General features: G+C 42.2%; 1 protein-coding gene across 1 annotated transcript; it reads right to left on the bottom strand.

Moving 5' to 3' along the window:
• Positions 1 to 25,748: 25,748 nt before the first annotated feature.
• Positions 25,749 to 200,728, bottom strand: SAMD12 (sterile alpha motif domain containing 12; the record flags this gene model as incomplete). The annotated part of the gene is given in 6 exon segments (XM_079533835.1): positions 25,749 to 25,802; positions 110,387 to 110,527; positions 153,301 to 153,430; positions 179,008 to 179,186; positions 200,656 to 200,701; positions 200,705 to 200,728. Coding segments are annotated over 6 exon segments (543 nt in total). The 3' UTR covers positions 25,749 to 25,779.
• Positions 200,729 to 212,894: the final 12,166 nt, after the last annotated feature.

Below are 212,894 nucleotides of genomic sequence, written 5' to 3'. Positions count from 1 at the left end.
GGAGCGGGTGTCCCCATCCGGGTACCGTGGTGGGGTTGGCTGCGCTCCTGCGGGCTGAGAGTCCTGTGGGGTTGGGCCTGTCTGTGGCTGGGGGATTTCAGCAGCCCCGCGCGGTTCACGTTGCTCCGGGGGTCGGCTTGGGCCTGGCTGGGGTTGACTCAGCCCGCTGTTGCTGCCGCCCCCTGCCGAGCCGGCACCGTCGTGCTGCGTCGCCTCGGGGCTGGGAGCAGGCGCTCGGGGCAGACCGAAAAACAGGAAAAAAAATAAATAACAATAAATCCAAGAAGAACGAGTGTGGCTGGGGGGTGGTTGTCCCAGGGCTATTGGGTGAGCGGTGCTGGGCTGTGCTCAGTGCCCGCCCTGCCCTCTGTTACCGCCGCCGCTTAGTGGAAGCAATCACCCAAATGCTTGAACGTACTTCTAGCGATGTTGTTGCACATCGTCTCTTCTGCTCCTTGGCACCTGGTTCTGTGACTGGCAGCCCGGTGTGCTGGGAAAGCCTTGTTCTCAAGGAGGCAAATCCATCTGTGACAAACCTCAGAGCAGGGCTGTAGGATGGGACAGGAGCATGGTAAGCAGCCCAGCTTGCTGCAGCTTTGCCCATGCATGAGCCACTCTGTGAGGGGCAATTGCACCCCCGGTGGGTGTAAGTGCCTCAGTCATGTGAGCTTAGCCACCGAGCATGATGGAGTGTGCTGGGGACCCCATTCTCTTTCATGTCCCCGGGGCTTCTATTGTGTTTTCTTGTCCCCCTCCGCTTCTGTGGAGCTGAGAAGAAATTGTGTGTGGAGGCACTGTGCCTCTTCAGTGAGGAGAGGGACAGCCTGCTGTGGAGGGCACATTGCTGGCAGTGAATGGGGTTGGATCTGCAACTGGAGCTGAGAGGAGAGTGTTCCCTTCTGCAGTAATTCGTTTGTAGAAAGGACTGCTGAAGGAAGGAGGCCAGGGTTTGAAGCAGAAGAAAGGAGTGAGAATGGTAAGAAAATGTCATGTTCGCGGAGTGAAGCGTTATTGATAGCTAGCAGAGATTTGGGTCTGGGGGGCAGAAGTTTTGGCCTGAGACGTGATGGTGAGGAAGCAGGATTAAATATTAATGTGCGTATTAACCCTGTAAGCCTTCCTTGCAACATTTGTCACAGCCCACATGCCAAAAGTAGGATGCTGCTGAAGAAAAAGAGGTCAGCTTCTTGAAAGGTGAACTCAGGCTGCTTGCAGAGGCACCTTCTGTCAAGTACAGGAAGATGGAATCCCATTACTGTCTGCAAATTAAGCCTCTGGGGACCGGTTTCAAACAGAAAGCAGCCTGCAAGCTGTGCTGTCTGTGCCAAGAACTGTTGCAAGCTGATTTTGAGGATCGGGTGCAGGTGATTTCATGGCATGGAGGATCTCCTCACTGCCACAGGAAGGATGCTTCCTGCAGAGCTGTGCCACACTGGAGGTGCTGAAGCCATTACCAGCTTCATAGTATAGACTTAAGTTTTAAAATGTCTGGATCTGGACACAGGCTGAAATGACGTCATTTTACAACACAGTGAAATAAAACTCTCCAGATCACTGCTGCTCCACCTGTGCCATATGATTGCTGTGAGTGGGCCTGGCTGGCATGGCACTGGGTGCACCCGGGGAGGTGTGTGTGTGCCCCTAATGGGGCTGTTAAGCTGTGGTAATCACTGCTCTTTCTGAAGACTGCCTTTACAAGCCTACCATTAGCTGCTGTTTGTTATTGTTGTGGGCATCACAGGTGCTGACAGAACCAGGAGGCCTGGCTGTGGCCTGACAAGGGCTACAGGCCCTTCTGACCCCAGTCCTTCACCTTTTGTGCCCTTCCACCTGTCCAATCTGCATTAGTCACCCCAAGCCAGATTTAAAGAGGTTAATCAGAGAGGGCTTTTTTTTGGGGCCTTCCTTCTGGTGACCAGGTGCAGGCTTTGATGCCTCCAAGTTGTAATTGCACGGAGTTCCCTGCTCAGCCACCACGTGACTTGTTGACTATGAAGTCCACAGTATCTTCCAACTTTCCTACGTAAAAATTCCTTACTGCTTTGCACACTTGGATACACCTTCTTCGTACCTGCTGAGTAATGTCCCTGACTCACTCAATGGACATTCCTCCATCTCCTTTGCCTCTAGGGTTCAATCTTGGGTCTTGGAAAATACTTTGAAATCCACATAAAACGTAAGAGGAAGTGTTGGAACGCTCCCATCTCTAACTAAGCCCCTTCGTTTTTAGTCCAGTAACTGTGCTTAAAGTGTTTGCCTACATAGGACGCCAAAAGTGACCCCCATGTGTTCACCTTACTGAAACTGCTTTGCTCTGGCTCCTTGTAAGCAGGATTCAAGCACCTTCAACACTTGAACATCCGCTTGTTTCCTGCATTTTTGTTCACGTGTCAATGCATGCATCATTTTTCACCAAGCTGACATGGGAGGAGCCACTTCAGGCTGACGCCCTGGCTTCAGGACCCGTTACGCTCCCCGCAGTGCCACGGATGTGCCTGGGGTCTAATTCAGTTGGCACCACAGTGAGCCTCTGGTAGGAAAATCCTCCCACACCTCAGGGAGGATGCTTCAATGCTTCCCCCTGGCCGTGGCAAGCCGAGCATCTACACGTTACTCCTCCATGCCTTATTGCCCCACGAGAAGCACCTGGTTCCTACACCTCTTAGTAAATCTAACTCTCTGTGGGGTTGTAGACTTGCTCAAGTACCCCGCTCTCACCAGTCTGACCCCCTTTTTTTGTCTTCTTTTTTTCCACCTTGAGAAGTGCTGAGCTCTATCTCTGGCTTGGTGAGGCTGTGCAGAGCCTCATCTGGGCTAATGGTGCCGTTAGGCCGTCTGTGGGCCTTGGGTTTCCCTCTGAGAGGGGCTGATGGTGCTTCCCCGGCTGACAGGACACTGTGAGTGATTTATCGCTACTGCCGAGTGTGTTGTGATCCTTGGAAGAAAAAGCAGCATCAGAGCACAGAACAGCTGAGATACTTGGAAAGTCTCAGTGATAGGCATGCATGCTGTTAAACTGTGTCACTCATGGCTTAATTAGCTCCGACTGCCAGCCTTTGTGGCATGGATGTGCTTGTCATGACCAAGTGCAGCCAGGATTCCCTGAAAGCTGAGAAAACCTTACAAGGGCCTGGAGTCATGGCATGAGGAGCTTGAAGGAAAGCAGCATGGTTCTCATGGGTGCTCAGCACCCACAGATCCCACCTCGGGTGAGGTGAGCTGGGTGCTGGAATAGGCTGCCCGGTGGGCATGGCCCCTCAGCTGTCTGAGTTCAAGAGATGTTTGGGCAACGCTCTCAGACATAGGGTTTGAATTTTGGGTGGTCCTATGTGGAGCCAGGAACTGGACTCTGTGATCCTTGTGGGGCCCTTCCAATTTGGGATGTTCTATGATTCTAGATGTACACACAGGAGCTGTAGAAAACCCCTCCCCTGAGAGCTGTGGGAGAGGTGCTGACTCCTTGCTGACATTTCCCTACCTTCTAATGGAAGTAGCCTCACTCAGTGCTTGGTAGCAGCGGGTTCAACTTTGGAAGGCCTTTCTGATGCCCACTCCCTGCTCTGTGCAGGTTGAAGGTTGGTTTACTCTGCCTCAACTCAGCCTTTTTCCTGGGGTTGTATTGCTTCATCAAAAAAGAACAAAGTGGGGGGAGTGGAAATGAGGGAAAAAAGGCACACTTTGAAATAGTAACTTGTGCAATGATAATAATGCATTAAAATAATTTCTCAGCTTGGAGCAAATTACAGTGATCTTTGCTCCACAAATTAATACTAGCATTATGGTTGTTTATCATGTCTTGGTAATATCACATGGGAATAAAAATATCAACTCTTACTCGTATAAATAGCCGAGATGTAACTGTTTGAGCTTCAGCACTGCAACAGCTGTTTCTCGTGTCCTCAGAAATAATTGGTTGTTACAGAGGCTATTTAAGTGTAAGAAACTGACTTTGGTTTTATAATTAGTTTATTTTTAAGGAAAAACATAACTGCCCTTTGTTAAGGAGGTGAGGATTTTAGGTGGGGTGGAGGTACAGCCATTCAGGCACTGACTTACCGTGACATGAAGCAGACAGTAAAACCAGAGGCTTTGTGACACTGAGTTACTAATCTCACAGCAGAGCTGTGCTGGAGAAAAGCCAGCTTTCCTGAGCTCGCTGTGGGGTCAGGCAGGGTTCGGGATGGAGCAGGATGGCTGTGTGAAGTAGCTGTGCTAGCCGTGATGGTAATTTTTCAGGGGTTCCTCAGGGCAGGTTCTGTGGTTTTAGTGCATACGTCCTTCAGCGTTAGGTCTCTGGGTGCAGCCAAATTTGTCAATACCTGGAGCCCACCAACATGTGGGTTTGGACAAGAGGAAGTGGTTTCAAACTAAAAGAGGGGAAATTTAGCCTAGATGTAAGGGAGAAGATTTTACATTAAGGGTGGTGAGGCACTGGAACAGATTGCCCAGAGGGGTGCTGGACGCTCCACCCCTGGAGACGTGCAAGATCAGTGTTGCATTGCCTCTTGCTGACAACAGATCAGGCTGTAGGGGCTCTGAGCACCCTGCACTATCTGTAGGTGTCCCTGCTTATTGCAGGGGAGGTGGACTAGACGACCTTTAAGAGTTCCTTCCAACTCAAACAATTCCGTGATTCTATGTAACATGGTGTAGTCAGGTAGGTCTGCCTGTGCTGTCCTAGGGTTGTGCCACTCGTTCCTGACCCCATGCACCACCAGAGTATACGTTGTGCCAGCCATGTCTGACCTCCTGCATGCAGCCAGGCTCAGCCAACAGCTCCTCAGGTCAGCCAGCAGCACCAAACACCTCAGCGGTGGCATTCAGAGCTCTTTGCAAGAGCATGCACTGTCTCTGCAGCTGCCTGGCTTCATTGGAAGAGCTCTCCGAGAGTGCTGGCAGCCTGCACAGAGCCCGTTTGTTGGTTCTCCTTCCTTCAAGGAGTGATAACTTCCAGATTTACTCCCTTTCTAACTGAGCATCTTTTGAAGTGGGTGTAGAACTATTTAAATAGCTTCTGTGGAGGTGGGATGAGAAATTGCTCTTATTCCGTAGTCTGCAATCAGCACCAAACAAGCACTTTTCTCCACTGCACACACAAACAGGCAAGCAGCTGCCAGCAGCCTCAGCACTTTAGGTCTGATTTTCTTCTCGCTGCTGTAAGGCGTGAGGAATTCCACTGACATCAACGGAGTTTCAACAGTGTCACTGTAATTTGGTTTTATTTTTAATCCACTTAAGTCTCTATATTTGTTTGTTTGTTTGTTTTTTCCAAGGAGTGCCCAGTGGCAGCATTCTGTGAGGAGGTGCCTGGGCGGTGCAGCCCAACCCTGGGCTACAGCATGGTTCTTCATAGAATCCAGAATCTGGTGAGTTGGAAGGGATCCTTAAAGGCCATCAAGTCCAACTCCCCTGCAATAAGAAGGGACACCTGCAGCTAGAGCAGAATGCACAAAGCCCATCCAGCCTGACCTTGCATGTTTCCAGGGATGGAGTGTCCACCACCTCTCTGAACAACCTGCTCCAGAGCTTCACCACCCTTACTGTTAAAAACCTTTTCCTTATATCCAATCTAAATCTCCTCTTTTTTGGATTGAAACCATTTCCCCTCATCCTATTGCAGAGATCCCGCTAAAGAGTCCATCTCCTTTTCTTTGCCCAGCCTTTGGAAGAGGCAGGGACCAGTTCCATGATCCACCTATTCCCAGTGTCCAAAGCTTCCTCCTTTCCTCCAGCCCAGGGCTCCAGCTGGGGGCTGCCAGTGTCTCACAGGAGTTGGGGGCTGTGGCTCATCCACTCCTCATACAGAGCAGAAATGCAGAGGAAGCACAGCACAATGGTGGGTCATCAGAGCACAGCGAATCTCTGGTGGCTCTCAAAGAGCCCTGTACCCAACAGGAGCACAGCCAGGCAACCCAACAAAGCCCAACAAAAGTTTGGGCCACTGCCGAGTCAGTTCTGACGCTGGCAATGTGTGGTGTGTTCGTGCACCACTTTTTTTCCCTTTGGTGCAAACATGGGTGGCAATCTGATTAGCTTATGATTCACCATCTGGCTAATGTCCCTCCTTCCCCCAGTCCCCACCTGTTCAGATAACTACTACAGTAGTGTAGGCTGTTGACTCGAAATAACTTTTCCATCCCCTTGTATAAATGAGCTCTGGAAATTGCTCTAACTCTGGTCCACGGGTGGAGGTTGTAACAATTTAACTTCACTGCCAACAGCTCAGCCTGATGCAAAACTCCATGTGGGCATTTAAGAGGAAGTGAGTTCACCTGGAGCTGATTCTCCTTGACCAAGGCTGAGGTCAGATGTGCTGTTTTGGGAGGGCTGGGTCTTCTGCCCCAGCACTGCTCCTTCCAAAGGCTGTCACTTCCCCAACACTGCCATTCAGGGACATTGGCACCTCACCAGCCCTGGGGACACGGCCGAGCCTGGCAAAGCTGCCCAAAAGCAGTGAGCACCCCTGGTGGTTTGGAGCTGGTTGCCTGCACTCAGTTGTGCTGAGATCAGCAACTGTGAGCCCACCTTTGGTCCTCCAGCCCCGCGCCACTGCTCATCCTTTCTGTTAAGTCAACATCAGTGAGTTGCCCCTGTGGCCCCAGTGGGCCCTTTGTACCCCTTCAAACAGATCGATTGGGCTCAGGGCAAGTTCATAAAAGACCTAACTTATGTAAACAATGCAGTGCAAGAAAAAAATGGAAGTGGGGGAGAAGGAATGCTGGTGCTGAAGTCACCAAAGGAATGGTTTATTTAGAGTGATAGAATAGAATCATAATATCATTAAGGCTGGAAAAGACCCCTAAGATCAACTAATCTATCAAGCTACATCCCTCAGTGCCACATTTATTCCCAAACTGACCAACTGCAAGAGGAAGGTTATAGCTTTGAGGCTCTCATGACAGGTGCATGCCAACCTCTGTGCTCACACCCTTGAGAAGACCATTAGGTGACCTAACCCTACCCCTAAGCCTGTGCTGTGAAGAGGACATGGTCTCCAGAGGCCACTGTAAGAGGAGCAGCTGCGGCCAGGAACTGGCGTTAGTGCCAGGGGAGGTGGATGCTTTGCCCTTGGGTGAAGGCAGTAGGTTGCCAAGAAAGTGCCTCTCCGTAGGCGGTGTGCCGATTTCACCCCTGGCAAACAGCATTAATATAATACATCAAAGCTGGGCACCTTAATAGGAAACCAAGGGAAAGGATTTGCTATACATGCTAGCTACTTTTCAAATGCAAATGTCTGTCTTAAATCAGATTAAGACAGAAGGAAGCCTAGAGAATGCCAATAATTAATATGTGATAAAGGAATAAACATCCAGGGCATCAAAAGGTAAAATGCAATCACAGAGATAAAAGTGCCCTGGCTCCTCTGTGCCAGCTTGCTGCTGCATGGGGCAAGCAGGCACCAGTCCCATTCCCACCTGCAAGAGCAGGGGGACATCACCAGCCCTGAGTGGCTGCTGCTGCTGTGCTGCATCCCTCTCCTGCTTCAGGGGAGCAAGAGGAGCCACTAGCTCAGGCAGGAATTGGGGCTGCCCAAGGTGCGAGCAGTGCTGCTGCACCTGGAACTGCCACTGTATTGCTGGGCTTGGCCAGGTGGGAGGACCTGGCAGGGAATATCTGGCTCCTGTAGCTCCCATGTAGTAGGAGAGATGGCGGTGGGTGCCAGCACCTCTGAGTATCTATCTCGGTGTTTAGAATCCCCCTCACCACTGCTGTTGGCTGATCTCAGAAATGTTTTGCATCGTTCCTTTGCCTCTCCCTCACATGAGGAGCAGACTTGGTGTTCTCTGTTCCCCCCTTTTCCCCCTTGTTTAGTTTTGGACACAGCGGGTGCATCTCACCTATCTTGAATCTTAAAAGACAAATGGGTTCTACTTCCCTTTCCTATTCCTTGCAACTCACATCAGGCTGGCATCGGTCCCCTGTGAGTCCCCTGCTGTTGTCTTTCCTTCTTTAATTAATGCTGAATTAGCAGTGCTTCCTCCAGCTTTATGGAGCTTATGTAAGGCACCCAACTTCGGCTGCCTTTTGTTGACCATTGATAGTTTTAGAGATTGCACCAGAGATGAGGGCACTGGCAGCCTGTGTGTGTGGGACATGAGCTGCTCAGACGGCAGATGACATTGCTGTTAATGTTTGAAAGCTCTGCTGCCCACATCTGTGCTCTGGTCCCTAAAATTTGAGGGTGCTTATTGTAACAAGCTGGTCTTTATTTTTAGCCCCAGATACCAGAACAAGCGGCATTTATTTCCAGGCCTCTTAGGAGATGTATTGCTGACAAAGGTACTCAGTCTGCCCCCAGATCGGAATAGAACTTAAAAATCAATTGAACATGGAACAGCTGCTGGAAGACTTTGAGGAGCCCATTTCTGTCCCCATTTCTCCAGGCCCTTTTGGAATTGTTGCTGGTGCAAAACTCACAGCGAGGCTGAGATGGGAGGTCATCTGGTCCCAGCCCACTGCTCCCAAACAAAATGAGAGCTGTGGGCAGTACCTTGGTGGCTGGGCTCTAAACCACACCTAAGGACAAAAACGCCAACCAGCACTCCCAGCTGATGTTCTCCCACGCAGCTGTCAGGATTGAGCAAACGAACCGAACGAAGCCCAACCAGATCCCCATCCCTGCAGGAGATCTGGCGCACAGCAGTTCCAGGTGTGAGGGAACGTCTGTGCTGGCCACACTGCACAGTGAGGAAATGCCAGGTGCTGCCGTCAGCATTAACAGCACATGGTACCCACATTACAGCCTGCTGCCAGCACACATGGGTCTGCTGAGGCCGTAGAAATCAGCAGTTATCCTTCAGAAGAGAAGCTGGGCCAGCAGAGATGGTCCTGTGGATCTTCTGAGTATCCTCTCTACCAGTGGTCATTCAAGCTTGACTATATCAACTGTTGACTATATCCAGGCCTTCTGGCAGATTGCTGGCGTCAGCATGGACTCTGCACTTTGGCTCTTTCCCAAAGAAATTATTTATCACTCCAACAAGCACCATCCTGAGCAAGTTTAAACAAATCATGTGTCCATGTTCAGGATTTCTGGAAATACCAAATCTGTGAAAAATCTGTTTGAATTTCCACGTGGCCTTGGGACCCGTACGGTTCAGTCCTTCCAATTAATACGATATGACCAAATATTACAGAGGTGCTTACCAGCTTTGGTCAACGGGACCTCTGAGATGGAAGTTACCCTCGGGAGGTGTGAAAGGAATGGAATTCGTTCCTGGCCGCAGCCAGGGCGGCCTTCTGCCTGCAGTGCCCATCACTGGCATGGGTTCTGCTTCACACCTGCCGACAGCCTTCCTTATTGCCCCAGCCCATGGCAGCTTTGGTCCCTCTCACAAACAGCCACTTGCTTGGTGCTGTTCTGAGTCCTAAGCAGTATTTCTTCTTATAACTTCATTTTTATTTAGTGCCTGAAGTTCTAGATTAAATGCCATCTCCTAGCAACTGGTATATTTTTATCTTTAGTCTGCTAACTTTTGGTGCTTGAATGTTGCTTTCCATTCATTGTGCTGTCTCAGATAAAAAGAGAAAACACGAGTTCCCAGATACCTACCGGTATTTCCATTTGTTTCTTTACATTTACATTTTACACACAGCCAACTTTGCAGTCACTTGTTGGGTGCCTCTGCAGCCATGCTCCAGGGAACAGCTGGTTTCTGAAAACCCGATAACTTGGTATGGATGGAGTCGTCCCCACAAGGACCTGGCATGGCAACAGGCTCCTGCTTCCTTTTGGCCTGGAATCCTGCAGTGTGCCTTCTGACAGCGCGTGGGCTTCCAATAGCATCAGCAAGCAGAGTCACCACACCTCATTTCAGCCAGCCTCAGGCTGCACTTGAGGAGTCCCAGGCCTCCTGTGACCATCAGCGGAGGGGAGCACTGGGGCTGGCTGTGTGTGGCTGGGGTGGAGGCTGCCCCAGCAGAGCCATGGGCAGACGTTGCTGCTGTCCAGGTGAATCCACCACCACATCTCAGCGGAGCCCATCCTTCAGCTTGCAATCTCTTATTCTCAAAGCCATGTCACTTTTCTATCCATGCAAACTTGGCTTCAGCTATTTTTTTTTTCCTGTTTGCAACAGTTAAAAATTGAATTTATATTTAATAAAATATGCTGTCCATGATCATTAAAAAAAACAGCTGATGATTCGTGACTTTTATTCCTGTAACTTCTCACTTTCAGAATATCCATTTGACAATCTGTGAATCATAGATATTGGCTTGGATGGATATACTTAGCTCTGATCTGTATGGTGAGATGTAAATAACCAGTTAATTAAAAGGAATTTATCTCTGCACATCACTGGTTCCCCTCTCTCCCGTTTTCCCCTCCTCGTGCTTCAGCTCATGGCTCACAAGCACTGGCAATGCACTTGGGGCCACCAGCAGCAGTGAGGCCGAAGCTGCCCCGGGGCTTCCTGCAGAAATGATGCAGCACCAGGATGAGCTACAAGTGATGGGGCGTTGTTCATGGGGGCTACAGCTCATTGCTAAAAAAAAGTGCTTGCAGTCCTGTGAACTGCGCTGTCCCAGAGACAAGGGCTGCTGTGACATCCTGTAATGCTCTGTTTTGCCCTGTGAGGGACCAGCTCCAGCAGCTTTGGCAGATGGCTGCAAGCACGAGCTGGTGGCTCGTGTCCAGCTTTTCACCTACCAGAACCCCTAAGTCCTTCTCCTCAGGGCTGCTCTCAGTGGATTCTTCTCCCAATCCATACACATATCTGAGATTGCCCCAACCCAGGTGCAACACCTTTCATGTGGCTTTGTTGAACATCGTCATATTCACATTTGTCCATCTTTCAAGCTTGTTCAGGTCCCTCTAGATCCCATCCCCTCCTTCTGTCGTATCAACTGCACTCAGGTCAGTGTCCTCTGCAAACTCAATCCCACTGATAAGGATTCAGATCACTGATAAGGATTCTGAAGAGCACTGATCCTAAGACAGACCCCTGGGGAACACTGCTGGTCACCAGCCCCTACCTGGACATGGAGCCATTGACCACAACCTTCTGGCTACAACCATCCAACCAATTCTTTGTCCACTGAATAGTCTACCCTTCATATCCATATCTTTCCAGTTTATATATAAGAATGTGGCGTGGAACCACGTCAAAGGCCTTGCAGAAGACGAGGTAGATGACGTCTGTTGCTCATCCTTTGTCTATTGATGTCATCACTCCATAGAAGGCTACCAGATCTATCACCACGTCTATGGCTTGGTTTCCTTAGGAATTACCATATTTCTCATAAGTTCTGTGACAGTCAGAAAACCAAACCAAGGTGTCAGGAAGACAATCTGCCTCAAGCTTCCCTCCTAGCTCCCCTCTCTCCTCCCAACGAGTGGCTTTTACACCATATTTTTCCTGCCTTTAAGCCCTGAGCCACAAAGCAGTGACTTGAAGCAGTCACACTGCAGGAGCTGTTGTAGGTGTATAGAGTGTACTGAGCCTATGAGTAGTTGAGGGCTGCCCCATGCAAAGGGTCAGATTAGGAGACCGCAGCAGTCCCTTCTGAGTTTAGCATCAATAAATCTATGAAAGAGGAGCTTTAAACCACGATGAAGGGCTGAGTCCTTAGAGCACCACTTGGAAAGCTCTGAGTATCTTGAGACACTGACCTTTAATATTGGGATTTAGGGGTGTAGGAAATCTATTTCAAGAGATTTTTTTTTAATAATGTTTATTTCAACTACCTGGTTTTGCAGGCAGAGGCTATCAAAAAACTCTAATAAAACATTTAAAGCCCTTTAAATATCCCTAAAAGAGTCTTTTCATCTCATGTGCTGCATAAACAGGCAACGTGCTGCTCGGTGCGATGCGGGCATCGCCGTTTGATGGCTCCATAGATCCCAGGGCCAGCAGGCTCCCTGCAGAGCTTTCCTCTGCCCTCCTGCATAATGCAGACCATGGAGCTTCGCCCAGCAATTCCCACACCAGTACATGAGCTACATCATGTAGAAAGACATCCACGCTTAATTTAAAGACCTTTTTTGGTGATGGAGAATCTGCCATATCCCATGTCAGCTCCTCCAGCAGTTAATTACAAGGCTATTAAGGAGAAAAATATGCCTCATTTGCAACCTAATTTTTTTTTTTTTGGCTTCTGTCTTCCTGGCTCCTATGCTTTTGTCTGGAGTAAGTAATCCTCTGATACTGCATTGCTCCTTCATATGTAGATTCTTACAGATCATGGTCAATTCATCTCTTATGCTCCTCTTTGATAATATAAATGGATTGCACTCCTTTGGGTCATCGGAAAATACGCTTTCAATCAGCCTTATAGCCCTTCTCCCAACCTTTCTGAGTTTTTCAACATGGTTTTTAAGCGTTGACAGCTGAACTGGACTGTCTTGGTCTCATTAATGTCAGACACAGCACTAATACATTTCCCTTACCACTCGAAACTCCCATTTACACATGCTGGGTCATATTAGCCCCTTTAGCAAGAGCAGCACTTGGGGAACTCACATTCAGTTGCTTATCCACCAGAACCTCTACAGCAAACAGCTGGTGTGAGCTTCCTGAGTATCCCCTTCATGAAACCTCCCATGGGATCACTCTTCATTTGCAACACCTCTTCTGAGACCTGTCGTTTAACTGCCTCTAATCCATTTAAAATCTGCCTCATTGATTTTTTCACAGTGCTACTGCTCAAAACAAAGCCAGCAGCAGCAGCGCGTTGCCCCTGGGATCTCCTGGACGCTCCCCAGGCTCTATTCCCGTGGAGATGGAAGAGCACGTTCTTCTTCACAGGGTGGTACCCAGGGCAGGGGACACAGGTGGGTGCCGCTTTGCAATGGGGGTCTGCTGCCTCCTGAAGCCTGCTGTGGGAAGCAAGGAGAGCTGGAGCAGAGCCATGAGCTCTGGAGCAAACAAAGAAGGTAAAGATAGCTGACAGCAACAGCAGAGCAGAGAGCAACTATTCTTGTGGTTGGATAACCAGCCTCTCTATGGCTTTCAGAGAGTATTTTGTGACAATATCCGATACGCAGGGGGTCCCAAACCATGGCTAAAGATCCCATGGAAACGCCCCGCTGACTGCTTGAATCCATACTGCTTTTCTGGTGGTTTTAATTTAAGTCAGATGGGGATGGCTTTGTGAGTGGCGACGTGAGAGATGCTGAAGGCTGAGGGTGGTCCTTGGTCCAGCACGTTTGGGTAATCTTGTTTTTCCTCTTGTCTGTCTCATCCCTCTGGTGAATGGCGGCACACTCCATATTTTGGGAGCAGGAGGCAGCCTGTTATGGACTAATATGGCAGAGGAGGAGAAATGTTCATTTCCTCTACCAAACGCACAGGGGAGCAGAGGGAGGGCGGCAGAGCCGCTGAGGAGCCGTGGCTATCACCAGCAGCAGCTGGGCATCAGGAGCCCCCGGCTGTCCCAGCTGCTGAGGCCTCTGGCCAGGTTGTACTTCCCACAGCCTGCCAGCACTGGCCTGAGGCTGGGGCTGAGGGGCATGAACACGCATAGCACGGCTCTATCCTTCGTGCTCTGCATTACAGCTTAAACAAAGGTGGAAAAACCCAGCGTTTTCCCCCAAGTGCTACAATTTCTTGCTGTAACAATGACAGGCAGAGGCTTATCTGGCCTTCCTGCGTGTGGGAGCATTTTCATTGTGCGAACGCTTACAGCTGCGCTTCTCATCCGGGGCAACTTCTGCAGCTAAATGAAATTGTTCAAATGAGTTAATCAGCTTAGCACAATGGTTCCCAACATTTTCCACCAAACAATCTGCCTCCCACGTTGTCTCCTTCCATCCCGCAGTGGGGAGAGCCGCGGAGCCCTAGGGCTGAGCGTCGGGCACGGACCGCACTCCCCGGGCGCTCCCTGGCAGTGCTGAGCGCAGCTCGAGCCGCGACTTGCTGCGTGCCCTGAGGCGCTTCCTTTCTCTGCGCTAAAACTCCCCAGCGAAGGAAAAGTGTTTCTCCAGATCTGTCTTCAGGCACTGGAGATGGCCACACACATCTCCAGCCTGCCCCTCTGCCGGGCGGGCTGAGGCTTTCGAGGCTTTGGATCGCTGGCAATAAAATGCCTTATGTAAGGGCCCAAAACGTTTTGTTTGTTTTGCTTGCATTTTTTTTTTGTTTGTTTGGTTTTGGTTTGGTTTGTTTTTTTTTCAATTTGTATTCACCCACTGTCTCAAACCTCTCTTCCAGCTTGCCCTTATGCCCTGCTTGTGCACAGCAAAGACCTAGGGAGAGCCTGCCCGTGGTGGTGCTCCAAAGCATGATCCTCACTGTGATGCTAGAATGAGCTTCCATGATGTTGTTAGTTCCAAGAGTTTGGTACTGGCAGTGGTTGAATCCACACCTCCAATGTTGTGTTCAGTTATGGGCTCTTCACTGAGGCCCCGGAGCGTGTCCAGAGAAGGACATCAAAGCTGTGAGGGGTCTGGAGCACAAGTCATATTGGGAGCAGCTGAGGGGGCTGGGATTGTTCAGTCTGGAGAAGAGGAGACTCAGGGGAGACCTTATTGCTCTCTACAACTTCCTGAAGAGAGATTGTGGTGGTGAGGTGGGAGTTGGCCTCTTTTCTGGGTAACAGCAATAGGATGAGAGGGAATGGCCTCAGGTTGCATCAGAGGAGGCTCAGGTTGGATATTAGGAATAATTTCTTCTCTCAAAGAGTGGACAGGCATTGAAATAGGCTGCACAGGGAGTTGGTGGAGTTGCCATCCCTGGAGATGTTTAGGAAATGCAGCGATGTGGCACTGAGGGATGTGCTTTATGGGCACTTTATGTGGGGATAGGCTGATGGCTGAACTAGATGATCTTAGTGGTCTTTTCTTTCCAATCTTAATGATTCTATGGTTCTATGATTCTATGTCTGGCACCCTGTCCAGCTGCATCCTCAAAACCTCTGCTGATGGGGAGCAGATTGTGCCACTGTTCTCAGTAGGCAGCTCTCCTTATGTTGAGATGAAAGCCATCCCAGTGCAGTCATACTGGAGGGAGCCACTGACCCTGCAGAACAGCAAGAGCTATGGATGTGCCCCAGTTCCTCAGCTGACAGCCTGATGCATTGACTTAAATGAGCCAGAGCATGTCTGGAATTACTCATCACTACATAGTGGTAGGTTTCTACCTCCAAGAGGTAAAAAAAGAAGAGCTAAATTCAGTTCCAGCTGAAATGCAAAGTAACGATAATTAACAAAGTTAACTCTTTGCTTCCTGTTCAAGTTGTACCTACAGAAAAATCAGTCCGTAAGAAATCTCTGTAGAATGCTTAGTGCAACATCTGCCCCTCCATGGGGTTGGGATTCCCGGTGGGTGCTTGGCTCAAGTTCTCCATTCCTGCAGGTGGCCCCTCCCTCTGTGTCAGTGTCCCCATCCCTGCAAAGCTGTGAAAGTAATATCCAGCCTGAATCTTTCTAGCTGCTGTTTCAGCCCATCACTGCAATATGGGGAGTGAGGAGGAGACTGATCCCCTTGTTACCCTAGGACACAGCTGCAGCAATTTGACTCCCTTCTATCCCCTCCTAAGGTCTTGGTGCCATTTAGTTAACGCAAAACAGCTTCCCTTAAAAGTATATTTCTGACATGCAGTGCTTCAGTGCATTTCCCGCTTGATGTTAACAGCAGTGGAAGGCAAGGAGTCCCATTAGGTGCTGAAAAGCAAGAAGGCAGCGACAAGGCAATGGCACAAATGAGGTGAAGGAGGAACCAACTCAGACAAATCCAGGCAGGGCTGATTGGAAGGAAACCTCACCCACAGAGGAGTTTTGGAAGCATCACAATGTGCTGAGACCCCGACAGGTCAAGCATGATGCGGCAAGAGCTGAATGCCAGTACTAACAGCAGCCTCTTCTTTCTTTACAACTGTACCAAGATGTCTGCTCAGATCAGTCCCGCTTGCAACACAACCTTTGAAGCAGCAGCGTCTTGGCAGAGTTGGTTTCTCTGTTCAGTCTCAAGGTTTAGCAGTGGCAGCTCAGCACGGTTCCCATTTCACATTACGGGTCAGGAGGTGGGATAAGAAACAAAGGACCTTGTTCCTTCACATGCAGCATGCCAGTGGTGGGACTGGGAGCTTCTCTGATGTCTTCTGCACTTCACTACGGACTAGAGGCGTTTGCTCCCACCACGTGGCTTTGCTCCACCTTAGCAGAGGCAGCTGGTGCTGGTCTGGTGGTTGGCAGCCGTACCTGTGGCAGGGGGCAGGGACTCAATGGTCTTTAAGGTCCCTTCCAACCTAAGCCATTCTCTGATTCTCTAATTCTTCTGATTTCCTTCAGCCCAAGATGTATACAGATTTGTGCTAAAATGGAGCTTTCTCTGCTAACATATTCTTCTCACTAACAAAGTTTATGGAGTAGAAAGCTTTTTAAAGATGTAAACAGAATTTAGTAAATTGCAGCCCAATCACAGGATGTTACAATAAAAAGCATGATTTCTCTTTTTTTAGATGACAATTTATCCTGACTTTGTCAGTTACATTGCACGCTATGTAATTTCATTCTATTATTTTGTGTTAAGCCCAGTATTTTCTGTTTGACCAAAATATCTCATCAATCTCTACCTTACAAATAAAAGAACACTCATGGGTATGGCTGAAAACAACAGAAAAAAAAAGCACACTAATATGGGAGAACACAATACTGTGCTGGAATTTCAGTATTAGTTTCTGGAACTACCTCAGTTGCTGAGTTGTACATCGCTGTTGTGCCCCAAGTGCTGATCTATGCAGGGAATAAACAGGGGTGGGTTGGAGGTGGGTGATGTGCACTCCATCCAGTTCCTTCTTCTTTCGTGCTCTGGTCCCCCTGGAGATTTGTTGAGGCCCTGGTGTGTGTCTAAAAAAGGGCAATGAAGCTGTGAAGGGTCTGGAACACGAGTCTGCCACAACAGTGGCAATGCACTGGCACAGACTGCCCAGAGAATGGTGGAGTCACTGTCCCTGGAGGTGTCCAAGATAAGGGTAGCTGTGGCACTGAGGATTAGTGGGCCCTGTGGGGACGGGTTGATTATTGGACTACATGACCTTAGACGTGTTTTCCAGCCATAATGATTCTATGATTCTATGAGATGTCCTACTGCACCTGCAAGTACATTGCATTTCATAACATCTGCGGTGCCAGGCAGCAAACTCCTCACATCCCGTGTTGGAGCCCCATGAGTCCAGGATAAGAAATGGGTCAAGCCCTGAATTTGCTAAAATCAGACAAAACCCTTTTACTCTATAATAAAAATTCCATGTTTTAATACATTGCCATGCACAAATGAAGTCAAACAATGCGGAGTACAAAATTGTCAAATATACAAAATGATAAAGCAGATATCCAAAGCTTCCAGAGATCATGCCCGAAGATACCAAAAACTTGATAGTGATTTTAATTTCATCATTTATTAGAATTCTTCCCTCCCACCCAGGTTTTATTTTTCATTGATTTTTGAAAACGGAAGGAATTAAAGTGGAAATACAAAAACTGTAGGGTGGAATTAACAGTGACGGCCACTGAGTGTACTAAAAATTAGATTGCATGATAATTTCAGTTCTGGGAAAAAAACATTGCTGTACAGAGGAACACCTTGGATGCCTGGGGAAGAGCAGAGCACATCCAACAGAAAGGCACACTTTGTTGTGATGCCACCTCACTTGGCTTCATCTCTAAAATGCTCTCATAGAGGACTGGGCATAACAGTGCGTCACGTTTTAGCCATTTGAGTGCTGCCATTCTACCAGATTTTCAACCAAGTTAACATTAAAAGGAGGTTACAGGAGAATTTTCCTGGTGCATGTAGCTCCGAGCTGAGGCTGAAGGTGGCTCGGGTTCCCTCAGCTCCTGTCCATCACCAGCAATGGGGCTGGCTTGGTTCTTTGTACAGGCCACAGATCTGGGGCATGGGGCAGCCTTTGGAGATGATGCTACAATTCCAGCTGCGAATTTTCAGCTCTCCTCAAAGGCAGGCTCAGCTAAGATTAAATTCAGCTCTCTGAAATGGAGGAGCCAAATGCTGGCCAACACAATGTCAGACTGATCATGGGTGGGTCTGACTGTCATCCATACACAGATGTGAAAAAGGAATAACCACCATGAGGCAGGAACATATATATGGAGCCCTTAGAAGAACCTGAAGACAAAGCCAGGTGCATCCCAATCCAAGTACAACATGGCCAACCCAAGGCAGGTGTGGGACTGGATGATCTGGTGTTATTTAATGTCCTTTCCAACCTCAGCTACTTTGATTTTATGACTTTGGTGCTGGCAACTCACATTTGCAGGTTCTTGCTCCATGCAATTCACCATTATTTAGCCTAGTACTCAGCAACGAGCACCAACAGTAATGGCCCTGAACCTGATAATCCTGCAAGGTGGTCTGTCGGTCTGTCTGTCTGCCCATCTCCTGCCACGGCCTCAGGACAGCCTGGTGCAGGGCTCTGGGTGCCCTGCATGGCCCACTTCATTCTATCAGTAGAGCTCAGTGGGGAGAATGATGAGCTCTGTCTCAGGCCAAGATGCTTCGTGTAAACTGGAAGCTAACATCCCCCTGTGGTTTCTCCAGCTCACTGGAGGCCTCCTGATCTTTTTCTTACCCCTCTCAGAAGAAAAGCAGAGGAGCCTCCAGCACACAGTACGAGGGCTCCAAGCGTTTGTCTGGATGTGTCCTGAGTTCAGAGCCTGACTCAGTAGGGAAAGCCCCTACCTAGATGTAAAACCAAGCTCTCAATAAACAAACCCAAACAGGTCCCCTAAACATCCCATGGGCAGATTTTTTTTTCTCTGCACACCTTTTGTTGCTTACATGCAGTTGGGCTGCAATATTGGTTTCCCTGCTTTAAAAAAAAATAATCTGTATGTCACAATTTAATTTGGTAACATGATATTAAATAGATGAATTCTAGGCAAGTGCTTAATAGAAGTAATATGATTACAAATATAACAACAGTACATAGGATTTTTTCTTTTTCTGACAAGGTATTTAGATACACTTGGAATTAAAAGCAGAAAGGAGCTTCTCATCTCATTCTGACTAAGCCTGTCCTACAACAAGGCTGAAATCCCACTTTTAGGGAAGAGGCAGCTCTTGTGCAGCCATCATAGGACTGCTCCACTGCTGGCACATAATCCAGCAACCCTGCAAATGTACCTGACTGCAGCTGGTATTGACCAATGTTCTCTGAACAATAAATCTACGCCAGACTCATTTTCTTAGGATTTCACACTGGATTAGAGCAAGAATCCCCAAAGATCTTTATCTTCTTAGCTATGTCCCTTTCTGTTCCAGCTTTTTGATATTGATTCAATACCAATTTGCAGTAAGTATTGCCTTTATGGTTTCTTATGCCTGTGTGAACTGTTTACTCTCTAAAATACACATCCTATTTTGTGCCATTTTCTACAGCACAACAAAGAACTCTGAAAGGCGGCTCATAGCTTTGTGTTTGCCTTGTACCTAAGAGCAGCAGCTTCATGAGACTTGAATAAGAAGCTGAGCACTCCTGCTTATTTTGAAGGTACAATATTCAAAGCAGCCACCTGCAATAGTGCTCGCAGTGCTCACTGCTCTGGGTTATCCCACTGAACTCATTTCACTATGAGGGCTCTGTTCACCAGCTGCAGAGGGGCTCACTGGGAGAGCAGGAACAATTGGCTTCATACCTTATTCAACTGCAAAGCAACACAGTGCAATTCCCAATCAGCTCTTCAGCTCCTCTACTAGCTGTTGAACATAAAACCTGTTTCATGCCAGCAAAACGGTGCCTATTTGATCAAGAAGCAAAGCCATGGCTCTCACTGCATGCTCACATGGGTCACGTGGGTGCGGGACTTTATCCCAAGCTGTTACTACTGAACAACAACAGAATAATTCTGTACGGACAGCAGCTTTTGTTGTCCTTTCTTGTTCTGTTCTCTTCTTCAATCACATGCAGAAGAACCTTGCAAATGCGAGGAGACCTGCAGCTCCCACCAGTTGCAGGTCAGTTCATAGCTCTCTAAGACAATATTATTTGAAAACAGTGGATACAGGTGGGCCTGCTTTCCTTTTGTATTTAAACTTCAAGACATCTCAACTCAGAACCTTGCATCTGATGATGTAGTGATGATCCAGGCTGAGCTCTTACACAGCACACACCTAACTGCCTTATCCGGGACTACTGAACGGAACCTACATTTCCATTTGAGGTACAGCTTATTGACTTAGAAAAAAGCTCTGCATATACTTAACGACCTTACGTGATGGAGAATGTAATGGAAAGTAAGTTGTCTCTATGTGTAATTATCCTCCCTGTCGAGCATTTGTGCTTAATTTCTAGCCTGAAATCTGTTTCCAGCCAGTAGAGCACATCATTCCCTTTTCCTCTGAATAAAAGCACTACCTGGCCTCAGCCAGCACTTCCTGCACAGGTAGAGGTTGTGATTGCAGGCAGATTGAGTCATCTCTTCACATCGTTTCTGATAAATTAATAGCTTGAGCTTCATTAGTCTAGCACTATAATAAGAGCTGTTTTCCTGCCCTTGAATGACACTGGGAGCTCTAGAAAATTATCTTTCCAAGTTGTCAATATATGAAAGATGGGCACAAATAGCTCCGTAATATCACTGTTGCCAGATCCTAGACATCCTCCAAGACCTACTGACGGTCCTCCTCAGAGATGACACTTTCCTAAGAGCTCCTGGGGGCTGATGCTGAGTGGATGACATTGACCTTCGTGGCCACCCAACTACAGACACATTCCCAAGCCCCCAAGGAGGCTCTTCTCCTCCCCTTGGCTTCTGCACTTGCAGCACTCCAGATTCATCACCAGTTCATGGCACACACCTGCCTTTGTCATCTGTAAATGCTGCAATTGTGATTTTCTGTTTCTCTGGGAGGAATATTGAAAATAGAACATACCTTGGGAGGAGCTCATTAGAAATAGTCTCACTTATGATAATGTCATATTTGTAACCATTTTTTGTGAGCTAGCAACTAATCAGCCTCCTTTATCAACAAGCCTTTGATATCACAAAAAATGATAATAAATTTACTTGACACAATACATTCTAGAACAATCATTTGGAGGGGTTTATCAATTTTTAATTGCTTTAATGATTGCTTCATACCAACCTTTCTATGATTTTACCCCGGACCGATAGGAAGCAAATGAGCCTATAGTTTTCTGCATCAGCTCACTCGTTCTTTTTCATTATTGGTTTGGGGTTTGGTTTGTTTTTGTGTAACTTAAAGCCTCTTTCAATGCTTTTAAGTTCTGAAAAATCTTACGCTTAAGTTTCCCTACATTCACATATCTGGTTGCGTGAATTTAAGAATATGTTTGGATAGTTGCTGCTTAATATTACCCATAATTACTGATGGAGTAGGAGGAATTACATTTTAGTGTGAAAATCGACTCCCTTATTCTACTGCTTTCAAATACAAAACAAGAATATCGGTTGGTTTTCACACGCTCAGTGAGTAACCACCATGCTGTACCTAACATCAGATTCACTATGACTGCTTATGAGGATGCAGAACACATTTGGTCTCATTAGCCCTAGCCTACTGGCCACTGACCTCCCTACATTTTTTGGCTTCCCACATCAAACATCTGCTTTGCTTATTTGCTGATTTAAACTCACATGCCTGCCTAATCACTCATGCATTACGTTGGTGGCATTTTTGCACTCCAGGTGGCTTACTAGCATTTTACCATAGGAGGCTGCAGGTAATGCTGGTAATACTTTCCCCCAGTCATCAATTTTCATTATAACAGAGGACTTCTTAAATTAAAATCTTACTGACCAGTTTACATATACTCGGGTCAATCAACATAGCCTTTGTAGCAGGATCCTTCAAAGGAGAGTCAGACTGCAGAGAGTTAAAAGGGGACAGGGATGAAAAATGCAGGATTTTACTCTGCTTGCCTGGGACTATTTTGAATAATGGAGATGTCGTGGCTTTGTGGAGGGCGGAGGGAGGCTGCTTTGGGCTATAGCACAAAATCCCTCAGGACTGGCCCCACAGCTGGCATTAACCAACACATCTCAGGAGAAGGATGGAACAGTCTGTTGCAGGTATGCTGGGGGCCTGGCCTAGGGTCTTCTGCAAATGGGGAACAAAACAAACAAATAATTTTGTCATTAATAATGGTTTGATTTCCTTAATGACACTGCAGCTGCTTTCAGTCTGGCTGCCGAGAAGCAGCCAGCCAGGAAGGAGCCCACTGCTACAGCATGACACAGATGGACCAGCAAAGCTAAGGGGCTTGCAGGGCTTTTGCAGTCTCCCCTCCTGGGGAGTTGCGCTCTCCTCAGAGAATAAGTGATGGGGACTTCGGGCAAAGAAAGCCATGCAGAGGAAAAAAAGCAAGGACTAAACCGGTGCAAAAGATGTTTTCATTCGCAGCATGTTTTTTGAGGAGAGCAATTCCTCTGGTTTTCTTATGTTGCACTTGGCATAATTTGAAGCACTGAGGATGGCTGATTCTCTGCATGTCCCTGCCCAGAGAGCAGTGGCCAGGCACTGCACGGGGATGCTTGCTGCTCCGTCGTCTCAGAGCTGTGAGCAGTGATCAGTGCAATGGTAGCACTGGGCTTTGCGAGTGTATCCAGCTCCACAGGGCTGATAATTGCTCTTTTATTAAAATAGCATTCATCTTCTACTCTTTTGCACAGAACTAATGGCTCTGAGCATATTTAAATTCACTTCCTCTGCCGGAATAACTTATTCACTCCCTTTCATGTTGACTTGGTCTTTGGCACTCTCGACATAAATGATTTATTGACTGGAGATAAAGCATTGTTTCCACAGAACTGTTCTTGCGACCCAGGCAAAAGCGGATGTGTCCGCTCTTAATAAGGTGTTCAGCATAAAAAATGCAATAGACTTGATTGTCTGCACTCAAGAGCCTTTCCGAGAATACAGTACCTGCCCCCATTCACAATAACAAAAAAAAAAATCTCCCCCACGTGTTTATTTATATTAAAAAGTTTTCGGAAGAATACGCTGGGATCCAGATAGTTGTTCAGTAGCTGCAGAACAATTTCATAAATATCCCTGAGGAAGCATGGCCTACTTTGGGAGAACAACAGCGATTAAAAACATCCAAACACGACGAGTAGTTAAATACAAGCCAGAAAGTACAGTGCTTTCCGTATGGCTCCTGCCGACAGTTACACACGTGAGGAGTGTTGTGGGGCACGAGGGAACTACTCTTGCTTATGCCTAGAGTTCTCCACATGCATGGGCTGTCTGTAGGATGGAGACCTACAGCACTGCCAAATGAGCTTGGTCCATGGGCACCTACAGCAGAGCTCTCACTGAGTTTGGCTACATGAGGGTCTGTATTTGTTTTCACATTTCTCAGGGGCTGTAACACTGGTTTTCTAGATCACCGTAGCTAGAATCCTGGGAAGCTTTTAAAACAAACTGTTTTAATGGGAGAAGTGCACACATCTACATTCATGACCATATACTGGAAGATGTTCAAAACTAACACTGATGCAAAAATGTTTCTAGCAGCTCCTTGCCTAACTCATTTTTCTCATATGACCTTTTCAGATAATAGTCTCTGATAACTCTTCTTTTATTATTCAAATTATGCCAAATTTTTTTGTTGGATAATAAAATAAGAGAATTTCTACTGCAGGACTATAGCATTCTCCTTTTGAAAATAATTTATATTCAAGTTGTCTTTTTGTTTTTTTTTTTTTAATTGCTATACCAACACAAAATTGGTGTCAGTTGCCAGAGTGCATTTTAAAATCTGTAGCAGAAATAGCTGTAAAATTTACTGGAGCTTATAATGGAATTCTGCGAGGTGCTCAGCCACTTCTCTCAATAAGGATCAGATTCCAACCTGCAATACTATGAAAAGCTCTAAAAAGTGCAAATGCTGCTGTTGGCAAAGATTCTTACATCATAAGGAGAACTTGTACACCAATAAATTTAAAATTAGGGCCAGGATTTTCAGAAAGAGGACATAAAGCTTACTGCTTTATACTTTTTGGGAGATTCACTTGAAAATCCATGGAAAGACCCAAACCACTAGAAATCACTAGCAACTTCTGAAAATCTTGGCCATCAATTTCCTTCTTGAATAGTTAAGAAGTATTCAGCGTGCTGAATCTGAGATGGGTGGAGAGCTGTAACCTAATCCTGCACTCATCTGAAAGTTTATCTGTTGAATCTACAGGCACCCTCAGAGGCTGACCTTGAGTTCTCCTGCAATGAACTGTAAAAGAGTTTTTAAGTATCATAACACAGGAATTTGCTCTAAAAAGGTGCTTTTACCTTGATGTAATTGTGCCTTCTCTCCACTGCTGCATCTTCACACCTGTATGGCACCTCACCCACAGTCTGGCATACACCCTAATAGCAACTGTATGGTACCTGCCCATTAGGTTGGAGAGAATGACAGTTTTTAAATATACAAAAGCTACCTTTGATTTTAAAGAAATTAGGAACAAATAGGTAAGACCCCTTAGCATGTTGATGGCATCAGTTCATTACAAAGAGTGTGTCAAGAAGGTCCTGATGTTAGGGACAGACATTAATTCCACTAAATCCCCGTGGAAAAAAAAAACAGTACCACAGCCAGCTGTGATACAGCCAGTGATGAAGCCAGCCATTCAGAGACTGAACAAAAATCAATGCTCAGATTGAATGCAACAGTCTTGAGCCTGCTACAGTATATCGAAAGGCTTATTAGAACCGTTTGCTTATTCCTATTTCCTTCCAAAATATGCTTTTGGATAGAAAGTGGAAAAAGTTAACAAAGAAGTCTGCCCCCATTGGAGGGAGTGTCTTGCTCCTTAGAAGTATAGTCTTACGCATTACCTTTTTCAGAGCATTTGGTTTGGACTGTGATTCCCAAGTCCTGCCCAAAACATAAACAGTGGCCAGCATAAAGAATCTGAACTCTTCCAGTTTGTTCTGTTTCTAGTGTAGACCAAACTCTAGGTCCAACTGCCCTCTGAGAAGGGTGCTCTCCCTTTCCTTTCCCTCACTGAGTAAGAAAACACATTGGCGTGCCACGAATGACAGCCTTTGCTACCTGCTGGATGGGAGGGAGAGCAGACACAGTGTCCTACATCTCATTCAGCCAACCCTGTTCTTGGCTACCTCTGTGACAGCTGTTCTGCAAGTCTCCATGAAGTAAGTCACACCTCTGCCACGTGCAAATCTATCTACACAGTGTACTGTGACTCGGTGAAGGTATGCTAGTGGTGGACTTCAGTTTGGATGCAGTCTCAGCACAACTACTGAAACGTATCCTCAGTATTTAAAAAGACTGTTATATATATATGGACTGTGCTAATTCTGTGCAGAAAGCACGCATGAAGTGCTGATATTGTTTAACAGAACACTATTAGACTGCAAAACTAACACATACAAGACTTCTACATTCCTATCAGGGGTGTAGTAATGTGAACATATCCACGGAGATTGGAGAATTCCTGTAAGTTTTTCCTAAAACATCATGCCATCTGCATACATAATAGAAGAATCCAGTAGTTGCCATGCTAAAACAGGACTTCGAGTGAAGGGCATAGGCAGTCCCCTAAAGGGAACCCAAAGTTATGCACAGTGATGAAAACTGGAAGAAATTTTCCAGCTAAAGGTCTGTCAGTGACCATTTTGAACAAATTAGCACTGGATATTATGCACCACGTTTTTACTCCACAGCAAACCAGGTCTTCTCAGGATGCATCATCTTGAGTGGGCTGATTTTACTTCAAGTTTGTCTTCGCTCCTCCAAGGTCACCTTCTGGCAGTGCCATTGATTATGGTTTTTTCATGAAGGAAAGTTCGTTTTCATATCAAGTGGCAGGACAGCAGCTTTACAGGCTGGAAATGTTTATGGAGAGCTCTCTGCTGGGGCTGTAAGAAACAAAACAGAAAACCAAAACCAGACAGTGAGCATAGACCAGAGTAAAGGGATTAGCATGTATTTCAACTACATGTTTGTGCTGAGCAAATGCATTTCTGCTGTAAAGATAAACTACTCTTAGAACATACATTATGACCCTGGCACTTTCTTTAATCAACTTTACTCATCAACCAAAAAACTCTGTGCTTACTCAGTTTCTTAGACAAATGTAAAGTGCAGGCCAGCAATCATTTGTCTGATTTAACAAATGCTGTTTGAATTTTATTGCCTCATCTTAAAGCACTGCTCACTCTTCCTCCAATCTGAGTCCCAGAGGGCCTGGGTCTTGCTGGGCTTGCATTAACTACTGAGGCACCTCAACAGCCAAATGCTGGAAGTTCAAGTGTCAAGGTAGAGGTTGAGGCTTTCTCACCACTTCTGCTGGTCAAGACAGTAAGACTTGGCTGCTGCTGTAGTAAAGCACCTTCAATGTCTGTGGCACTGAAGCTGCTATTCCTTGCCTCAAAGTCCTCACAAAGCTGTAAGTCAATTACATAAGTAAAGATTATGTGGAGGTTTCTTATAATTTCCTCTCTCCTCTGCCAAACTCTTCTGAGATGCAAAGCAGAAAGACAAGAGATAACAGACACAAGATGCAGTAAGAGATATTACAGGTAGATACAAGGAAAAAGTGCCCAGCGAGAGTGGCTGAACATTGGAACAACTTACAGGTTGTGCAATCTCCACCTTCAGAGATTGTAGAACCTCAGAATCCTTAGATTTGGAAGGGATGTTTAATGGTCATCCAACTCCCCTGCAATAAACCAGGACACCTACAGCTAGATCAGGGTGCCCAGAGCCCAGAGTCCTTCCTGACCTTGAATGTCTCCAGGGATGGGGTGTCCACCACCTCACCAGGCAACCTGTTCCAGTGCTTCACTACCCGTACTGTAAGAAACTTATTCCTTATATCAAATCTAAATTTCCCCTCTTTTAATTTGACATAATTTCCCCTTTTCCCTTTATAATAGACCCCGTTTAAGAGTATGTCCCCTTCTTTCTTATAGCCCCCCTTTAAATACCGCATAACCACCTACAGGTCTCCCTGGAGCCTTCTCTTCTCCAGGCTGAACAGCCCCAGCTCTCTCAGCCTGTATTCATAGGGCAGGTGTTCTGCCCATTGGATCATTTTGGTGGCCCTCCTCTGGACATACTCCAGCAGGTCTATGTCTCTCCTGTACTGAGGACTCTGCATCTGGATGCAGTTCTCCAGGTGAGACCTCACCAGTGCAGAGCAGAGGGGCAGGATCACCTCCCTCACCCTGCTGGCCGTGCTTCTTTTGATGCAGCCCAGGATAGGTTGGCTGTCTGGGCTGTACGGGCACATTGCTGGCCCAGGTCCAGCTTCCCATCCACCAGTATCCCTAAGTCCTTTTTGGCAGTGATTTGGCAGCTCCATTCTTACACTCCCCAGCTTGTACTGATAGTGGGGGTTGCAATGACCCATGTGCAAGACCTTCCACTTGGATTTGTTGAATCTTGTGAGGTTCTCCTGGGCTCACTGCTCAAGTCTGTCAGGCAACAACCCTCAGGCATGTCAACTGCACTCCACAGGTTGGTGTCGTCCACAGACTTGCTGAGGATGCACTCAATCCCATTGTCAAAGTCACTAATGTAGATATTAAAGATCATTGGTCCAAGTACTAACCCCTGTGGAACATCACTTGCGACTGATCTCCATCTGGACATCATGCCATTGATCACCACTGTCTGGGCGTGATCTTGCAATCGGCTCCTCATCCATCAAACAGTCTACCCATCCAATCCATATCTTTCCAATTTGGAGAGAAGGATGTTGTGGGGTACTGAGTCAAAGGCCTTACTGAAGTACAGATAGATGACATTGGTGGCTCTCCTCATGTCCACTGATGCAGTTATGCCATCATAGAAGATCATTAGGTTGGTCAGGCAGGACTTGCCCTTGGTGAAGCCACACTGGTTGTCCTGTATCACCTCCCTGTCTTCCATGTGCCTTAGCATAGCTTACAGAAGGTTCTGTTCCATGATCTTCCCTGGCAGAGAGGGGAGGCTGTTAGGTTGGTAGTTCTCTGGGTCATTCTTTCTACCCTTCTTAAAAATGGGTGTGATCTTTTTCCAGTCACCGGGGACTTCACCTGACTGCCATGACATTCCAAATGTAATTGAGAGTGGCAAATAGGTACTCACTACTCAACACAATCTTTGCGGGTTTTTGGGAGTCAGATTCCAATTAGTGAAGCTGATTCTGATGCTGCTAAGGCAGTATTCATGTCAACTGAAGCCTGGGCTGGCAGTGGCCAGAGCTCTGCTCTGCAGGGTGCAACTGGTGGGCTCTGCCATCCTGCCTACATTCACCTCTGGAGCCCCAAACCACTGCAGATATGGAAATGAAGGATTGCTTGAGTGGGGGAATGGGCGGTATGCAAACCTGCAGGTTCTGGAAGAGCACTGAGTGAGATTTTACAGAAGATAAGTCTCGACCTTGCTATAAACACCTTATTCCTCAGGTTAAATATGGTCTGTGAAATAGAAGAACAATAAAACTCAGTCTTCTTAGCTACTTTCTTCCTTACTTAGGCACATTCACTCAATTACAGTGCTAGCTTTCATTTTGGTTTCCACTACTTTTATTCTCAAGGTCCTTGAGTGCAATGATCCTACCAGCACCTGCTGTCATCTGCTCCATGACAAACCCACCAAAGGGGCCTGAAAAAGGCACATGTTTGGGACCCAACAAATGTTTATTCTATGAGAGAACTGACAGGAAAGTTTTGATCCTTCACCTGGCACATGCAGATAACTGACTGCATCCCCTGGGGCAGAAAAGGAAGCAACGGGGATATTAAGCAGGTGTGAAGATGAAGGGGAAATCTGGGGGAAGGTTTTAAACTTGGAGAGAAGCAAACAGGTACCTAACCTCAAAAATGTTGGATTCTGGGTGAACTGGAATTTTTGCAGCGTTGGCAGAGATGCGATTGTTTGACAAAGGAGAAATAAGACTTCTTTTTCGAGGCTAAATAGCTCATGTGCTGCAAGGAAGGGGAAATATAAAAACCTCTCCCAAGCAATCAAAAATATCTCGCCTATCCGCAGAGTGACAGAACTAAAATAAAACGGGCAAACTGGCCTCAGGATTCCCATGCTGGAATTCCCATCATCCACTCTGTCTGAACCCTTGGCCTGTGCACGTGTCTGGGTTTTACATGAATCATGGGCCACGAGAAACCCACGAACAAAGAACAGGGACTGATCCATACCCAAGCTCCATCACACCGTGGTGTGAGCATAACCGAGCCTGGAAGCCACCAGTGACACTGACCTTGGGAAGAGCAGTAATTCTGTTCAGCTCTGAACTTCGAGCAAGCAAAGCAAGGGGTTAGCACTGATTTAGTGAGTTTCTTCTAATTTTATCTTTCGAGGTCAAGATTTTAGAAGCACTTATTCCCACTTGTAACCTATAATTTTTGATGCCCAGATGGAGACTTCTCTAACGATCTTGGTTTTCTAACGGCATGTACCCAGCACTTTTGGAAAGTAAGATCTTTTTGAAAGGTATCACAAGTGAGCAGTTGTCTTTGAAAGCACTGCCTTAGCCTGTAGGCTCTTGGAATGACAACTGCCTTTCGCATGGGGTTTGTAAGCTTACCAACTCAGTGGCCTACAGATGTAATCTCATATGACATTTTCAGGAAGCTGCCATAGAAAGACACCAATCATTTCAAAGCCAGAGATGTATTTCATTTATGAGTTTGTGATTTTTTTCTAACTAGGAAAGAAACATCTTTTTCATTCATTTAAAATATATATTAATTCAGCTCAACCTAGCAGTATTGCTCATGTTCATACCTTTATAACTGGAGGATCCTGATAAAGAAAACAAATATCTATTTATTTCCTTTGCTATATTTCTTCTCTGCTGGAATTAATTTTATAATAAATTTCAAGGCAGGACATTTCAAACATGAGACTGTTAGGAAAAACACCTATTTCCAACATCCTTATAGCAACTATTACTTTCAGTGTGGTAAAATCTGCTTTCAGCTGCATTGACTAGTATGTGTCAGAAAGGCTCAGGTATCTCACTTCATGCTTCTCACGTAGCTTGGGACATTCCAATATTCTGCAGATTACTGCAGACTTGTTGCATCTTGCTTCTTAATATGTAGCAGCAATGCTAGCTTTGAAAAATTTCATACAATGACAAAAGGAAATGGTTGCCAGCTCATTCGTAGATTTACCCTTTTTCTTTATTGTTCACTGAATTCTAAGCACTGAGGTGTGAGAGCTAATGGAAATTAATGCAAAAACAAAACACCTCTTTGGGGAGCTACTGATCCGGGTCAACCACCACAAGAGAAGGAGGAACGAGGATTACCAAGGGCTGGGAAATGCAGTCAAGGGGAGCTGCAGCAAGAACAGGATGGTTCCACACTGCAATCAGTGCCCCAGGCCAGATGACACTGAGTTTGGTTTCATTTCACCATGAAATCATTCCCTGGCTGTTCTGGGCTGAGTGGGAGGAATCTCTGCACTTTTGTTCTCTAGGTAAAAGCAGCTATTGTTGCACATCCTTATTACCTAACCCCGATAAGCAAAGTCAACAGTGCCAGAGCTCAAAGGTTACCTGAGGGTCTGCCTGTCCTAGCTGGTGTCCTGCAGCCCACTGCACCCAGCTTCCAGCTCCCAGCCCCAGTCCTGTGTTGTAGGGCAGCCAGACAAGCCTCAGGGCTGGAGGAAGACAGCAAGCTGCTGGGCTGCCAATGACACTGCCTCTCTGCTTCTATTAAAACGGTGCTAAGCCATTAATCAATGGGCTGAACACAACACCCAGCAGTTTAGAAGGAAAACAGGGATGCGGGTGATTCTTGATCAGACAATTTTGTTTTGATTCCTGACTAGCCATGTGTTGGTCTGGCTTGCCTGACTTTCCCCTCATTACTAAAACCTGGTAGCTGACACAGTCTTGAAGGTTACTTAATGTTGTTTGTAAAATGCACTGTCATTATGGTAGAAAAATACAAAGAGCGAAAAGGGAGGAAGTCTCTTCTTGCTTTTGATTTTTGAATTTTCTTGCCAAGCAGGAAACCAACATTTCAGTTTTGGAGCAGACAGAAAAGGTGGGTCTATAAGCACAACGTCTAGAGCTTCAAACAGTAATCCCAGTCCCAAGCCTTTAGTATTCATTAGTAAATCCATGCTAGATGATTCTAACAGCTACAAAAATGTGGAATTAAGTATAGATGTTTCCTTTCAGTTCTACTTTTTTTTTTTTTTTAGGATACCATTATGACATATTTTTCATTTTCACCCCTGAGCCATGAAACAAGATGGTTTGGTTCAAAGGATCAGGGACACAGATGTACCACTACACGACTCCAGGAGCAGACTCTTAAAGCAAACAGCAGCCGAAGGGGAATTGTTATTTCTGCAAATGTGAACTCAGGGTTTCTTTTTTTTTTTGAAAACACTTCTTCTTCTGGGCAGCATGCTCCCATAGCCAAGTGCTCATAATCCACCTGAATACATTTTTAATACCGGCCCATAAATACACTACTGAATATTCCCACGTGGGACCTCTGAAAGAGGATGTCTCTACATGCAATAAACTCCTTGGCATTATTTATGTATTTCTGCACTGCTCCCCCTGAATGGTCCCAGCTCCAACAAGGCCTGTAACGAGGCAGCTGGCATGCAGCCTGCATGCAGCCAGCACCAGCATGGCACAACACGGGGCAATGCTCAGTGCAGTGTGAGGGCCATCATCAGCCACTACCTGCACATACGAAGGTGGGATCTTGGCTCACTTGCAGCTTTGCCCTCTGGATCATTGGCAAATCTCATCTCAAGGAAGGCTTCAGGGTGGTCTTCAAAAGACAGAGAAAACATATCTACTGCCACTTTATGCTGATGTATTTTTCTTCCTATATTCTGTCTTATGCTGAGACTCTGAGGAGCTCAGCTGGGGATACCCTGGTTTGAAAAGGATGCTCAGCACTTCTAGACAGATGATGAAGATTCAACAAGGTCGAGCAAATCCTTTCTCCTATATTCTGACTAAAGAGAAACCTCACTTCTTGCTTGTGATGCAGGGCTCTGTATCAGGCAATTTTGAGATGAAACATTTCAGGGAGAATGGATGTCATGGCAGATGCTCTCAGCAGGTAACCTTCCAAAAAGCCAATTAGTCAGAGGTTATCGCAGCTGCTCTGTGAAACGCAGTTGGTTCACACAGAATGGGTTGAAAATGTAGTTGTCCAAAATGTGTTTCACTAAGCTATTCAGTGTCCTCAAATGGTCAGATTAGCCAAAAGTCTCCTCATGAGTCATGCACGATTGCAGCTTCCCTACTACAGCAGATCTCTCATCAACTTTACTAGGTTAAACAAAATGAGGACACACATTGATTCTGTCTGCAGATGATTTATGCAGTAATTTCTGTTCCTTGCCTCTTCCTTCAAAAATCTGAGTTCATGATGGACATGATGAGCTCTCTGATGGGCTTGAGCTACCATTCCATCTTTGTTTTGAAAAATATTCTAAAAGCATTTTAGCATCTACTAAGCTTGATTTTCCAGTGTTTATCTTGAATCCTCAGAAGGAAAAACTATCCCCCAAGATGTATGCTCTTTTCATGTCTAAGCCTAAATAAAATGTGACAATTCCCAAAGCAAGTTAAAAGTCAAGTTCAAAAGGCTGGCAAAATCCTGGGAGAGACTTTCTTCGTTCAAAGCAGCTCATTCATCCCTACTCAGGATGCTTCATACATTTCACCACCTACCTGCTGCTGCAAACATACAAAGAAAAAAGAGATGTGCTTTTGCATTCAATAGAACATGATTTCCTTGAACTAACAAGCAGCTAAAATATTTTGAAAATTGCATGCAACCACTTCCTTAGCGTTTATAACTTTTTTCAAAGAATTCTTCTGATATACTGCTAACTTACCCATCAACGTGAGCAGTGAACTGGCTGTCCACCAGCATCCTTCTCTAGAGACTCAAGTTATAGCAAACGGAAAGATTTAAAAGAACATGATGCTAAGCAGGCTGAAAGTTTCAGCTGATGCTGTCTGAGACTTGAAGTGCACCTGAGATTGCCATCTTCACTCCCTCTTATGCATGTCTTTCCCTGCCTGCCTCTAATCAGTTCTTGATCTCACAAGTCCTTGTGGGTGCTCTGCAGGAAGTGAAAAAGGTTGTCACGGATAAATAGTCTTCCATAAGTTGGTTCTGAATAGCCATTTGCACTACATCTTGAGCCTTTGCATATCCATTGCTTTTGTCTTGAGACTGAGTTTTAATACAAAGCACTGGGAACTGCGCAAACTGAGTGAACTTAAAAAACAGCCTGAAGTGGTATCTCTGCTCTGATCCCTACCTGGAACTTGCCCTCGCTTTTGTTCCGTGGCTTCTACAGGATGCTTTCAAACCTATCCCACTCAAAATGGTGCTGTGTCTTTTGGAAAATAGTTCTGCCCATTATATCACTATATTACTTACCTGAGGATCCTTCAGCAAAATATGCATTAAGAACATAATCAGAGGAAAACAAGGACTTCGCTAGAAAAGTCAAAGTATTATAGCAAAAGAGTTTGGAAACTGGAGCTACAGCTCCCTCACTGCCTATGCAGAGCTGACGCAGGATTAATAGGTGGAACAAACTACCCTCCCTGGGGGAGATATTCACTGTGAGGTTCCCTGCAATGAAAGTTTTAACTCAGTTCTCATTCTGTGAAGTGATTAACCAAGTGAGAATGAAAATTACACCTACTCAAACCACTTAAATGATTGCATGTGTGTGCACACATTTACTACAAAACAAAAACATAGATCATGAAGCCTACAAAATCAGCTTCTCCCCCAAGACATTGAACAAGCACCTTTATTTACCTCTTTGGAGGAACAAATTTCAATATACCCTTCTCCCATATTATCACAGCATTATCACTGTGTCTTCCCCACTCTTCTGCATGTAGCAGAGGGAAAGAACAGAAGAAGGCTTTTACGTCATTTGTCACTTAATTTTCCCCTTCTGCTTCAGTATGTGGCCCACCACCTCACTTAATGAACAACAGTCAATCTTAATCTGGAAAATAATTATCGCAATCCTCATGGGCTCTTCTAGACACACTGTCCAATCATTTCACAAAGTGCCTCAGTTCCAAATACTCTGTGAGAAGACATTGCCTTATTTTACAGTTCCCAGTTAGGCACAAAGAGTTCCAGACTACGCAGCTAGCATCTGTCTGGCTTCTGGCTCTGACTCGAGCTCTGGGCTGTTGGAGCTCCTGAGTTGGGTGAAAAAACTACAGAGAGAGAGGGTTTGAGAAGACTGCTGGAATACATAGCTGGGTCTGGAAGCTGGAACTCCGAGCAGGGGTACAAGCAGGACCCTAAGCATGCCAAAGGAAGTTTGGTTTCGACCATCTGTACAGACTCCTCAACATGGTTTTACATGATGCCTTCTTCTAATCTGCTCTGAAGTGTGATTTTTATAGAAAATTGACTCTTGCTGATTGCCCACCTGACAGAAAATCTGCTGACCTGTCATTTTACAAGTCAGCACAGCTTGGAAGCCTGGGAAGCAAGCAGTCACCATGTCATTCCCATCAGCTTGGCTGTGACCAGACTGAGAAACTCTTCTTAGGCCTTTGCAACACCAGAAAAATCAGCATGGTGCATATGCAACTATTGTTTCTTAAAATTAAACTAAGTAAAAGGCTTCTGGACTAATTTTATAGCTGCAAGGCCAAACTCAAAGAGGTGCTGCAGCAGGGGACCTAGACAGAGGTCCCCTTCCGTCCCTGATGCCATGACAGAGCAGGCAGCTGAGTGCTCTGCAAACCCAGCTCATGTCCCTTTCTGGGTGGCTGCAAATGAACTACAGAGATCAAAACAAGTTACCACCTCTAAAGAGTTCCCTGGGTGATGATTAAGACCATGTCTTAGTGTACAGCCACCAGAGACCCCAGATACCAGTCTGCCCCTGCAGAAGAGCCTGATAAATGAAAGATGGACTGACTGTATCAAAGAGGTTCTTAAGCCAGGCATGAAGACTAAGGCCTGAAATTATGTGGGCCGTATTGATCACAGAGCCAACCAAGTAAGACTCTATGAAGACGTGTCAGGTATGGAACAAAGAATATCTAGCCAGCAATAAGAAGGAAGTTCAACAGTTGATGTTCTTGAGACATAATAATCAGATCCACACAGGAACTGATTGAGTTGCAAAATCTGCTTTACTCTGCTTTGCCCCTTTCCTATTATTTTAGTTTGCAGGCTATCCAAAACACTCACATGATTTTCTGCCTCCTTCTGCATTATCACAGAATCACAGAATCACAGAATCATAGGGGTTGGAAGGGACCTCCAGAGATCATCGAGTCCAACCCCCCTGCCAAAGCAGGTTCCCTACAGCAGGTTGCACAGGTAGGCATCCAGGCAGGTCTTGAACATCTCCAGAGAAGGAGACTCCACCACCTCCCTGGGCAGCCTGTTCCAGTGTGCACAAACATGCACAATTATGCACAAACATGTTCTGAAAATACACAGAAATACATCTAAATGGTTTCAGACTGGTGGCTTTGCCACGTTCTGTGGAGCTGACTGCTACTGCTGATTGCCGCCATTCCATGTTATTTAGACTGTGTCCAGTTCCCCTCCTTCCAAAATAAGCACTATGATGTCTGTACGGTATGGCAAGTGGGCCATGCCTGCAAACCCATCTTTACTTCCAAGGGAAGCTCATTCCTGGGAAGTCAGCACGCTCCCAGGTGACACCCTCCCATGCTGCCATCACTCACCAGCACTTAGGACTGGAAAGTGTTCTCATGAGCTCCACTGTGGACATACCCAGTATAAATCAAGGACAGGACCAATGGACTGAGTGGCAGAAAATAATTCAATACCAGGTAGAAATTGACCTTTAAAAGTCAGACAGAAGGGCATCTCCACACTTCAAATAGAAGGATTTGGGGCTAAATGTCATATTGGGAAAAATATTTTCATTCATCATTCTGATTCTTTGCCGGCACTTACTAAGGTATGGATGGATGCAAGACAGTGAAATACGCAGCAGGGCAGAGGCTTGGGCTCAGTGTTAAGATGAAGGCCTTGCCTGCCACATTACAATCCATAAGGCTTCCCTGAGCTGTTCAGCTAAGTAAATACATAATTGTTCTGCACAAAGAAGAACAGCATCAAGAGAAGATACAGCCTGTCTCCTTCCTTCCTGGGGCCTGTCTTTAAGGATAGAGATGGAAATAAATGTGGCTGCATGGACTTCTGAGATGATGACTCAGTTGAGCTGCTTTAGGTAAAGCTGACTGGGTATCTCCACATTGCATACTGCAAGACTGGATGTAGATGAGAGAGCAGTAGGGTACGGCTATGGGAAGGAACTCTCTCTGCACTCATCTCTGGAGCTCACCTGGTGTTTGAACAAACTCATTTCTCCCATCCCAGACAGGTGACCAGTCTGAGTTAATTATCGAGGCTTCCTTGATGAGCAGGGGGGAAAGACGGTGCTTGGAAGAGTTATCCACCCTACTCACTTGTCATATTGGATAAATGATTCTTTGGAAGGTCCTCTCTCCACTGATTATCCAGACAAGCTAAATGACTAATGCAGAGCAGGTACCCAGAATTAAATGGCAAACAAGAACTGACAGGAACTGCAATGTAATGCTTAATTTGATTGTAACAAATTCCAATTAGCATGTGAAATGTAGGCACCACAGTGTTCAGGATTAGCATGTTTAATGCTTACATTTCTACTGAAATCAAGAATGATATAGATTCCAGTGGAGGACAAGAGCCCTACATTCCTTTGAGGCCTTGGATATTGGAATTCAACAAGGAAATTACACACTAAATAATCTTCTTAGAAATTTCTACACATAGCTGAGATAATGAGATGCTTCCTGCAAACAATCTACAAAGTACTGAAGATTTTTAGAGAAATTATTTGCTCAGCACTATTCGTACAATTTTGTAGCTGGATATTGTATTGTGCCCATGCTGCCAAAGAGTTTCGATTTGCTGCTGATTTGTTTTTCATTTCTATTTGCAATATGCGAACAAATCGATATCAAGGAATTCACACAGGCATGTGAAACAAGAGTAAACAAAAACAATGCCTTGTTTATTATTAAACACCTTTCATATTTTAGCTATGGTAGGCAATTAGGTTGGTAGGAATTTGCAACTGGAGAAGTCGCACCATTTTATCTCAGGCCAAGCACTTTATCGCTATTCATGCACAGACAAACTTCCGTGCTTCAAAAGTCAGGGGAAAATATGTAATGGGATGTGGTATTTTTCTTCCAGTGCCAGAAATATACAGATCCTAATTACATTTTTGCTTCAAGGAAGGAAGGAAGGAAGAATTTCTGCCATTGGAGCATGAAAGAAATTTTGGCTAGAAAGACTATGGACAAGATTTTCCAAAAAAAACCCAAAACCCCAGATGATTTGCACACCAAAGTCTCATTTAGAAGTAAAAAATACTTTGATTTCTAAGTTACTAGTGAATATTTTCTCTGAAGATTTCTACAAGTCATTTAATATTTATCCTAAACAAGTGCTGACATATTCAAAAGCAGATCTGGGGCTGCAACAAGTTCTGGTAACCCCTGAAGACATTTCTAAAACCTCACCCACTAGAGATTCTAAACTTCTGGCATGTCCATATGTCTGAAATCTTCAGTTTGCATCATGCATTTGTCTATTTAGGATAATTAAGGGTATGGCTCTGTGAACACATTACTGCGAGGTAACTGGGGTCTGGATTTACAGCAGAACAGATGCTCTGCTATAACTGTCCATGTGCGTGCCCTTACCCCGTGGTGAATGTAAGGCAGCTTAGCGCCTGTCACTGAATGAGAGCAGGCAACACATTCAGCGTTCGCACTCGATCTTCCAATTACCCCTCAGCAACTTGCTCAGGTATCTGTGCTGTCATATTTGTTTTACACCCCAGCCACTATCACAGCCTGCCCAGAAATAAACACAGGCAGAATGTCCTTCGCCAAGACATTTTTTAGGCTGCTTACTGTCACCTCCAATCCGCCCTTCAAGGAGTTTGTATGCAGCGCTCATCCCTGCGTTCTCTGAAAGAATTCAGGAGTCTGGACTCCGGTCCAGAGGGTGTGGGCACTGGGATCTGAGAGAGCTGCAAACACGTTACATACCAATTTCCTAATGACACTGCCATTTAGCTGCTGCTTTCGGTTCCGAGATTACAGAGGAATATGATCTCACCTCGGTAGGGCGTAACTACAACATGCTGCTACAGCTCAGGCCTCGCAGCTTTTCCAGCTTTCTCTGGTTGGAGGCTCCCATGAGACGGCTCTATCTGCGGCCCTAACAGCATCCTGGATACGTGTCTGTGATCACTGGAGCACAGCCCATCAGCAAGAACTTTTGTCTTCAGCCTCTTGGCCCATACTCTGAGTTAGAAATTCTTTCCATGTCTAAGTGGGACCAGCATGCAGGGAAATTACATCTTCTGATAGCGTTCAAAGGCGTTTCTGTGTTGCACATATATTTGGTTCAGTTCTTACACTGACCAGGCCACTCCAGTGAGCAGTTCTAAATCCAATGCAATAATCCCACCTTGACCATCAGTTGGAAGCTAAGGAAATCCATCCATCTAGGATTTTCCTTGCAGATATACTGGATATTTAGATATTTGGAAAAAGTAGCAAATAAAAAAGCTTTCTACCTTTGATTCAAATTCTGAAGAATTTAACCAAAAATAACCTACGATATCTCTAATAAAAAGCTAAAACTTCTGAATTGGTTACATAAAAAAGTGATCTGGTGGTTTTGCACTTCTCTCCTGGAAAGCAAGTTTTCTCTTTCCATCTGTGAAAGGAAGATCATGGCTCTGCTTTCTGCACATACACAGTTCTGGGAGCACAACTGCATGTGATGAATCATGTGGAGACAACCATGGGCTTCCAACTTCTTCTTCCAGCCAGCACCACTACCCTTGTGCTGGGCTAAGCCTGCTGCACAGGACAATGGGACTATGAAATATGTCCCTGTGGCAAACAAGACGAAAGAGTAATGCTTGTGTTAAACCAATTCATGTCACTGATCTGCTTTAGAGCTCCAGCACAGCCCCAGCAACCCTGGCAGTAAGCAGGGAGAATGGCTGCAGGCAGCAGCAGCAGCGTCTCAGGCCAGATCCACCACCGAGGTATCATATGGTGGAGTCATATCTTGTGCCTCCCTGAATGCGGGCTATGGTCTTCCATAGAACACTGATGTTTAACTCAATTTAGAAAGGTAATAAAGAATGAAGACAGTGGCGTGCAAATGGATAGGCAACACTGCAGATAACTGGCAGGATAATTCTCTTTTTAACTAACAATAGGGACAGCAGACCCACTGGCAACAGCCAAAGCATTTGTTCAAATTATGCATTCCCTGACTTCTCTTTTGCTACTGGAGGACCCAATCCTGCAGCTATTTTTGGTAGTGTTATTTTGTCAGTGCCCAGCCATGAATTGGGGTCCCACTGTGCTATTCAAACACTTAACTAAAGGCTGGTTTCTGCCCAAAGACTTTGAAACTTAACTTCAAAAATCCCAGAGGTTTTAATGGCAGGAAGAACTGCATTACCAGTACTTTCTTCTATTGTCTTTTATTATTTATTTTACCAAATATTGTTTACTTCATTTGCAGTAATTAGAGTAGAATAATGAAAAAAATGTTTTCAAGCAAAAGCCTGGAAGGACTCTGCAGTACTGCTGGTGAAATAACAAGCCATTTCAATGAAAAAAACCATAAGAATTGCACAGCCCCAAATGGCTTCCGCAGAGCCATTGTATGTGTAACACTGCCACAGCAGTATTGTATGCAAATATATAATTTAGTTATTTTTATGTAACCTGGTTATTTTATAATCACAGAGGTAGGGTTTAGACAAATGGGGCATATACCATTTGTAAAGAAACAACCTGGGAAAAAATATGCATTGCAGTTGTGGCCCTGATATGTAAATTCAGATACTCAAAATACACATTGTCACCTAACAGCAGATTATTCAGTTTCACTAATGATACTGATTTTGAGTTAAACTAGAATATAAGGAAATGAAAGCCTATATAAGCATGTGATCTTTTAAAATTTTAATGAATAATGATTAGCTTTTATAAAATACTGTTCATTCAAGCCTGTTTTCAGAACCAACTGCAGCCTCATATACTCTTTTGTCCCCAGACAATGGAGTTCACCAGGTCTTTCACTACACAACCATCACCCCTGGTGTGACAACATGCGGTGCTTGTAAAGTTGCACAACACGTTTAAAACTCTGTTTGTACCATAAATATGAAATACAGACAGGACATAGACAGGATATGTCTAAAATGTGATGAGAAATATTTATACAGTTATATATCACTAAATCTATTGTGACTGTATATATAAAATAATCATAATCGATTATCACAGAATCACAGAATGACTGAATATCTAAATTCTGCAGATCCAGCAACATTTCCAATGGCATTCATCCATACCACCATGCTGAGATATCATTTGCTATGACCTTTAAAGAAAATGCCCCCTCTTCCAAGAGAGCAGCCTGCCTGCAGGACAAGTGTCTCAGATACGAGCTCATGATTGAGTGGCTAATATCTTTACACAAATCCAGCTCACCTGAGTGAACATGAAAAATGGTTCTGAGACTGTGCTATCTCCCTGTGTCTGAGATCATGACTGCAAAACTTTGTAGCAGCCTCCAAGAGGTTTTTGGGAACCATCCTCTATAAAGCCAAAAACTCAGACACAGCCTTCTGCACTCCTGACACCCACAACTTAACTGGATTTGTCCAAATACACTTTAAACTCCGTGGTAAGGATCTGAATCTGTTCTGAAACCACATTGAGTTGTTCATCAGAGAGCAGGCTAAAACTACCACTGAAGATGATAGCAAGTAATTATTTAAAATATTTGTTTCCCGTGGTACAAAATTAGCTACTTCAGTTACACTGCATTCAACAGCTTTAAGCTAAACGAGGGGAGATTTAGCTTAGGCGTTAGTAAGAAATTCTTTACTCAGAGGGAGGTGAGGCGCTGGCACAGCTGCCCACAGGAGCTGTGGGTGCCCCATCCCCAGAAGTGCTCAAGGCCACGTTGGATGGGCCCTGGGCAGCCTGAGCTGGCGGGTGGCAGCCCTGCCCATTGCAGGGGGTTGGGTTGGGACTGGATGGGCTTTGAGATCTCTTCCAACCCAAGCCGTTCTACGTGAAGGGCTTGGAGAATACGCCCTATGAGGAGCGACTGAAGGAACTGGGGCTGTTCAGTCTGGGGAAAAGGAGTGTGAGGGGAAACCTTATTGCTCTCTTCCAATATCTGAAAGGTGCTTACAGTGAGAGCGGGGTTGGTCTCTTCTCACTGGTGACAGGTGACAGAACGAGGGGAAATGGCCTCAAGTTGTGCCAGGGTAAGTTTAGGTTGGATATCAGGAAAAACTTCTTTACAGAAAGGGTTGTTAAGCACTGGAATAGGCTCCCTGGGGAGGTGGTTGAGTCACCACCCCTGTGACTGTGTTGTGTCCAAAAACTGTTTGGATGTGGTGCTCAGGGACATGATTTAGTGGTGGGTTGTTAGTTAGGGTAGTGTGGTTAGGTTGTGGTTGAACTTTATGATCTTTGAGGTCTTTTCTAACCTGAATGATTGTATGATTCTATGATTCTATGATTCTATGAACTGAAAGCGAGCTTGGCATCTTCAGGCTCACGTACCAACAAAGGACTTGCAGATGAAAGTGTGGCCTGAATTCACCCAACTATATTTAGACACCTACTGCTGTCACCTAGATTATACCTGTAGACTTTCTCCATGGTCTGTGGAGAGAAGCAGTCACCTGCCTCTCATCTGCAGCCCCAAATCTTACTGATCTCAGAGATCACTGCTGCTCAGCTGACCACAGCAGGGACACAGAAACCTGGGCAGTACATGAAGGTAGATGAGATGGATCTCAACCATGGTTAACAAGTGAGTGGATAAAGTGTGAACTGCACCGGTTCTACAGAGCTAAGGGGAAATAAAACAACAAAAGTATTTCAACTGGCCAAGGCTGCATCCATAAATCTCAATACACCCAGGGAACAGATTTTTTTGAGTAAGGTGGTGCCATTTTTACATACTGATGAGTAATAACACACTCTAAAAATGTTTTATAGGATTTGATCATGGGAGACAGAATGAGTTTGGAAATTTTGCCTTTTGAAGATCATGCACCATGGCAACCACTAGAAAGGTGAAAAAATTCTCCCTGGGTCATTTCTGTGGAAGGTTCTGATTGCAGCTTGGCTGGTGCTCACTTGCCTGCATGGCAGTGGAATTACTAACTTTGCTGGGCACGGCCAAGACCATTTACTTAACATCAAGTTACCACAAATCACTGTTAATTCTAGCGCTGGCTGTAGATTATGTTAGAACCCTTACTTGAAATTTTAAAGACCAGACACTTGAAGGATTGGTATTAAATTGTCCCCTGTTGATCAGTTACCCTGTTAATTTTATATAGCTGCCTTGATTCTTCGATTTTTCTTTTTCTAAATAAAAGTGAAAATTTGCTCTAGCTGTCTGCCAACCGCTAAATGCTTTTTCCTCTGTGACTGCATAGCAAATCTGTGCTGTTCCGACTGGGATTAACAAAGCTCCTGTCACCCATCCCAAATGGACAGTAGTTCCCAATCCTTCTAATCTTTGGGATGTTATGGTGTAGCACTGCAGTTGTTAGATGTAAGGAATGATTAAAACTGGAACGTGTATGTGTCTGTACACACACAGTGAATGAGGAATTCGCAACTGCTTCTCTAGCACCTCTTGGGGACATGAAAGTGTCATCTCTGGGTGACATCCGTAACTCTTCCGAATCAGGGGACGGCCATCAGCTGGTTCCTACTTTCATCTGAGAACGGAACCTATTCCCATGTTACATTTTACATTTTTGGAACAGTCTGCAAATTTTTAGCCCCTTAATATCAACTGCTAAGTCAATTTATATAAACAACCACTCTCTCACTCAGTAGAAATACTGAACTCAATTTCAAGGTAGAATATTTAGGCTGAGGAAGAATCCATTTCTATTCCTAAATTACAGACTTCATTTTGAGGCTTATTCCCTAAAACAAAGGCCTGTTTAATTTTGAATGGTTTGTGTCAGTTTGAGCCACTGATGGCCCAGATGAAACAGCTAGAAGCAGGACAAAAAGTCTCAGCCCTTCTGAAGACACCACCTGTATAGATGGGATGAACACTGTCACTCAGGTTGACAATCATATCTGTCATACCTGCCCTGCTGGGGATAAATCAGGGAAAATATTCCATGCCGACAAAGCCATTTATTTACTTATTTGCCTTTCCGACTCTTTTTTGTCTCTCTGTGCTGGCACTTACTCCTGCACACACCACATTGCCAGCAGCTCCAAACAACTTTTATTTTCACTAGTTCAGTTCGTTCTTTCTGTGTCATGATATATCCCAGAGTCGCCCTAAGAAGTCTGCATTTAGGTGTTTCTGTTCTGTCTCTCCATATTCTGAGTAACGCTTACAGGAAATTTGCTCTTTGATTTCAATGGAAGACTGGAATGGCCAAACACTGATTCTTCATCAGGGATGATTTGTAAAAATACTTAATGTCATCTCCATAACCTCATGCAAATCAAATGCTTTTAAAAAAATTCTTCCAATTATTACTAGTAATTACTAATGCACTGGAAGCCTGCTGCCAATTTCAGTGAGTTTTCTGCTATGTTTTTTCTTTTTAACCAATTCTGGCTCAAAAAAACCCAAAATCATCGTAGAGTAGTATGGAAAAATTACTTCACTTATGATTTGCAGAGATGTGGCAGCCTCCTTTGTTTTCAGGAGACAGGAAGTGAAAAACAATTCTGCATACTATCAGGGAGAACATGCCTAGATATGTGTGTACACATGTATGTATAGAAATATGCATAGATAGAAAACCCATGACAATGGAGTTTGACATAAGTTATAAGCTAAACACATGAAAGCAGACAAATTAAGCAGATGTGTATACATTAATGTTGATATTAGGCCTCTAGAAATAACTTTCCATTCTGCACTACATAAGCAAGCACAAATTCTGTTAGCACTCGCATACCAATAGGAGCGAAACATCTGGCAATATGAATTGTTGTTCTACATTATTTAAAACAATTACATCTTTATGCTAGCTGAAATTCTTTACTGTTCATAATCAGCTTCCAGCTCTAAAATCCAAGTCACCAGGATACATACACAACTTATATTACACTGTAAGATTGAGGCTGTAAAGGAATATTAAGAAGGAACCCTTACAAAATAATACTAAATAATTCCTTTCTAGTTAAGATTAAAATCATGGCTAAGAGAGCAGAAGTTTGCTAATTCACTTTAATGACTGGGAGATCCATTGCAAATTACTGAATTTTTCAACTAAGTGAGAAACACATTAAAAAACACAAGTGTAATTTATCACAAAATGCACTTTACTCATTTATTTTGACAACTGTTGTTTAAATTATTTATGTCCCATCATCATGTACTAGTAAATGTACTGTAGTCCGTTTTGCAAAAATAGTAATCAGTGAGATTAGAGTAGCATAATATCTGCTATCACCTTTTGTTTGGAGGTGAGTAGAAATCATTATTTTGTGCCTTGCCAATGCAAAACAGGATTTCAAAAAGGGCTTTCTTTTTTTTCCCCATTATTTTTTACAGAATGCTGAACCCAAATGCCATCTAGAAGATTCAAGCATCCGCAGTTGAAACTTGAGTGGAAAGAGTTGTGTTGTTACCTCACTTAAATAAGTGGCTATTAAGGGCTTAGCACAGTAGTGTTAGGACTCCCCCCTGGAAAACTCCATCAGTGCACATTAAAAAAACTCTGAACCTGAACTGAAAGTCATTGGGGGCTTTGCTCCAGCGGGCTGACAGACATCATTGAGTATTACAGCTCTGCATCCATGCATCTCCTTTAAAGGCAGGTACATTTTGCTTTCTCCATGTTTCTATTTCAAGTCAGAAGGAACAAAGGAGGAAGCCACACCTTCCTTCTCTGAGCTGTGGTTTGACTTTACAAACTTGCATCATGGGCATAGCCTCCATGTAAATAAGTACAAATGAGAAAGGAGAAAAGTTAAAGCAGATTTGGCTGAGAAAGGAGAAAAGTTAAAGCCCATTTGGCTTTAGTCATTCCTGGAGTCAAGTTATATCAAGAATATTAAGCACTCGGGGTGTTGGCTGGTGTTGCATCACAGCCAGCCCACGCTGATGAACACCATGTACTCAGGAAACAAGGCAGTTGGGCATCCCGTGAGGATCGGCGCGGCAGGCCTGCCAGTGCATGTGCTTCCATATGTTCTATCAAGTAAACTGCAACTCTGAAGCACAGGAAAAAAAACCCTCAGCTCCCCACATCCCCAGTAAAAGATTAGTCTTGTGAAAGACGCCAGACTGACAGTCTGGGAACCCAACATTTCCCTACAATATTTACAGTAGCTTCCACGAAGGAAGCAGCAGCACAAAACCTCCCTTTTCAAGGGAGCTGAAATCTTCATGGCTTTTGGGGTGGAGGGGAAGCAGCACCGTGTCCTGTGGGACTGTGCAGTTCAGTCTCTGGAGCCAACCAGTCCAAGTTGGTACCTCTGAGGGATGCTAGGGATGCTGGCATCTGTAGCTAAGCAAGGTATGTTAGAGGATATCTTTGGATGAGAGCTGAAGACTTTTTGAGGCCTCTTACCTCCATTACAAATACAAATCAAATCAGCGGGAGTGTGACCTTACAAATGCATTCACTCCACCTAATTTACACCTTAATTAATGATTATTATTAATTATCCTTAATTACTTTAGATCCCTAAATTAATTACAGTGTTTCTAAATAACAAGTGCAGTTACCATTGTTATTAGCTGCCTCAATAGATGCTATGAGTCCAGACCTTACAGTTTCATTTCTTCACTTCAATACTCAACCAAATCCTTTCTGTGCGCTGCTTAAAAAATGGCCTCGGAAATGCTCACTGTGAAATTGAAGTTACTCTCTCCTGAACATCACACTTAGCTAGTGAGCTTTAAAACATGTCTGAGGCTTCACAAAAAACCTGTAGCCTGCAGGCAAGTTGTCCTGTGTCCCAGTGGCTGCAGAAGGAGGACCATCCCTGCTGCAGGACCAAGGGAAATTCAAGGTTCCAGGAAAGGGACACACTTCAGACTTCAGCTGGGTACATTTTGAGAAGCAGAGTCATTAGCCTGCAATGTAGGGAAGAGGGGGAGAGGGAAAGTGTGAAAAAAGATTTCCCGATAATCTCACTGTACTCACCAGCCATGTGAATGAGCTTCCTGTATGCTGACTCATTTTTAGCTGTTTAAACGTGTTTCCTTAGATATCTTCCTAGTTCTTTTTTTTTTTTTTTTTTCAACAGCATTAAGTTTTCTCAGCTTAATATGGTAATGCAGTCAAAGACACTCAAGCCTTTGCTATGATCATTTTTCCCTCCTGTTTTCTTCTGTCTAACTGAGCCTATGGAAACCTAACCAGTTTTCTTTTGGATGGTGCCTGTCTGCAAGGCCCCTGAAAGCCCTGTAGGGATCCCAGTGTCAGACAAGCCTGAAAATTTCTTCTGGAAATGACTGCATCATAGAATGGCTTGGGTTGGAAGGACCTTAAAGCCCACCCAGTCCCACCTCCCTGCCATGTGCAGGGCTGCCACCCCCCAGCTCAGGCTGCCCAGGGCCGCATCCAACCTGGCCTTGAACACCTCCAGGGATGGGGTATCCACAGCTTCTCTGGGCAGCTGTGCCAGCGTCTCAGTGACCGCTGAGTAAACAATTTCCTCTTAACATCTAACCTAAATCTCCCAAATCTTAGCTTAAAACCACACCTCTTCATCCTAACACTATCAGACCATGTAAAAAGTGTCACCTGCAGCAGTTCCTCACGGCTGGCTCAGCCGGACTGCACTGCCACTTCCTTCTCTTGCCTTCCCCTCAATCCTGCTCTTTATTAGGCAGGAGGACGTACTCCAAAATACAAAATGAGTCATTTTCAGTGGTTCACAGACCTCTAACAAATACCCTCTGAAGGTGTTTTGGTCCTGTATAATGAATTGAAGTCTGCTGACAGAAACATGTCTTTTCTTGCTTGCCTCACGCCAGTCCCTCACCACAATCCACAAGCTCCCGGAGTCTGCTTTGAACGATAAAATGACTGCACTGACATTTCTGGAGCGTGTGTGTGTGTGTGTGTGTGTGTGTGTGTGTGTGTGTATGAGAGTGTGTGTGGAAGGGGCATTACTCTTCTAATTCCCGTCTGGATCTCATTAGGATCAGAGTAAGATCTCAATTCAGTGTCTCTGAAGCACCCTGGGAGAAAAAAAAATGCTGTCAACCACAATTAGCTGAAGTGGAACTGCAGTGGTAGTTTTGTGCTCACAGCAAATTATTAAACACACTTCAACTATAAATAATAACGAACTTGAAGAAGCAAATCTTCTTAAGGTCTGCAAAACTGAATCTTAAAATTTTAGGTGCAGTTCTCTAGTTAAATTACAAAGCACTAAACCTAAAATTAAGTTGCTCTGGGCAATCTTAAAATAGTAGATTGCTGGATCTAAGCTTATGGGTGTTCTCAGTTAACTGCTTCTGAAGAAATATAAAAGTGGTTTATTACAACTATAATTACAGAAAAACTTTGCCCTGTACTTTTCTTGCCTGGCTGGAGGAGAGGAGTTTGGATACACCATGTGAAAGTGAGCCCTGAAAATCAAAACAACAGGAATCAAAAACTAAGCAGGCTGAGCTATCAAAGCTCCTGGGACAAATCTAGTACGGTCTTATGCAGCATCACGCGGATTTGTCTCTTTCAGAACCACAGAACCCTTGTTGGAAGAGACCCCTAAAGGCCATCTAGTCCAACTGCCCTGCAGTGAACAAGGACACCTACAGCTAGAGCAGGGTGCTCAGAGCCCCGTCCAGCCTCTTTATCTGAAGGACCACTAGTCAGTGCAGACGTGCACACATGCACACACACATTCATGCGCTTCGATGTACGCACAAGGAGAACACATATTCGTACTCCCACAGAGAATACACAGAGAACTTCCAGGGCACATTTGAAAACAGATGCACTTGCACACTCATGCAGTTACTTTTAGTAGTCTCATTTTTTTCCACATTTCTACTCCCATTTTATCTATCAATAGTTTTATTTTGTATAAAATCTGAGGCCCTGATCTTGACAATAAAATATACTACAAGAGATCACAGAATATTGACAACATTATCAGTCTCAGCAGAAGATGAGAGTCAGGCTCCCTTCCACAAAATCATAAGACTGGGTGAAAAATCAATATGAGAGATTGATTTGCTTTCTGATTTTTCAGTTGTTAAGAGTCGCATTTCCAAGCTGTTCTCTTCAGAGCATGAAGGGACAGAAACTTCTCTTTTATTGCTTAATGAAAGCTGAAAACTCACGATTTTACATGACTTTGGAAGCTGCAGCTCTTTGAGAAATACTGAATATTGTCACAGACAAGATAAACCACATGATTGGCCACAGTTTTAAGATTTGGAAGGTTGAAAGGTGCCACCTTTAGCAGCAAGTCATGTAGATTGACTTTTAAGCAAGGCAGGACTTGCAATAAAATCTGGAAAATCATTTTTATGGAAGAAAAGAATGAATACTGCTACTTCTATAAAGAAATCCAATAGAGCATATTACAGATATTTTGTTAACTTTTCTACAGGGATTGGAGCGGTCATAGTTTATTTATAAATTCACCTTTAACCTACACATATTTTCAGGTAGAATATTTCTCTTGGAGGACTTTTATATGGAATCAGATGTAGTTTCTGCTCTTGATTGCATCTAATACTGTACTGCAACATTTTGTGATTAAGTCAGCAAACTTAACAATATTTAAACTGCTCTTCTGATTAGAGAATTTAAAATATGTGGAGAGTAGTGGGGTTATCTCCAAGAGTACTTAGCAATTTTCCAGCTACTGAATTAAATGAAAATGACAGATTCAGAGAAACATTAGGTACCCAGATCTAAAATAAATCCAAACTCTTCCATGATGCTATTTGCCCTCCACTTCTTTTCCTAGTGTTTTCCTGCCCACTGATATTCTTTAACTTTTTCGAATTTCCTCTCATAAACTGGCAACTTCTTCAAAATATTGGCAACATGAGAATTTAAAAAAAAAAAAAAAAAGCCACATCCACAATTATTCAAATCAAAATGCACTAAAAATTCTGATACTTTTCAAAGATCAGCAACCACTTTTGCTAATAGCGACTTTTATAGTCAATACTAATGAAAAGATGGATAATTCTGGGAAAGTAAGATTTTCTCCTATTCTCCTACAGAATATTTTAATATGCAAGACAAATCTTGAAATATGAGAGAGCAAGTAAAACAGTAACAAGTGAGAGACACAAAGATTCCTGGACTCTCAAGAAGGTGAGTCACATGTTCGTTTACAGCTAACCTTGGATTTAATTGCTAGCAGTGAATCTGGAAGCTGAAAAATAAAACCAAAACTACTGTCCAAAGATGAACTTCCCCTGTCATTAAAAACTGAAAGGATTTCAATATATATTCCCCTGGAGTTTGTTCATCATTAACAATAGAAAATGATGAAATTTTACAAAACAAGAAATGTCTGACTATTAATTCTTTGCCAAAACCTGCCTTACAACAATGCAAAGGCCCTCTGTTCCCTGCAGTGCATCATCTGTTTTTCAGTATTTTATGCAAAATAAATAAATAAATAAATAATCTGTTCCTCAAAGTACAGCTTTGGGGAATTTAAGTTAGTAAAACATTCAATGCAGAACCTTTTCAGTTTTCCACATCTGTGCCAGATCTGGCCAGCAAGGGCCTGAATGTCTGAACCATATTAGTCTCAATCTAAGAAAAATCTGAGAACAGAAATGAAAATCAAACAAAAATGATAAGCTAACAAACACACATTGTCAAAAGTTACAGAAAATATACAGTTGTTTTTGCCTAGGGATTGTTTAACTCAATCAAAAACTGAGGATAAAAAGAGACTGATCCAAATATGAGGCTGCATATGTGCATCAGAACACGGATTGTACTGTGTCAAAATTCTCCCAGATACTTTCCCTTTCCTCATTATCTTCAAACCAAGCGACACCAGGAAGTGTTTTACAGGAATTCTGAATGAGATCAGAATCTGTAGGCCCAACCCACTTGCACAACCTCCTCACAGGGCTTCTTGTTCTCAGCAGCTGGTGTTAGGGTGGCATTGCTGGTGAGATGCAAACCTGCCTATCTGTAGGCTGAGTCTTTCTGAAAGGTTTGCTGACAGCACCATGTGAAACATGGAGTGTTAAGCCATGCCTCCTGTGCGTGGACTTGGTTCTTCACAGCATCAATCAAATGCCTGTGAGAATAGGCATCCTTGTGTGCTCCCTGTCCTCCCCCCCTCATATCACATCCCTATAGTTAAAAGCAACATTTTTATTGAATAGATGTTACCATGCCAAGACATCTTGATTCTCTGGGCTTTGAGTTATACTTCAAAACAACATGTATCAACAGTGGTCTTACGATGGCCAAGAGAGTACATATAATTCCCTCTACAGTAGTCAATACATGAAGATCTATCAGGGATTTTGCTTGAAGGAGGCATAACAGAAAATCACAAAATCATAAAATGGCTGGAGTTGGAAGACACCTTAAAGGTCATCAAGTTCCAACACCCTGCTGCAGGTAGGGCTGCCTCCCACCAGCTCAGGCTGCCCAGGGCCCCATCCAACCTGGCCTTGAGCACCTCCCAGGGTGGGATCCCCACAGGGATGGGGCATCCACAGCTTCTCTGGGCAGCCTCACCACTCTCTGAGTAAAGAATTTCCTCATAATATCTAATCTAAATCTCCCCTCTTTTAGATTAAAACCCTTTTCCTTTGTCCTGTCGCTATCAGATTGTGTAAGAAGTCATTCTCTCTCCTATTTATAAGCTTCCTTAAAGTAATGGAAGGCTGCAATGAGGTCTGTCTGGAGCCTGCTCTTCTCCAAGCTGAACAAGCTCAGAAAAACATAACTGACTTGTAACTCCTGAATGACCTTGGTGTTTAACTTTGCTGTTTTCACAAACACAGAATGTGACATAAGAAAGAAATCTGGTTTTAACTGAAATCACTTAGAAAAGGCAAAAGTGAACATTTTCATGCATCATGTTCCTACATCATTCTAGGCTAACTTTGAACTAAGATGAAGGAATATGGTGATTGTTAGCAATTTTGTGCCATTTTGGCACTTCTCTAGTAACAGGCAGTCCTTCATTACACATTTGGATCACAAAGTACCCTGTGCATTTGGCCAGAAATGAGACCTTTTTTGAACAGTTTTCCTTGAAAATCATAATCTTAGAAAAAAAGTATGGCCCTACTATTATCTAACATCAATATAAAATATTTTAATAGCATACAATTTATGTGTCATAGTATTTTTACAAATAAGGATCTCAAATGTTGAGTAGATGCTTACTTGTAACTCTTTTGGGTCTTCTCTTTTTAAAAAATCTTTTCTCTGCACTGCGATTAGGTTTATCTGTTTTCAAAGTTCAGTGAAGCTGAAAACATACAATGGAAAACTTGCCCTCACTTGTTAGATACTATTTCACAACCGAGGTTAGGAACAATGAGAATCCTTTCATTGTATGCACAATACCTCAGCTTGGGCTGAACTCGCCAAAATGCCTTGGAGCACTTGCTGTGAATGCCAGGAAAGCTGGATTTTTGAGATTTCAACCTTCGAAAAAGCTGCACTACATTGGGCCTATCTGAGTATAAACACATGCAAGCCAGAAATTGTTCTGTAAGCTTGCAGAAAAAGGAATCTAAATTCAGGACTCTAACATTGTTTTTGCATGTACAAATGACCCAATAGTAGCTAGCATGAGTCCACGTAATGCAATGGGACTTCCAGCACTTTCAGAATTACGCTTCCTAATTACAAGCATACTGTTTGTAGGAAACCTACTGCTGGAAATTTAATAATTACTTCCCAGTTTGCCAGACTACCAAAGGACAAGGCTTAGCAACATCATGGGAAACTAGAAGTGGATCTTTTAACTTCTCTTAAGATTTAACAGACTCTGCCTATTTCCAAATAGGAAACAAAATTGACTTCTAATGACTTCCACAATCTTATGCTTCAATGTCCTTGTTCTCATGAACTTCAGCAAAGGGAAATGCAAAGTCTTGCTCCCAGAGAGAGGCAGCAGTACATGGGGATGACCATCTGCACAGCAGCTCCACAGAAAAGGCCCTGGGATTCCTGGTGGACACTAAGTTGACCATGTTCTTGCAGCAAGGCCAACAGTATCCTAGGCTATAGAAGACCTGGTAGTCTGAGAGAAAAGATGGCCAAATTGCCACGTGACAGATGGCAGCAGAGGGACAGTCTGACAAAATGGCATCTGACATGGAAGTATGTATGAAGCAAAGGTGTGTCACTGAATTCCTCTGTGTGGAAAAACTGGTACCCACTGATATTCATTGATGTTTGCTGAATGTTTATGGAGACCAAACAGCGGATGTAAGCAGAGTGAGGCAGTGGGTGGTGGCAGTGGTTTCAGCTGTGGTGACGACAGTGGGTCAACTCTGCTGGTGTAGTATTTTATGATCATGGCATGTAGGCTCATGTTAATTGCTGGTAAGAATGGTGGCTAACGGTGGTGACTACACTGAAAAATAGTGTTTTGTAGCTGAGAATTTGCTCTCTCAAATAGTATTATTGTGCTCTTTGTGTTTGTTGTAGTTTCCGTGAAAATAAATGGGAGGCATTACTTTGGGCACAACCTACGTAGTAAGCATAGTCCTAGTATTTGTGGTTAAAATAAAACATTTTACTGTACAAGTTAATGAATGTGGCTGAACAGTTGCTACAGCCACTGCTGGAGGAAAAGCAGTAATTTAATAAAGAGTAAAGTGATAATTATCCAGCATCCTGATTCATTTTAAGATATGGCATCTTCAAGCAACAGAACACACATATTCTTTAATTGATAACTGAAAACATTTCCTTGGGCTAACTAAATATCTAGTTGACTGAATTTTCATTTAAAAAACTGTGATACGATTCCCTGAGGAGAATGTTCTTCAATTATAAACATCCACGTTTCATTTTATATTCCCCTCTCATACCTTCTAGAGAAGCCCACAGGAAGCTTGTGCCAAAATCTCTTCTGAAGCAGACAATATTTACTTTCATTCATGCTTTTTCCAGATCAAGTATAAATACAAAGGCATTCTTCACATCTGGACAGTATTGCATGCTACATATTTTCAGCACTACTGAAGCACAAATTCACCCCAAACAATGTTCCTCCTCCAATGGCATTAGCCAGATTTCATTCTCTTCCAAAGTGAATGTAGCTATTCTTGACCTTCTGAGAAGCTAGAGGGGATGTTCTCTGGAGATAACCTCCTGTTATGTCACTGGCATAATATGTCCCTGGGGGAAAGAAAGATGGGCCAAGAGGATTTGTGGCAAATCAGGATCATCTCCTTATTGCTCTTGTTTTGGCCTCATCTCTAAGAATTTCTTCCCATGTGTACAGGGAATATAACAGAGGCAAGTCAACTAAGCTGCATGATTTCTTCCAGGCTCATTTCACCACAACGGTGAAGGCCTCTGCTGTCTCTCTGCTCTCCAAGAAAAAATCTCTCCGTTTCTTCCCCCATGGAGGTCTTCATGCATGAGCAGTGTTGCAGAAACCTTGGTTCTTTATGTGAGATCTGCGTGCACAGATCACAAAATCTTTCTGATCTATGAGTCCATATGCTGTCAACACTTGGAGATATATCATCCAATCTCTCATCACATCACACTTTTTATTCCTGCCACCTGTTCCTCCTCCACTCTTGCTGGCCTGCAGTTCTCTACTGCACTAAAAACATTGCTATGGGGGCCATCATCTTCATATGACTTTGCCAGCTTCATCCCTTGTACCCCGGGCATCCCATCCCATCTCGGATCACAGAATCAAGAGTCACAGAATATCCTGAGTTGGAAGTGATCCACAACGATCACTGAGTCAAATTCCTGGCTCATACACAAGACCACCCAAAAATCAAATCATATGCCTAAACGTTGTCCAAGCACTTCTTGAACTCTGGTGGCTTGTTACCATGATGACTGCTTTGGAGAGCCTGTTCCAGTGCCTGACCACTCTCTTGGTGAAGAACCCTTCCTAATATCCAACCTGACTCATATCTGAAGCAGCTTTGGATGCTGCTCTGATGTTGTGTGGCAGTTCACTCTATTGCGTAAGAAAAGGATGAGAAGTTGGAAGGTAGATGACACTTGTGTGCTGTGGGGAAAACTGAGGGTAAAGGAAGAAAATTCAACCAGTTCAAAGGAAGAAAAAGATGAAGAAAATAAAGTTGGAAAAACATTCATCATCAGCCTGCATGCTAACCAATTTTTTTACTGATTTGTTCTATAAATCTTTCAACAATGGACGTCAGAAGCAAAACCAGGTACCACAGTCATATCAGCCTCTGCCTGTGTCAGTCTCTGCCTGAGATGAACTACACCCCTCTGGCTCAGTGTATAACATTGGGCAAGAACATGCTATGAAATGAATTTGTCCCATAATTATGACTACCTCAGGGGCCCTGGAGCAATCTGAGGTTCTCTGTCACTTGTGCTGTCTTTGCATTGAAACTGAGGAGTCAGGGTCTTCTGAGAGGAAGCAACATGTAATGTTTCACCAGCATGGAGCTGAGAAGCAGCCAGAGTCAGGAGCTGGAGAGTATTACTGAATCCCATGGGATGGACACAACCGACACTGTTTGTGGGTAGGGAGGTTCACATTGAGGGATTTAAGCACAGTAAATAAAATAGTTGTTAACAGACAAGCCCTGTCTATTCCAAGCTGGAATTCCAATGAATTTTGGGATGAACCTGATTGAAAAAAAAATCAGCTAAAATAAACCCACTAATTTTTGCAAGTAAGATATTCAAACCATAAAACCATTTAAAATCTAGCAGTACTCTTTGTTCTTCCCATACACTTTGATATTCAAATGCTTTAATCTCTGTTATGAAGCCTCCTAGGACAGCCCCTTACAGACTTAATTTCAGTACCATGAGCATAGTTATTTACTAAATTTCTTCAGGTCACAATGCAATCCCCTTAGGACAGGATTCATCTAGCCAACAGCAGATGTCTACAGAGTAGAACAGACGAGAATTCCATGGCTACCCTCCTTTCTTTCACAATGGAGAGCAACAGACATCTCTGTTGTGCAGCTCATTTCATCTCACCTCATCTGGAAGTAGACATTTAAATTAGGCAAGATGAAGGTCACATCATTAGCATCTACAGCTAAAAGCTCAAATTTCTCTTGGTGAGATCCAAGCTGAAACATATCCCTATGCAGAATACTGCCTACCTACTGCTGTTGGGCCTCAGAAATCATCTGCTAGGAAACAGTAACTGCATGAAAAATTTAGGGTGTCTGAGCTTTTTAAGTGTAACATACCGCTAACCATGTAACACAAAACAAACTATAATGAAACACAATCTCTTCATCAAGTTTTTGTCAGAAATGTATTGGTATTGTAAACATTACAGTCATGGATGCTTGTAACAGAAAAAACAGTTATTTTTAACAAGATCCTAGAATTACCAAATACCCTCCTGTCATCCATTTTGTGGCAACTAATAGCAGAGACATGATTTAGAAAAAAGCTATAAAGTTATGCCACTGGCACACAAAAGCAGATCCTTTAAGACACTTCAAATGTCCTTCCTTCAGCAGGTGTACTCAGATCTACCCATTCACATAACTGGCCTCATGGCAGCTCACTGAGTCCCACTCAGAGCAAAATGGGGCATACAGCAAGTCTACCAAGGGTACGAGGGAGCATGGGGCTGCCTGTCCTCATGTCCTCAGTTTCTTCAGTGGAACAGAACTGATGACACTGAGGTCATGCTGCATAGCTGCTCTTCAAAGTTTTTTCTATGCATGGGGAGGGAAGTTCTTAGTTCTGGACACTGCCATTAATTTATATGCAGTAGATGACTATTTTTATTATTAATCTTCCGCACCTGTGCCCAGCATGTTGGATGGGTGAATTTTAAATAAATTAAATTTTGCATACTCACTCCCTTTGTGATTTTATTATGCAAATAACACTCATCTCTTCACCTCTGAAACCATCCACAAACCACAATTCCAAAGTCAGCCTCATTTATAAAAATGCTGATAAAGGCTGATCTTTTTAAGGATTCAATACAATAAGAACTGAATTCTGTCTCTTTGTAATCTGGAGGGTAAATGGGAGAGCCTGCTGTTCTCACATATTTTCTTTCGTGGAAAATAGGAGTTTAATTGTAATTTTTATCTATGCTTCAATTCTGTTGTCTCCATATTTCTACAGGTCATCTTAAATCACGTCTGTTCAACTGGCTGTGGTTATTTTATAATTTGCTGTGACACAGCCCGCAATTCTGAAAGCACAAAACACAATCAGTTCTTGAGTGGCTGGGGATGGACGAATCCCCGAGGCAATGGGGAACAAGCAGGGGAACGGGAGAGGCAGGACAATGTGGAGGACAACAAGAGGGAAAGCTGGCAGCTTTCGGAGCGTTCAGATTGCTCTTGGGAGGCCTTCCCTGAAAATCAGCAGAGTACTCAGCAGGATGCATTGAAAGGATATTGAGCACATAATCCTCAGCTCCTTCATAAATGTTGATCCACAGCTGGGTCACATCAACTGCTGCAGAGCACAAGCAGTAGTAACAGATGCTACCAATACATAACTATGTTGGCTTTGTTAAGCCCCAAGTTTTGCAGAGGTAGGCATAGGCTAGCTCATTTTCACATTTATTTTTGTCGAGCCTTAGGTGGAGCAGGGCTCCCCCCACTACCATTTTATATGCCAGTTCAAACAGTGGAACCAGTTTCATCAGATTTGGGGCCTTATTTGCCTAAATGTGAACACTTATTAGAGGCTCTCAATGTATGCATAGTGATTATTTATCACCTAGAGCAAGGGTCAGTCATTCTTGGCTAGAAAATGATATCTATTGCTCACTGCTTTCTTGACCTTACTCTTGAAAATTATGTTAGTCAGCTGTTTGGTGGACTGAATACAGTCTCGCTGCATTGGATTTGGTCCAATTTCAATTCTAGAAGTTTTTGGAGGACATTTTTCTATTTTATTGGTTCAACATACTTTTTCCTTTGAGCATTTTTTTTTTTGTCAGATTAACTAAGAAAGCCAGTCATCAGTGTTCTCAGTCGGGACTCCTTTTCTCTTTATTGTCTTCAGTTAATACTTTATCTTATCTTCTTTAATGAGTGCCCCATCACCTCTATATTATGCAAGATTTCTTTGGTGCTTCCAAACCAACCAGTAACTACCAACCCCAAATACTCCCACTCTAATGATGAATCCAGCAGATCAGATAGAGATATAATTCAAAGGAGTGATTAGCAATCTTAGCTTGCACAAAAAAATAACTGAAAAACAATGAAAAGTATACTTACATGATCTGTTCATATTTAGCATCAATTATGGAGATAGTGTGAAGTTGATAGATCTCAAATTTTAATTACCTTGAAATCTGCAGAGTGGTTTACTAAATGCTTTTTTGTTTAAGTCTATTTAATATAGTATTTAATTAGACTGCATTCTAGGTCAAAGTAATTTAATTTAGAAGTGTATTACCAGTAGGTGCTACATAAACAGCATTAAGAAAACCTTGCAGGTTGAGATCATACAGTCATCAGCAGAGTTGCTCCCTTGCTCTTGGACAAGCTGATTATTTAAAAATCTCTGTTACAGAAAATGAGAAAACACAAAAATGATTTATAAATTCTACACACGTACAGAGCTATCCTGTGCCCAGTGCACATCTTTAGATGAGTGGGAACAGAAGGAGTCAGGGGTTAAAGAATATTAAGTTGCATTCAAAAGAATTTTTCTATAAGGCAATGAAAAAATCCCAAACGCACACACTGCTCTAACACAAAACTGCTTTAGAATATTCATAGGGCACTCATACTTGGCTTAAAGCATGTCATATTTGATGCACAACACTCCAGCCATCTCTTTAAAATCTGTCAGTACAGAGAGTGCTCCAGCAAGGCCTTGGACAATTCCACACAGTTCAAAAACATATTTAAGCCTTGGCAGTATTTCCCCTTTACACTTAGAACATATTTTCATCACCAACACCAAACGAAAATTTGTCCAAGCTCATCCTACCCCGAGAGCCAGGGTCTGTCACCATGCTCCTGGCCTTGCTTCCTATCCACTCAAAATGCTGCCGCAAAGACTATTCCCTGTTTCCTTGCTTTGATAATAATGGATAATGTATTTGCAACAGCAGACTCAGAAGACTGTCAAGGTCCCTCCAAGCACAGCCTATCTTTGCCTATCCTTTCTTATTTGTTGCTCAGCTATTGATCCTCTCTTTGCCACTGACACTAAATGCTGCTACCCAGTCAAAAAGCCTCCAAAGACAATTAGATTTTCTCACAGAGGTTCTCACTTCTGGGCACAGTTTGTTCAAAAAATCTGCAAGGCCACACCTTCCTGTCTTGAGAAATCCTAGAAAGATTTTCCTCTAATGCAATGTCCACAAAAACCTGACAGATTTGTTGGGATCGTGGATCATCATGAGAGCTATTGTCTTATTATTCTCTCATATTCACTTGATGCATTTACCTGCTGCTTTCTCACATATTTAGCATGCAATCTTTTGCAATCTTTAAACTCCATATTCATAAAGCACCAAGTGCACTGCGGAGTTGGCCCACAAGGAGGGCTTCTGAAGCGCTGTCATAATACAAATAAGCACAAAGACATAACAGCAGCTCATGGAAAGAATTAATTTACCCTCTGCTTTTAGCAGTAGGAAAAGAGGACAGAAAATGACGAGGGCATACTGCAGAACAGACTACGTGTGCCAGTTAATGTACAGGGAAGAGATTTTGCAGGAAGCCTCATAATTACCTTCACAGTGAATCAATCTGCATATCTGCAGATGGGTTTTGTTCTTCATGATGACACCTTAAGCAGAATCCAGGTCGAAGCACACTCAGGCACCTCCACATAGGACTTGCCTTGTTACCAGCTTCTTCACCACCACTCCCTGTGCTGGGAAGGGCACGCAGCTCTCCCAAAAGGCTGCTCAGCTCTACGGTGAGGTTACTGTTCTTTGGTTCAAAATTAGATTGTGATATATGTCAAGGGTATTTCCAAGAAGTAGCACAGACTATCGCCATACATACATTTGTGATCAACTGTTTTCAAGGATGAACCACAGAAGAGTAACACTTCATCGAGAATCTCTGGTGAGCACCTTGAGAACTCACTGTGAATTGCAGCCTCTGCCATCGCAGCAGCCTGATGCTGTCGTTTCACACGAACGGGACCAGGTATCCCACTAGTTTCATGGCTTTGTAACTCTTTTTAAAATGTGTTTTAATTAACAAAATAAAATAAGGATTGTTATTTTATATACATCAACTATATTACACATTTTATGAGGGCTGCTCCAAAAGTAATGCCTCCCATTTTATTATGTTGGTCTGTGACATCAGAGGTGGATGCTGAAGGTACAGCAGCAGAGGTGAATCTTCTCACCAATGTTCCATTACATTTTTATGCTGTGTGACAGATGGCAGCAGAGGGAAAGTCGGACAAAACGGAGTCTGATACAGAAGTACATATGAAGCAAAGGTGTGTCACTGAATTTCTCTATGCAGAAAAACTTGCACCTCTTGACATTCATTGACACTTACTGAATGTATGTAGAGACAAACAGTGGATGTGAGCACAGTGAGCCAGAGCATGGTACATTTCAGCAGAGCTGACAGTGACAGCAGGTCACCTCTGCTGGTGCAGATTTTTACAATCACAGCACGCAGGCTCTAGTTAATCACTGGTGAAAATGTATAGCTTAATAGTAGTGTCTATGTGAAAAAATAGTGTTTTGTAGCTGATATCAAGTAGCATTATTGTGGTCTTTGTATCTGTTGTAGCTTCCATGGAAATAATTAGAAGACGTTACTTTTGGAGCAGCCTCCGTGTTTGCAGACCAAGACATTTCCTCTTCACTCAGTGCAGCCCAGGCAAGCCAAAAGGTTTGATGTGCTTGGAATAAATCTATAAAGATTTGATACAGAATTCTTGACACTTGTAGGTACCTTGCAAAAATCTTGCTGTCTCAGGGAACACATGTACAAAAGTAATCTCTGTTTTGTAGAAGATACAGCCATGTACTACTGCTTATGTAAAGGAAACTTTGAGATGTGCAAATAGAAAATGTTGCAGTGCTGTGGTAAATTATGCAAATATCACTTGCGTGGAAGTACCCTCTAACAATGATCTCGTTTGTGTTTTCTCCAAATTTCCATCAGCTTGGAGTTTAACTAAACAAACACCATTCTTGTGTTATTATTTGGAGAGAGAACCCAGTGGGAACTCCACTTCTTCTCTGAATCATGTCCCAGATCTATCTAGACTAAAACCTCCACCACCCACATTTCCAGACAGTTCTACTTTCACCTGCAAAAATTAACCCTTGGCTCTGCTGCATCTCTCCAGGTCTCAAGGCAATTGGTTACTAGGCAACCAGCCCCTATTTTCCCTGGCTTGCTTGTTTAATTGAAGCCTGTACTAAATAACACTACCAAAGAGGGAAGTCATTCACTAACGGTGCACAGCTATTACTGAAGTCTCTGGTAGAGACCGGTAGGGATGAGAGAAGGAAAGCAGTGCACCCCTTTACAGTGTGCAAACACTGTAAGCAATCTTTAAATATATGAGGAAAGACCTTTTATCTGTTTTATCCATCGGACTGATCTTCTAATTAGATGTCCATCCTGCTGTTTGAGTCCAACAAGAGGCAGTAGAAATTTGCAGCAAGAAGGGGAGAAGCAGCAGCAGCCTCCATCCAGACTGCCTAAATGCCTACAGGAACTCTGAAAACTTGAGCCAATCTACTGAACATTCTCACTACTCTGGTAAGTGGAGAAGTGTGCTGGGGATCTCACTGCCTCTACAGACAACCTCTGTGCTAGATACAGAGCAGCTCAAAGCAGCGCTGACCAGACCTGCTCCAGCACAAGCCTGCAGAAAATTCAGAGCAAATGGAATAAAAAATAAATCTACAAATTTCCTCATTTAAGGAGTGGAGAAGGAAAGATGTACTTGATTTTTAGGAATAGCGTTCAACCACTAGTTTTTGACCCAAGTCTTAGGCAACAAAGCAGCTGTATCACACATTTTTATGATGTGAGATGTGTGCAGCTAGGAATTCTTCTAAAAAAACTCTGCCTGCCTTCTCCAAGTTAACTCCTTGCTCCCTGAAAACCAAATTCTTGTCCAAGCAAATTCTGTCAGACTGCAGATCTAGGTGTTATAGTCTGGCTCCAACCACCTCCCCCCCCACCCCTTCCCGATCAAAAGCATTTAAAAGCCTTGATAAATTTAGAATCTAATTACTTTATATTCAGTGTATAAATACAGCCTCAAATTTGAACTGCCCTCTGGATGCCTATCTGACATGGTGGCTTGAAAGGGATTTCTTGCCTCCCAACTTCAAGTAAGTAATGCAAGTTTAGTGGGAGAAACCCAGGTTGTAATATTTCCTGACTGCAGCATAGAGAAATTAAACACTTCTCCATTATGCCTAATTTTTTTCGTTTATGGCAAGGGAGATTTTCCAAAGAGATAAGAATAAAATATTTCACTCAAGAAGTTCAAGAACTCAGAATTAGACTGTGATACCTGAAATAGCACTACTGACACACCTGCTTTATATCTCATCCTGACTCATGACACCTATCTTCAAATTACCCTGCCAGCCAGTGGATAAGACTTGTCTAGGAGCTCCAAGTGACTAATTGGCAAGAATATCTCAACGAAAATGTTTTTAATTATGTGTGTTTGACATTTTTTGTATATTTTGTGAGATAATAAATACATTTTCACCAGGTTTCCATTGACACCATATGGCAGCTCACAAAAAGCTGAACAAATTAGGTGTAATGAAGCACATTAAAAAAAAAAAAAAAAAAAAAAAAGGAAGTTCTGCTATTTTGGAGGACTTTAAATTTTGCAGGATGGGTTTCAGATGGAGGACATACCCTGCACCTTGCTTCTCAGGAACTTCTGCTCAATGATTGGAGGTAGCAGTGGACAAAAAGCAGACTTGAGGACACTTAAACTGTAAATAAAAGGCAGAATAGAAATAGCTTTCACAGAATTAGATGTAAACTACACACCCTTAGAAGTGGGGACATTTAGAGAGATGCCAGCTGAGCAACATACTGATACTGGCCTGGAGTCTGATAACAGCTTCAGTTAGTCAGATGTCTATGGAGTTGAAGGTACCAGGCCACTAGCCCAGCTGAAGAACTAGGGTGAAAGAGCTATGGGCAAGAAATGGGAAAAGGGTTCTACTGAGGACTTTGATGGATTAGTCTCTGCCTTTCATCTCTTCAGTCAAGAGGGAAGGAGAATTGGAATATGTCTTGATCTAAGTAAAATAAAACAAAGCCTACAGTACTGTGGACTGATGTTGAAGATTCACAAGTAGATCACAGATTCACAGAATTGCAGGGATTGGAAGGAACCTCAAGAGATGACATCAAGTCCAACCCTCACACTAAAGCAGATTCCCTGCAATAGGTCACACAAGTAGGCATCCAGCCGGGTCTTGAATAGCTCCATAGAAAGAGACTCTACAACCTCTCTGAGCAATCTGTTCCAGTGCTTTGTTACTCTTACCATAAAGTTCTTCCACATCTTAGTACAGAACTTCCTGTGTTCCAGTTTTAGGCCATTGCTCCTTGTCCTATCACTATACACAACCAAGAAGAGCCTGGCCTCATTCATTTGTCTCTCACCTCCCTTTAGATATTTATCAACATTGTTCAGATCCCATCTCAGTCCTCTTTTCCTCAGGGTGAACAGACCCAGGTTACTCAGCCTTTCCTCATACAGGAGATGCTCCGGGCTGTTAATCGTCTTTGTGGCCCTCTGGTGGACTCATTCTAGAAGATCTCTGTCTTTTTTGAAGTGGGGAGCCCAGAACTGGATGCAAATTCATCAGGCAGCAGTCAAAACAGCAGCAGTGGCTGCTTGAAGAGGTTCCTGAGGGTCTATTTACATCAAACACTGTCGCTTTTCTGCCAGACTGCACACATCTTGGAAGACAGTGGACATCATCTGTAAAGGAGATCCTCCTCTGCCAAGGATAAATGCTTCCCAGTTTGGTCAGGAAGTGAGATGGAAACAGAAAGGGCAGCCTCAGGCTAATGCAGGTAGGGCAGAGTTCTAGCTCTGTTGCTAGCAGAGCTCTGAATCTTGACTTTCTTATTCTTTTTTCCTACACTGTTGTTGCCACCCTTTCCATTTCCCAGTAAACATCTGTTTATTTAAATCTCTTGCAGCTTGTTGCCTGTGAGATGGAAATACTGTGTATTGCCAAGTCCACAGAGTCATGGGAGCCTTAGCCTGCAAGAACTGCAGCAATCCTATAAAATTTAACAGGATCCCTACTATCACCTTGTGGCACATACAAATAACCAGGCAGTGCTGTATCTTTTCCGTTAGGGATTTCTGAGTATCTCCAGCAGCACTAAGGATGCTTTTGGGTGACCCCAGAAGCTATAATTTGGACACAACCACATCAGGTTTAATTTGTACCATGGTCACTCTCACTTGAGCTACGCTACTTAGAGGAGAATCACTTGAGCTAATTCTGCAGTGAAAATCTGTCTGCAGCCTTAGAGAAAAGCCTAGGTGGTATTATTGCAGGACACATCCACTGCTTAATTGTTTGTTACAACTGCAGCTCAGAAAGACCAGGCACTTTATTACAGTTGCTGTAAGAAACAGCCTTCCTACCCTCTGCTTTGCACGTTTGAGTGCATGCTGCTTCTCTGCTGCTTTGAGGACAAACAGGATGGCAGTGAGTCACCTAATTCTGCAATCATCACGTTGATAGACTGTGATTTATTTTGACTTATTTTATTATATATTTTTATGTTGCGATTACTAAAGTAAAGAGACCAAAATCAGTGGATCGTTCAGTTATTCGAAAGTCATCTTTCATATTGAACCTAACCACAATTCTTATCAGTATGGTGGTAAAAGCTGGTCACAGCATGACATGCAGACGTTCTTCCCATCTCCACATTTCCCTTTCCTTCCAGTTGTAACAGACTTGCTGGTAACAACTATCGTACGCAACCTGTGGCAATTTCCTAAAGCTCAATGCCTCTACCTAACGCCATCACACTGCAAGACTCCGCTGCAGGATCTCTGTTTTAAACATTAATGTCTAAAATAATGTCTTTAATAGAAGCAGCAGATGTACAAGGAAGAAATAAAGACATACAGAGCAGGAAAGAGGGAGGACAGCACTGATTAAGTTTTGCTGTGTTACAGCTTGTTCTTTCAGAAAGGCTTGCCATCAGCTGTTCCCTAGCACTGTGCATGTGTCTCTTTTGGCTGGAAAACACGGCATTGTGTGTCAGCTGCAGCATGACTTCTCCTGGCTATTGCTCACTAATTGCAGACCCACTTCAGGGTCATTCAGCTGAGCAGCCTATCTACTCAACAGGATGCTGCATTTCCCCATTATGAAAAATGCTTCGTGTGGCATATTATGCTGAAGGCTCTACAATGAGAGATACAATATACAAATTACATTACATCAGCTGTGTACTTTCTCCCAATCCATGGTGTCTTTTTTAGGATAATGAAATAAACTAATTCATGATAATGCCTCTGGTGTTGATCTAACTGTGATTTTCCCACTTCTCTGCTTGTGTTTAAGTGCATGTAGAAGAGAGGTACTCTTCTCTAATACCTTAAAAGATACACACTAAAATGATATCTAACCATCCTGAAACAAAAGGACCCCACTTCTTCAGGCCATATGTCCTTAAGAGGTCCTTTCGTAAGGAGAGCACTGTCAGAGGAGAAAATGGAAACAAAGCATTGTGGCTCCATCTGGTCTTGCAAAGTCCAGAGAATAATAATTGGGCAAAAAAGTGGGGAAGAAATACATCAGAGATGATCAAAATAGAGAAAAACGGTAACCTTTTTACTTATTTACAGACTGCTCAAATATCCAAAGGGAGCTCTGCATAGCTCTTAGAAGTCCCCAAGCTGGGGACGCTTAAGAGATTCACTACCTATGTCATATTTCCCTATTTCACATTGCCACAAAGAGGACTTAAAGCTGATAAAATATACTTCCAAAGAGCACATTAGTCTCCTTTTGGAATGATGAGTTTCCATTAAGACTGACAGGTATTTTTCATAATTTCCCATGGGATAAAATCCCCAGACTCCTCTAAAAGGTTTTCAAACCCCACTGCTGCTGCCATTCAAAACACACAAGCAAAACACCCTGCTTCTACTGTCCAACGCAAAGTGCTGTTCAAAAACAAATGACAAATTCTCCAACAAATTGCTGCTGAATACAATTTGCCTGCCCTCCTTGATTTTGCTTATAAGGAAGAGTGTTTTGTTCACATTACTCTTCCTGCCAAAAGCATATTATCATGAGCTAAAGGGGGAAATTACTTTGTGGGAGCCTTTAATTAAAAGAGGGTAGCATTTCGGTGCCCCTTTTCTTTGTGATAGATATTGCTGCCCTTCCCCTCTCCTTTCTTCGTCGAAAGGAAAAAACAATCCAGAGCAGATTGGCATGACAGGCTTTTACCAAATCGCCGTCACCACTGAAATTCACTCCCTTTATACACTCTCGACATTGCTTAATGCTATAAATAACTGCTCTGTTCATCAGGGTCCTGCTTGAGACTGGCTATCACACCGCTTTTTTCTAGCACTGTCCAGTAATTGCAAACCATGATTTTCTCACCAATGTGTTTATTTAGCATTAAGAAATAATTGGAAGGAACATGGTATCACAGTCTGGCTGTGTTCGTCTTTTCTTGGGTGAGAGAGTGTACAGACGAGTGTGTGTTCTTTAGATGATTACTCTTTCCCTCTGCTTCACTTCTATCTTCACTTCTATCTAGCTGACAGAGATATCAGTCAGAAGCCACAGCCAGACGTCCTTGTGCTATTTGTGATCAGATATCCTTCAGGGATTTGCCGCCTGGCAGGCCACTGCAAGGTTTTAGGACCTTCTGCAATTATCCCATTTTTTCCTGGAAGTAGAATTTTCTCCTTTAAATGGATTCCCTCTTCCTTTTGGGGCTGATATACATCTATGAAGCGTATCGTGCTTTCAGTGCTTAAAAACTCCTGGATCAGCAGAAGTGTGTGCATAGTAGATGCTAAGGGTTTATCTGACAGCGTGAGGCATTTGGATGGTAAATTCCCAAGCTCATTTTAAAAGAAATGGTGGGGTCTTTATTTTCACTGTTATACAGCACAAATTTATCACAATTGGAATAAAAGACTTGGCAAAAAACATAAGCACCTCCTTGTCAAGAAACCATTACCTAAATAGCCCCCGAGATGAATCACAAGCACAAAACCACATTCTGTCCTCAGGAGATGCCTTTCAAAGCCAGGAGGTGAAACAAGGCAGGAAAAAGTGCAGGGTTCCGAAAACGATGACCCAAGGTCACACTGTAATTCAGTGCAACGTGAGCTCAAATCCAAAACATGGAAACACTGAGGAAAATTAAGGTTAATCAACCTAAAGAATGAAGTCACTGTACAGGAAGTTGTGTGCCTTAAACCTACAAATGGATGCTTTCACTCAAGCATGAAGTGGTCATAAGTCCTACATCATAATTCTCCTTAGCGGATTTTATGTGCTTTATCACAGAAGCACTGACTTACAGCATTAGCTGGTTTGGCTTATCTTTCCTCCATGTACTTGGGCATATACAGCCCCACACTGTAATGACTGATTTGAAAGTTGAGCTCAGATTCGACACAGCAATTTGCTCTGTCCATATAAATCTCTCACACCCCAAAATAATTGTGGTAGAGGTTAGGAAAGGACAGGAGTCCCGAGCTCAGCCAATGCTGTAAAAGCATCTAGTGAACTCCACTTTGAGCTGCATTTCAGAAATACCTGAACCACTTGGAGCTTTAGTATCTCCGCAGCATACCTCTCAGGTACTTCTGTGAACATGCTGAGTTGTAGCCATAGGGCTGTGATATCTGGGACAGAAGCATGTCCTGGTAGGAAGAAATTGCCATTGTAGGACAACAGAAGCTAAGGTTGTTTAAAAAATGCATTATAAAAGGCATTTTAAGAATCTGAGTAATAAAAGCTGTGGTTCTAGGCTGAAGAATGATTCCATTAATGCAACTGTCACTAGATGTTTCCATGTTTATTATGTGCTAGTAACTCTGAACTGAATGTGCTCAATTTGTGAGTACAAAGACATTTTTCTTCTAACAGCCAATCTGAAAAACTCAAGCTGGGATCTGAGAGGTGTGGCAGGTTTTTCATTCTCATACCTCATTACCAGTAAATGTAAATTAATACATACTTGCTTATGTGGCTATAATAGATTCTTATTTTGCTGGTTTTTTTTTTTGTTTTTTTTTTTCCTAATCTTGAAACCGGTTTGAATACAACAGCCAAAAAATGCAAACCAGAACGCAGAGTTTATACAGCACTGACCCCACTGCCTGTACACTATAACTCTGCATACACAAGCACAAATCCAAACCATCTGACTAACACCACGAATGTTGCAAAACTAATAACCAAGTTAAATGATGAAGATACAACGGCTTAGAGTCAAACCCTCCCCAGACTACTGCATGTTTTGTTATTGTCCTCTGAACTCTTGCCAGCATCTTTTCAGGAATGACTGCACAGGGCTCCATGTATTATCCCAGACACAGTCACAAAAAGCCAGATAGGAAGGCTATTACCCCTCTATATTATAATATAGTATCTCTGTCACTACTTCCCTGGTGGCAAGTACTGTACTGCAAATTTATACACAACCTCTAGCCTAGATGCTGGAAGGGCAGAAGTTTATCAAAATGGCTTTGAGCAACACTTCACCCAGCTCTGTTGTAAGCCACCAGACTGGCTCAGAGGGACAGATTCAAGCTGCTGCCTCTCCCTGGGACAAGGCTGCAAGCAGTTTAAGTCAGTAGCCCTGCTGCAATGAAATGAGATTTTTTGAAAACTAACCTAAATTATAATTAGTTCGTAATAATTAGCAAGGAACAACAACAATAAAAATAGGATTCATTTGCTTAAAATGATTTTTAATGTTGTAATGACTGGTACGTAATTATACCAGAGAAGGGCTATTGAAAATAGGGAGAAAAGATAACTTCAGAAAAGAGAACTCATTTGGTGTTTATTTGCTCCAGGGTTCTAATTACTCTGGAAACTAGCAGCCCTCCTGATAGGATTACCACCACAACGCAACTGCAGCTGCAAGGAACGCTGAGCACATCAGTTTTTTAGCACCATTAAGACAGTCCTCTATAAATACCAGATGCATCTATCTATCCATTACTGTCCCCTCTCAGTGCTTATTAGCCCAGCAGTCGCAGAGCATATCACAAAAATGAAATGTGTATCGGTGGCAGAACTGGCGCAGTAGAGCAAGTAATTTGTATAAGGCTGTATAAGAGCTTAAGTTTTATTATTAAGTATATGTCACAGATATACTAGCTCCAGTTCATCTTTCTTCCCCTTATAGTTCCGATTTATACACTTATTAATAAACTCTGGATGGTCATTTCAACACTCTCATTTAGCAGAATAAGCTAGTGATATCTGATCAAGCTTGCATGGATACTGCGTGGCGAAGTACAGAGCCCTGGCAACTTTAATTGTGGCCATTGGGGGGAGATTGATGATGCCATCTATCCCGGTCCTATCTAATAAATCACATCTTCCCCAGCCTCCAGCTGTGAGGTTGGAGGGGAAACACCGGTCAGTCTCAGTGCTCTGAGCACTCAGAGGTGGGCTGCGGAGGACGCTGGGTTTCCAGGGAGCCACACAATGCAGTATTTCTCTCACTTTTGCCCATGTGGATGCTCAGACAATTGCTTTTGCAGGTGGGTTTTGAAAACCATTAAGATGAGCAGTTTTGCTCAGCCAAAAAGGGAGGAGGGACTTCAGAGCTAAGGCACTGAACAGCAACTCCAGAAGCTCAGGTTCAGCCCTGGCTCCAGTACGGCTTTCCCAAGCAGCCTAAAGCCATGCTTCTGTGCCTCCTGGAGGAGTAATCCTTAACTGGTGCTTCTCACCATTTGTTTTCTTTAGTGGAGAAGGCCTTCAGGACAGCCACTGCCTTTTGCTGAATATATATGTGCAGCCATTTTCACCTGGGGGTGGTAGGCACATCAGCAATGCAAAACTACAACTGTAAGAGTGGAACACGTCTTCAAATATCACGTGTTCTTTCCCCCTCCTCTCATTTTTCCGGCAAGCTGATAAGAAAAATTAACATTGCAGAGCATTTAGGTATTTCCAAAACCTGATTTGAACAGCATCATGCAGAAAAAGGCAAAAATGTTCTATAAAAGAATATATTTATCAAAATAATCAGCAGGCAGGGCAATGCCAAACTGGCAGTTTCTAATACTCTAATACTCTTTGTGCCACAGCATCAGAGGAGAAATTAAGATTCTTACATTACACTTTTACTGACTGTGTTACTCTAAGACCTACAAGAGAAGGAGGGAGCTATCCTGGCTGAACTGTGCTTCTCCACATCAGAAGACAACGCAGACCAGCTCAAAGACAAGCACAGCAGACACAAAGACACAAGGAAACAATGAAACAGCACTGGTCAGCAAGACAGCAAGCAGTCAGCACATCACAGTAGCTCAAATGCTGTCAAATTTTTGCCAGAAAAAACACAGTCATCAAGTGGGAGCTGAAGGAAACCATGGGATGATTTTGCAGTGGCTCTCAGGGAGTGCTCGAGGGGCAACACAGGTGATAGCATCAGGTAGATGGATGGTGGAATTGCAGCAATGGCGAATGACCTCACTTTCCACGTGAGATGCTGGGGGTGGGAGGGAAGAACCCTGAGAAGGACTGGAACAAAAAAGAAGCTGCCTAGGTTTGCTACATATCAAGGAGCTGGGCCTGAAGAGGATTTCCAGTCACTTTGTGGGGGGCAGATTACCAAAAACTACAGAAGTTCTCCTTCACTATGCTTACAGACATCCCAGAGATAGGTGCCCAAAGACAATAGCACAGACCTGAAGACTCCTGAAGTCTTAACTTATTTGAGCTACGTGCACAACAATAGGAAAAGGCTCTATCATATCTTTGTTAATGACCTCATTAATGAATACAGAGAGAGGCTCACTGCTGCAAATCCTAATTGCTGGCTAATGACTATAACAGCAAATAGTACCTATTTCTTGAGCAATCACATCAAGTGAAATGCTTACTGCTGCCTCACATTCCCAAGCTGATCTTCAGCTTTCAAAGAGGAAAAGAGGGACTGAGAATGCTGCATACAGTCACATAATAGTTTCAGTTGTGAAAAAGACACAGCTTCATGATTTCCAAAGCTATTTTTGTACGTGCTTGGAGAAAGTGCAGTTTAACAAAACTTCACAATCAGCGATCCTCACAAAATGTTCAGCATGTATTTGCCAGTTCTTTACTAAGCTAATTCATTTTTTAAAAGCAGCTTAGAAGAGATTTCCGCACAGATTTAGATTTGCATTCCATTGTATGATATTCTTCATTACAAATGAAACGCTTTGGAGATAAGAACAATCACACTGTTTCATTAGCCTGAAATATCTCAGATGGGTACAGCAATAAAAATAGATAATAAAATAAAAGATAGCTTTTAGATATGAGCACAGCAGAAAAGCTGTGTTTCATAGCAAGGGTTCAGAATGACTGGCAAAAAACATATGAACGAAGTTGCATGGGTAAGGTCAGATCAGAATGTGGACTGATATGTTCAGCTGGTGAAGTCCTTACCGCTCTCCCAGCTGTGTGTGTTGTGTATCCTAATGCACTGGGAGCTTCAGTGCTTCCAGGGGTTGTTTTAACTCACAGGCAAAACCAAATACAGATGCAAATGTTCCCTAATGAGAAAATGTTCCACAACCCCTCCAGACAGAGAGGTCAACCTTATGATCTACAGACGTTCTTTTTCCTAAGGTTGAGCAGGATGCCATTCACATGCGAATGTCTCAGAGCATCCTTCCTCCTTCCACAGGAAGCACTGCTGAGTGCCCCTTTCTCCAAGTCATCCCAAGGTTTAACTAAGGATAGTGGAAGTCAGTGGCAGCCCCAGAATATATTGTAAGCAGTGGTTGACTTACATACTAATATATTCTTTGGTTGTTTTTTTTTTTTTCCCCAGAAAAGCTAAATATTACTCTTGTTAGAAAAATGAAACCAAAATAAATGAATATCCTGGTTGAAGGGATAGAATCCACCCTCAGTAAGTTTGCTGGTGATACAAAGCTGGGAGGAGGGCTGATACACTGGAAGGTTGTGCTACCATTCAACAAGACTAGAAAACTCAACTAGAATTGCCAGAGTAGGGGATCCTCAAAGCATCCCACTTTGAAGCTGATGATGGCGATGGATGCCCTGGGCCTGGAGCTGGATCACAGGTCAGTAAGACAGCACCTATGGTGCAGGATAAGGGAACTCCAATTGGTAAATCAGCCTCAATGGGAGCCCAACTGAAATGCCTGTACTCTAATGCACAGAACATGGGGAACAAGCAAGAAGAGTGTGCAATGCAGGTGCACACACAGTTGCAGGTGTGTGCGTGCTTACAGACCTGTGATGTCACTGGCATAACTGAGACATGATGAGATGGCTCTCACAACTGGAACGTAGGAATAGCTGGGTATAAACTCTTCAGGAAACACAGGCAGGGGAAAATTGGAGGCAGTGTTGCCCTCTATATGAACGACCAGCTGGAGTCAATGGAGCTCCACGTGGGGATGGATGAGGAGCTGACAGAGAGCTTATGGTTTAGGATTAAAGGGAAGGCAGGAGAAGGAGACATCACAGGTGGATTCTACTACAGGTTGCCTGATTGGGAATATGGAGTGGATGAGGTCCTCTATAAACAAAGAGCAGCCTCATGTCCACAAAACATGTCCTCATTGGGGACTTCAACCACCCTGATATCTGTTGGAGGAACAACACATCAGGGCACCAGAGATTGAAGAGATTCCTGGAATGTGTTGATGATAACTTACTTTTCCAAGTAGTAAAAGGAACCCATGAGAAGAGGTGCTATGCTGGATCCTGTCCTCACCAACAAGGAGGGGCTGATGACTGATGTGAAGCTGGTTCGGCCCGGTTCCGTGACAAGCGGGGCGGAGGGATCTGCAGATCCGCGCCTCCGGAAAAAAGAAACAGGGGACCCCAAAATAATTAAAAACAGCAGCAACGATCTGAGGAGAAACAAACTAATTTACTAAGTATGTTATTGGAATGCAAGATAACACACTATAATACAATATAATCAGAATTGAAGCTAATAAATCAAATATAATGAGAGAGAGAATGTCTGAAAGGGTGGATAGGCCTCACCACAACGCTGAGGTGAAATGCGCAGTCCAGTTGAGCAGCAGGGAGACAGGAGCAGCGCCCACGACGAAGGGCAGGCAAGAAAGAGAACATCAGGTGACCTTGCAGGAGTTAAACCTCCTCTCCCTGACCACAAGGTCCCCTGGGGAATGTAGTTCTTCTTCTCTTCAGGGCAGGTACCCAGGACTTGAGCATTGACAGTTAAAGTCCCAGTGCCCCACATGATGTTATGATGTGGAATACCAAAAGCCTAAAATCACAAAACCATGACAGAAGCTCAACGGCAGCCTTGGCTGCAGTGACCATAAAATGGTGGAGTTTAGGTCCTTAGGGCATCAAAGAGGGTATGCAGCAAGCTTGCTATTCTGGACTTCAAGACAGTAGACTTCAGCTTCTTCAGGGAACTGCTTGGCAGGGTGACATGGAATAAATCCCTGGAAGGAAGAGGGGCCCAAGAAAGCTGGTCAGTATTCAAGGACATCTCCTCCAAGTCCAGAAACGGTGCATCCCGAGAAAACGGGAGGCAGGCAACAATGCCAGAAGGCCTTAGTGGATCAACGAAGAACTGCTGGACTTACTTGAGTACAAAAAAGAAAGTCTATAGGGAGTGGAAGCAGGAACGGGTTACTTGGGAGGACTACAAAGGCATTGTTCAAGCAGCCAGGGACCATGTTAGAAAAGCTAAAACCCAGATAGAATTGAATCTAGCCAGGGACATAAAGATGATATTCTACAGATATATCAATAATAAAAGGAAGGCCAGCAAAGATATAGGCTCCCTGTTGAAGGAAACATGAAATCTGGTCACGAGGGATATAGAAAAACCTGAGGTGCTCAATGACTTCTTTGCTTCAGTCTTCACTGGCAAGAGCTCTAGCCATACCACCCAAGCTACAGAAAGCAAAAGTATGAACTTGGAGAAGGAAGATCTGCCTGCCTTAGGTAATAGTCATGTTTGAGATCATCTAAAGAACCTGAAGGTACACAAGTCCATGGGATCCAACGAGATTCATCCATGGGTTCTGAAGGAACTGGCAGATGAAGTTACCAAGCCACTACCCATCATATTTAAAAGGTCATAGCAGCCTCTTGAAGTTCCCATTGTTTGGAAAAGGGGAATTAACCCCCATTTTCAAGCAGGGAAAAAAAAGCAGATCCAGGGAACCACAGGCCAGTCAGTCTCACCACTGTGTCTGGCAAGACCATGGAGCAAATCCTCCTGAAGGCCCTACTAAGGTACATGGAAAATAAAGATGACCATGGACACCAATCTGAGTGGTGCAGCTGATATGCTAGAGGGAAAAGATGCTATCCAGAGGGACCCAGACAGGCTTGAGAGGTAGGCCCATGACAACCTCATGAAGTTCAACAAGGCCAAGTACAAGGTCCTGCACCTGGGTCAGCGAAATTCCAAGCAGAGATACAGGCTGGATGGAGAATGGCTTGAGAGCAGCTCTGAGGAGAAGGATTTAGGAGTGCAGGTTGATGAAAGACTCAACATGAGCTGGCAATGTGTGCCTGCAGCCAATAAGGTCAACTGTATCCTGGGTTGCATCAAGAGAAGCATGAGCAGCAGTTCAAGGGAGGTGATTCTGCCCCTCTCCTCTTGTGAGACCCTACCTAGAGAACTGCATCCAGTTCTGGGGCCCCCAGCACAAGAAGGACATCAAGCTATTGGAGAGGGTCCAGAGGAGGGCCCTGAGGATGATCAGAGGGCTGGAGCACCTCCCCTTTGAGGGGGAGGTTGAAAGAGTTGGGGCTTTTCAGCCATGAGAAGAAAAGGCTCTGGGAGGACCTTACAGCGGCTTTTCTGTACCTGAAGGGGTCCTACAGGAAAGCTAGGGAGGGATTTGCAGTGACAGGACAAGGGGAAATGGTTTTAAACTGGAAGAGAGTAGATTTAGACTAGATATCAGGAAGAAATTCTTTACTGTGGGAGTGGTGAGACACTGGAATTCATTGCCCAGTGAGGCTGTGGATGCCCCCTCCCTGGAACTACTCAAAGCCAGGCTGGATGGTAGTTTGAGTAACCTGGTCCAAAGGGAAGTGTCCCTGCTTATAGCAGGAGCGTTGGAACTAGATGATCTTGGTCCCTTCCAACCCAAACCATTCTATGACTCATTCAACAAGACCTGGACAGATTGCAGAGTTGGGCGGGAAGGAACATGATGAGGTTAAACAAGAGGAAGTGTAGAGTCTTGCACCTAGGGAGTAATAACCACATGCATCAGTACAGGTTAGAGGATGATCTGCTGGAGAGCAGCTGGGAGCCTTGGTGGAAAGCAGGTTGATCATGAACCAGCAGTGTGCCCTTCTGGCCAAAAAGACCAATGGTATCCTGGGGTGCATTCAAAAGAGCTTGGTCAATGGGTCAAGGGAGGTGGATCTTCCCTTTCTACTCTGTCCTGGTGAGGCCACATTTAGAATACTGTGTCCAGTTCTGGACTCCCCACTTCAAAAAAGACAGAGATCTTCTAGAATGAGTCCACCAGAGGGCCACAAAGACGATTAACAGCCTGGAGCATCTCCTGTATGAGGAAAGGCTGAGTAACCTGGGTCTGTTCACCCTGAGGAAAAGAAGGCTGAGAGGGGATCTGAACAATGTTGATAAATATCTAAAGGGAGGTGAGAGACAAATGAATGAGGCCAGGCTCTTCTTGGTTGTGTATAGTGATAGGACAAGGAGCAATGGCCTAAAACTGGAACACAGGAAGTTCTGTACTAAGATGTGGAAGAACTTTATGGTAAGAGTAACAAAGCACTGGAACAGATTGCTCAGAGAGGTTGTAGAGTCTCTTTCTATGGAGCTATTCAAGACCCGGCTGGATGCCTACTTGTGTGACCTATTGCAGGGAACCTGCTTTAGTGTGGGGGTTGGGCTTGATGTCATCTCTTGAGGTTCCTTCCAATCTGTGATTCTTTGAAATGATACACTGCATTTCAGCAGCCTTTCATGTCTGAATGTTACTGGTACATATCACTGAGATTAAATTTTTACATTTCTGAGGTACATCAGAAGTTATTTTAGGAAGAAGTTAAGCTATGACATTTTCAGGTATCATCAGGAAGATTACAATGAAATGTTAAAGAGAAGAGCTATTCCCTCCAGACCAACAGATGCAAGAATGGCACATCCTCATCTCTCCATATGAAATTCTCCAAGTCCATCACAAGCCCTAAATCATACAACAGTATACTTCAATTATTCCCCTGCTTCCAGTGTGCTAAAAATAAGACTGACATCATAAACCAATTTTAACTAATATTCTAAGGTTAAGCACATGCCAGTGTCAGTAAATGAAATGTAAAATTAATTGTGCTGCAAAAGAGGAAAGCCTTATGAAAGAATTCACTGTAGTAGTAACCGGTGAGCACTTTGTATGCCCTCAAGCTTCACTGAAGTCATTATTACTTGTATGTCATGAGGGCTAGTTTCAAAAGTCTTTTTCAACACGATGTTCACAGTTTATTATGACAGGCACAAAACCAGCCAGGCAAAGCCTGGTGAAGTTTCAGTGAAGTTGACTTCTTCCAGGGAACAGCATTTGGCCTCACACTTCCAAAAGAGAAACTGTTTGTAACTGATGTTCTGACAGAAGACAAGATTGTCTACTTTAGAGAGACAAAAGGTATTTTCTGGAAGAAATACAAACAGTATGTTCTCAGCACCGGTGGTCATTAACAGTGTGCTAAAACTTTAACATGGAAGTAAACAGATCAGGGGAACTTGAGAGCTGGCACTCCATAGATCAGCCTTCTGTACATCTTCAAATCATTACTGCTCACTTTCCTGACCAAAGCAGATTTGACTGCTGATACTAAGACACTCCTAATGCAGCTGTGCATGGATGAGCTGGTTTCCATATGCTGCTTTATGCCTACAGCATTGCCAGGCAGAAGAGGTCTTTTGGTTGGTGACTGCACTAACAACCTGAGAGCAACTAATGTCTGTAGGACAGCATAGTCAGGGAGGAAAAGGGCACCCAATCATTTTAAAATCAAAACAAAGCAAGGAAAATGCTGAAGTCCATAGGAAAGGACACATTCGCTCAGGCTCCTCTGTCTCTAAAAAGCTCTTTTTTCTCCCCTCAAAACAAATGTAGCTTAAGGAGGTTAATGAAGCAGTAAGGGAGGGCTGAATTTGCTGCACAACAGTTTTAGGACCAGAAGCTTGTTCCCTGCTCCCATTGGGCATGCAAAACTCAGGTCTGAATGAGTCACAGAATGGGAACGGCAGTTGTGGTACACAAATGGCCAATTAAACAAGCACACTAATGTCCACTGAAGGGAATGACAATTAGAAGCCCAAGCTGTGTCCTAGGGACCAGATGAAGTGACAGTGAGGAGATGCAGCTGTTTGGAACTAAATGTGCAGAGCTGGGAGCACTTTGTATGTCTTGTCTGTGCTTTCCACCACAAAGATCTTGACTTTGTACAAAGATATCGACCACGCTGTTGTGGAAGATCATTTCCAATCATGCTAAATATATCGTGAATACATGCATAAAATATATACATAAAGCATAGTATTTGAACTTGCTGAGTTTTGGTCCTAACCCGTGGAGGGGAATACCACCTAATATACAGGAATGAAGATTAATGAATATTAGAAAAATGCTATGACCAGCTGTGCTGAAGGGCAAGGAAGTGCTAACAGCCTTGTTCAAAACACTGCTCTTGCTACAGGGAGGTTACACTAAATCCATACAAACATGGAGGAGTTAGGAATGCAAGAGCAATAGTTTTCGGAATGCCTGTGGCCACACTAAGACCACCTCTTCCTCCAAACTTGGCTCTTGTAAGGTCAAACCTATTGCGTGATGTTTACACACCTGTTTCTGCATATGCATCCACATTTGAAGAGCTGGTTCCTAACACTGCACCACAGAACGCCATCATCATACATAATTTAACATGGCCATGTGAAATTTAGTTTAATATGCAAAGCAAAGATCACATCAAGTGATAAACATTTAATGTTAGCAGAGAGGAAGGTGACACGCTACCATAAAATGAAAACATATAAAACAATATTTGTTCCTCCTGTCATCTTCTGCTAGACAATATGATAACAAAATGACACACATGTACTTTCAGACTTAATCTGGATACACAACAAAGCCTAAAATTTAAACTAACAGGCCCGAAGGATTCTGATCCAAGAATAGACTATGCCAAGAGAAAACAGAGAAATCTGATGATTACACTTTTCAAAAGAATGATCCCTCAAATACATCATGCCAAGACTATAAATGTAACTGAATATCCATAGAACCTACAGGCACAATTTAAAATTGAAACCAGCCTTTAAACAAAAGGAATTCCACCTGATCCAAAGATGGATATATTTTTCTTTAAAAGCAATATTTGTTAGTTGTTTATTTTTGCTGTATTACTTATTAAGATGACACTGACCCGTAGCTTCCACTGTGCTTACACTCAATTTAAAAGAAATAATAATAATAACAATAATAATAATAGTAATAGTAATAATAATAAATCCTTATGCCAACTGAAAAACCAACTTTTTTTCCCCTACCAATTTTGACCTTTTCTGTTTGGGAGACATTGATTTTTTTTTTTTACCGCCTGTGTTTCTAATGGAGCTTGAAATTAACATGGTTTTTTGTTTACCTACTAATTTGTGCACCACCATCATCAGTGCTGTCAGCACAGCTCTGGGAATAGGGTTTGTTTACTGCTTCTGCATAACCAGCAGAAGGAGCATAGGAGCAGAAAATAGTTTCGGTTTAGAGCTTTTCCTTTATTTATTTTTTTGCCCAGGTCCTTTCATAAGTCATATACTAATGACTCGAGTGATAATGTGGCCCGTTTTGTCAATATTTCTTAAATGGAACATAGCAAGACTTGAGCTGGCTCAGGATATGTTGAATTCCTCTGACACGTACATCATAAAAGGTTGGTATTATTGTTGTGTCTCCTCAAAGCACCTGCCAACCTTTTGCTCAGAATACCAACTAGAGAACTTCACAGCAACTTCTTTGGCACAATGTCCTGATCTCTGCATCACGGCAACCTCCAATACCAGAGCCCCTGAAGTGGCACGGGACCACTGTCACCTCCTCTTCTCAGAGATGAATCAAATATTCAAGAGCAGTACATGGGCTTGTAGTCTTGTAGACTTCAGCCAACTCTGTAAAAATGAGCTTATTTCTTTTGGTCACCACCACAGTGCACGTCTGGAGGACTACATACAAATAAATTTGAATAACTTACCCTATTACCTTGTCCTTCAACAACTGAATGGCTGTTACATTATATGCCCGATTCATATTATAATGGGTCATTGTATAATTGACATTTTTGACATGCTACTGAACCATTAATGTTAGCAATTAAAAATAATTCTATCAATTTTCTAGATAAAACTAGAAATTCTATGCATTGATCATGTTTCAGTACAAAGGGGTGGACTACAGAAACTGTGACATCTTTTTACCTATTTTTCATTATTTTTCAACTTAGACTTTATTTTTTAAGGATTGTTATGGCCAAAAAGGAGAGAACCATTCTGTTAATTCTGATGATCTCCCTCAGCATAACCTCAGGAACACGCGCTCCTTTTTCTTCCTGTCAGAAACATGCCCCGCTTCCCCAGATTCAGTAGAGCCCCCTGTTCACACTCCCCAGTTTCCTCCTGAGTATACATAATATTTGATGATTCTCAGCATTTAATTCTGCATTGGTTCAGTGCCTTCAGCGATGGGCAACATATATCTAACCGTTAAGTATTCCCTAAGAAAACCCACATTTCATTCCTTGCGAAGGATCAAGAGCTATCTTCTAAATACAGTGATGTGGCATGCTGAAAATCATACCTTACCTGCTCTGTCAACTGTGCTTCTCTGTCAAAATAACACCTTTTAGTTAATTCAAACATGCTGTGTATTTCAGTTGTTTCTTTTTCTGTATTCTCTCCACTCCCCAGATAACAATCTTCTTGATTTCTGCTAGTATCTTCATGCCTAAAGCCTTTTTCCCCTACAGAAGGTCATTAAGTTTCAGAGAGCTTTTTTCCTGCATGAAGTTACCAAAATTAGGCTCTCTCAGCATCCCAGAGACTAAACAACTCTACTTCCTCTGGAGCCAGGAACTCCTAAAGGTCATCTTCTGACCCATCTAGAGCCCTACTTACGCACTCTTCATCCCCCAGGTTGTCTACAGACTCAGTATAAATCTTTATCAAGAAGCAGAGAGAGGAAAGCTGTTCTCCAATTTTTAATTCAACTCCCATGATAACAAAACAAAATACAACAAGGCCCAGGGTCTTGTAACTTAGCTGAAAAAACAAGCAGAAGAAAAGGAGTGTAATGCAATTCCCAGCCTCTTATGTTGACCCTAAGAGGAAGCCCCACGTCCAAGAAGGAGGGGAGCTGGGCAGCCGTGGAAGTGAGTTGCATGGCCTCCCTGAGCAGAGCTGCCCTGGTGGCAGCTCTATAAAGAAGAGCCTCGTCTATTAGTGAGTACATTGGAAAAGCATCCTCATTTCCTAAGCCATCCAATCTGATTTTAATTGTCTGTTTACTTCTGGCCTCAGATACATGGAAGCAAATGACAACACAGACCACTAAGCGTCTCATGAGCAATCCAGACCCTCAGCGGATTTCCTCAAAAATGTTTTAAATAACAGATACTTGGATTGCACTACAAGCACAGCAGGTCAATTTAGGAGCAAACAGTGTCTCAGAGGAGAAATTTGCCTGCAGAGATTAGGAAAAGATTCCCTCCCCTTCCTCTATAATCATATAGTGGGAACCATTAATAATAAGCATTTGTCATCTCTCTGCAAATATAAGAAAAGGGCATCTCCTATTCTAAGAACTCTGTGGTTAAGAGTGATGCCTGGAGTGATGGGATGTGGTGCTCTCATTGTAATTGCTATAGCGTTGTACATTTGGTTAACCAGCTCATTCGGGCCACTGCCAAAGGCAGAATGTTGGTCTAAATGGACTCTGGTCAGACTGGGAAAACCAATCTCGATGTAATTTGAGAGCTCTGAGCAGATCTATCTATGGTGTTATAGGCAGAGGGGGCAGGAAAAAATACATAGGAAGGACTTCTGCACATATTTTGTTAAAGGTTTACTAAACTAAAGTGGTTTGCAACAGTGAGTATTTAGTAGGGCACAAAATCACAGGATCTTAAGGGCGCAATCTTAAAATAATGAAAATGGTTGAAGTTTGTATTCTCATCCACTGCTATTACAATAATTGCCGTATAAATAGTTTCATGCATTTGTCTGTTTTTGTTTCAATTTTTGTCAAAGACTGATGTACCAGAATGCTAATGTTATATAATTATATATTCTGTAAATTAAAGCAGCATGGCGTACTGGTTGGGAATAGCACATTTCACACTTCATTACTTCTGCTGCAACTCAACCAATGCTAAGCTCTAAATTTTCTGTTTCCAGTAGTCAATGTTTCTTTGCTCATTGCTTTTTTTAAAGCATTTCTGCCTCACAGTTCTTTGCTATTTACCCACAAGCTATTCTGTCCTCAGCAATGGACATACGGATGGCAATGGCAGAAAGCTAGGTCCTTCCTCCAGTAACAAACACAGGTAACAACAGAAACAAAGAGCAGGTATGGGAGGTGTATATGGGTGTCATATTGAGTGTCAAGACAGAACTGTCACCAGCAGCCCACTGTTCAGACTGCCATGGAAATGTTACAGCCAGTGCACCAAATGCCTCAGTTCAATTCCAAACCACAGCATGTGTTTCTTGTATTGATCAGATTAGGATAAACCCCATGTTGCAAGATTGCTATCAAGTTGTGAAATGGTTAGTTGAAGTTTTAAATAGAGAAGATCACTTAAGCTGATCTGCAGAAACATATACAAGGAAAATGCTTTTGAATTAAGAGCTGCTTGAAATACTGGTAAATGTTACTACCTCCTACTTTGACACCACTAAAAACGTAACTGTTACTGGCCCTTCAAATACACAATAACCAAGGAATGTGCACATTCTTGCAAACATAGCTATGAAAAGATTAAACCAAGATGCTACCAAAATTCTCTTAGCATATTTCCACGTGGACAGTTTTAATACCAATCACAAGAACAAGAGAGAAGAATTTGATTTACACTGATTTGCACAGCAGAGGGAAGTCACAGCACAATGCAGATTTTTCATTTGTTTCATAAAATCTAGATTTACTTAGAGTCAATTGGTAATGTTGTCAGCCTGGTCAACATATTCAACTACAGTAGTAAAAAAGGAAGTTAAACAGCTCAAAATGCTGCTACATTTCACATATGGACCATCACTGTGAATAGAGGTTAAGTTCCTGGTTAATCACCCAGGAAGCCCAGAGTAGAAATAGAACCAAGATGTCCACAATGGCAGTTCTATACTAACCCCAAGCACATCCTTCCATAAAGGTACTTTAAATAAAGATGCACATTTTCCTTTCCAGCTTGGCAATTCAACTTCTTTTTAAGACCTTTAATTATAGCTCAAATTATGCTCAATTTATTTTTCCATGGTTGTTTTTTTCCTGTCTAGGCTCCACTGTTTTTTCCTCTCTCTAGAAACACTAAATGCTTTAAAATCTCTTTTGTTGTTTGCAAGCAGGAAAGGAGAACTTCTTGAGAATGTTTCTCTCTTTCTCCATTTAGGAAGCAAAACAGATGTTGTGGTCTCCTCAGGGAGAAGGATCCTATCACACACCAGGTGTGAGCAAAGGCTGCTTTGCATAGGGAGAGGAAAAGAGCAGCATGAAAAGACCTTGTTGGAAGATCAGAACCAAGAGCAAAAACATTTGGGTTTTGAGCAAGAAAGGTAAGTGCAGTCACCTAAAGAAAAGAGGGGGTATTAACAAAGCAACAGGGAAAATAACACTCTGCTTTGCATTGGCAGGAGAAGTAACCACTGCTGCCAACTTTCCCAATATTAATCTCATTCTTCCCTTAAGGCAACAGCTCCACAAACCAGAGAATGGCATGAAAATTTCTACTTTGTTTTTTTAATAGGTTTAATGCTTCAGCCTGAAACCAAGAACAGCAAGAAGACTCAAATTCCCCAAACACAGAGTTAAACACAGAGAGTAAAACACAGGTTCCTTTAAAACCTCATATTTTCTGAAAGGCTCAACATTAGATTTTTAATACTGCAGGCTGACATTACTGAATAACTTTCAGAGCCCAAAAGATTTCCTAAGTCTTTCATCGCAACCTCAGAAGATAATTTAAAAAAAATCCCCAGCATAATAAAAAACAATCACTTAAACACATTTCGAAACATTTACCCTGTGTATATGTGAGCATGTAGTTAAGAAATAATTCTGTTTGTATTAACAGGATAGCTTATGCATATGGCAATAATTACACACAAAAATGGCATAGTTAGTTCAGGCCATTGATTTGATATTGACCTCATTTTTGATGATACGGTCATGAGCTCACTCAACATCACACAGGGAAAGAAAGGTCAGAGCAACTTCATCTCAGCAGAAGCTGTTCAACTAACATAAAGAAAATGGTTTCATTTGCAGTTTTATGCAGCTTCATTTTTTGTCCTCTCACAGATCAAAGAGCATCTTTTTCCTGCGTGAACTAAGTGAAGTTTGCACGTCAGCTCAGTTTTAAGGACAGCCTTGTACTACAGGCATCTTCAGAGTTTGATATGAAAGAGGAGACATGAGCTGCTCGCAATGCTGTTTGCAAGGTCAAATTTAAGAAGAGACAGGTGTTCATAGGCATTATTTATACCCAGATGCAGAATGCAGGCCCAGATGCCTCCCTAGAACCTACTGTGGCCTTCTCCTGGCATCTTTTTTCTTTTATGTAGGAAGCATGCTAAAACAAGCCAACGCCCATTCACATGGGAATGAGAACACTATGGTATTCAGGCACTATTTCACTTGTTTTGCTCATCTGTTTAATTTTGATGTGCCCATTTTTGACAAGTCCTTGTTGAGTAAAGCTGCCTGTTTACACAAGGGCTGGGGTGCTTGAGGAGAAGCAAAACTGCTGATATGCCCAAATTTATTCCCACAGGCAGTGGGAAAATCTTTCTTACAGTCACGGAATGGTTTGTGTTGCAAGGGGACTTTAAAATCACCAAGTTCCAACCCCCTGCTGTAGGAAGGGTTGCTATCTCCAGCTCAGGCTGCCCAGGGCCCTATCCAACCTGGCCGTGAGCACCTCAGGGTTAGAGCACCCTCAACTTCTCTGGGCAGCTGTGCCAGTGTTTCACCATACTCTGGGCAAAGAATTTCCTTCTGACTTGTAACCTCTTTCAGTTTAAAACCATTCCCCGCTGTCCTATCACTACAGACCCTGAAAAATGTCACTCTCCATCCTTATTATAAGCTTCTTTTTAAGTACTGACAGACCACAATGCAGTCTTCTTAGAGCTTTCTCTTCTCCAATTTAACCAACACCAGCTGTCTCAGCCTGTCATCACAGAACAGGCGTTACAGTCCTCTCATCATTATTGTGCTCAAATAGTGCTCATAATTGCTGAGAACTATTGCCATATTGTTTCATGATGTGATAGCTGTGTAAATGTGAGATATCACCACTGGTTGCAGCAGGAAACCAGCGAAGCACAGCTGCAGGGGTGCAGGAGAAGAAAACGAGGCCAAAACTACAGCAGTGGGCCTCTTCAGACCTCCCAAAACTGTGCTCTCAGGAACTGTGTGCCGACTGTAATCTCTAACACCATACAATGATGTACAACAAAATAGAATCCCATCCATTGACTGCACAGGAACATCTCAGGTCAGGATGATGTCATGTGTAGAAGTTTTTTACAGCAGGTAACTGCGTCAGAGAATGACAAACAAAACCTTCTTCCTCTGACAACTTAAAAAAAAAAAAAAGAAAGAAAGAAAGAATAAACAGAAAATTCTCTTTCTTCTTGATTTGCTTTTGTCCTCAGAGAAGTGAGGCCAGAGTTTGGAAGTGGAAACGCTGACTGGAATAACTAAGAGCAGTACTGTAAGAATCCAAATCATTTTTTCAATGGAACACTATTCTAATACTCTAAAGTATTCTGCCCCAGCAGAGCAGGGCCAGGGCTGCTGTTTGTGGGTAGAACATGGTGGCAGAAAATTATCACTTGGTATTTTTGAGTCTCCGTTGCTTTAGAGTATTAGAATAGCGTTCCATTGAAAAATGGTGCATGGTGGCATCACTGCAGCTGCGCTGTGGGCAGAGGGACAGAGGTTCAGCCTCCATGTGCTGGTGACTTTGTCAGATCCCACGCTTGGTAAGAACACAGAAAGGATCCCAAATGCATCACACTTGACCTTTTTACTCTCTTAGCAGTGGAATGAAACCTGTCCTGCTGCATTCATGAACTTCCAAGAGGACCTAGGCCAGGTTTTTCCTCCATTACCCAAATGTCTCCGTATTTTCTGCTCTTGAGAAATAAACAGATTAACAAGCTTGGTCCAACAAACAATAAATAAATTGTGTGCACAAACACATTTGATTCAAAACAGGCCAATGGTGCGTGTTACTCGTGCAGCATGCTGCCTGCTATAAACGCAATGCATTCTCCAGCTATAGGGAAGCAAACGGATACAGCTGCTGAAGGGTGATGTGAAATTAAAGAGGGAATGAAACGTGTGATCTTATTTAATCACACCTGGTGCTTCAATTTTTCAATAACAGCACCCTGCTAGACTGTGTCAAATCAGTTCTACAAAGAAAAAAATATGGATGGAAAATGAATTAACTCTTTCACCCCCACAGTTAATACATTTACACCAGTCAGAAATATATTTACTGGTTGCTGTTAGGACTTTTTTTTCTCAGATGAAAGATGCTCGGCACCTGGTTAAATGAGCTCAGTGGCTGATGGCATTTTTGAGGCAGTGGGTGAGCACATGCCATCCACTCTGACATAAGCAGAAGCCTCGATCACACATACAACCTGTTTTAACCCACAAGACATCTTTCTGGTCATAATCAACTTGAAGGAATCAAAGTGCCACCTTGAGACCAATCATTTATCTTAGCTTCCTTAGGTCAGTGGCACATATGCACAGAGAATCAGAGGCAGCAGAGAGCTGGGGATGGCAAAATGAAAAAGGGGAGAAAGCAGCTTTCCCCTTGCCTTGGTTGTTCTGCTCAGCACAGACTTCCTGTACGAAGAAAATCCATCCTTGCCATCACCTGTTTCCTTACAGGCTTTCCTTTTTTGAGGATTTGTTGTTGTTGTTTTGATGTCATATTTTGCAGTTAAGTGTTCGGGTTATATTAAATGTCAAACACGATTTGATTCTGCAAGCATTGCATTGTGTGATTACTTATGTCCCACTGGCCAGTCAGACACTGTTCATCAAATGCTGTGCCCTATGTCCTAGTAAATCACTTTTGTAATAGACAGCAAGGTGCTCTATCTAATGCAAAAAAAATGGTAATTATGGTCAAATGTTCCATTCTTCAGGGAAAAAGGAAAAAAAATCCTTCTACATGATTTCACTCAGCAGCAGAAAATAAAAAGCCAGCATATAATTAGCTTAACATAACCATCTTTATATTAAATTTATAGAGAAGAAAATCAAACATGAAAAATAACTAGCAGGCTTCCATTCTGGTCTCCTCACTGAATTAATGTCACCGGTATAGCACTGAATAAAATAAGATGCATAAGGCTGCTGTGTGGATGAGCTGTGTCTTTTGAGAGTAGTTCACTTTTAGAGGGGACATATTTCTTTATGCAAGTGTTACCTATTTAAGAAATTCGCATCATTCCAATATTGTTGTCTCGAGAGATGTCTAGTTTTAACATTGTGGTTTCAGCTAATTTACTGAAAACCTGAGACATTAAAGCAAATACCTCAGAACAGTTTTAAGAACAAACATTTTAGTTTCTTCACCATTACTTGTATAACCCGTACTCAAAGAGATTGTCACACCAAGGAGCATATATTGATTCTTTTTTTAATAAATAAAAAGGCGTCATAAAAGATGTCCATAAATAGATGCTAACATTGCAACATGAGGGATTAATTTAAAGGAGGGATATTTAGAATGCTGAAAATAATCACAATTCCAATTAACAGACCGGAATCTTTGGTTTAAATCGCTTTTATTCTTGTTTTGCCTTTTTAATTCCTATTTTCCCTTGGTGGGCAAAACCACAGAGAGAACTGAAGTGGACTTCAAAAAGATCATGTAGTCCATCCCTCTACTCCGAGGCAAAGCTGCAGATCCATTTCAAGCTGGATATCAGAAAAAAATTATTCTCAGTAAGGCGCTGGAATAGACTGCCCAGGGACGTGGTGGAGTCTCCCGTCCCTGGAGGTACTTAATAAAAGGGTAGATGTGGAACTGAGGGACATGGTTTGGTGGACATCATGATGATGGGTTGACAGCTGGCCTGGATGATCTTAGTGGTCTTTTCCAACTTAATGATTCTGTGATTCTGTGATCCTCACAGGTACTTCCCGAGTGTTCCTCACACCCACGGTCCTCTACTCTCACTCCCTCAGATACTGCATTCTGAAATATATTTATGCCAAGTTTCTAATACCCAAACCAAATCTCCTTAGGTGAAAACTAAAGTAATTACTTTCCAGAGAAAACGTACAATTACTTTCCAGGGAGAGAGGGCATGGATAAACATCAATTTTATATTACAAATCCTTTAATATGCCTGAAAGTTTGAGTCTGTTTCCAACTGAACCCAGTTCTTGTAGTATTTCCTCCCTGGTACTTCCTAAATCTCTGCTGGCTCCCACAGCTCGCTCTCTTCTGGCCTTCTCCACTTTGTCTATATTGTGTTATAGCCCAAAGCACACTCTGGACCAAAGCATCAGAACGCCAACAGAAAGGAGTTAATGATGTCCTACAGTTTAAACGTGAGACTACCACTTACACTACAGTCTGGTCTCACCCCCATCCTCATTTTCTCACCTGGCATAATCTATCAGGCTGCTGATTCATGTTCAGCTTGTGATATCCCAGCCCTGCATGCTCTCTCAGCACTATTATTTACTCAGATATCCCTCATCTGCATTCAAACATTTGCTTTCCCTTCCTCACTGCATGCCTTCTTACTTACATTTGCTGAATTTTCATCCTTTGGCCATTTCCACATTTTATCATACTTCAGACTTTAAACCTGCCATCCAAAATGCCCAAAGCTCACTACAGCAAATAGTCCCATGCCAGGGCATTCTCCAGCCAATCACCCAAGTCACTAATGTAAATAATGACCAACACTCGATCAAGGGCACCCTCTAACAGAACCACGCTTCAGGCTCCTTGCCCACTTGACAAGCAAACGATAACAATTCTTTGAACAGAGTACTTCAACCAGCTTTTCACCTATCTCACAGTAATTTCAACTGGACGATTTTCCCCGTTTACTTGTAAGAAGGCCACAAGGCTGTCTGCAACGCTGTCAAAAGGTACACTAACGTAAAGACACACCTACTACTTCTCTTTTTTCATTCAAAAAGGAAACTAAACAAATCCACACTGCCTGTTTTTCTATCAGCTTATTATCCTCTAGGTGTTTATAAATTGATTAATAATTTGCTCCAGCATTTTACCATGTACCAAAGTTAAGCTGACAGGTTTCCTTATTTTAAGTGCTTAAGTTTGCCCTTCCTCTTTCTTCACAAGGTTTAAAGCTAACGCTTCAGGGACGGTTTCTGCTGACTCCTAGGTAACTCAAGGGCCAATTTTCATTAAGCCCAATGACTTGACTGCATCTAACGTACCTCCACATGTTTAACCTTTCATCTCTTATTTCAGCATATGCACTTTTTCCTCTAGTGAAATTAACTGTTTCAATCATCTTGTCATAATTAACCAGTTTGGGAAAATGGAATCCAAGAAAAGCTGAAGTATTCATCCTCCTCTTTATCATCAGGTTTCCCCTCCTTGTCTTAGAGCAAAAGAAGTCTAATTATTTCCTTCATATTTCCCTTCTGCAACTCATTAAACTAGGTGTTTGTGCTACCTTTTCATTTCTTTCTTTTTGTAATGCATTTTCCTATTCCCATTCCTGATTTTCAAGTAATTGCCGAGGTCTTGAAGTAGCTTAGATATTCTGTGTCCGCCTCCTTCAATAGGCTGCATGCATGTGTGCTGCCATGTCTGTATCTTTCAGAAACCCACCAGTTCCCTTGAACTTTCTTTTCCCTCCCTTCCATCCTTACCTATCTATTCCAAAGTTCAAAGAAATCAGCTCTTTTAAAGTCCTTTGACATTATTCAGCCACTTTTACTTATTCTTTCCCTTCTTCCAGATCAAAAACTCTTGTTTTTGTGATCATTTTCACTCATTCTGCCTTCTTCTGCCTTTAAATTCTCAGAAACTTCCTTCTGATGAGTCAGAATAAAGCATAAATTCCCTCACTAATTTCCTCTGCCCTCAGAAACAAAAATGACCCTCTTTAGATGTTAATTCCTATTAGATAGCCTGGATAAGATGCACTTGACCAAGGGCAAGCATCTATTCGTACAGTCATGGTAGTGAAAAGAGGAGGACCTCCCAGAGAGATTCAACTTATTCCATAGAAGATACCTAAAGCGAGTCACATAAACACATCTAATGGTTCCTATTTTTCCTACAGTCACCATTAAGGGAAGCTCTGACTGTTAGCTCAGACATTGACATCTCTCAAACCACAAGGCCATGCAGAATGGATAGCACTAGTCCAGCTTCTTACTCAGAGCAGGGTTAGTGGTAAAGCAGGTTGCCCAGGGCTGTGCCCACTTGAGTTTGGAATATCTACAAGAACGGCCATCCACAACTTCTCTGGACCTGTTCCATTGTTTGACCGCTCTTTTTTTTTGCTGCATTTAATTAGAACTGTCTAAATTAGAACTTGTGTGCATCACTTTTCAACCTGCCCCCATGTGCATCCCAGAAGAAACTGCTCTGCCACTTCTGCACCCTCCCAATAGGCAGTCAGAGACAGCAATAAGACCACACTGAGCCTTGTCTTCTCCAGGTTGAGCAAACTCAGTCCTTACCCTCTTTTCCTACACCAGGCTTTTGCCCTGGGCTATCATGGTGACTTGTCTATTGACTTGCACCGGCTCATCAACATTTTTTCTATTGGAGAGCCCAAAGTCTGCCCAGTGTTCAGGATGTGGTCTCACTGACGCCAAAGAGAACAATTAGTTCTCTTGACCTGCTGGCCTCACTGCTGCTTGCGCAGCCCAGTGCATTGCTGTCCTTTCCAGCAAAGGCACGCTGCTTGTTTGTATTCAAATTGTTTACCAAGATCCTGAGGTCTTCTTTAGCAAAGTGCTCCCTGGCCATCAGCCCTCAGCCTGTGTTGGAGCAGGGTGCATTTCCTCCAGATGTACCACTCTATTTATGCTTACTGACCTCTCTCAGGTCTGTCAGCTCACTTTTCCAGACTGTCCATATCTTGCTCAGCAACAGAACTGCTCTCCAGCATACCACACATTCCCCCAGATCCGGCATCGTCCTACGAACTTGCTAAGGGTGCACCTGGTCTGGTCACCATGGTCACCAACAAATGTAGTTGGGTAGCATTGGCCCCATCCCTCAGAGATGTCACAAGCAACCACATGCCAAATGACACCGATCACGGCTCTCTGAGCTTGACAGTCCAGATGATCCTCCGTTTGCTTTATCATTTTCTTGTCCTGTCCATATCTTAGCAGTGTGGATATAAGGATTCTGTGGGAGACCATATTAAATGCTGTACCAGAATCAAGGTACACAGCATGCACTGCTCCTTGCAGCTCCTCATCACAGAAGGCCATCAGGCTGCCTTGCCCTTAGCAAAGAACAAGAACAGGCTGTCCCTGAATGCTGTAAGGCAAGTCATAGAGGAAGAAGACCAGTGTGGATGAGCCAAGAACTACTGTTGAGATTCCAGAAGAAAAAGAGAGTCTATGTCCTTTGGAAGAAGGGACAGGCTACTTGGGGGGATTACAAGAAAGTTGCTAAGGTATGCAGGGAGGAAGTTAGGGCGGCAAAAGCCCAGCTTGAACTCAGATTTGCAGTAAAAGAGAATAAGAAATTATTTTATAAATATATCAACGGTAAGAGAAGAACCAGGGAGAATTTCCATCCTTTACTTGATGCAGCGGGCATCATGTGACCACTGAAGATAAGGAGAAGGCTGAGGTCCTCAACGCCTTCTTTACATCTGCCTTTAATAGGCAGATCAGTTATCCTCAGGGCACTTCACACCCTGATCTGGAAGTCTGGGATGCTTTGCAGAAAACACCCCTGGTGATTCAGGTGGAGATGGTTAGAGCTCCTCCGAACAGGCTCCATCCTAGGGTGCTGAGGGAGCTGGTGGGGATGATTGCTGAGCTGCTCTTGGCCATCTACCAGTGCTCCTAGTTATCTGGAGGGGTCCCAGAGGATTGGAGGCTTGCTGATGTGACTCCCATCTACAAGAAGAACCGTAAGGAGGATCCGGGGAATTACAGGCCTGTCAGCCTGACCTTGGTACCAGAGAAAGTTATGGAGCAAATCATCTCGGGTGAGATCACACGACACGTGCGTGGTATCAGGAGGATCAGGACCATCTAGCACAGGCTTATGAAAGGCAGGTCATGCTTGACCAACCTCATCTCCTTCTACACCTGGGTGATCAGAGTGGTAGATGAGAGAAAGGGTGTTGATGTAGTCTGCCTAGACTTCAGCAAAGTCTTTGATGTGGTCTCTCACAGTATTCTCTTGGGGAAAATGTCTGCCTGTGGCCTGGATAGATATACTCTTCTTTGGGTAAGGAACTGGCTAGGGGGCTGTGCCCAGCATGTAGTGGTTGATGGAGTTAAGTCCAGCTGGCAATCTGTTTCAAGTGGTGTCCCCCAGGTCGGTACTGGGGCCCATCCTGTTTAATATCTTTACTGATGACCTAGATGAGGCGACTGAGTGCACCCTAAGTTTGCAGATGACACCAAGTTGGGAGGTGGTGTGGATCTGCCTGAGGATAGGGATGCCCTTCAAAAGGATCTGGATAAGCTGGATTGCTGGGCTGAGGTGAATGGGATGAGGTTCAACAAGGCCAAGTGCCGGGCCACAACAACCCCATGCAGCGTTATGGGCTTGGGGATGAGTGGCTGGATGAGCAAAGAGGAAAGGGACCTGGAGTGTTGGTTAATGTTTGGTTAAACATGAGCCAACAGTGTGCCCAAGAGGGCCAACGGCATCCTGGCCTGCATTAGAAATAGTGTGGCCATCAGGAGCAGGGAGGTGATCATCCCACTGTACTCAGCACTGGTGAGGCCTCACCTCAAGTACTGTGTTCAGTTTTGGGTCCCTCACTACAAAAAAGACATTGAGGCCCTAGAGTCTGTCCAGAGAAAGGCAACAAAGCTGGTGAGGGGTCTGGAGCACAAGTCTTATGAGGAGCAGCTGAGGGAGCTGGGATTAAAATACTTCTTATTCCCTGGGCCCTTCCTGTCAATATTTCTGTAGACTACGCAATAAATGCAGAAACTACTTGTTCCAAGCTCCAGATGTAATACTGAACTTGTCAGTATGTTGATTTAATTTAAACACAGTATGTATAAGTAAATAAATACGGCACTTCTTTTTCAGTTAACACAACGAAGACATATTTATTTACATGATTAGCACTTTTATATACTACCCTTGATTGATTTTCACTGCTTACATTCTTGTTATGCCTTGGCACATGCACAGATAGAATACACCTTTTTGAAAAAATTTAGGATTCATTTTGAGCTGCAGATTTAAAATAGAATTTAGCATGTAAAAGTGAAATTCAATGAAAACGTTGAACATTTTTTCCAAATAGGCTACACAATCAAGGCAAAACTAAGCTTATCATTACATTTTTTAAGTAAGCAATCTTACTAAGCAAGGAAGCATTATCTTCACTTGAACAGAATGTCAAGTTCTGACTAACATATTTCTCAGCATCTCAGAACTGGTAGATGTTAGTCTCTATTGCACAAGTTTTATATAAAGATTAAAAGAGGAAAACAAACTTCTTAGCCATTTTTTCCTCCCAAGTGGTTTCTTACCTTTGAATGAACTAGTCACTGAATTGAAATAGCTGGAAAAACATGAAAAAGATATTATCTCTGCACCTGTAGAAGCAAAAAGAGTTTTGCACTTCAACAACAGGTGCTTAACCAGTGACTTTCACCACTTTGGTTGTCTGACTTCCTTCGCATTTCTGCAGCAAATACTCACTGCTACACGTTGAAAAATACCAATTGAAGAAGTTACAAGAACCTGCAAGATCTAACATTACTCTGCTGCTTGAAGTTCAAATAAATCCAATGCATTTCTCTTCAAAAAAGTAAATATGTTGTGCAGTTTTAACTTAAGTATTACAGTAAATATTTCATACCTAGTTTGCAACCATTGGAAATACTGCAGTATTTAAACTGGTTTTAGTTCTTTGATGTGAAAAACCACACACAAACACTTACTGCTTCATCCGCATAGAACCCAAGCGTATGCTGGGGAGAAGACAGGGGAGTGGGGCAGATGTGAATAAATCAGCTTTTGATATTCAGGACTGTGTTGCAATAACTTTTGAGTAACCATGTCACTGTCTCCATAAAATTTTTACATCATGATTTTGCAATTGTAACACAGTTCTTGAAGATTCAGGCTATTCAAGTTGTAACATGTACAAAATCTTGCTACACTGCTACCAGTATGGTTCAGCCTGGCTCTTCGCATTGTTTGACATTTTTCCTACCTCAGACACAGCTCTGAACCAAAAAGCTGAGGATGCCAAACATTACTTTTAAAGCTCACAGGATTCATTTCTCATTATAACAATTTATGTGCCTTTGTCTTCCCTAAATTTTATATGAAAATACTTCCTCATTTATGCACTAGGTAAGATGGGCACTAAAGAGAATAGTCCTAAATAGGAACCCATACAAGGGGACATGGACAGATTTGATTTTTCGCTTGGCACATCTGTCAAACACCCAGATCCAGTGTGCTGATAAAACAAGACAGCTTAAGGCAATAAACATGTCAGATCCATCTGCTCTTCAGGACACACAGAAGAAAAGAAATTGCTCCCTCCGTTATTCTGTACACTTGAAATTATTTTGAAGAGGTTTCCCTCTGCTGCTGACAACAATTCAGCTCTACCAGCCTAAGCCAGAGGGTTTCCAACCTTGCTTCTTGATTCCTGCTGGGCATGTTGTGTGCCCTTGGCTTTTCCACCCTTCTCTCTACAGTCTGACAATTGGTGCTTGGGACATGGAGCACAGGCCTTATGAGGAGCAGCTGAAGGAGCTGGGATTGTTCAGTCTGCAGAAGAGGAGGCCTGGGGGAGACCTTATTGCTCTCTGTAACTACCTGAAGGGAGGTTGTAGTGAGCTGGGGGTCGGCCTCTTCTCTCGTGTAACAGTGATAGGACTAGAGGAAATGGCTTCAAGCTGCACCAGGGAAGATTTAGGCTGGACGTTAGGAAATACTACTTCTCTGAAAGAGTGGTCAGGCACTGCAATGGGCTGCCCAGGGAGGTGGTGGAGTCACCGACCCTGGAGGTGTTCAAGGAACGTTTGGATGTTGTGTTGAGGGACATGGTTTAGTGAGAGCTATTGGTGATGGGTGGATGGTTGGACTGGGTGATCCTGTGGGTCTTTTCTAACCTTGGTGATTCTATGATTCTATGATGCCACTACTTTCTTAGAGCTACATCATCCCTTTGTATTGCTCCTGTCCTTCATACTATCTCCATAATGTCCAAAAACTTCCACAATGAATTTCCCAATGAGAACAGCCTTACAACATGAGTCACTGGTGTGACTGACTGCAACCAAAGGCAATCCTGAATGGACAACTACTATGGTATTTGCAATGCATCTACCCAACGGTGTGAGTGCAGCCAGCTCTGAACTCCAACACCGGCTGCTAGAAAGTACTGACTGTTGCACGGGCTCAAATGCAGATCACGGCAGCTCGAGGAGAACCAGAGTAGAAACAGCTGGCAGGGCTGAGGCATGCATGACAAAAATCATCTCCCAGCCATGTTTCAGCCACATGCAGCCACATTCAAGGAAGCTGGCAGCCATTCAGGGGATGTGCTACTTTCTCATATGAAGGTAGAATTAAAAGAAAGGGTTCTTGCAGGATGTATGCAACACACTGATGCTGGGCTGGCTGTAGATCTTTAATTCAAGTAACATTCATTCATTTCTCACTTTTGACTGGCAGGAGAAAAGATGGAAGAAAGTCCTTAGCCTAAGTGAACCCAGGAGACCCAAGTCACAAGGAAAAAGCTCAGCTATGCTCTGGAGTGAGCAGCACAGAGTTTTATCCATATGAAGGCAGAAAACAAGAATAAAAAGCTCTTTTGTACCATATACTGGTCACATATCCATATTATGCAACCCACCTGGAAAATAAACATCCAAGACAGAGCTCACTGGAAAAGATCGTGCTTTGTTCAGCCCTTCCAGACTGCTCCCAATGCCAGGAGGTCTTTAACCTTGTTTCAACTTTCCCCTAAATATTCAAGCTCACCTTGAGCAGACAGTATTGAATCCAGGCTGTACTGTTTCTATTGACAGTGACTTGCTGTACCTCAAAAGCACACAAACTGATCAAGCAAGATGATAAAGCATTTTGTCTCCTGATATGTAGGACTCATATGCAGGTCAGCAAGAGAGTAGAGCATAATTATTATGAGATAGGAAGGAAAGGGACTGTGGAGCAGAGGAATCACCCTTTCAGAAACCTTAGCTTCTGCTGTGCAGCGCCAGATGGAGAGCTCTGTACATCCCAGGTGTGCACGTGGAGCTCAGATGTGTAAAGCAGCTTAGATCTTGAGCTTATCATTCAACAAGCACATAACTAGCCAGCACAGCGGGTCTCAGAACAGACACTGGTCCTGGTGAAGCCTTGCAGAAAAATGGGGTGGAGATGAGGGTAAGTCATACAAGTCTTGCAATGCATGAGGTGGAACAACATGGGATCAGACCTTTGCTGTCTCATTCAGCTAAGCATCACAGCTGATGGATTAAGCATATCACCTACTGCTGTTCAAGAAAGTAGTGGATATTATCAGTTTCTTTTAAAGGCTAAGGAAAACTGAGAAGGAACAAAATGAGTAAGTAATTAAAGCTGAGGGTCTGACTATTGAAACCTAGAACTATCCTTTTGGAAAGCTGGCTTTATTTGCTGCAAATCAGTTTCAGCAGACAATTTGAAGCCATCACACCAGCATGCTGTTATATGTAAGTTAATAAGCACTTACTATTGATGGTTTCTGCAATGGCTGTTTAATTTTTAATCGTATCCTTAATTTACTGTTTATGTTTTTATCCAATTAGAGTGTGTATGTGTGCATGCATGTGTGTGACGGAGAGAACACAGATAGCTGTGTTTGCTTGGAACACAGTGCCTGGGTGACATACATCCACTAGACACATTTTTTTTTCCTTCCCATATCAATTTCAGTAGGATTGCTATCCTCTCCAAATACGAAGAGATTTAAAAATCGTGCTTTCTATATGAAGGGGTACATATCTCCCCCTGCTTGAAGTTCTCTCACATACCCCTCCTATTTTTCAGAAGGATGCCATTCCATGCTGTGCTACGTTGCATGATTCTGCTGTTAGAAATGGGCCTCATTGACCTCTCTGTACAATGCAGCACCTGGAACTTGAAACTGGATGTCATTAAAATACACAGTGCTAAAAGAATGACTGGTTTTACAGGCACTCTCCTGAACAGAAATCTGAGCATCTCTTTTCATTTGTAGATCAGCTATTTAGGTAACACCTCAGGACACCCTCACCCCCCTCAACCCCATTTCAATCTCTCTATAGATTCCTACAGTCATAAAAACTGGATGCACTGAAGGGCTGGGAGACGGATCATTTATTTTTAAGCACTGAGAATTTTTCATGGTGATCAACAATAAAGTTCTCAATTACAGAGGGAGTAAATAAACTAAAGGATAAAGCTTTAAAGAGAGCTGGGTAATGACGGAAAGAGAGAGATTAGAAAATCTCAGGGTCCAAGAGATGAGCTAGTCATAAATAAAATAACATTACATTCCTATTACTATGTGACCTGCTGGTTGGTGTAATGCCAGTGAATGAAAAAAGCAAGCACGAAAAAGGGAAAGTCAGAAATCCACTCAGCAGAGGCATCATGTGGCTGATGTGGATTCTGGCAGAGCTCTCGGGAGATGATCTGACACCCAGTGCTGCTCCCTGAGCCTGAGCCCTCCACATCAGATTGCCTCCAGCCACGGGCTCAGCCACACAGCAAATTAGGACAGGCAGCAACAGGACTGTGTTCAGACAGCCTGCTCTTGCTCCCAGCAGGCAAAGGCTGGAAGGAAAAGGCAAGGGCCCTGTGTGTCCCTCATTCAGCATCTCCTCTGAGTAAGGGTGATGGCAGGGAGCTCCACAGCAGTCAGATGGAGGGCTCTGATGGGCACTCACTGCCTCCAGCCATTCTCATGTCCTGGCAGCCAGGTGCTCACATCTGCTGCAGCTGTGTTCCTGCATCCCCCAGAGCTACACTGGAAAAAAAACACTGCAAAAAACAGGCTGCCCTGTACTCTATTTTGCTCTCAGGGAGGAAAAAAAAAAAAAAAAAAAAAAAAAAAAAGATGCAATTCTATCACTCTGCAAATGTAACACGTCAAATTTCTTCTCCTCTATAGCACAAGTAAAGATAGGAAATCGATATGTGCATAGAAAAAATAAACACCTGCAAGTTCCTCTAAAAGGAAGAAATGAAAGGGCTACAGCTGCAGGTGTCATAACAGTGGCAGAACGGGTGGGATTCATGTGCTGAGGTAAAAGACTGGCAAACAGAGAGGAGTGAACTGCTTTCAGAGAAAATGCCACCAGTTCCATTGTTCTTTTTCAGAAGCCCATTAAATGGGCAGTGCTGGGCAGGCACAACATACCTTGGTGCAGGGGCCGTTCCTCAAAACAACCACACCAGGAAGCTTTTCTACTGAGTACCCTCAGATTCGCACTCCAGGAACCGGACTCTGTGTTTAAAACAAAAGCCAGCCAGCCAGCTCAGAAAGGCAGCTTCAGTGCTCATTTTATTCTTTGCCCCCAGGGGCAGGAACTTGCAGCAAGGAAGGATAAGAATATGTAATAAAAGGGAGACAGGAAGGTCTCCAGTAGGCTCTGACTCCTAAAGATAGCAATGAAAGTAGCACGAAGGGAAGGAGGAAACCGCCCTCCCACATGAGAGGAAACCCCAAAATAAAACCTTTTGGCAGATGGTAAAAGGCTTTAGCATCCAATAAGATGAGTAAGCTGCATGAGAACGCACAAGAGCTTTAAGACACACAAAGCCCAAACAAAAGAAATATGAAGAAGCTTGGTTTTCCAACTGCTCTTCTGTGTTATTATTTTGAGCCCTTTTTGGATAGGCTTTTCTGTGTAACTGAAACAGGACTTCATGGGGAAGTTCTTCACTATATGAGCGGTGAGGTGCTGGAACAGGCTGCCCAGACAGGTTGTGGATGCCTCATCCCTGGAGGTGTTCAAGGCCAGACTGGATGGGGCCCTGGGCAGCCTGGTCTGGTATTAAATGGGGAGGTTGGTGGCCCTGTCTGTGGCAGGGGGTTGGAGATTCATGATCCTTGAGGTCCCTTCCAACCCGGGCCATTCTGTGATTCCATGAAACTATGCAGTTCACATTTTCAAGTGACACCTTTGTTGCCTGTACTAATTATATGAAAGGGAAATCTTTTCAGTAACTTTTCTGAATTATAAAGCAAGAGGTTCAGATCCCAAGGAACTCTTCAGCTGGGCTCTCAGCCTGGTCCCAGCCTTCCTGAGTGAGACTGGAACTACCTTCGCAGAGGTAAGAAAAGCCACAGTCATAAAATACTATCAGCTGTTTAATATTTGTATCAGACATCCACGTAAGAGGAAGAACCTAGAGGACAGGACCCATCAAACAAGAGTTATTAAAGCACTCATAGCTGAGAAAAACTGTCAGTGCACATGTAACTTATAACTCTGTCCCAGGACAGTATATAAAATATAGTCCCTCGCTGATTAACACTAAAGGAACATTTACATTACAAGTCAGAAAAGCACCCCAATAGCAATCAACCCAGAACTTGTAAATCATCAATTCTAGCTTTTTTTGTTTGGTACTTTAATTCTACTGCCAGTGAGCAGTAGTTAGCTCAGGTAAAAAATTATTTGTAGAAAGTAATAGAATGTGAAAGATGATACTATCAATTGCAAGTATATATATATCATATATATACATATATCTCAGTTTTAGGGCATAGCATAACCAAATTCTGCTAACAGGTACAGTTAGCATCTGAAATATTAATATACTAAGGCAGTGGAAGATTGGTGGCAAATTAAAGGTGAGTAGCATCACTTGTTATATACTTCATGCTGAGAAGCAAAAATAGCAAAGTAGCAAAGTCTGCTGCCTTGTTTTTCCCCTATTCAATTTTAGCTGTCCCAAATGAGATGGCTAGCCTTGGGGCTGACAAAGGCAAGAGCAATGATAGGTGCAATGCTTTGCACCTATCATGGGCATCTGCTTTAGAAAGGGACAGATTATCCCAGGAGGTGGCTATCATTCTCCATTGATTATCCGAGGAATTGCGAGCAATGACTTCAAATGGACAACTAACTTTTGTCTGGCTAATGTAAGATGCAATAAAGACACTTCAAACTGCTCAGGCCAACAGAGCTTGTATTTATCTTTGATTATGCCCTTTTAGTAAAGAACAGGAATAGAAAAATAAGATAAAAAGCAGGTTTTGTGGTTTTGATTTTCATCAGTGATTATGAAATTAGGATTCCAAGTAACATAGGCAGTGAACATCATCGAAAGAAAATTTAGGACCAAGTGAAAAAAATAAGCATTATACAGCTAGGAAAAAGTTTATAAAGAGAATAAAATATCAAGATTGCATTTTTGATATATAATAATTGGAATAATTTCCAATAATTGGAAAGGGATCACAAAATTTTTCAGTTTCAGAAAAACTATGCTGGGTTGAAGAACAGAACGCTTATGTTTCATAGAATCATAGAATCATAGAATCACTAAGGTTGGAAAAGACCTAAAAGATCACCCAGTCCAACCGTTCACCTATTCCCAATAGCTCCTACTAAACCATGTCCCTCAACGCAACATCCAGTCTTTCCTTGAACACCCCCAGGGTCGGTGATTCCACCACCTCCCTGGGCAGTCCATTCCAGTGCCTGACCACCCTTTCTGAAAAGTAATACTTCCTCATGTCCAGCCTGAATTTCCCCTGCCGTAGCTTGAAACCATTCCCCCTGGTCCTATCACTAATGACACGAGAGAAGAGGCCGACCCCCAGCTCACTACAACCTCCCTTCAGGAAGTTATAGAGAGCAATAAGGTCTCCCCTGAGCCTCCTCTTCTCCAGGCTGAACATTCCCAGCTCCTTCAGCCTCTCCTCATATGGCCTGTGTTCCAGACCCCTCACCAGCTTCGTTGCCCTTCTTTGAACACGTTCCAGGGCCTCAATATCTTTCTTGCAGTGAGGGGCCCAAAACTGGACACAGTACTCGAGGTGCGGCCTCACTAGTGCTGAATATAGTTTCTGTATTTGCAGTTTTAATTAAGATACTAAAAAGGTTTATGGATTTGATCCAAAGGTCAACAAAGTCATTGGTACCCTTCATTGATTTGAACGGGCTTTATAGTCTCATGCTGTACAGGAAAAATGGGGTTGATTCTGTTCTCATTTTAACTAGCTTCAAGTTTCACTGAAATCAATGGAGCAATACTCCTTCATTTGCCCTCGCAGAACTAAGAGCAAAATTGAGGTCTCATATTTTCAGAGGGAGGTTATTGTGAAAAACCTATCTGTAGCTGGTGGTGGACATCAGTTTGCATACTTCTCAGTAACTACTCTTGCTGTCTGTTCACTTTGCTAGAATAGATGCAGATTGTGTACATGAAAAGCTGGACCAAGTTTTGAGTTGGCCGAAGGCTTTCCTAATAACTCTGTCCAATTTAAGCAGTAGAAATTGAAGACACTAGCTTTAAGAGCTCCTAATTCTTAGAGATATCCTTGATGAAGGATTCGTCTCTTCTGTTCCCAGCATCTGGTTAACACTCCTCACCTAAATACCTCAGGTTCTGATTGTCTGGATCAAGAGAAAACCCTGATGAAACCAGTAAAATAAGTTTTTATACCAGAATTATCATGTGATCAGCTATACCATGTAGAAGTAGAGTAAAATTCTCAGTGTCAGGTCCCATTATTAGAGAAGCACAGAGATCTCAAGAAAAGCAGTAACAGTATAATAAAGGAAAATATGAGGTGCTGACAAAGCAACAGTCACACATTTTGTGGCTTAACACAGCAGTTGATAGTTAAGAAGGGAGAAAGAGAATTTATCAACAATTCTAGCAAGCAAATATCAGTAAACAATAATTAATTGTAAAAAGAGCTTATTAGAAGAAAATAAAATGTAATTTTCACTATAATAGCTGAAAAAACCTCTACACTTAAAAGACAGGTTTTTAGAAAAAGACAAGATAAAGCTCATAGATATCTTATTTTAAGAAATACAACTCAGCAGAAACCTTTGCTACCTTGATGGCTGGAAGGGCTGGCTACTTTTCTATGACCCTCAAAAAACTATGATCCAGGTTTAAGTGGTGATCTACAAAAGTCAACAACACCAGTGATTAGTGTCACAGTCAACAGCATGGATGGTAACTGCAGTGCTGGACACATTAAAGCAATTTGTGAGCTTAGAGAAAGATGTTTTCAGAAACTACACAGGTGACAACAGATTTGTCAGACAAGCTTTAGAGGGTAGGACTATCCCTCCCTTCCTCTTTCCTGTCCCTTTCATCTGAAAAATTGTTTGTTTGCTTCAAAAAGTCTTTAAAGTTTTGACCAAGAATGATAACGGTTGTGGATTCATGGGAGTGATGAATCTTGGAAATTTTCAAATGTCTACCTGCATCCTTAATTGTCTGACACTTCTAAAAGCCAGTCCATTGTCCAAGATAATGCAGACTGCCTCTTCTGTCATCCAGGGGTCTTTAAATAAGAATGGTGCATCTTGACACCTTATGACAGAAAATCACACAGAACAGCTGAACAGTTTCACAAAGTTGTGCTCTCTGGAACTGTCTAAAGAAATCCCTTCCAGATAACGTTGTCTCATCAGCCCACAAACACTCAAGCTAGGGGAAAACCAGCAAAAGCAAGCTAGAGCAGGAGATCATCATCTCCTGGCTCAACTTTCATTGCAGTCCAGTTACCCAGGAGTTCTTAATGCAATGAAGGACAAAAAGAAACAGAAAGAAGTCTTTTGTTTTTTTTTTTTTCTCCAGAAGGGCTGAAATGAGCTAACATGTTAAAGAAGGAAGAAAATGGGTTACCATTCCCTCTTCCTCTCTACCTCTGACAGGCTGAAGAGAAAAGGAACACTATGGAAAACATTATTTTTTTCAAGTCTTTCTCTCAAAACCAACCACCTGAAAGTCCTACACAGCAGTGCTCCTCAACACAACAAACATAAAGAGGACTTCAGAGTCTGCTGACTGATGTTCATGACAGCAGAGCTTCCTAACTGGTCTCAGCAAAATCACTTGTTTCAAGACCCAGGTGTGGGATGGGCTTCACATCCACCTCACAGCATCACACATCAGCTGGTGGCAGCTGGGTGTCCCAGACCAGCTGACTGGGGAGATCTGAGTCCTATTTCTAGTGGAGCAGGCTTAAACCACTAAGGCCATGTCAATGTATGAGGATTCAGGCTCTTCATAAGCTTGTAGGGGAAACTTCACATGCCTTTTTGTTCACAGATAGAAGCCTCTAACTTGCCTATCCCTGTAATTCCTGAGGATGAACTCCATCTCTCTTGTATAATGGAACGAGCATGCCCGGTCAGAGTCCTGACATTTTGTATTGGGCTCTCAGATATAAAATGATGTGAGCACTCCTGAGCCTGGCTGTCTTCTAATTAGGCTGTCTCGAGATGGACATCAGCTCCACAAACCAAGCATATGTAAATTAACTCGTTTTCTAGCTATGTGGCTAACTGAGATTAAGTCCCGAGATACGGATGACACCTAAGTGTGGCTGAGGCGCTTCAGAAATGTATGGTACTGCCATGTACGTATTGCCTAGAACTCAGCCTTTTAGTTGTACACTATGAAAGACAAAAGCTGAATGGCATTGGAGATGGTAACTGAGGCCTGTACGGAGCAAATTGCTGCAGACTTTCAGAATGCATCCTCTGTTCCTACAGGTAAGTTTCCGTAAGTCAGCTGCCTGGGAGGTGTCATCTGTTACTGCTAAAAACTCTGAACATTCTGTGAAGGTAGCACTGTGCATAACTATGTATTTGAATGTTAGGATCACACAACACAGCTGTAGTTCAACTGCTACAGATTAAAAACTGAACAGATTAAAAAAAAAAAAAAAAATTCCCTGACCACATTTTCATTAATTTTCATGTTGAAAAATGTGGCGGCTCTACTGATGCTGTCATCTGCTGCTATAGCCCTTAAATTAAAAAACTGAAATATTGAATAAGTACTAATCTTAGGTGGCAGAGACGTCGCATAAAGAAACTATTTGTTGAAAACTGTTCAGAATTTTGTTAGAATTCCAAACTCCTTAATGCCAAGGACTTTGTTAATATACTTCAATATGTTATTTTATAGGGAATCAATTTCAATTAAAATTCATTCAAATGGTGACTAGAAAAATTCTATAATATTGATCTTAAGAGGGAACCAGCATAGTTAGAATTATTAATCATACTTGAATGTGCCATAAAACACTGGGCTAGTACCTGTGCTTTATGATCATGTCAAATAAAGAGGTTAAAAAATAACACAACTCTTTCCTTTATGGAAGATGCCAGAGATCCACATCCTGCTCAGTACTGAAAAAGCAGTTCATAACACTACTGACTGACTGTATAAGTGACTAAATGAAGGTGCTCTGTCACATGAAGCATAAAAGCCATTAAGAGAAACTTTTATTTGAATAGAACCACATTCATTTTTAAAATTACATGACAGAAAGGCTTTTAAAGAATGTGAATGAAGAAAGAGAAGTTTTAAAATAAGATATGTTCGTTTTACACAGCTTAGAAAAGCACCATCATGAAGGCATGAGGAGTGAGTTTTTTCTTCCACCTCTGAATCTATCCAGTAATTACAAATCTTTATTGCACAGGCCATAAATGCTAGCAACAGGAAGAAAAATGCTTTTGAACTTATTTGGCAGCGCTCACCTTCAGGGATTGAAAACAGCAGAACTTGATTTTATATTTTCAAAAAAGGCTTTAAGTGACTTTTGTGTTTGCTGAAAATGCCAATATGGAGAAACACTTTGCTAACAGAACGCATTCAAGCAAGGTGTCAGTAACACCAATATCATAAAATCAGAAATACAGTGCTTCAAAAGCCCATCTGAGTGAAGAGAGCTTTACCCAGGGGGTCCCAGATGTGATCACAGAGTGAGACCAGGGATCTGGGCTCTGCTTAAGGAGCACCTGACACTATCAGAGTACTGGGAAGGGGGGTGCTGGTCTGATCCAGGAGGGCATTTCTTATCTTCTTATTTCCCACTCTGCTCATTCAGATTGGCTATCAAGGAGTTAGCTGATGAAGACGGTCAGGTTTTGAACCAGAAGCTCAACAGTGAAAATTTCTATGCACTTTCAAAGAGTAGAAGAGTATACTTACAGCTCTGATTTCTTCACTTATTTCAGAGAACAACTATCAATCCTACTTTCATTCTACGCCTGACTTCTGGAAAATCTCATTAGAAATGACAAATATGTTACCTTGTAAATGGCACCATCTTACAATATGTAGATATGCTATATTTAAATTCTGTGTGAAAAACTGTACCTACTGCTGGAATCCCTTTTACCAGCCTGTTCTTTTCAGCTGGATGAAAACAAGTGATTTCTGCTGGCAGCGATCACAAACAGCTGCTGTTAAATTATAGCCTCTGACTGTTAAAAACTTTCCTGTTTGGTTGAAAGTCTTTCATGAACGGTCACAGACAGCAATATTCTATTTTTTTTTTCCTTAAACCTCGAGCAAAATTGTTTCTTCTCTTTCCAGTTTACATATACATATATAAAGTATAAAGTTGTAAGATCTGTTCATTGAATATGTGAGACAGTTTTGGGTATGGATTAGCTTAGAAGAGCCAAACTTCCCAGACCTAATTTTCCAGTAGACTGACTTCTAAGAAATTTTAAAAAGCGGGAATGAAAAAAAAAACACCACCATATTAGTAAAAAAATAAGAAAATCAGAAACTGCAATAATATCCTTGCAATCACACAGAATGGATAATATTGCATTCCCACTAGACTGAGTTGCACTGTTATTTATAGGAACACAAAAAACCCACAAGCAGCTAATAGTATTATACAGCTAAAATCGCAACGCAGAAGTTCATCAGTACAAATATCACAGCTGCATACATCATGCTTCCGTGTCCATACTCCAAACTAATACACTATGCACATCCAACAGCTCTGTGCTAAGCACATCCAGAGTGCACTGCAGTGTATTGTCCAGTGTATTGGAACTTATTCTGTCAGCTGAATCACTTTGCAATTTGCTATGAATATATATTAGCATCACAGCAACAGCTAAAAGGTAATTATAAGAACTATGCTACTTCAGTGGTCTATCAGGGACCGTCGATTGCACTGCAAAAATATATTCTTCAGGTTAGAAACCAGAAACACGGAATTCAAATAACTGATGGCATAGATGGAACCAGATATTCATGATGCATGTCGTTTAAACATCTTATTTGTGCTCAGATATGCTCTCCACAAAGAGTATTCTACTCCAGGTAGAACAGATTAAAACTATAGAGAAATCCTCAGTGCATACTTGTAACCTGGAAAAAATTGATTTTCATAAGTCATAACAGTGCCTACAATCTGAAAAACCTCTCAGAATCAAGCACAGCTTCTGCCTAACGAGTCTACATCCTCTTCAAGTGCTGCATATGTCCTTGACTGGGAGAAAAATACAACAAAGACTGCTCTTTTGTACTCTAATGGATGGCAGCAAAGTCGTTTTATGGTCTTGGAAGAGAAGTGTTAAGCACTTAGCACCAGTGCTAAGATTCCTACAGCAATACAGTAGAGAATGTACAAAGGAAGAAAGTAAGAAGGATAAGGACATTGGTGAAAAGAAAGCAGTAAGCAGAAGATCAGCGTTTGTTCATATATAATCAGGCAATTTAGCATGTTGAATCCTGGAAAACAGTTTATTCCTGGACTTTGGGACAAATTCTGCCAACATTTCCATACTATTCTTTGTTTTCTACTCATGAGGTCATCAGAGATGTTAGACCATAACAGGACACAAAGCAAAGGAAATCAGCCAGGAATTAAGTAGAGCTTTTCTGAAATACCAAGTATTTTTTTCTGTGCATTGGACAGATGCCACGTATGGAGCATATGCAAGAAACATTTGCACAGTAATTTGTGCTAGAAGAAGAAAGGCTTTTCCTGACTAGCTGGAAGCATTACGGTTAGGGGAACAAAAAAAAAAAGGTGAGGTCAAGACAATAAAAAGAAAAGACATGGGTGCCTGGTAAGAGGACAGTCAACGTTTCAAATGCTTCACGCCCCTGAACACCACCACAGGGACACGAAACCCAAATTCCACAAGCGTTACACGCTTCCTCCCACTGGCTGCCTGAGAAGGCAAACACACTGCCTACCTTGAGCGCTCACATAGACAACATCTGCTGTTTGTTACGCACAAGAAAAGGAGTATTTCTGGAGGAAGGAACTCGTGACTCCTCAGGTGCCAAAACCTTGAGTCCAGAACATACCCAGGAAAGAAAACAGTACATCCTGGAAGTGTAACAGGATCACCCTTTATCATAAACTTCAGTTACCGATTTCTTTATAGGGATAACAAAGGAAAGTCCTGATCCCCAGCAAAGTCTCTTAAAAGACATGAAAGACAGCAGACAACAGTTTAGATACTAGTGTATCCATAAAGTCTACACATCAGTGGGACTGTAAGCTCCAGTATTCTCTTAACTCCAAATGACCTTCCAGTTCTGCACTTCACAAGGTCCTATGTTCTCAAATTTTCTGATTGTTCAAGTTCCTTCTCAAGCAGGTGTGCAATTTCCAGTTATTGGTGCTGTGTCCTGTACCTATTAGAACAGTGAAGGTCTTTGTGAGTGAAAATCCAGAAAATGGGAATTAAGTTTAGTGCTTCAGTGCTTTCATTATGGAAAACAACAAATGTCCTCAGATACAATTATGAAAGCTGGAAAGGCAGCATTCAAATTCGTCCAACCTTCAATGTTCAAAAGGAAGAAGTAGACAAGGTGAACAGGAATTAGGACTATGTTTCTGAGTGCCTGGGGAGGTTCTGTGTTAAACAGCTCACACTTTCTATGCTTGATCATGCTTGCCTTTACTCTAGTATTAAAAGATTGCTAGTACTACAAAAATCCTTAAAACAGCTTTTAGCAGGGTGGAGTTCATAGTTGTGGTTTACTCACCACACTGACCCTTAAGGCAATGTTTCTGCTATGATTTTCCTCCAAAACCCATTGAACAATCCATCACTGCAACACAACTTCATCTGTCCTCTGAAGGTATTTTTCAGTAGTTCAGCACTGGTGCAGGACAATTATAAAACTTACTGAAAAAATAATGTCAACAGTTATCAACAGCTGTGATGCTTTTCAGGGAAGCACAAAACCTTATTCTAAAACTTTTTGCTAGCAGGAAAATTTTTTATTTTATGATTTTTTTTAAAGAAAATAGCACTTCTGTGGCCATATTCAAGTTTTGCCCCATATCAAACACAGGGACAAGCTTAGAAGGGGCCCAATGTCATCTTAAATTCAGATATCATTTAATCTAAATCCAAAAGCACTTCATATGCTCAGCCCTATTAGCCAATTGCTGCCTGTGCATACTTTGCTGAGAATCCCAATCACATTGTTCTACGATTTTGAGGACAGTCTCTTCTATGCTAGCCAAAACCAGGACTCACATTGAAAAATCTCAAAATAGCCACTTTCTGCAGTTACGTAAGGCTTTTTTTTTTTTTTCCTAATGATCTTTCAACTCAGGTTTAGAGTGGAAGTAGTACAATACCAGTGATTCCAGCAGTGTGCCGCTCTCCCCAGAGGACAATGGGAGATGTTTTGTCAAATTAGTTCCTCAACATCACTAAGTCTAGGAAAAAAGCACAGATTGGTAGCTGGGTCTGTGCCCTTCTATCCTAGTGAAGGTTGGAATAGCATTTCTGCTGATAATAGCCTCCATCAAACAGTCCTTACTCCAAAGAAAAGTCTTCCTTAAACTCAAGAGTTGACAATCACATACTGTTCTGGCTTTACTGTCCCCAGAACACAGTGGATGGTGGGTCCTGAATGAAAAAGAATGAAGCAGTTTTAAGCAATTTTCTAAAATAGGAGTGGAAAAGAATGCTGGTTTTCTGTCGAGTGTTTAAAATGAGGTTAACTTTCTCTGCAGACAACAGAACACAAAAACACTTAAAATATCTGATAAGTACTACACAAAGCTTTTTTGAAACTTTCCCTGTTCTCTCCATCGTCAAACAGGATATGAACTAAAGTCAGTGGAAGTCATTTTGCTGACATCAATGAGCCCCAGATTAGGACCTTACTGCTTGTAACTCAGCTGGTATGCTAAATGAATTCAGAAAGGATTTTTAATGGCTTCTTTTACCTAGAGATTCCTGAGCTGTGAATTATGAGATACAGGGCTTTTTTTCCCCTTTTATAGGAGGACATTTTGGAGGCTAGAAGAAGACAGTGTAGCAATTGCAATTTGCACGCTGAATTTCCAAAAGGCAGAAACTGCTGGCACGCAAACATGTTATCCCTCAGAAATGTTCTACAAAACAGAAAAGGACTAACAGGAAGCTATTCTGGTAACAACCTGGATTAGGAGTGCATAAACCATGCTAAGTGTGGACACAGTTTGAAGAAAATGGGCAGGAGGACAGAATTAGTTTCAGAGAACAACTGACATGTGGCTTTACAGACTGCACTTAGTTGTGAAAATGTATCTTAATCTTGGTACTTGTAAACAAGCACTTTCAACAGACACACTCCAACGTGGTGTAAATGAGGTGATAAGGAATAGGAATACTGCTGTCATTCCATCACTCATCGCCCCCTGATCTGGAATCATACAATTAGCACAGATCCGGTGCACAGGAGAACATTTGGTAGTCAACAGTACAGTTCTACAGGCTTTATTTAAGATGACTAGAATGTCCAGTGCCACTGCGGGGGAGGACTGCAGGAGATGCAGACCATCAGCTTTTGGTAGGCTTGTGCTGATTTTCATAAATCAGCCCATGGCATGTCTTTATCCAATCAGACTACATTACATTGTTCTCTTTACGTTGCAGAGAGAATACATTAAACACCTACCTGTATATCAACTGCTAAACTTTCCTTCATAGTCCAGCATGTGTTTATTCATGCTCTTGCTAAAATCTAAATTTGTATCCTTAGCTTCGTGGACAAGGAATAAATCTCAAAGGATGAATTCCTTGAAATGGCCGTCATCACTGTCTGACTAATTGTGACTCATGGTTGATGTGTCCAGAGAGGAACAAGAAGCCTGGAAATATATAGTCCTCGATGACAAAAACAGATTGATGGAGAGGACTGTCCACAGTGACCAACGGATCCAAATTTATAGCTTCTGGATCCTCACTGTCCCTCAGGAGTAAAGTCCCAACTTCCATAAACTAGCCTAAACCAGTCATGGCTACTGACAAAAACTTTGCAGTCTGTAAACTTTCTTAACAATTCATGAAGGGAAAGAGAGAAAACAACCAATATCAGAGAAAAAGATTTAGGAACTGTGGATGAAAGGATGAATGGAAGAGGAAAGGTTTTACACAACTGGGGATGGCACTGATACTTTAGCATGAGCATGGTGTTTGACACAAGAAAAGATGGGGTGAAGTCATATTCACAGATCATAGAGATATAAAGGAGCCCTAAAGCTCCTCATCACAACCTACATGACACAAAGCCTGAAGGAATATTCAGCTAAGACATGAGCTTGTTCAGATAAAATGCAGCTTACTCAACTGATCAGAGAGTTTTTCCCCAAACACAGCGAGAAAGGCTTAATCGGGAACATAATGCCATGTGTGAAGGACATTTTGTTAAAAATACACTGCATGTACTGAAGAACTCTATTTTTTTCATACGATGTGACATATAACAGGCACTGAACCAAAAAACCACAGAAGTGTGTGGTTTTTGCAATCTCACTGGACTACCGAGCAACGTTTAACACTGAGAAAGTATTGCAGATATGTATTAGAAGATGTATAAATGTTACTTTACATTGTTATCACAATGACTGCTTCTCTTCTGTGTTACCACAGCTGTTAAAAAGCCTTAATAGAGTGCTAATAACGCAAGTCATTATAAAACATCTTAACCTCATTTGGAAAATATGTACATGCTCCTGCTTCCCAGTCTCCTAACTAAGATCACCATATTGAGCTCAGTTTTGCTTTTTTTAGCAGCTTAAGTTAGAAGCAACTCTATTCAAGTCAATAAAATTTCTCCAACATGAAAAAGGAATCAACCATCTGCAAAAAGCTGAGTATAACAGGTAATTTTCCACTGACAGCTCTTACCATAAAAGAGGTTACAGAGATTACTCTATTATCTGAAGTAAACAATTAATAGAAATTAATTAATTAATAATTAATTAAGAAATAGAAAATGTACAACGTCTATAAAGACAGCACGTTATCTACTTGTACCCTTTACTTGTAAATATTTTCATGTTAGTAAACAGACATAAAGGTAAGGTTACTCTCAAGCTATAGATGGAGCTCGCTCATCATTCAAAACAGGCAGCTAAACAACTCTGTTTATTTATACATTATTTTACCTTTTGTCCCCAACTTTGAAAGTATGTGGAATCTATGAGACATTGCCACGCATCATTTCTTGCAGAAGAATGTCAAGTCACCTTTCATGCCCTCAGGCAAACTTCTACCTGATCTCAATAGCTTCCTGCACCAAAATTATTTTTCATACCTTGTGTGAGCAGTTGGAGGTTTCGGACTTCTTCTCTCACCTTCAGCTGAAGGACTTGCTGCAGAATGTGCTGTCGCAGGCTTTCCTGGGCAATGCCCATTCGTTCAAGCTTTTTGTCAGTAAGTCTCAGCAAAGCGCGGCCTGGATGCAAAAATCAAAAAGAAAAATTACCCAAGGACTTTCACTAATGCAATATTCTCACTCTGACAGGCTAATTTCCTACAGCAAAAATTCTCAGTCTGAAATGATATAGTCTCATCAGTTATATACTGTCTTACTGTCAAGGATCTGTGTTTAACTCTTCCCTTTCTTTTAATTTTATGTATTGTACTGATGCTTTGTGAGCCATTTTGGGCATGTAAAATAGGTAACTGCTACCATTTTAGATGACCAGTTGCTGTAACTGGGTGCCAGCTGGTCCCCCTAACAACTCTACAATTGTTCCAGGTGTCTAAATATACCCTCACCTATTTTCAAGCATCTAAATTACTGTCAAAAAAACTCAACTGAAAGAGAATTTGAGCTATTTGATCAATTTAATATATAATGAGGATGAATACTACTGCAATTTAGACATGTTTACAGTTTAATAGCAACACCTCTCAGGATGGCCCTGTACTTAGAGATCCAGTCTTCCAAATCCCTCTGCACAATAAAAACAATGAGCAAAGAAGGGGGGTGAGAGGAGAAAATCTTACATGTCTCCATGCATATTCAGTTCTATCTAAATGATTCCTGAAAATGATATTTGCCTAACTGTAAGACTGCCTCTGCCGAGGAAAGAAGGCTAATTGTTGTAGGTGACTCCCTTCTGAAGAGAATGGAGGGCCCAATATGTTGGCCAGATCCATAGGGAAGTTGGCTGCCTTCCTGCAGCCCAAGTCACTGACATTACAAAAAATCTTCCTGGTCCGGATCGACACTGATTACTACTCCTTACTGATAGTTCAGTGATGAAGGCGCTTAGAGAAGCTTGAGGGCTATCAAAAGGGACTTCAGGGGATTGAGGCAGTCAGTTGATGGAACAGTACTGGTGGTATTTTTTTCTCTCTCTTCCATGGCAGTTAGGGATATTGAGAGGACCAAGCAAGCAATCTGATAAATATGAGGCTAAGAGGGTAGTGCAGTCACAGGAATTTTAGATTGTTCAACCATCGGGTGGTTTACTCACAGCCTGGCCTGATGGCTGCAGATAGGTCTCTCTGGTCTCAATGGGGGAAATGGATCCTAGCCCACAGGCTGGCAGAGCTTGTTGAGAGGGCTTTAAACAAGGTATAAAGGGGGCAGAGGATGAAATAAGGCTTGCTTGAGATAAGCCTACAGGAATTATGACGGGGCTGGGGGTGAGGCAAGTAGTTCAGCTGAAGTGCATCTACACCACTGCACACAGCATGGGCAACAAACAGAAGGCGCAGGACGCCAGTGTGCGACAGGCAAACTATGACTCTTGGAAAGAGTCCAGCGGAGGGCCACGAAGATGGTGAAGGGCCTGGAGCATCTCTCCTATGAGGAAAGGCTGAGTGAACTGGGTCTGTTCAGCCTTGAGGAAAGGAAACTGAGAGGGGACCTGATCCAGGTCTATAAATATCTAAGGTGTGGGGGGCAGAATGGCGAGGCCAGACTGTTTTCAGTGGTGAGTGGAGACAGGACAAGGGGAAATGACCAGAAACTGGAGCATAGGAAGTTCCGCACAAACATGCGCAAGAACTTCTTTACAGTGAGGGTGACGGAGCACTGGAACAGGCTGCCCAGGGAGGTGGTGGAGTCTCCTTCTCTGGAGATGTTCAAGACCTGCCTGGATGCCTACCTGTGCGACCTGCTGTAGGGAACCTGCTTTGGCAGGGGGCTTGGACTCGATGATCTCTGGAGGTCCCTTCCAACCCCTACAATTCTGTGATTCTGTGATTCTGTGATTCTGTATGACTTAGTTGCCATTACAGAAATATGGTGGGATTGCTCCCATGACTGGAGTGCTGCAGTGGATGGCTATAAGCTCTTCAGAATGGATAGGCAAGGAAGTAGGGGCAGAGGCCTGGCTCTCTGTGACACTGTTTTGGTGTCATTGAGCTCAAGGATGGCAATAAGGTTGAGTCTTTCTAGGTAAGGATCTGGGGAAAGGCTAACAAGGCTGACATCCTGGTGGGGGTCTGTTATAGACCACCTAAACAGGATGAAGAGATGGACAATGTGTTCTACAAGCAGCTAGCAGATTCTACATGACCACCAACCCTTGTTCTCCTGGGGGACTTCAAATTCTCTGATATATACTGGAAATACAGTATACTGCAGAGGAAGCAGTCTAGGAGGTTTCTAAACCTCCTGACGCAGTTGCTAAGAGAACCTACCAGGGAGGTGCTGTGCTAGACCTGCTGTTCACAAACAGAGAAGGACTGGTGGGAGATAGAGAGGTTGGGAGCTGTGTTGGGCACCATGACAGTTCTCGATTCTTGGTAATTGAGGAGGTCAGCAAAACAGCTACCTTGGACTTCTAAAGGGTAGCATGAACCATTCAGGATACTGAATGTTGCTAGGGTATGCAGGGAGAAAATTAGAATGGCAAAACACAAGCATGAACTCAACTTGGCCACTGCTGTCAAAGTGAGCAAAAACTTCTTCACAAATGTATTAACAATAAGAGCAGGAGTAAAGAGAATCTCCATCCTTTACTGGATGTGGAGGAGAACATGACCACTGAGGATAAGGAAAAGGCTGAGGTTCTCAATGCCTTCTTTACTCTGTCTTTAATAGTCAGACCAGTTATGCTCAGGATACTCTACCCCCTAACCTAGAAGTCTGGTATGGGGAGAAGAATAAAGCCCACACAATTCAGCTAGAAACATTTAAGAGAGCTTGTATTCCATCTAGACAGTAACACGTCCATGAGGCCAGATGAGATCCAATCAAAGGTGCTGAGGGAGCCAGTGGAGGTGGTTACAAAGCCACTTCCCATCACCTATCAGTGTTCCTGGTCAACTGGAGAGGTCCCAGAGGACTGGAGGCTTGCCATTGTGACTCCCATCTACAAGAATAAGGAGGACCCAGGGAACTACAGGCCTGTCAGCCTGACCTCAGTGCCAGGAAAATTATGGAACAGATTATCTCAAGTGAGGCCACATGGCATTTGTGGGACAACCAAGAGATCAGGCCCAGCCAGCATGGGTTCACAAAGGGCAGGTCCTGCTTGACCAACCTCATCTCCTTCTGTAATCGAGTGACCTGACTGGTGGATAAGGGAAAGGCTGTTAATGTGGTCTACCTAGACTTCAGCAAAGCCTTTGACACTGTCTGTTACAGTATTCTCCTAGAGAAGCTGGCAGCCCATGGCTTGGACAAGTACACTCTTTGTCGGGTAAAGAAGTGGCTGGAGGACCAGGCCCAGAGTGTGGTGGTGAATGAAGTTATATCCAGTCGGTGAGTGGTCACAATTGGTGTTCCCCAGGGGTCAGTATTGGAGCCTGTCCTGTTCAGTATCTTTATTGATGACCTGACTGAGGGGACTGAGTCCACTCTCAGTACATTTGATGACACCGACTTGGGAGGAGGTGTTGATCTGCCTGAGGGTAGGAAGACCCTACAGAAGGATCTGGAAAGGCTGGATTGCTGGGCTGAGGCCAATGGGATGAAGTTTGATGAGACCAAGTGCTGAGTCCTGCACTTTGGTCACAACAATCCCAGGCAACACTATAAGCTTGGGGCAGAGTGGCTAAAAGACTATGCAGAGGAAAAAGACATGGAGGTGTTGGACAGCACTTAGCTGAACATGAGCCACCAGTGCACCCAGGTGGCCAAGAAGGCCAACGACATCCTGGCTTGTATCAGAAGTACTGTTGCCAGTTGGTGTGAGGATCTGATCATCTCTCTACATTCCCTATTCTCCTCTGGTGAGGCCGCATCTTGAGTACCATGTTCAGTTTTGGGCACCTTACTACAAGAAAGACATTAAGGCCCTAGACTGTTTCCACAGAAGGGTAATAAAGCTGGTGAAGTGACTGGAGCACAAGTCTTATGAGGAGCAGCTGAGGGAACTGGGATTGTTCAGTCTGGAAAAGAAGAGTCTCAGGAGTGACCTTATTGCCCTCTACACCTGCCTGAAAGGAAGCTGTGGCAAGGCGTGGGTCAGCCTCTTTTCCTCATGTGAGTTTCCTCATAACTAGTGATATGAAAAGACAAAGTGGCCTCAAGTTGCGTGAGGGAGTTCAAGTTGGATATTACAAGAATCTTCTTTTCCTAAAGAGTGGTCAGGCATTGGAATGGACTGTCCAGGGAGGTGGTGGAGTCACCATCCCTGGGTGTTCAAGAAATGTATAGGTGTGGTAAAATAAGGAATGTGGTTTAGTGGGTAGATGGATGGAATGTGGTTTGGTGGTAGATGGATGGTTGGACTAGATGATCCTAGAAGTTTTTTCCAACCTTAACGATTCTGTGAACAACTGGTGTTATCCACCTTGACTTGTGCAAAATGTTTGACACTGTCCCACACAACATCCTGGTAATGAAATTGGAGAAAAATGAATACCTGGAGTACTGCATCCAGTTCTGGGGACTCCAACAAGAAGAAAGACATGAAGCTGTTGGAGCAGATCCCGATGAGGGCCACAAAGATGATCACAGGGCTGGAGCACCTCCCTTACAAGGACAGGCTGAGAGAGTTGGGGCTTTTCAGTCTGGAGGAGAGAAGGCTCCGGGGGTACCTTATAGTGGCCTTCCAGTACCTGAAGATGTCCTGCAGGAAACGTGGGGAGGGACTTTTCATAAGGGCATGTAGTGACAGGGCAAGGGGAAATAGCTTCAAAGTGGAAGAGGGTACATTTAGACTAGATATTAGGAGGAAATTCTTTACAGTAAGGGCAGTGAGACACTGGAACAGTTTGCCCAGAGAGGTTTCCCCAGAGAGACTAGGGAAAGGAAGTCTTCTCATTGGTTGAGGAGGATCTGGTCAGAGAGCGTCTAGCCAAAATCAATGAACACAAATCCATGAGCCTCAAAGGAACACACTGAGAAAACTGGCAGAGGTGATCACTGAACCACTATCAACTTTGAAAGGTATTGGCAAACAGGTGATGTGCCTGAAGACTGGAAGATAGCCAGCGTAACTCCAGTCTTCAGAAAGGGCAAGAGGGAGGATCTGGGAAACTAGACCAGTCAGCCTCTGTCCCTAGAGAAGTGACAGAATTCTGGATACCCTCTCCAATTAATTGGAAGAGATTGTTATCAGGAGTAGTCAACCTGGATTTACCAAGCAGAAATCATGCTTTATCAGCCTAGTAGCTTTCTATGCTGTCATCACAAGTTGGACAGATGGGAAGAGAGCAGTGGATGTTGTCTACCTTGACCAAGGTGTTTCACATTATCTCCCACAACATCCTTGTTATGAAAATTATGAAACTTGCGGGATAGAGGAATGGATGATGAATTGAATTGACAACTGGCTGATAGGCAGAGCTCAGAAGGTTGTCATCAGCAGCACAGAGTCTGGTTGGAGTCCTGTAACTAGTGGTAGTTCACCAGGGGTCAGGTGAACTACAGGTTGTCCAACATCTTCATCAATGATGTGGATGAAGGGATAGAGTCCATTCTCAGCAAGTTTGCTAATGATACAAACCTGGGAGGAGTGGCTGACACACTGGAAGGCTACACTACCATTCAACAAGACCTAGACAGACTGGAGAATTGGGCAGGGAGGAACCTGATGAGGTTAAACAAGTGTAGTCTTGCATCTGGGGAGGAATAACCACATGCATCAGTACAAGCTAGGGGACCTGCTGGAGAGGAGCTCTGCGGAGAAGGACCTGGTGGACAACAAGTTGGCTGTGTGCCAGCAGTGTGCCCGTGTGGCCAAGAACACTATCTTTGGACCAAACAGAAAACCAAAACATCAAGCAGAGCTTTACGTTAGGAAAAAAATCCTTTCATCCTTTCTTTCATCTTCACCAGTGCTGTGAGATAGTACACAGAGGAGTGTCCTGTGGCCCTCCACTGCTTCTAGATCGCCTGTATATACATCTGCCTGTCCAAAGGGGCCGTGGCCAAGACTACCAAAGCACAATGAGCTTCACTGATACCACCTTGGAAAACAGCACATTGCTTGGTTCATTTTTTCAAACAGGCTCAACTCTTTACCTCCTCCAGCTCTGACTGCAAGCATTTTTAATTATTAAAAATCCCTTCTTTGATTTTTTCAGACTTTTATTCTGAAAGCAGAAGAGGACTGTGAGGAACAACCTCCTTCCTCCAAAACACAGTAGCTTCTCTGCTGACATTACTGGGGCTTCTGGATGAATGGTGCAATTTAGCTCATCATAAAGTATTACTCAACACAGCAAGATAAGGCCCTTAATTAATCTCTTTCTTCATAAAACAGCAATATGGGTACAGAATTTTTATGATTATTTTAATTAAAGATAAATTAAAGACACATAATATTTGCCCCAAACCAAGTAACTAGCAGTATCCCTTTCACTACTGCTAGATTTCACTCAGAAGCAGTTCTGTGAAGTGGTTGGTAAGGTCTTGCTATGATGTAATGTTAAGTACTGGGATTTATTATTAACAACACTAGATCTTAATGAGCAAATGAAAAATGACAGGTTTCATGCATTTTCTGCCCTTCCTTGTCTCTCTTGCACTCAATGCTATGGAAGATGATGACCTTTTGATTAGGAATTTTTTCTTTGAAGCCATAAACAAGAAGAATTCTATGGGTTAATGTAATAGCAAACTATGGAAATTAGTTCCTTACAGATCAATGCCAGCTGTCCAATTCCCCTGGTGATAGAGATAGTAACAATGACTTCAATTTTTATATCACCTTATCACACTAAAACATCTTAAAGCAATTTACAAAGGATGTATAGCAGTCTAACAGTATGGTCTATAATGTCAATCTAGTAGATGAAAGCAAACAAAAAAATAAACAAATAATTAGTTTAAAGAGTGCCAACACCCATGTCATCTTAGGGCAGCAGCAGAAATATGAAAGGACAGAAAAAGGCCATGCATCTCGTCCAGAATACCCCACCTCATTTTGGCCGTGGATACAGTCACTACTCTTTACTTCCTCCAGGCACCTCCTTATTTTACATTCAAAGCAGTTTTCTATCCAGCCACTGCCTTTGGAAGTTGAGTATGCACAAGACAGAGACGTCTCTTTTCAGCTCCTGGCATGCCAGTTCTTCTGCGGCTTTGGCTCAAAATGCAATGCCATTGGAAAAAATTGTCTTTGACTCATACTGTTTGCAGCAGCTTTTACAAGCTGTCTTAAGTTAACTCTTTCTTACACCAAATCCAATGTGACCTCTTGAGCAGTGATGAAGCAAGAAGGCAAATATCCAAGGGCAAAAGTTGACATTTCCAGAATGTAGGAAGTGCCCTGAACTAAGAGCATCCAATCCTCCCCATACCATCTTCCTCTCCCTCAGCATTCAAAACAACAAAATACAAGCCAGAACTGAATAACTTACTATACTGCAACTAAGTCATGCCTTCAAAAAGGTACAGTTGATGACTGGACCACAGTCACCGAAGCCAGTTAATTACTAAGGCCATGGCCCTGGCAATCAACTAAGGATTCCAGATGCTTCACTATCTTACTTCCTTACTGTAGATATCTGAAGGTGTTAAGGACACTGCAACTCTGAGTCCAGTTGCCCAGAGAGGCTGAAAAGTTTCTGTCTTTGAAAACGCAAAAAAACTAACCTGGTTTTGAGCACCTGGCTGTAGTTGCCCCTGCTTTTAGAACAGGGACAGGACAAGATGGTTGCCAGAAGTGCCTTTCAAATCCAGCTATTCTCTGCTGCTGTGACTCAGCCTTCATGAAGGATCTCAAGATTAGGATCTATTTTCATTGAAAAAGTGCAGACTAATGGAGACAATGAATAAGAATACACAAAAGATGGTAATTATGGCAAGCATCAGAGACAAAATAGACTGCTATACAGTAAATATTGGGACTAGGTTATTAATTTTCAGAGCATGTCGAGCAGAAAATATTATCAAGAGCAGTACCCACAACAAGCATAAGGTTTTTTGAACAGTTTACACTGATCTCTGCTAGGACACAAGTAAAGGAACTTTGCTGACATCCCAGGAAATTTCCCAAAACTAAAGAATAAGTGTTATTTCTTTAAAGGCTGTTTTACATGTAAGTAGTACCTACTTGCATTGAAGACGCTAGGAGATTTTTTTTTCAAAAGCTTCTCAGCCAACAAAACAATAAAGATTGTAGTTGCAAACACCAAAGTCTTGGCTCTCATTAATTGCACAGCAGGGAACCAAACGTTGCAAAAAAAAATAATCGTTCTTAGCATCTACATGCATCTTTTAGCACCTAAAACTCAGACCTCTCACATTCAGGAAAGTGCAGCTGTGGAATGTTTTGAGACACCCTGAGGGCAGCAGCAGAACATAAAATATTTTCCAGCTTAATAATGGATTGATGGCCTAATTTCTTCTAATACGACTTAGCTGTTGCAGATCTCATTTGATCAATCTGGGATTAGATGAAAATTTGAATGGAGGGAGAAACATTGCGTGCCACAAAATATTAATATGAGTATAAGCATTGGTCCAATGAGGTTGGCATTGGCCCTAGAGCAAGGAATGTGGTGCAGTCTGCTGTACCTAATAAGAAATGTTCATACCTCCCCTCACTGGTAGAGTTTGCTGCTTCTTTTCTTTTCCCTGAGCCTGTGAAGCCTCACCAGTTCACAGACATCTAGAGAGAGACCATGCTAGAAGTCTTGAAAGTATACTTGCAATGAAGATGAATGAATAAGTAAAAGAGGATTTATTTTAAAAGTGTGGAAAGAACTGAAGAAATGCAGAAAGATGAGAGCAGATACTACAAAGTTGATCTCACTCAAAACCTTGAAGAAAACTATGACTAATTACTACTGATGAAGACAAAACCTAAAGGGGAACAATGTGTATGAAATGTGGCAAAGAAAGGTGATCTTGTCTCCTGACTACACTGACAGGCATAAATGAGTATCAAGACAAGATATTCAGTTTACTTACCACAGAGCACAGAATTCAACTGAGAAAGAAAGAAAAAACAGAGAACACAAACACACTAAAAAACTCTCTACTACCAGACCAACAGCTCATTCAGCTTTGTATTCAGAGTGGCAGTGGGAGATGAATAGGGCAGAGCTACCGGGAGTGTTACTTTCTGAAGTCATTCCTCTTGTACTGTGCCAGCATCCAAAACTGTTGTACTAGGGATAATAGTGAGTACCTCATTTTTAGCACCTATTTATTGTCTTCATGTCCATGCATTTGTCTTTTTAATCCTGCTGATACTGTCTGCCTCTGCAGCCTCCTGGGGTAGCAAATTTGAGAAGCTTGCTGCCCATTTTAACCTGTTTTATATCGATTTCTTATTAAGTGCTTCAAGAGTTCCCTAGTTTATGGATTACAGTATTTGGTGAACAATTCCACAGCCAGTTTATCTGTTCCTTCTATGATTTCTAAACCTCTGTCATGTGTCTTTTGATCACTTTTCTGGATGGACACAGATGACAAACCTAGAAAAACAGGAACACTAAATACTAAATTATCCAAACTGAAAACTTGAAAAAATATTTACAGGCAGGAAACACTGTTTTATGTTGCTGACATGATAGATATTCTTAATTGATAATAATCTGTCTCTCTGGTTTCTGCATAGAACAATTGCAGACATAATTTTTGTATTTATCTCTCTTTAGTTTTATTAACACATTCACAATTCTAGTTCACTAGGTTTTCCTACTTGAAATGATCAGATCATAGCTTTCCTTTTGTTTGCTTCTCTTCACTTCAGTGCTTAAAAACAAGCCTCATAGGACTTACCAGGTAAAAAATTTCCATGACAGAGATAGAGACTTTAATACCATTGTTCAGATGCTGGTGAGATAGAAGCATAAAATTTCCAACACACACTCAGAAAAGAAGAATTCAAACAAGAACAGGCACAGAGAGAGGCTATGACTTCATAGTGAGGAATGGTGTAATTATTTCATGCGAGGAGGCCAGAAAAATGTAAAGTCATCCACAGAATGAAAACAGCCTCATGATGGCAGTGGAGGGAGATGAATATCAGGGAAAGAGGACTGTTAAACCAAAGAAGTTAGTTAAATAAAGGACTGGTGGATCTGAACACAATTGAGGAAGATGGGTTCAGGAACTGTTTGTAAAAGAAGTAGTACCAACCAAAAATTAGTAACATTTTCAGAATTAACTTGATAAGACTTAATGACACTGTTCTTGACAACCCATCCGATCTTACACAGTCCTAGATTTTTACACAAGAATTGAAGAGCACACCACTCTTTCTCATGCGCGTCTCATCACTAGTCAACCAGACACATCAGTAGATTCATCATCAATGCCCTGTGGCAAATTCACAGCTTTTCTTGCAAAGCAGTTAGATCTGGCTTGTTTTATTCATTATTTTAGCCCAGAGACTGGTGTAGACTGTAGGTAAACTGCAATTTGCATTACTCCTCTCTTTGCCCAAGTAGAATCCCACTAGGCAAGATTCAATTGCTTCAGAAGTAAAAATGGATTCATTTTCTATCAGACTTCCCACTGCAGCAAACACTTCATCAATCTACATACTAGCATAGGGGCAACAGCCAGCATAGGCAAAGAACAATTTTTTTTCCCCAAAATTGCTATTGGTAGCTGCTGGGTACTTCTGATACAATTAACACTTCTCAGCTGGGGACCTACTTACATGGATAGGAGACATAAGGGACACTGGTACAGAAATAAAGCGGTGAAGAGAATAGTTTTAAATGATGGGGAACAGAAGGAGCAAGGGAAACTCTTCAGCCTACATGCATATGTATTCTCTTCTGTTAGCAAAAGCAGAAAACCTCCACGAAGCTGCAGGAATTATCTTGTGGTAAGTCAGAGGAGTGGGAGAGGCCCACACTTCTGGTATTCCTTCAGTGGAAGAGCAAGATAGCACAGCAGACATTTTAGATTTGCTCATGTATTAAACTAGCTTTGGACTCATCTTTATTTGTTAACATCATCAAACAAGAATGAGATGACTTCCTGTCTTTTTATGATTCATTACTTGTTGGAGCTTGGATGAGGCCAACTCTACAGTAAAGTTTATGAAAGCAAACACTGTCATACTGGTCAATTCATGTCTGATTAAATTTAAAAAATGCCTCGTGTAAGCAAAGACACCTTCTGAATATTATCTGCATCCTTTCTTTTCACATCGTCTCTGTTTACAGTTCTGAGAGGAAAGGATGGCTATTGTTACTGCTGCCACCAAGTCTGCAATAAAACCAGTTATTTCCATAAAAGCCCTCTCAAGTCACAGTTCTCTTGCATCTTCCTGCTCTTCCTCTGTACTTTGAGGTGCAAGCATGAACAGGATATGGATGAAAAATAACACAATCTTTAACACAACTGCATTTTCACATACAAAATCAGCAGCAACCAAGAGATGACAGTGTTTCTGAGTCTGTTTCTGACAGACTGGTCAGTAAGAAATCTGTGAAGCTCATCTTAGCATTGCCTTTCCCAATTCCCTCCATAATCCAACAAATAATTTTGTAATTTCTATTTTCTTACTTCTGACCTAGTTCTGTGAGCTACATATCTCCCGGTCCTCAGTGTTCTCTGAAAATGCACCATCTTGGGTGATGTCTTTGTTGCACTCTGTTCTTTCCATGGCTGTTCCCAGGAATCCCTCCCAGCCAGCTACCTTCAGCTGTTTCTCCCCCGCTACCACAACCATGAGGGCTGCTACATCCCACAGCAGGTCCATCTGCTCAGTCATAATTATGCTGTCGTAAGAAATCAACTAGCCTGCAGTAATGGTGAATTCATGTAAGAATAGTCAGTTGAAAGAGTATGGATCTTGGATAATAGTTATAGGGATTGCATTTTAAAAGTACAGTAACATCTTAAAGTCAGTACAATAGCTCTGCTCTGTCCCTGGCAGAGAGAGGCTTCCTTTCAGGTAGGCAGCTCAAAACAGTCCAGATATCCTCAAAAGCAATGCTAGAAATAAGATTCCCTTTCCAGAAATGAGAGTCTCCTGACTCTCAAATCCTCCCATTTAAGTAAAACAACAACAAAAAACAAAACAAAACAAAAAATGCAATTCCACAATTCCTGCTACTTGACAAATCCACAACATTTCAAGAAAGTATTTTAATTGTGTGCTGTCCAGTGGGGAGAATCAAACATCCTTATATGTAGCAGCCTTCTTATGACATGTTGGACCCTAGTGCCTAAAGAGTCACACATATGCTCCGAAAGAACTTTATTCTGAGAAAACAACGGTTTTATACAGAGAAAGGAAGGAGTTAATGAGAAACCATGATTACTGGAAGTGATTCAGTAAGTAATTCACTGTACTGATGGGAACTATATTGATTCCTTACAAGTCTTGGGTAAAAGATTGTTAGACAGTTCTGTTTCTCAGCTGAACATATTTGGGACCTGATGATTTTAATAGGAGGAAATAGTAATAAGTTGAATTCCCTTCTGAAATACAAATTCAGGCACAAATCATATTACACCACTTTTCAAATGTACTGTAAAAGGTGAGACAACCATTTTTAGTGCTCTCAGGAAGGACCCGATAGGACCCACAAAGTAAATTAAGGATAAATGTAAACCCTTAGCAAGCAGTCTATAAATCCACATTGCTTACTGCATTTGCATTCGCAAACCTACTTCCTGGCCATACAAAATTATACATTATCTACAGCTATATATAAAGATATAAAGACATGTAATAATGTACTTCTATTATATTGCACATCATTTTATTTTTTTTTTTAAGAAACAAAATCCAGGACTATTGTTTGCTGGTATCAGTGTGCTAGATTTATGGTCCCTCTATTCAAATAAACACCCTCAAGGTCTTTTTTGCTTGTAATGGAGTAAGTGAATCTGTCAACACCTTTGATTTTGTCTACCATCAGCAGGACACACAGTTCTTCAATTCCTTGTTAATCCAACATTGCTCACTGTGCAACCCATTATGCATTAGATTCTTTATTAATTACAAAAAATCACATTAGATCACGCCTGCTGGCAAAATGCTGTTAATTAATTCAGGAGTAAACACACATTCATATATTATAATGCACAGCTTCTACACAGAGCAGATTACAAAAGGCCAAGCCAATTTGGGAACCATTAGAATTGACTGAACTCGTTATAGAAAACTCAGATAGGAGCTTTTCCTGTAAGTCCTAATGGTGGACCTTAGAAAAATCTTTTTTTTTTCCAGAAAAAAAGAGTAATTTAATACCACAAGGAAAATAGTAACAACACACAGACACAAAACCAAAACTTAACTCTTGAAGTGCCCAACCCAACTGCAGCTGGGAAATTCCTGAAACTACATAGAAAGCTGCCTTACGTTTTGACACTCGTAAAGCAAAAGTAGTTCTGCAGTTCTGCCTAGAACTGCTGTGCACATACAGCAAAGGGGACAAGCCCCACAGAGCACACATGAAATCAAATCAAAAAGCTGCAATTTCATTAAATGAGGAATAACACCTATTCCTGTCACATACAGATGTACCCATTGAGCTCTTTAAACTACATTAATAACACTAACATGGCTGAAGACCAGGTTCTACGAGCTTTCTCCCACAATCCAAGGGACAGAAATTGTCAGTAAATATTGTTGCTTGCTTTAATTTGCTAGTGAGCAATTCAATCAATAACTCAAAGTTGCTAGGCCACAAAACACGCACCAACGTCACAATTCTTCAGTACGCAATATATGGAAGGATAAGGAAAGACGATCTATTTCTATGCATGATCTTCCATGTTTTGGCAACGCATTGGTGGGCAATCTTTGGGACCACCCCTTCTGTGATGCTGGGTAGAGAGGGCCCTTCTTTCTCTGGATTGCTCTGGCATACAGCATTCATATAAAAATCTACATGGAAGGGTACTATTTGGAAAATGTTTAATTCATTCTCTGAGTTTCTTTTAACACCAAACTTGCGGGAAGTAAGGAGGGCCTACATAATGTGACCAGACAGCTTACTGTACTGCATAATGAAAGCTCTGTTGGCCATCATGAGTTCCAGAAGACCCAAATTTGAGAACTCAGATTTTCTATTAATAATCTCCGCTCACTGCTTCGTTGAAAAAAAAAAAAAAAATTAAAATTAAAATTTTGTTTAATATTAAAATAAGCTTTGAAATCCCAGTGCTGAAGAACATACATTTCCTGATTGGTATCTGTAGCTCTCCTCTGCTCCACGCTCCAAGCAGCTTTCAGGGGTGCTTTCGTCCGTGCCTGTTCTGACTTTACCCTCAATTTTTAAATAAAAAATAAAATTGAGAAAGGTTTTATGTTAATATTCATGATGTTAATAATTAATGTTAATAAAAATGGAAAATTAAAAGCAGCATGCTCACAGGTTAAGCAGTGTAGTCTGCTTTAATCCTCCTAGCCTGAAGAATCAGTCACGTCTCTCCCAATGTACTGCTATTTCTCTTTGGAGGCTCTTAACCAGAAGGCCGGCACCTGCCAAGCTGCATGTTCCACCTTTCACGGGCCCTTAACTCATAGTTCATGCTAACCATTTTATAATCTACAGGACAGTAATTTTCCTAGTGTCACTGTCGCCTCCAGTCAATTATGTACACAGTCTTAACAGACAGATACTAATCTCTTGCTGCATTGCTGGTTTCGTGGTATGATAAACCTCGTAGCGCTCCTTTGCATTTCTTCCAGCTTTTATTACTGTAGCTGTGAGGTGAATCAGGACATAAGGATTTTATTCTGCTTGTCTATTCCTCCTGCTTAGTGCTTGACCTACAGAAGATTATGGGACAACAGACATTGTGGATCAGAAACAATACCTATCAGAAATAAAGCCATTTGTTGTATTTAATCTGTAAACAGCTAGGCCCTATGACATATCAACATGCCACTCCATGACAGAGTTCCTAGGACCCTGAGGAAATGTGGCCTGTCAGCAGTGCCTTTAGGATGTCGTATGCGAGACGGAAGGACACAACATCTGCTGTTGCTGTGTTTCACTGCTTGCTCCCAGCCCATTTCCAAGGCCAGGCCCTGAAGGCCAGAGTTCCAGTCCTCAGGGAACGTCTGCATGGCTGCATATATTCCTTTACCCATCCCCCAGTAAAACTACCGGAGGCCAGGCAGGCCACAAAACTGGAAGCAGGGTTTGAAATCCCTCAGGCTGAGGAGGAAGCCAGCCACGCTTCTGCTAGAGCATCACATGTAAAGGCTGCAGCGGGGTCTGCGTGCACCTAGCTGGGGCTCAGCGGCAGGTGTCTGGAAATGAGCTTCAGAGCAAAGCAAGAATGTAACACCACTTCCCAAAAATGCACTCAGCCTCCGGAAATCTGTCATTTAGGGGACAATTAGCACAAATGCTGCTGGCCTATTTGAGTTTCAGCTGAGTCTAAGGTCAGTGGATGGCTTCCAGTGATTACAGCAATACCCAGAGTTTCTCGTGACAGGAACCTCAGCAATGATTTTAAAATGGCAGAATAATTCTCCTGTCCTCAAGGTGATTTGATCCAGCAAGATGGGGCAAAAAGAAGAACCGAGTGCTGCTAGGTAAACATGAGCTAATTAAAACGTGAAAACAGGCATTAGATTTCTATAATGAAGATAATGTACAATCAGAGAAAACTCACAGTGAAATGGGTGAATTTCAGCCATCAGTTTAAGCCTTTAGAAGAGGTAGTTCAGAGTTTAGGTTACTGCAGTCACTACAGAAGGAAGATTGAGATACTAGGCGGCTGTTTATCTTTGCATGAAATGCAGTATTCCAGCAGGTCCCAGAAATAAGTGTGGAAAAGAGTAAGAGAAAGAAAAATCTACATGAAAACCAAACAGGTACTAGCCAACTCCCAGAACTCAAGAAATTCACTTTGGTTTTATATTGTATTGTCTTTCTGATTACTTCCTTGGGTTTTCCACCATAAATGAAAATCTTCTCATTCAAAAACAGCTTTCATTGCTTCAGATCAGCAAACACTTAAGCACTGCCATTATGGATGAATTTTCAGTTACACCTTGTTTTTATAAAGGAGTATATGGAGAGGAAATGTTTGAACACATGGCATGATCTACCTTTAAGACTAAAGCGGCACTGTTCAAAAAACTCTAATCAACAAAATCAGATTAGAGGAAAAGCAACAACTGTGACTAGTGAATGTATTATAGCCCATATGAATAATTTACAAATAACAATTTATATGAAGGAATAAAATTGGAAGCTATAATCACAGAAATTTCCAATGGTAACACTGAACAGTAGCTACATAAGCAGTCCCAAGGAACAGACAACACACTGTTTGAACACAGTGGCTTTACTTACAGAATCTGCAGTATGTTAAACCTATGGCCAGATGCTGTCCTGGTACACAGAATGACTGTTCTGGCACTTTCAACTGGGATGCATCCCCTCATATTTTGATCAGAGAGGTGGTTGAAGCCCCATTCAAGGAGACATTCAAGGTCAGGCTAGACAGGGCTCTGAGCAACCTGCTCTAGCTGTAGATGTCCCTGTTCATTGCAGGAGAGTTGGATTAGATGACTTTTAAAAGTCCCTTCCAATTCCAATGATTCTATTCTATATCAGAACTTGGACATAAAAACATAAAACCTATTTTTGTTTATACAGAGAGAAGAAAAGAAAGAAATACAACATTTTCAGCCCAGCAGAAGTTTCCTAAACCATAACTGTTTTCTGAGAACTAATACTGAATCATAAATTTAACTCTTCGTCAAGTACAAAGTTGTTTACTTATCTTCATCTCCATTCATTTGCTTGCACTTAGTCTGGAACACGCCCAGAGAAGAGCAATGAAACTGGTGAGGTGTCTGGAGCACAAGTCTTAGGTGGAGCAGTTGAGGAAGCTGGAATGTTTAGTCTGAAGAAGAGAAGGCTCGGGGAGATCTCATTTAACTCTACAACTTCCTGAAGGGAGGCTGTGATGAGAAGGGGTTTGGCCTCTTCTCCCAGCCAATGAACAGGACCCGAGGAAATGGCCACAAGTTGTGCCAGAGGAGGTTTATGTTAGACATAAGGAAGAACTTCTTCTCTCGGAGAGTGGTCAGGCACTGGAATGGCTGCCCAGAGAGGTGGTGGAGTCACTGTCTGTGGCGGTGTTCAAGAGGTGTTTGGATAAGGAGTTACGAGACATGGTTTAGTGGCTTGTGGTAGCAGTGATAGTAGGAGGACGGTTAGACTACATGATCTTGTAGGTCCTTTCCAACCTTGTGATTCTATAATTCAGTATAAAAGCCAAATCATTTCAGAGTAAGCTCAAAACTAGTTTTGGTTATGCATGAAGTACAATTTTTTGTTTCTACATGATAAGTGAACATTAAGGCTCAATACTATTTCTTTGGTTTAAGTCACTTGCACATGCAACTCTAGCAAGTAATAATATTCATACAGCAAGCTTTGAACAGCAGCAATAGACACCTAAAAAAGCAAAAACAGATACTAAGAAATTATTTTCTTAATCTTTCAATTAAACCAAATGCTCTAAACCAAATGCTCATATCTGTAAATACTCCTTGCTCAATTCACTTTTACTTTCTCTGTAATGTTCTCCTTTGAGTCTTCTTCATGAAGCACTTTATGTTCTCTTTTTCTCACTACTGTTTTTCCATTTTCTTCCTGCTATAACAAATTATTTTCCACAGCTTTCTCATACTGCAAAGCTTCCCTGGTTAGGAAATATGCTAAGTACCATGGATTAGCCACATGAGCACTGACAGTGCAAAACTTCGCCAATACACCAGAAGTAAATCAGCCAGATAGTTAAGTAGGATTGCAGGTGTCTATAGATTGAAGTATCAGCTACAAACCCTTCAGCACAGTTGCATGAGAAGGTGATCTAATTCAAGTTATTTCCAGTCTGTTCCCAAGTAATTTTCTAATGACCTTTGAAGATGGGCAGGGCAAGATTCTGTCTGCAACATACAGTGAGCCATAGACACTCTGATTCTTATCCTCAAGATGTTGTATTTTGCTCTCAGCAGCCAGGTGCTACTTAAACGATAAGGAGGAGATCACATAAGGTCCATTTATAGTGCTGTAGAAAACATTTTTGTTATTAAACTAACAAGAAAAGAACCTGAGGTCTTGAGCCAACAGTATGCCCTTGCAGTGAAGGAGCTAATGTTATCCTGGGTTGCATTAAGCTGAACATTGCCAGCAAACAAAGAGAAGAGATCGTTCACTTCTGCTCAGCCCTGGTGAGATGTATCTGGGTGCTGTGTCCAGTGCTGGGCTCCCCGATACATGAGAGACATGGGCATATTGGAGCAAGTCCAGCAAAGAGCCATGGAGATGCTTATGAACTGGAATCTCTGTCACATGTAGAGAGGCTGAGATAGCTGGGACTGTTCAACCTGCAGGCTCAGCACTTGGGGCTTTTCAATGTGTGTAGATGCCTAATGGAGAGGATAAAAAAGCACAGACTCAACCACAGGAAGCTTCACTTAAATATAAGAAGAAACTTGTTTATTGTGAATGTGGTTAAGCACTAGAACAGGTGTCAAGAGAGGCTGCGGAGTTTTCATTCCTGCAGATAATCAAACTTGATGGGGTGCAGACCCAGGAACTTGCTTTGGCTGTCCCTGCATTGAGCAGGGGGCTTAGCAAGATCATAGAACAGAATCATTTGAGTTCAAAGGGACAGTGGCTCGGAAAGCAAATGGTATCCTGGGCTCCATCAAAAGAGGGGTGGCCAGCAGGGACAGGGAGGTGATTGTACCCCTCTACTCTGCTCTTGTGAGGCCCCATCTGGATTACTGTGTCCAGGTCTGGAGCCCCCAGTACAAGAAAGACAAGGAGCTGCTGGAGTGGTTCCAGAGGAGAGCCTAATCGGGGGACTGGAGCACCTCCCCTACGAACACAGGCTGAGGGAGCTGGGCTTGTTCAGCTTGGAGAAAAGAAGGCTGCAGGGTGACCTCATTGCAGCCATTCAATACCTAAAGGGAGCCTACAGACAGGAGGGGAATCAACTCTTTGAAAGAGTAGATAACTGCAGGACAAGGGGAAATGGTTTTAAGTTGAGGGAGGGAAGATTTAGGTTGGATGTCAGGGGGAAGTTCTTTACAGAGAGAGTGGTGAGGTGCTGGAACAGGCTGCCCAGAGAGGTTGTGGATGCCCCGTCCCTGGAGGTGTTCAAGGCCAGGTTGGATAACTCCATATGACTTAGGGTCCATAACTCCATTATGACTTAGGGTAGATTCCCTACATGATGGCGGCCCAGGGTTATAAAGCATTTATGCAGATGCACTTTGCCAGGCATCCTTTTTCAAAGTTGCTTTGAAATCTTCATTACTAGAAGCCTGACGGACAACAGCAGTTCTCAGCTTTGCATGTCCTATTATTTGGATGCCCCGTCCCTGGAGGTGTTCAAGGCCAGACTGGATGGGGCCCTGGGCAGCCTGGCCTAGTATTAAATGGGGAGGTTGGTGGCCCTGCATGTGGTAGGGGGGTTGGAGATTCATCATCCTTGAGGTCCCTTCCAACCCTGGCCATTCTGTGATTCTGTGACCTTTATAGGTCTTCTAGCCCAACTCCTTCTTTCCTCCAGACCAAACAGCCGCAGCACTCAGCCTGTCCTTATAGGGGAGGTGTTCCATCCCTTGAATCATTTTTGTGGCCCTGCTCTGGATACGCTCCAACAGGTCTACATCTCTTCTGTACTGAGGACTCCACGTCTGAATGCAATACTCCAGGTGAGGTTTCACTAGAGCAAAGCAAAGGGGCTGGATCACCTCCTTTGCTCTTCTGGCCAGTGTTCTGTTTATGCTGCTCAATATATGGTTGGCTTTCTGTGGTATGAGGGCATTTTGCTGGCTCTTGTCCAGCCTGCCATCCACCAGTACCTTGAAGTCCTTTTCAGCAGGCCTGATGATCTCCAGAGCTGCCTTCCAGCCTCAGTGACTCTCTATAGAGTAGCACTAAAAACCCAGCTGCTTGAATTTCAATAGCAAGGTCAAGATTCACGGCAAGCAAAAACAAGAATCTTACATAATTTCTATATCGACATATTGAATTGAAACATGCGAACTGTGGAGATAGGTGAAGAAATACCTAGATAGTTGGAATCTCACTCAAAATTGTTCACATACTAGTGAACACCATTTACAGTCTCCCTCAGCGGTACCATCCAAACATTAGATTTCTATGCTGGGAGTGCAATGGCTAGCAAGTTTATGCACGCAGAAGGTGAGAGCTATTAAGCATGTGAAACAGGTCTTTTTTCAGCCATTCACCCAATGCACTATGAAAACCAGGACATGGCTGATTCCAAGAATGAGCTTCTCAGTCAGTTAAACGGTACCACAGTTGTCCAGGCACTGTCATTTCCATTATCAGATTGCTCCAAGGGTTCCTCTGGCCTGGGCCAATAAACCCTTTGCCAGGAACTCCCAGATACAATTCAGAAACAAGTGCAAATCAGTGTGAACACAGCCACCGTGAAGAGCTAAAGCCCTTAGCAGAGTGGGTGTGAGCCATTCCATGCCAATTAGTCTTAGTGCCAGAAGATGCTTGTGGAAGCATCAGACATCAACACAGCAATATTACAGAGCCACCAGTTCCATTGTAAAACCCAACCAGCTCTACTGTCACAAGCCATAAACTGTTTTTTCAGAACTCAGAGGTTCTGAGGTGAGACAATATTATTTCCTCCCTCGTGAGTTCCTACGTGTCCGTTGGCACAAGTCAGAGCAGTTTGAAATGATTTCCTCTGCTATTTCTTACCTGTTCTAAACTATTAAATAATACGGTTATTTCAGCTGCTGAATCAAGGAAAAGCAATGGGAAAGAGATGTTTGGGTAAGTCTTCAGTGACTACAAGCAATTTCATTTAATTTTGCTTTAGCTAGGTTTCCTGAATTTTACAAGGCTGTAATAAGAAACACACTTATTGATACTTCCCAGTGTAAGTTTTGAGATTCACCACAGGTATTTTTATTAAGCTTTGGAGCACCATATTGATCACTGCAAAAGGTTTACCTTGAGGTGCTGATGGAAGAGGTTAGAAAAAAATGCAGTGCCAGGATTTTTGAAGGGTCCTGGCTTACACCTCCACACATGCAGACAAGTAGAACATTTGCAATTACAGACAAGGGCAGCATCTCAGGACTCGCTGCATTTTAGAACTGCTAGCTGACTCCAAGCTTACAAAAGCTTTCACTAAACACTTGCCTAAAAGGAGAATCAATTCAAGTCTGTCATAAGGAGCTTCAGAATGATTGGAGAAAATGGCTTTTAGAGAGCTAAAGAATAGATCAGCACCCAGCTAACCAGGCTCTTAACACAGAAATGTTTCTTTTCTTGCTTTAACTGACTTCTGCAATGCAGCCAAGGGTTTTCTGAAAGCAACAGAAACCTGCACTTCAACATGGAGTACCAGATAATCTCAGTTACATGGAACAGCCTCTGCGAAATGAAGTGATTAAAGAAAGAGGAGAGTCTTACTTCAAACCCAGGAGCAGCTTGTGGGAAACGCACTTTCTCAGATAAGAAATTTTACTTGTGTGATAAAGTATTGCATGCTTCAGAGCCTCACGTGCACTCACCTACTTATGTGTGAACTCATGCAAAGTGCCTATCATAACTGAGGCATTCAAGCTTTTGTACACATTTTATAACTTCAGGAAGTTGTTTAATACAAAGTTTTCACACAGTCCTTGTTCTGAATCTGTTACAGGGCTTGCCTGGATGTTAGGGCAGTAGTGTTTCAAAACAAATAGAGAGGTGTATAAAGCCATCAAATAACACATGCTACTAAATGTCCTGATGCTATTTTTAATTTAAAAAATGAATTGTATACCAACATGACAGTTGTGCACATTACAACATTTTTTCTGAATAGTCATAAGGCTGTGCAGAACTTGAACAGCATTTGCTTAAGGAGGCGAAATTTCTCTCTACCACCAAAGACTCTGTCTTCTCATATTGATACAGCAATGAAAAACAAAGCACACGAGTTATCTCTGGTGCCCTTCTTAAACTCTTTTAGTTGGGTGATAATGTTGGGGCTTTTTTTTTAATCCTTCATTACTATTTTTGGATTGAAAAATCACACAAATGGAAAGACATATAAGTATATTTTTTCCTGAGTTCTATTATCACTCTAAGAGAGGAGCAGAGAATTTGCATCTTCTCTAGCATAGCTGTCACATTCAGCCCAGCGGCAGAAAGGCAGTATTTGTATGTTATTTCTCCTCCCATTAAGGTCTATTTCTACACAGTCCTGAATACTTACATTAATTGGAAACGTGATCAGTTCCAGTGGAGAGCTACAGTTCAGAATTCTGCTTGTTCGTGCGTGGAATCCTCGAGGATTCCTAAGATTCCATCTAGGTCAGCAGGTTATCAGACCTGGATCTGGGTACAAGTGACTGACACCACCACAAGCTTCAGAAGCATATGGACATCCAACAGTGTACGTTGGATAGAATCACAGAATCACCAAGGTTGGAAAAGACCTCCAAGATCACCTACTCCAACCGAATACACGTACGACCCTTAATATAAGCAAACTATTACTTTACAGATCTGCAACTCCATAAAAAACAACTTCTCAACAACAATAAGTGCTTTTAAATGAGCAAATTATACAGCAAATCCCTTCATAAGGAAAAAAAAAAAACAAGTGTAGTTTGAGTTTGCCTTCATTTTTGCAGACACTTGAAGCTGGATTCCAGGAAGTAAAGCATCACATGTCTCATCACACTGCTGAGTGCCAATAGTCAATGCAATATAGTTTAACCACAGCTATTCCATTTTACAAAGGCATAGAGAGAGCCCTGGTTGTTTAGCACCTGTCCTAACTTCTGCTTTTTATATACCTCTGTTAAGCTACTGCTGGGCAGTTGGCAAAGATAAAACTCCCTTCTCCAGTGGTCAATTACTCCGAGTATTGCCACTACACGACCATAATGAAGCTGCCTGGGGCATGGCTGGGGAATAATCCAGACAAAGGTATGTGATCTTCCCACAAGTAAAAACTGCACAGGATGGTAACAACCACACACCTGTATTTAAAACTATAAATGAAACCCTGCCTGATGTCCCCGGAGCAGGAGAAAACACATCAGTCTGCAAACAGGTACTGCTTTACTGGCTGTATGAGCTGTAGGAAGCTACTTAGAAAACACTGTAAGTTTGCAATAATTGGAAGAGGGCACAAGGACATTCACATCTACTTTGCTGAGGGCAAATCCAACCCACTGCTAAGCTAACCCCCTTCCAGCATGGCTTGACAACCAGATGACATACAAAGTTTATGGACAAAAGACATGGCGGTGCAAAACAATCCAAAGTCAAGTCAAACTAATTTGTTGCCCATGTTGGGTCACTGCAGCTGAAATCAGTTCCAGCACTTTTCAATAACCTCCTGCAGAGGAGAATTACAGGACTGGTCACTGTGGTTCACATAAAACAAAAGAAGCTCAATAACCCAGCTCTGATTCTTGTCCAATGTCAATTTTGGCAACTTCGCTTTTCTGTACTCAGAGAAAGCCATTAATTGTACAAACAAAGCAAGCTGCACTTCTTCTTTTCCAAATCAGACTAGAATTAGCAAGCCCTCAAATTCTTTGGGAAAGCCATTTAATCCTTTTGATATATTTTTGAGAGATACCATCCAAAAGATACTGCTTCCCCTGGTCTCTCACTACCTATTATAATTACAGATTTGTACAAGCATGTATTTCAGACTGTGACTATCTGCACCATTCTTTTACTATAGGCAATTCATTGAGCTACAGAATGGATCCAACACATCAGAGCTTTTTCCATACAAAAGTGCTTAATGGCACTGCAGTTTGCAGCATTTTTTTTCTGCCAGATGGATGATCATATTGGTGTAATGTTCCCAGCAATTTTTGCAACTCAGCAATAGACTGCACAAGATTTAGTGAATGCTGTTTAGCTAGACTTTGCTTACATAGAGAGTATGCAGATACTTGCTCACTACTGAAGGATTCACTCCGATGGGATATGAAGAACCATATTCTATTTTGCCTTACATTTTCAAGACGACTCTGAAGAAGAAATAAGTTTCCAGCTTATGCTGTAAGTTGTATTCTGACATCTGGCATTCCAGAACACACAGTAAATGTTCAGACAACGTAATTTTACTGACAACTAACTAGCTCTCTCTTAAAGGCGTAAAACAAGCAAACAGAGTTAGTCCCGAAGCACACCTGGTAGAAATGAACAGTCAATCAGGGAAATGAAAGCCAGGCATTAACCATCACTTCACAGAAATGGAAAGGCTGCGTCCTTAAGAAATGGTGTCTCTGAAGGTCAGAACTGTATGCAGTGGTTGGGGCATGTAAGTAATTGCCACAAGTTTTACAAAGCAGACTTCCAACAATGTTGACAGAGATACCTTAAATGCCACAAATCTGAATCACATATGATAGATGAAACAGACTCACACAGGGTTACACTGTGCTCAACTAGGTTTCATTTTTGGCAATAAAAGTATTTATGCCACCAGATAGTCTGGAGAATTTGTTTTTCAACTGAAACGCTAACTAAGCATCAACAAAAGCCATGAGCTCGGGAGGCACACAGATGGCTACTCTATCTGTTTTTGTTGTGCTTTTTTTTTTAATTTGTTTTTAATATCCTTATTACTACCTCCCACCTTAAAACATTCACTACCTGTAGTATAAAAGAAAACTGAGCACCTGAAAAGTCTAATAAACATGAAAGCTGCACTGTTCAGAGCTTAGTAATCAGGAAACAGCTTTTTGGTAGTGTGAGTTCTTTCATCTGTCCTTTACTCATACATATTTCCCCACTGAGATTCTGGTTGTGCATTCATACAAGGTCTGCTCAAAGACAGGAGTCAACCTGCTCTGTGGAAGACAGCGAACCACAAAGTGTTGGAGGGCAGGAGGGTATCAGAAATAAACATGACACATGATTGTCCTGTTCTCACACTCCTCCCTAAGCACTGCTTTTGGACAAAAGCAACATTCTAGGCTATGTGCACATTGATATGATATACTCATAACCACAGCTGGTTTGCTGCTTTAAAGAGGCGTGTAGATTATATTTGAATATCATGTTTATTGAGGTTTCAAAGAGCCCTTGAAAATAATCACAATGCATAGAAAATATATGAAATTAAACTTACTGATAATTATTTTTCTATAGAAGGAATGATAATGAACTTCTAGTTCAACAAATTAATTTTTAAATAAAGCAATGAAGTAAGAAATCAAACGCTTTCCTGACGGTATATACTTGATTTGCAGAATAGCAGCAGCCCCTCTAAACACACATTCTTTTACACTGAGAAAGGTACAATGTAGCTGATACACTCATAACGCTTAGGGATTGCATACATTCTTAACAAGGGAGACCAAATGCATGTTTTGGTACATGCATACAGCACAGGTGCTGATGACTATGATTATAGCTGCTTGACACCTTTCATAATCATCAAGTGTTGCTGAATCACAATCACTGAGGCTGAAAATTTCCACATCAGTTATTTTGCATCAGACTGATTTTTGGTAGGCTTAATTGTTTTTGCCAGAATGTCAATGTATTTCAATACAAGGTCAGAGAAAATACTTGCTGTTCCATTAAAAGAAATTGCTATTGAAAGGAAGAAAAAACCCACAGCTTCTAGTTTGAAAGCAAAACTTGAAAATAAGCCTTTGTGCCAACATGCTGTCTTCGTGAAGATCTATCTGAATTTGTTCACATTAGAACCTTTTAAGCTTTTCAGTCTGCAACCATTCAGCAGACTGACTCAAAAAATAATTTCAAGATGTTGTGCATGCATCAATGTAGGCTGTAGGACAGAACCAATCAAGCCAGGTAGCACCTTTTCAGAGCCAGATACAATAGGAGAACAAACACTGTCCCTCTTGAACTTCTAAAGATTTCCACTGCTGGAGTTCAGGAAGATTGTTCAACAGGAAGACTCAAAGTCTGAACACAGACTGATGAAAGGTCCCAGCCCAACCAAAAACTGAGCCAGAATTTGCAGTCCCCTGAACAGACATTCATCAGTATCTGAAATAAAAAACTCCAGAGACTTCCCCTACTGTCAGATGCTGTGAATTCCACTGGCAAAAATGAAACTGTACTAGGATGGAACCATCATGTGTTCCTGTAATGCCGTAAGCAGTTAGATACACTGAATTCAGCATTGGGAGTCAATGCTGCTCAACACCATAAGCTCAAGCTAAACTTTGCAAGTGCACACGTGCTAAGTATCCCTCCGTTGCAGGATTACATGCCATCCCTTCCTTACCTCGCAGCCCAGAGCGAAGGCTGTTCATGGATGCTCCATACAATCCTTTATATTTAGCCTGAGATCCGTGCTCATGCAAAGCTGTGTCATGCTACATTAGAGCAGATCTCAATTTTGAAATTGGTATTAAAGGTACAGGGCATTTGACTCAGACCATCCAGAATCAGTGCTTTTTCTTGAATCATTCACCCCCTAGTTCAGCCCTCTCATGATTAAAAAAGACAAGCAGAAAGACAAAGAAAAGAGAAGTCTTGTTCAGAGTTGCTTAGTTCTATGATGAAAGTATTCTTTCAACTTCAATTGGAGTAGGTAACTATTTTGTTTTAATTAAGGAAAATTCAAGCATCAAGATAAAATCTTCTGGAAGCCTACTACCTTTGAATTACTTTTTTTGAATGAACACCAGAGATAACACCCTCACTTTACAATCTAAATCCTTGAACAGCTTTTTACAAAATGTCTAACTCTGAGATTAGGTAGTCTGCTGAAAACAAAAGAAGCCCCAGGCACTGAAAATAGAAGCTGTGGAATTTACACAGCTAAAATGTACTCCTGCCTAAAAAACTGGATGAACGCAGGCCACCACAGCTTTCCTTTAGATAGACTTGATGTCTGCATTTTGCAGTTACAGGTCCCACCTCAGCAACACAGAGATGGATCAGGAATTTCAATGGCACTGCTTTATGTAGCATATGCAGGCCAAAGATAACACTACAGTTCAAATCTTTCTGTTGATCAGATCAAGGCAATGTCAATTGATGTCCACACATCTCTGAACTTGAAAAAAAAACCAACAACTTGAAGTTTTATGCCTTTGGAAGAAATTGTCTTCAGATAGTTATTTTCACTATCACTTTTATGACAGTGGGATAACCACTTCTGATGTTGCAATTGTAAAGAAAAGCATCGTCTGACTGAAGAATTATTTACCTATCCTACAGTGCTTTTTACAGCAATTTCCAGGTAACAGCTCCAGAAGTCAAAGTCTCTGAACAGGCTGTAGATTCTGGTATCTGCCCCAGTAAGAATGCACCAAATACAATTTCATCAACAAATGTTTACCCGATCTAAAAAGAATGTGTAAATAAACATGGAAAATGGATGGTATTAATAATCTATATGGGAAATCTCCTACAGAAGTGATACCTAAAAATAGAATGGAGAATGAAAAATAGAATAGAATGGTATATGAGTATATATTAATATTTGTGGGCCCAGGAGAACCTCATGAGGTCCAACACAGCCAAGCGTGAGGTCTTGCATCTGGGTCATGTCAACCTCCACTACCATTACAAACTGGAGGATGAAAGGATAAAGCACAGCCCTCTGGGAAAGGATGCAGGGGTACTGGTGGATGGGAAGCTGGACACGAGCCAGCAATGTGCCCCCACAGCCCAGAAAGCCAACCGTATCCTGAGCTGCATCAAAAGAAGCATGGCCAGCAGGGTGAGGGAGGTGATCCTGCCCCTTTGCTCTGCTTTGGTGAAACCTCGCCTGTACTGTGTCCAGTACAGAAGAGACATGGACCTGCTGGAGCATGTCCAGAGGAGGGCCACAAAAACGATCCAAGGCATGAACACTTCCCTTTGAGGACAGGCTGAGAGGACTGGGGCTGTTCAGTCTGGAAGAGAGCAGGTTCCTGGGAGACCTGTGAGAGGCCTTTCAGTATCTGGACAGTGGCTATAAGAAAGTACAGACTCTTTAGCAGGGTCTGTTGTGATCGGACAAAGGGAAATGATTCCAAACTAAAATGGGAGATTTAGATGGAGGTAGGGAAAGTTTCCTACAGTAAGAGCTGTGAGGCACTGGAACAGACTGCCCAGAGAGGTGGTGGCTGTCCCATCCTTGGAGACACTCAAGGTCAGGCTGGACAGTGCTCTGAGCACCCTGACCTAGCTGTAGGTGTCCTGGTTTATTGCAGCAGAGTTGGACTAGATACACTTAAAAATCCTTTCCAACTCAGATGATTCTATGATTCTGTGATCTCACTAGACTAGCAGAAAATGTGCAACAAAACTATTTAGAGAAGTCATTTTTGCATATATCCCATTTAGTACACTTACAAAATTTAAGTCAAAAGAAGTTTCTAAAGGAAGATAGTGATTTTAAATCTCCAAATCAACTGTTCTATAGTACACCAATCTAGTCTAACACCCTATCTGCTCAAACAGAAAAAAAACAATGGATTCAAGCCCTAAGAGAGCTGCTGGGAGAACAAGAGTTACACATACGAATTACTGATTGATTTTACCACGTTGTGTCCTAAGTACAGGTTCTTACTCCTAACACGATTTTTTCTGAAGTGACACATAGAGTAGCATGCTGCACAACGTGGCAACACAAAGAAAAGTTGTCCTTATATCAGAAATTTTACCCTAGACTTAGTCTGATATACAGATTGAATAAGTAGGAAAAAACACTTATAGACTGCAAATACAGCTGGGTAATAGCAGATTATTTCACCTGGTGTTTTCCTAATAGGTTTCTCACACAACACAGGGTGCTTCATTCAAGCCTCATTTGAGCTTCCCAGGGGCCTCTGTTTCTGAAAGCCTCAACTCTCACAAAACAGAAAAGCAAAACCACAGAAGCTGTAGAGTGTATCAGAGTCTAGAGACTGCAGGTGTTTCTGCTAAAGGCTGGCTATGATCATGCAGCATCATGCAGTCTGGGTGCTGTGTGTACACATGCCTACCGTATTTCTCCTCCCATCTATCTCATTTTTTAAAAACTCAATTCTGTCAGTGTCTGCCTTTTTTTCTAGTAAGCAGCTCTGCTGCTGAATGACCCGCAAAGACAGGATTCATTTTCTTATTACTGAATCACTCAGGCTTCCAATTTCAGCTTTTGAACGTATGCTGTTGTCCTGCTAAGTCCGTGTTCCCAGTTATCAGGTCACCTATCAACCTTCCTTTCAGCAGCTTCATCTCCTGTAACATGACAACACAAGGCTCATCTTCCAGGCTTGAGAAAACCCCGGGCTCCTCTTTCCATCTATTCTTTGCTGTTCTTGGAATTAAGATGCTACAACTGGATGCAGTATCTTAGTAAAGCCCTAAGCGACCTGATCTGTGCACATTACAACAGTCCCTGCTACTCAATACTTCTATAACCAGAGATTACATAAGTCCCATTAGCTTTGCATTGGGTGTACATGTAACACAGCTATTTACAAAACCCCTAATTCATTTTCTTCTCTGACAGGCAGCTTTCCAAGGGGTAAGAGGGTATCCCTGCAGGGTGAAGGGATTTCTCAGATACTGCACTACATTTGGCTACAATCATACACATTTTGCCAGGACCATTTAACTCAATTACTCACACCATACTTGTACCACCAACCTGCACTGCTCGTTGTTGGCTACTGCGCCTAACCATAATCTTGAGCTACCAGCACAAAGTCCAGGTGATGCTGCGTGACCAGTGCATGGGACACCAGCAATGCCCTTGTTCATTAGCATCTCCCCATGTACAGGCATCTGCTCACAAACCAGCCAGACTCCAGCACACAGCGTACAAATGAAAAGGCAGATATTTAATTAAGATGTCACATAATCCTACGCTGTATGCTTCGGGGGATAAGTACACTATATTCTACATGGGGACCGGTAACTACTCAGCTTGTAACCTTGCCAATGTGAAAGAAAAAAAGAAAGAAAAGAGAAGAGTATCAGGTTAGTTTGACAGGTTGGTCATCAAGATGACTGGTATTAACTATACAATGCCATTCTTTGTTGACAGAAACCTAAATTAACTGTTCCATTATTTTGGCAGAATTGGCAAGAGGCTAACAAGTCTGTAGTTCCTTGTGTTGAGTGTAACAAAAAGAACAAAATCCTAGAGCATCGTTTCTGAAAAGAAAGAAGCTTTCTCTGTGAGACGGACTTGGAGTGAGTCAGTATGATATGGGTTTGAATGCGGCTTAATGTGACATAAAAAGGGATTGTGCACATCTGTGAATAGCAAATTCAGAAGTAGATTAGCTCAGGATAAAGGTTACAGGTGACATTCATCACAGTCAAGCTGTCTTTTGTTTGTTTTTGATAAGCCAGTATATGACAAGCTTTATCTACATGCATATAACATTCATAAACCAATGGACACAGGCAGTTTAGCATCATTGTTTAACTAGTGCTTGACAACGCATTGGATCACAGTACTTTATAGATGTGACATGCTCCTAACAGATTGTCACATTCCTGGCATATCTCCAGACTCTGTTTATACTTAACAACAAAAACAACTTAGCAACAAAAAATTAGAACACATAACAAACACTTCCTTATAAGCCATTTGGGATTGTTCTACATTTGGCACTGCTTTTTGAATAACCCTATAATCCATCTTCAGGTTCTCAGCTATTAGATTTAGGTCAAAAGCATGCACTGCAAGATAGAATATACGTAGCCTATGTAAAATAAACACTAAAAATGCACTTCATAGTTACAGTTGAGAAAAACCTCAGCTAAATTGATCATCTGTGCAGATACTCAAAACCCAATTGGACCAAGTCCTGGACAATCTGCTCTAGCTGACGCTCCTTGAGAGGTGGGGGGGAGTGGTTGGTCTCAAAAGGACACTGCCAACACAAATAACTCCAAGATTTGTTATTTTGATCTGTGAAAAAGTAAGTCATCTCAATTCTGCAATTCATTGCACTCAATAGAACCTGCAGAGACAGTAACTGAGATTTAAATACAGAAACCTGGTTTTGGTATCAAAGAGTTCTGTGAAAGATCCTCCTCTAACCACAGCACAATAAGACACAGGTGTCCTGTCAGAACAGTTGACGGTTCAGGGATTACACTGACGGCCTATCCTGAATACATGGCACACTGACAAAAAATACACGTTTCCTCAACTGTATCATTGTTCTGCATTTCAGAAAACAGAAGAGATCCTCTAATTCCCCTCTGGGGAGCATTTCTATTTTTTAGTCAGTGATTAAGAAGCATTTTTAATCTGTGGAAGATGGAGGCTTACCTTACCAACTTGGTGGACAGGAATTGCTGTCTTTCAGGCAGTGCTGTTGAAGAACAGGGTGGGGGCTGTATAGCTCAGTGAGTTGCAGGCTCCCGAGGTTCTCAAAGCTTCTGTGGGATAGCTCACATTCTAACATCATTTCTGTGTGTTATCCTTTAACCTTGCTTCTGCTGTAAATACATGTAGTCTTGAATGACTGAAATCCACAGCAGAATGCATTTCAGCCAGTTTCGTTCAGTATAAGCAGAACATTTCTAATAAGCCATCCAACAGGAGATCCCAAATTTTTTCTGAGGTTAACCACTTAATGTTTATTGCTGTATAACCAAGTTGGCCTCCAATATTTACTTCTGGGTTAAATAAGGTTAATGAATTCTTGGGAAGAGAAAAGACAGTATATGCTTATTTTAACATATATTTATGTTAAAATTTTAAAGATGCACTGCAGACACAACTGCTTAAGAAGGGCCACAGATTAATCTAGGTGTCCATGTTGCAGACCAAAACGGCTTAAGAATCTGCTTTTTTATGTGTGCCTAGGCTCATATTTGTATCTGTAGTATTCCTGTTATAAACAACAAAAATCAATACAAAGGCTCAAGTTGCTCACACTGGATTTCTCTTCCTCAGAAGCAAGCAGACCTACTGGCTGCTCACAGAAGAACAGACAACTGCTTTAGTTAAAGCGTTGGTCACTACTAAGATCTGAGGAATCTATCAGGCAACCATTTGACAGGGCATGCAGATCCTGTTGGGCGAAGGGCTGAAAATCAGTTCCCAAATTCAGGAAGGGCTTGGGCAGGATCCAGTCTTTTATCTGTTCCAAGAGCTCCTTCCACTGAATTCAAGAGGAAAATGCTGGGTCTTTACATCTCTGCAAAAAGAGCCAGGTGTTTCTGACTTTCTTCTGCCGTGTATTCTACAATAACAAGGATGAAGCTCCGTGTCAGATACACTGTACCAGACCCGGTCAGACTTTCTGACCTGTTCAATTAACTACATCAAATTTTCAATGGACAGCACTTTTTTTCACTGAAAGCTACTCCCTTGGTAAATCTTGACTCTCAAAAGCCAGCTTTTTCAGCACTTGAGCTGTTAGAAAAAAGGGAACTTTGGATTCTACTTTTATTAGAACACAGTGGTGGTAGGGAAGAGAGGAGTACTTTTTCTTCCTGTCTTTTTGTTCTCTGTAAAAGGCTCAGTTGGCTGGGCTGATATTTCCAAAAACTGAATCATTTTCAAAGAAAGATAAGAAAAAATTAGCAGCCATCAAGCAATGGTCTACAGATTTGAAGGAATGGAAAACTGAAAATAAGGTGCAGTCATCACAGACTCAAGATTACACAAATGTGGATATTCTGTCAGGATAAAGCCTACTGTAGCTAATCATAGCTGTTGCTGTAATTTAGCTTCAGATTGGATAACGTGTTCCAACACCATGAAGTTGCTGAAAATACAGCCTAGCAGAATCTCAAACTGGAGACTGGGTATCAGTTAGCTGGTATGTAAGCTCCCCCCTGAGGAACGAAGAATTATTGCACTACATGTCAATAAACTACTGCAGTCCTTCCTGAAAGACAGCAAAAAAGTATTTCTACCACACTGCACAGTGAGACAGTCAGAATCAGGTCTCTTCGGGCTGTTTTACAACTTTTGTTCAAGTTTTGTACAAAGACAAAGTTAACAAAGAGCTAAGAAAAAATAATAATAATAATATAACACTTTTCCAAAGTGCATTTCCACTTCTTTGTGAACATCAACCCGCATATGCTTGTAAAGTACTAAAGACTACATATGGCCACTACCCTTCAGCCAGTGATACCGGGGGAATTCTGGGCACAGAACATCTACACAGAGCAAGTCCAGCTCCTGTTGGCAATTCCACAAGTATCCTGACAAGAAGCCCAGAAAGAAAAAAAAACAGAAGGCAGCTAAGAACATAAGAAACTCGATTAAGGGAAAATTAAAGATAAGAATTCATCTGTTAGAGATACGGTGCACGAGTGGATTCATTAGCTACGTATACACGTTTAAAAAAAAAAACAAAAAGAAAAACAAAAAAAAACAGAGATCAAATCAAAGATCAAATCACAGCATAATTGTCTGAAGGTTCCTGGCTGAGGGAGAGTCAGAGGGGATTAGATAATGCTTGAAGTCTGCAATGAAAGAAGGAATACCATAAGTTACAGATAGATCGGATGTGTGAGACTGAGTGTGCATTTGCTTGTTTGTGTCCCAGTAGAGAAGTCAAACCTGGAAGACACCACGTCCAAGACTTTGGGATTTCAGGAGAACTTCCTTCTGCATTTCATCATTAGGCTAACTGTGTTATTAGACTGGGGAACACTGCCAAATAATTATAAGATTACATTAAAACTAAATCCCCATATCGTGAATAGCACATGCTGGCAAGTAACAAGCTGAAATAAAGAATCAGCTTTAGCTGCTCACTGATATCACAAACACACACCCACTAAGCAGCAAATTAATTCACTTCTTCAAAGTGAAGAATTGTAAGGTCCTCTAACAACTCCTCAGCTTAATCACTTAAGTTTTCCCCATTTAAATTTTCCTTACCTACAACTGAGCCATAAAATTGACTTTATGTCTGCACAGCAAGAAGATAAAGACCCCTTCCCAGGCTATAACCCCAAGTAATCTGAAAGAAGATCGTCCAATATCTCCCATTTTTGTCCTGATTCCAAACTGAAACAAGAATCAGAACTTCCAAAATGCTGCAAGAAAGCCTAACTTTATAGCAAATGAGAACCCAGAAGCACTGACTGGCAGTTTAACCTAGCTGAAAATATAAGTTCCCAACTCAACAGATAGAGCAGAAATCTTTAAAAAGCACTGAAGAACTACACTTACTGAGACCTTGGTCAGGGCAGGATACTTGGAATCAGTATAATTCACAGGAAGGCCTAAATATTACATGCTCAGTTCCAAACTGAGAACTCCATCCGTCATTTCAGTGAATTACTATGAGCATTTATGCACCATATTGAAGCACTTCGTTGGTATTAACCAAAGAGGAACATAAAAGAGGGAAATAAAGAAGTGTGCTCAGAGTTAGCAATGCTACTTTCTAAGGCTTCAAGGTATTCCTTGGAGATCTCTAGGTAACAACAGTGCTTCTCCCTGCCTAGCTTCAGTATCGTACAGCCTAGTGATCAAGGAACATGGTAAAGTAATAACCTAATCACTAACAACTGGCAATGGTTGCAAAAGCCTGTAGAAAGAGAACTTCCTGAGAAATGAAATGAAAGGGTAGAGCTTTATTATTTGACAAACTGTTACAACTATTAATAAAGTAGTCAATACTCATCTGATGCACCTAAAGAAAAAAATTCTTAATAAGTGACATGTCAGGGTTATTATGGTGAAGCCTTTTTCTTCCTTTTGTCTCCAAAACAAACAGCAGAGGAAAAAGGAAATTGGGTGAGTATAAAAGGGTTGTTTTTATAACTCCTTTCTCTAAGTTCACTAAATTCATCTGTTTGGAGGCATTCCTTGCCTCTCAATTGATTCCTTCAATAATCTACTCATTTACCCTTGGTCTTTTAAATCACACTTAAGTTGGATGTCTGAGACACCTAAGATAGATAGGGTAAGCACCCAAAGGCTAAATCAGTAACTTCTAAGCTTTTTAGCTCTGTCAATGGATCACAATCAGTGTTCAGTTCTTGCAGACACACTGTGCAGCCTTATCTGCAAGCCAGGAAATATCACCAAGCTTTACAATATGGTTCAAGAGTTCCTGAAATAGGTTTTGATACAGCTTTCTGTATCTTACCTAATTCACATTTTTAGTTCCCCTCAGAGTATGAAACAGAAAGTGATTTTGAAACTAGCTGCCAAGCTGAGAAGTTCTGGAAGTGACTTTAAATGATAATAATGTGAACAGGTGTTTTCTTAGAGGGTGCAGCGGATCCAGCTTACAAGGAATGGGTAACATAGATTTCAGAGAGAAGGGTAAAAGATGGTATGATCTCTAGTTAGCAGAAGTTGACTAAAGCAAGTAGAACAAGGTTAAATTTAAAAATGCAAATAAATAAATAAATAAATAAATAAAAGTGTTAGAGGGAAGAAATAATCCAATTATTTTTGTATGTAATTATGAAACATTAATTCTGACAGTGCTCGAGGACCAAGTACTGAGGACTAAGTGCACGTAAACACTACTTCAAATGAAGAGCAATACTCTTTTCTCTCCTGTCACCTAAACACTCACACTCAAAAGGTACAGAATAACTTATCTGAGGCTAAGCTGTTAGAGAATTTCAAGCCCGGAGCTCAAGGACCAAAACTATATTTTCAAGTTTCAATTTAAAAAATGTTTTGGATTGTGTTATACATCAGGATGGTGTAAAAGCTCCAGCTTTTACTGAATTCCTATGCGGTGGCAGAGTATAGAAAAAGAAGCAGCTAGAGCGCAATTCTGCTTTGAGTATGCTGTAGAGGAGTCATTTACTGAAACCATGAGAGATCTTCCCAGGTGGTTACAAATGGAGAGAGCACATCCGAGCAAAGCGACCAGATCCAGGAAACATCAAATAAGAGAGTGTAAAACATTCATCAATGACTTGCAGAGCAGCTCACCCATCTGATAATGGAGGAGGAAAATGGAAATCATTAATTCCAAGTTTAGTACATAGAGAAGTAGTAACATTAATAAGCCATTGGCAAGAAAGGCCAAACGTGCCTCAGTCGCCCTTTGGCAACTTCCCTTTCCTATTAGAGACACAACAAAGTAATACAGCTTCCTCTAGATGTGACTTTATATAACAAACAATGGAATTAGACACTCCCTATCGCTTCGGATGCATCAGAGAAGATCGTTCCATGTCATCACTAAGTGACTCGTTTGGGCACACACAAATAGGGCTGGTTCCTCTACACATAAGCAGCAAGCTGGTTTAGCAACAAAGACCTTGTCAGGGCAGCCACTTTAAAAGCAGTCTCCTATTTCTGCCATAATACTCCAGAGATGGTTTTTCACACAGAAAACTTCTCAGGATAAAAATAAATATTTTAATATTGGAGCACTATCTGAACAATTCCAAGAAGTTGAAACATAGGTGCAATATTATTTTGCCTTCTGGGAGTTTCTTATATATTTCACACACTATAATCTGACTGAAAAACCTAACCCACCGTTCAGATATGAAAGACAATACCTTTCACAAAAAAAGTTCTTTTATCAATAACAGGTATTAAGAAAAAAAAAGAAAATATTTCTGCTTTCCAACTATTCGGTCTACCCTACTTCTTTCAGTTAAATACATACAAAGCTATATAAACACAAGATTACATTAAAATATTTCTGATAATATTTTCCATGCAAAAAAAGAGAACAGTTTGCCACATATTATGCAAACTGGAGCTTTATCCCAAAGTTGTCACTCTTTGATGCGTTCCACATGTTGAAAGTCTGAAAGCAGCCAAGTATGAAACAGGGAGAACTCTTTAGTCCCTCACATTTTCTAACACGAGCATCACAGCTGCATGAAGAATGCTGAAAAGAAGACTGACCTTATCCAGAGAGCAGAATAAAAGCTTTTTTCAGCGTGAAACGGTAATTTTGCTTTTAAACTGCAGATGAAAGCAGTCTGGACTGATCTGACAGCCCACCAACCAACAGTGCTGCTAAGACCTCCCAGAAAGTGCAAGGAAAAGTGGCAGAAGGGGTTGTGGACAAGGCCAGCTTACCCCTTGCACCACAGAGAAGGGAGAGGTTTCACAGAGGGGGGTGGAAATGGAAGCTATTTCTACAAACCACAGAATCATAGAACGGCTTGGGTTGGAAAGGACATCAAAGATCATCTAGTTCCAACCTCCCTGCCATGGCCAGGGTTGCCAACCACTAAATTAGGCACTAGATAAGGTTGCCCAGGGCCCCATCCACGCTGGCCTTAACCAACATCAGATGAACACTGATAGGGAGGAGAAGTCCATTGTGTCAAAGAGAACAGTCATACGTAAAACAAGGAAGCTAATTCATGTTTTATTGGAAATATCCTCCCTTTGAAAACAATGATGGTTGTGTTGGTTTTTGGTTTTGTTTTGTTTGTTTCTATCAAAATTGATTTCTTTTTCTGTAAATAAAGTAGATGCTTTCTGAGATCTGAGCGCTGAGTAGAAGTGTGCAAAGGAACATTCAAATTATCACAGGTTTGTAACCAAGGAAAATGGTGGTAAACAAAACTTGAATAATGTTCTAAATGAGGTTAAAGAACTTCCTATAACACCTTGCCTTGAACCAGGACCTTCTTAACTTGGAACCAGTCCTATATCTGATCATAAAACCAGTCCTCAACCAATAATCTGTAAAGTCAGTTATGAGTCATTTATAAGGGACAATAAAACAATGTGAAATAAAATAAGCTAAGAAAAGGTGCCAGTTTGTGTCACCTTCTACACTGAAACTACAGTAGGATTTGAGGGAAGATTCGGGAGGGCCAGGTGACAAGCACCAGAGACAGGAAAGCAGTGGGGCCACCTGAAGAGAACATTGTTTTGCTTCTTGATGAGGCCTCGTGAGGTGCACGGTGCAATTGGTACAAGAGATATTTCAAATCAGCATGATACTTATCCATCACGAGAGGATAACGAAGTTAGAATCACTTCTCAAGGGAGGAAACAGCAAGTGAAAAGTTGCTTCAAATAAAAAGGACCGTTAACAGGAAGACTCAGCTGGCTCTTAAGCATCTTTTATTCAGTATCACAATGCAATTATTTAAAAACCACTATCGTTATCTCTGTTGTGCAGACACTAAAACGTGAATGAGGAGGATGAACATGATCAGAAAGATATCCCATGGTGAATAAAACCACCTGCTTGTCATCACCCTTCCCACCCCCTGAGCCGTGAAGCTGAGCTGGGAATGAGACCCAAGCCTCCTGCTCTCCATCTCAGGCCTCTCACCCATCCATTACTGCGTGCTTTGTAGACCAAACTCACTCAATTGTGTGAGACAGTGTATAACCTAACTGTGTATCTTGGAAATGTAACTAGCAGCACTGTGATAATAAAAGAGAGGCCCTTTCTCTATATGGATGGAGTAACTTCAGTCCCTAGGATTCTCTAATGCTACCTCTCCCATAGCAGAATAACCTGAAATAGAGCCAAATTCCAGAACAGTATCCTAAATCACAAGATCATACTTTCACCAACGTGCTCATAACATATTTCAGCTGCTATGACATAATCCTAACATTTTGCAAATATGTTAATCAAATGAAAAAAAAAATGTTTCAGTCTTTAAAAGCATTATTTTTATAGGAATTTCATAAAAATATAAAGCATACAGTTGATGAAGTTGTATAAGGCAAATAGTTGATGCAAGCATATTAAAAGGTTATAGAATTATCCAGATCACGAGGCTATTTGTAGGTTTTCAGTAGCAGCTCATACCTCATTTTCTGAGGTGCCATTTGGTATTTAATGAATATTCATAAAATTTTGGTTCCTTTTAAAACTAAAAAGGCTTTTTCTTGACTCCTGTTCCTTTCCTCCTTAAAAGTTTAATTTAAAAAGGCTTGAGTCCTTTCAAGTACCTCCTATCAAATTTCTTCACTTGGACCAAGATACCTCTTGGGTATTACCTTGACAGAATGAGGTTTGTTTAATGATCATAGCATTAAAACCTCATGCTCTGAAGACATGCATTAGCACACTGGGGAGCAGGGTGTAAAAACAAGAGGTGAAGCAGATTTCTTTCCTTCCTTCCTTTCAACAAATCACACATCAATAAGTAGATCTTTAGACATCTTATTTATTACTTTGTCAATGAACTGTTTTCCTAAAAATGGTGATTCCTTAGTCATTCTAAGACAAATCTTCCTATTAATTCTGAGACACTGCAAAAACCATAATTTATTTCAGTGCTACAGGATAATACTGCCAAGGAACAATTCACCCCTCAAGAACTCCCTAGTCATTTACATCTGTTGCTGTCTGGCAAATTCAAAGACATATGCAAACACCAAAAGCTCTGTCCACTTCTCACTTTTGTTGCACAGACTATACTGGTATAAAGTAGGGCTGTACAGTCGAAACAACTTTTTATACTCCCTCACATTGGTGTAAAAGTCATCATCTATTGAAGACCTCTTGTGACAAGCTCATGCTATTACCACTGTGTTCCTGGTTGCACAGGCCACTGTCATTTTTGTTCCTTCCTTTTTATTGTCTTATTTTTCTATATTCATTCCAGGAACCCTTAGATCTTGCTCAGAGTTGGCCTTTTACATTGTTTTCGTTCTGGTTAAATAACCTTTGACCATTTGCTTAATAAGTCATCCAGATGCTCCGCTCACTGATCACAAGGATTTTGTGTTTACAAAACATATCCCAAATTCTTACTGGGCCTTTCTGTATTTTATCTTCTCCATCTGGCTGCAAAATGCATTTAATTGGTTCTGAGGTGCTTGTAATTACTTAGCAAATCATAGGATCACTGGAGAATTCAGGTTGCAAGGCACCTCGGGAGATTTCCAGTCCAGCCTCTTGCTCTAAGCAGGTCAGCTATGAGATCAGATCACATTGCTGAAGGCATTTTCCAGCTGGGGCTTGAAATCCTCCCAGGACGGAGACAGCACAACCTTGTGAACAACTTGTTCCAATATCAACTGTGCTCATGAGGCAAAAGTTTCTTAATACATTCAGCTTTAACCTCTCACTTCAACTTAAGTCTACTGTCATCATGAAGAATTTGGCCTCATCTTTCTGATAACATTTCTATGCACCTGGGGCTCCTGCTAGTCTCCCATCTTATCCCTGGCAAGTCACCTTTTCTCCAGGGAGAACAAGCCCAGCTCACTCAAGCCCTAGCTCACACTGCAAGTGATCCAGCTCTGAGCAGCTGGGTGGTACCCACCTGAACTTGTTCCAGTTTGTCAATCTCTTAACAGCATTCAAGGTCCAAGAACTGGAATCTAAGAACCACAACCACTGCCCTTTATCTGCTGGCTACGTGCTTATTAATACTGTCCAGGATTCTGATGGCTTTTTTTAATCTGCCAAGGCACACTAATGGCTAGTTTCACCTTCCTGTCTACCAGGCAAATCCTCTTCAACAAAGCTTCCCCAGCCATTAAGTCCCATCCTACATGGGGTACAAGGGGCTTTGCCCTCCCTAGAAAGCATCAGCCATTGCCCTTCAATTGTTGGAAATCTAATGAAAAAACACTGAATCAAGCCATAATTGAGACCACTGTTCATATAAATTTACTTCTTTCTTGCTAGGTATAACAACAGATCATTTTTTCTTATACACTGCAGCTGCTTTTTGTCAGGAGTAGCATAAATTTATAAATTCTCTACGAAGGATATTTTGTTTTGCATTTTTGCCCCAACCCAATAAACTGTAATCAGCAACTAACATTCCAAATACTCAGAATATTGTGCTTTTCAACACCATTGGTTAAGGTGACAACCTATAGATAAGTTTCTCCAAGGTTTTTATTCCTGGCTTGTGACCAGGCCTTAGATTTTATCTTCAAATAAATCATAAATATCCTTTTCTTGTCATTTTCTTCAAGTTCTTTTTACTGTATTTTTCCATATCAAAGAAGCCTGTAAAGTCAACTTAATTCCTGAGAAATTTTCAACAATCACATCACTTTTGCATAAGCATATCTGGAAACAGTTACACTATCTTGGCTTAATCTTCATAGTAGTTTTCACGTTCCTTTCATGTTTTACTTTTTTTGAGCCCAAAATCTACTGTTCTCCCCCTTTGGTAGATTTCAAGTAATTTGAGTCAAAGGATAAACGGCACTGGAAGTACACTCCTGTGTTTTCATTTCACTCATTATCACAATAATTTGTAAAATCTGTACAAACATTATTTCACTCCTTCTGTTATGAACATTCTGAGCGGGAAGCGACCCACAAGGACCATGAAATCCTACTTTTAATTTTATTTATTTATTTATTTTTACTGTAGACTTATTTTCTAATGCTCATGCTAATATCCTCTGTATTCCTCTCTCAAGATCAATTTTGATTTTCTCTTCTCATTGAGGTCTACAAAGTTTGAATTTTCACCTATCTACAATGCTATCCATGTACATTTACTTGAAAAGAAAAACATTTTCTTCAACTTCATCTCGTAAAGCTTTAATTCTAAAGAGACAACGTAATAGTAAAACAGTACTAGAGAAAAGAAAAAATAGCATCATTTCAAACTTTTCTGCTAGCACTCTGGAGCCAATCAGCTCTGTACACTTGTCAAAGATGCAGACTCCGTTTTTAAGGACTACATTCAAGATACTGAGAAACAGACGACAACTTAGAGGAAATAGGTGCAGTAATTATGTACAAAAACTAAACATTTACCAACTTGAAACAAAAAATCTCTTCCATATTAGTGCAAATGTTTATTCGGGGCCTTATAGCAATTGAAGGTTAGTAGTTCAATTTGCTTTGTTTGCAATTACTTATAATATCAAAAAGGAAAGAGTAACAAAAGGAATCAATGGAAAATTTGAAACACCACGAGTACACGTATACAAACAGGCAATGAACATGCAATATATTATTGTTACAATGAGTTTGCATGTGGAACAGAAATCACTGTGTGATACTAAATGGTTGAATGTCAATTCCATGTTTTGTATACCACCACTTCAGAGAACAAATTAATGTTCCACATGAAACTTTTTACAGACTAAATAATTCCTGTGATATGAGTAAAAATGCTCTTTAACTCCCAAGTTACAGGTGTATTTGTATTAGTCCAGCTACTCAGCTGAATGATGCCAATTCAAAGTGGCCAGTTAATATACTACTACTGGAAACTGAAAAGGATTTAAAAAGCCAATGAGATCAACAAAATCAATATCAACTTATAAAGCAAATAAGAAAATAAAATACGAGGATGCTTTTTAATGTATGGTTAGCTGACAAGACAGCAAGTGATGAGGGTTTAGATGTCTTATGGGTGTTTGAGGGAAAAAATGTGACAGAATGAATACTTTTTAGACTAGTCAAGGAAAACTCATAAAGTGGGAAGCTCCTATCAAATAAAGGAAGACATGCAAGAAAGCAAATGATGATGTGTATTCCGGCTACTTATGGGACAGAAATCAGTTTCACTGGCAGAAATACTATTTCTTTTATTAATTGTAAGGACCATAAAGCACTAGAATAGATAAAAAATATTCTTCATTGTCAGTTTTCTAGAACAGAGTTAGACAAATGTGTGTAAGAAAAAACTTGCTATGTTAATCCCGATTCAGCCCCAGGGAGAGGAACAATTGATCTCACTTTCCAGCCCCAAGAATATAAACATAACCTAAAAAAATATTTCTCAATGAAAAAAAAACAATTTTCTTTTTTTCTCATGAGATATTTCTTAACAGTTGGGGTTTCAATTGTAATGAACAGGGTGTGGCCCTTACCCTCATAAAGACTGACTTCTTTCCTTATTGTTTTAATCTTGAATAATCTGAAACTTCTGTTTTAGAGGGAGAGGAGAATCCCTTACCAATCAGTGGATAGTCCCCCTGCTCTAGACCTTGCAACTCTGGAGTCATACAATCAACAAAACCCCCTCAATGTACAGCCACAGTCTATTACAAACAAAGTAAAACATTTTGTTACATCTTAAGTAAAATATTTCTGATAGTGCATACTTTACCAGTTATGTCATGCTGTTTGAATGACTCACTGTAGATCTGATACTGATTAGGGCAATGTTTCTTCAGCCATTTGCAGACATCCTGCTGGGTCCATAATGCCACAGGTTTGGTCAGCTTCACAGTCCCAGACTAGAAACACGAAAGGAAAAGAGAAATAACATATAATGCATTTGCTAACCATTTTCAGAAATTTTACACTGGTGTCCATATGCAATATTAAAATAATAAATGCTAGATGAGAGCTGCTGTGACTGGCAGTCACCAGCACATCCACAAGAGTCAGCTCTTTAACTGTATCGCTGAAGGGATTACACACAGTGGAAGGCTTTTTTAACAGTAGCAGGCAGTGCATCTATATTCCTTGCATCACAAAAATGCATTGTACTGTGTCTTCCTTGAGAAACAGTTAAACTCTTTCTGGAAAGATTTTGACCATAAAGGACCAACTTCTTCCACATGCTTTGCAAAGATCACCAGAAAGGCAATGTTTCAAAAGGCCAACACTGGTTTTTGAAACGTGAAAGGTCTAATTTCAGTACTTCCTTTTCCTATTATTTTCATTGCAATAATCTCGTAATTTTGCCCATATTCCCTGTATTCACAGAGATTCAATTTTTGCTGAGAGTCAATTCAAGGACTGGCCAAGATGTTAAAAGTCCTGGCCTCTCCCACCTCCAGTGGAACTACTTTTGTTTCTCTATAGCTGTCACCTCAATTACAACCTGGCAGGGTACCATTTTTTTAGAGTTTTGTTATGGTCTTGTACTTTAAGTTAGCTTGGAACTACTGAGTGCTATTATTGGCACCAAATGTATTTGTTATCTACAAATGCTTCTGAGATAGACATAACGAAGAGACATCTTACTCGAAAGAATACTATATTTGGCATAAGAAGGATATAGGCTTCACACTTTTTTTTTTTTTTTTTTTAAGGAAATAGAGCAAGTTTACCAATAGTCTCATAACTACTTGAGCTCTTCACCAGGCCCATGCAATTTCCATTGTCACAGAAGGTACAGATTACATACAGCATAACATAATAACAGAACTGAGGAGTCCTAATGGAAAGAAGTCAGCTTGAAATTAAGGTCCTGGCTTAGGGAACAAACCCTTCCTTTATTAACTTCACTGTTTCACTAACAATAGATGTAGTCCTGCGAAAGGCTGGAAGCCTGGACAATCCAGCACCACTGAACAACTGATCCCTGCAGCGGGCCAAGTTCACGCACTCGCTTCCCACAGCAGAACCACCTTGGAGCCCACATCAGACCGCTCCCACCTGCTCGCACAGTACTGCCAGCAGGACAGCTGACCAGTCAGCCAGGAAGAAAGGACTTCTATGTATTAGGAAAGTTAAAGAGGGCTGCAAAGATGGTGAAAGGCCTGGAGGGGAAGATGTACGAGCAGCAGCTGAAGACCCTGAGTTTGTTCAGCACAGAGCAGAGGAGCTGAGGGGAGGCCTGATGGCAGCTGCAGCTCCTCACAGGGAGCGGAGGGCAGCGCTGAGCTCTGCTCTGTGTGACAGCGACAGGGCCCAGGGAACGGCATGGAGCTGTCAGGGGAGGGGCGGGTGGAGGTCAGGGTGTGCAGCAGGGGGCGGTGGGCATGGAACGGGCTGCCCGGGGCTGTGGGCACGGCGCCGAGGTACCGGAGCTTAAGGGGTGCTTGGACATCGCTCTCAGACAGATACATGCTCTGATTTTCTTGTGGTCCTGCATGGAGCTGAGAGCTGGCTTTGGGGATCCCTACGTGCCCTTTCCAGCCCAGGATATTCTATGACTCTGTGACTACAGTGGTACAAATCAATTAAAGGCCCTACTTTTTAACTGTCTATGTTCCCCCAGCCTTAGTGCTCTCCCTACTTAGCATACAGCTGTTCCCACCTCACCCAGCTCCAGCAATCCAAAAGCAAAGGGCATCCAGGCAGCCTGAGCTCTCTCACCCATGCAAGCATGCCAGGTAAATCAGATCAACACAAGTCACCAACAACTAGCAATATTTTTAGCTGAGAAATCTCATCTCACAGCAGTGGCCATTGAAATCAGAATACAGCATGAACCAGGCACAGCGTAAGAGTGAGACTCTGCACGTGAAGGACAGCAGCTGCAGCTTCAAAAACTTCAAATGCAAAGTGAGAGACGTGTTTCTCAGTTTGGAAATTAAGGCAGAAGACCAGGAGTAGCCTCAGATGTATTCTTCTACAACTAGAGGAGATCTCACAAAAAGCTTTTCAGTGCAAGTGAGCTGAAGGGCTGCTCTGTACAGGAAAAGGGACTGCACACAGGAAGGGGTGGTGGTGTCCAGTCACACACTGAGCACTTCAGCTGCCATTGCTCTAAGTGACAACAATGTTTACATGTGTTTTAACTTTTCTGCTTCATTTTTCATCTAACTGTCCTAAAATTGCTGTCACACAAAGTCTGCAAGATCTCTGCTTCAAACAGCCATCTCCTTATATGAAAAAAAAAAAGACCACCACTGTTCAATACTTTTCTGTAAAATCATTTTACAGTAGATAGTCTCTCTGTCCAGATAAACAATTCATACCCAGAAGACTCATAAATTAAGCCAACTGCAATATCACATGCATAATGTCACACTGCATTTAACTGAACAACTCACCTTTTTTTAACATACAAAAACACTGAGTTGTAAAAGAACAGAACTATAGGAGTTCAGAGCTTCTTATCAACGCAGGCAGAACAAAACTAAAGAGCTAATACATTTAAAGAGTTGTTTTTCAACAGTCTGTCCAGGAGACTTAAAAATCTTATTCAAACATGCATTGTTCCCCGCAAGGAACATCTAACATTAGACTTCGCTGATGTAAGTTGGAGGGAATACCAATGTACCCATTTACCTCACGGTTTTGTCAAATTACTGAGTCTACAGAATGAAATCATTTTCAAAGTCTTTTTATTCCCTTGCTAAACATTCAGGATACCTATCCCTCCAGTTCCTGGAATCTTGTAGAAGGTTCCAGAGAAGTTTTTCCATATAAATTTCAGGTGAAAGGGAATGTCACCTCAACCAAACTCCATTATGACTTAGGGTAGATTTCCTACATGATGGCGGCCCAGGGTTATAAAGCATTTATGCAGATGTACTTTGCCAGGCGTCCCTTTTCAAAGTTGCTTTGAAATCTTCATTACTAGAAGCCTGACGGACAACAGCAGTTCTCAGCTTTGCATGTCCTATTATTTGGATGCCCCGTCCCTGGAGGTGTTCAAGGCCAGACTGGATGGGGCCCTGGGCAGCCTGGCCTAGTATTAAATGGGGAGGTTGGTGGCCCTGCATGTGGTAGGGGGGTTGGAGCTTCATGATCCTTGAGGTCCCTTCCAACCCTGCCCATTCTGTGATTCTGTGATTCAGTGATTCTATTAAGTCCATTAATGACATCATCCAAAGATCCCAGCTGAGGTACAGGGAATATGAAACTGAAGCTAAGATTGTGACATCAAACATCCCTCTGAATTCTCATGTCCACTTTTTCCCTCTCTTTTCATTGCCTGACTTGAAGTTCATACATGTAAACAGCAGAAACGTTATGGGTGAATATATAATACAATGCACATCCCTTAGCTGAGCCTTTTTTCTTTTTTTCTTTTTTTCTTTTTTTTTTCCGTAGACCAAAGAAACATGAATCCCATTTCAAACAAGAATAGGCTCCATCCGCATTTAAAAGATACGATATTAAAGCATAAACCAACTCCAAATAATTGATTTTCACTTGTGCTGTCACCCTGCAGAAGGCAGAAGTCTGACTGACAAACTTGCATCCACAAAAAAAAAAAAAAAATTCCAGATGTGTTTACAATGCATGGTAAGCAGAATAGTGCTTGCTTTACCACTAATCCTTCTGGGATCATCATCAGCCTTGTGCACATACAGCAACCTGCTACAGACACTCACAGATCTTGAGAAGGGACAACCTCATTATAAAGAGCAAGTGCCCTGCAACTGCTCCTTGTGCAGCTACGAAGATGAAAGGTTTCTCTTTGAACTTCCCCAGCTTACTCGTTATTGCAGTTTGAGTCAAAAAGGATGCTGAATTTCAATGAAGGGCCCAATATTATGGTACCTGTCAGCTGACTTTTATTACGCACGTATATATATCAATGAATTTCCTTCACAAATACATCAAAGCAAAATACAAGTAAAAATAGCCATACAAACGAGCAGTCTCTCCAATTCCATAAAAATTCCCTAGACATGTGTGTCTTTATATGAGCTGCTGCTTAAAGATAATTCTCAAGCACCCAAATTTTTGAAGAGGAAAATCTATCAGTCCCTAAAAATTAATTTGTTAATGTTTTCTCTTATAATTCTTAAAAACACTGAAATTACAAATACTTGCATGCGAATGTATATAGCTGGCTATAGACTTAAGCTGTTCCTAGCTGAAAGCCCACAGTAAGTGATAGTTTGGTTGGAGTACGAGGATGCTGTTTTCGGTTCAGCAGCTATTCTCCTCCTAAGAGGTTTAAATACCATCATGTTAAATATCTGGCAAACAAGTTCATCAGCAGTTACACTACAAATGTAACACTCCCCCCTGTGCCTACAGAAATGAAAGACAGTTCCAAATGGCACAGCTATGTCGTGCATTGTACAGATTGCTGCCCAACAAACATATATGCTAATTCTTCATGTCCAGCATGCAGAATTACAATAACTGAAACACAACTGGCTTAACTTATAACCACTCCAAAAAGGACATTCTTATATTACCAGAATCAAGCTTTATGTTTAATTTTATAATTAGCACAGTCTTGCTTAGTTAGAGGAATGTAGGTATTTTAGAGCAATAGCTCTGTTGTAGCTGCTATCATTTTTGGAACATCATACCCTAAATATTTTCCAACCAGATGCTCTAGATGTAAGGCTATTAAAAAGCACACTTTCCTCCCACAGAACTCATTTGCTAGTTTCTTTCCTGTTCTAAAGCTAGATCTTACACTAAAAAATTCCCCATACACCTAGGAAAATGACCCTTATCATAAACATACCTACAAAATGGGTCCCCCGCCACTAACTAGATGCAAACTACCTAGACAGCTAGAAAACACATTATGTTTTTATTTTATTTCTATTTATCGGCTCAGTCAAATAGTAAGCCCCAAGAATCCTCGGTCTGGCCATCCCTTTCATTTTCCTAACAAATGTATCCTAAAATTGCCCTTTGCTCCTTTGCTGGCAGTATTTTAATAGACATAATCCTGCAGAACACTGCGCCAAAACCTGGGCCAGGAGGAAGAGCACACAGTTCTCAGTATTCTTGTATATTTCAAGGAAAAACTTCAAGATTTTGTGTCAAACTCTTTCTAATTACCTAAACACGTTTTTTTGCTCAGTGTATCTCAAGTTATAAAAATGCCTCTCCCAAGAGAAATGAAATGAATCAGCATATTAAATACATGACAATTTTATGTTGTTTGCTCCACAATGCAGAGAACACAGTACCTAGCTCAAGAATAAATAGATAAATCAAGGTTGTAGCTAGTGCATTATTAGAGGGTGTATTTCAGCATCCAAAATAGCATCAGCAGTCAAGCCCTGCTCCTCCACAGCAATGACATACAAGTTACCTCTTCCGCCTTACAGGTGCAGTTTACCAAAGCTGACAAGTATCCAAGATCAATTTATTCACCAGAATTTGTATTTATTTATGGTATTTTACTCTGGAACAGAAAGAAAGGCTGTTTTTTTTTTGTTTTGTTTTGTTTTGTTTTGTTTAAGTGTCAGAGACTTCAATCCCATTCTTAAAAAGACTTTATATACAATGTTCCAAGTTGTTTTCAAGAGCTTCTCAAACCAATATTATTTTTGGTTCTGCATTTACGAGCCTACTTGGATTACAAAATCCAGGCATCTGGAATCAGGGTCTTCACTCAAACAAGGCTGCAGGTCTGCTGGAAGAACGCTGCCCCATACCATTTGAAACACCCAATTTAAAAACATGCTGCTCCTGACATCTCGGCTGAGTCGATACGTGTTTACACACATTTATCTGAAGCCAAACCTCACAACTTATGCCGGAAAAAAAAAAAATCAATTCCATAAAACAGACCGGTAAAAGAGGCACCCATCCAAGCATTAAGGCAGATTTTGCTCTAACATGCATCACAAGTCATCCTCTGATCTGTAGTTACAGTTTAAATCAAAGAAGTCAAAGCAGCAGCAATCATTTGAGAGCAGGGGACAGAGAGAGCGAGATGGGTGGCCGGCACCTCCCAGAGTGATGGTCAGATGGGCAGGGAACATCAAAATGCATCAGAAAAAACACTGATGGGTGGGAGCAGGGAGAAGGGGAGGAAAGAAAAGGGATCGCATTGCTCAGGAAGCTGAGAGGGAAATATTTGTTAAATCAAAACAAATATCTTCCGCAAGCAAACTATGAAATATTTTATAATTGGAAAAATGATTTTTATCTGTATTTGATAAAAATATATATACAGCAGTGAATTTAAGCTTCGCAGCTCCAAGAAGCTATATAAGTTACTGTCAAATCTTTCAGGCTGTTAAGGCAGTAATGCTAACAGCACCACCTTCATAGTTTCTGACACAAAGAAGCAGGAGCAGCAATGCCAAAGAAGACTTTCAAAATAATGATATTTTTTTTTTTTTGGAAGATGTTTGTCATATTTCTAAATCTAAGAAAATAAGAATCTTTTTCATATATTCCAAATTACTTTGCTAATATTAAACCGCTTATGTAAAATTCAGAACCAACGGCTAACATAAAAGCTGTTTTCAGTTTTGTAAAGAACAGATGAAATGACAAAAGGTTGTAAATGTAGTTTTATACATTATCCTAAAATACTGATGAATTTGGGAAGAAAACATTTCGATTCAGAAATACATTTTCTCAGGTAGTCATACTTAGAGACTTTTGTAGCAAAAATGAAAGAAAATAACAGTAATGAGCAGACACCCATAAAGCATTGAAACCTCTGCTGTGCTGGGTTCCTGCCTGTTACTGAGAATTTTAATGCTAAGAAAAGAAGAAAAGGTCATGCCAAGCAAACAAAGCATGTTTTTTTGCTTAAAAATAACAAATAGAAAACACTGTAATGCATCTTTTTTATATACTGATTTAAAAAATGAATATTTAAAACTAATTGGATCAGAAATTCAAAGAGTTGCAATGTAACTGATTACTTGGGTCACCGTGTCAAAGCAACCAAAGTCAATATGGTAAATAATTGCAATGATTATTATTTTTTTTTTTTTTTAAACATATTTCTAGCCTGAAAGACACTCGCATACACTGCTCTTCATGTGGCCCTTCCCCAGAATGGTCCAGATACACCATGCTTCCTGACATCAGGGTTCATGTTTGGGATTCCACAGAAGACAAGGCTGGCTACAAGTGTATGCAATTCCACCATTGGTGTTCAGACAGATCAGAGCAGAGCTGTAATACTATCGGATTTGTAGAATCGTTGAGGTTGGAAAAGACCTCCAAGATCATCAAGTCTATCATCAGCCCATCACACTGCGCCCACTAAACCATGACCTTCAGTACCACATTTACACATTTCTTGAAAACCTCCAAGGATGGTGCTTCCACCACTTCCCTGGACAGCCTGATCTCCCTGAATCCACAGTCAGAATATATAGAGCTGTTTTATGTGTGGTTTTCTTTGTTTTAAGCAGAAGCAACTCCACAGCCAGTTGTTGACCATGCCTGCAACAGCACCATGAACTGCAGACAGGTACCTGAGGTTCCAAATCCACATCCCTATTTAACTCAGTGTTAGTCAAAGACACCTGAAGTTCATGGACTTGCAGAGATATCACTGCCCCTGAAGGGACAGGGATAGTCAGCCAGTGTGGGGACAGAGCAAAAGATGAAAATAACACCAGAAGTGTGTCAGCTGTGGGCTCAAGCACAAGGTGAAAGAGTTCTGGCTCATAAGCTCTCTCTGTGAACGAACAGCTAGGGGCAAGACTGAAAACAGGTGGGAAAGCTATGAAAGATGCAGGAGAAGGGGATAAGTTCCTATAGAGAGTATTTGCTGTTCTTATCGTCTTGCTTCCTGTAGGAAGAAGAAAGGTACTCTTGTGCCATCTTGGCACAAGGGGAAATATCTCCCCCCAGGTCCCAGGTCAGTGCACCACCATCACCTGATCACAGAGACAGGTTTTCTCAAGCTTTCAAGCAATGCCCTGATCAATTCAATCCATTACCATCAGTATGCATGCCACATGCTTCTGTGCAACACAAACAGACAAAGGAAACAAATTAGGAAAAATAATGAGATCAGTCTGTGAAGTAAAAGCAAGTTAGAGGTAGCTAACTCCCTCTTAAAGCTGTCACAAGTGTAATCATCAACAAGAAAGGATGAACTGTGCTGTTAAATAAAATAGCATGGGGTATTTATCCTGATTGGGATAAATATAGTATCAAAACAAGCAAGAATAAATAAAATGATACCTTTTTCATACGAGTATTCTTTCAAGGAGATATCACACCCTGAAAACAAGACTCATGATGGCACACACTGGCATTGAGCTAAATTGTAGTGGTATTATCAGCAAACTGCAAAGAGCTGACATGTCAGGATGAGGAAGGTGAAGACAAAGCTCTCCTCAGCATCGGCTCTGATATCAGCATCCTGAGAATCCCTTCTGGGAGTGACAGGCCAGCAATGCTTACAGTAAAAACACAAACAGGACCAGGAGAATATCCTATTCTGGGATTTGATGATCAAATCCAAATCAAGGAGTGCAACACTAAAATTCACTTCATCTAAAAACACTGGGCATTTTTAGCTTGTCAAGCCACCTCACTCAATGCAGAAGGTCCCTTTCAGTTCAAAAATTAAATATGTGATTTCAGGTACTTACAGAGGAAAACACAGACACAAAGAGATGCTGTGTCAGGTGGGGATTTTTACCTACAGAACACAACAGTTGCTTCATACTTCTTTGATGTGGCTTTGGTTCTTCTCCTCCTACCTGAGACAATTCAAATCAAGTGTTCCCTCTCAAACTCTGGGCTTTAACCATACTATCTTGCATCACTCATTGTAAGCTTCATAAAGTAAATATAAACCCTTCTGTTTCACCATACAGAATCCTGTTTGAGATCCTGCACAGTGCTGGGACAATTTCTGTTCACACAGAAATATGAGCATGCCTCCAACCACGACAAAACATTTCTCCTCGAACTTCTCCATTCTGCGCGCTACTGTTACTTGAGAGGGCTACTTATGTGTTCCTCCCAACTCCAAACATTCTATGATTTTATGAATGAAAGAAGAAACAAATAATTTCAATGAAGAACCCAGTATTAACAACAGCATCAAGTAATTAATGACCTTTATTACAAGCACAGGCTCACTTCTGTGCCTAACCTTCTGCTACAGTGAGAATCAAACTCGAGGCATTCACCCTTGACAAAGCACACAACTTGCAGGCTGCTCTGCGCATCTTGCATCCTGTCTTTGGGACTAAACACTGCACCCACTGTGAAGGAGATTTACAGTGCAGGTCTTCACCACCTAACAGTCTGCTCAGCCTGGCAGGAGGCACAGAAGACCAATCCGTTGTGGCAAATGCTGTAACTTCAAGCCCACCCAGGCTAAAGTAGGAAAGGGACCAGGAGTTAGCGAGAAACTAAAGACAGCTATGAAATGTAGCCCTTCCTTTTCTAAGAGTTGGCCCCCAATGCAGAAGTACTGCCAGCACAACTGCAATTCCACTTCTGGGGAAATTTTCTATTTGTCAAAAAATATTTTCCCCAGGCCTGAATAAGAAAGAAACATTCCCCAAATCTACCCATAAAACTGATCATTACAAAGGTGTCTCCATTCACACTTATTTTTTTCCTTTTTGGAAACCAGACCTGGCACTTCAGCAAGCAGCATCCCAGACAGCTGCATCCAAGATCAAACTGAAGTGAGACTGCTTGTTAGCAATGCCATTAAAATAAATTCGAGGCATCTAAGAAGTTCCATTCATTTCCTTGGAATTTCTCTTACTTTAAGATAGAATAAAATAAGATGGAATCTTATTTTAAGATAGTGGTATAGAAAAAGCCAGCTAAAATACAGCCTGAAGCAACAAGAAAATCCACCAGCCAAACACCGCAAACATTTAATTTGCACAACAGTAACAGTGATACACTGGAATCTCACTGCTCTTAAATTAAAAAACTATAAAGAAAAACAAAAAAAAAAAAAAAAAGAGTAAAACACAAAGATCTGAAAAGAGCAAAGTTTTGACTTCATACTTGCAAATTCAGTAAGTGTTAAAAGAAACTGCTCAGCTTTCATTTGTTCTGTAGCTCACAGGAGTGCTCATGCACAAGCACATACATTTAGGTGATACCTACCTGCAGCTCCTCAGTCACTTATGTCCAAAAATAGCTTGGCTACCAATAGTGAGCAAGGGGAATTAAAAAACTGCCTTGAAATGAAAAGAGTTAGACAAGACTGTGAGACTGCGACTTTTAAGCATACCTGTTTCACATTCACATTATTCATACTAACATGAATATGAACTGAAATGTGGCAATTTAAAATTATGAAGTGTAACTTACTGATAGTATTTTCTAAGGCTAATGAAATTAACATTTCTGCTAAGGAATACTACTGTAATACAAATTGGTCTATTTCATGGAAAAGAAGATTGTACAGAGCAGTACGCTCTTCTTCCTGAGATCTCAGGTAAATCTAGCATAAAAAAAAAAAAAAAAAGCATAAATTTTTCTGAAGTTGTGAAACATTCAGGATATTTGAACTAAGAAGTTGTTCAAATACAGAGTGGACCTAATCTCAGAAACATTTACCTAATAATGCCAGCATGGAATTTGTGCTTTCTGGTGACATAAATAAATACACACCTACGGCAGAACATTAGCTTTGCCAAAGCAGTGTGCTTGGCACTGAGGGGCGTTTTCATCCAGTAATACTGGAAGATTTTTTTTATTCTTGGGATTTGCTGGTGGAGTTACTCTGACAGCAAAGCCGTGCAGCACAGACAACATCTAGACCCTTCCATCTGTAATAACAGAATCACAGAATGGCCCGAGTTGGAAGGGACCTCAAGGATGATGAATCTCCAACCCCCCTGCCACATGCAGGGCCACCAACCTCCACATTTAATGCTAGACCAGGCTGCCCAGGGCCCCATCCTGGCCTTGAACACCTCCAGGGACGGGGCATCCACAGCCTCTCTGGGCAGCCTGTTCCAGCACCTCACCACTCTCTCTGTAAAGAACTTCCCCCTGACATCCAACCTAAACCTTCCCTCCCTCAACTTAAAACCATTTCCCCTTGTCCTGCAGTTATCTACCCTTTCGAAGGGTAATTATATATATTATATATATACTATATTATATTTTATCTGTAATTATAGTACTTTTCATAGACAATACTTGACATGCCATAACCTATCGTCTGGGGAGTAGCTGTGCACTTTTTTTTATTACGTACTGTATGTCAGAGGTGAAATTTTGATCTTAAAGATACAGAGAAACATTTCCGGATGAGAAGATCTATAAAGCAAATTGTTACTTGAGCATTAACAGGTAGTGAGGTTAGTTCTGTCATTAACTCAGTGACAGCACATTTGTACAAGGAGAACATTCAACATCCTGAGAGGATCTTAATCCTTATTAAATAATGACTAGTTGCTCTCTTACAAGGTTTACTCCTGAGTGAATCACATTTTTGGCACCTTTGCTTCCAGCAGATGTGCCAATTAAGAGGATTGTACTGTATAAAGTAGTATAACCTTACCATGCCAACTTTTAGTCTTTATGGGTAGGCTCATTCATATGCAGAAGGCAAGAGAAGCAGCCAAGGCATTTTACACCCCGACGGCAATCAAAGTTCTCTGAATATCTTTGCCAGTTGACTCTTAACTGCATTCTCTTGAGCCAAGTGCATTTTGAGCAGAACAACTTTATAGGACAGACATGTAAGTGAGTTCAAGTTCCCCAAGCTTCAGCTGACAGGTCAACCTCTTGCTTTCCAGCGACACTCCCAGCAAAGGAAGGAGGTAAGTGTTGATGGGAGGCAGATCAGCCCTGCCATCTGACTCACGCACTAGTGTTGCAATGTCTGTGTTGAAGGTCACAATGGATTTCTCAACTTAAATAAATATCTAGCAGGCACATACACTACTTATTTTTCAAAGCATGCAGGGCACTTTTGACATCAATTTAATTTGTTGCTAATTACTTTTGAAAAAAGTAGGTTTGCTCCCTAATGAGGGAATTCCTACTTTCTCTTATCATCACTGAGAAGTCCTACATTCAGAAGAAAGAGCTTAAGCTTTACAGTGCCCTTTCATCTCTTTATTAGGAAAGCAAATAGCATCCAAACAGATTCACAAAGGCCAGCCCCTCTGGCTAGGAAGCTGCCCAAGTCAGCCAACAAGAACATGCAGAGCACGAGGCCCACACACACAAAGGCCAATCCAGGCTAAAGGGAGACAGCTCCCCTCCCTTACAGGAAGCACTTCTTCCCATCAGGCAAACAAATGCCACAGCAAAAGAAAGGTCACAGACTTGTCTTCAATCGAAAAGGAAACAGAGGAATGTGCAAACCTTGCTGTCTCTGCCCAAGAATCTAGGTATTTGGAGCCATAACGTCTACATACATGGGACTTGGCAGATCAGATTCAAGAACAGACAAGAGGATAACAACGGAAAAGCAAAGGGCAGTAAGGATACTGTGCAGAACTTACCTCCTAGAGTAAGCTGTGCGTGGGATGGGATTGTCCCAGGAGCATTGCAGGAACCCAGGCTCCCGGTACCTTTTGTAAATCTAGCCCCACATGCACCAGCAATGCCTTCCTGAGGCAGGCAGCTGTAAGATGTCCCTAGAAACAGCGAGCTGAGGTTTTCAAGATAAAGATGACTGGCTGCAAGTGTTACATTTGTCTGACCTCAGGATAAGGAATTTAGGTCTTAAGGAGAAGAGTGTGACGGAAGGGCTGCAAGAAGGTAAATTCAGTATTGTGAGGAATATTCAGCTGCAATAATGAGTTCAGTACATGCCATATGTATCCTTCCTGGAAAAAGATATGTGAGGGGATATCTAATTCAACATGCTGGAAAAACTAGTCCTGAATAAGAACCAAAAATATTGTAATTACATTTCTGAAAGGAACACAATTGACTTCTTGTTCTTGGGTCATTCGCTTGCAGTTTAAGTTTACACAGAAAATCCACGCTAATCATTCAGTTTTTGTTAGTAGGGAGAACAACACTTCAAGCAGTGAACAGCAGGGAATTCAAGCGTCACTCCAAAGGTAAATTCCCCTCACAAGTTAAAATGCACCCTTTGGTTAAGTAGCTGCTGTTGTATACACAGAGCACTGCATAAAGAGCGCAGTAGCTTTCAGCATCTCAAATTCCACTTCAGGTCGGCTATGCTGTTCTGCTGCCTGGATCAGGGCTTTCATTTCAACAGCAGCCTTCAGCAAGTGATATCTTTGCACAATTAACATGTTTAATTTTTTTTTTCCTCCAGAGCTGGCATATTTTCTGAATAATGAAAAATGCAGGCAGATCCAATAATACTTCAATCACATTAATAAGGTAATCTTCATTTTCATGCAGCTTTTTATATCCATCCAACTACAGATGAAAAATGACTCCAGGTAAAACTCCCAATCATATTGATTCATTTAAGTCCTTTCTAAGAAGCATTACATTTGAAACCAAGCTAGTTCCTATCTATCCAGAAACAGCAGGTAAAATTGCAAAGTTGATATGCAAAAGAGAATTTTAGAACTGCAGAGGACTTGTCAAAACAGAAAATCATTTGAGTTGGAAGGAATATTAAAAGTCATCTAATCTAAATCCCCTGCAATGAACAGAGACATCTGCAGCTGGGTCAGGGTTCTGAGAACCCCATCCAGCATGACCTTGAATGTCTCCAGGGCAGAGACACCACCTCTCCGTTCTTACCACCCTTACCTTAAAAAAACATCTTCCTTCTAGCTAATCTAAATCTCCCCTCTTAGTTTCAAACTATTTCCCCTTGTTCTGTCACCACAGACCCTGCTAAAGACTCTGCCCCTTTCTTTCCTGTAGCTCCCAGGTCACCTTGCAGCCTTCTCCAGGCTGAACAGCCCCAGCTCTCTCAGCCTGTCCTCGTGGAAGGTGTTCCATCCCTTGGATCATTTTAGTGGCGCTCCTCTGGACACACTCCAACAGGTCTATGTCTGTTCCATACTGAGGACTCTACATCTGGATGCAGTACTGCAGGCGAGGCCTCACCAGAGCAGAGCAGAGGGGCAGGATCACCTCCCTCACCCTGCTGGCCATGCTTCTGTTAATGCAGCCTGTCATACGGTTGGCATATTGCTGGCTCATGTCCAGCTTGCCAGCAACCAGTTGCCCCAGGTCCTTTTTGGCAGAGCTATGCTTTATTACCAGTTCATCCCCCAGCTTGTACTGATATTGGGAGCTGCCACAACCCAGGTGCAAGAACTCGCACATGGCTGTGTTGAACCTTATGAGGTTCAAGCCTAAGTCACTCCAAATGCCATCCCGTCCCTCAGGCATCTGCTTTGCCATTTTATTCTAAGCCACATTATTGCAATGTCTCACAGGCCAGACAGTTTGGCATTAGTCTACTGTACATTCTCCAATCTACAATGTTTGTTCAAGGTTTTTCTGCTGGAAGCTTCTTTATTTGTTCAAGTTCAAAACAATACACATTCTCAAGCAAAAAAAGTTTGAAAAAAAAAAAAATCAGGGGTGGAGGATGCTTCAAAGTAATCTAGTAATTTTTCTTTCTTTTTGGCAGTTTGGCCAAGTTTCCTGATCTCCCTGACATCAGAATTCTGAGAAATTAACTATTAAGGAACGTTACCAGACTTTTACACAATAACATGGTCAAGCATAAGGAGCACGAGTAAATAGCTGATATAAAGAGCACCATCTACTGACAGACAGCATTTTGACAGACCCAGACAGTTTTTCAAGGCACCGCATGAGGCTTCCAGATAATCTAGCTTTTAAAGAATTCAGCTTTCTCCTAGCGGCGTACAGTACTTTTCACATTTTCTGTCTCACTTGCCTTGTCTCTTCTGTGCCATTTAACCTGTTCACCTGCTCACCGGTCACAAGACAGCTCACACGCTCCACGGAGCAGCAGCAGTTCTAGCAGTCAGACCCCCTCCTCTTCCCATTTCTCTCACTGCACTTTCTCGCTGAAATTTCCCACTTTGAACTACCCTCCCCTAGTACTTAGCTCCCATAGGAATATAGATAAGAGACAATGATTAGTTAAAATAATCAAACTTACACAAGCTGTATTTACAGAAGAGACAGTGCATTGAGAAAAGCATGCTGAAATTCAATCACATCTACCTTCTCTTCATGAAAAGACATTCAGAAAATCCTTGGCAATCTAAAGCGTACTGCTAAGATTGAAAGCAATCAGCCTTGAATGAAAGATGAATTAATAGCAGTTCTAAAACCATTAGATACAGACTCTATTGTCATGCTTTTGTTTAAAGCAAGGAAAAAAAGGCAAAAATGTAGAGCACGTCTAGGTCAGAAAAGTCATTAGCAGTTGATGGATGCACTTACAGACATTAGAGAAAAAAGGAAAACAGGCAGAACATAATACCCTCTTATGAGATGCTGTATGTAAAGGATAGAAAAGGCCTCAAGATGCGTAGTAACTCTGCTTGCTCAGAGCTGAAGGTTTTCTATTTTTAGATACACATGTTAAGGACACATTTAACCCTAGAAGAGCATCATCACAGTGTTAATTCCTAGACTCTGATGAAATCAGAAATATTCACTCTATCGAGTATATCTTTTGAGAACTCTCTCTACCAGTACTATCTATGAACTCTAGGAGGGGAGTTAGGGGGTAAAGGAGATCAAGAATTGTTATGTTATTTCAGAAGGTGATCATGACGGCTGTGTGCTAACCTCTAGGTAAGCCAGAGTATATTCAATGTTTTTTCTTATGAAAAATGGTCAGTGTAACAACCTGCTACAACCAAAACTGGTGGCCTTCCTCCCTCTTCCTAGTAACTTACTGCTGCTTCCGCTAGTGCAGCTTTTGAGGTTGCAAGGATTGAAAGACCACATCTGTTGGCTGCTATGAGATACAAAATGGGCACGGCTGTTTCCCAAAACCCATGCTGAGCTTTTGCTCAAACTCAATTGGGCTGCTAGTAAGCCCCGAGCTGATTCTGACAGTTATTCAATCAGAAACAGAAATAGGTGGACTCTGGAAGCACTGCACTGCAGGAGCTAGGATCAGCATCTCTTCTTTCAGGCTACAGTTTGCAAAGCAAGAGTGAGTACTACATCTCTCTTAATTGGTCATAGTTAACTCTGATTCTAGTGAACTCTTTGTGGAGATCTTGAATAAAGAAGGTAACATTTTCAATATAAGAATTAAAGAGTAAGTGCCAAAATGCAAGTGGCGGCTTTGTCGTAATCTCTGAAATCACGCCATTGTCATGCAGGTGGATTTGGTCTTGTTTTATAATCCTTGAGAAGAGTTGACTCTAAAAGGAATCCCTTCACAACACAATTGAAATCTGATGTCTTAGTGCTCCTGCAGTCCAACAGACTCTACCTGTTATCTCCTGAACATTTGTCATACCTACCATTCCTCCCTTTAAACTGTCACACTCCTGTAGTTCCTCTCTAAACCTAAACACCAGCAATGCCTTTTAATTTATGTACCTCCTCAGTTGCCACTCTTTGCACAGGCTCATGTTGCCCAGATAATTCCTCCTGCAGTAGCACTCTAGACCTTCTCCAGAAGCAGTCCCATGGGTGGATGGATCACAAGAAATGATAGAAGCTGTAGCAGTAAACAGTATCGATTTGGCAGGAGAGGTGAAGACAAAACGTGAGCAAAAAGAGACCGTGTGTCAATGAGTATGGTCCCCTAGAGCTAGAAGATCAAACATGAAAGCTGCTATACTTAAGAGAATGGAAGAACATAACAGATTAGCATGGACAGAACAAGATATTGCCCAAAAGTTGAAACAAGTAAATAAGTAAATAGCCTAAAAACAAAAGGTAATCTTTTCTCTTCTGAACTCGTGACATTTCATGAAGGAATTGGATTCATCTTCTATAATCTCTCTTTAAGAGAAATTAATTTTGAGGCTTGATCCTGCTTCCAACCATCAACAGCATTGCATCCAAGTGCAGGAGGCTTCAGCTGCACAGTAACACTGACACTTCCAAAATTCAAAGAAACATGCTGCTGCATTTCTCCCTCCTCCCCTCCCCTCCCACTGCAAACTTAAGTTGTTTAAGAGTCCATCATACTTGCATATACTTCTTGGTTTCAGACTCACCCTGCAAATTCCCTGAATGCCAGCACAAAGGCACTCTAGCAGAACTAGCAGCCCTGGCCCAGAAGAGCCAAAGGTGGCAGAAAGGCATGTAAAGCCATGAAAGCACTGCCTGGGTTTCACACTGTGGCATCACAGGCAATGAACTCCATGCTGCTTACCAAGCAACTGGTCAAAAACAAAACAAAACAAAACAAACAAAAACAAAAAACAAAAAAACAACAACAACAACAAAAAACCACCAGCAGGGGAAAAGGAAGAATTGTCTTTCATTAAATATGACACTTTCCTTACTTTTGGTTTGCCCAAGTCATAATACAAAGCATCACCAAACATGGCTGCTTTAAAATTTGGGAGTCCTTCTCCCACGTTCTGCAGTGGCACAACAGCTACAACCAATCTGCAGCTAACTGTGGACCAGAGATAAAATAGGAACACTTCTGACTGGCATCCACATTCAGACATGACCACAAGAATTAGTGTTTGCAAAATGTGAAATTAGACTATGCCAGGAAGACTCCCTGATCTCCAACACTGTTACTGTCTGCATTTTTACAGTGACTACTGGCCCCAAACATGGTAGAGCCCTGCCGTAGGTTAACTGCACTTTTAACTGCAGACAAAGCACCAATGGAGGCCTTCACCATTGCCCACCATGGAAAACAGCTGGAGAATCTGTCCCTGTGGACAAGAAGAGGAACATGCAGACAACATACTACATTTATTATCCTGCTGCAGCCCGGCCTCATCAGTATTTTCCACGCTTCGGGCACACATGGCAAAGCTATTGGAGAATCAATGTCACACATGTATGCATACACAAGAAAACATTGGTAGCAGATTTATTTCAAAGCTCACCTTTCTACTGAAACCACGGTTTTAACTCATCCTAATTATCATCTTTCTACAGCTGGAAAAACTGAGACACAGATCAAGAACTTCACTTCTAGGGAATAACAGGATTTAAAGTAAAAGATCAGTTAGAAGAAAGGAAGCAGAAAAGAAGACACACACATTCCAATCTTTTCCATTTAACTCAAAGGACAGATTTTTTTCCAGCTTAGGCAGCATTTGCGTGCTGGAAGACCACTTTGATCATGAAATGGACTAGGCACATGACTATGGCTAAGTATTCAATGTATAACTTTTGAGGTAAGAGCTATTTCTGAAGCAGTCTCCTAACATAACATTTTGCCTCCATTACAGAATCACAGAATCACCAAAGGTTGGAAAAGACCTTCAAGATCATCCAGTCCAACCACCCACCTATCACCAATTAACTAGACATTTTAATATCAAATAGAAGGGCTGGCTGGTAAGGTTAAGGACAGAACTGACATATTTTGGCCTAGTGTTAATGTAATCCATGAAGTGTAGGCAGTCTCAGCTGAGTTCCGCTCACTTCAAGTCAAGCTTAAACCTCCCCTAGTCTCCAAGTATGTAGACTAGATTTCCAGCAAACATAACAGGAGCTGAGGCACCTCACTTACACACAGGCACTTCATTTAAGTTGCCCTCATCATCAACAAGCTCTATTCCACTCACTATATGTGAGGGAAGACCACTGACCAGCCATCCTTTTCCACCTCTTAACGAAATCACTTCCTTCGTTAGCATACCTCTGCACTGAGTGAAAGCTTGATAACAAAAGAAAAGCCCTTCAGGCATTATCAAGGCTATTACATCTACACGCCCCTTTTGTGATTGTAACTTTTACTTACAGTGCTAAGCAATTATGTCATTTGAAATGGTAAAGAAATTCTCATTTGTAGAGAGAAAAGTGGACTACAGCAACTGCTAATCAGTTTTGTCAGAAGCGTCCAGTGAACACATGTGGCAGATTAATGAAATTATTGTTACAGCACAGATGAGATGCACAATTTGCAGAACCCACAGTGCCAGCAATGAAGCATTAAACCGCTTTCCTGTTTTAAATGCTAAATTGTTCTATACTACATTTTGTAATCCTTCTAATCAGAATTCTATTATTTTCTTTAAAGGGCAGTTCAGTATTTTTTTTCTTCCCCATCAAGGCATCTGTGTCATTAAAATACTGATTCATTTTTGAAGCAATCTCCATGAAACCCTGAATGTAGCTTCAAAGTGAAAGCAGAAGTGTTGGATGGCATTGTGGAGCAGCTTCAAAACAGGGCAAGCAGTAGAACAGGCAGTGTAAGTACATTATGCATCTGCACGCTGCATGGAATTGCTTTTTCCTCTAAAAGCCGTTCCATCTTTTTATCTGTATTTCTCTTTTGCTCAAGAGAAGCACTTCTAAACAATGAGTCTGTGTCTACATGTGTCTATAGTATTAAACATCTCACTTACTTTTAGAGTGCTACCACGGCTTTTTACCACTTATGTTTGCTAACAAGTACTGCATTGCTGCTCCTATTCGAATTAGCATAACAGGAAAGAACACAAATTTCACATTGATAGCTTTCACAGGACAATAGGAGCCTAAACAGTCTACATTTCCCTCCTTATGCTCCCACTGCTGCCCCTCTCTTGTAGCCATCTGCTCCTTCCTAACCTACACATGCAAACATTTGCTCCTGGAGTCCCCATTTTGCTGTGGGTTTGCACCACCCTTGTACACTGCAGGGTCATAGGCTGCACCATTTCCTACAGGTAACAACTTGCCTTCCTTCACATCTACACTGTGCTCGTGTAAGTACTGAGGATGTTTTCATTGATGATTTTTTTTTTAAATAAAAGTCCAATGAGAAGAGGGTTGAAAAACAGGAAATTCTCTTCCTGCTATCAGTAACGTAGATGGAATTGAAAAGCTTACTCATAAAGATTAATTTTGTAAAAGACCCCATCAAGTAGTTCAGAAGGTCAATAGTGGTCTTATCTTCTTTGAGTAAACTTCATCTGCCCTCTGTAGAGCCATCTAAAGAGCTAAGTATCAGCCTGAGCTAGTTATTTGGAATTCCTATGGGGAGAAAGAAGAAAAAGAAATGCAGTAGGAGAGCAATCCTATCTTGAGAAGGGAAAGAAAAAATGGTCTTTAGAGACGTCCCTCTTTTCTTTATACAGTCCTGGGTAGAGCACACTGCACGAACTCAGGTAAGATCTCCTTGTATGCAGCTGCTGTCAGGTTATATGATATTTCAGAACCCGCAGGTATGCAGTCAGGGCACTGGTGAGCAGGACAAGACAGATCTTTCATGTTGAATGCAGAAATCATGGCACAAAAAAGCAAGGATCATCACATAACAAGGATGCAAGATATAGCAGTGGGGAAAAATAGTCTATACTGAAATATACGTGGACTCCAAAAAAAAAATCCTCCTAAAAAAGCTGACTTACAGGACCCCAAAAAGCCAGATGTGTTTCTTTCTTTTCCTGGCTAGTTACAATTTCAATTCTGAACCATACAATTAAACTTTTCCATGCAGGTAAAGTTACTCCAGCACTTCATTCCCTCCAGTGAGGAATAAAACCAAAACAAAAGAGCCGCAGCTGCCTGAAATGCACAGAGTAACCCTGTGCTCCCATTTCACTGCCTGGGACAGAGGTAGAACTCACCCCTTTGAGACATCAGACAAGTCAGAATCATAAATGATAAGCTGAGAAAGAAAGGTTTGTAGACATCAAAAATTTCAGAACCTGAAAGCACAAGATCATAGATACTTCTAATTATGCAAAAAATGACAGAAAAAGCCCACTGAAAATAAAGGGAGAAGCAAGCATGATAACCACTGTGCGTTACTAATAGCCACAGAACAAGGGATTAGAAAGGCTTATTGCCATGAAGGATAATTATTTCAATTGTGTAATACTATTAAAATAGTATAAAACTACTTGAGACGTACTGTGCTCTCAGGTTCTGCTGCTTTTTCTGCTAGTCCTACAAAAGATCCTATGCTGTATGTGTTTCTTCACTATTTCAAAGAGAGGAGATTGAGGAAAAAAGTTATATTTAATTTTTATTATTTTTTAATTTAAAAACAACACTCAAGCTATCTATTTAATAGCGGGAAGTGGTTTTTAGTGTAGTACCTTTAGATTGTTACCTACCTGTCTACAAAATACACCTTGCTATCAGTAAGGTACCATTTCAGCATCCAGGATTTGCACCTGCATGGGAATATAATTATGGGTTTGCAATTCAGATACCCTTCCACCAAGCTGCACAATTTCAAAGCAAAACCCTAAGGAGTAGAACAGACCAGGCAGGATGAGACTGAATCTTCACTTTCCCAGGAGAATCATAGAACGGCTTGAGTTGGAAGGGACCTCAAGTATCACCAAGCTCAACCACCCAGCCACAGGCAGGGCCACCAACCTCCACACTTAATACCAGACCAGGCTGCCCAGGGCCAACATTTGTCAGCTTCAGTCAGCTGAAGTCTGGGTTCTTGCTCATATATCTTATGGTCACCAGAAAGTTTCAGAAGAGTAGGGACAGTAATACAATATTTTTGTATTTCTGAAAAGAATCTACCAACCATCCTCATTACTTAGAAGCGCTATAGCTTCTGCTGGGACACTTTCCCAGATTTAGATCCAAAGCACTCTTGTGGCAGTGCTGAGCTCTCCAGAAAGCTGTGACAGGACAAGAGGAGAGTGGTTTTCAACTAAAAGGAAGATGTTGATTAGATATCAGGGAAAATTTATCAACTCAGAGGGTGGTGAAACATTGGCACAAGGCTGCTCAAAGAAGCTGTGGATGCCCCATCAGTGGAGGTACTCAAGGTGAGTTCGGATGGGCAGTCCAATCTGGTGTGTAGCAACCCTACCTATGGCAGGGGGATGGAACTGGAAGGTCTTTAAGGTCCCTTTTAACCAAAGCCATTCTATGATTCTATGAGGGTAGAAGAGCTGCTTTTACTCACATCGATCCTGATCAGAGCCCAGCAGGCAGCAATAAACACTCTCCTCCTGCTAGTGAGTGGGGCAGCCTTTCAATGCTGTTTGGTGTCACAAGGAAAAAACTACTTTCTAAGAAAACAAAAGCAATCAAGAAATACTGAGCCATATATACTATAACAAAAAGTATCCTCTGCTGGAGGCAACGCAGCAGTCATCAACAGAAGACACTGTAAGACACTTCTCTTCATTTACCAGCTTCCTTACAGAGCTTTCATGGACATAACAAAGGACTGTTAATTCAGCTGTAACTCAGATAAAAATCTGCCATTACTGACACAAACATCTAACTGCAGTGGCTGCCATTATTAAACCTTTATTATTTGCTACTGATGCTCCCACATAACGAGACAAATCAGATATAAGCACGTTACTTCAGAAACAAAACTCCCCAAATCAACTATAAATTTATTTAAAAGTTATTATTTACTTATAATATGTAATATATAATATATGGCTCTAGGCAGCCTGGTCTACTGGTTGGCAACCCTGCACATAGCAGGGGGGTTGAAACTAGACGATCACTGTGCTCCTTTTCAACCCAGGCTATTCTATGTTTCCATGATATAAATAAATTCTAATAAGCAACAGCTCAGACTGGGGTCTCATGCTAGCAATGAACAGCACTTCATGGGTACAGCACGTGGGCAGCCTTGGAAGAGCTTTTTGTGCTACAGATGATATTCTGAACCTGGTTCAGAAAGGATTCCTGTTAAAGCCTCTAATGAAGGAAGAAAGTTTTACTACACTTCTCAATACCATACAGCATCATATATAGTTATCTCCGTATAAACACAATGAGGCAGGCCATTTGGGACTAAAGTAGGTCTCAGGAAAAAAAAAAAAAAAAAAAAATTGGGCCCACATAAAGAACTCAGAAGTAGTATCAGTAAAATAGAGAATCTCAGAAAACACACGCAGAAGAGGTTAGATGTAGAAGGTTCTAGTTAAATAAACTGTCTACACACAAAAAGTGTGCTTCTAAAGCATCAATGAATCATGAACATCATTTAGATAAAAGGAATCAAACTTTCTTGGGCTTGCTTATATTTGATATATGTAACAAGCTGGGTCTTTAGCAGAGTCCAAGGAAAACAGATCATTATTCCATTTTCCTTTTTAAACTGCACCTCACTCTATGAAAATTAGATTCCATACTCATTAGGAGCTTCTAAATGAGTGCTCCTTTGCTGATGCTACATTTTTTCCTGCCTGTGTCCCAAATTTAGAAACAAATACTTGTACTTCTATGTTTGCAACACAGCAACAACATAAAAGAACTTAAAACTCATCTGCAGCCCATGAGTTATTGCTGTTCCCCAAGACCATAGCTGAGGACAGAAAAAGAAGGACATGCTCCATCGGAAAGGAGATTCTGTTTGTTTCTTTGGACAGCAAAACCTTAGAATTGCCAGTGGCTTGAAGTGCTGGAATTGATCCCAATGAAAACAAATTAGACAGCTGAAAGCAGAGATGATGTTGTATAAGGCATCCGAAAGGGCACTCAGTGCACTGCACTGCTTTGTGTGATGCAAGTCTCTCTACTGTGGATGCAGCACATGTGTTAATATTATCTGAACACTCAAGACTGCAAAGAAACCTTTTTTAAAAATAACTTTGCAATGAGGAAATATAAAACAAATGGATCTGCTCAAATGTTTTATTTACCAAACTTTCTTTATTCCTTCTCATCTTCCCACTGTACAGATATGACTGCATGTATCAAATGTCATAAAGACAGCTTACTTTCAATCTTAAAGCCACACAAGTCACAATTCCAACTATACCTTCTCATTTTAGAGGATGAAACAACATGATATTGAAATGAAGGGAGAATAAGCCACAAAAGACATGCCATCTCAAGCAGCAACATATAAATCCAAATGAGAAACATCACTAAATTAATACCAGCCATGAAAAACCACAAAGCAACTAACAGGGTGGAAAAAAGCAGCCCACTTGATTAGCTTGATGCTGTTATGCCAGGTTTCCATCAAGCAAAACGTTTAGTTCAGGGTGGGGTTATTTTGCTGGTCAGATGTGTTTTTGTTTTTTGGGGTTTTTCTTTGTAAATCCAAAGCATGATCCACTCTTTCTACATAAAACTACTGCAATCAGATGTAGGCAGCTAATGGCTGATTTTACTACCTTGAGAGCAGCATGTTTCCCCTCTTCCCCTGATTACCCCCAGCACAGAGTCTTGGAAATGGTTTTCTACTCATCAGTCCAACATACAGCTCACACAGTAGAGAAAGATTCCATTGTATTAAATCACCAATACACCTCATTCTGATTTTCCACTAGAATGAGCCTTTTGTAAGTGAAGATGAGCTTAATCTGTCTATGTTCCATGACAGCTATGAGCCTGTTCTCAGCTGGAAGCCCTGTTGTGTCATTAAGCTTGTTCATGTTCAAGCTTTTAAGATCTCCTCCAAGTTAAACATATCTGAGTCTTCAACACTGGGTAGATTTGCATCTGATGAGGTTGAAACAGGGCAGCCAAGCTTGCCTTTATCTGCAAAAGGCTGGGTAAGTGCATTGTAGCTGAACTTTGTCTCAAAGGCCATGCAAAATTTGGTGATCTTTACACCATATAAATTATTCGAGTCAACACAGCACAAACATGTTTGCCAGGGGCTCAAAAGAGATCAGTAGCTTGCTTAGTAACTGGCCACAAAACAGACTACAAAAAGCAGTGATATTCATAGAATGTTGAATAATCTGAGTTCAGAAGGACCTACAAGGATTGAGTCCAATGGGAGATTTTGCTCTATTCTAGCTCAACCTGGATCTAGCTCAGTGACAAAGACAGAATGAAATGAGTTTAAGCTGTACTCATAACTAGACATTTTAGATAAATATCATACTGTAGAATTCATATCAAGCCTTTATTGTTGAGGGTAATGCTCAAAACATTTAACATTGTAGTTACTTTTTAGAATAAAACATCACAATTGTATACATATTTGTAAGACTTGCTGTGCTGATGTCAGTAGGGAATACTCTTTTTTTGTTCAGTCACTGAATTGTTACTGTACCTAACCTTAAAAAAGCCTTAAAAAAAAAAAAAAAAAAAAAAAACCTGAATATTTTATTCACTCTACTAACTTTCAAAGATACAGTTAAAAAAAAGAAAAAAAGAAAAAAAAAAGATTTTCCATTCTGCAGAAACCTTTCTCCCTCCTCACAAAACCTGGTTTCAGGCCCTGCAAGGTCAAAGAAAACAACAGGGCTTTTAAAGGATCTCTCCCCTTTTCTTTTTTTCTTCAAATATTCCTTTATATATTTTAAATTAGTACAATATATCTAAGGTGACAGATTGTTGTCCTATACCCAAAGTGTCAGAGTGCACACATTCACCTGCACTTCAAACAAGAAACAGCAGAATTGGAAGCACATACTTCCTTATACTTATTTTTGTACACCTTCAATAAAATGATAAATGCTTTTTAAGCAGTTAGGACTTCAAAATGCATGGATTATTAAAGACTAATTAAAATACATAAGGATCCAGTCCTACCTACCTTAGATATTTCTGGCTCCACTTGTTGCCTCTTGGGTGTCTCTTTTGATTCAGGTCCTCTTGGAGCACTGCTGTTCTTGGCAGCGGGGGATTCAGCTCCCTCACCTTCAAGTTGCAGATTAATACCTTCAGTGGGGACAGGATGATCAATACCATTTGGATTCAGATTGCAATGGATAGCTGGGAAAAAATACAAGGAAAACACTGCTTAGGAAAGAAGAATCCAAACGTTGCAAACAGTTACCACTAAGTACTGGGAAATGCCATATGGGAACAGAGTTATGTCAAACAACAGCAAAAGATCTGTCTGTAGCTTGACACAGATCCAGGGTGAGATATTTGAGGAAGAAAATGAGAGGGAATGTAGCACTATACAAGCCTATTTTATGCAGGCCTCTGTGTCACACTGTACCCTACTGGCGCTGCTACAGGGTCTGAGACTCTCAACTTACAGCTTTTACTAGTGTAGGACAATATATTGCCTGTATTTAGCTTTCAGCCATACCTTTTTCCTCTTTTCTAGGCAAGTAAGTTAAAGTTTCTCTATTACATTTTCTGTTAACTGCAACATTCATGGTTCCAAACAATGAGGGTCAAGTAAGCAGTGCACAGCAAGTCAGAAAGTCGGTCTCTGCATAGAGTAATGACTTAGCCAGCTGATTATCTCCCCTTCAGCACTTTGTACTGCTGCAAATCACCACCTACACCATCCTAACAAGCACAAGGGATGCACTTTCTAGGAGCATATAATGAGGTGTGGACTAACGACATCAGGATAAGGAAAGCAGCCAGAGGAAATGAAAAAAATAAAAAAAACAACAAATGAGCACAAACCATACCATAAAAATGCACTTTTAGAACTACCACAGTAGCTTAATTGTTTTCTGCCTAAAATTTCGCAGTTCCAGCACTCACATAGAGAGCAGCCTTAACAACTTGCTTGGCACATGCAGAGATTTTAAGATGTATAGATCCTAGGGCAACTTCTCCTTTATCAGATTGCTGTATTTCTATTCTGTATTTCTGTGCACTGCTCCTAGCACAGCTGGTAATTAATAGCCCAAACTTCCCCTGCAATAGAAGAGCTTTGCTCACATAGATCAAATAGAAACCCAAAAAAACAATGTAAAGCCAAAATAAAAGCTGCCCTTTCACTCTTGCTTGGCTTAGGTGTAAAGGGTGGAGAGCAGGGGAAGGAATGAGAGCTGCCAGCTCTGGCAGCTATGCATGTGATCAGCCCCAAAAGCCTCCTGCAGAAAACAGGCTCCAGCAGCCTCAGAATGGGTAAAGGGCCCTTCAGCTACAGCGCCTTGTGAATATCCATTACTCAAATTCCAGAGTCTTAATTGAAAGCACTAAATAATAGAAATTCCTTGGTGTAGAATTAAAGGAAACCCAAAGGGTCAAAAATTTGCCTTTTTTCTTTGGGCTTTTCAGAAACAGTGAAAGATTTGTACAGGGACCACAATAAGTACATCTGTAAGTTAAGGATCAAAATATCTCCTACCTTCAAGTCAAGGAAACAGCTCAGGGTTAGATTAATTAGCTCAAGGTTAGATTGTGGTTGGACTTGATAATCTTTAACATCTTTTCCAACCTGAACAAGTCTATGATTCTATAATTCTATGAAGGGTAATTCATTAATGACAGTGAGTGGTAGAAAGCAGTAAAGAACTGTAATGTTTTATTACAAATTGCAGTCATTATTTCTAAAAGAGAAAAAAAAGAAATCTGTCACTGGCCAATAGAAAACCAGTAAATTACAGTGGAACTAAATTCCACTCTTACTGTGAGTGACTGTAAGGGAACCTAAAAGCATGGAAAGGAAGAAGGATGTGCAGCTGTCATTTGTTCATACCTGCCATCATTCCCTATCATTCCAGCAGGCCAAGCATTTGCAGTTTCTTCATAGAGCTGTTACAACACCCAAGCTTCCCAAGCCAACTCTAAGTTGGCTCTTCCCTAATTCTAGCTAGAGCTCTTTCATTTGAAAGTCTCTCTTATTCAGTCCAGTGCTGAAGGCAAAGCCAAAGCAAGTCTCCTCATTCTGGCCTTGCCTCTCATCAGTGAGGAAGGAGAACAGATGACTGCCCTCAAGTCACTCCTTTCTTCCCACAGCTTTTCTCAGCCACACCACACCAAAATATCAACACTCAAAACTCAACAACCTTAGTAGAAGCATTTCCTAACTTTTGAGTCTTGTATTTCTGGACACATGCCTTTCCCAGATTTTGCTTTTATCGTTGGTTACAGGACTACAATGGAGCTAAACTTGATAACAGCTGCTTGATTTTTCCCTTGCAGAACCTCTTTCTGCGTCAGGAAAAAAAAAAAACAAATTCCTTTTATATTCTGCAGTGAAGCTGACAGGCTTCACTTGCTTTGGCTGCACAGCCCTTGTGGGGAGGTATCATGAACCTGCCCAGCTGCTCTTCAGCAATTTTAAGTTCCCAAGGGAGGTTTCAAGAAGATTCCTTGTGGCTTACAATTATATTACTGTGTGTCTACAGATACCAAAAAATTCCCTCTCTCCTAGACCACACTCACCTGCAATTATTTTTTTCTAGAGCATATTTGCTTACCTGAAAGAAAAAAGTAACTACCACAGAAAAGATAGACATGAGCCATCAAGACAGGATTTTCCACAGCCCAACGTATATGGAAGCAGTTCTGTTAGCAGTCAGATCTCAGACCACAGTTCCCAACCTTCACCAAAACTAAGAGGTATTCTAACCACCCTGTAGAAGAGCAGGGGCTAGAAGCTAGATATGGAAGACACTCGGTAAGGAATTGCATCCATAAAATAACCAAACTGTCTTCTGCAAGAATCTTGCCCAGCTGAATACAAGGACTTCTATATCTTTGGAACACCTCAACAGCACTCACAAACACACAGCATCCATCTGTCAGCCCCCTTTCTCACCACTGAGAAATCACAAAGCACAGCAGGCTTTCACTCCAGCTGGAAGATCACTCCAGCAGCAAGCTTTCTGTGAACTGCTCATCCCTTCCCGGTGGGCTCTGGACAATACACACTGGAGAGGAAGGTGGGATGAACTAGAAAGCCTTCTAGGTTACAGCACCGATTCACTGTGATTACAGGGAACAAATGATCCAGATTTTTGATGACATGGTATCATCACCTGGATGGCTTAAGAAATACATGAATCAGGCGGCAAGGTGCTGCTTGACTCTTAGCTTGTTATTCTTTCAGGAGTAACAAATGTTTGTGCTGTTACAGCAATGCTTTATACTGTGCTCCTTCAGGATACAGGAGGAAAAAATAAATCGGAGAGGCTGCTGGTAAATACATACACCCCCATTATCTTTTTACTGAAAAGAGTTGATTGTTTAAAAGCAGCATGGGCTGCCTCAGAAAAGATTTGTTTCCTAGCTACTGATATCAGGTTGGGAGAAAACGATAACTCTTTTCTTTTCTTTTCTTTTGCAGGGGGAGAAGGAAAGAGCTCATCTCTTTCTTCCTTTCTTTCCCCTCATAGCAGCCTTGGCTTACCTCTAAGCCTAGGCTGGCTGCATTCCTTCAGGAGGGCACAGCAGAGCCTCAGCACAGGGAGAAGGCCAACACAAAAGGAACAACTGTGTAAGTGAGAACAAGCATCATTCCAGTCAGTTGGCAAAGCTAGTATCTCTTTGTCATGAGCCACTGACAGGTAGTCAGCTCAATTGAGCCTTTTCCAGCATAAACTCCAACTCTCAGCTACGCAGAAGTAAAGAAGGGAAGTTGCTTGCATGGTCTTATTCCTGTTACTGCATAGAAATTCCATATATCCAGCTCTACAGCAAGCAGAGGTGGAACTTTTCTCTCTTTAAATGTGCAGTACAAATCATAATTGCTCTTTTAAGACTTGTTAAAAGCAGGGAAAAAGGTCAAGGCTTGGTCAGTAAAAACATGCCCTCTACTTAAACTAGCATCTGATATAATTTCAGCTAGATAAGGCCAGCTCTAAACATCAAGATTGGCTATACAGAGGTACAGGAGGGCTGACAGCTATGAGGCTTGACTTGTAGGACTGAACTGAGCAGCTCTTACAGAGATCTCAATTCATTAACTTTATCAGAACTGAACTTCTCTCATCTCAGCTGACTCTTGTTAATTGTAAAGCTCATCTCTTCTGGGAATTAACATTCGTCTGAAAAAAAAAAAAGATTCTCTTTAAATAAAGACAAAGGAATTTCTTGCTAAAACGCTTCTCCAGACTCTTACCTGTCCTCCTCCTGGTCTTGGCTAATGTTAGATCATCCCACCTACCGCATTCAGGTCACTTCCCCATGCCACTGCCTTGACAATAACCTTACAGTCTCAGAACTTCCCTCTGATGGATCGAACCCACTTCAGCACTCCCAGATAACAAAAGTCTACAGAGACTTCTACTTCCACATCACTATGAGCCTAACACTGCATCAGCAGTATCATCATGTTTTGAAGTAGAACATCTTCCAGTATTCTTCCATACATCATCCATATGTTTCAGAAATACAATTCATCATCCAGTTTCAAGTCACTGAAGCTCTCCTTTCCCCTTATGCCCACCAGTTAGCCCTGTTCTGAAAACCCCATCTAACAGCTAATCAGGTTTCCCAACAATTATTATTTCACGTGGATTGAAAGCTTTCTGTGGTGGGAACTTATTACTATTGAGGAGGAAGGCTGGGTGTTCTGTGCAGCCCAGCAACAGGCACATGATGAATGGTGTTGGCATACAATGACACAGATCTACAGATAACAGTTAGAAAAACACTGCCTATTATTTAAAACAAAGGTACTTAAGTGGTCTTGTAAGCCTAGCTCAATAGTAGAGCTGAATCTACAGGAAAATAGCCTTTTTTCCACTAACTTTGAAGGAAAGACTGCTTAGATCTGCCAAGTTATGAGAAGCAGAAATTGTGAGATAACGGCAGATTGGGCACCCAAAAATGAGGAAATGACCACATCTGCCCCCCCAAAAAAACTACGAAAGGAAATGAATAAATCCAACACTGTTTTCTCACACACTAGAACACAAACCCAAGTCCTTTCTGTGCAGACAGAGCAGGCAAATTCATTGCCCTAAAGAAGCTGCTACATGAGCAGAGCTCTGCACCCACACAGCCCTCTGTGCATGCATACGCAGCTCTAAAGAGCTTGCAGGGCACTGCGAATGCTCTGCTTCCCTAGCTGCCTTCCTCCCATACATGTTTGCCTCACAGATGGCAAGCAGCCAAGAAACAGCTTGTCTGAGCGCGCCTGATGGTACACGAAAGTCACCAAGAGCCACAGCAAGCTACTGGCATTTGGAGGAGGCCCTCCCTTTCACTTGAGGATACTCTGTAAACCTTGTCTTGCGAAAGCCTGAAGGCTCTCTTCAAAAGACAGCCTTGATACACCCAGCTTTGTGCAGGGCCAGATGGGAAGTCTCAATCTCTCCATCTGTGAGCTCCAGGCTTATATGATCAAATCTACCATCAGCCGCTACCTCTGCGTGCTCCACTGCCTCCTGTGTCAAACGGGTCTGAACTACCTGTTTCAGTGGGAATACTGCTGGTTGCTTAAAATTTTAAGCAGATCAATTAAGACTACATTAAAGTAGATTTGGCAAGAGCTCGAGTTACATGCAATAACAATTGCTCTATTCTGAAAAGTGATTGAGTAAAAATAGCATCTTCTTACTCATCTGCCGTGTTCTGCATGCATCACAGTCATGTGCTAGCTTTTTCTCTTTTGAGGCAAAAAGCAGGCACAGGAGAGACCCATCCAACCTCTAAATTCTTAGAAAACTTTCAAACATCAAATACTTACAAATATGCAAGCTTTCTTTTATGTACTCATGCCACAGCTTGGCTGCACAATGCTAGGAGGTAAGTCCATACAAGCCACCTACCATTCCCATCATAAAATGCCATTACCTTAGGAAAGGGCAGAAGTTAGTCCATACAGATGGAACGTGAACAAACTCAGGTCAGACGCAGCGAGGACTCTATACCCCAGCATCAGAGTCACAAAGATTGAACAGCTCTTTCCAGAAGAGAGCATCCAGCAAGACCCTGAGGACAGCAGCTCTCACTCTACTCAACCTTTCCATTTTTGCTTGGTCCTTCACCAAAAGCAAGAGCTCCAACCATGCAACATTCTGCAGTCAGCTCTTCAGTTAGGCAGCTGTATACTTCTGAGCGTTGCATTTCCCCAGAGTTCTTGCTTGGTATCAGTCACAAACTACTCTAACTGGGTCGGTCAGCTGCAGAGAGACATTCACATAGAAAACAGATTTCCAGATGGGGACTGATGCTCAAATTGCCCAAACAAGCCAGAAGGATCTGCATCTCCTCCCAAATTTCTGGAAGCCAGGATCATCCGCCTTCTGAATCCGCTTCTAGTTTTGAGAAACTGTCTAATTTTCACCCATAGGAATTATTTATCCATACATCCAGCTAATGTAAACTAGCACAGTTCCATCAACCCATTAGTTTGGACCAGCTGAAGCTGTAACCTAAGTCTCATATAAATGCAACCTGCTACTTATGTTGGTACCTAGTAAACAGTGTAGGCAACCCACTGACAAACTGCCTTCAAGATCTCAGTTGCTCTGATCTGCCTAGCTAGTAGCCAGCACATCAGTAGTAGCCACACAGAATCAAGAAGCCCAAGTCATTCAGGATCTTTTTTTCAACTTCAATACAGGTAATGTGGGTTCACCAGAAAACTCTTGAAGGCTGAAGTCCCAAAGGATTTTGTTAAAGTACCACGGGCGCGTAGCCATCTGCATCTGTTGGTCAGCAGCAAAAATCAGCATTAAGCAGCTACAAATAGGCTGTGCCAGGGCTGAGCTGTGGGGAGTTTTGCACCAGGAGGTTTGGGTTCAAAGCTCAGACATGGACAGCTAGACAAAGTGGAAAGCAACTGCAACTGTGGATTTACTCCATGGTATTAAGCCAAGCACCACTACACACCATTCCTTCCCAAACCACACTCCACATGCTCCTGCATTTTTGACAACTTTCCTACTGGAAACTACCTGTTCATCTTTTATATGGCAGCATCCACTTTCCATTTCTTATTCCATAGGTTTTAGCAGTGGTACTAAACAAAGATGTTTCTGTTCCACCTGCTCTTCAGGAGACAGCCTGCATACTGTCAGTACACCAGACAGGCCTTGGAGCCTCAGCAATGCAAGTTCTGCCTTTTGTAACAGCAACAGGATTGTGTGATGAAAAGCAGAGACAACGACTGAGCAGCCAAATTATTTCTGAAGCATTTTCTCATTCTATTTTAATAAGCATACAATTGGTGCAAGCTGCTCTTGAATTCACACTAGCAACAGAGGCTCATTGAAAACCAGCCCAGTTCACTGAATAAGACAGGTCTATCCCAGACCCAGTGAGGTTACAAAGAGGATAACACTGGCAAAGAAGGGGACTGTTGAGAATGAATTACCCCAAAGCAAAATGGATCTTAGAGTAAAAATTAAAAAAGAAAGCAAGTAACACATACTGCATGTTTACAAAAACATATTTGGAACAACTGACTGCAAAACAAATTAACAATTACTTTCATTCCTTATTAATAAGAAAACTTATGTCAGCAGTTATAAAGTTTATCCTGAAAAGTGAAACAACTCCTCTGGACATCTAGTAGGTCTGCAGGATGCACAGAGTTCCAGTCAAGGGCAGTGTTACAGGAGTGAGAGGCCTACGTACATTGAACACAAATCAATAGGTAGGTAGAGAGGAAGAGCTACACGAATGCCCCCAATGGAGAAAAAGCATCCACCAGACATCAACTGTCTGTCATCAGTTGACTGGTGACAACTCCAGAGGCAATACCACTGTTTGCTGCCTGCTGATGTCTTGACAGTGAACTTGGAGAGGAATTGGATTGAAAACAAATGCCGTAGTTGGGTGAGAAAGTAGTCTTCAGTAGTTCCAGTATTCCTGGCAAGAATTTCTCTCGTAGCCACCAGATGAGTACCTTCTAAATATTTCTGCTTCACAGATTAGCTCCTCACAGTCTACCACAAACCAGGCCCTTGCAGCCTACTAAGCCCAGCTCAGATGCACATAAGTCAGTACTACTGCATCAGAGGTGCCCCATCCCAGTCACACATCTCGGATCTCTGCCATTGCCCTGCTGCATCTAAGGAAAGCTGGTATTTGCTGAACACATGGAAATTCAGAGGTTGCTCTCAACCGCCGCTAAGTTCTTCAAGGTCATCCCACCCTCTGTACATTTAGCGAAACAGCCTAGAAACATCTTCTTTCCTTCCCCCAGTAAAATCCTTCACCTCCTACTGCTTACTGTACCACTGCAGCCTACTCCCTCCAGTACCACAGCTGGTCCACATAGCAACAAAACATTAGATGAAAGCAGGAAATTATTTTGCCAGAGGGTGATCCAGGAGAAAGCTTCTATTTACACGCGTTAAAATTCTTCTTTCTTTTCTTTTCTGAAACTGCATTATGAAAAGTCTGTTTCTTCCTTTTACTAGATTATTTGCAGAGAAGCAAATCAACTCAACTAAAATCCCCTCCCCCAAAAGAAAAACGCACCAAAACCACAGCAAACCCACAGAAACAGGGCAGAGGAAAGCAAACGCACAGGGGAATGGAGATAAGTAGTGATATTAGTGTTTGCTTCAAGAGTATTAAGCTGTCAAGGTTCCATGTTAGATGGAGATGGACAGGACTGCATTAAAGAAAGGCTACAGTCCACGCTGAATATCTTCCTCAAGCCCTATTCCTGTTCAGCCACATATTCCCCGTAAGCATTCTCAATTGTGTAACTGAATGCAGAGGTGACTTCAGCACACACTCAGGCCTGCTGCGCATCTGCTTGCTTCCAGGAGCAGCACATATGTGAGGGAACTCTTGCTGTCCAGAGTCACGAATCTGCTCTTCAAAGCCAAGTTTAGTTGACGGATGGATGATGTCAGTGACAGCAGCTCCCTTACCATCCGCTTCGTAGCCCTGCTGCCACAGAATGCCTCTGGAGAGAGAACGAGGCCACTGTGCAGAGACAAGGGAACAATATTAGTGGCTCATGCCATGGGCAGGTAAGGGTAAGACGTATAGAGCAGATCTGCTTCAGGGTCCCCAAAGGTTTGTTGGACTGGACCATCTTCAGCTCACTTCAGCACTGCAGTACAGCAGCTTCCATCTCTACCTGCTATGAGGAAGCAGCATCTTCCAGGATGCCATTTCTACAGCTGCAGCTTAAATCTAGGCCCCACTTCTATTTGTACCCCAGTCCCATGGCCTGATATAGCAGACAGTTCTTATGGTGCAGTATCAATTTTTATGTAGCTTCCTTTTCCCAATATACATCTTACACACTGCCATCTGTTCAGATTCTTGCAACACAGTGTCCAACTCCCCACCTCCTCCTGTCCTTCTGGGCTGCCCTGAACCAATCCTCCTCTTGGTTACTGTTCCTGTAGTGAGTTATTCTGAACGCACACAAGATGAGCTAGACTTTCTCACAGAAGTGTTCAGGAAGGATCAGACAAAGTCTAGCTCTGTATGCTTAAGGGAATGATGCAAGAGCAGTGCATATGACTTTTCTTTTCTGTGGCAGGTTAAGAGCGGCCTAAGGTTGAAGGCTGCACCCAAGGCACTGTGTTAGAAAAGTTGTTTTTGTTTTTGTTTTTGGTTTTTTTTTAATTACTTTTATTCTTAAAAATGCAATGCCTTCATTGTTCTGCCTTGTAAATTAGTTCCTTTTTCACCTTCTCCAAACCATTCGTCAATGTCTAAGGGTTCTCTTCATGGCCATCTCGTTTTCAGGCTAAGGAATCAGACTCTTCCCTCAAAGCACATACCAGATCTCTCACCAGCTGAACGCTCTTTTATGTACTATTTCCAGTCTTTGTTGGGGTGCAGCAATCAGTGCTGCACAGAGTATTCAGAATAGAAGAACAATATGCAATGATTTAAAAAAAAAAAAAAAAAAAAAAAAAGACACGTTTCTTGCTTTGTTTTGAGCTCTTCCTCATATTTCTATTTGCTATTTTGATGAACAACATGGTTACAGAAGACTTCAAGATTACTCAATTTTCTGGCCCTTCTCTCCATCTTTGCCTTTGGCACCTTTCAGAATTACATTCTCTGCGTGCTTTGAGCAAATAACTGAATGATGAGTTGTTCAACTGTTTATCTTCAAGATAAATACCTGTATCCAGTGAAAGGCAACAGCTTTCATGAGAAATAACTCACAATAGGATTGTTCAGACTAACCACCTCAGGATCTCTTTTTCACAGAAAAGGGAGTTCTTGCCTCAAAGACCATATCCTCTGAGCAAAAAGAGAGAACAAAAAGGTGGGACAGGGCATCCCTGACCTAGAAACTCAACATGCAGTGCACCGAGCAGCAGCCCTCTAACACCTCTGCAAGCTAGCTTCATCACTTCAGAAGTCCAATTGGCAAAACAGTAGCTCAAAGTTATCTCCAGACAGTTACATTCACACTCACTGGTAAGCCTTGGAAGATGTTTTTGATATAATCCTCTCTGGTGTTATTAGCTGAAAAACCTGCACCAATCTGCAATTCTGACACCACCCAGCTACAGTGCCTTACCTACAGTGCTCTTCACTGCTGCCCTCCTTCCATAACCCTTGTTACCAAGCAGTCCTGCAAAGTCCAAGACAGAGGCTCTATACAGCTTGCCTTGGCCTCATATACTGAGGTAACTGAGGAACAACATGACACAACCTCTTTTATTTACTTACCTTACTTGGACATCTCAGGGGAAAAAAAAATACTTAAGAAAAATTCCATTTGATAAGTTCCATTTAAGCAATAAACATGGGCTGTTACAGTGCAGGCTTTGTCAGTGCTTTCAAGTAATGTGTATCTGTTTTCAGTTACTAGCCTTTCTTTCTATTCTGGAGAAAGTGAGCTTTCAAAGCACCTTTCCTTCACTCATACATCATCATCACTACCACTAAATAAGTTTTATCCTTGTGTTGGGATTCCATTCATTGATATAAATTGGCTGTTTCAATGTAGTGTTCTCCTGAAGCTATGGAGTCTTCAAAACATATTAAAGGCTAAGAACTAACACTCATGGAATTGTATCTACATTAGTTGACCTGAAAGCACTTCTGAGTTCTCAGGTACACTCTTACACTACAATCAAATCTTATCCAAAGAAAACACAGCCAGGTACCAAGGCTAAACTATCTTGATTCCTGTCTAATACAGGTTCGCTTCTGAAAGCAGGTAGAGGAAAATGACTACAAAACCTGCAATCATATCCACTTACCACTCAGTCTAAATACACCCAAGGAGACTTCAGCATAAAGCCATTTTCTGTCACCACAACTTAATTTGGGGGTACCCGATTGCCACAAAATGCACCTCCTGAACTTGTAGTCTCTCCCTGTACGATGCCCAAGTAGAGTACCTGCTCAAAATGAGAACTTGCAGTCCAAAACAGACTTCTGGCTTTAGATTGCTACAGTATACCTCTGGAAAGGGATTGTTAACCCTCTGTCTTTTTTAAGACAGATGCAATGAACTGTGATGAAGTTGACTTTGCAAAGGTAGCAACTCAGACAAGAAAGACCTAAGCAGTGGTTCAGTGCAGGGGAGCACTTGGCCACCAAGCTGTATGCATACTGGGGTGACAGCACATAGGAACCCCTGTCTTCTGAAGTTGTGCTGTTGCTGAGTTAGATAGAAGGGATGTTACAAACCAACAGCAAGGCTGCCAGGTGAAAAGGGCTGAGAGCACTGCTGTGTTCCAGTCTCATAACTGCTCATGCACTCATAACTGCTGATGCACTGCTACAATAAATGGTCACTAAGTTACATAGAGAAACAGCACAAAGATGAAAGGCTGCAGTTCAGGTGTCCCGCTCATCCTGCGCATCCCGGTCCTACCAATCTCCTCTGCTACACCTGTGGTCCTGTTGATCTCCTCTGTTGCAATCTGCAATCCAGATGGAGAGGTAGAGACACATATCAGCTCTGCCTCCAACTGGCAGCTCTTTCCAAGCCATATTTGAGTCCCTCAAGCTAAGGAAGGGTTAGAAACTATTACAGAAAACAAGAGCAATGGAGGAAAACTATTTTTGAGTGACAGGGTCTGTGACTTACTTGCTCAGCAGGCAATTAAGTATGCTGAAAACCCATCTGTCAGATTAGATTCCGTGGAAACTTAGGTGTGCACACATCTAATCTGAGCCTAGATTGGGCCTAGGAATTAGGCAATGTTGAATAACTGAATACTTGTTGAGACAGCTGAACTTTGGAGCACGCCCTAGAACAGCACCACAGGTCACTACACTAAAATTTGCTTCAAAGCTGTCTTTCTGATGGTTCTGAACTCACTTTAACATTCTCAGCAGAGTTGGTTTTGCAAGTTATGAGCTCACCATATCTCAAGTCTGTGAGGAAACACACAGCAGCACTTGGAAGGCCAACTGTGTTCTGGGCTGCACTAAAAAAGGGGTGGCCAGCAGGGAGAGGGAGGTGATCGTCCCCCTCTACTCGGCTCTTGTGAGGCCCCATCTGCAGTACTGCGACCAGGCCTGGGGTATCCAGTGCACGAAGGACGTGGAGCTCTTGGAGTGGGTCCAGAGGAGGGCCACTAAGATGATCTGAGGAGTACCTCTCCTATGAGGAAAGGTTGAGGGAACTGGGCTTGTGTAGCTTGGAGAAGAGAAGGCTCCAGGGAGACCTCATTGTGGCCTTCCAATACTTGAAGGGAGCGTATAAACAGGAAGGGGAATTGTTTACAAGGGTGGGTAGTGATAGGACAAGGGAGAATGGTTTTAAACTGAGATGAGAGGTTTAGGTTAGATATTAGGAGGAAGTTTTTCACACAGAGGGTGGTGAGGCACTGGAACAGGTTGCCCAAGGAGGCTGTGGATGCCCCATCCCTGGAGGCATTCAAGGCCAGGCTGGATGTGGCTCTGGGCAGCCTGGTCTGCTGGTTGATGACCCTGCACACAGCAGGGGGGTTGAAACTGGATGATCATTGTGGTCCTTTTCAACCCAGGCCATTCTATGATTATCTGCTGGAGCTGACTAAGTCCCAAAGGCTTTCTACCTAGGTACGTCAAACTGCTAAAATTCAGGACTGGTTGGACAGAAGTTGGTCACAGGCTGCAGATAACTTCAGTCCTGCAGCAGTTAACCTTAACTCCATACCCCAGAACTGTCCCACATCCTGTGAGTCTCCAGTCTCCTTCAGGATCACATGGGAGCAAGGGCAGAGTCTGTCATTTTATGTCAGCAAGACACCACTTCTTAGTGAAAAATGTTCTTTGGTAGGCATATCCAAGTGTCAATAGCATGAGAAAAACCACAGTACAGTAGAGAATTTATTTTCTCATCAGCTTTCAGGAGGAGACTAGCAGTGAACAAATACCTATACTTTCTAAATCCCATGCACAGAAGACATTAGACTGAACTTCATTAAATGTTTAGTAGGAAACAATTCCCTAATATAATTAAGTTTTGTGTTGTCTTTTTTTTTTTTTTTTTTTTTTTTTTTTCCTTTTACTAAGGAATCTTAAAGATACCACAGGTCAGAGCTGCAGGAGATGGGAAAGAACTGTGTGGGATTACCTGCAGGCATACATTATCGGGTGGGTGCTGTCAGCCTCTTGCTTTCCTGTGCAATAAGCATTGTGGGGGAAATCACCGTGTCTCTTCCCCTTTACCTCTGCTGCACAAGAGCAAAAAAAAAGTATTTCTGAGAACACTGTCGCAGGGATCAAAAGCCTTTTTCTACAGGCTCTGACCTAGTTCTTTCATTCTTACTAGAGGGAAGAAAACACTTAAAGGAACATTGTCAAAACTGTTCGGTTTAAAAATAGGCTTACCTTGGCAGTGCTCCCATCTAGATGGGCTCATACTAAGGAGCACAGGCTCCCTCCCCATGCAGACACCGATACATTCATCCACCCAAAGCACTGGTACACTGCAGCCCGAAGGACCACCCAGTCCACACACTCTCTTCTGAGACAAATACAGTGACCCACATTCAAACTCCATTTTGGCTGAATCCCTTTCAACCCCTGCTCAGGTATGTATATCATGTAACTGCCAAAGAACTCCAGAACCCTCCAGATTCCTATTTCATATTTGCAAATCTATCTCTGTCGACTATCCTGGTAAGAGATTTGTTTTCTTTAAGTAAACCGCTAGATATTTGTTGCCATAAGCAAACTCCAGTAGTTCATTCTAAGACAGCAATGAAAACAGTCAAATTTGAGAAAAACTTCAACAGGTTGTTACACAAAATCAGATTCTTTCAAAGATTCTCCACAAACTAAACATCCCAAAGCGTTTTCATTTCAGCCACGCAGAGCGTTCCTGAATTGAAAGGGGAAAAAAAAAAAAAAACAAAAAACTATCCCTGGGTTCGTGGCTGCAGCTGAGGAATGGGCGTTTTCCCAGAACAATAGCAGGGGCAGAACTGGCCAGACAGCGGATGCTGGCTCCAGCAGGAACTGCCATGCTCCAGGACCTGAGGTTCTCTTGTGCCCCAGGGACCTAACCTTCTCTGCCAGTTGTGTGCCAGACATGAGTCCATACAAGAAGTGGGTTGGCCCAAGAGTGCAGAAGCCTTGTGGCACTAAAAATAAAGACCCAGGAAGCCCAACCATGAAGGCTATACAGCCTTACTTAAGCCAGGTTTTCAGGGTTTTCCTAATTCCCAAGCTTCTACAGCTGATGCACAGAAGGTTATGCCCTCAAGTTCCTAAGCAGCAAAGCAGGAAAACAATTTTCCCCCCAACCAAAACAAACAAATCAACTGGAAAAAGAAACAAAACAGTTTGTGTTTCCTGACTCTAAGACACTTTGAGTTCAGTAAACTGGCATTTTTCTACAAAACTCTTCAAGTTTAAAGAATTCTACAGCAGCTTGACTTTTGATAGAGCACGATCCACACACTGCAGTGACAGGAGCCATTAGAGACAAGTAACCTCAGCTTCCCTAAGTTCCACATGTTACCTGCCAAGAGGCACAGTTCATGGAAAGAGCACAGCCCACACCCATGAGCTTGATTGATACTGTGGAGCACGCATTAAGATAAAAGCATGCTTTTAAGCACCTTCAACAAAGAAGCATGGTCCCAATAGAAACCTAGGGATAAGAAATTTGCATGAACTACATCCACAGAACGTAGTCACAGCCACGTGGCTACCTATGCTGCAGAAGTAAGCGGTCATCTTGTTGTAGTAGTGTGAGGGGAACAGAGTTGTACAGCAGTCCGAAGGCAAAACAACTGAGGGATGAAAATCAAAACGAGGGAAAAGCAGCATGTACAGACAAGAAGGCATATTCTGAGAGCTCACAGCAGGGATGCATCTCAGAGAGAGGAAATGGGAAGAAAGGGTTAAAGAGGAAACAAATCCCAAATCATCTCAAGAGGAAGGAGAAGCACAGCTTCCCAAAGGTTTAGCAGAGCTTTTCTTCATTAATATTTACAAAGCTTTTAGAGCCTGAGATGGAAGGCACTGCAGATACGAGAGGAATTATTTCAGACCTGAAAAAATCTAGCAAACAGACTGATGAGGAGTTCAAGTGAATAAAGAAGGATGACATTAGAGAGTGCACTGAAATAGGGGTTGCTACTGGCATGTGAACCATCTGGTGCATGGCAGCCCATTTCATTTACTTACCCACCATCAGGCACGCATGCTCAGTTACATAGTTAAGTTTCTGCCACAGGATGAGAAACACTTTTACTCCAGATCATTACCTTCTTTTCGTCATTACAGATCATTATAACCAAATACGCTAATCAATAAAGCACGCTGAGCATAAAGAACCTGCATGTCTTAAAGAAAGGCTGAAAACTTACGATGGACAACTTCAGATGTACACAGACATCTACTGAGTGGTTTTGTTCACCTTGCTTAGAACTTGGTTTACAAGGATGTTACTGCCTTCAGCAGGCCCAAGTTTCAGCTTGACTCTCATTTGTGCTGCTCACTTCAGTACTTAAAAGACAGCTTCAGCATCGCTGTCACAATGTGGTATGCAGCCTCAGATAGAAGCACTGAAATCAGCCCACCTGAGAAAGGAGCTGAACGAAGGCTGCTCGGAAATGAGCACACCTCACCCCCAAAAGAATGACAGACCCCAGAGTATGCACAGGAAGAGCACAGGTGGCCGCTTCTCACACTCTAAACCTCTAGAACTGTCCTGCAGTCACAGAAGAAAGCAAGATGGGACCCGAAGCCAAGAATTCTCAATGCCTTGGGGAAAAACTGTGGGAAGTTCAGAAGCAGACAGCAGGAGGGGATTTGCCATGTTCCATCCACATCCCTCCTTTAACATCCCAAAAGGAGCAGGGCCATGCACCTAATGCCGCAGGAGCCGGCACCCAAGGGGTGACACCGGCGGGCAGCACCCCGGGCAGGGCACCGCGCCAGGAGCCGGGCTCGGCACCGGGCTTCGGGAGGACCGGGGGGTGAAGGAAGCGGGGCACGCAGCCTCGGGGCTCCAGGCTCACGGCCTCAGGGCACGGCGGGAGGCGACGAGGGCCGGAGCTGCCGCGGAGAGAGGCGGAGGAGCTCCGCCGGGAGCGGCGGGCCCGGAGGGGAAGTTGCCGGGCTGCGAGCGCCGGGCCGGGCGGAGAGGCGAAGCGAGGCGAGGCGGGCGGCAGAGCGGGGCCGGAGCTCCAGGGCCGCCACCTCGCCCCGCCGGCCCCGCCGCAGGTGAGCGCCCGGGGGAGGAGACGGGGGAGGGACCCCGAGGGGGGACGGCGAGCCGGGGACGCGGAGCCCTTACCTTCCACCGCCATCCTCCCGGCCTCGCATAGTGTGCCGGCCGCCGACACGGCGCTGCCCCGGCCGCCCCCCCGCCCGCGCGCGGGCTCGGCTCATCTGCGGCCGCCGCGATCAACCTGCGGCTCCCGCTGACAGCCGGGCGGGGCCGCTCCGCCCCGCAGCACGCCGGGAAACGTAGTCCGGGGCCTGCCCGCACACACGGCACCGCCGGCGCGCGGCCCAGGTGCCGCTCGGCCCGAGGCCTTTGAGGGGCGTCGGGTGTCTGCGCCCCGAGCGAGGGCCAGGCACCAGGAGTGCGGTGCTGGTTTGGCCTGGCAGGTACCCAGCCTGAAGGTGCGAGGTGCTGCCCTGCATCACGCTGCTCTCCCTGCCGCCCCTTTATCCTGTCCCACACCGACAGGTTGCCCAAAATCCTGGGGGAGGATAGCAACGCGGTAACTGAGTCTTGCGCCAATCAAAGATCTTGCTACCGTCTTTGTGATGTTTGCTGTCTGAAAAACAGCGCTGCATTTCTACCCTGTTTTAGTTTTGAGATATCAAAAATCTTGAAGATATTTCTCCCTCAAAAATCCTTCCCTTCCCTTCCCTTCCCTTCCCTTCCCTTCCCTTCCCTTCCCTTCCCTTCCCTTCCCTTCCCTTCCCTTCCCTTCCCTTCCCTTCCCTTCCCTTCCCTTCCCTTCCCTTCCCTTCCCTTCCCTTCCCTTCCCTTCCCTTCCCTTCCCTTCCCTTCCTTTCCCTTTCTACATGGAAAGAGCTTGTGAGCTCCTTCATCCACAAAAGTCATTAATAAAACCAGGAGGACAATAGCCAAGGAACTGAGTGTACAAGGGCATATGTTATACAGATAGGCTATGACAACATTTTCACATGTTCTTTTGATTTGTTAGCAACGAATGAGCATTATTCAAGGCAGGTTAGTTTTGCAAAACAAACTTCCAAGACATTGCATTGAAGAACTGGCTTGTTCTTTGCTCTCATATGCAGTTGAACTATTAACCTTTGTGTTGTATATGAGTCAAGATACACACTTCCTGGAGCAGCAGCCTTGTCTTTCACCTATCTGCAAAGTGGTAGGCATAGTCACAATGCATTATCAGTGATAATTAAAAGGATATGCAGATTCCCAAGTGCAACACAATCACGCACCTAATTCCAGCTGATGCACAAAATGGGTTGTTACTTTTCTACTTTCTGCCAGACAACAGGCTGTTCTTGATTGTTCTTGATATATTACACATGACCTTCAGCAATTTTTATTCACTGTACAATGTTTTGTGATTTTGGTGACATTTTTTGTTAAGCTAATATATTCTATTAATAATTATTTTTTCATTTAATCATGACAATATTTGAGGGTAGTTAGTGTAATTTTCTGGCTAACCAGCGTGGCTTCACTGAGGACAAATCATATTTGACCAACCCAGTGATCTTTCATGATAGTGTCACTGCATCAATAGGCAATGGAAGAGTCACTGACATCATCTATCTATCTCAACTTCAGAAAGGCCTTTGGCATAGTACCCCACAACATCCTTCTCTTCAAATTGGAAATATATGGATTTCATGGGTGGATTGTTCAGTGAACAAAGAACTGGCTGCAAGATTGAGACCAGAGAGTGGTGGTCAGTGGCTCCATGTCTGGATGGAGATCAGTCACGGGTGATGTCCCCCAGGGTCAGTGCTGGGACCAATACTTTTTACTGTCTTCATCAATGACATTGACTTTGGAATTGAGTTCACCCTCAGCAAGTTTGCTGATGACACCAAGCTGAGAGGTGAGGTTGACATGCCTGAGGGATGGCATGCCATCCAGAAGGAAGTAGCCAGGCTTGAACAGTGGCCCCAGGGCCCCAGGTGCACATCATAAAGTTCAACAAATCCAAGTGCAAAGTCTTTCACCTAAGTCAAGGCAACCCCCATTACCAATACAAGCTGAGGGATGAAAGCATTGAACACAGCTTTGTTGAAAAAGATCTTGGGGCACCTGTTAATAGGAAGCTGGACACGAGCCAGCAATGTGCCCTGGCAGTCCAGAAAGCCGACCATATCCTGGGCTGCATCAAAAGAAGCATGGCCAGCAGGGCAAGGGAGGTGATCCTGCCCCTCTGCTCTGCTCTGGTGAGGCCTCACCTGAAGTACTGCATCCAAATACAGAGTCCTCAGTACGGGACAGATACAGACCTGTTGGAGCATGTTCAGAGGAAGGCCACAAAAATGATCCAAGAGACGGAATACCTCTCCCATGAGGACAGGCTGAGAAAGCTGCAGCTATTCAGCATGGAGAAGAGAAAGTTCTGAGGTGACCTGAGAGTGGCCTTTCAGTATCCAAAGGGGGAGCTACAGGAAAGAATGGGAATGAGTCTTCAGCAGGATCTGTGATTATAGAAGAAGGGGAAATGGCATCTAGCTCAAAGAGGATAGATTTAGGTTGGATAGAAGGAAAAAGACTTTTACAGTGAGAGTGGTCTTTTACAATGAGGTGGAAAAAGTCTTTTTCCAGTGAGGCACTGGAACAGGCTGCCTAGTGATGTGGTGGATGCCCTGTCCCTGGAGACTTTCAAGTCAAGGCTGGATCAAGCCTTTAGCAACCTGATCTAGCTGTGCATTTCCCTAACTGCAGGCAGTTAGTCTAGTTGGCCTTCAATGGTCCCTTCCAACTCTAAGGATTCTATGATTCTAACATATATGGGAAGCGTTGCTTTCTTGGTTAGAATGAGTTAGAAGCCATACCATGAATAAATCAAGGCTCAGAGTTCAGGTGGTGTGGATGGGGAGAGCTGCTTCCTTTAGTATGCTGAATTTCTGACTGCATTTCAACTATGGGCCCTGAGGACATCCCCAGTGAGTACAGCTTTACTAAGCCCTTTAAAAGCCCTGTAATTTTTAATTACAGCTTTGTGCCTGATGAAGAACAGCAAAATTATGGCTATGACTAGACAGCAAATAGGGCATGACAGATGTTGAAAGGTATAGTTTTTGAAACTTAATGTTACATGATAGCTAGTGAAACCTAGTATTTAACAATATTTAAAAGCATCAAAAACATCTACAATTCTGGTCAAGACTAGGCAAATTGTAATTTAATGTATGTCACTCATTAGTGAAAAGAGGCTGTAAATTGATTCAATTAATATATGGTGAAGTACAATCTGTTTTGAGCGTAGCCTTCAAAAACATCAGTGAGAGCTAGATAACTTTCTAAAAACATCCTACTAAATTATAGAGTAGAAAACGACCAGCTTTCTCAGCTTAGAAAGAGCTTTCTAATCACACTTCCTTGCTTCCCTTTTTACCTTGACTTCTCCAGACATATTTCTTCTAAACTTTCTCTTAAAAACATAACCTTCCTTAAAACAGGCACAGCAAAAGTCCATTTCCTGTATATTTTTCTCTAGGTCTCCAGATGAAATAAGCAAAAGCTCCATAGCCATTCATATTATTTCTAGGTAGGACTAAAACCAGCTAATGTTAAATGAAAGTGCATTCATCAACAGTGCAGCTCTACTTGAAGAAGAGAGCTAATGAAATCATTGAACTTGTGTACATCGGTACACTGCCATCCATCATCAATTTTCCTTTATTTTCCCCCTTCATCTTACAGAAAGTCAAGTCCTTAAGACTTAAGCATCCCCTTGTGCTGTGAAGCAATTTATGCAAAACAGTCAAATTCTCAGTTGTCTTCATCTAATGACCTTGGTAGTGAAGCAGTTCTGCCATATAGGTGTGACTCAAATGTGATTAACTCTTCTGGGTGCCTGAACACATGCATAGAGCTGTCTTATAGCAACAATTCAACAAAGATCTGTAAATCAAGAACCTCCAGTCAGACACCAAGTGCCTTCATCTTTGGGCAGCATCACAGCATCCGCTCTGAGTTATCCTGTATTCTTACCAGTGCTGGGACCACCCTGATCTAGCAATGCTGTGAAAAGCAGTGATTTACCTTCCCACCCTCTGTTGCTAACTTTTGATGCAACAGCCTTTCTTTCTGCTTGAAAACTAACCTGGAAAAAGACTGGTAAGTGTTACCTCTATCAGTTACCTTTTGTTATTCACTATGTGGTTGCCCAAATCCGGGTGCTAGCAAGTGGAGTGTAGTTTCTTCTGATGGTTTGAAGAGCCCAGGGGCTTTTAGAGGTGTATCATATTATAAATCAATTTCATCTTACCTGGGTCAGGTAAACATCCTCTCACTGATGTTCTCTTAGGACTCTTTTTCCTCTCTGGCCTTCACAGCTTCCTAATCTTCTTGGTTGAAAGGAGCTACATCAACATCTACAGCTTTTAAAAAAGACTGAAGCAGATGAGAGTTTGACTGCATGTACAGGGGGTCAGCAGTTGTGCTAGTGAGGAGGAGTTGAGGAGAGTAATGTATTCATATGGGGGATCTACAGCTGGATGTTCATAAACTTATCTTCCTTTTCAGTGAGGCACCCATTATTACTAATGATCTCGTTGGACTGAGAGTATGATCTCCACAAAGATCTATATAAATCGCTTGTGCCTGTGCTTTCAAGAGAAGATACAAAATGGCTTAAGACAAGCAATGATGGTAAAACAAACATTATGGGTAAGAATGACAAGGTACAAAGAGGATTTATATGCATATATTGAAATCTCCTTCTATCTTCTGAGCTCTATCACTTGCTGTACTTCAGGGCTCCAGAGAAAATCACACATGGACCATGATTCCTTTTCTTCGGTCTGCATAAATAGCAGCTGTTGCAAAGAAAGTTCAGAATGTGTCAGGACGGGGAGAAGGTTCCTATACTAGATGCTTAAGGACTAGAAGACTATATTGAATCCTTAGCTTTCCCCATCAGAGGAAAGGCAAAGTAATGCTCCTCAGACCAATGCAGAGCTTGGCAGTTTCAGTACTGGAGATGTGAGATCAGTGATTGAGACGTACAGTTACTTGAAAAAATGCCTGGGTTCCTTTTCCTCATAGAAAAGTGCTACAAACTGCTCTCATGACTCTCCATTGGGAAGTATAAGTTACTGAGACATAATGCTTAAGAATTCTCAAGAAAATGAAAGAACCAGATCTAATAGATACTGTGCATATAGGCAGAGGTAGACATTTCTGTGAAACAGTCTCTTATAGCTGGGCCATGTGACTGGTCAGCAGACTGAGTCAATACAGTTGGATATCTTTTTTAAACACAACAACCAATGCTTTCTGCTATTATTTGCAGAACTGCAACTTGATGTGGGCAGAACCAGCTCAGTGCTCTCAGTAACCCACAGTCACAGAAGCATGGAAGTGGTGCTGCTGGAAGGAAGCTCTGGAGGTCTCTGAGTCTAAAAGTCCCTGCTCAGAGCAGGGGAAGCTACAGCAGGCTGCTCAGGATTGTGTCCAATCCTGTTTGAATACCTCCATGGGTGGAGACTTTACATCCTCTCTGGGCAACTTATGTTACTATTCAGTCACTCTTCAGGGTTTCTTAAGTGTACTTGGAATTTCCGGTATATCAATTTGTGGCCATTGACAACTCAACAGTAATGACTCACTGTTGTCTGCTGGGGTTTACCACTGAAGCTGGCTTTTAAATATACTTTGTGTCACCAATCACAACCCTTTAAGCCCATCACATCAGCCAGTTTTCAGTGTAGGTTATCATCTTCTCATCTAGTCTGTACTTCACCAGTTTTTCTGAGAAGTTGTTATGGGACACAGTGTTAAAAGCCTTGCCAAATTCAAGATAAATAATATCCACTGCCGTCCCCCTATCCATTACATTTATCTTTTTTAATTGTAGGCTATCAAGTTAGTCAGGCACGATTTCCCCTCTGTAAATCGGTTTTGACCATGGATTCCATCCCAAAGGCATTCCCATCCTATCTGCAGTTGGAAATGTTTTCTGTTATTCGTTGCTCCTTTAGAAGGACTGAGGTGACAATGTCTGGTTTGTCATTCTCCAACACACTGATTTTGTGTGCATTGAAATTTCTGTTGTGGAGCCTCAATGAGCTCTGCATCAGTAACACACACATACACTCTTCCTGATAGGCAGCTAGAGACATTTGCAGTTATGCAAAATAGATTTTGAATTCATATTGTAGCTTTTGGCACAGGTGGAAATAATATCTGAGGAAACTTTAGGCAGCATTATCATAGCTTTGCTGGATCTCCTCAGAGAAATATACATGAACCTGTGCAATATGGGACATGTACCAGTGTACAGAGCCCATCTTGAGTGTAATCTGTGCGTGCACATTGGTGTATACTGAGCATGGTGCAACCAGACTTGTGTTCAGAATATTTCATTGCAACAGTCACTGTGGTCCAATCACACTTGGGCCAAATTACTGGACAACAACCAAAAAGGATAAAAATGGGAAATTCCCAATATACTGAAGACTTGCAATGGGGAATGTGGAACACAGAGTTTGGAGCTGATGTTTAAAAACATTAACATTTGTCACCTACCTCAGTGCCAGCAGAATGAAGCTATAAGTAATAACCAATATTGCATAGACTTCAGTGCAATAACATAATTTGTGCATTCTTCTGAAGGTGAGAGATAAAAAAAAAATGACCTCTTTCTTTAAAACTCTTCTATGTCCAGGATTTAGATGGAAGCAGTTGTGTTACTGCAGATAATATTAACTTGATAATGATGATAGCTGATAACATCTTAGTGTGATGACCTTTACCTGCTCGTGAATGGCTCAGTACAGCATTGAAAAACATCAAGTAGTTGGTGGTGATTTGTGAGCATTTATTAAAGCAAATCAGATAATTGTGTTTAACATCACAGATGGCTTGTGTTTTCCAAAGTGCTTTTATTTCAGAGCAATAAGGTGACTCAGAAACTCAGTGGGATATTAGGGCCATGAGTTGTATTGCCTCACACCTCACAGAGTGAAATTCCCAGCGCAGAGGAGGCGAAGGTCCAATTTAGAAGGATTTTAACACTGTTACTATGCAAATATCAACTGTTATCAGCAATGCAAAGCTTTACAGCCCCATTCCATTTCTTAGGTTACTTTCACTCATCAGTATTACACTTTAAGATCATTCATGCAGTGTTACCTTTTTTTCCCTTTGTACTTTGCATGCTTTTATTACCCAGAGAAGCAAAGAAGTGTTCAGTGATCCAATAGAACGTGAAATTGTCCCTGGCATCCAGAAAAGAATGCTTATTTCACATTCTTAAAAGCCTGGCTTCTGAGCAAGTTGCTTTGTTTTACTTTTTAGTAACAAGAGATTTCCACTTGTATTCCAAGCACAAGAATTCAGAGCGCTGCTCCATATGGGCAAACATAATGTCTGCTATTTCTTGGCAGAGGAACAGCAGCACAGGTCTGCTTCCTCTTGGCGGAGAGCAGGAAGGGTAGAATCCATCTTGCTGAACTTTATCAAGCTTCACAAACTCAGTAATACCACATTTCCTGGAAATGGTCAAGCAGAGAAAAAGCAGCATTCACAGGACGTGCTTATCATCTTCTGTCGCGACGACAGCTGCAGCCCAGGTGACGGGCTAGCTTAAACGTGTAATGCAGAGAGGACTGTGATTATAAAGAGAAATTCTACTCTCACCATCTACTTGCTTTATTTTCATTTGTCCTTCAACAGAGCTGCTCACAAACAGCAAGTGGGCACCTGCACCTACAGATCCTTTAAGTGAGGGTTATCTCCTAGAAAGTTTTCCAGTATATAGAACTCAGGAAGACTAAAGACAGTGAAAACTATTCCTACTTGCAACAGCATCACAATACTATAGTATCTGTGCAAGAAACACCACTCCAGAAAGAGCAACACCCAGAAAATCTGAAATATGTATTTTCTGGAGTTATGACAAAGAAGCAACACTTTCTCTTCCTGATATTTTCTGTAACATATGATGATCACCAGTGCAGGCTAACACCAGAGCTTACAGCCAATACAGACCACTAAGTAAGCTGAGGGACTAGAAGTGCTGACAAGAGGCAAGATTGTAAATTACAAATAAGCAGTGGGATATAAGCATGTGCAGGTTTATCTGTACAAACTCACGGTTTGAGCTACTTGTGTACTGAGGATACATAAGCTGGAAGGAGAAGTAATCAACAGTTCTGTTCAGCTACTCTGCTAATCTAATCATTCAGCACTGCTAATCAAATCACTCCAAAATTGGAGTGGTGTTTCCTTGAGTGCCAGTGCTCACTAAAACCAAACTAAACACAACTGAAGTCACAGAATCATAGAATCACAGAATGGTCTGCATTGAAAAGGACCACAATGATCATCTATTTTCAACCCCCTGCTGTGTGCAGGGTTGCCAGCCATTAGACCAGGCTACCCAGAGCCACATCCAGCCTGGCCTTGAATGCCTCCAGGGATGGGGCATCCACAACCTCCTTGGGCAACCTGTTCCAGTGCCTCACCACCCTCTGTGCAAAAAACCTCCTCCTAATATCTAACCTAAACCTCTGCTGTCTCATTTTAGAACCATTCTCCCCCTTGTCTTATCACTCAAGTCAGTCATTCAGGTATATTAAATTCAAGCTATTGTTGGTAATTGAGATGAGCTCTAGGAATGCTAAGTCCTCAGTGTCTACTTTCTTGTTCTAGGAAAGTAAAATGAATAGCTATTTTGCATTAGGCTGCTTTAGAAGTACAGGAAGGATCTGGATGCATGGTTCAGTTGACCCATGGCTCAGGACAACAGCAATCTGTCTTTGCACTGGCTGTGACTGCAGGAGAGCCTTGCTGTCAGGACCAAAGGTAGGTAGCAGACTGCTGGGAGCATGTAAATAACAAAAAATGGCCTGTGATACTTATCTGCCCACCCTAGCAGGAGAAAAATACCAATGTGGGGAGCAGCACGTAGCTATACACACAGCTCAGTCACTACAGCTGCGTGGGAGGGGATCAGGATTTAAGCAGTGCTGGTTGCTAGAAGAGAAAATGCACCTTTCTACCATTACCCAGCATCAGATGCAACAAGCCCAGCTCACAGAGGTTATTCGGAGCTGAAGAAGCCTGTTGTCTCTCTTCCCCACTATTAAATGGAGGTGAACATGATCAGTTTAGGGGCAGAGGTAGAAGGTTTCTTCAGTGCAGGATTAATATTTAGTCAGATGGAGGAATTTTAGTGAGAGAAGAATATGAAGTTCTTTCATTTCCATCTGCAGGACTGTGAAACTTCCCACAACCTCTTGATAGTTTGCTTCTTACCCAATATTTTAAGGCAACTCCAAAATCCACTCTTTTGTAAAAATGTTCCAGCATCAGTTTCAGCTGTCTAACCATAAGTACCTGGTGCCTTTTGAGATGCTCAGAGGTTTCCCTTGGGCTCATAACTGCTGCTCCAGAAGGCTGATGGTTTCCTAGAGGCCCTGAGTTTCAATTGCCAGCCCCATCAGGTACTAGATCAGATTGCCCAGGGCCCCATCCAGCCTGGCCTTAAACACCTCCAGGGAGGATGTCCTAATGCATCTCAGGCATCACAAAAGGCCAGCGTTTAAGTAATTGCTGAATGCAGTACTTGCTTAAACAGCACACAGCCATCAACATTTGGGTGCCTCTATCTCTGAACCTTGTTTCCTATAGGAACTGAGTTGAGCACAGCTACTGACACTCAGTGACATCTCTGGCAGCCCTCGTGGTGGATGTTCCCATCACAGGCCGGCTTCCTTCAGAGCAGCAGGAGCTCCCATGACTGTCCCCTTGGGCCCTGGGACAGAGGCTCCTCTCAGCAGTTGTGTATTTCCCGTTTGTTGTCTCAGCTGCATGGAAAGGCTTGCCAGGAATAACAGAGCCCAGGGACTGGCTCAGCCCACTTCTCCTCGACCTGCTGTGGGAGCTTCTGCCTTCTTGCCAGTCTGCGTGCCATCCCCTGTGTGCCGCTGGCTGGCTGTGCCTGTGCTCATCCTCAGTGCCAAGGCCTTGGGATGCATTCAGCTGGGCTGTGCACTGCCAGAACCTGCTGGAGATCCTGGTGACTGTGGGCATGGCTTTGACCCACCCTGATTAAAGCACTAGGAGCACAGACAAGACAAGAAGTGAACTGAGGTCAGTTATGGGATTGCTCCTTGTTCAGCCCGCTCAGCTCAAGGAACTGTAGTTTGAGCTGGTGGCATCACTGGTATGACTGCTGAATGCAGTAAGCAACCATGCCCTGGGCCTTTCGTAGCATCATTTCTCTAAGACAATAGGGAAATATATTCTTTCACTGTTGTCTTGCATGTAAGAAAGTTCTGTGTTCTTCTAAGATTCCTACTGCAGTTTTTTTGTTTTTTTGTTTTTTTTTTTGAGAATATAAGTTGTAATGAGTTCATTATTTTTAATACACAGGAAGAAAACAAAACATGATCTTCTAGTTATGCTTTTATTTTTCCACTTCTATTCTCTTTTCCCTATGAGTTTGAACACAGCTGTTTTGCGAGCCAATAGGATCAGAAATCTCAGTTATGTGACAGAATATGGATTCCAAATATGACTTTTTCACCCTTTTCCCAAACAGCAGTGAAGAGAAAGATTTTGTAATACACAATGGCCTTGTAAGGGCTTTAATGCTTCTTTTTCCTCTCTACTGCTCAAAAGATTTTTTCAAAGAGTTTTTTTTTCTAATTGAGTCTGGAAACCATCCACTTTTAATGAGAACTTACTGACACTTAATTGCCATCTGCTTCCTTCAGTTTCTCTCTTAAGACTGCTGCTTTTCTCCTTTGTGCTCTAACAGCTCCACTGCTGTTAGTGCTCTGAGTGAATTCTTATGTCTTCTGAGTGCAAGTTCTTAGTCCTTTATTCTGTACTTCACCTCTGCCTAATGGAGAGCTAGCCTTTAGAGCTAGATACACATTAGTTGCAGAATTTAGATGCAAGCTGCCTACCTCCCACAGCACTCAGGTCGCTTGCCAGTGTGTTTCACAATTCTACCTTTTCTTATCTAATATCACTGTAACAAAAAGACAAAGCAGTACATGACAGTATTTTATAAGAAAAGTCATTCAAATCTCACAGACAAGAAAATACTTGGTACCTTCCAGAAAATCAAGTCTAGCCTTTTGCTGATAGCTTGCACAAGGACATGCCTTTAATTAAAACTCCAGATCAGCTCTCAATACTGCTTTGTGGTGGCCTTCTGTCCAGTGGTGAATTCAGCCCGTGTCAGAAGCAAGGAATCTGACTGACTGAGGGCTGAATGGGCCTTTCAGCAGTGTTTGGCAAACCACATCTTTACATGACTCTTACTGTTATGCCATTAAAGACTTCAGAGAGAATCACAAGTGAAGATTTTCCCACTTTCCTTCTGTTAAGAGTTTGTTTCAAAATTCTACTAACATTTTAATGTTCTCTGGTTTGTCTGAAGGTAAGCTGCCAGAGGTGTCCCTGCTTTTCTCCCAAAGGAGGTTGTTCTCAATTCTAAGGTAGCAAATGGTTGTCCTTGTGCTGATATTGAATCTCTCAGGTTTTCTTCTTGGCTGAAAACAGATGAAAGAAACATGACCTATAGTAGCAGGTGCAACTTGTGACATAAGTGCAGTTTCTGGCCATTTTCCTCCATCAGGAGGAGGGCACAGAAGCAGATAAGTGGTGTGTGAGCTGATGGGCCTGTCCTTCAGCTCTGCCATAGCAAACCATGTCATCAGGCTGAGAAGATAGCTTATTGATCACTGTTATCTTTAGAATTCTGTAGATTCGTGTCAGTAAGATCTGAATTTATGCATATAAGTTCAAACAATCTGGCTGCCTATTAGACATTTTATCTTTTCTCATTTGAATACTTTCATTGTTCACAACCCTTTGGTAGCAAAATAATCTGTATGCTGTTTGCATCTATGTTTTAAAGGGTAGATTTTCTACTCAGATACAAAAATGTTTCAACAGTGAGATACTTTCTCTTGGTTTTATTAAGTATTGTTGCCTCAAATGTAGTGGCCTTACTATTATGCCAAAGGGCTTAGGCAAGCAGAGCTCTAACTTCATAGTCTGAGGCACCATAATCCAAGCTGCAACAGCACAACATGAAATAAGGCAGGTGTTGGGCAGTTTATGATCAAGAATTTCACTGTTTAAGGGCAGGTTTCTGCAAGGTGTGCCCAGGGCAGGCATGAGATTCTCTGAAGTGATGCTTATCTACACCTCAAACAGAGACAAGGATGAAGTTTCTTTAACAACTTGCAAGCAATAAATGTATGAAACAAATACTGTCATTTTTTTAGCAGTGCTAAACTTTCGATACTTGGGAGCTATTTCTTTGTTGTATCAAGGTAGATTCCAGTCCTGCTGAAAAACTTATGTTCCCAAGAAAAAGATGACTCAGTATGAAGTAATACCTGGTAAAGTTCAGCTTCTGTCTTGCTGAGTTGATGCAATATGATGCAATGAGCCTCAGTTGTTTGTGCTTCTGTATTCTTTCTGAATAAAATAAAGTAATAAAATGAAAATAAACTAAAATAATAGAATAAATAAAATATCATCCAAGTGACGTTGGATTTTGGGCTGGTTACTGAGAAACATGGACAATGTTTCTGAGAAGCTCTTACACAATTGCCCCCAAAAGCTGTGCAATCATTTGGAATCAAAAGATTCCAAATCTTGTCTATGGAAAAAGAAGAAACACACCTTATAGGTAAAGACTAGAATGTATCATTTGTATGATTGAAATCTTAATAGATTAATCCAAGAATCATTATTGGTCCAGATGAGAGCATTACAGAAAAAAAAAAAAAAGAAGAATGAAAGCATAAAAATATTGAGTGCCTTATGCAGAAAAATTGTCAATGGTAACAATTCCACAGATATTAAATTGTTATTCAGATATTTCCCAGTCCCTACTCCTTCCCCTAAAATTATGCTCACCCTTCCACTGGTCGTCTGTGCCCTCAGATCCCTTCACTACACAGCATGTGCAGTGACTGCTCAAGGCCTCTCCTGTCGTACCAGTGACTTTCATAACAAATGAGCCTGGACTCTGCACATCACTAACATTCGATGGTACTGAAGCCCACACTCATAGTCAAACCTACATGCAAACAATCACTGTCAGGTGACTGTCAGCAGGTGCTGTAACAACAGAAATGCAGCATGATGTTTATCATGAGCAAAAGAGGATGGAGCCTTTCTTGAATTTCAACTGAGCGCATAAGAAAAGTGGGTCTTTTTCTCTGATGAACTTTTCAAATGTTCAGGAATTCAAGGTTTTCACAGACTTTGGAGAACGTTTGCAGATGGATTTAAGATTTGCAGCAATGCTCTTTTGCTAAGTTGTTTTACATCTTGAAAGAAAGTAAACCTAAGTTTTCAAGAGCTTGTTCTAGATGTATAAATTCACCAATATAACATGGCTAAGGTAATTGTGAGACAGGAAGCATTTGACACCAAGAACATGAGGGGAGAGCAGCTGGGAGAAAACAGTCCTACTTGTCTGCCCAGGAGCGCCAGATTAGTGTCCTTGTCATCAGAGCAATGCTGCCAACTGCAGCTAGCCAAGAGATGCCATTTGAATATCTCCCATCACATGAAATAGGAACTTCTGAGTTATCTTGCTGCAGATTTTGGTTCTTGTGGCCAATGGCAGCTATCAGAAAGCTGCAGCAAAACATGAGGTAGAATAGGCTTTGATCCTCTTGCAAGGGGAAACATGGCCTTGGGCCCCCTGCTCTGGGGATCTCTGCTTGATGGACCCAGAGGTCCCTGCCAGTTTAAACCATTTTGTGGGTCTATGATTTCTGTGATGGAACATCCTTTCTCCTTGCTTCTTAGAGGAGAAAGGAAAAGGGGAAAAGGACACATTTCTATACATTTCCTTGAATATTTTTATGGGAGAGTGAATCAAATACTTACCCATATTGCTTAGTAAAGAGATAGCAAAGGTCAAGAAATGCACATTGGACTGTAGAATTTGATAGCAGGTGTGATTGATCGGACAAGATTGACTGGGGAACAGGAAATATTTGACCTGTTTGACCTGTGTAATTCATTTTGATAGTGTCTATATTTATGTTTACCACTGGATTATCTCCAGTCCCTCGATAAACTGTCCTCCAGAAGCTGTATGGCATCACTGCATCATGTTTGGATACACTTCACTACACTTCACTGTTTCAGTTATGCATCAAAAATCTAAGCATGTTGGCCTTATCTAGAAATGACAGAATTGCCTTTTCTGTTTTGTTTTTTAAAGACAGCCATCTGTCTATCTCAAGCCTGTACAGGTTTCCCACAGGCAAAGTATTTTTAACTATTTCAATTATGGTTATATCAACTGTTCTTTAATTATTGCCCTGTAGCTTTTCCCTGCTGTTTCAACATCCCTTTTTTCTAGTCTCTTTTTAGAGAAATCATGATCTCATTCATGTCACCCAGAGGAAGAATACTCCATATATGGCTGAGGAGCAAACCCAGGTGTTTGTAAAGCTGTTTTTCCAAGTGGTGCTTCTACCTACTGCTGTCTGAATATCCTGCCCAAGTAAAAGGTATAAACACATTTCTTCCTCAATAGACTACCTCCTTTGTTATAACTCAGAGAAAACCTTGTGTTTTGGATTCACAGTCCATGTGAATCTAGTTAATTCACTCTGGTTTTCCCTGAGCATTTAAATTAAGAAAATAAAGATAAGTGAGATGAGATAACCTGCTGCTGATGGCCCTGATGCCCCATAATAAGATACTCTCTGTTAGGTAAGTAACCTGAGGATTTTATTTAGTGCTCGTCATTTCTTAGGTCTATTCTTCTTTGTGTTCTACACAGTGTTTTCTACAACTGTTTAATAACTGCATTTAATACCATATAATTGTATTCTGAAATCACACATGATGAAGTCTTCCATCTCTCCCTCTGCAAATGCTATGTTTTTCTACCTAGATCATATAAATCTGAAGACAGAAAGTAATCTAACACAATCTAGCATCTAATTTCCATTCTTCTTTCACTCAAAGTAATGCACACAGTTATTCAAGATAACACAGTTTTCAGGAAGACTAATATCTCTTTCTCTAGCTCTGAATAAAAATTGCAGTGGGAATACTCTGTGGCAACATTTGTAATGAGAAGTGAATTTTTGGAGTAGAAATAATTTTAATTATGTTTGCTTTTCTCCAGAGATTCAGATTGTCCTGTCTTTGAAATAATCTAATATATTTTGCACCATAGGGCTCTGAATATATTTCAGTATATTATTAAGACTGTTATTTCTTTTAATACTGCAGTAACTATAAGCTGGGTTGGCCCGTTGCCTGCAGAAGCTAATAAGATGCAGAACCAGGCAAATATTGCAAAGTTGCTTTCACAGACTCCTGTAAATCTCCCCCTTTAGGCTTATGGATTTACATGAGTATAGGATTGACAGAGCATAAGATCTCCTGGTGATGAAAGGAATATAAGATTCAGAGAAGTTCCATGCTCCTGAGTTCTCCAGCTAAAAATGCAAGGACTGCTAAGGAACCAGTTCACCACCTTCCAATGTGAGTAGAACTGTATTACAGAGCAAGTTCTTGTAAAACCATTCAAAACCAAACGTTCATTTACTGGAAGAAATATTTATGAGTATCAAATATTACAGGAGAGCAAAGATACTGAATTTTGTCCAGCTGGTTGATCCTGAAATATTGCCAAAATATGTTAGCTATTTCTAAGATAAGTAGGACTGGGACATCTGTCCCTTCAATTGTCCATCTCAATGGTAATTCTCTGAGCGCTGTGACCAGCTTTGTTAACCTTTCTAGTACTGTTTCTCTCACTAATCATACCATCGAGTATCTGCAAGGATATAGCCCACAGTTGTAATTAAGCAGTGAAACAGCTTGGCATGAACTAACCTAACTGGTACCTACCTCATAGCACCTGTCTGGAATATGACTGTGGGGTTCACACTAAGAGCATTGGTAATTATAAGTTTGGGGACAAAGAACAACTGGATTCAATCCAAAAATAGAGAATGGAAAGTGTCACAAATACTTCTATAATACCTTCTTACAATGCACAATTATAATTTCTGGCTATTCTTTATGTATCTTCATAGCATAAAAAAAGGTTGAAGTCCACCCATCAAGAAAAATCTTTTGCATTAAAATACAATTAGCTTTCCAGGATACAAAAGCATGATAGCACGAGGTTTTTTTCCTCTCCATGTTCTGGTAGGAGTGTGTTGAAATGCAGTATCCTTCTTTCTCACATTCGATTTTTTTGAGATCAGGAGCTACTACAGCTTTAGGGTGTATTCTTTAATAGCATTCCTACAGTCTTCAGTGCTTCTACACAGTTATGTTTCTCCTAAAAAGAACCCATCCACTCCTATTATTAGTCTTTCTCATCCCCCAAAACACGTGCTGAAGATATCTATACATTTATTTGTGCTGTCTATAGAAGTAAATGGGACTCTTTCTAAGGTAGATGACCATAAGCAGTTCTTACATGATGCCTCTGATGCCTTTGGCACTTACCTGAGGCATCAAGAGTGTGGATCCTCCCTCATTAGCTGCTTGGGCTTTGTGGGATCTGTTCTCAGCTTAGGACAAGTATTGAATGTCTTTCTTACAATGTCTTTCAGAAGCTCTAATTGTCAAACGGCTCTTGCACAATTATGTAAAAAGAAAAGGTATTTCAGGAACACAACTTGAGCAATTTCTGGGATGACAGCCAACCCACCCACCCATTGCCCTTGCTTCTGACTGAACATCAGTATGACAGAAATGGGGGACAAAGAAACAAAGAATTATAAAGACTGAGAGGGATTGCTCAGTTCTGTTTCCTCCAACTGCAGAAACTATGCAACAGCTTTTAAGTTGTGAAGAATCATAGAATTACAGAATATCCTGAATTGGAAGGGACCCACAGACATCACTGAGTCCAGCTCCTGGATCACAAAGGGCCATCCAAAATTCACATTCAGTGTTGAAGAGCGTTGTCCAGGTGCTCCTTCAACTCCAGCAGCTCGGGGCCGTGCCCACAGCCCCAGGCAGCCCGTTCCATGCCCACCGCCCCCTGGTGCACACCCTGTCCCTGACCCCCACCCCCCCTCCCCTGCACAGCTCCATGCCGTTCCCTCAGCCCTGTCGCTGTCACACAGAGCAGAGCTCAGCGCTGCCCTTCACTCCCTGTGAGGAGCTGCAGCCGCCATCAGGCCTCCCCTCAGCTCCTCTGCTCTGCACTGAGCACACCCAGGGACCTCAGCCACTCTTCATACATCTTTTCCTCTAGGCCTTTCACCATCTTT

This window comes from Tetrao urogallus, assembly GCF_951394365.1.
Source record: "Tetrao urogallus genome assembly, chromosome: 3".
NCBI classification, from domain to species: domain Eukaryota; kingdom Metazoa; phylum Chordata; class Aves; order Galliformes; family Phasianidae; genus Tetrao; species Tetrao urogallus.
This window is presented reverse-complemented; position numbering and strand designations above follow the sequence as displayed.